This window comes from Microtus oregoni, unplaced genomic scaffold (assembly GCF_018167655.1).
Source record: "Microtus oregoni isolate MIOR12 unplaced genomic scaffold, Mior012 000023F_ref0000262, whole genome shotgun sequence".
NCBI classification, from domain to species: domain Eukaryota; kingdom Metazoa; phylum Chordata; class Mammalia; order Rodentia; family Cricetidae; genus Microtus; species Microtus oregoni.
Genome location: NW_024543082.1, coordinates 2569859 through 2790619, shown reverse-complemented (window position 1 = coordinate 2790619; position 220761 = coordinate 2569859). Strand labels below are relative to the sequence as shown.

The following is a 220761-nucleotide window of genomic DNA, read 5'->3' as shown; positions in this document are numbered from 1 at the left end:
CTATGTAGACCAGGCTAGCCTCAGAGTCACAGCGATCCTTCCTTCTGTACCTCTTGAGAGCTGAGATTAAAGGTGTGGGCCACCACCCTCAATAGCATGCTTTTCTTAAGAAACTCCGCAGAGGCAAGTGCATCTCTGTGAGTTTAAGGCTGGCCTGGCCTACAGAGCTAGTTTCAGGAAGGACAGCCAGGGCTGCACAGTGAAACCCTATCTCGAAAAAACAGAAGAAAACAAAGAAGCTCCCATACCGAGCTAGGGATGGAGCTCAGCTGGTGAAGTGTTTGCCTGGCATACACGGAGTCTTGGTTTCCATCCCAAGTTCTTCATAGAACCAGGCCTGGTGGCACATGTCCATATTCCCAGCGCCAAGCAGGTGGAGTCAGGAGGATCAGAAACTCAAGGTGATCCTCAGATATACAGTGAACCCGAGGCCATTCTGAGATATCTGAGGCCCTGTTAAAGAAAAAAAGGGAGGAAGAGGGAGGAAAAGAAAGAACTCACTATATTATATTCCAGAGTGATATAATTTGAAATAATTTTATTACATGCATTTATTTATTTGTGTGGGTGGGGATACATACCACTTTGAATGTATGAACATCAGAGAACACTTGCTGGAGTCTGTTCTAGGGATTGAACGTGGACCACAGTACCCTTCCCCACTGAGACAGCACAGCCCTGATCCTGTCATTTCCCACCCGGCAGCAATATCTGAGAGACCCAATCACTCCCATCCTCTCTGGCATTCTCCAGTGAATGGTGTTGGAATGAGTATTAGTTCCATTCTTCTCCTTTAAAAACAAGCTTTTCAACACTGTCCCGACTCCTGCTTTCATCAGTGGGCTTGGGAAAGTACACGGATCCTTTGCTTTTCATTACAGACAACCCTCGCTGGTAAGTTAGGAAGTCTCTTAAAACATTAAACTTTGTGTCTTAACTTTTTAACTTTTTTTTTTTTTTTGCGTCTGTGTGTGTATGATGGGAGGAGTTTGTGCCATGTCACTCTTGTGACTGTCAGATGGCAACTCTGGAGTCGGTTCTCCCTTTGCACCTTCATGCAGATTCCAGATGGACTCCGGTCAGCAAGCCTGCACAGCGTGCGCCTGTGCTATCTGAGCCATTGTTCTAGCCCTCGCTGGGATCTGTTAGTTCGGGAGCCCTGCAGGTAGCAAGCCCCATGTGCAGCAAGTCAAGCCGGTGAGACGAACTGAGTGAGCAGATGTGGAAACAGTTGATAGTGAAAGGGACGGAAGAGGCAGAACATTTCAACTGGTCCAGAGGTCACGGCCGCAGGCCACAGTACCAGCCGGCAGTTTCCAGGTTAGGAACATGAAGATGAGGAAATAAGAGAAATCAGGAATTGGAATTGAGGGTCGATTAGTAACTTTGTTTGTTTGTATTTTTCTACAGCTTGGCTAAGTGGTGCACATGTTTAGTCGGGAGGCAGAGGCAGGTGGTTCTCTGTGAGTCTGAGGCCAGCCTGCTCTGCAAAGTTCCAGGACAGCCAAGGCTGTTGCACAGAGAAAACCTGTCTGCATAAACAAAAACAAGGTCTCGCACATACTAGGCTGGCTGACAGTTGCCACAGACTTGCTATGTAGCAGCAACTGTCCTGCAACATCCAGTCCTCCTGCCTCCACCTCCTAAGTGCTGGGTTTACAGGTGTGCCCCAACATGCTCAGCATTGGTTTATTGTGTTTGTTTGTTTTGAGACAGTCTCACATAGCCCGACCTGGCCATGAACACTTGATCCTCCGGCCTGTATCCTCCAATTGCCATGATGATAGGAATGTACTACCATGCCCAGCTTTGACTCCACTACTGTAGAATACAAAGACATGTCAGACAAAATATGTCTGCCTGCAGACACCTAGTGTTTGTCCCTCTCTGGTGTGGAACAACCCGCGGAGGGAAGGCTGCATGGACCAGCAGCTCTGGTACAGGATTGCAGAACCTTCCACAGCCCCTCCTAGACTCTTCCTCTGGAACGTATTCTCTTAGCTTCTGATCCCCTGACTTCTTTCTCAAAGCAGTACTTTTATCCCAACCCCAAAGACTTCTGCAGGGCTATCGTCGTCGTCCCCCCTGCACCGCCCCACCCCACAAACTGTCTTCTAAGCTTCCTGGGTCCCAGGCTCAGGACTGTATGGACTGCTCCTTCTCCACCCACGTGGCTGCTTGCTGTCATTTGTCGGGGCTGATTCTACCTAGCACAGAAATTTGGCTTCTTTTTGCAGAGCCTGAAATTCAAGGCCTTATCTAAGTCTGGGTTGGAGGAGCCTCCAGCTAAACCTTGTCGGTCCCGCCAGCTTGTCCTGCTCCTAAGAGCCCTCTTTACCTGGGACACCCCCTTCTGAGCCCCTGCTGCCTATGTGAAGGGCAGTTCAAGGTCAGTGAGATACCGGCAGATTTCCTGACGCATCAGTGCTATCTCATTGGATTCAATCACCAAGGAATAAAAAATATTTGGGGAAAATACCCCCTGTATTGCCATACAGACTTTTTCCTTGTCTTCATTCTAACCTAAACACTACAGTGTCAGCATTTACATTCTATGAAGTAATAGAAGAAACCGGAGCTGGATTCAAGTGCTATTTTATCTAAGGAATTTGAACATGCATAGGCTTTGGTATCTCTAGGGAGTCTTGGAACTCACCCCCTCACAGGGCTAAGAGATGACCATCCTGTCTCTAAAGCCAAGTGAAGGGCCTCCTGTCTGCTATTCAGAATACAAGAGCATAGGTCGGTTCTTGAGTCCTGGACAATAGAAAGCCCACAGCCTCTCAGAAGCACCTCTTGCAGGGGAAAGGTCACCAGGCTGTGTGGGAAACAAAGAATAATCTCCAATCTCCATGTTGCACAAAGGAACACACAACGTAGCTTGACAAAATCCAGACAAGGCTAGTAACACCCTGGCCACCATGAGTCCCATCTTTTATCCCTGACAGGTGGTGACAGTGTCTCATCCCATCTGTGGCAGCTTCACTTCACAATCTGATGCCATTGGCTAATTGGCACAAAGCAGCCAGGGAATACTCGGAAAATAAAAGTACTTGTTGACTAACTACCTTTGATAATGTTTCTTACATTTGCACCAAAGTCCGCTGTGAGATGATTGGGATTTGGAGGATTCACGGTAGCTTAGTGAGGACTTCTGCTACGATGAAACACCATGACCCAAAGCAACTTGGTGACAAAACAGTTTGTTTCTTCTTACAGTTTGTAGTTCATTATCCAGGGAAGCTGGAGCAGGAACCTGATGCAGAGTCCATGAAGGAGTGCTGCTTACCGGCTTGCTCCCCATGGCTTGCTCAGCCTGCTTTCTTACAACATCCAGGACCACCAGCCCAGGGATGTCATCAACACAGTGGGCTGGGCCATCCCACATCAATTACACAGGCTTGCCCACAGGTCAGTCTGGTGGGGGCATTTTCTCGATTGAAGTGCCTTCTTCCAAAATGACTCTGGCTTGTGTCAGTTGACAGAAAACTAGCCAGCAGAAGGTGAAAAGTCAAGATATGTAAGAACAAAAGAATAAAGCCTTAGACCGAGCTGGTGTTAACCCAAATGAGGTGGGGTAGGGCCTAGTAGTTACCCTGGGGTAAAATCCCAGGCTCTGGCTAAAGCCTCCTGTGTCAAAATCCGGACTATCACCGTGGTGGTTTAAAAGAAAATGACCCTCAAAGGGAGAGGCACTGTTAGGAGGTGTGGCCTTGTTAGAGGAAGTGTGTCACTGTGGAGGTGGGCTTTGAAGTCTCATTTATGCTCAAGACACACGCCATGTCTCAGTTTATTTCCTGTTGCCCGTGGGCCAAAGATGTAGCACTCTCAGCTCCTCCTCCAGCACCATCTCTGCTTGCACACCACCATGTTGCACCATGATGACAAGGGACAAAACCTCTGAAGTGTAAGCAACCCAATTAAATGGGTTTTTTCTTTATAAGAGTTGCTGTTGTCATGGTGTCTCTTCACAGGAATGGGAAACCCAAGACAATCAATTAGTGACTCTACACACTTAACCCCTCTGTACTGTGAAGTACCCTAATGACAAAACCAGGCTGATACTCCTTTAAAGGCTGTTGTGTATAGTAAATATTTTTTTTTTTTTGGTTTTTCGAGACAGGGTTTCTCTGTGGTTTTGGAGCCTGTCCTGGAACTAGCTCTTGTAGACCAGGCTGGTCTCGAACTCACAGAGATCCGCCTGCCTCTGCCTCCCGAGTGCTGGGATTAAAGGCGTGCGCCACCACGGCCCAGCCTATAGTAAATATTAATACAGACAAGTATTTAGAATAATATCATGTTACATACTTGAATGCCATATGTTATTTTTATTAAGAATGTTGCAGGCCAAGTTTCCTAAAATTAAAATTTATTATTTTGGGAGGGGAAAATTTTCCTGTGAGTAGATAGGGGTGAGAGAAAGAACAAAAACTATACAGATATCTCCCCAACTCCACAAAAGAGCATGAGAAATATGCTTTGAGTGAAAAACTAAGCAGAATGCTTAGCGCAGAAATCATACTTGGAGCTGAGGGAAAAACAAACAATGAAGCTGCAGAAGAAACATAGAACAGAAGCTGGAGAGATGGCTCAGCAGTTAAGAGCACTGGCTGCTTTTCCAGAGGTCCTGAGTTCAATTCCCAGCAACACATGGTGGCTCACAACTATCTGTAATGAGATCTGGCACCCTCTTCTGGCCTGCAGACATACATACAGGCAGAACACTATACATAAATAAATCTTTTTAAAAATATATAGAGAACAGTTTTCAGAGGATTCCTTCCTTAGATGGCCTTTGGCTGAACAATTAATTTGGCAAGACTGCTGAAGCTGGCATATTGTATTTACTTGTATTACTTGCTATGCCATGTCTGCATGGTGGCACATGCCTTTATTCCTAGCACTTTGAAGGCAGAACAGGCAGAGTCTTGTGACTTTGAAGCCAGCCTGTCTACATAGAAAATTCCAGACCAGTCAAGACTACATAGTGAGACCCTGTCAAGAAGAAAGGAAGGAAGGAGAGAGAGAGGGAGGGAGGGAGAAGGAAGTCTCAATGAATCCAGTGCCTACCAAGGGTTTAACCAGTGAAGACTCTTTCACACATTAGAACTGTGGGTGTCTATTAAACAGAAGTAGTGTCAATCCAGTATCCTCTGTCCTTAGAGGCAAGCTCTCTTCCTGAACCCAGAACTCAAATACTTTAGCAGGCTGGTGGTGTGGGAGAATTGTCTGTAATCTGTCGATCATGTTATAAATAAACACTGATTGGCCAGGCAGGAAATATAGGTGGGAAAACCAGACAGGAAGTAGAAATGATGTAATGAGAAATGATGTAAGGAGAATTCTGGGAAGGAGGAAGTTGATTCCTTCCACTCCTGCCCAGACCACCGAAGCAGCAGGATGTGATCTGCCCCACTGAAAAAAGGTACTGAACCACATGGCTAACATAGATCAGAAAAATGGGTTAATCAAGATGTGAGAGTTAACCAGTGAGAGGCTAGAGCTAATGGGCCAATCAGCTTTATAACTTATAGAAATCTATGTGTGATTTTCTTTGGGACTAAACAGTTGTGGGGTACTAGGCGGGACAAAAACCCCAACAAACAAACAAGCCAGCCCCCTCATGTTACAGAATGGCGCCCAATGTGGATAACTGCATCCACAGAAAGCCTTAGAAAGCTTGGTAAAGACTAGAGTAAAACATTTTGGTTTTCAGCAGGAAAAAAGCTGCTGTTTTAAAATGCCGGCTTTCTGGGCCTTCCTGCCAGGGAAAACTCTGACTCTTTCAAGCAGGCAGTCCAGACTATGAAGCTATGGATACATTGTTGCAGCTTGCTTCCTGGCAAGAAAACACCATAGGAGCTTTTGACTATTGTTTACTATTGCAGCTTGCTTCCTGGCAAGGACCTTGAAATGCCATAGAATTGTGGCAAAAAACTTCTGTATATTCCTTAGCAAATTAAAGACCCATGTGGTCAGAAAAAGAGAGATATACAGTAAAGAGAGATACAAAGAGGAAGAAAACCTCTAAATCGTTTACATTGTGTTAAAAATATATACAGGCTAAAGGTTAAAGTTCTCAAAGTAAAAAAAAAAAGAAAGAAAGAAAGAGAGTAACCTGGGAGGCAGAGACAGAAGGATCTCTTTGAGTTCAAGGATAGCCTGGTTTACAGAGGGAATTCCAGGACAAAGATATACAGAGAACCTGTCTCAAAAAGCCAAAAGTTAAAAGTAAAAATAAAAGAAATAGAGGTTAAAATAAAGCCATGTAAAGACGGAAAATACGCGGAGAATCTTGATACTGTATGCTATTATGCTCTCTTTGAATTGTTTGAATACTGAGGAAGGAGCAACAGCCGCTAAAAGATATTTGCTTATAAATGCTACAGACAGATATTTTGAAAATACCTTGGCAGGGCTGGAGAAATGGCTCAGTGGTTAAGAGCACTGCCTGCTCTTCTAAAGGTCCTGAGTTCAATTCCCAACAACCACATGGTGGCCCACAACCATCTGTAATGAGATCTGATGCCCTCTTCTGGCCTGCAGGCATATATGCAGACAGAATATTGTATACATAATAAATAAATAAATATTTTTTTTTTAAAAAAAAGAAAATACCTTGGCTTCAAAATTGAAGTCAAAAGGTATGTTACTTTGGAGAAGAGATTTTGCTTTTGTTTCCACAGAAAATGAGAAGCTGTGGATTTATTCAGAGTTAAGAAAAATCATCTTTAGGCCGGACGGTGGTGGCGCACGCCTTTAATCCCAGCACTCGGGAGGCAGAGGCAGGAGAATCTTTGTGAGTTCGAGGCCAACCTGGTCTACAAGAGCTAGTTCCAGGACAGGCACCAAAAACTACAGAGAAACCCTGTCTCAAAAAAAAAAAAATCATCTTTGATCAAGGAAGACCACCTGAGAAATCTCCGGCAGAAACAGATGGCCCAGATGTCTGAGTTCTTCATCCAGAACAGGTTCAAGACTGCTGCCTGAGATGTAAAGACTCACCGGCGGATACTTCAGTCAGGACTTGATCACAATTCTAAATTTTCTTTAGGTCCCCATAAGATTATCAGCGCCCCCAAACAGCAGGAAATAGCCTGAAATACTACGCTGACATTCCCAAAAAATGGACTATGGATATTTTCCTTTGTTGTTTTTTTTTTTTTTAAAAAGAGGGGGAAGTGGTGTGGGAGAATTGTCTGTAATCTGTCAATCATCTTATAAATAAACACTGATTGGCCAGGCAGGAAATATAGGTGGGAAAACCAGACAGGAAGTAGAAATGATGTAATGAGAGCAGGAGAATTCTGGGAAGGAGGAAGTTGACTCCTCCCACTCCTGCCCAGACCACCAAAGCAGCAAGATGTCAGCTGCCCCACTGAAAAAAGGTACTGAACCACATGGCTAACATAGATCAGAAAAATGGGTTAATCAAGATGTGAGAGTTAGCCAGTGAGAGGCTAGAGCCAATGGGCCAATCAGCTTATAATTTATGGAGACTTATGTGTGATTTTTCTCTGGGACTAAACAGCTGGGGGTATTGGGCGGGACAGAAACAACAACAAACAAACAGGCCCCCTGCTCCTGTTACAGGCTAGTAGCCTAGCCATCAAGCCCCAGTGATAAAAGTTAAAAAAGTGTCAAAGCACATTAAAGCTACCCTGTTACTAAATAATTGGTTAGATCAACACAAAGCCTGGTTGGTGTGAAAAAACAAACTTCCTACCAGCCAGAATTCAGTTTAAGTATTGACAGTCTACATGGACGACCTTGGAAAGACACTGAAAAGGGTAAAGGAGGTTCAAGGTCACACTGAAGTCCTCAGTGTGCTGTGAAGAGACGCAGGAAGAAGAGGAGCCAAAGGGATGGGGGGGTGGGCAGGAAGAAGGGCTGGCTATTTTACTTTCCCACTCATTGGCTGTCATTCCCAACAGCAACCTAAAGAGAATTAGGGAGCCACACTGAGAACTGAAGAGCTGGGCTGGGATATAGCTCAGCAATAGAGCAAGCACTGCCTGGGTTAACTTCAGTGTTCCAAACGCTACAAACCAAGGCTAGCAAGTCCTCCAATGCCATGATTGAGAGAGAACACAGACTAAACTGCTGCAGGAGACAAAGAGGATTTAAAGTGTCTGAACCCCAAGGCAAATCCCTTTTCACACATCCCGTGAAGTGACTCACTTTCTTTTTTAATACCGCTTCCTGGAGGCAGCCATTGTGCCCTTTCTGGAAGATCGTACATATCTATCTAAGCTTTGTTCTTCCCTTACAAAAGGGAGAGAGTGCACAGAGAAAGCTCAGAATCAGCTGCTTTGAGATTTTGTTTGTGAAAAGATAATTAATATGCAATGTGGTGGCTCACACCTCTAATCCCAGAACTCTGAAAGCTGAGGCATGAGGATTGCTGGAAGTTCAAGACCAGCCCGGGGGCCATAAATTATTGGACAGCCTGGGCTACAGTGAGAGCCTGTCTCAAAAGACAGTAAAAAGGTAAGTGTCAGTGTTACTGTTAAAATCAGTACCCACATGGCCTCAGGCCACAAATCATCTGTCCAACCCCAAATGTCCTCTCTAGCAAAGACAGATATGACAGTAGCCTGGCTGGCAGGGATAGTTAATATAATATTTGGAACATTTTGTTTTGGAAAGTCAATGGAAGAATGCAGCATACTGGGAAAGTTTCCATCTTTTTTAACTTTTTTAATATTTTAATGTTTATAAAATTAAAGGTCAGTTATCTGTGAAATCATTTATTCCATATCCCCCGATGCCGGAGCAGAGAAGAGGCACACACACCTCTGTTTCCTTCACTATCTATCCAAGGCACACCACCAGTCCTACAAATCACCTCTGAAGGGGAGGTGGTGAGATAAACGCCTATATAGAAACTGTAATGTCAAACGCACTGAAAACATACGAGAAGTATTGGCTTTACTATTAAATCAAACATGATATTTACATTACAGCTTCTATGTACCCAGAAAGGAACGCAGAGAGAGAGAGAGACTGTCCACCCATCTGCTGCCGCTTTCCATCTACTGCCATGGCAGGCTCGCAAGTGGAGAAATCCACAGGCTTCAGGCTGCAGGTCCACACTTTCTCCCATCCCTGACCTCTGTTCCAGCTACATTGGAAAAGGAGGCCACCCTCCACTTTTTGGGGGGTGGGTGGGTTTCGAGACAGTTTCTCTGTGTTGCTTTGGAGCCTGTCTTGGAACTAGCTCTTGTAGACCAGGCTGGCCTCGAACTCACAGAGATCTGCCTGCCTCTGCCTCCCGAGTGCTGGGATTAAAGGCGAGCGCCACCACCGCCCAGCGACCACACTCCATTTTAACAAGGCCACTTGGGTGAGGGTCAGGACTTAATCTGTCTATCACTCAGCAGTAGTTCCTGAGCGCCTCCTATGTGCCCGGGAATGCTAGTTCTAAGGATAATAATTCCACTAAGAATCCTAGACACTTGTTCTTTGATTCACCGAGCAATTTGTTATTGACCGTCTGGCAATTGAGGCTAGAAGTACTACAGCAAATAAGAGCGCTCTTCTACCACAAAAAGAAACTGCAGTGTTCAGTTGCAGGAGTCAAGCACGCGATTCAGTCCAGGAAATACGTTCTAACCCAGGGATGAACACAGGATGCTGGGGGAGGACACAGCCCAGACCAGAGCCACAACAGCTTCCGCAAGGTGACATTGAAGCTAAGACCTGAAAGGGAGTGGAAATGGATTCTGAAGAGAAAAAAAATTGGCTTGTGTAGAGCCCTATTGCCAGAAACATGCGCTGTGCTCAGGGCCTGCAGAGTACTCAGAATCTACTCGGGAAAAGTTATATATGTAATGCAATAAAAATGATAGGGTAAGAATTTGTTATATATAATACTGTGTACAATAGATATCTTTATTATATGCTTCTATAACATGTATTATACAGTTTTATAATGCGTACAATAACATAACTTTGTTCTTTTCAATTATCCATAATACTATGGATTAACAATATAAATGTATCCATTATGTAATCTATAATTATATATCATATAATGCACTTATGATGTCAGTATATCACACAATAAAATATTTTTATTGTTACATAATAAAAACATTAAGGTATGTTCTATTTATATGCACGTGTATGTGGTGTGTGTCAGCAGAGAGCACCAGTGCACCTGAGGCCAAGTTAAAGCAACTGGCACCGTCTAACGGTGTAGTCCTGGCTGTCCTGAACTCTCCATGTAGACCAGGCTGGCCTCGAACTCTCATAGCTCCGCCTGCCTCTGCCTCATGACCAGTATGTTAAAGAAAGAAAGAGAAGGAAGCTTAAGCCCCAGCATTCCTCTTCCCTACAAGGCTCCCACTGTTGTTTTTAAGATTTATTTATTTATTATGGATAGTGTTCTGCCTGCATGTATGCCTCCAGGCCAGAAGAGGGCACTAGATCTCAGTATAGATAGTTGTGAGCCACCACGTGGATGCTGGGAATTGAACTCAGGACCTCTGGAAGAGCAGCCAGTGCTCTTAACCGCTGAGCCATCTCTCCAGCCCTCCCACTCTTCCTTTTAAAGGCTGGTTTTATTTTTAAGTGCCACACACGTACAGTGTCTATGGAGCTACAGTTACAGGTAGTTGCGAGCTGCCCAGTGTGGGCTTTGGGAATAGAACTCAGGTCCTCTTCAAGAACAGGACTTATCCCACCATCTCCCCAGCACATATGGCTCCTCTCCCCACCATTTCCCCATAGTGCCCTAGGCTAGAGTCCAAACCATTGACACACGGTCCTTTAGGAACATTTCTCCAGATCACAGCATACATGTGCCTGCACACAAGCATGTGTGGGAGCCTTTGCTCACATTGTGACGCTCATTTTTCACTACGTTTTATTAATTTATTGGGGGTGGCACACCATGGTGCACACGTGGAAGTCAGAAAACAACTTTGTGGAATTGCTTCTCTTCTCCCGTGGTACAGTTCCAGGGGTTGGGCACAGGCCCTTAGGTTTGGCCACAGCTGCCTGTGACTGTGGAGCCATCTCCCTGGTCCCACAGAGAGTTTAAAGGTGTTAGAATGAGAGCCTGTAAGAGGCCGCTGCGGTGGTTTCTTCCTTCACACACTCAGCTAGCATCCTGAGCTTACAGATGGTGAACAAACTATGGCCGAGCTCGCACTTCCTGTCTGCTGCTGGGGAGCCTAGACCTCACACATGCAAAGCACACACTCTCCCACCATGCTGCACCCCCAACCCTAAAGCTTCCACTTGGGTGAGGAGAGGGAACAAGCGACCAAATGAAGCCCTAAGCAATGGAAGAGATGGCAAGCTCTTAAAAATAAAAAAATATAGGGGCTAGGCAGTGGGGGCACACACCTTTATTCCCAGCACTTGAGAGGCAGAGGCAGGTGAATCTCTGAGTCTGAGCCCACCCTGGTCTACAGAGTGAGTTCCAGGGCAGCCAAGACTACACAGAGAAATCCTGTCTCAAAAAACAAAACAAAAACAAAAAAAATTAAGAATTAAAAATAAAGTCAAGCTGGGTGTGGTGGTGCATGCCTTAATCCCAGCATCTGGCAAATTCTTATGAGTTTGAGGCCAGCCTGGTCTACATAGTAAACTCTTCAGGACCTCTAGGGCTACATAGTGAGACCCAGGTCTCTAAAGAAGATGATGATAATAATAATAATAATAATAATAATAATAATAATAATAAATTCAAGGGAGAACACAGATGCACAAAGTCTGTTTTGTCACCTCTGTGCCCAAAGCTCCCGAGCCAGGGACGCGGTCGCTGGTCCCTAAGTGTTCCCTGAATGAATAAAAGGGCGAGGGAGGTAGCTGGTTTGACTTGAGAAGTGACGCAGAAACTGGGAGAAGCAGATGGCTCGCTGCATATTTAAGAGGTGAAACAAACAGGTGAGAAAAATAGACTGAGGGCTGAGAGATAAAAACAGAACAGGGATGAGCTCGCTCCAGCCTGTGCTAAACATAGTAGCCAGAGTAACCATGTGACTCCTCTGAGCCTACCCTCCCACAGGTCCCGGTAGTACTCGAAGTAAAACCCCCGACTCCTCGCCATCATTAAGGCTGTACATGGGCTGGAGGCACCAGTTTTCTCTCTGGTAAGTTCCCCGTTTCTCTCTGTTCCAGTCACTCAGAGCACCTCGCCCCGTTCTCAAGTCCCGTTAGGGTCCTGGTTAAGGCCTCTAACCAGACTGTTCCTTTTGCGCTCAAAGAGTCTTACGGCACAGTTCCTGGCCTTTTTTACAGTTTCTTGGTTTTAAAGAGGCCTCTTCTCACCATCTGCCTGATGCTATAATGAATGCTGCATCCCATCCCATCGCCTGCTCAGCCTTCCTCGACAGCCCTTCTTGGGAGATGGATGGATGGATCCAGAGTCCCTGACAGGTTATATAGCTCATTGTCTCCCTCCCCACGGGAATGTCACTTTCCTTGACCCTAGACCACTACGTGGCACCTTACAGCTTGATGGTTCTCTCTGTCTCTCTCTCTATGTGTGTCTATGTGTAATATAAGGTCTCACGGTGTACACCAGGCTAATGTGTGGTGCTCCTACTGCCTGCCACCCCCATACGCTAGGAATGCAGGCATGTGCCACCACACCCCGTGATAAACACTGTTGAATAAACAAAAAGCAACTCCCTAGAGCTTTCTATCTTGAACAAACTAAGTGGTCGTGGTTGGTGGAGAGGACAGTGTGGGAGGACCAGGGTGTGAGGGAAGTACAAATTCAGGTTTGGCCATGCTGGGGCTGAGTGCCCTGTGAGACCAGGACCCAGGGGGCAGCGTCAGGGAGGCAGTTCAACATGTGGATCTTATGAGCGAAAGAACCAGATAATAAATGTAGGGTCTTCTGAATGACATTGAATAGGTGAGACCGGAAAGAAAATTTAGAGTCAAAGCAAAGAGAATCTCAAGAAACAGCAAAAAGAAAGGGCTACAAAGGGGAAGGAGGGTGGCATAGGGAGTTAGGCGGGAAAGGAGGCGTAGCTGACCGTGGAAAGTACATCTAGAAAGAAAGGCTACACTGGAAAGCAGAGCAGGCTGAGCTCTGTGAGTTTGAGGCTAACCCGGTCTACATATTGAGCTCCAGGACAGCCTGGACCATGTTAGAGATACCCCCCATCTCCAAACAAACAAGCAAAAAAAAAAAATCAAACTTAGTATCTTAAAACAAAGCACATTTGTCGCCAAGTTTTCTAATAAGACCCCTGTCTCTGGACGCTTGTACACAGAGCGCTGGGAACACTAATCATACAAGGCTTTCCTACAGAAGCCATGTCTCTGACACCAGGCAGGTGCTCCAAACTTCAGGTCTGACCCTAATTTACCTAGATGGGGTCAATCTTATAATCTAGAGGCTCAGTGCCACAAAAATCCCCCCTCACCCCACTTCAGATACCAATTGCAAGTCTAGTTTTCCTGGGTCTGAATTTTCTCGATAGTTCACAGATCTCGAAGATCTTTGTCCCACCTATCAAATTATTACACAGCACAGACAGCCCACATGGTGGGGTCTTGAACAGTCCAGACTATAGGAAACTCTCTCTCTATGGAGTTAGGGTATGCCCCCCACTTGTAGGTGCAAATATGGATGCATTTGCCCATGCAGAAATGCACCAACCAATACTGCAAGAGTTGTTTTTAGAACTCAGTCTCCAGCCTTTACAGGATGTCAGCATTCAGGGCCAGGAGTTGTTGTTGTCTTTTGTCCCGGTGACTAGCCCCATGTAGAGGGGAGTTAGTTTAGGCGTCTAAACTCGGGTGTGATTGAAAAGGGTTGAAAAGAAAAAGACCTGAAAAGAAAAAGGTCTTAATCAGTGGTTAAGAGCACTGACTGTGCTTCCTGAGGACCTGGTTTCAATTCCCAGCACCCACGTGGCAGCTCACAACTGTCATTTAACACCCTCACACAGACACAATGCACATAAAACTAAAGATGAATTTTTTAAAAAGAGATGAAAATGGGGAAGGCGCTCATAATGGGCCGCTGTGCTGGCCTGGTAGTTCAGGCTCTCGCAGCCAAGCCCGACAGCTTGAGACCAATCCCCAGGATACGCGTGGTGAAAGGAAAACAGTCATCGCCCGCGAGTTCTCCTCTAAACTTACACCATGGCGTGTGTGCATGCACACACACACAAAATAAAAAAAATGTGGGCCGTGCGGTGGTGGTGCACGCCTTTAATCCCAGCACTCGGGAGGCAGAGACAGGCGGATCTCTGTGAGTTCGAGGCCAGCCTGGTCTACAACAGCTAGTTCCAGGACAGGAACCAAAAAAGCTACAGAGAAACCCTGTCTCGAAAAATCCAAAAAAAAAAAAAAATGTGGAAAACAAGTTGTTAAAAAGTAAGCTCCTTCTAAAGAACAAGACGCGCTCACTCAGAAGCCAAGGGGATAGTTCTGTGGTAGAGCATCTCAGTTAGCGCCTTTTGCTGCTGTGATAGAAGACTCTGATAGGGTAACTTTAGCGGGGAAAGGGCTCAGTGCAGCTCCCAGTCAAGGTTACAGTCCATCTGCACGGGGGAAGTCACAGAGGCAGCAGCTCACACGGCAGTCAAGGAGCAGAGATCAAGAGATGCAGGCACGCATGTGCCCTGCTCCCTTTCTTCATTTATGTGGTCTAGAACCTGGGCAGGGAATGCCACTGCCCACAGTGGGAAGGCCTTTTCATCTCAATTAACATAGTTCCTCACACCTATGCCCAGAGGCCCATCTCCTGGGACATAGTAGATTTTATCAAGTTGAAATCTGTTGTTTACATTAATGGCTTGCCTAGCAAGCTCAAGATCTACTGCACCAGACAAGGCCTAGGGGAAGGGAAAGAAGTAAGGAGGGAGAAAGAAAGGTGGGGAAGAAGAGAGAAGGGGATAGAGGGGAGGCAGAGAGAGGAGAGGAAGGAGAGGGAGACAAGGGAGGGGGAAGAAAATGGAGAGATAGGGAGAGGGGAAAAGAGAGGAAAGAGAGAGAAAGAGGGGAAGAAGATGGAGATGGAGAGGGGGGAATGGGAGAAGGGAAGAAGATGGAGATGCAGGAAGAGGGAGAGAAGAGAGAGGAAAGGAGAGACTGGGAGGCAGGGGGTGGGGGTGTATTATTCAAGAGACTCTAAGTGGCTTAGGAGGCCTGTGGCAGAGACAGACAAGGACCAAACTTCTTCATTACTCCACACGGGATTCTCTGGATGAGGAACCTGCCAGGTCCTCTCTTACAAAGTCCCTTCCAAGGCAGCAGCCAACTATCAGCCCTGGCTGTGGTGTCACCCGGAGGCCCGCCTGGGAAGTGACCCTTTTCCAAACAGCTGGAACATAGGGTTTTTCTAGGGGTGACAAACAGACTGCAGTTAGCTCCTTCTCATGTGGGTTTCTCAGAGTACAACTCACAGTGTGGAGTTGGCCCCCTCGAGGCAAAGTGCCAGGGGAATGAGAGAAAGCGAGCAAATAGGTTTAACATAGTCTCAGGAGGACTGTAGAGAGCAGGGCAGCCTGGGAGCCTGTATTAGTGTTGTGCTGTGATAACCACCATGGCCACAGGCTACTTAAGGACCAGTGTTTATTTGGGCTTAGATTCCAGAGAGCTAAGAGTCCATCACAGTGGGGAGTCACCGCAGCAAGCGACAGAAATGGAGGCTGGAGCAGGAAGCTGAGAGCTCACATCCTCCGAAGCAAGCAGAGAGCAGAGAGAGCAAACTGGACACTAGTGAGGCCATATTGTCTCAAAACCTGTCCCCAGTGACATCCTCCGTGCAGCAGGGTCGCACCTCCTAAACATCCCCACATGGTACCACCTACTGGAGACCAGATGTACAAATACCTGAGCCTGCTGGGGGCATTTCTAGACCCAGCACAAAGTCCAATATCACCGGCTCTCAACAGAGCTGTGCCCCGTTTGTCTTACTCTATTTATCTGAATCTGGTTATTAGGTTTAGCCAATTACAGAGGAGGCGAGTAGGAGGCGAGCGTTGGGGAGCCCTTTTGTTATAGCTCCAATAGAAGGTGCATCTGAATTGCTGGAAGAGCGGCCAGGAGATGTGGCAGTGGGGAGAGCATTCGTTAGAGAGACAGCTTAGGGTTTAGGGGCAATGGACAGACTGTGATGGATGTACCAAAGAATGAGAGTAGAGACAGACAGCATAGGCAATTTTCAGGATGTTGGTAAAGGCACCCGTTGCTGTGAGCACGGGGACCCTGTTTGAATCCCCAGAACTTGTGGAAACACCAGGACCCAGTGGCACAGATATGTAACCCTAGCATTGGGGATGAGGAAGCTGAACTTTGCCTTGTGTGAGCCCCCCACATCCTGGTTTTGAAAGCATAAAAGGATCATGGAGAATGAATGAGTGAATCTCGGCATTGTGAGGAGTCAGGAGAGGCCACTGGTGAAGATACAGCCTTAGTTACAGTGGTGACCCCAGGATAGTGGAGATGACCACCAAGGACATGACATGTGCAGAGTGGAGGCAACTGAGCCTATGAGAGGGCTGTGTGTGGCCGATGACAGAGCTGGAGTACTGGGGTCCCCTAAGTCCTTTGAAGGCCAGAAGATTATGAGTGCAAGGTGCTAGACACTGCGCTAAGGGATTTGATTCACTCCACTGGATCCTGGGTTTGCATGGATAGGACTCTAACTATATTCTGTTCTTCATTTTCAAAATAAGAAGTGTTTAAGTCATTTAAAAAAAAACTTTAGCCTACAGTTAAGAGACTGGATATTTTAAAGAGAGAATGAACTAAAAGCATTGGAATTTAAAATATATATATAGGATTTTTAAAGTTGTATTATGTTATATTACAATATTAACATGAGGTCCTGAGGACAAACAAGAAAGGAAAGGTTATGGTTTAAAGTGACATGTGCTATGCTGGTCAGTTTTGGTCAACTTGGTGCAAACTGGAGTCCTCTGGGAAGATGGAATCTGAATTGAGAAATTGCCTCCATCTGATTGGACTGTGGGCATGTCTGCATGGCAATTTCTTGATTAATGATTGGTGTGGAGGGTGTTGCCACCCATGGGAAGGTGGTCCTGAGTTATACAGAAATCAGGCTGAGCAAATAATGAAGAACAAGCCAATCAGCATCATCCTCCCAAGGTCTCTGCTTCAGCGCTTACTTCCAGGCTCCTGTCTGGTGTCCTTAGAAGACAGACTGTAACCTACAAGCCAAAGAAATGCCTACCAGTCCAATTAGCTTTTGCTTATGGTGTTTGTCAAAACTTAAGAAGGACATGTATCAAAGTTGACAAGAATGTCATAGTTAACTTCAGCTGTCAGCTTGACAAAAAACAAAGGTTATATGAGACACGGGAAGCTCAACTGAAAAATTGCTCAGATCAAATTGGCCTGTGATTATTTCTTTGAGGCATTTTCTCAATTGCTAATTGATATTGGGGAAACCAGCCTATGTCATTCCTAGAAACCAGTCTACAGTGGGCAATGTCATTCCTAGAAACCAGTCTACAGTGGGCAGTGTCATTCCTAGAAACCAGTCTACAGTGGGCAATGTCGTCATTTCTAGACAGATGAGTCTGGGCTGCATGAGACAGGTAACTAAACAAGCCAGAGGAGGAATGCAAGCAAAAAGAATTCACTGCTCTGCTCCAGGAACCTACCTGCCTTGAGTTCCTGCCCTGGCTCTCCTCAGGGTCGACTATAACCTGTGAACTGAAATAAATCCTATTTCTGTCCAAGTTGGTTTTGTTTTTTGTTTTTGTTGGGGGAGAGGGGTTGTTTGGGGTTTTTGTTGTTGTTGTTGTTTGTTTTGTTTTAAGACAGCCCTGACTGTCCTGGAACTCGTTTTGTAGACCAAGTTGGCCTTGAACACACAGAGATCCACCTGCCTCCACCTCCCCAGTGCTGGGATTAAAGGTGTGCGCCACCACCGTCCAGTTTACAATGTATTCTTTTATTTTGATAACTGCATTTTCATAATGACAAAAAATTTTAATTACGTGTAAAGCAATGCTTTTTATGTGAATGGAAGCTGGCAAAGTATCAAAGAGAAGTTATGAATTCTGTCAATGGTTAAGTGATTTTGGCATGTCATATAGAACACATGTAATTAGTGAATTATTATATATTTCTTCCATGAAAGGTACTGTTTTCACTTTAGAAATATATTCAGTATTTGATCTTTTACACAACTAATTTATTTTATTTTTATTTCTTTTTATTTTATATGTATTGGCGTTTTGCCTACACGTATATCTGTGTGAGGGTGTCAGATCCCCTGGAACTGGAGTCGCAAACAGTTGTGAGCTGCCATGTGGGTGCTGGGAGTTAAACCTGGATCCTGTGGAAGAGCAGCCAGTGCTCTTAACTGCTGAGCCACCTCTCCAGCCCTCAGTATTTAATTATATTACGTAATTAATTTCATATAATTTGTATTCTATTGACAATAGTGACTTAAAATATTAAAAATGATGTAACATAAGACCAGAGAAATGACTCAGCAGTTGAGAGCACTTGTTCTTCAGAGGACCAGGGTTCGGTTCCCAGCACCCACATCGGGCAGCTCACAACCACCTGTAATTGCAGCTCTGGAATGTCTCTGCTAGCTTCCAGGAGGACCTGAACCCATGTGCATGGATACAAGCGTGCACACACACACACTCACACTCACACATACAATTAAAAATAAAGCTTTAAACAAAGTGATGTAACTTTATTAAAGATACATAAAAAGGAATTCGTTTTCAACAAAAACATAAGAAATGTGTAAATGAAAATATATCTTTTACATGTTTTTTGAGACAGGTCTTATAAATTCCAGGCCAGTCTCAAACTTACTAGGTAACTATTACCTTAAACTCTTGATTCCCCTGCCTCCACCTCCCTAGTGCTGAGTTTATAGGCCTGCACCACCATGCCAGCATCCTTGGAATTTTCTTAAAATTGTTTACAGGGTTGGAGAGATGGCCTAGTGGATAAGAATGCTTCTTGCTCTTCCATAGGGCCAGAATTTAATTCCCAGCACCCATGTCTGGCAACTTACAATTGCCTGTAACTTCAGTCCCAGGAGATCCATCCAGTTGGCTAGCCTCCACAAGTACCCATGCATACATAGCACACATTCACACACTCACACACACACACACACACACAATGAAAATAAGCATAAAATGTACTTTTAAAGTTGATGTATAACGTTTCATGTATAGAGAACAACATTTCTCTCCCCTCCTCCCCCAGACTGGTCTCAAACTCATAGAGTTCTACCGCTTGAGTGCTGGGATTAAAGCAACAATCATCTTTTTAAGTAAAGCTCTTAGCCGGGCGGTGGTGGCGCACGCCTTTAATCCCAGCACTCGGGAGGCAGAGGCAGGCGGATCTCTGTGAGTTCGAGGCCAGCCTGGTCTACAAGAGCTAGTTCCAGGACAGGAACCAAAAGCTACGGAGAAACCCTGTCTCGAAAAATCAAAAAAAAAAAAAAAAAAAGTAAAGCTCTTTCATTGAGTTTGACGAGAGTATACAGTTGTGTAACAGATGCTACCTTCATCACACCCAGCCTCAGCAGTCCCCAGATCCTTCATGCTCCCTTGTGGAACATATTCATCCAGGCTGGGGATGCAGCTCAACAATGGCGCAAATCCCAGTGAGTGTGAAGCCCCGAGTTTGATTCCCACAAAAAACAAACAAAAATCAGTCACGGACCGCTAAGGCCCTGCTTTCTGTCCCTGCGGTTTCTAAAACACAGCACATGCATAGGATCACAGAACACGCTCTTTGGTTGTTTGGTTTTGCTTTTGAGAGATTTCCTATGTATCTCAGGTTGGGCTTGAACTCCCCTCCTTTGACCAGGGCCCCAGTTTCTGAAATTATAGACCCGTGCCACCACACTTGGCTAAGCATGCAGCCCTTTGAGTCTGACCCTCACATATATGTTTAACCTCACCCATGACTTTGCCAGTATCAGTAGCCCTGCTCATTTGTATTTGAGTAGCACTTCATGATTTGGATTTAACGCCATTCCTGGTTTTATTTAGAGTTGGTGAACTCTTTACTCAGTAGGAGTAGGATTGCTGAATCCTATGTTAAGAGAGATATTCAGTTATCTAAAAAAAAAAAAAAACCAAAAAAAAAAAAACCCGCCAAATTGTTTCCAAAGTAACTGAGGTCTTGGGAAGGTAACTACACACTCAGCAAGGTGAGAAGCTTTCCTTCTGCAGAAGGGTGTGGAGCTACGGTAAATCAAGCAAGCAAACATACGTAGTCAGAGTTGCTATTGCCGGGATGATACACCTTGACCAAAGCAACTTGAAGAGGGAGGATTTATTTGGCTTACTCTTTCACATCACTGAAGGAAGCCAAGACAAGAACTCAAGCAGGGCAGGTGCCTGGAGGCAGGAGCCGACACAGAGGCCATGGAGGGGTAGGAGGGGTGCTGCTCACTGACTTGTTCTCCATGACTTTGCTCAACCTGCTTTCTTATAGAACCCAGGACCACCAGCCCAGGGATGGCACCACCCACCCACAGTGGGCTGGGTATTCCAACATCAATCACTGATTAAGAAAACGTCCTACAGGCTTGCCCACAGTCTGACCTTACGGAGGCATTTTCTCAAGTTGAGGCTCCCTCCTCTCAGATGATTCTAGTCTGTGCCATGTTGGTATAAAACTATCCAGCACACACATCCTCATGTCAGTGCAAAGGGGTCCTGTGCTTCGCCCTTGAGCGGTCAGAGTTCAGCTTCATATTCTTACAAGACCGGCTAGCACAGATTGGTGCCGTTTCCAGGGAGAAAGGAAACTTGAGTGCTTATTTTGAGTTCAAGAAGTCCTAACCCTGGACGAGTTTGAATTTCTGCCAAGTGGCTTCTTTACATTTTTTAATGGAGTTTTGTCTTGTTTATTTAACCCTTTGATAGAAGGTTTACATTTCCCACACTCTGCTTTGCTCTCAGTCCACATCACTGATAGCAATAGTCTTCAGATTTTTGTCTCACTTTACAGTTTTTCAAAATCTCTCTCTTATTTTTGAGATTGTAATGTCATTACATCACTTCCCCCTTTCCTTTCCTCCCTCCACACCCTCTCATATATCCCTCCTTGCTCTCTTTCGAGTTTATAGTCTCTTTTTTCATTAGTTGTTACTGAACACATAATGTATATACATATATATTTTAAAATACAATCCACTCGGGCTATATAATGTTACTTGTATGCATGGTGTCCTGTTAGGACTTCAATCGCTGCAATGAAGCACCTTGACCAAAAAACAAGTTGGGAGGAGGATTTATCCGGCTCACACTTCCGCATCTCAGTTCATCACTGGAGGAAGTCAGGACAGGAACTCAAACAGGGTAGGAACCTGGGGACAGGAGCTGATGCAGAGGCCATGGAGGGGAGCTGCTCACTGACTTATTCTCCATGACTTGCTCAACCTGCTTTCTTATAGAACCCAGGACCATCAACCCAGGCATAGCCCCACCCACCATGGGCTGGGCCCTCCCCCATCAATCAATAATTAGGAAAATGCCCTAGAGGTTTGCCTACAGCCCAACCTTATGGAGGCATCTCCTCAACTGAGGCTCCCTCCTCCCCGAAGACTCTACTTGTGTCAAGTTGACATCAAATCAGCCCATACTTGTTTTCAGGGCTGGCCATCTGGTATGGGATAACTAATTGGTGTGCTTCTTTCTGTGGAAAACTATTTCTTCTGCTCACAGCATTCCTTAGGTGTCTGTGTTTCTTTGAGTAGGGTCAAGACCCCGTTTACTTTAGCGTGTCTATCGGTGCCATCCTGGCTTAGCTGAAGTTTATGCAGCCATACTGGTGAGACTCTGGGTATAGCTTCTGAAATTCTTAGGAGACAAAAATCTCACAGCAAACTCTCTGTTCCTCTGGCTCTTACAATCTTTGTGCCGCCGCCCCCCACCTTCCACAATGGTCCCTGAACCTTAGGTGAGGAAGTTGTTTTGTAGACACCTCCGTTGGGACTGGGCTTTTGTGGTTTTCTATAGTGGTCTCTATCTGTTGTTGCAAAGAGAAGTTTCCTTAATGGAGGTTTCAATGTTAGTCATTCTAGACAGTAGATTGAATGATATCCTTTTTAAATATTATTTATTTATTATGTGTACAGTGTTCTGTACTGCTTATATGCCTGCAGGCCAGAAGAAGGCACCAGATTTCATTACAGATGGTTGTGAGCCACCATGTGGTTGTTGGGAATTGAACTCAGGACCTTTGGAAGAGCAGCCAGTGCTCTTAACCACTGAGCCATCTCTCCAGCCTGACTGAATGGTATCTTAAGGGGAGCTGTGGCCAGAGTCAACGTGAGGGAGCTGGTTCTCCCCTTCCACCATTTGGTTTCCAGGGCTGGAACTGGCCTCATCAGCCATGCAGCAGGCACTTTTACCTGCTGAGCCCCCTCCTCATCTCCACCTTATTTCTCTCTGAGCGATTCGGCTAGAATGACTGGGCAAAAGGCCCCAGGGATCCCTTATCTCTAGCTCCTGGGATTACAGACAGGCCCCACGTCTGGATAGCACAAGGGTGTTGGGGATCCAAACTCCTTGTGCACATGCAGCAAACTTCTTATTGAGCTAAGCTCTCGGTCCCCCTCCCTTCTTGAGACACTGTTTTTTTTTGTTTTTTTTGTTTTTTTTTTTTTTTTTTTTTTTTTCCGAGTCAGGGTTTCTCTGTGGTTTTGGAGCCTGTCCTGGAACTAGCTCTTGTAGACCAGGCTGGTCTCGAACTCACAGAGATCCGCCTGCCTCTGCCTCCCGAGTGCTGGGATTAAAGGCGTGCGCCACCACCGCCCGGCTTGAGACACTGTTTTATGCAACCCTGAACCCCTGAATCTTCTGCCTTGACCTCCCTAGTGCTGGGATTGCAGGCATGGGACACAGAGCCTGGCTCAATTTTGAGACACACAGTCAGCTAGACTGGCCTCGAACTTCCAGCCCAAGTGATCTTTCTTCCATCGCCTGTCTGTCGCAGAGACTACAGGATCGGAGCACAGCCCATTCCCAACATGCTTTTCATTTGCAATCTCCCTAAAGTCTAGCGATGTGAAGCTTCGTTTGGATTTCATCTTACAAAACACAGGCCATTTAGAGGCCTTAAAAATCTTCCAACAACAACACAACAATAACGACAAGCCCCAGTAGGTAAGTAGAGATGCAAACGTGCCTCCTCTGCCCCTGTTCCCTTGTCTTCAGAGGAGCTGCGTCCTTGTCTCCCGCCTCCCATAAGCAAAGAGGCGGCAGGCTTTGCAGTGCTCCCAACTCAGACTTCAGCCAACCTGCGTCATCCTTGCCACGTAATTAGAGGCTGGAGGGGCCCACGTGTCTCATTTTTAGGATCCGGTAGGCTACATTTGGCCCAGATTAGGTTACACGTTAGGCTCTTCACGGCATATACTTCTGTGTCTCCTCCCCTCTCAGTGCTCCACGCCTCCGAAGGCCCTTCAAAGAACAAGTGAATGCGGCCACGTGCGGAGTTCCATTCTCTGAGGACGGCGGGATGTAGAGCCTCTGCCAGGCATGATCTCTAAAGCAGGAAAAGGAGAGAAACGAAATCTAGCCCTGGATGGCTCCAGGCCTCGGACTCCAGCCGCTGTGCTTAGTAAAACCGGCCCTCCACAAAAAGCTGGTTTGTTTCACACAGAGGCACTGGCCCTGCCCGCGGTGTCCCTGTTTCCCCCTCCTCTAGAATAGAACCTGTCACACCACTGCCTTTCCTGCCCTCCTGGTTATGGTTGCCCCCCAAATTCAGACCGCCCATTACATTTGTATTTTATTGATGCTGAGCGTAGGTTGGATTTTTTTATGCTAATCATACACTTTATAACTGAACTAGATTCCCATCTTCAGTAATTAGGTGGGGGGGGGGGTTCGAGACAGGGTTTCTCTGTAGTTTTGGAGCCTGTTCTAGAACTAGCTCTTGTAGACCAGGCCTCGAACTCACAGAGGTCCGCCTGCCTCTGCCTTCCGAGTGCTGGGATTAAAGGCATGTGCCACCACCACCAGGCCCTCAGTAATTTCTTAGTGCAATGTTTGCTACAATATGTAGAGACCTTGTCCATGGTGGCATTGGGAGCTAGGTTCTATTTATTCAGAAAGTGCAGCTTTTATTTTGGGGGACAGTCAAGAGCCTACCTGATTAATGTCTTGTAGACCTAGGCTTGCTTGCTTTCAGAGGCATAGGGCATAGCTAACTGCTACTGCTGCACCTGCCATGAGGCTTTGGAAGTACAAAGGGCCAGGGACCTACCTTTCGGGGACATAGAAAACCAAAAAACTCAAATCTGCCTCTGGGGGCCTCCATGGAGAGTCGGATGCAAGACTGACCACATGGCGTGGCCAGGGAAGGAAGCAATTTCATCTTCATTACAAGTCTACGTGAGTTCACTTCTGGGAGCAGCTCAGCACAAATCCATTGCTGAAGTCTAATACTTCTGAGTTGTTGTACCCAGTGACAACCATGCTAAGGTAACTTTCCCACACAGGTAAGAGTGTCACTGCAATGAACCCTCAGCCCACCCCCATCCCAACCCACCCCCAGGTCATAGGAAAGAAAAAACATAGTAAAAGTAAATAGAATAATAACTGGGCAGTGGTGGCACGTGCCTTTAATCCCAGCGCTTGAGAGGCAGAGGCCAGCCTGGTCTACTAAGTAAATTCCAGAAAAGGCTTCAAAGCTACAGAGAAACCCTGTCTTGATAAAACAAAACAAAACAAAAAAGTAAATAGAATAAACAACTTTAGAAATAGGTATTTAGTGAGCACCTCCTCTGAGCCTGGTACCCTGTGTCTGTTTTCTACAATACCTAATTTGGGACTGGGGTGCTGTAGCCCAGTTGTAGAGCATTGCCTGGGAGAGACCCAAGGTTCGATACCCAGCGTACGCGAGCGCATACACACATACAGCGCATACACACAGTACACACACACATAGCACACACACACAGTATCCACACACAGCACACACATATACACACATACACACAGCGCACACACACAGCACACACACATATAGTACACACAGTATCCACACACAGCACACACATATACACACAGCACACACATAGCACAACAAACAGCACACACATACAGCATATACAGTACACACATAGTACACACACAGCATCCACACACAGCACAAACATATACACACAGCACACACATAGTACACACATATACACATATAGTACACACATACACACAGCACACACACATACACACAAATACACAATGCACACACAGCACAAAAATACATAATACACACAGAGCACATACACAGACAACACACAAACAGTATGCACACAGTTCATACACACACACAACACACATAGACATCAAAAACACACACACACAAACACCAAATTAACATCCGTGTAAATTGTTCAAGAGACTCTGAACAGTTCTGAAATTTGCGCAGTTGGGCATCTTGGATTTGAATTTAGATTAGTCTGATTCCGGGGTCAGAGCTCACTTTCCTAATCCATACAGCTTTCACACTATGATCATAAAGTGCGGTGGCATTTCGATTGTATTTTATTTATTTATTTATTTAGGGTTTTCGAGACAGGGTTTCTCTGTGGCTTTGGAGCCTGTCCTGGAACTAGCTCTGTAGACCAGGCTGGTCTCGAACTCAAAGAGATCCGCCTGCCTCTGCCTCCCAAGTGCTGGGATTAAAGGCGTGCGCCACCATCGCCCGGCTCGATTGTATTTTAATAAACAAAGCCTGCCTGAAGATCTGAGAGTAAAACAGCCCCACTGGTCAGCTTTACAGACCAGATTATGGTAACACACACCTTTAATCCCAGTAGTCATACTAGTTGCTATAGAAACCGGGCTGTGCAGGTCTTTAATGATGGTGATGCATGCATTTAATCCCAGCCCTAGAGAGGATTATGAAATGGGAGGAGACAGCTCTCAACACACAGTCTCATTCTGAGATTCCTGGAGGTAGGATCGCCATTTCAGGCTGAGGTCGAGGTAAGAGCCAGTGGCTGGCTATTTTACTTTTCGGATCTTCAGGCTGAACCCCAATTTCTGACCCTGAGCTTTTATTAATCGTGCTTCACAGAAGAAAAGAGATGTTTCCCTGAAAGAATATTCAATAGCAAGCATGTGGAATCCTACTGGATCAGCCCCACAATACTGGGCCCGACCTCAGCAAACCCCAGAGCCATCAGGGCAGCCACAGAGTACAGCAACACAGGGTGCTGGTGCCCTGGCCAGACATAGTTCCAAAGGCAGAGTGGCGGGAGTAGAGATGAACATCGGCACATGGGGAAACATGGTTATCCCAAACCGCCAAACACTGAAGCAGGGCAGAGATGAGGAATAAGAATCTTTCTAGCCACCAAGCAGCACAGTGGTGCCTGCAACTCTGAGGTAACGTATAGGTCAGACATGGTCAGAAACCGGGACCTGTGTCCTCAGGTACAAATGCCAAAACCAAGAAGGAAAACTTAGGAGGGGCCTTTTCAGGCCGGTCTCTGCTCTGAGAACTACACACTCATTTTATCTTAACAACAACGCTGTGAGATGTTCTCTCTCTCTCTCTCTCTCTCTCTCTTTCTCTCTCTCCTCTCAGCTTTTTTAGATTTTTGTTTTTGTTTTTTGAAACAAGGTTTCTCTGTGTAGTCCTGGCTGTCCTGAAACTTGCTCTGTAGACCAGACTGGTCTCGAACTCAGAGACTGGCCTGCCTTTGCCTCCTGAGTACTGGGATTAAAGGTGTGAGCCACCAACGTCTAGTTTATATTCTCTTGTTAAATCTATAATATTCTTATTAATTCTATGCATTAATTTCATACAATGTATTTTGATCCTCCCCAACCCCTCTCAGTGCCCCTCAGATCTACCCTAATCCTCCTACTTTCCCCAAGTCCATATGAGATAATTACTCTTAGACCTCTTTTTGGAAATGAGGAAATTAAGGCAAAAGGGTTAAATAATCCCAGGCCCCAGTAAGCAGTCGAAATGGATTCAGTTAAGTGTCTGGGTTTTTGTGTGTGTGTGGTTTTTTTGTTTGTTTGTTTTGTTTTGTTTTGTTTTTGTTGTTGTTTTGGGGCTTTCTTTTTTTGCTTTTTTAAAAAATGTTCATTGATGTTTTGCCTGCATGTACATCTGTGTGAAGGTGTCAGATCCCCTGGAACTAGAGTTACAGACATTTGTGAACTGCTGTATGAGTGTTGGGAATTGAACCCTCTGGAAGAGCAGTCAGTGCTCTTAACTGCTGAATCCTCTCTCTAACCCCAGATACATCCTAAGCTTCAGGTCAGACTGTGGTGTGTATCTGTGATGTGTATCCTCCAGGAACAGGAGCAAGGCAGTTAAGTCTAAAGAATCACTAGGGTGTCACCCACAGTAGAGGAGGAAGTCAGCAGAGAGTGGCTGTGGAGAGAGGAAGGGAGGGAGGGAGCAGGGAAAGTCACTGACATCAACAGAGGGAAGTGGAAGGGGATCAGGCCTGTGTATTAGCAATGGATGTCAATCAAGAAGGGCAAGGTTGTCTCCACCATTACAGGGAAATCGGGGAGAGAAAGGCCCCAACAGGTTTGGAGCTCCTGAAGACCTGAGTTCTTCTTCAAGGGCACAGACGTGTTTGCTTTAATAAAAGCCAAAATATTAATAACAGTGGAAAGTATGCTTCTCGCACTCTACAGGGGAGTGCGGACACTTTGGAGCTAAGGGCAGGGCCATGTTAGGGGCTGGGTTAGCCCCTTGTGACACTGTGACAAAATGCCCAACAGAAGCAGCGGAAGGTGGGAGAGCTTTTTTTTTTTTGGGTCTTGGCTATGAAAGGAAGGGCTCAGCCTATCGTGGTGGGAAAGGCATGATCTAAAGTGGATTGGTGCAGTGTCTGGACTTACAGAGGGGCCAGAATGCCACCTAGCAGCAGAGGGAAGCTATGCCCTCAAAAGTTCATCTTCAGCATCCTACCTTACCGGCCAGGCCCCAACCCCCCAAACATCCCACTAGCTGGGAACCAAGTGCTCAAACCCATGAGCCTATGGGGGTCAGTTTACATTAAGAAAGGAATTTAATTTTTCTTTAAAAGTCAGGGTCTCACTGTATACCCTGGTTGGCCTATAACTTGCCGTGTGAACCAAGCTGACCTTGAATTCATAAAGATCTACCTGCCTCTGACTCCTGAGTGTTGGGATTAAAAGCATCTGCCATCACGCCCATTCCACATTCCATTTTTTCCTTGCATATTCCATTTTTTAAAAATTATTTTTTGAGCCTGGTAGTGGTGGTGTACACCTTTAATTCCAGCACTTGGGAGACAGAGGCAGGTGAATCACTGAGTTCAAGGCCAGCCTGGTCTACAGATGGGGATTCTAGGACAATCAGGGTTACACAGAGAAATCTCCCCCCCCCCCCCCCGCCCCGGCTTCTCTCTCTATATATATATTTGTTTGCTTATATAGGGTCTCATGTAACCCAGGCTGGCTTCAAACTATGCAGCCAAAGATGCTGTTGAGCGCCCGATTCCCTTGATTCCTTTTCCCAAATGCTGGGATAGGGGTATATATCACTATCTGATTTAACAGGTTCCAGAGATCAAGCCAGGGCCTCAGGAATGCAAGCCAAGCCCTCTCCCAACTGAGCTACATTCCCAGCCCCGCCCCTTTATTCCTTCTATCTTGTCCTGCGTTCTGCAGCCTGATGTTCCTCTCTTAGATGTAAAATGTTCTTTCACATTCCTGCCGCTCTGCAGATGAAAGAAAGTAAAGGTTGTGTGTCCACTTTCCTTTTATGGAGGTGACCCAGAAGTACAAAGACGGCAGTAGCTAGCTGCAAGGGAACCTGGGAAATAGTCTGTTACACAACAGAACCAGAGGAGTCTATTTCTAAAGGAAGAGGAAAATGACAGCTATGAGGAAATGCTTGCTCCTTAGAAGCTAGAGTCACCTTGGCAGTGTTGGTATCACCAAGATCTGCAGAGTCCACTGGGAGAGGATGGCACGAACCGTGATAAAGCTGCGTTGGAGAAAGCCAATTGCTACCAGAAATGAAAAAGCTTGGTGGTTTGAAGAGATGCAGACTTGGGAGGCTGTGTAAGAAAAGAGGAGGGGACACTGGGAATGTTTACAGAGGTCAGGGGTAGGTTCGGGTTGGGGACTGAAGAGAGAAGAGAAACCGGACTCGGTTGGAGGGTGGAAAAAGGCGCCAAAACCAGGATGAGAAGGTACTGCAGACGCGTTTGGAAAAGGTAGTCTTTCACGGTGCTTTCTTGCATTGAACGAGTCAAGAGATAGAGATGAGGCTGGAGGGATGGCTCAGTGGTTAAGAGTTCTGGCTGCTGTTGCAAAGGGCCAGAGTTTGGCTCTCGGCACCCATGTTGGGAAACTCACAACTAACTGCCTAGAACTGCAGTTCCAGAGGATCGGACACCCTTTTCTCGTTTCTTTTTTTGTTTGTTTGGTTTTGGTTTTTTTGTTTTTGTTTTTTTGTTTTTTGAGACAGGATTTCTCTGTAACTTTGGTGCCTGTCCCGGAACTAGCTCTTGTAGACCAGGCTGGTCTCGAACTCCCGGAGATCCGCCTGCCTCTGCCTCCCGAGTGCTGGGATTAAAGGCATGCGCCACCACAGCCCGGCTCCTTTTCTTGTTTCTGAGGGCAACTGTACTCACATGTACACAAACCCACACTCATACACACACACACAGATATACATAAATAAAAATAAAATAAATCTTTAAGCCAGGTGGTGGTGGCTCACACCTCCAATCCCAGCACTCGGGAGGCAGAGGTATGTGGATCTCTGAGTTTGAGGCCAGCATTGTCTACAGAGCAAGTTCCAGGACAGCCAGGGCTACACAGAGAAACCCTGTCTGAAGACAAACAAAGTAAATAAATAAATATTTAAAAAGAGAGAGCGGTGGAGACATTTGGACACAAAGAGCGGGAACATTGAGCAAGCCTGGACTCTAATCACAGCCATGCATGTGAGGTCACCTGCCTGCATTTCCTCACGTGGAGGCTGTGGAGAGCTTATGAAATGAGAGAGGCTGCGGCATGGCCAGGACGACCCTGCTTCTCACAGGGGATTAATGAATATGCCGTACCTCCCTCTACAGAGCTGGAGCCCCTATGGCTGAGCTGCCTCTAACCTGGAAGCCAAACAGACACTGTGGACACAGAGTCGCCCTCAATAAATATTTGTTAGCCGAGCGCATGCATGAATGAATGAACAAACACATTTTGTTAGCCGTGACTCTGGCTGGGCACACGTGCTCAGCGCATTTAAATTCCTCCTCAAACACACTGTTCCTTTGGGTGGATACTTGTCTCACAGATTCCATCTGCAAGCCAGCTTCCTTCTCTTAAACGTGAGCCTGGTATTGCTGAGGTGGTGTGGATTTTGCTAGGCAGCAATTAGGCCGTGTGTTGGGGTTATTAGATTGTGAAGATCCATTGGGCCAATGCCAGCTCCCTATGGTTAAAGACATGTTATAGGTTAGGACGCTAGTTCAGTGGGAGAGTGTTTGGAAAGGGCGCTGGTTCAAGTCCCAGCATGATGGGGAGTTTTAAACAATAGGCTGAGCATGCTGCAGTATTTTCCCCCTCCAAAAGGTAACCAACCCTTGATGGAAGTCCTGTATTTTTTTTTCCTTTTTGCAATGTTTGTGTGACTTTACATTTATCTATTTATTTATTAAAGATTTATTTAGCCGGGCGGTGGTGGCGCACGCCTTTAATCCCAGCACTCGGGAGGCAGAGGCAGGCGGATCTCTGTGAGTTCGAGACCAGCCTGGTCTACAGAGCTAGTTCCAGGACAGGCTCCAAAGCCACAGAGAAACCCTGTCTCGAAAAAAAAAAAGATTTATTTATTCATGTATTATATGTAATTAACATGTATGTTTGCATGGCAGAAGAAGGCATCAGAGAGAAGGGGGCATCAGATCCTATTATAGATGGTTTGTGAGCTGCCATGCGGTTGCTGGGAATTGGATTCAGGACCTCTGGAGAACCAGCCGGTGCTCTTAAGCGCTGAGCCATCTCTCCAGCCCCTTAGATTTATATTTATTGTTATATTTATATATGTATTTTGCATGTGTGTTTGTGGGTATGGATGTGAATGTTGTGTGTGTGGAGGTGAGAGGACAACTTCAGGACTTGGTTCCTCTCTCCTGGCGGGTGGGTTCCGCAGGTTGAATCCAGGTTGTGGGGCTTGAAAGCAGGCACCTTTGTGGGCTCAGCCCTCCTACAGACCCTTTTTTTGTTTGGGTCAGGTATTTCAGAAACAAGCAAACGGAAAGCCAAACTCCCCTCTTCACCACTTCACGCCTGCCCTACTTTCCCCGTCTTTCCCATGCTTCTCCAGGTTAGGAGACTGTTTCCAGGAAGACGGTGAACCTGGAGGGAAAGCAGATCATCATGGGCCACTCACATAACTAGGAAATCTCACATTATACAGTGGCGATGTGTTAGAGCCCAAATACAAGCAAAAGAGCAAAGAGCAGGTAGCTGTTGCCTAATGGGTGCAAGGGCACCCTCCTGGGCGATGGTCCCTACCCCGGGACCCCTGGAGACCCTGACCCTCCTCTGAACTTCCTTCTGAAGCCTGGTCCGCTGTAAGATGCGCACATTTTCATGACACAGGGAGAGTCTCCAGGTTCAGCTGCAGAAATTTTGAGCAAGCCAAATGATGACATCACCTTCCCTGTGCATTGCTGCCTGTCTTCTACTGCAGGGTGCGGAGTCTTTGCTTTTGTCCTTGGTGGGACTGCCAGCTCTCCAAGCGGCTTCCTGCCCAAGGTCAGAGCTATCTCCAGGTCACTGCCTTCAGAAATACCCCTCTTGTCTCTTTCTAGAGGAGATATTCTCTTCTTTGTTATGTTTTGTTTTGTTGTCCCCCCCCACCAAGGCAGAGTCTCCTGTAGCCCAGGCTAGCCCAGAACTTGCTATGTAGCTGCATTGAACTCCTCCATCGCTCTGCCTCCATCTCCTAAGTGCTGGGGTTACAGGTGTGTGACACCGCCTAGTAGACAGGACACCCTCTAGAGCAGTGGTTCTCATCCTGTGAGTTGCAGCCCCTTTGGGGGCTGACCAACCCTTTCACAGGGGTCGCCCAAGACCATCTGAAAGCACAGACATTTACACTGTGATTCACAACAGCAGCAAAATGACAGTTATGCAACAGCAACGAAATGATTTTACGGCTGGGGGTCACCCCAACATGAGGAACTGTATTGAAGGGTTGAAGCGTTAGGAAGGCCAAGAACTGCCGCTCTAGAGCACTCTTTAGCGCCCTGACCCTCTGACACTGGAAAAAACAAGTGAGCTAGGGAGGTAAGAAAACCCTCCTCCTGCTCCAAGAGGAGCGGCATGGGTGAATAGTTTGGGAGCGGCATGGGTGAATAGTTTGGGGACACTGGAAACTACCTTGGCCTCTGGCCTGCTCTCCCAGAACACCGAGCTTCCTAATGTTCCAGGCAGGGGATCAGGAGACCAAAGCCAATACCCATGATTGCTCTCAGTCCCTGCCTGCCTTCTAGAATATTCTACCAGCTTCTGGCTAGGGACCAGCCAGTGACTCTGTGTCATTTCTGATTCGTCATCAAAGCCTCTGGCTTTTCAACCAACAGCATAGCAAAGCCAATGGGCCTGTTTGTGCCCAGGAAACAGGAGTACTTTCTCATCTGGTGCCCTCTCTCTCTCTCCCCTCTCCTGCGACCTTCCCCCTCTTCATCCCCATAGACTACACCTGAGCAGACACACATTTTCAAGATATTTACTAATGAAAACTAAAAGCAGCATTCATATCTATTCCTGGGTGCACCAAATTGATACTAACTCTTACCCATCCTTCTCTGATCCATACAGTTATGCTCTCCGTGAGAGAGGCCTTCTCAAAGCCTGTCTCAGCCTAAGCCACTGTCCCAGGGCAGACCCGGCCTGGAATTGGCTTCCTTTCTAATTACAGAGAAGCAAACCTCAGATGCTTGTATGTCTAAGTCCCATCTCCCCCTCTGCACATCAGAGCATCTGATATTTCATACCCCGTGTTTGGTTCTGGGTATCAGGTTTTAAGAAGCACACTGACAGATTGGACACCAGGTAGCGAGGAATCTGGAAACCATCTTACAGCAAGATGGAAAAAACCAGAAGAGAGAGGGTGTGTGGTTTGTAGATTCATTGGGCTCTAACACAGGATGAGGGCAGAACTGTCTGCTCTGAGCATACCCTAGAGAACTCTTCTTACATTACCCAGTTCTATTTACATGGTATTGTGTAGCAGTGTCCTCTGAGATTAAAACCTTCTGTTTTGGAGGGACACTCACTAAGATACAGAATGTTTCCAGGGAGGTGAAAATACTCCATCCTACAGAGAAGCTCATTAAGCTGAGGAAGTAAACACTTACGAACTTCAGGAAGTTCCTGAAACTGACTGGATTCACTACCCTCCCCCTTTCCCAAGAAAAACACAAGCTATAAGGACTGCTGAGAGGTTCTTGGAGAAGACAAACTTCCTGGAACTCAGAGCAACAGAACTGCCTGGAAAGGACACTCTCCAGTCTCCTGAGTTTCCCACAGGTTGTGTGGCACACTGCAGCTTTCCTGAGCTGTCCGTCACCCATGCTGGGGTGAGCTCTGATGATGCAGCTGTCTTTGAGTCAATTCTGTTTCTATATGGCACCCCTCACCTACATTCTTCTATGCAACCCCTGTAAACTCACTGGTTCACCAAGCTGGTCTTTGGTGGTACCTGTTCTTTGGTCTGTCCTTGGTTCCCTATCTGGACTGAGCAGAAATGTTTATTCATGTCTCCCCAGGAACACTGTCACCCAACAAGTAGTGTGAACCATTCTAAGAGGACATGAAAGGTCTCTTTATTGAGATTTGTTTTCTCTGCAGGTCTCATCTGGCCCTACAGAGGAGTCATTCTGGACAGTTTTCTTGTCTGGTGGGAAGCTGGTCTTCCACTCCTATAACTTGTCTATTTCTATGCAGAAGACAGTGAGACCTGGAGGTCTGGGGTAACTGTGGCCCTGTGAGCCCTCCCGCCTCCCTGCCTCCAGACATCAGTCAGTGTTCACCTATTATTACTATCCTTTGAAATCCCGACAAACTCCCTGGGAATTTCAAATGTTTCCTTCCGCAGGGGGATAGCCTGCTTGCTTTACATTTTTAAACTTCAAAGCTGCTTTGGGGCATAAAGGCTTGCTTTTTAACATCTTAAAGGTTTCTAGCCGTAGGGAAAGTGACTTGAACTCTTTGCTTTTGAAGTTGAGACCTTGTGGATGAACTTAACTGGCTAGCTTGGCCATCCTTGCTGCAAGCGGCATGGGTAGGCATCCCCATGAACCTGCCTTTGCTCCGGAAGAAGAGGTCCCCTCCGGTCCATCTAGCTTAGGTCATTTGAGAGCCAGGTCAGCCAGAGGTGCCCAACCCAAATCTCCAAGAGCTCTCATATACCCTCAGAGCCGCCCAGCTACCAACTTAGCTGAGCTGGCTTAGGCTCAGGCACGGACGCTTTTGAAAATTCCCTGAGTCATTGTAGTGCGCAGTCATGGGAGGGCAAGTCCCTTCCTGAGGGTTTAGGGTCACTGCTTGGCCCATTTCCTTTCAGACATCACATCAGACCAACCAGTTTACTTGGGTTCTAGAACATTAATAGCGTTCTTTTCAAAATGCTATTCAGGAGCAGGCTTTTGTTCAGATAACCTTGAACTTGCAGTACTTCTACCTCCACTGTCTGAGTGCTGGGGATACAGGCACGCACCATCATACCTGTTTCCCGTGATGGCAGAGACGCCACCCTGGACCTTGTGCTTGCTCGGTAAGCCCTCCGCCAACTAAACCACGGCCTCAGGCCTTGTCCTCTCTGCACTGTGCTTCTGCTCCTGCTTCCCCACCTCCGCGTCCTTCTCCTCTGTGCTGGGGCAGAACCCAGCACATTAAGCAGCATCTTATTGTTGCGTTATGAATAAGCGGCGTCTTATCACTGCATTAGGCCTCGGCCTCAAGTGGATTATTCTTTGATTTGTTGCCTTTGGGTTAGGACAGAGATTTACTCTATATCTCAGGGCTAGCCTGTAACTTACTGTACCGCTCAGGTGAACTTTGAACTTGTGGTCATCCTTCGGCCTCAGCCTCTCACACACTGATAATGGAGGGCGTGGGCCACCATGGCTACTAGGGCTCCTGATGCCTCCTTTCCAGTGTTCTGGTCGGCAGTGGGCCTGAGCCTCGTGACCTATGACCTCTAGACCCCGTCATGACAGTGGACAGGATGGAGTGGAGGCTGAGGGCTGATTTTACATCTTTCCTTCTTTCTTGTCTTTCTGTGTAACAGCTCTGGCTGTCCTGGAACTTGCTCTGTAGACCAGGCTAGCCTCGAACTCACAGATCTATCCCCTCTTTGCCTCCCAAGTGCTGGGATTAAAGTCGTGTGCCACCACCACCAGGCAAATATATTTCTTAAGCTCTGTGAGTTCAAGGCCCTCTGGTCTACAAGAGCTAGTTCCAGGACAGGCTCCAAAAACTATAGAGAAACTTTGTCTTGGATGCTCCAGCTATCTGAGCACTTGAGAGGCCAAGACAAGGGAATTCTAGATTCAAGGCCAGCCTGGGCTACATAGCCTTAAATAAAAATAAATAAATTAGTGACTGAGATGGCTCAGAGGGTAAAAGCACCTACTGCCAAGCCTAGAAACCTGAGTTCAATCCCTGGGCCCCACACGGTAGAGAGAACCACCTCCTGCAAGTTGCCCTCTGACCTCTACTTGTGTGCCGTGTGGTGCACACATACTCGCTCACACACTTACACACAGAAGATATGTAAGCAAATAAGTAATTGTTTTACTTGGTAACTAAATAACCAGACTGAATTAATTACTTTTGCATCACTGTGACCCAAAGGCATAGGAGAAACAACTTAGGGAAGAGAGACTTATTTGGGCTCATGGTTTCAGGGGACTGGTGTGTTCGAACTTCCTGAGTCTTGGTGAGCCTCCCTTCCTGCATCTTGAGGACATGGAGTGTTTCAATTCAAAGGGAGCCATAGTAGGAAAGGCAGAGCCGAGTATCTCTGGCTGCCATGGTGGGTGTGAAGCCCCACACTGTGATGGACTGGAAGCGGGGCCAGAACCAAAGACTGAACCAGAATCTTCAAAGGCTGTCTTAAATTCAGCACTCTGCTGCACACCTTTAATCCCAGCACTTGGAAGGCAGAGGCAGGTGGATCTCTGTGAGTTTGAGGCCAGCCTGGGCTACAGAGTGAGTTCCAGGACAACCAGGACTACACAGAGGAACCCTGTCTCAACACCCCACCCCAAAAAAAGAAATATAATAAGACTTGAATGGCTTTGGGACTGACCTGACTGGGCAACCAGAAATGAAGAAATGACAGACACATTCATACAGGTGTATACGTACTCCCCACAGAGACCCTGTCTCAAAAACAAACAATCCCCCATCCTTCCCCAGCAAGGTTCATACATCCTAAAAGCCTCACAGCCTTCTGGAAACAGTAGAACAGGTATTCCAACCACAAGTCAATAGGGGGCAGTTAAGATTCAAACCACAACAGTCTGGATTCTGTCCTTGGTGGAGTTCCATAGCCCCAGGCCCTTGCAGCCTCAGCACCATTAAAGCACCCTCCACAGAGACACCTAGGATTTCCAAATGTATTAGGTAACTTTCCCCATTGCTGTAACCAAAATCCTAAATCAACAGAAGGAAGGGTTTGGTTTTGCTTACACTTTGAAGGGATTGTGGTGGTTTGGATGAGATTATCCCCCATAGGCCATGATAGTTAAATACTTGTTCCTCAGTTAGTGACACTGTTTGGGAAGGGTTAGGAGGTGTGGCCTTGCTGGAGGAAGAACATCACAGGGGCTACCTTGGAGATCTTGTTCTCTCTGCCTCCTATTTGTGGTTTAAGATGTGAGCCCTCAGCTCTCTGTTTCTAGCTCCAGCCGCCAAGCCTGCCTGTTGCCGCACCCTACCACTGTGATGGTGATGGATGGACTCTTATTCCTCTGGAACAGCCTCAAGTGAACCCTTCATTCTATGCTTCCCTGGTCCGGGTGTTCTATCACAGAAATAGGAATGTAACTAAGCCATGGTGGCTGGGAGTCATGGCAACAGGAGTGTGCAGTTGCTGGCCATTTTGCATCAGTCAGGAAGAGAGAGAGGTACACTAGTGTTCCCACACACACACTTTTTGACAGGGGTGTTTCAAGACAGGATTTCTCTGTGTAGCCCTGGCTATCCTGGAACTTACTCTGTAGAGTTCAAGGTTAGCCTGTCCTGGAACTAGCCCTTGTAGACCAGGCTGGCCTCAAACTCACAAAGATCCACCTGCCTCTGTCTCCCAAGTGCTGGGATTAAAGGCCTGAGCCACCACCGCCCAGCCCTTTTACCATATTTATTCAGTTGGTAATCCCAGCCCATGGACGGGTGCCACTTCACTGGATCCTATGCAACTGGAATTACAGATGGCTGTGAGCTGTCTTGTAGGCGCTGGGGACTGAACCTGCCCAATCCCCAGAAAGAGCCATAAACACACTAACCACTGGGCCTAGTCTCCAGCCCTCATGCTCTGCTATTAACTGGACTAGTGTGCGCTTACTCCCTCCCTGCCACAGAAAGCCCCTCTCAAATCTACTTACTTTATCCAAGGTCTCAAGTCTGATTTCCACCCTTGCAGAATTACAGTTTTACCAATAACACCTGCTCTGTCTCTCTGTCCAATGTCATCATGTCCCTCTCTTCCACAAAAAAAAAAAAAAAAAAAAAAAAAAAAAAAAAAAAAAAAAAGGCTGCAGAGGAATTTTGTGATTTTATTCTAATATTTAAAAAAAGGAGGTAGTCGTGTCCAGTCTGGCAGTGTGTGCACTCAGCCACTAGAGAAGCATGAAATTTGGGTGAGGAAAAAAAAACAAACACACACACACACACAGAGTCACATTTTCTCAGTCCCAGGGCTTTACACATACCACGATGTGAGCAGAAATTCTTTCCTGGGACACAGAACATCACGTTCAGTGAACAGAGTCTGGCCTCTCACCTTTCTCGTGAGCAACCACATGACCGCAGGGACGAGGCCTGTTTCTAAAAGGGAGTGTTCTATTCAGTGTGTTCTAGCTCTCTCTGCAGCGGTTCTGACCACAGGACTTGGCACAGCCCAGCCTCTCCCTGTGTCTCAGGCTGGCAACAATGAAGAAGTTGTCGCTTCAAGGCTAGATTCACTTCCTGAGGAAAGGAACCCACTGTGACTCAGTAGGGGTGCACAGATTGATGTGTGCATGCTAAGGGCCACCTATTGGGCCCCATGTTTACTACCTTCACTGGCTGGGATGCAAAGTGAGGGAATAAATGTTGATGACTAGATGCTTATCCTAGGAGTGGCTCTGGAGACAGCTCTGCTCTGTCATTTTAAAAGGGAAGGCTGCTGGAGGGGGGACAAACCCTAAGAGGAGACAGTAAACCAGCAATGACCTGTGGTTGCTAACTGCAGGCTAGTGTTCTGGGAAGTGCAGCATTCAAGTTTCCAATCAAAGGGCCATTGTCACAGATCACAATTACCCAGTTTGTCATAGCTCCAAGACGCACACCCTGCCCTTTGTAGAAAGTAACTCCAGTCTCTTCCACATTCCAGTCTTCCAGACTCTTCCCAACCCTTAGGCAGACTGGAGAGGAAGACCAGGTGCTCACTCAACCTCTGGCTTACTCAATGTAAGTAATTATACTCTGAAGTTGGTTAGGTGTGGTGGCACACATGGCTAATCCCAGCACTCAGGAGGCAGAGGCTGGCAGATCTCTGAGTTCAAGGCCAGTCTGGTCTACAGAGTTCCAGAACAGCCAGGGCTACACAGAAAAACTGTCTTGGGAAACAAAACAAAACAAAGGATTGAGGAGGAGGAGGAGAAGAAAGTACCCCAAAGTACGGTGGCATGAAACAACACAGTTTAGTTATCTGTGGGAGCAGAGTCCTGGCAGCTACAGTCTTACAGGAAAAAAGTAAAGTAACAGGTAAAATGACCATTTCCTATAAACAAATGCTCATCTGTGTAGCGGCAACAACCCTAGCTCATTGGATTTATTAAAAGAGAGAAAGAGAGTGAGAGAGAGCAGAAGTAGAAGACTTTTTAAGAAGAGAAGGGGATTATCTGGCTGGAAGGAGTACAGGAGAGAGTAACAGGAATGAGGGTGGTCGAAATATATTATGTCCATTGTGGAAAATGTCATAATAAAATCCATTATATGTAATTAGTATATGCTAATAAAAACATCTTAAAAGGCAGGGTAAGTGGGAAGGAAATGCTGAGGAGTGTGGGACTGTGCTCAAGAGTAGCGCCCTGGCCGGGCGGTGGTGGCACACGCCTGTAATCCCAGCACTTGGGAGGCAGAGACAGGTGGATCTCTGTGAGTTCAAGGCCAGCCTGGTCTACAAGAGCTAGTTCCAGGACAGGCTCCAAAGCTACAGAGAAACCCTGTCTCGAAAAACCAAAAAAAAAAAAAAAAAAAAAAAAAAAAAAAAAAAAAAAAAAGAGTAGCGCCCTGGTGGAAGCAGTCAGAAGGGTGTGTGTGTGCCTGGAAGGGGGGGAAGAGAGAAGAGAGACGACTCAGGGTGAAGGGTCTTCTCAGATCAGTGGCGGAATCAGCACACCTACCTGAGCCAACTCAGTGATGTTAAGAATAGTAAGGCAGACAGAGGTGGGAGCAGCCAGTGGGGAGCAGTGGAGCTCACTCCTCAGGATGTTGAAAAAGACGGACACCCAGAAACAAGAGTGCTTACTCTGCAAGTGTGGAGCCCTGACTAGATCCCCTGCAAAACAGTTTCTTTTAAAGAATAAATAAACAATAAATTTAAGGGTTCTGTAAGTGGTCTAGATCCTGTTAAGCGGGCCCAAGATGGAGTCACCTAACACACCAAGAGAGGAGACCCATGTGTGGACCAGCTCATTCAGGGAAATGAAAACTGAACGTTCTGCACAGAAGTCAGAAGGGGGCCACTGGATCCCCTGGAACTGGAGAGAAGTCATGGGACCCTAACTCAGGAGCACAACTTGACCACGACATCCTGATGGCGTAATGACCAGAAGTCCCTGCATAAAACAATTTTGCTTACAACGATTTTTGTTTGTAGCAATTCCTTTCCCTTTAATGCTCTCGACCACTCTCCCATCCAACTAAAACTGCCCTATATGACCCCAAACTCCCCTTTGTCGTGGCTGCTCTCCCTGCTCTTGGAGACTGCGGGTGGCTCAGGCAGCTTTGTCTGCCAGCCTTGAGAGGCTCTGGGGGTCTCGTTCTCTCATTAACCTCACAGTTTCAAGTCTGTTGCTTTGATAATACACTCTGACCAAAAGCAACGTTAGGAAACATTTTATTTGGCTCCCTGTTAGAGGCTACAATCTCTCACCAGGAGGAAGTCAAGGCAGCAACTGAAGCGGCTTGTGACCTCACACCCACAGTCAGGAGCAAGAGAGACACGCAGGGACCCACGCTTCTGTCTGCATGTTGCTTTCAGCTTTCTCTCCTTATGTATAGTTCAAGTGTCACTCACAACCAGAGTGGGTCTTCTCACCTAGTTAACAGTTGAGACAGCCCTCCACAGATATGTCAATCTGATCTAGAGAATTCCTCCCTAGACTTTATTTCTGGATGGTTGATCCCAGGTTGTGTCAGGTTGACATTTATAGCATAGGAGGCCATTTGGGGTCTTTGGGTTTTACTCTGAGATGAGCCCCCATGCAGGTTTGGAGGAGGCGAGACTTGATCAGGAAAGTGCACATTTGGGTTGCAGGACAAAAAATAACCATCAGTGAGGGCAAGGGTAGAAGCCCAAGGGAGTAGTTGCGAAGGTACTGCAAAAAAAAAAAAAAAAAAAAAAAAAAAAAAAAAAAAAAAACAAAACAAAACAAGGAAAAGACCCTCATACAGGCAGCAGGGGCTTGGTAAGAAGTGATTGGATTCTGGAGCTATTTTAAAGGTAGAGAGATCGGGCACAGGATGTGAGAGGAACAGAGGCACTAAGGCTACACCTAACATTTTATTCTTGAGCACCTGGCACCATTTTTAGGAAGGTCAACCACTAAGGCAAGTCAGAAAAAGTGCAGAAATCAAGTGTTCCTTGCTTCAGACATGCTAATTCAAGAACCTAACAGACATCCAAAAGAGCACGTTCAGTAGGCAAATGGATATAACTGAGCCTGGGGCTCAGGGACAGAGCCACACTGCAGACATTAAATGTGGCAATCATCTTCTATCCACATCGCTTAAGGCACCAGCTTCTGTGATAGACAAGAGGTCGCGGAGTACAGGACGGAACATCCAGACACCCCAACACTGGCAGCAAATGGAGGCTCATGGGGGAAATGGCCAATATGGTAGGAAGAGAATCAAGGAAAAATAGTATTCAGGAAAGCAAGAGGAGGGAGTGTGTTGTGATGTTAGCTTTTTCATCTAAGTCTTCTATTCAGATGGGACTGTGTACAAGGAAGGCATCTATTCCTCCTTGGAAGTAGAAAGGATTTTCAAGGCCAGGCACAACCAGGAATGCACTGTAGGCCATGATCACTAGGAGGCTTCCAAACCACCACGTCAGAGGCCGTGGCCGTGGAGAGTCAAGTAGTGGGGTCTATGTTTTTAAGTATTTAGTGTTTGCCTTTTTGTTGTGTTTTATGTGGTTCTGGGGTTTGAACCCAGGGACCTCACAACATACCAGAAAGGTACTTATCACTGACTTACATTCACAGCCTACACTTCTAAAAACTTTTTCTTATAAAGAATATTGGGGGCTGGAGAGATGGCTCAGTGGTTAAGAGCACCGGCTTCTCTTCCAGAGAAAGAGCCTGCGTTCAATTCCCAGCAACCACATGATGGCTCACAGCCACCTATAGTTGGAGCTGATGCCCTCTTCCGGCATCCCAGAGTGCCGAGCTCTGCCATCTGTCTCTGCCTGATATTGACAGTAATGACTCTGTCCGCCTGCCTTACTCATCTGCCATTATAAAGGAACCGGAACTCTAAAGAGACACTTCCTCCACTGTATGTGACTTCTTAGGTTTCTCACCTCTATCTATCAGTTCTCAACATAGTTGGCTTCTCAATGTAAAGAGTTGGTCACCTGATTAGAGTTGTCTGGGTGGGGTCATAACTGCATGAAAGAGTCCTTGACATGTTTTGAATCTGCAGCATTCGAGCTCAATGCTGCTCAGATTGTTCATCGCCAGCCAACAAGAGCCAAATTGGATCCCAATTCCGGTGTGAGAAGACTGCCTCAGGGTTAGGGTTCCTATTGTTGTGATGAAGCTCCATGACCAACAAGAAAGCTGGGGAAGAAAGGGTTGATTTGAGCCAGGAGGTGGTGGCGCATGCCTTTAATCCCAGCACTCGGGAGGCAGAGGCAGGCGGATCTCTATGAGTTAGAGACCAGCCTGGTCTACAAGAGCTAGTTCCAGGACAGGCTCCAAAACCACAGAGAAACCCTGTCTCGAAAAACCAAACCAAACAAACAAAAAACAAAAGAAAGGGTTTATTTGGCTTACGTGTCCATATTGCTGTTCATTATTGAAGGAAGTCAGGACAGGAACTCAAACGGGAAAAGATCCTGGAGGCAGGAGCTGAGGCCATGGAGGGGTGCTGCTTACTGGCTTGCTTCCCCTTGCTTGCTCAGCTGCTTTCTTTATTTATTATGTATTCAATATTCTGTCTGTGTGTATGCCTGCAGGCCAGAAGAGGGCACCAGACTCCATTACAGATGGTTGTGAGCCACCATGTGGTTGCTGGGAATTGAACTCAGGACCTTTGGAAGAGCAGGCAGTGCTCTTAACCTCTGAGCCATCTCTCCAGTCCCCTCAGCTGCTTTCTTATAGAGCCCAGAACCACCAGCCCAGAGATGGCAGCATCTACCATGGGCTGGACCTTCCCTCATCAATCACTAATTAAGAAAATGCCTTACAGCTGGATCTTAAGGAAGAATTTTCCTCAGTTTCCCTCCTTGCAGACAATTCTAGTTTGTGTACCAAGATGACACAGACTAACCAGCACAAAGACATTCAGATTTATTTGCCTACTTTTTACAGGGGACTGGAACCACCTTTATCTCCTATAAGCCCAGTTCCTTTCCCTAATGGAAAAGGAATTGAAGTTATATAGCAGACGAAGTTATAGAAGCAAAAGGCTGGGGTGGATGCCAAGGACATCACATTAGTGATGCAGTTCAACCGCTATCCTGTAGAATTCAGAAGTGATGGAGAACCAGTCACACCAGCCTCTCCTACATGGCTAATCTAGAGAAAGAATAGTATATGCCTCAAGCAGGTAAGAGGTACCAGGCTGGATAACTCTGTGTCGCTTTTCCCACAGAATGAGGGAGGATGGAGTCTGGGAGAAAATGTTGCCAAAGAGGAGAAGGATTAGATCTTTTTCTCCCTAAAGAATAAAAGGAGGGGGACCCCCCCCAAATAATAAGACACATTACCACGAGACACAAGAAGAAAATGTTAGGAAATATTTGGTATCATTGTCAGAGAGGAAAAAAAATATGTGTCTTTCATAAAACACAATGAAAAGAGTCAGAGCAGAAAAAGAAACAAGTGAGAAGGTGTCTAGCCGGGACTAGAAACACCAAGGAAAAGTGAAAACGTAAGAGCATGTGGTCAACAAAATTAGGTTCATCTAAACTCCATCCAGCTGGCTAATTCTAAATATATGGCTACACACACACACACACACACACACACACACCCCACCACACCACACCATCCACCTACTACACTGGAAAATATGATTAGACTCTTTCTCTCTCCCATATAAGATACTCCTGTCAGGCAGTGGTGGCACACATCTTTTATCCCAGCACTGTGAGTTCGAGGCCAGCCTGGTCTACAGAGTGAGCTCTAGAACAGTCCAACTGTTACACAGAGAAACCCTGTCTCAAATTCACCTAAGAATACACAGGAAATGTCTTTTCTTATGTCATTAGTTACTTTTCCCCTGTGATATGTCCATTCCTGGACAGCATGGGCGGTCGGCATGTGAAGAGCTTCCTTTGATTTAACCTCTGGTGGTAGGCAAGTATGCATTAGCTGGTATTCAGGAGACAGCTTCATCAGAAAAGTGCTTTTAACCCAAACATGAGAACCTGAGTTTAGTTTCCCTAGAACCCATTTTTAAAAGCTAGACAAGGGAGTGTGTACCTGTAATCCCAGCTCTGGAGAGGAGGGAGGAGGTGTGGAACAAATCCCAGGGACTTGCTGGCCGGCCCATCCAACAGAATCAGCAAACTCCAGGTTCAGTGAGAGAACCTGTCTCAGAGAAATAAAGTTCAGTAAGACATTTGATGTCTACACACATACACATGCACACACACACACGCACACACACACACATATGCACATGTATAAATCCAGAGACACATATACACACAAATGCACACAGGTACACACATAGGCACTATGTTACATATACACAGGCACACATGCACAGATAATCACAGGCACACACATACACACATACAATTAAGAAAATTATGCTTTATGCAGAATTATTTTCTTTGCCATTATGAACAACAGTAAAGCTTACACACCCGGTCCCAGATTCAGTAGCTGTTGTCGTCTGTTGATTACTGCACAGTACTGGGGAGCATGGTGGCAAAAAAGAAAAAAAAACCCACAATACATCTTTTACCTTCGTGGACCTACCTTATGATCTAAGAGGAAAATACAACAATTAAATATGAAATTTCAGGCTTCTGGGCCAGGTGTTAGAGAAAGGAGTAAGTTGATAAGGAAGTACACACAGAGCCTAACCTGAAAAGGTGACATTAACCTTGACATCAGGAAATAAAAAGAGTTAGGCTAAGATAGGCAAAGGAGTAAGGGAGAGGGAACACCGTGTTCAAAGACCTGACTGTGCCCTCCGAGATAAAGATTGCTTCAGGGGCGCTCATGAAGGCCTTCACCACTGAGGGCTTTAAGGGCTGCCAGGGTAAAAACTACTTTTTTCCCTTGTTGTAAAAGAAGGCCTCTAGAGTTCAGTGCGCGCTGGATTGGAGTCCGCCACAGTTAGTAGGGAGACCACGGGAGACCACTCGGGAAGCCCTTTAGCTGCTCAGGCAAACAAGGCCAGTGGACTAGGAGAGAGTGTAGGTGGTGAGGCACGGGAATGCGGGGGCAAAGCTGGCTCCCTTTCTGACTTTAGCAGCCAGTGGTAATGAAAGACCCCCAGTGTGGGGAGACTCTCACTCAAGTCTCGGGATAACACAATCCCCCCCCCCCCCCAGTAACTCATGAGAGACCCGAGAGACCATCCTTGTTGCAATCACAGGAGGTTTATTGACAGGTACCAGTGCACTGGGAGGGGGAGACTCATAACCCAGGCAGGGGAGAAGTTTGACCCTGAGTAACTGGGGCAAGGGTTTTTTTTTTTTGTTTTGTTTTGTTTGTTTGTTTTTGTTTTGTTTTTGTTTTTTCGAGACAAGGTTTCTCTGTAGCTTTGGTGCCTGTCCCAGGCTGGCCTCGAACTCCCAGAGATCTGCCTGCCTCTGCCTCCCAAGTGCTGGGATTAAAGGCGTGCGCCACCACTGCCCGGCTGGCAAGGGGTTTTTAAAGGAGGAAGCCACAGCCCAGTAATCTGAAAGGGGCAGGAAGGGCATCATAGAAAATTCTGAAAATACCAATGATAATCACAAAGGGGCAATTCCCTGTTTCTCAAGATTATTCTCAAGATTACAATCTAACTTCATCTTCAGCTAGTTCCTGAAACTGAACCGGCTTATTCTAGATTTCTGATTCTTCTCTCCCTGCTTAGATTTTTTTTTGGGGGGGGGGGTAGGGTTGAGACAGGGTTTCTCCGTAGCTTTGGTGCCGGTCCCAGAACTAGCTCTTGTAGACCAGGCTGGCCTCGAACTTCCAGAGATCCTCCTGCCTCTGCCTCCTGAGTGCTGGGATTAAAGGCGTGTGCCACCACTGCCCGGCTCCCTGCTTAGATTTTTGGCTCTATTTTTTCCTGCTAGGGGTGTCTGGATTTATCCAGGTCTTTCAGTACCATAGAGCACACACAAGAGAAAGATGCACGAATGACTGAGAGATATTGCCTTCGGAGTCCCTGCAAAAATCTACAAAAAGTACCTACGAAGTCCCTACCGAATCGTAGTGGAAATGCTCAGCTCAGCAGCTCTGCCCGGGGCCTGCACGGGGCGTCTTTCTGTCTTTCTCTGTGTGTATGTGTATATGTTCACACACGGGTAGGTGCACATATACGCGTAGGTGTGCTGTATGTCTCTTGAGACTCAAAGATCCTCACAGACACAGCAAACTTAATTTGCCTTTGAAAATATTAACACTGGGGCCAAGAAATTGCTTGGTCAGAGAGTCATTGGCTGTTCCAGCAAATACCCTGGGCTTAGTTCCAAGCCCCCACGTGGTGGCTCACAGTCACACGTGATTACAGTTCCAGGCCATCCAGTGCCCTCTTCATGGACACCAGACGTGTACCTAGTACACCCTCATACATGCAGGCACTCACACATGCACATAAAATCAAAATAAATAAATCCTTAAAAAAGAAAATATTAGCCAGGTGGTGGCACGCGCACTCCTTTAATCCCAGCACTCAAGAGGCAGAGGCAGGAGGATCTCTGTGTGTTTGAGCCTAACCTGGGTTACAGAGCTAGTTTCAGGAGAGCCTGGACTGTTACACAGAGAAACCCTGTCCTGAAAAGCAAAACAAAAATCAATGAGAGAAAGAGAAAGAGAGAGAATATTAACATTAGATGAGCAAGAAGTGAACTTCTAGAAGCGTTCCCCCACCTCTTGAGACAAGGTCTTATGCATCCCAGGTTGTCCTCCATCTCAGTGTGTAACTGAGGAAGCTCTTGTAATTCTGGTCTTCCTCACAAGAGCGGAGGTTCCCGGGGTGCACACCACATCTGGTTTAGAAGGTGCTGCAGCTTGAACACAAAGACTCGTGTATTCACATCAGGCAAACACTCTGCCGACAGAGCTACACCCCTAGCTTAGGTGGATCTTAAGAGTTTTGAAAACATGTATCGCTCCTGTTTTACACATAGGAGTGTTTGGCCCGCGTGCATGCATGTGTGTATATGTGAGTACCCAGCGGAAGCCAGAAGACGGCAGCACCAGACCCCCGGTCGCTGGAGTTTAGGCCATTGTAGCTGCTGATACCGGTGCTGGGAACAGAGCTGCTCTTAAGCCCCACAAAGCACCAACCGGGAAAGTATATACAGAAGCATTCATTGAAGTACACACACACACACACACACACACACACACACACACACACACCAGGGGGAGCAGGGGAATGGTGGCTTCAAGACTCAGTTTCTTTGTGTAGCCTTGGTTGTCCTGGAACTAGTCCTATAGACCAGGCTGGGTTCGAACTCACAGAGATTTGCCTGCCAGTGCTGGGATTAAAGGTGTATGCCACCACTACCTGGCTTCAGTACTCTTTATAATTGCAAAAACTATTTTAATTTGCACAAATTTTCCTTTTGGGGAAAAAAAAGCCAGGCCCTAGGGTATCCCCTACCATCTAGGAGCTCAGTTGGTGGACTGCTGACCTCACACGCACGACCCTGGCTTCCGTCCCCAGCACCACATAAACCAGGCCTGCAGGTTGTAATCTCAGTGCTTTGGAGCTAAAGGCCAAGGGATCAGAGTTCAAAGTCAACATCAAGGGCAGACAGGACTACTTGGCAACAAGCAGGTATTCTCTGAGGGTTGACTTCTGCCTTAGTTTGGGTTGAGAGCTTTTGGTCGCGGCGTCTTAATTTCTGTTATAAACTTGCCTTGTTGTTTAAAAGTCCATTGAAGCATATTTACAGTAAAAAGCGCTCCGCCCTGCACCTCCCACTAGCCTTTTACAGCCTAAGCCAGAGCTAGTGGAACAAACGGCCTGCTGGAGGCGGCAGGGGACAAGCCGCCTGGGGTGGGAGAGGTGCGCATTTTCTGGCACAGGGTTGAATGCTTTATAAAACTGGAGAGTTTGGTCCCAAGCCGCCTGGCGAGGGAGCAGAAAGAAGCACAGTGAGTTTCATAATTCTCATTGTCCAATTAAGACAAAGGATTTTAACTCCTTGCATCCCGACAGCTGTAGCGGAGACCTGGAATCAAGCGGGAGTTTATAACGTGGATCCTCGTAGAGAAGACACTGGAAGACGCCTAGCCGCGGATCAAACCCTCTGGAACCCGCCTGTGTGGAGGGCGCTCTACGAAGTCCCCAAAAGCTCACGGTGAGACATCAGCTTCGAAGCCAGGAGAGTGTTTATGTGCCTCCCTGGGTGGGGGATCATCACCGTGGTCACCCTCAGAGTTCTTTGCCTCCAAGGCTCTTCCGCAGAGCCTGCTCCCTCAGCTTTGCCACGAAAGCGCCCTCACAATCATCCAAGCTGGAGGCAGACAGGAGAGGTTGTAGCCCAAAAAGGCCAGCTGTTAACTAAAAATTTCTTTGAAAATTTGCAATTTATATTTTTAAAAAAATCCATGTGAGTTTTACAGTCGGTTTCATAATGTGTTTATAACAAAAGCATGTTTTCTTCCTTAAAACTTAGACCAAAATTGATGCTCCAAGATGTTGGGCTGTATTTATCTAATTCGAACATCCCTTGGCAGGCGATGTTGGCCCTTCCCCTCCAGTCCCCCTCCTCTACAGTCACACCATGGTAGCTGGAGGTTTGGCCAGGACTCCAGAGGACTAAACTGCTTCTTTTCCATTGTTAACTGTCTCGGAACCGAACATTGTATGTTCTCCTGACAGCTAGAGGCTAGGTGGGCTTTGGTTGGCATTTTTTCTTATGTATTTATTTTAGTTCTCAGCATTTATGAGTTGGGCTTACTATCCAGACGGCAGAACTAGCTGCTGCTCTACACAGGGGTAAACACCAGAGTGGCAACAAAGACAAGAACCAATATTTTATTATTCAAGAAGAGGCTGGAAAGCCCTAGTGTTTCTGACTGACTATCAGCTACCTGATGTCCTCTGGAGAGCACCTCTGGGTGGCACTGGGCAGGGCTGACCTCACTCAAATGACAAGGCTCTGGATGAGAGGGTTGAAGCTTCCCATTTGGTACAGACGCCGCAGAAGCCATGTGCGAAGGACTTCTGTGAGCTGAGTCACTGAGCCGGACTGCCCAGTCCCCAGCATGGGGGCCCTTTCTCTACCAAGGACTTTGAGTATTAAAAAGAGAATTGTGAGATTGGAGAGACAGTTTCCAAGAGCCCTGGATGCTCTTGCAGTTCCATGGAGTCTGATGCCCTCTTCTGGCCACGGTCAGCTCTGCATGCATGAGGTTCCCAGGTACACAGGCAGGCACACACGTACACATAAATAATAAAAAAGGAGGATTGGTTGAAACAGCTCTGAAGGGACTGACATTGTGCAGATCTTCTCTTGGGATGAGCCAGGGTGTCCACAAGTGTCTATGCCTGAATAGACCCAGGACTCAAGGTGAGGCTGCATCCTACTGAAATTAGAGTTCTGCCGTTTTTTCATAAGACCCTGGGAGTGCAAAAAGTGTATCTAAATGAAAGAAAAAATGGTCTAAAAAAGTGTCGAGAGCTGAGGCTGGCCACCTTTTCCCCAGCAAAGCCTCCAATGGCCACCACAGTCTATCTTAAGAAACTCTCCCTGGCAGCAAGCCATCAAAATGAGCACACTAGCTACAGATCATGTCCCTGGCGGACAAGAAGCCTTGGGTTGAACTGTCCATACCACTTTCAAAGAGTCTAACCAATACTTGGCCTAACCAATACTTAAGAGGCCAAGGCTTGTCCAGTGGGAAGTGCCAGTGAGAGGCCAGAGGAGGGGAGCTGGGCCAGTGTTTATTCCCTTCCTTGCATGGTTAGTGATTGGCAGTAGCTGCATCTTTCTTTCTCTTTCTTTTCTTATCTTTCTTTCTTTTCTTTTTTTTTTGTTTGTTTTTTTGAGACATGGTTTCTGTGTAGTTTTCGAGCCTGTCCTGGAACTAGCTCTTGTAGACCAGGCTGGCCTCAAACTCACAAAGATCCACCTGCCTCTGCCTCCCGAGTGCTGGGATTAAAGGCATGCGCCACCACTGTCCGACTGCATTTTTTTTTAAGAAAACATTTTTGTATCACACTTAATTTGTTTTGTGTATGTTGACGTGGTGATGGGGCATGCTCACCCCAGCCTGGTTGTGGAGGTCAGAGGACAGTTGTGGGAGTCGGTTCTCTCCGACCACGCGGCTCCAGAGGATTAGACTCACATCCACAGGTTCGTCAGTGGGCACTTCTACCCACTGAACCGCCTATCTCTCTGCATCCTGGTGGCCACACTTCTTCACAAGCGTCCCTTGACCTGCAGGGTGGCCTTCTCCCGTTCCTAGGATTCTCAGCAAATATGGCCTGTGACTGTCCTGCCCCTGCACGGTTGGGTCTGGGGATTCACATGCTGGGGTTTCACGACTCCTGGATGGTGTCTGCTAACCCCGCCACACCTTTCTACCTGGTCCTGTCCTTAAACTCTTCAGCTCACTTTCTACCTGCTCTGACTTCTGGGGATTTCCCTGAGATGACGTCATTCTCAGGGCAAATCCCCTAGGAAGAGGAAAGAGAATTCTTGAATGGAGCCCTATGCGGGCAGCAGTGAGACATTTGCTCCTTTCTGTCAGCCACGCTGCCATGACCTGGAACTGACTTGGAGGCCGCCAGGGTGGTATGTACTTGTGCAGTCAGGAAATCTAAAGAGAAAGGGACCTCTGGAGTCACCCACTCAATTCTGCCTTGGATTCCACTCCCCACTTTATACTATTCTCTGTGTTCATTTCTCCTTTGCATGGATTCCATGTTTGACTTCCCTGGGAGAGTCTTTTTTTTTTTTTTCTGGTTTTTACGAGACACGGTTTCTCTTTAGCTTTGGTGCCTGTCCCAGAACTAGCTCTTATAGACCAGGCTGGCCTCGAACTCCCAGAGATCCGCCTGCCTCTGCCTCCCGAGTGCTGGGATTAAAGGTGTGGACCACCACCGCCCGGCCTACTGGGAGAATCTTAACGCTCCACACCACTCTTCAGAGAGAGAACCAAAGGGAGTGGGAGGTGGGAGGAATGCTCAGATAGAGGATGAGATCCTAGGGCTGGAGACATGGCTCAGAGGTTAAGAGCATTGCCTGCTCTTCCAAAGGTCCTGAGTTCAATTCCCAGCAACCACATGGTGGCTCACAACCATCTGTAATGGGGCCTGGTGCCCTCTTCTGGTCTGCTAGCATACACACAAACAGAATATTGTATTCATAATAAATAAATAAATATTTAAAAAAAAAAAAAAAGAGGATGAGATCCTAGCCCAGGGCTTCACCTGGTCCCGCTCTTCTCTCCCCATGAAGAGACTGCTGTTATGACTAGACTCGGAGGTTCTGGGTTCTACTTCATTCACAGCTGGCATTCCCTCACTACCAGCCCCCCACATCTCTCAGCTCCCAAAGCAGTCAACACAGCCAAAGCCAGATCGCAGCCTGTGCATGAAGATGCCCAAAGATGCATCTATGAAGGAGGTGTGTGGCCGTTTCCAGGTGCCAGACAGAGACTCACAGCACCAGAAGGGACCTCCCAGCCAGGGCAGGAGCTTGAGAAGGGCTGGAGATGTTCATATCTGTTGTTTCCGAGGCTCTGATGGGAAATAAAATCCTGTCCATCTTTGGGATCTGGCTGAACATCCTGGCAACCACCCCACACCCTCAGCAGGGAAAGGAACAAATGCCCGGCCTGAGGCATAGTACCAGGGGTGGTTCACCCTGGGCCTTTGGGCAATGGCAGTTACAGGGGCACCATCCACTTACTGTATGACAGACGAGCATATTTGTGCCGATCTTAATTAGGGTTCCTATTGCTGTGATACAACACCATCACCATGACCGAAAGCACTTTGGGAAGGGGAGTTGATTTCATTTTACACTTCCAGGTAACACTCCATTCCTGAGGGAAGTCAGGTCCTAAAGGCAGGTTTGAAGCAGAAACCATGGTGGAGCGCAGCTTACTGGCTCTAGTGCCTCCTGGCTCGCTTGATTCTTATACTTTCTTATAGCACCCACAGTGAGCTGAACTCTCCTGTATCAATCATCAATCAAAAACAAACAAACAGGGGGCTGGAGAGATGGCTCAGTGGTTAAGAGAACTGACTGCTCTTCCAGAGGTCCTGAGTTCAATTATGGCTCACAACAACCTGTAATGAGATCTGGCGCCCTCTTCTGGTGTGTGGGCATACATGGAGGCAGAATGTTGTATACATAATAAATAAATAAATCTTTAACAAACAACAAACAAAACCACACCACAGGCCAGTGGGAGCATTCTCTCAGCTGAGGCTCCCACTCCTCAGATGACTTCAATTCATGTCACGTTGACAGGACACAGCACAGTGACCAAGGTAAGAGCTTCACTTGCACACTGAGATGACTCAGCCACTAAAGGTGCCTGATGGCTTCCGTTTGACTGGAGAGAAGGAGAGAACTGACTCCTGCAAGTTGTCCTCTGCCCTCGCAGAATGAGGACATGCGACAAAGTCACCCTTCCCTGTGTGTTTAAAGGAGGAACAGAAGGCATGAGTGGCCGGCCAATGAGCTCCTGAGTGAACGTGTCATTTACGTGACCACAGCCGGCCATGTAAAGGACACTGGGTCTCACACCTGTGGTAAACCCTTCCCTGTCCCAGTATGAATGTTGGCAGCGTATGCGGAAAGCATGGTCCACAGTTTCCTCCTCCCAGATGCTACAGCCCGAGACGGCTCCCCTCCAAACAGCACCTACAGAGTCTAACCTCTCCTCCCTGTGCTGTGTGTAACCAACTTGCTGAGTGTCCTGGCTGTGTAGTGGGGACCCTCCATCAGAGTGGGCGCAGCTCACAGTCCCAGCCTTTCTCTAGGCGTGCCTGTTGTTCCTGCCTGCCAGGGTTGCCCCAGTCAGGTTTCTAGAACGATACAGCAACTAGTGGCCGGGGCTGTTGTGAGAAGTAGGGTTGGATTCAAATAAACCAACTGTTTCTCCCTACCAGTTCCACTTCATGGCCCCATTCTGTCCTATGTGGGGAGAGGGGATTGTCATTTAATACTCAACTGTGCACGCCAGGAGGGAACTAAAGGTGGTTTTCTGATGGGCGTGTTGGGAGGCAGAGAAGGTGGATCTCTGTGAGTTCATGGACAGCCTGCTCTATATAGTGAGTTCTAATAAGGTCCCTGTCTTAATCAAACAAAAGAGGTGACCTTCCATTAGGGTGCTCTGCAGAGCTCAGAGACACCCATCCCTAGGCTCTAGGGATCTTTGGATCTGATGATCACCTATATGACATCTATATGTTCCCCTTGTTGCTGTTAGAGCATTGTGGGCTTGCTCATCTGCTTGGCCTGGTTTTGTTTTTAAGACATGGTCTCACTATGCAACCTGGCTGGCCTCCAAATCACCTCTGCCTCCCTAGTTCTGGTTCTAGAATAAAGGTATGTGCCACACCTGGCCACATTTATTTATTTATTTATTTACTTATTTATTTGGGAATGAATGTCTTGAGATTTGGCCTCCCTACATAGCCTTAATGAGCCTGGAACTTAGTATGTTGACCAAGTTAGTCTTAGACTTAGAGTAATCCTCCTGCCTCACCCTCCTAAATGTTGCTATTACAAATATAAACAGCCATGTCTGGCCTTGGCCCCTCTTTTGATCTGTGAGAGCTATCCACACTGCCCCTTGTTGGATATGTGGTGGTCCCAAGACATGCCTCCCCAAGAGTTTGCCTGTTCCCCCAAAGCTGCAAGTCAGCTCATCTCTCTGTGATACATTGGAGAAGGGACTCAGAGTCCAGGACCCTATTCCCCCAACTTCTCAGGTCTTGTAGTGGGCGGGGCTTCTGTAAAGACACCTCCCATCATCGCTTTCCCTCCCTGATTGGCATTCGGTGCGGCCATCCGGTTCACAATGCCCACCCCTTGACTCTGAGCTAGGCTGTGGCTGCTGAGCCACCCTCAAGTGGTAATGACGTGGGGGGAGGGTTTCTGCTGCCCAAACAAGACCCCCTGGCCCGACTTTGCTGGTCCAGTTACCGTATTTCACCTTCTCTACCTCCTTGTGGGCGCGGACAGCTTCCCATCACATCGCTGTGACGGAACACCCAGGGAAAGCGGCAGCTGGAAAGGCATATTTTGACGCATGGGTGCAGGTCACCGCGGCCTGGTTCCAACCCTTTGAGCGTGTGGTGGCGTATTGCAGCACAGGGCAGAGTGTGTCCCAAAGGAAGTCTGCTTCCCTCTGGGCAGCCAGGAAGGAGTGGAGGCTAGTGTCCCGACAGTCCCGTTCAGGATACTCACCCACAACCTGACTTCCTTTAACCAACGAGACCCTTTAATTCAGTTCCTCATGTTGTGGTGACCCTCAACCATAAGATTACTTTCGTTACTGCTTCATAACTGTAATTTTACTGCTGTTATGACGCGTAACGTAAATATTTTTGGAGACAGAGGTTTGTCAAAGGGGTCGCGACCCCCAGGTTGAGAATGACTGTCTTAGCGGTTCTACTGCCTTCCAACAGTGATGGCCATGGCTAGCAACCAAGTCTATGGTACAGGGGCCTTTGGGCATATTTAAAACCAAAGCATAGTTCGGCAAGGTGACTCAAGGGTAGACACTTGCCACAAGCCTGCCGACCTGAATTGGATCCTTGAGATCCATATGGTAGGAGAAGACTGACCCTCAGCATTGTCCTTTGACCTTTGTGTGTGTGTCATGGTGCACACACATGTGCGCGCACACACACACATGCACATATAATAATAATAAATATAAATAATTTTTCTGAGATATGGTCTATAGTACTGCCTGACCAGGATGGAGACCAGGCTGGCCTTGAACTCACAAAACTACACTTCCCTCTGCCTCCCAAGTAAGTGCTGGAATTAGCGGCATATGCCACCCTGCTTAATTAATTAAATTCTTTTTTAAAGATCCCAAACATATCAAAGTGGAAGGAGGCACTCATCCACCAAACATCCCTTCTCTAGATTCTTCTCTGCTGGCCTGTGACGAAGAGCTTCCTGAAGACGCCCCACCCCCAGCCCGTGATTCTGAGACACTACAACCTTGCACCAGCCCCGGGCTCACCTGGATCCAGCACCTTGGCTACGCCAGGTGTTCCCGGCTTTCTGGTAAGTAGGGTTAACTTGGGACAAGCAGAAGCTGTGCTGTGACCAGGTGTGGTGCCATCGTGACTGCCAAGGCCTTATGCTCTTTGTAGCCCTGCTTGCTTGCAGTTCAGCATCGATGCTGAGGAAGACCTCACTGACCACCCTACCTCTCTCCAGCTGCCTCCCCGAGGGTTCTGTCGGAGGATGCCAGCATTTGTACTCATGAGCTCCTTTCATGTTAGGTAAGCCTAGTGAAGGTCCCAAAGGGGCATCTACAAATTAATGTCTGCTCATGATTGCAAATAAATGGAACCCATAGCTGCCAGGCTCCTGGTTTGGGTTTGCGTTTCCAAACAGCCCTACAGTTCGTGGACCAGCAAGGGGTATTTCCTTCAAGTTCTCAAAAAAGTAAAAATAAAAAAAAAAAAATCAGTGTTTCTGATTCATTGAGCATCTAATTGCACGGCTCATAAGGAAAGCGCCCATCCAAAAGGAAAACTCAGCCTCCTTTGCCTCTGCTTCTCCCTCCTCTGGCCTTCATCACCTGCAGGCTCAGCCGCAGCCAAGCTCCAGGCCCAGACCTCTCTGGCCTGCTCTGATGTTCAGATTCTAACCTAGGCCTGTTATCTCTGAGGAGGATCTGTGTCTCGCTCTGGGGCTGCAGAGAAAGTTGCCTTTCCTCTCTGGCCTCAATTTTCTCATAAATCCTTGGAAAATGGGGTTGTTTTCTCAAGGACATGAGTGGTCCTACAGAGAACACAGAAAGATATCGTTATATTGCCTGGGCTAGCCTGGTACTCACTGTGTAGCCCAGGAAAGACTCAAAATCACATCAACCCTTTTGTTCAACTTCCCGAGTGCTAGTATCACCGTCATGGGCCGCCGTGCCTAGACTGCCAGGTTTTGGCCTAGGATCTCAAGAGGATGGGGCAGCCATGCTCAGGGGAGACCTGATCCCAGCTGAGGGGTGGGGACTCCTCAGACCACTGGGCCACCATTTTATCTGTGCTGACAGCTACTATGAGGAACGGCCTCCAGCTTCACGGCAATGTCCAGGGCCTGGAAACTTACCAGCAGCTGGATGTGATCAAATCCATCCTGTGCGTGTGAGTTCAAAGATCTCAGTCCCTAAAACACTGTGCATGAGGGGACAGGCTGGCAGTGACTGTGTGAAGAGTGATGTCTGCGTCCCAGTCCTAAACTGGAAGGAACAACTGTAGCTGGACACTTCCTGAGGAGATAGGCCCCGCCCTCAAGGCGGCTCTTTCATGAGTGGGCATGGCCTGGCTCTGTTGTCAGCTGCAGTCAAGTGAAAATTGGCCTTTTAAGCTATTCATTTGTGTGTGTGTGTGTGTGTGTGTGTGTGTGTGTGTGTGTGTGTGAGAGAGAGAGAGAGAAAGAGAGAGAGAGAGAGAGAGAGAGAGAGAGAGAGAGAGAAGAGAGCGCATCATGGGACATGTGTGGAGGTCAGAGAACAATTCCTTCCATTTTGTAGGCCCCAGGAATTGAACTCAGGGTGTCAGACTTGTGGGCAGACCCATTGGGCCATCTTGTTCGGCCTCATTTATTTTTGCTAAGAGAACGAAGTAACCTAACCATGACTGGGACATGTACCTCTCTGCAGGAGGAATCCCAGCAGCAGGGAACATGTTCCAAAGTAGTGTGAAGAGCCTCGAGTCACTTACCTTCAGAATAAATAGCTTTTGTTTGCATTCAAGGAGGTAAGGACCAGGGTTATTTGAGAAAACTGGACTATGTTCTTACAGACTTCCATAGTTAGCTTCAGCAGTCAACTTGACATATTTGAGGGCACACCTCAGGTGAGGAGTTGCCTCCATTGGCTTGGCCTTTGGAGATATCTATGGGGGCATTTTCTTTATTGTTAACTGATGTCGGAGGGCACGGTCAACTTTGAGCAGCACCAACCGTAGGCAGGTGGGCCTGGGCTAAGACAGGTGACTGATCATCCCAGCTGGGTTAGCTCCTCCCTGGGCAAGTTCTCCCTCATCTCCAAGGCCTTGAAGAATACCTGGCCCTGCACGGCTGCCACCCACTCCTCAGGATTTCTTTTTTTATTTTATTTTTATTTATTATTTATTTATTTATTTTTTAGGATTTCTTCCTAAGTAGACATGACCAACAAAAAGATTCATTTCATGACCTGCCCCAGCCCCCAAGAAAGGTGGATAGACAAGATGAGCCTGGGAGCAGGCCAGTAAGCAGTGGTGCCCTTTGGTGGTCTCTGCTTCAGTTCCCGCCTCCAGGCTCCTACTTCCTGCCCTCTCATTTCCCTTGATGATCTGTAAAGCATAAAATTGAAATGAAAGCCAGATGGTGGCGCACACCTTTAATCCCAGTACTTGGGAGGCAGAGGCAGGCGGTCTGTGAGTCTGAGGCCAGGATGGTCTATAGACTTGAGTTCCAACAGCCAGGACTGTTTCACAGAGAAACCCTGTCTCAAAAAAAACGAAACAAAACAACCAACAAACGAAAGTTGAAACGAGGCGTTTCCTCCCAAGCCATCTTTACTGCAGCAGCAGAGAAACACGCTAAAACCAGGACCGCCTGCAGCAATGCTCTGTGGCTCCCGAGCCCTCACCTGACTGAAGAGCCAGCAGACCGAGCACTCCGCAGTGTACCATTGGTGCACATCCTGCCAGCCCTCGGCTGTACTTCCTAATCCCCTGACACTGCCTTCTCTGGGGCCAGACTCACCTGAGACCCTAACTCTGGTGCCACTTCAGGACCACCCTCATCCAGACACGGGGAGACCCTGCCCCGGGGGCCTGGACAGTCCTCCCATAGCCTGGAACATTGCAGGGAATAGCTTGGAGTTAAAGACTGCCGTGTCCAGACAGAAGGAAGGTGTGGCGGGCTGTTAGGGAAGCCCTCTCCATGTTCTGTGTCAGCCATGAAGCTGTTCTAGAATTGGAATGTGGACTGGAGAGATGACTCAGAGGTCAAGAGCACTGGCTTCCCTACCCTCTGCTCTTCCAGAGGACCCAGGTTCAATTCCCAGCACCAGCACCCACATGGGGGCTCACAACCTCCTCTTAACTCCAGTTCCAGGGGATCCAATGCCCTCTTCTGGCCTCCATGGGCCCTGCATACACATGTTACCCAGATACACATGCAGGCAAAACACCCACATATGTTTTTTGAAAAATCATTTTAAAATGTTTGAATGTGTAAATAGTTGCAAAAAATGCTGACAACTGGGAGGGAACTTGGCAAGCAAATCTTCATGCTAAAAAGAAAGACAAGAGGGCCAGGATGATGGCTCAGTGGGTAAAACCATTTGTGTGCAAGGTTAATAACCTGAGTTTGCTCCCCAGAACCCATGTAAGAGGAAAGAGCAGACTCCACAGAGCTGTCCTCTGACCTACACACACACAACACGCACACACACACACACACACACACACACACACACACACTACACTATGACATGAAGAACGCCATGCACGTGTGTGTGTGTGTGTGTGTGTGTGTGTTGGATTGTGAAGTAAGAAGCCCATTATTTCCCGTTTCATATATACTAGGCAGGTACTCTACCACTGAGCCGTGCCCCAATCCTTCCCAGAAGCAGTCTTGTCATGTTGCCCAGGCTTACATGCCTGGATGCCACCATTGCTGCCTCCTCTTCTCAACTGGATTTCAAAGGGAGAACTGTCATGTGCCCCACACAGGAAATGAAGGAATGAAAGGCCTGCATCTGCTTAGGTCAGAAAAGTAGCATGTCCTTCATCATTCTCTCCCAAACCTGGGAGGCCCCTCAGAAGACAGGCGAGCACACCCGCACCGGCTTGCAAGGCAAGGCTTCACTGCTTCCCATGCTCCCACTTTCTACACCCCGGACCCAGATTCTGATACGCTTTCCCCGCGCAGGGTCATCTCACAGCCAGCATCACTGGGCTTGAGCCAGTGCAGGACACAGAAACTTCGTGAGTGCCCGGGAGAGTCTCCTCTGAATAATTAGTTACATTGCTGAAATCTAGGTGAAAAGGTACAAGTTTAAAATCTGTTTACTGGGGGCTGGAGAGATGACTCAGAAGTTAAGAGCACTGGCTGCTCTTCCAGAGGTCCTGAGTTCAATTCCCAGCAACCACATGGTGGCTCACAACCATCTGTAACTTGGTCTGGTTCCCTCTTCTGGCATGCAGACTGAACACTGTGTAATAAGAAATAAATATTAAAAATAGTAAAATCTGTTTACTTTATTATCTTTTTACTCCAAGGAACATGGTTGTTAGGTTAATGTTTATTTTACTGAATAATCTCGTTTTAGTCACATCAATAATGGTCAGTGCTGCTTTTATAGAGGAGAAAAAACCAACCAACACCCCCCCCCCCCCCCACACACACACACCCCGCTTCAAGCAGAGGTTCCTTTCGGGTCTGTTGGTTCTACTACCACCTAGTGGCATATTCCTAGAACATGTGAGGCTGGTTATTTGGGGCATCCACTGGAATCCCTGCCTGGACTAAAGTCCTGGAACCACCTACAAGAGAGGAAGGTAACCAACTGGACAGAGGTCTTCTCTGAATTTCAATATCTTAAACTAGAAAATGAACTATATGGGGGTGAGAGGACGCTACAATCAAACTATTAGCCAACCAAAGCCTAGTGTCCTTTAACTATTCATCTCATTGGAGAACCGGATCTCATGGAACAGTTTCCAGTTGTTCTATCTATCTATCTATCATCTATCTATCTATCTATCTATCATCTATCTATCCATCTATCTATCATCTATCTATCTATCTTCTATCTATCTATCTATCTTCTATCTATCTATCATCTATCTATCATCTATCTATCTATCATCTATCTATCTATCATCTATCTATCTATCATCTATCATCTATCTATCTATCTATCTATCTATCATCATCATTATTATTATTATTATTATCATCTATCTATCTATCTATCTATCTATCTATCTATCTAATGTGCTTTGGTGTTTTGCCTACATTTCTGTGTGAGGGCGTCAGATCTCCTGGAACTGGAGTTATAGACAGGTAATGAGCCACCACGTGGGTGCTAAGAGTTAACCTGGGTCCTCTGGAAGAGCAGCCAGTGCTCTTAACAGCTGAGCCATCTCTCCAGCCCCTTCCAGCTGTTTTGAATGACACCCTGGTCTCATAATTCCTGTCACCGACCCAAGTGGTGATGACACAGAGCATAGGCCCATGTTAATAGGGCACCGTGGATTGGAGATGGGAGCTATTGAGAAATCAGGAGGGGTGGGGCAAGTCTAACAGGTGGCAGTTAACAGAGGAAGCCAGCCAAGGGCACGAGCACTGGGAGAGAGTTGCCTGGATGGCGCGTGGACAGCTGATTCAAAAACACCAGACGATTTTTAACAACGAATAACTCAGCAGCAGGCAACTGAAAATTAAAATTTTATCGAATCTAGAAATGAGTTGAGTGTGGTGGCACTCACCTGTAATGCTGTGAACTTGAAGGCCAAGGCCGGAGGATCAGGAGATAGAGGAGAGCATGGGCCACAGAAGACACTGGCAAAAATAAGGGCCGTAAGGTGGTCATGGGTAAAGTGCTTGCCACAAAGACACAAGGCCCTGAGCTTGATTCCCAGAGCCCACATAAAAAACTGGGCACAGTAATGTGTACTTAGAGTCCCACTGCTGAGGCAGCAGTCACAGGCAGGTCCCAGAGCCCACTGGCCAAGCCAACTGAGTGAGCTCAAGGTCCAGCGAGGTAGCAGGGCTCTTGGTTGTCAACTTGACACACTTGGAAAGAGGAAATGCCTAGTCAAGAATTGCCTCCATTAGACTGGCCTGTGGACATGTCTGGGGGAGCATTTTCTCGCTTGCCAATTGACATAGGAAGGCTTAGCCCATTGTGGGTGGTGCCATCTCTGGGTAGGCGGCCTGGGCTGTTTAAGAAAGGTAGCTGACCATGCGGCTACCAGACAGCCAGTGAGCAGCCTTCCTACACGGCCTCTACTCCCTTGAGGGCCTGCTCTAACATCCCTTGACAATGACCTGAAAGCTGTAAATCAAATAAACACTCTCCCTCCCCAGGGTGCTTTTTGGTCAGTGTTCTTATCACAGCAACAGAAAGCAAACCAGAACACGTGCCTATGAGGTAGGTTAAAATGTAGACTAGAGGGCTGGGTGGTGGTGGTGCACACCTTTAATCCCAGCACTGGGGAGGCAGAGACAGGGTGGATCTTTGTGAGTTTGATGCCAGCCTGGGCTACATAAAAAGACCCTATTTCAAAACAAACAAACAAAAGAAGTGGTTGAACCATGAATTGGTTAATGTTGATTATGAAAAGGCTTGAGGTCCATGTCTCTTATGCAATCTACCTATCTTTATATCTACCTATTTATTTACCTATCTACTTACATTCCTCTATCTATCTATCTATCTATCTCCATCCATCTACCATAGGTCAACCTATCTCTATATATTATCTATCTATCTATCTATCTATCTATCTATCTATCTATCTTTCTGCCTATCTACCTATATTTGAGACAAGGTTGCATGTAGTCCAGGATGGTCTCATGTTTTGTAGCTGGGTGGTGGTAGCACACGCCTTTAATCCCAGCTGTCAGTTTAAAGCCAGTCTGGTCTACAGTAGGAGTTCCAGGATACAGACAGGGTTACACAGAGAAACTCTGTCTCAAACAAACAAACCAAACAGCTTTTGTTTTGGTTCCAGGATAGCCAGGGTTGCACAGAGAAACCCTGTCTCAAACAAACAAATACCAAACAAGTTTTGTTTTGGTTTGAGGGGCCAAACTGCCAAGGCTGGCCTTGAACTGGCTAAGTAACTGAGGATGACCTTGAACTCCTGGTCTTCCTGCTTCTCCTTTACAACTGCTGGGGTCACAGGCCTGTGCAGACATGCCCAGCTTAGTTTTAACTTTGGGGAGAACTGCCATACTGTTTCACCAGGGTCAGGTTTCTCTTCACATCCCTGTACTGGTGCCCAAGGTCCCAGTTTCCCTGCACCCTAAACAATACTGGTTGTCTTATACTCTCTTTTTGAGAGTAGCCTGTGCTGTATCTGAATCCTCAACAGCTGTAACAATGTTGTTCACCCACCCTGAGGTGGGCACCCCTTGTGTTCAGTCTACTGATCAATGTTAATCTCTAGAAACATCATGCACACTCACAGAAATAATGCTTCAGACATTCAAATGGCACACGTGTGCAGGAGAAACATACACATACAAAATAAAACAAAAACCTAAAAACAAAGCTTTGCGTGAGTATGCCTTTTGTGTACAGATACCCACAGAAACCAGAAGGTCCCTGGCCTGCCAGACTAGCCAAAATGAACCTTCAGTTTTATCAGGAGAAATGCAACTCTCAGGCCCTAGGTCCAAAAAACTCAATCAGAATTTATATTTCAACTAGATCACATGATTTATAAGCACACTAAAGTTGAGGAACTGACAGTTACTTCATAGCTTGCCCATCTTCCAATACGTGCATCCACTCCTGATGGTATCCTGCTGAATGTTTGCAATATGAGCAACAATGCAAGTCGCCTTTTCTACCCCTACATGTACACGCCGTCTGTGTGTGTGTGTGTGTGTGTGCACATGTGCATGTACATGTACGCAGATGCTGAGTTAGGCGGGTTTTTTGTTTGTTTGTTTTTTGTTTTTGGAGACAGGGTTTCTCTGTGGCTTTGGAGCCTGTCCTGGAACTAGCTCTGTAGACCAGGCTGGTCTCGAACTCACAGAGATCCGCCTGACTCTGCCTCCCGAGTGCTGGGACTAAAGGCGTGCGCCACCATTGCCCAGCTTGAGTTAGGCGTTTTATATTGTTCTTCACCTTATGCTCTGAGGCACTGTCACTTCTGTGCTGTTTTTCCTTTTAGTGTCCTTTCAAGTGTGTACCTAAAGATAGATAATTTAAGAAGAAATTATAATTATGGGTTAGCCTTTTTGTTTTCTGTGGTTTGTTAACCCTGAAACAAATTTCTAATCTTCTTCTTAGGAGAAACTTTCTACGAGTCTCAGAAAGAAGTAAAAACAAAAACAAATCGGGCATGCTTTTCATCCCGGCACTCAGAAGGCAGAGGCAGGTGGGTCTCTGTGAGTTCAAGGCTAGCCTGGTTTACAAGAGCTAGTTCCAGGACAGCTAGGGTTGTTATACAGAGAAATCCTGTCTCCAAAAACCACCCTCCACACTGAGAAAGGGTTTCTCTGTGAAACAGTTTTCTGGAACTCACTCTACACCAGACTAACCTCAAACTCACTGAGATCCACCTGCCTCTGCCTCCCGAGAGCTAGGATGAAAGGTGTGTACCACCACCATCTGGCTAATTTTTTTCTTTTTTGAGACAGCATCTAACTATGGTGCAGCCCTGGCTGGCCAGGAATGTGCTAAGTAAACCAGGCTGGTTTTGAACTCACAAGACCCACTTGCCCATCTGCCTTCCTTCCCAGCTGAGATTAATGGTGTGCTACCAGCTGGACAATATATAAAAGTCTAAAGGATAAAAGGGATTGAAAAAGCCTAACACTCCTGCTTTGTACATCTAAGTGTTATCTTCTGTGATTACATGGAGGTGTGTATCTGCACTGGGTATGTGCACATGAACACCAAGCACCTGTGGAAAGCCAGAGACACTGGATTCCAGGAGCTGGAGTTACACACATCTGTGAGCTACAGATGAGCCACCTCTCCAGCCTCTTGTTACAACTCTTGACTTCTTGCTCCATTTCAGGCTGGGTACTTTGTGTTTAAGGATGCTCAAATGGGCACCCTCAGTTCCTGTTTGGAATGCTCCATGTAATTCACAATGATGTCTGTCTTCAGGCTTTCACAGGAAGGTGGCTAATTTGGATGTAAATGAAGGTCAAATACAACTTTAGTGCTTCAACTTTATCAAACTGACTGTACCCCCAGTCTTTAAGTACTTCTGTTAGCTCACTGGGTCACTTTTCCTTAGTCACTGCTCATACTATCTTTCTACATTTATCCTTGGAAAACACTTTGCTTTTACTAATCCATTCTGATTTTTACATACCCATTTGTGTGTGTGTGTGCATGTGCCGGGGCACTGGTGTGGTGGTCAGATGACAATCTGCAGACGTCATTCTCTCCTTCCAGGACATGGGTCTCAGGATCAGACCCAGGCTGGTGGGCAGAGCGGTGGCGGGGGCAGCAGCAGCTTTACCTGCTGAGCTCTTTGACCCTAGACTATTTTATCTAGATAATATAAATTCCATAATAAAATTCCCTTATGAGTTCTGTAAAACTGAGTAACAGTACCCATCAAGACAGTCCCCAGTCAAATACAACCAAGTGTGTTTGCAATGTTTTAGAAAAGGTCACATTCTATCCTAATTCATATTCATACACACATATATAAACACACACACATATTTACAAAGACAAGAACTAAGATTGAGTCTCAGCGCATTGGCTTGGCTGAAAGGATCCTAGCGCTTCCGCCCTGTGCAGCGGGGACTGCAGGCATACAGCACCACAGTTGGCTTTAATTCTTCTTTCCAAACACTTCTCATTAATCTGCCACATGTTGTTGAAGTCAGTTTAAGAAAGAGCCTTCTCGGGCTGGAGAGGTGGCTCAGAGGTTAAGAGCACTGGCTATTCTTCCAAAGGTCCTGAGTTCAGTTCCCAGCAACCCCATGGTGGCTCACAATTATCTGTAATGAGATCTATTGTCCTCTCCTGTTATGCAGGCAGAACAATGTATACACAGTAAATACATAAATCTTTAAAAAAGAGCCTTCTTCTTGGGCGAAAAAAAAAAAAAAAAGGCTTCCCTTTGTAGCTCACGCTGGCTTGGAACGATGTAGCTCACGCTGGCTTGGAACGATGTAGCCCAGGCCAGCCTCAAACCTGTGTTCCCCCACTGGCTGAGTGCTGGTATTACAGGCATGTCCACCACAGTGAAATCAAGCTTGTCATTTACTTGTGTGTGGCATTAGGAACCCGAGCCAGGTCTTTGCACATAGGAAGGTGAGCACTCTGTAACGAGCTATAACTCAAGTCTTGGCATGTGACTTCTAACGACCACGTAGAGGGTATTTTGTTAATCAAGAGGTTAGAACACAGAGGGAGAAAATGTGTATCCACACAGGTAACTTTTGCTTTTAAATGTTCTTTTTAAAGACCACAGCACACCCAGGCATGCCTTCAATCCTAGCACTCATTCGGGAGGCAGAGGCAGGCGGATCTTTCTGAGTCCAGCCTGGTCTATATAACCAGTTCCAGAATTAACAAAGGCTACATGATACCATGTCAAAAAAACACAAACCATAGCAACATCTTATGTTTTAAAACACCAACATTTAAGTCACTTTAAAATAAAATATGACATGCATTATTTTCTACCAGAAAATCAGATATTTACATGCATGGAGCATTGTAAAATAACAGGAAGCTTTTGGAAATAAACACACATTTTCTTTATTTATTGTATAAGTTTGGCAAACAGCACAAAAATCCAGCAACATTTTAAACATGTAAAAAAGTCAAATGTTAAACAGTACTGAGTATAGTTTTAAAACATTAGAAATGATGAGTGCACAGTTAATATTCTGAAGCTGGCAGATAGAGTGCTTGGCTTCTGAACATGTACAATGACACACACATTAAAAACACAACAACATAATTTATCTTTACAAAATCCACAGCCAGGCAATAGAAAAGCACATTAATGATGAAGGTACCAGCCCACACGTGTTCACTGTGAGTGTCTTACACATGGAAACACTACATCTCGTACCCTGAAATGCCATGTGCACAGAGCCAAGCAGAAGAATGGAGGCTCGTTGCTGAGGTTAACAATTATTTGAGGATAATAATGTTCAATTAAAACTTTCTATAGAGTGATTGCTAGATCATAATAATGTATTTACTCCACTGCATATCTGAGAAGCCGAGACTTCTTTGTTGGCAGTATAAAATTTCTCACCAGTATCAAAATTTTGGTGAAACACAAACTGAAGGCATTTTTTTCTAGTGTACGCAGATGGTATAGGGATCTACGAACAGGGAAGGAAACCTCAGATTTCACAATAAGTTTCTGCTGAGCTTTGTCAAACTAAACAGCTCAACTATAAGGCAGATAAAATAACCCGACAGCAGAAGTGGGTCCCACCAAGTAAAGACAGGAATGTCATCTTGGAAAGACTCCCGACATGAGGAGATCTGGAACAGCTGGCACTGAGAGGAGCACGTGGGAATTAACTAACACCCTAACACTCAGTCGTTGGTTCAGAAGCCTGATGAATAATCTGTTGGTATATCTTATTAAATTAACTTTTGGAATCAGCACCAGTCCCCAAAACCTCAAATTATTCTTCATTAAAATGTCTCCTTTTGTGCTATATGAACACAAATACTTAAGTTAAAGAAAGCTGATTTGTTCAATTTACTGTATGCTTTTATGTGTATTAGGTAGCAACTGAATTTCTTTTTACTTGTGCTTCATTTTGGGGCACTTTGATTGGAGAGAAAGTCACTTTCCCGGATTACATCTTGCTAAAGCACTCCTTAGCATTGGTCCAAACTTGAATTCCCTGAAAACAAAAGAAACTTACAATGTGATTCTGCCCTAGAACCAACATCGTGGTGACTGGGGAATGAAAACATCACTCTAATGGGAGGAAAGCCATCAAAGCGACACAAAAGGGGACAAAGACGTCAAATTGTCCCTGTTTGCAGATGATAGGAACTCTATGCTTGGAAGACACCAGACCCCTCCAATCTGGGTCACACCGTTAGGCCCTACCCTGATTAAAGAAAACAGGAAGCAGTGAGGTGGCTCTCCAGGACCAACATGCATGCCCCACCTCCCACATAAAAAGTGTTTTTTATAAAAGAAAAAAATACGATAGGTCTCAGCACTGTTGCATAAGAGTTCACATGAGCACATACAATGCAGTTTTGTCTGGGGGATGGAGAAATGCAAGCATTTCCTAAGTGACTGTTGCTATCTAAACACCCAAAAGGATGCACACTGAAGTGTGATAGAGGAATGACTTTTAAAAGGGATCGTGGTGGGGGGATGTTTACTTCTATGTTCTGAGTCACTGAAATATTCATTATATCTGTGCTATATGCTACATAAAATAAATTAAAAATCAATTTTTAACTTGTTTGTTTTGAGACAGATTATGTAGCTCTGGATAGCCAGGAACTCACCATACAGACCAGACTGGCTTCAAACTCACAGAGACCTGCCTGCTTCTGCCTCCGAAGTGCTAGAATTAAACGTGTGTGTAACCGCACCTGTCCAATATTTATTTATTTATTTTTAAAATATTTATTTATTTATTTATTTATTTTTTGGTTTTTTCGAGACAAGGTTTCTCTGTGGTTTTGGAGCCTGTCCTGGAACTAGCTCTGTAGACCAGGCTGGTCTCGAACTCACAGAGATCCGCCTGCCTCTGCCTCCCGAGTGCTGGGATTACAGGCGTGCGCCACCATCGCCCGGCCTATTTATTTATTTATTATGTACACAATATTCTGTCTGTATGTCTGCAGGCCAGAAGAGGGCACCAGACCTCATTACAGATGGTTGTGAGCCACCATGTGGTTGCCGGGAATTAAACTCAGGACCTTTGGAAGAGCCATCTCTCCAGCCCCCTCAATGGGCTGGAGAGATGCTTAGTGGCTAAGAGAGCCTGCACTGCTCTTGCAGAGGACCTGAGTTTGGTCCCCAGTGCCCCACATCAGGTTGCTCACAACTAACTCCAGCTGTGGGGGAGCTGATGCTTCTTCAGGTACCTGCACTCATGTGCAGTACCCACACATAAGACACAAATATACTCATAATTAAAAATAAAAGTAAGTCTTTTAGAGAAATAAAAAAGAGCCGGGCGGTGGTGGCGTACGCCTTTAATCCCAGCACTCAGGAGGCAGAGGCAGGTGGATCTCTGTGAGTTCGAGACCAGCCTGGTCTACAAGAGCTAGTTCCAGGACAGGCTCCAAAGCCACAGAGAAACCCTGTCTCGAAAAAAAAGTAAAATAAAAAAAAAAAAAAGAAAAAAAGAAAAAAGAAAACCCAAAAGCTTTAGCCTATCTATTTGATAAATTAGATAACTCACTATTACAAAGGTTAACCAAAACCAGAAATACTATTTACTTTTTGTTTTGGAGTGGGAGAGGGGCACAAATAGCCCAGGCTACTCTTGAACTCAGTATGTGGGAACATCTGATCTTCTTGCCTCAGATCTCCTTCCCTATAAGGTGCATCAGAATGCCTAGTTGTTTGCAGGGCTAGGGACCAAGCACAGGGCTCTGGCATACAAGGTGAGCACTCTGCTAACTGAGCTACAGCCCCAGCCCAGCTACTAACTAAAACGCTTCGTGATTTATGTGCTTTTACTGTTTCATTACTGCAATTCAGTCAAGCCAAGGAACCTAAGTTAATCAATAATGATATGATGTAACTACATATGTAAAATATACTCATATTTACCCAAGAATAAACTAATGTCAATCTTAACTTTGGGCACCTAATTTTTTTTATTTTTTATTTTTTATTTTCGAGACAGGGTTTCTCCTTAGCTTTTTGGTTCCTGTCCTTGAACTAGCTCTTCTAGACCAGGCTGGCCTCGAAATCACAGAGATCCATCTGCCTGCCTCTGCCTCCCGAGTGCTGGGATTAAAGGCGTGCGCCACCACCGCCCGGCTGGGCACCTAATTTTTTTTTCTTTTTTTAAAGATTTATTTATTTATTGTGTATACAACATTCTGCCTCCATGTATGCCCACATGGCAGAAGAGAGCACCAGATCTCATTACAGATGGTTGTGAGCCTTCATGTGGTTGCTGGGAATTGAACTCATGACCTCTGGAAGAGCAACCAGTGCTCTTAACCACGAAGCCATCTCTCCAGCCCCTGGGCACCTAATTTTTAAGTTTCTAAAGAAAAAGACCCTGTTATGCACCAGATATGGTATAATCTTTTTTTATTTTCTTTTAAATTTGGTTTTTCAAGACAGGGTTTTTCTTTGAATCAGTTCTGGCTATCCTGGAACTCAACTTTGTAGGCCAGAACGGCCTTGAACTCAGAGATCTGTCTCCTGAGTGCTGGGATTAAAGGCGTGTGCCCCCACAGCCCAGTTTACACTTAATCTCAACACCTAGGATAAGGAGCCAGAAGTGAGAGCGTGAGGGAAGCCTGTGCTGCACAGTGAGCTTCAGGCTAGCCTGGGATACACAGGGAATTCAAGTCAAGCTTGGATACATAGTGAGCTCAAGGCAGGCTGAGGTACAGGCATGACTTTATCTGGGACTGTAGCTCAGTGGTAGGGCTCTTGCTCAGCAAAGGCACATACATGGGTTTGAAAAAAAAAGAGGGATATGCATGGATATAGTGATATTTTGTTTATGATCTAACAAGTAAAGCTTGCCTGAAGATCAGAGTGCAAAGCTAGCCACACTAGTCAGCAATACAGGCCAGGAAGTGCTGGCACACACCTTTAATCCCAGCAGCCACACTAGTTAGCCATAGAGGCCGGGCGGTGGTGGTGCACACCTTTAATATCAGCACTAGAGAGGAACACAAGGCGGGATGAAACAGGAACCCACTCTCTTTTCAGTCTGTCTAGCCCTTCTTATTTCCATTTGTCTCAGTGTGTGGCACACACGCCACAGTGAGTGTGTGGAGGTCAGAAGATACTTGCAAGAACTGGAGTGAGTGAGTTCTCCAGTCCTTCTACTGTGTGGGAAGTGGGACTCACATCAAGTCATCAGTTTGACAGAAGTACCTTTCCCCAGGGAGCCACCTCACAGGCCTCCCGCTCTCCTAACTAAGCTGCCTCCCTAGCAGGCATGCACTTCTGAGCCAGCTGCCACTGCAGTCACAGCTGCATCCTCATGAGGGCTTCCTACCTTTTTGCACATGCTAATCTGCATGATGGCATAGCTAATGAGGGCTTCCTTTAGGTCCCGGTTCTTCTGCTCTTTGAAGCGCTCGATATCAGCCCATGCATTCTTCACAAATTCTCTGAAATCAAACATACAGCCACGCTTATTCTCATTTAAAGACGCCGCATCACAAACCCAACCAAGCAGTTCAAGCAGTCATTTCCTCCAAGCTGAAACACCTTTTGCTAAGGGAGGAGGGACACTAGGGTCACTAGTAAGGCTTTGGACTCTCAGAAAGCTGCAAAACTTACAAGGCTCCTTCTGGAGGTCACAGAGGCAGTGAGCAAACTCCCAGGGAAAGAATCACTTCTGTGGAGCTGTCTGCAAGCTGGACAGGACTCCAGGGGTGTGACTTTCATGAGTCCAATGTACTGCAATTAACCCAATGAACTCACGGGTTCACCAAGTGAACTGTCTCTTTGGTGTGCCCTAACTGGAGTAAACAGACATCTTTACATCTCCTCAGGCTGTCTCTGCTTGCTTGTATAAGATACCTATTTTTCCTTTCCCTAAGATGTGAGTGGAAAACGGAAGTATCTGAATAGTCTTCCACATTATGCCTACTATCTCTATATACGTTAATACTTTTGCCACAGCTCTGTTTCATACAGATATGGATGGCTTCTGGACCCACTTAGACATATAGATGCCACAGGAAATGTCTGCCTTGAGACACTGGGAAACATACATCGATTATGAATCCTGATTAGCATGTGTATGATTTAAAAGACAACTTGGAGCTGGAGAGATGGCTCAGTGGTTAATGCTCTTGAAGACTTGGGTTCAATTCACAGTAGCGACATGGCAGCTCAAAACTGTCTGTAACCCTAGTTCCAGAGGACCTGACACCCCTTCTGACCTTCATGGCCACTTAGCATGTATGCTGTGTATACATATACGTGAGGCAAAATACTCATATATATAAAATAAAAATAAACAAATCTTAAATGACAATCTGTCTCTTAAACTCTGACTGCTGGGCTCAGTGACAAGTACCTGTAGCACCAGCTACTGGGGAGGTTTAAGGGGAAGGTGTAAGTCCTGGGAGTTCAGGAGCCTGAGTAACACAGTGTGACTAAGCCCCCAACCCTCACCAATAAAATCTCCAGTACATTTCAAGCTAAGAAGGGGGTACAACTCTCACAGTTCATGACTCTGAAGGTCCCACAAACTGCCAGAGACAATCACTGGCCACCTACCCACCCAGTGCCAACGGTAAGACTAGAGAAGAGGCTCTAAAACCACAGAGAAACCCTGTCTCAAAAAAACCAGAAAAAAAAAAAAAGACTAGAGAAGAACAAATTCCATGCCATGATAGTCGGTGAAGGGCACTTGTGTTGTGTCTGCAGGATCAGGTTTTGTTAAATGGGGCTAAAGAAAGGGCTCAGAGAATGCGCAAAGAATCATGAAAAGTATAAGAATAAAAATCACAAAGCCAATGCCCTATCCCTTCCCTGCCCCCTCCCTACACATGGTTTCGTTACTCCAGCTGTGCAGTAAGCACCCGGGTGGCATGCAGGCGCTGTCACTAGAGAACACATGTCCGTCACAGTAGCCTTGTTGAGCAGCAGCATTATACCTGCTTTCCAGGTTTTTGGACTTCAGCTGCTGCTCCCCTTCACCGATCTGCTCCTCTAGCACCTTCACTCTGGCTTCTCTCTGCTCTGGAGCTTCTTGACCAAAGAGTTTGGTGGTCATTCCCTTCAATGAGAATGTTCTCACAGTCTAAAAGGAAACAGAAACAGACGAACTGACAAGGCGTGAATGATGTGGGAGTGTCATATATCAATCTGTTGATTTCATTGGTTAAGCAATAAAGAAACTGCTTGGCCCTGATAGGTTAAAACATAGGTGGGAGGAGTAAACAGAACAGAATGCTGGGAGGAAGAGGAAGTGAGCTCAAAGAGACGCCATGCTCCCCTCACCTGGGTGGATGCGAGAGCTCTGCTCTCTGAGGCACACACGATGAAGCTCCAACCCAGGATGGACGTAGGCTAGAATCTTTCCCGGTAAGACTGATGCTACACAGATTATTAGAGATGGGTTGATCGGGATATGAGAATTAGCCTGTAAGGGCTAGAGGTAATGGGCCAAGCAGTGTTTAAAAGAATACAGTGTCCGTGTAATTATTTCGGGGCATAAGCTAGCAGGCAGCCAGGGTGCTGGGGACGCAGCCCTGCCGCTCCTACTACTACAGGTGAACATACAGACGGACATTACTCAGCTAAAAACACGAGGATTCTGATGTGTATTACAACCCAGATGAATCCGGATGGCATCATGACAAGTGGGGACGACAGCCACAAAGACAAACACTGACTGCACGCAAGCGGGGTATCTAAAGGGGTCAGACCAGCAGCAAAAGTGGACTGTGGTTTCCAGGCTGGGAGAAGAGGACTGAAGCTGTCAATAGGAATGGATTTAGTTTCATAAAATGCCAATGTTCTAAAGATTGGCTGTAACAATGTAATTATACTTGACACTACTTGAAAATGGTCATTATGGTACTGGTGTTTTGAGGTGTTTTGTTTTTTTGGTGCTTCAAACTCAACAGAGATCACCTGTCTCTGCTCCCAGTGGTGGCATTAAAGGTGCGCAGCACCACACCGGCTTCCTGAGAGGTACTGTTAGCACTGCAGCGCTTGTCGTGAACCAGTGGCCGAGAAGCAGCATGCACTTGCTATCTCCCTGTTCCGAGAACCTTTCTCTTGCCATGTCAACTGATGCATTCTAGTCAGGTTACTGGGCTCTGCAGAGAGGTTTATATAAGATACCAAATTTTCTTCAGAAGTACACAAATCATACCATAAACGTTAAAAAGGACTTTCTTAGGAGAGATTCTGATTGAGTAAGGCTTTCCAAAGTAAACTAAGTTTTAAAAAATTTTTAATTTTTTAAATCTGTGTGTATGTGTGTGGGCATTCAGGTGTACAAAGACGCCAAAATATGGCACAGATTTCCTTGGAACTGGACTTAAAGGTGATTGGGAGCTGCCCAACTTAAGTGCTAGGAATCAATTTCTGATTCTCTGCAAGAACAGTAAGCACTCCTAATCACTGAGTATTTCCCCAGCTCCTGAACTAAAATTCCTATAAAACACCTTGCCCAATTAGATAGGACTAAGGACTAAAAAGAGCATAGTTTTGATGGTTGTTATTTTTTTTAATTTTTATTTTATGCACATCAGTGTTTTACCTGCATGTATGTCTATATGAGGGCATCAGATCCCTTGGAACATGAGTTACAGACAGTTGTGAGCTGCCAAGGGGGTGCTGGGAATTGAACCCAGGTCTTCTGGAAGAGCAGCCAATGCTCTTAACTGCTGAGCCATCTCTCCAGCTCCGACTGCTATCTTTTTTTTTTTTTCTAAATCAAGAAAGCAACCAAAAGGGGCAGGAGATGGTTCAGTGGTTAGAGTATCTGCTGCTCTTTCAGAAGACCTGGGTTCAGTTCCAGCACCACATTAGGAGGACAGTGACTCACAGCTGCCTTCAACTCCTAAGGAGTTCTAAGGGATCCAAATGTCTTCTTCAGCCTCCTGCAGGTACTACACTCATGCAGCGCGCGTGCACACACACACAAGGGAAAGGAAAGACAAGGGAAGCCAACACATTGTATCCTATGCAGTTATTTTGTAATCTGTAATAAACCATTTCAGAAAAAAAAAAAAAGCAATCAAAAACCTCTAACGTCCCCTCATGATCCTCTTGCTCTCTGACCTCCGCAGCCGCAGAACCCTGAACAACACTCACCCCAGTGGCCAGCTCCTCGCACTGCTGCTTCTTGGAAGCCAGGTCCTGAGCAGCCGTCTCCAAGTCATACTGCATAAGCTCATGCTTCCGGCACACAGCCCTTGGGGGGAGCAAGCACAGCCATTGAGTTTTTCTGGCTTCTTTAATATATTAGAAATGTTTCAGGGGTGCAGGAGAGGCATTCATCATACCTAACTAGGTCCAGGGCTTTTGTGACCTTTTGTAACTTTCATGTTTAAAATGTAGTAGTCCAACCTTGAAAATTGAATCTAACTGAATCTAAGCATAAAAACTTTACGTATCCAAAGCCAAAGGTGGCTTATATAATTATTTTCAATAAACACACCACTATCAATTGTTCAAACTCTCTTTCTGTAACAGTCTCATTAGGTACAGTCACAGTTGTCTTTGAATTTCAAACCTTTTTTCCTCTGCCTCCTGAGCTGCTATGCACCACAGGAAAGGAACTCACACTGTGGAATCCTGGGACAAGTGAACATTCTTTGATAGGGTAAGATCTCAAAGTTCCCTTCCTTTTCTATCTAGACAGATCTTAGCTTTAAATCATCATAGTGAATTACGCTTATTATGACAATTCCAATGCAGAAATGCACAAAATAGAGCAGTTCCAAAACACCCACTGTACACACAGTGTGTCTGCTCTTCCAGAACACAGCTAGATATTTCTACACACACCCACAATCCCCACACAGTGTGTCTGCTCTTCCAGAACACAGCTAGGCATTTCTACACACACCCACAATCCCCACACAGTGTGTCTGCTCTTCCAGAACACAGCTAGGCATTTACACACACCCACAATCCACACACAGTGTGTCTGCTCTTCCAGAACACAGCTAGGCATTTACACACACCCACAATCCCACTGTACCCACAATCCACACATAGTGTGTCTGCTCTTCCAGAGCACAGCTAGGCATTTATACACACACCCACACCTCTACTGCGGCTATACTTTTACACTTAGCCACAAACAGTGGGCACCATTCCATGTCAATCCACAGTGATCATTTTTATGATTCGTAGGAACTACACAGAATTTCGCTGTATGCAACAATTCTCTTTTGCTTCATAACCTGAAAACACTTTGGTGAAACACAAAGCAGGAAAGGAAAAAGCTAACTACCTGCCAATGTTTTCATGTTGACAAGCTAAAGAATACAGTTCTTCTGTCTGCCCAGTAAAATTTTTTTTTTTATTTTTACTTTGAATTCTGTGTGTGCGTGTGCATGAGTTTGTGTGTTCATGTGAGTGCAGCGGATCTCCTGGAGCTGGAGTTACAACTAGTTAGTTGTAAGCTGCCTGACATAGGTACTGGGAATTGAACCTGGTCCTCTGGAAGAGCAGTAAAACTCTTAACCACTAAGCCAACTCTCCAGCCCCCCAAAAGAGTTCTACTTCTTTTTATTTTCTTCATTCAATTTGGAAACAGGGTCTTCTTCCTATATAGCCCTGGCTGGCCTGGAATTCACTATGTAGACAAGGCGGGCCTTGACCTCAGAGATCGGCTGCCTCCTGAGCACTGTGACTAAGGACGTGCACACTGTGCCCTGCCTCCAACAGAATTCTATACTGCTCTTCAACGTGACAGAAAACTAATCAAAAGCCAATAACCCTTTCAGAAAAATGGTTTTCCTAACTTGAATTAAAAAAAAAAATCCAAGGAAGGAAGAAAGAGTGGTAATTTGAAGGAGATTAGCTCCTATAGGCTCATATATATGAATGATTGGTCCCCAGCTGATGACACTAGGAAGGATTAGGAGGTGTGTCGCTGGGGTTGCTCTGAGGCTTCAAAAGCCCATGCCACTCAAGTTAGCTCCCTGTTTCTCTCTTCCTGCTGCTTGTGGATCAGATGTAAACTCTAAGTTACAGTGCCTGCCTGCCTGCCTCAATGCTCCCACCATGATGCCCATGGACTAACCCTCCCAAGGTCACAATTAAGTGCTTTCTATTGTAAGCTGCCTTGGTAATAGTGTCTCTTCAATGCAACAGAAAAGCAACTAAGAAGGAGGGAGGAAAACATGCTAACTTTTTCTTATCCATTAAGTCTGTCTAACAGAGAATTCTGTTTGTCTCTGTAGGGCTCTACACACTCAGCCTGTATTCTGTTCCCGATCTTCAAATTGAAAAAAGCAGGAAGAAACAGACACTCCATGATCCCAAACAGAAAAGCTCTTGTCAAGAAGATACGTGAAGAGTGGAACTTCTGGTTTTCTGCCTGAGAAGGGAATACTCTGGGTCTCATCAAGGGGCCTGACACAGTCAGCTCACTTAAGAAGGGGCCTATTGTCTACATTTCTGGGCTGTCACTAAACTCACCGCAGCGCTTCCGCGTAGAAGAGATACTCCTTCAGCTGGTCCGCATAGTGCTCCTCATCTTCCAGAATATCATCAATAGAGGATGCGTACCTGTCAAGAAACACAGTAACTCTAACTGTGTCAACAAAAATTAATATTTAAAGCAAGTGGCAGATAAAGCACTTATAACTCCATCTCCAGGGGATCCCACACCCTCTCCTGGCATCAGTGGCATCTGCACACACACGGCTCGAGCACACACTCACAGGCACATACACACAAACATAAATAGTTGTTTGTTTTGTTTTCTGAGACAGGGTTTCTCTGTGTAGCCTTGACTGTCCTAGAACTCACTCTGAAGACCAGGCTGGCCTCGAACTCACAGAGATCCACCTGCCTCTGCCTCCAGAGCGCTCAGATTAAAGTTGTGCGCCACCACCACCCAGCTAATAAGTTTTTTTTAAAAAAAAAATCTTTAAAAAAAAAGCTAGTTAGCTTGAATATGGCATACGGAAAAGTAATATTTATTTTAAATAAAGTATTTTCCTACTACCCAATAGCCTGAGCTGCACTGATAAAGACTGCGCATTCACAATGTAAAAGTGATGGCTTCATATAGGTAGTCATATGGCATGACTAATGCAAGCAGTTAACATATCCATTACCTGACATACTCATGTTTTTCACGAATATTTAAGACCTTTTTCCTTTTTATTATTGGTTTAAAGTAGCTATTTAAATATGGCAATTACCAGGATCTGGCTATGACAAACAATGCTGCTATGAACAGCATTGCCCTTTGACCAAAGAATGGATAAGGAAAATGTGGTATATTTACACAATGGATACTACACAGTAGAAAAATTAACAATATCTTGAAATTTGCAGGCAAATGGATGGAGCTGGAAAACATCATTTTGAGTGAGGTAACCCAGACCCAGAAAGATAATCATCACATGTACTCACTCATAAGTGGTTTTTAAACATAAAGCAAAGAAAACCAGCCTACAAATAACAATCGCAGAGAACATAGACAACAATGAGGACCCTAAGAGAGACTTACATAGATCTAATCTACATGAGAAAAAGGACAGGATGTCCTGAGTAAATTTGGAGCATGGGGACGATGGGAGAGGGTTGAAGAGGAGGGGAGATGTAGGGAGGGGAGCAGAGAAAAATATAGAGCTCAATAAAAATCAATAAAAAAAATTGAAAAAGTAACAATAAATAAATATGGCGATTACATTTTATTTATATAAGGGGGGCACATGTGTGCCATGGGGCATGGTGGAGGACAGAGAACAACTTTTTTGTTGTTGTTGTTGTTGTTGTTTTTTTTTTTTGTTTTTTCGAGGCAGGGTTTCTATGTGGTTTTGGAGCCTGTCCTGGAACTAGCTCTTGTAGACCAGGCTGGTCTCAAACTCACAGAGATCTGCTTGCCTCTGCCTCCCAAGTGCTGGGATTAAAGGTGTGCGCCACCACCGCCCAGCAGAGAACAACTTTTGGGAATTGGTCCTTTTCTTCTAGGATGTGGGACCTGGGACTTAAACTTGTACTCACCAGCCTTGGAAACAAGGGCCTTTACCCACTGACTACCTCATCTGCCTTACACCTATCTTTTCTTTCTTTTTTAGAATTTATTTATTTAATTACATATACAGTGTTTTGCCTGCATGTATACCTGCACACCAGAAGAGGGCACCAGATCTCATTACAGATGGCTGTGAGCTACCAAGTGGTTCCTGGGAATTGAACTCAGGACCTCTGGATCTCTGAGTCATCTCTCCAGCCCCATCTTTTCTTTATTTAATTTGAAAATTTTCATAGAAAAAAATGCATAAAATTTATCTTCAAAGGAATTTTTTGAGGCAGGGTCTCAGGTAACTGTCCTCAAACTCCCTGTGCAGACAGGGTTGACCTTGAACTTCTGGTTCTCCTGCCTCCACCTTCCTGCGCCCCACTTCAACTGGTTTTACATGGTGCTGGAGATGGAACCCAAAGACTTGTGCACGCTAGGCAAGTACCTTACCAACTGCCCTGTATCTCCAGTCCTGGGACAAGGTGTAAGTGCGAAGTTCAGGAGAATTAGGTACATGTGCGCTGTATCAACCATCTCCAGCACGTTTTCAGCTTCTCTACTGGATGAGGTCCTTATGCAGCATTAACTTCTATCAGTTTAAAATTAAGAGTTCTTTTTCTATTCTAGGCATGCTGATGCACAGCTTGAATCCCAGCATTTGGTGTGCAGAGACAGGCCAGGCTCATTTACATAGTGAATTCCACGACATCCAGGACTATATCTTAAAAAAATAAAAAAATTAAAAAGTACCTTTTCCTCTATACATTCTCTTCAATATTGTCCTGAAAGCTACAATTTTAATTTTATTATGATGTATATAAAAGATCTAAATACATTTATATATTTTATAAAAATTGAATTACGTTTTATGTAAAGTGAGATTTGGTTCAGAGGTTCTTCTCTGTGTAGCAACTTATTTTTCCAGCAGTGCTTTTAAAGTTCACTATAGAAAAGTATGCATCTATTTTTGGACTTAATTGTCTTCAATTGAACTCTTTTTTTGTTTTTTCAAGAGAGAATTTCTCTGTGTAGAACTGGTTGTCCTGGAACTCAGGCTGGCCTCATGGAGATCCACCTGCTTCTGTCACCCGAGAGCTGGGATTAAAGGCGTGCATCACCACCACCTGGCTACAGGTTTTTATCTTTACTTTGTTACTGTATGAATTAGACAGTTCCAGAATACATGTATAAACCAATCTTGCGTTCCTAGAGAAACAAATTCTCTGTATACGTGCAAACCATAACTATAAATGCCAGTTAACTTGATATAAACCGGCGAGTACCCAGCACTCCCCACTGAGCAAGCCCAGCTACATAGTTCTTAAGTTACTCACACGTCCATGTGGTGCCCGGCACTCTGCAGCCCATCGCCCATTTCTTTTTCGATGGCACTCCACTCACTGGAAGAAACAAGGGAAGCGCTATGAACTGCTCTGCGGGGTATTACTCCCAACTGTGTTCACAAGATCCTTCTCTAGCTAGGACCCACAGGTGGGTTATTGTCCCTGACTCAAGTACACTGATTTTCCCTTAAAATTTCATAATTAAAGGTAAGAAGACAATACACAAAGCTCAGTCAGTACAAGGCCTGCCTACCGTGTTAAACATGGTGCACATCCGATAACCAAACACTTGAAAGATGGGGGCAGGAGAACCACAAGTTCAAGGTGGTTGATTTTGACTGCAGACAAATTTAAGGCCAGCCTGGCTACATGAGACTCTATCTCAAAAAACAACAAAGAAACAAAAATAATAAGGAAAAGGACCACCCATCAAAAAGAAAATTTACAAAAGAAAAGAATTTAAAGCTGGGATTGGGATGGTGGCACAAGACTTAACACCAGCACTGCAGATACAGAGGCAGGCAGACCCTGCAAGTTCTAGGTTTTCCTGGTCTACAAAGTGAGTTCTAGGCCAGCCTTGGCTACACAGTAAGACCCCATCTCTAAAGACCTGGGTTTGAGTCCCAGCATCCACATGGCAGCTCACAAATATCTGTAGCTCTAGTTCCAGAGGAACTTTGGGCCTCCATAGGCACTAGGCACATATACACATTTGCTGGCAAAACACTCCTAATATAAATAAACTAAAAATTTAAGTAACCAAAACATGCAAGTCATACACACATACATATATATACCACCCTCCCCACTTTGGTACTGAGGGTTGAACCCAGGGCCTCATAGACTAGACAACTGTTCTAACCCTGAGATATACTTCCAGCCCTTACACAAGTATTCAAATTACTGAAATATCCTAAGATTCGAAAACTTATCTTGCTAAAGTCTTCATAAATCATAAATGGAAAAAACAAAGAAAAGAAAGAGAAAGTATCCAATTCTATTAGACAGTGAGATACAGAGAGACATACAGAATGAAAGAAGGGTAAAAAGTCAGTGATTCATTCTCTCCAGGCCATCAGCAGAGAAAGTAGGAGGCCTTTGTCCCTTCAGTCAGGAGTTGTCACTCAACATGTAGAATTCTCTCAACACTTTTGTTTATGGAATGGCTTTAAAATGAAAGCGCTTACTAGACAAGAGAAAGCTGTTAGTACAGGACATCACTGAATCTGTAAATCTCAACACTTGAGAGTCAGACATGTGTGGATTGTTGCAAGTCTCAGATACGCCTGGGCTACAACATAAGGAGTTCCAGGCCAGCCGAAGCTACAGGGTGAAACTCTGTTCCAAAAGAACCAGAAGGCGATGGAGACGGCTCAGTGAGGAAAGAGATTACTTACCATGGGAGCCCGTGGGATCAGAGTTTGGACAGCTGGGACTCCTCTACATGACAACCTGCTTATGATACCAGCACTTGGGACACAGGGACAGAGCAAGCTGCCTGGCTAGACTAATCTAAACTGGTGAGCTCTAGTGTCAAGGAAGAGAACCTGCCTTGATGAATAAAGTGAAGAACAATCAAATGATACCCAATGCTAACCTCTGTTGTGGGATTTTGTACACTGTGTGAAAATGTCTTGCTTGTGATTTATGTGATAGAAAGCTGAATGGCCAATAGCTAGGCAGGAGAGTTAGGTGGGACTTCCAGGAAAAAGAGGGGAACTCGGGATCATTCTAGGTGCACAAGAGAGACACCAATGAGATACAGAGAGACATACAGAATGAAAGAAAGGTAAAAAGTCATGAGGCAAAACATACATTAATATAAAAGGGTTAATTTAAGTTAAAAGAGCGAGTGGGATAAGCCTAAGCTAAAGCTGAGCTACAATTAATATTAAGTCTCTTTGTTATTATTTGGGGCTGGCAGTTCAAAGAAAAATCTTACTACAAACCTCTGGATTCTACACACATGTACATACACTTCAACATGTACACATCATTCAACACATGCACCTACTCACATGTGAACACACACACTCCATTAGAGAATATAAACAAATAAATCGTATTCTCCTGACTCATACATTATAAGAGTTTTAAAGCCAAAAAGTGAATCAGAGCTAAGTGTTTAATTCTGTAAGATACTTACCTAAAAACTCTTCCATAATTCCCATGTACTTTATACACACCATAGAGTCGATCTGCTACTCTCTGAAATATTTAACAGAAATTGGTATTAGGTTGAAGTTATACACAAATTACTTTTTAAAAACCCATATACTTTTTTTTTTTTAAGGCAGGATTTCTCTGTAGCTTTGGATCCTTTCCTGGAACTAGCTGTATAGACCAGGCTGGCCTCAAACTCACAGAGATCTGCCTGCCGCTGCCTCCCAAGTGCTGGGATTAAAGGTGTATGCCACTACCGTCTGGCAAAAATCCATATACATTTTTAAGAGTCAGAGGGGAAACAAAACAATCATCATGCTTACCAGGAAAGAAAAGCACCCTCCAAACCACATGACAAACACAGAACTAGAGCAGCCTGACATGTTTGCTGTGCTGCCACAGTCCTTTTTAGCAGTTTTTCTGGTTTGCCTTTTTCTTTTTGTTTTGTTGAGACAGGGATTCTTTGTGTAGCCCTGGCTGTCCTAGAACTCACTCTGTAGACCAGGCTGGCTTCAAATTGACAGAGATCCACCTGCCTCTGCCTCCTGAGAGCTAGGACTAAAGGTGTACTTTGCCCAACATGTTAGCACTAGTTTTAATCACAGCACACGAAGTAGCTGTATACAATCAGAGTCCGTAAGCCTCCTTTCCTATAGCCTTTCCAGGATTATGATGCTGCAGAAAGCATCTCTGAGAGGCACCTTTCCCCCTTCAGACTGTTTCCTTATGAACAAGCCTGCAGCAGCAGACACTGACAGCACCATCCTGATTATCCCCTCCCCTCCTGCTGTGGGGCTAAAATTCCTTACTGAAGGAGAAGTGGACAATGGAAAAGGAAAGAGTCTATGGCTTGCTATTAGATGATGAACTTGAAGATCTGGATACACACAGATTTTTCTTCTTTGAGTTTCCTAGCAGATTTCAGAGATTCAGAGATTTAAAATTCCTAGCTGGGCCCAGTGGCTTGTGCCTCGGATTCCAGCACTGAAGGGCAGAGGCAAGTGCATCTCTGTGAACTTATGATAGTCTGGTCTACAAAGTGAGCCCCAGGACAGCTAAGTCTACACAGTGAGACCCTGTCTCAAAACAATAAAGACTCCTGATACAAGTGATTTCCAAAGAAGCTGTGTGATTCTCTCCGACCACCCTCTCTAACTATGCTGCGAACACCAGATATTACCACATCTATAGACAACCAAACAATAAATATTAAATATGATGTCAGTAACTATAATTTACATCTTTAGAATGTTAGCAAAAAAAGTTGTGTTTTTAGAATATTAACAAGGTTATATTAAAAATGGGATTCTGCCTGGAGAAGAGGTAACAGAATACAACAGGAAATAGAACCATGTAGTTGAGTTCAAGTTCTTTCTTTGTTGAAAAGATTTATTTAGGGGCTGGAGAGATGGCTCCGCAGTTAAGAGCACTGGTTGCTCTCCCAGAGGTCCTGAGTTCAATTTCCAGCAACCACATGGTGGCTCACTACCATCTCTAGTGGGGTCTGATGCCCTCTTCTGGCATAAAGGTATATATGCAGATAGAGCAATCATATATAAAATAAATCTTATAAAATTTTTGTAAAATTTTAATTTTTACTTACATGTATATGTGTTTTGCCTGCATGGACGCCTGTGCATCATGTGTATGCAGTCTAGAAGAGGGCATTGAATCCCCTGGAAATAGAGATATAGATGGTTTTGAACCATCCTGTGGGTGCTGGTAACTGACCCTGGTCTTCCACAATAGCACCAGGTGCTCTCAACCTTTCAGCCCCATGAGTGCAGCTGCTATGTAGAACTGCGAGACTAGAGTACTCCAAACCTTTATACTGTGTCTTTCAGATAAGGACATGACCTCCATCAGGTGACTCTGCTAACCAGGGCAACTCACTGAGTGTCTGTTATCTTCCCATCCTTTGCCCATGTATATCTGTGGGTGGCTGAGAGAATGGGCTCCTGAGGCAGATTTACAGTCTCATTCTGGTCTCCACATCTGTCTTCTGGGAGGTACTAGAGCCCATTAATTTCCCTTGCCTGTTTCGGACTGTGTAAAATGGAGTGACAGGACTGTCCCCACAGGGTCATTAAGGGAGGCTATCCTAACATGTCTAGCATCACAGTACACAAGTAATAGTCAAGGAAAAGTGTTAGTTTTAATTTCCTTTAGCTCACAGACCAAAACTGACCCTTCTTGGCCCTGAGGCCACCTGCTGTTTAGTAATTCTGTTTACTCAAGTATTTAATTCATACCTAGCTGTAATGTAACTTTTACCTTTACATGTTTTTTTTTAAGTTATTTATTAAGTATATGGTGTTCCACCTGCATTCATGCCTGCAGGCCAGAAGGGCACATCAGATCTCATTACAGATGGTTATGAGCCATCATGTGGTTGCCGGGAATTGAACTCAGGACCTTTGGAAGAGAAGGTAGGGCTTTTAACCACTGACACATCTCTCCAGCCCCCTATACATGGTTTAAAAAGAATTATCCTCAACAGAAAAAAGTAATACTTCCACTTTTCCTTTAAGCAGTTTATATCTTGCCACCTGTCTTTTTTTTTTAATATTTTATTTATTTATTATGTATACAATATTCTGTCTGTGTGTATGTCTGCAGGCCAGAAGAGGGCACCAGACCTCATTGTGAGCCACCATGTGGTTGCTGGGAATTGAACTCAGGACCTTTGGAAGAACAGGCAATGCTCTTAACCACTGAGCCATCTCTCCAGCCCCCTTGCCACCTGTCTTAAACAGCACCTGAGCTATCTTCTACAGTTGACACTGCCACTAGGAAAATCCATGGAGTTTCTGTGTGAGTTTTCAAGCCCCCATCCTTGCATCCTGTCACTCTACTGTGACTGTTCGTGTCTCAGGATCTTTCTCATATTTCAGAACACTATTTTAAAACCCAAGTCAATCAGAAGGTATCACATGGTTCCACTGATATAGTAGAACTTTAACTTGACTCATACTCAAGTGTAATTTCAAAGTAATGAAAGACCTAGAAATTTCACCTCATTGACCAGAAACCCTTTTAACTATTCAGTTCTTACTCCTAAGCAGGGGATAATAGAGAGAGCCACCCACTCCAGTTGACTTACTTTTTTTCTTTTTTCTTTTCTTTTGCTTTTTTGAAGACAGAGTTTCAGTTCTGACTGTCTGGGAACTCACTTTATAGAACAGGCTATATTATATTTAGTAGGGACTGTAAAAATCGAAATAATTATGGAAGTTACATTTTAAATTGCTATGCCCAGGAGATTCAAGAAACAAAAATGCTTCTAGTCTGCAAGCCCCTTGCTCAAGGACAGAGAGTTCCTGAAATGCTGGAGGCTTTATGGGTTTAACAAGGTTTTCACTTCCCTAAACAAATTTGTTTGACCCATCTCCACCGTGCTTGATCACCTGTGGGGGGAGGTTCAGAAGCAGGAAAAAGGTCAGGATGTATGTTTGGACCCTGGTTGGACTTGATGGGAAATTCGCTGGCCTACTCTTGGACAACCCAATAAAAATCAAGCTTGCTTCAAATTTGGCACAAATCGTGGTAGTAGACTTATTCTCAACGGTGGGATTAACACAATCACTCTTGTTGTGTAGACATAAAATCGAGGTTTTTTTTTGTTTTGTTTTGTTTTTTGGTTTTTCAAGACAGGGTTTCTCTGTGGTTTTGGAGCCTGTCCTGAAACTAGCTCTTGTAGACCAGGCTGGTCTCGAACTCACAGAGATCCGCCTGCCTCTGCCTCCCGAGAGTTGGGATTAAAGGCATGCGCCACCAGTGCCACCACCACCCAACTTACTCTGACTATCTTAGCATTTAAGGAGTCTATTGGGGCTGTGTTGGAACCTTGGTCTTTAGTGAAGTGTACAATTTTATGGGGATGCTGAGAATTCAATTTAGGTCCTCGTGTTTGCAGGAAGGGTACTTTTTACCCACTGAGCCGTCTCCACACTCGTAGTCTATCTTACCGTGTCTGTTGACAGAGATGGAGGTCAAGGCCTTGTACAAGTTGGTCACACACTTTACCATGGAGCTACATCCCCCAGTCCTACTTTTCTGTACTATCACAGAAAATTTCAAATATTATGAAAGTACGGAAAAGCACAGTTCAGTGGCAGAGTACTTGTCTAGCATTCATGCATTCATGTGGTCCTTTGAGTCCCAAGACTGAGACAAACAAAGAATACAGAGAAGGACTGGAGAGATGGCTCCACAGTTAAGAGCACTGGTTGCTCTTCCAGAGGATCGGGTTCAATCCTAGCACCCGCATGGAAAAACTCACACTCATCTATTACTTTGCCAATTCTAGAAGATTCAACACATGGAAATTTTTTTTAAGTTTTTTTTTGTTTTTTTTTTTTGTTTTTTTTTTTTAGTTTTTTGAAACAGGGTTTGTCTTTAACTTTGAAGCCTGTCCTGGAACTCACTCTGTAGACCAGGCTGGCCTCGAACTCACAAAGATCTGCCTGTCTCTTTCTTCCAAGTGCTGAGATTAAAGGTGTGACCACCACTGCCTGCCTATATTTTTTAAAAAATGTATAAAGACCAAAAACGTGTACATGTACTTCCTGGCATCCAGCTTCAATAATTATTATACAGTCAACCTAGTTCCATCTAAAACTGCACCATTGTACACTAGGAAGAAATCAATGGGCTCAAATTCTTCAAACTGTTTCTCCTTTTCTTTTCTTTTTTTTAAAAGATTTATTTATTATATATACAGTGTTCTGCCTGCATGTAAGCCTGCATGCCCTATATAATAGGGCATCAGATCTCATTATAGATGGTTGTGAGCCACCATGGACGCTGAGAATTATACTCAGGTCCTCTGGAAGAACAGTCAGTGCTCTTAACTGCTGAACCATCTCTTCAGCCCCTGTAAGCTGTTTCTAACAGAAAAGCCTTCCCATCTCTCTTAGAAGGCATTTTGGTTATGAATATACTAGATTTAAATGTAAAACCAGTCAAGCATGGGGACTCAGTGACAAGTGCAGTCTGTAGAAAGTGTCACCGAGCTCTGGATCACTTACAGCTCTGACTCGAAGGAGATGGGAGATGACGGACTGCAGCTCGTCACTATAGTGCTTCAGTTCAGTAAACCTCCTGAAACAGAGAACAAAGCATCACTCAGGAAAACACGCAGAGTCTGTGCACAAAATAGCAATTCCTGCGAATAATGAAACTCATTCTATTTAACCACATCCTGTCCCTAAACAAGCCAATATCAACAGAAAAATATCCGAACATCAAGCAGTATATATACACATACTGAGAGCCAAAGATGCACACTTATTAAATTACATCATGAGACTAAGGCAGAGATAAAAAATCTGTGGGTATGGAAAATTATTTCGAAAACAAAACAAAAAAACAGGAAAAAATTTCTGGTACTAAAAATACACTAAATAGCAACCTCAACCTAAATAGCAGTCTGTCCTGGCACTAGTTCTGTAGACCAGCAGGCTGGCCTTGAACTCCAGAGATTCACCTGCCTCTATCCCCTGCCCCAGGTTCTGAGATTAAAGGCATTGCCACCACTGCCCCACCTAGACTTAAATATCTTATGTGAATGCTGATGTACACCACTTGCACCCTTAGTGCCCATGGAGGTCAGAAGAGGACATTGGATGCCCTGGAACAAGTTTTATGTATGGTTATGAACCATCATGTGGGTGCTGGGAATTGAACCTGGATAATCGGGAGGAGCAACAAGCATTCTAACCACTGAGCCATCTTTCCAGCTGAAGACAGCAAGGTTCTAATGTCACTCCGCACACAGACTACAGAAGGCAGCAGGTGGGAAGTCAGTCAATCTAAAGCTTTCTCAAATCCACATCATCTCAACCCTTTCTTTAGAATCAGCTTACACCCTGTGCTCTAGGTTCTACACTTCATATCATTTCCCAATTTCTTTTTACCACAGTTAACCCATGCCTTTTACTTCCTAGTCACCCTTGAAGTTTCTCCCATGGTCCTCTCTTTCTTCACCTGTGTCTAAGTGTGTGAAGAATCCTGAAATGTCTTAATGATCCCGTAGGTAAGAGAGTTTGCCAGGAAAGCAAGAGGACTTGAGTTCAGATCCCCAGCACCCACATAAAGTCAGACATGGCTTTCATGTCTGTAACTCCAGCACTGCAGGATGGAGATGGATGGATCCTGGGAACTCAGGAACTGGGCTACCCAGTGAGCTTCAGGTTCAGTGAGACACAATGTCCCCTTCTGGAACCTGCATGCATATACCATGTACACACACACACAGAGCTGGGCACGGTTCCCCTTTTTGTCTAAATAAGACAGAACCAAACCAAATACAACTATATACAATAACAACAAATAATAAATATAACAAACAATATTGAGAACAAAAGCTTTGCTAAACATTCTATCTCAAGGAGTCCAAATAATGTAGAGAGTAACTACAATTATATAATCTTCAACTCCGTCAAAGATCTGAGAAGGGAATAAACACTACTCAACAAATGAGATATATCCAAAATGTGCAACAATTGACAGAGACAACCGACTACCTGGGCAATCACCCAAAGTCTCGTTTGCAATGTTGAGTCAACCAATTTTGGCTAAGGCCTAACATAACTGACATACCATTATTAAAGGCAAGGAACTTTTCAAAACTATCTTACCCTATCTTGGCAGGATATGACAGTCTTGTTTTATCCATTGATGCACACTCTGTATCTCTGTCAGTGGTTGAGGTATGGGCATTTCTTTGCCCAAAGGCCAGTTCTGCCAAATAGAAAGGCTCCAGGTGGAGTGTCTTTGGTGCTCAACATTCTCTCGGGAATAGAGTGGTGTTGCCAGGAGCAATTGTGTCTCACTATCACGAAACTCTGAGTTAGATTAAAGGCCATTTTCTACAGCTCTTTGAAGAGGTCGAAGATTATCTATCTATACTGAGTATAATCTCTATATATCTAGAGAACCTGATTAGTCTAATTATAAATGACAAACTTAGATGACTACTAATCTATATAATTCTCAATATCTATCTAACTTAAAGACTAAGACAATAAACAACTGTGTAACAAATGAGGATAATGACCTCCAAATATAAACACTGTACAAATATACATTGCAATATGGTAAATATATATCAATACACAAACATTATATAAGTATCTTAATCAGAGGTAGAAATGTACACTGCAATATGGTAAAGATATACAATATATATTTATCAATACAATATATGTCAATACATAAAAAATGTTTTAAACAGAGATAGAAACATGCATGCATACAATAGTCAATATAATTTAACTTTGTATCAATATACAAGAATCGATACCAATATATTTGTCTAAAAGCAGTAACTCACAATTATAAATCTATTATCTCATCATTTTCCCTCTTTTTTTTTCCAAAATGATCTCTGAGCTTATAAAATTCCTCCCCCAACCTCCCAACCCCTAAATGATGTTCCTAAACCCAGGGGTAAATTTTACTGGGAGAGGGGACGTCGTCCTCTAGAATTACTTCCAGCTGTCATGGGGGCGACATTCTTTCTGGGGGATCCTGTGAAAGGTTAAATTTCAAGATCAATGTCTTTTAAAATTGCAAATAGTCTCTGAGTATTTTGTGGAGGTCTGGCCAGAATGTTATACAAGATGTGCACCATTTCAGCTAACCAAGTTGGGATCGTCTTGTGCAGCTGGTATCCAAAACAGGTCTTGTAGTAGCGCTATCAGTATCAGGACGTCATATCAACCAGGTAGAGTTGTTGTTGTGGGGCCCCATCTTCTTCCTGGAAACTTCAAATGTAACTTCAGGAAAAACTCATTGTTCATTGTGAAAAACTTAAACATTAATCATATAGACATACATATATATATTCAATGAAAGGCATGATAGATATATTCAATGAAAAGTATGATAGATATGGAGAAAAGCAAAGATGTTTTCTAAACTCATATTTCTTTCTGTCCCATATCATGGCTCTTGACATGAGACAGAAACTCCAGAAACTCTGGGTTTTTCTCTTATTAACAGACTTGGAATTGGAGAGGGACTGAGCCAGAGTCCAACTTCAAAACCAGCTCTACGTATTTATAAAGAAATGTTTAATAAGACATATATATATATATATATATATATATAATTAATACTTACAAAAATGTGTCCATCCATCAGTAATTAAATATTCAGGGTCCCTTAATTTCTTTGAAGATGAGTATTTTCCTGTGGAGATAAGAAAAGAACCCTGCCTCCAACCTATCTGTATTTCTTACCATCAGTATGTTCGCCATCCTTATGAAAGAATTGTTATTTATCTTTTCCAAGTGGCTTCTCTTCTTCAAACCAAACCTTTATTAATTTTGATGGTATCCACAATTTTTCCTCACCTGTGGAGATAAGAGCAAAACCCCTTCCCCAACGTAGCACATCTCCTGGCTTCCATTGTGAGGTCAGCACATCCTTGAAATAAACTGGTTGATGTAGTTCAGTAGACTTTTCCATTATCCAATGTCTTTCTGCAGCTGTTGTTCCCTTCTCATTAGCGTTGAGAAAATTCAAGGTTAACAAAGCATTATGTAACCTACTTCTGGGGGTGTTTTCCACCCCTTTCTGTTTGTTCAACATATCCTTTATAGTTCGATTTGATCTTTCTATGACTGCTTGACCTGTAGGGTTGTATGGTATACCTGTAACATGCTTGATATTGTAATAATCAAAAAACCGTTTCATTTTCCTAGAAACATAAGCAGGACCATTATCCGTCTTTATTTGTGTAGGTATACCCATGATAGCCATGACTTCTAATAAATGGGTGATTACTGAATCAGCTTTTTCTGAACTTAAAGCAGTTGCCCACTGAAAGCCTGAATAAGTGTCAATGGTGTGATGAACATATTTTAATTTGCCAAATTCTGCAAAGGGGAACACATCCATCTGCCAGATTTCATTCCTTTGGGTGCCCTTTGGATTAGTCCCTGCAGGCAGTGGCGTTTGGTTATAGAAAGAGCAAGTAGGGCATTTCTTTACAATCTCCTTAGCTTGTTGCCATGTAATTGAAAACTCTTTCTTCAAACCTTTGCTATTAACATGATGTTTTTTATGAAATTCAGAGGCTTGGAGCACACTACCAATCAATAATTGATCAATTTCTGCATTACCTTGTGCTAGAAGACCTGGCAGACCCGTATGGGATCGGATGTGTGTTATGTACATAGGGCAAAGCCTGTTCCTGATCAAATCTTGAACCTGGAGAAACAATGAGGTTAGTTCTGTATCATCAGGTATAAATTCAGCAGTTTCAATATGTAAAATAACTCTTTCTGCGTATTGTGAATCTGTAACTATATTAATAGGTTCTTTAAAATCCCTTAGCACCATAAGAATGGCATATAATTCTGCCTTCTGGACAGAATTATACGGACTTTGTTCCACCTTACCCAAGTCTTCTGACTTGTAACCTGCCTTCCCTGATTTATTGGCATCAGTATAGAATGTACGGGCTCCAGTTATTGGAGCATCACGGACGATTCGAGGAAGAATCCAAGAAGTTCTCCGATGGAGGAAGGTCATTGGTTAAATAAAAAGAAACTGCTTGGCCCTCATTGGTTAGAAGATAGGTGGGAGGAGTAAACAGAACAGAACGCTGGGAGGAAGAGGAAGTGAGCTCAGACTCTACAGCTCTCCTCTCGGGAGCATACGCCTCAGAGAGATGCCATGCTCCGCTCTCCCGGGCAGACGTACGCGATGAAGCAAGCCGCCAGGTTAGACATGCTGAATCTTTCCCGGTAAGACCGGTGCTCACAGATTAATAGAGATGGGTTGATCGGGATGTGAGAATTAGCCTGTAAGGGCTAGAGCTAAAGGGCCAAGCAGTGTTTAAATGAATACCGTTTGTGTATTGTTATTTCGGAGCATAAGCTAGCCATGTGGGCAGCCGGGGTGCTGGGGACGCAGCCCCGCCGCCCTTATTACTACAGTTCTCTTTATGAAGTTAAGCCTCTTGCTTTTTGGATAGTTGTTAGTAATGTCTCCCAAAAAATTAGCACAAGCTCTTTGCCATGGTTCATTATCTTCCCATAATTTCTTTAGTTCATCAGCAGTGAAAGGCACTATAATTTCTGCTGGGTCTATGCCTGCTAGTTGATGAAGTCTCAGCTTGCCTTTTATAATTAACTCAGAGACTTTTTCCACATAAGTTTTCAGTTTCTTACTTGGTTTATGTGGTAAAAAGATCCATTCCAGAATAATATCATCTCTCTGCATTAAAATTCCTGTAGGAGAAATTTTTGATGGTAGTATGACGAGAATACAATCGAGCTCTGGATTCACCCTGTCCACATGTGCCTGTTGTAATTTTTCCTCAATCATTGTCAGTTCCTTTTCCACTTTAGCTGTTAATCCTCTGGGACTGTTTAAATCTTTATCACCATCCAAGGTTTTGTTCAAATGAATTATTAGATCAGGTGTTATTCCAATAGCTGGTCGTAGACTGGAAATATCTCCTAACAGTGTTTGAAAATCATTAAGAGTCCGTAGGCGATCTCTCCTAATTTGTGCTTTTTGTGTCTTAATTTTTTGCAAACCTATTTTATAACCTAAATAATTAACAGAATCTCCCTTCTGAATCTTTTCAGGAGCTATTTGCAATCCCCATTTAGGTAAAAGTATCTTTATTTCTTCAAACAATCTGTTTAAGGTATCCATGTTTGAATTGGATAACAAAATGTCGTCCATGTAATGGTATACTATAGATTTGGGAAATTTCGTGCGTATTATTTGCAATGGTCGGTTCACAAAATATTGGCACAGGGAGGGGCTATTTAACATACCCTGGGGGAGAACGGTCCAGTGGTACCTCCTCGAAGGTTGAGAATTGTTATAAGTAGGCACTGTGAAGGCAAATTTTTCTCTATCTTCTTTTTGCAAAGGTATAGTGAAAAGACAATCCTTTAAATCAATAACTATGAGAGGCCATCCTTTTGGTAATAAAGAGGGCAAAGGAATTCCAGATTGCAGAGGGCCCATAGGTTGAATAAACTTGTTGATGGCCCTGAGATCTGTCACCATTCTCCATTTACCTGATTTTTTCTTAACCACAAATACAGGAGAATTCCAAGGGCTGGTAGATTCTTCTATATGTCCAGCATCTAATTGTTCTTGTACCAGCTGTTCTAAAGCCTGTAACTTTTCCTCAGCTAAAGGCCATTGCTTTGTCCATATTGGTTTCTCAGTCAACCATTTTAGAGGCAAGGCTGTTGGTATCTCTGAAGGGACATCAATTGCTTGTTCTTGTACAGCCCAAATGGCCGGTTTTCTCCATTTGTAATATCTTTTAATATTATTCTCAGAAATATAGGCTCTAGATTTAGCAGGAATGTTTATTTCGGTATTCCATTGTTGTAATAGGTCACGACCCACCCCATAAATTCATTGCGATATTGGCTACATATGGCTTTAATTTTCCTATTTGTCCCTCTGGCCCTATACATTCAACCCATCTCGTGCTCTGCCTTACTCGAGATAGGGTTCCAATTCCCAGGAGCTGAACATTTACATTCTGGAGAGGCCAATACAGATGCCAAGATTCTGGGGTAATGATACTTACATCAGCACCTGTGTCCAGCAGGCCAGTAATAAAAATGCCATTTACACACATTCTCAGTTTAAGTCTTTGGTCATTTATAGAAGTTTGCCAAAACACACGTAACTTATCTTTCTGATCATTATTGCTTGTAACAGTAGGCATGGGGCTTCCTAATTGTCCTGACGAGGCACGTTCTCTGCAGAAACTGGAAATGACTGAACCATGTTTGCCATGGGGGCCTGTGAGGCCCCCCTCTCACGTTTCCCGACTGTATCAGGTTGCCTTGTCTATCTCTTGTAGACCTGCATTCATTTGTCCAATGTCTGCCCTTTCCACATCTTCTACATAAACCTGAAGGCTGAGTCCTCCTATTTCTGTTATTTCTAGAAGATGCATTATTATTATTATTTCTGAAAGATGCATTATTATTATTATTTCTGAAAATCTGTTGTCTACAATTCCTTTTCATATGACCCATTTTGCCACAATTAAAACATTTGGTATTCTGGTGTCTCCTTTTACCATTGGAAATTGCTTCTTCTACCCATGCTTCAGTGTCATAATCAAATGTATCAACATTGAGTGTATGCAAGACCCATTCTTCCAAGGGCGCTGATCTGAGCTTTAAAGGGCCCAAAATCCTTTTGCATCCCACATTTGCATTTTCATAAGCCAAAGACTCAATCATTATACGTCTTGCTTCTGGGTCAGATATCCCTATTTGTACAGCCTTAGTTTTAATCTTTGTAAAAAGTCACTAAAGGGTTCTCTCTGACCCTGTTTAACTCTGACAAATGATTCCATTCTCTGTCCTGGGTCTTGTACCCTGTCCCAAGCCCTTAAGGCTGCTGTAGTACACATGGAGAGTGTATTTTCATCCAAATTAGCTTGTTCCGGAGGGTCGGAAAAGAGCCCTTCACCTAGAATTTTATCTAGGGAAATGTCAATTCCCTTCGCTTTTTCCTGCTGTTCTAAGAGTCTAGCCTCTTGCCTGAATAAGCATTTCCATTTCAATTGCGGTCCACTCTCAAGTACCGCAGAGCTCAGTTGGAGCCAGTCCGAGGGGGTTGCTCTGCTTGTCGTGGCCCAAGTTCTTAGTATCTCTAACAAAAGAGGCTTGCATCCCAAAAGTCATGACAGCCTGTTTTATTTCCTTGAGATAATTCATACGGACAGGCTCCCATGTATCCTCCTTGATGACCCTAGGGTTTTTGGAACCAATCACCTTCTCTGTTGTTATTACTGGAAAGGCAGGTAGAGCTGTAGGTAGAGCTTTGTGGAAATTGTCCCGGAGAGATTTACCCACAGATGTAGTTAAAATTTGCCTTTCTACCCTTTGCTCTTCTTCATCAGAATTTAGAAATTCCTCAATCTTTTCAATTCTATTCACCATTGCCTTCTGCAATGTCTGAATCTCCTGTCCAGAATTATGTTCCAAAGCCTTCATTGAGGATTCTAAAGTATGAAGTTTGTCCGTTAGAGATAACATTTCATCTTTGGACATAATTTTTATGGCATAAACCGTGCCTTCTTGTATTGACAATCTTTCCGTCAATCTGTCATAAGCTTTAGACAAAATCCAATTGTCACATTCAGCAGTTTTGATTCTCTCAGTTAATGTTTCATTTCCTACAGAAAGGGACTGAAGCTTATGATCCAAATCAGCTGTTCCCTCTTCCATAGTAATGAATTTCTCCTTAATATCAGCCACTAATGTTTCAGTTCCTACTGAAAGGGACTGAAGCTTACGATTCAAATCAGCTATTCCCTCTTCCATAGTAATGAATTTCTCCTTAACATCAGCCTGGAGAACTTCAAACTGATTCTTGAGAAGATTGTTGTCATTCTCAATTGTTTTTAAGCGTTCAGTCTCTGCCTTAAGAATCCTGGATTCGTCTCGTAAAGACTTTATCATATTTCTATTATCAAACCATTTAGTGACAATGAAAACTACGAATCCCAGAAGGATCCATAGATGTGGGGTGATAGACACCTCTTGTAAAATCTCCCACATGGTACAATTAAAAAAACTGTTAAATTCTTGAATACTAATGTGTTCAGACATTTTATTTATAAAAGAAAAATTTTTTACCTGCAATGATCGGTTCCTGCCAGTGGTGGTCTCTGTGTTTTTGGAGCCTGTCCTAGAACTAGCTCTTGTAGACCAGGCTGGCCTCGAACTCACAGAGATCCGCCTGTCTCTGCCTCCCAAGTGCTGGGATTAAAGGCATGCGCTACCACCGCCTGGCCGGCCTCAAACTCACAGAGATCTGCCTGCCTTTGCCTCCCAAGTGCTGGTATCAAAGGCGTGCGCCACCACCGCCCGGCCAAGTCAGTTTGTATCAGACTAAATCTGCCACTGTGGCGGCTTTTGTTGCAAAACCACAGGTACTTGAGCTTCTGCTAATTCAGGCAGTGGGGTTCCGCTGCAAACTTAGCCAAGGCAGGCAGAATGGGCCTGTGTGGCCCAGTGTGTCTCGGACTCGGCACTGGGGCCCGAGTCACGAAGTAAAAAACAGCACCCGGGAGGGTGCTGTGTAGCTAGCGGGCTACCCACTTGAGTCGGGGGCAAAATAGCCCCACATTGGGCGCCAAAATGTAACGGCGTAAATGAATGCAGACAGATTGTAAATATATATATATATAGCTTTAATGTAGAAATAGACTTACAGAACCACCATTCCCGCGGAGACCAGGAAAGCAGAAGAGCCGGCTGGGAGCACACTCGCCAAATTTATAGGCAAACATTAGCCCGAGGCGAACACGCCCCCAAGAGGCGGGACTTATCCCTACACACGGTGGCTTACATTTATAATCCCTCGGCACTTGGGAAGCTAAGGCAGGTGGCTCACCGTGAATTTGAAGCCATCGTGGACTACAGACTAAGATCCTATCTTAAACAATAATACTAAAAAACCCAGGGAAAGCCCACCACTGAGGTCTCACTGCGAAGAGTGAGCCACAGCAGACAGGTCCAGTGGCACGCAGGGTCTCACAACAGGATCCAGGTGCTGGATACCCTCAGGTTCACTCTAGGAAACACTGAGCTTGGGTGTTCTTCAGATGCGAGTCCTAGACTCTCAGTCATTTGCTCATCAAACTTCCAATAAATGCATTCATCCCATGACTTGATTGTAAGACTTCATGTTTATGGGTATGTCACCACATCCAAAATTCCTACCCAACCCAGCACTGTCTCCTACACCATAGATCTATACCAGTCCCTTAACAGCACACTTGTAGTTACTTTCATATCCAAAGCTTGACCTATCTTTCCCTACCTCACCCCAAATCCATTCCACAATCCACAGCAGTCTTACAGTAAAGCCTAAGAACTACCTGTATTTTGTCGTCTCTCTCACCCCACACCCTTTCTTATACACCCAGGTTATCTATTCCACTTCTTAAATATTGAACAACAGATCTGTTCATGTTGCGCTTGATCTGGTACCTCAGGTCAATATTAGCACCATCATCTATCACCTGGAATTCTCTGACGGCCCAGACTGGCACTCCAGTCTACCTCATACACTCTAGTCTACTGCCTACTCTGTTTTGACAATCTTTCTAAAGTCAAAGCCTACATAATTTCTCTGGCTTTTTTGTTTCTTTTGTTTTGTTTTTTGAGACATGGTGTCTTGGAACTCGATTTGTAGATCAACCTGGCCTCGAACTCACAGAGATCCACCTGCCTCTGCCTCCTGGGTGCTAGCATTAAAGGTGTGTGCCACCACCACCTGGCTAAGGTGTGCACTATTATGTATAGCCTCTATCAAATCTTGTACTGGGGAACCAGGAGCCAGAAATCCTTTACAGAAAGTTTCTCTGGAGTTTCTTGGCCTGACTCCCTTAGGGCCTTTCCTTTTAGGGCAGGCTTAACTATAAAATTCTTAAATATCACAATAGGTTATGAACCATTTCAGAAGACTATAAAATTGTAGAGATGCAGCCCACCTAAGTTAAGAGGACCAGAGGACCTTACATCTCAATGACAGAATACCCACAGCACACCAGTCTGACCATCTGATTTCTTTAAACAGCAGGCAGATAAGGAAGGAAACAGTATCCCCGTGGGATCAATAACATCATCAGTCAAAGTTAAAATTCTAAACCCCCCAGACTGGCCAGCAGAACAAAGCCTGCATCTTCAGAGAAATTAGATACTGGGGGGGGGGGAAGGTTTAAGGGTGAAAAATGAAGACTCCATCAAGCCTTAGGCAGCAGGCAAGAAATAGAGGCGGATTTTCCAGAAATGAGGTCTAGATCCTTTGCCAGTATCAAACTCCATCCAGTATGGTCTGCATATGAAAGCAAGGACGGTTGACTTTTAAGGACCTAAGTGACAAGGCATTGTCAGAGAGACTAAAGCACACACAATGTCAGATTTTTGTCCTCTCCCAACACCAACCTTTTTCAATCCCTAATCAGAAACCAAGTAAACACCAATTCTAGCGTGATCTTGAGGCTGTCTACACCAGTGCAACCCATTTTGTCTTCTATTCCTTTTGAAAGAGTCCACTGTCATTATAGCCACAGGCTGCCTTTCATCTCCCCCTCAGACTGTAACCACTGTGCCCTCTCAACCTGGACAGGTGCTTCCCCAACTAGCTCACACAGGCTTTTTTTTGGATGTTTCTCTTCAGTCTGAGAGCTCAAAGGCACAAACCAGTTTGGAGTCAACTGCTGTCAATTTTCTACTGTTCTCTTATTTTCTTACAATTTTTTGTCTTCTCTGTCCTATCACAGTGAAAGTGTAAAGTCACACGAACTTAAAAGGTTTTCTTTTTTCTTTAAAGATGTATGTATGTATGTATGTATGTACACAGTACAGGCCAGAAAAGGGCACCATATCTCATTACAATGGTTGTGAGCCACCATGTGGTTGCTGGGAATTGAACTCAGGACCTTTGGAAGAGCAGGCTTTGAACCACTGAGCCATCTCTCCAGCTCCCCCTTTTTAAACCAAGCATAATAGAGCACACCTTTAATCCTAGAACCTGGTAGGCGGAGAGAGTGGGTGGATTTAAAGACAACCTGGTTTACTCAGTGAGTTCTAAGACAGCCAGATACCCTGTTGCATCCCCCCTCCCACGCACGCGCGCACAAAGAAAGTTTAAAACATTATGTGTGAATGTGTTGCCTACATATATGTGTGTGTATCATGTATGTGCTTGGTGCTCGCACAGGTCAGAAGAGGGAATGGGGTCCCCCGGAACTGGAGTTACAGATGGTTGTGAGCCACCATGTGGGTGCTGGGTACTGAGCCCAAGTCCTCTGCAGGAGCAGCAAGTGCTCTTCACCCCCAAGTCGTCTCTATAGGCTGCACTTAAACCTCTTGTATAATCTGTAAATCAACCATCATCTAAAATAAACCCAGAAGAAAAGACACTCAATGTATTGTGAGTCTGTGTGACTGTAAGAGTCACAAATGTCAGCACCAACCTTTCTCTTTCAGCTTCTGCATTTCCAGTTCCTACTGCCCTGCCTATCCGGGAGCTGTTTTTGATTTGTAATCTTTTTCTATTGATGGTTACTGTGTTTGAGTGAATGTGAGCATGGGTGTGCTACGCATGCATGTGAAGGTACAAGACTAGCCAGTCTGTGAACTTCTGGGAGATTTTCCTAACTCCTCCCATCTCACCATAAAAGTGCTGGGATTCTAGATGTGCATGCACCATCACATCTGGCTTTTTTGCTTGTTTGTTTGTTTATTGTTTTTGTTTTACAAGACTGGGTTTCTCTGTGAAACAGTTCTGGCTATCCTGGAACTCACTCTATAGACCAGGTTGGCCTTGAACTCACTTAAATCTGTCTGCCTCTGTCTCCTGAGCACTGGGATTAAAGGTGTGTACCACCACTGGCCGGCATCTTTTTTTTTTTTTTAATTTATTTAACTTTATTTTATGTGCTTTGGTGTGAAGGTGTCAGAGCTCCTGAAACTGGAGTTACAGACAGTTGTGAGCTGCCATATGGGTGCTGGTAACAACTCAGGTCCTCTGGAAGAACAGCTAGTGCTATAAACCGCTGGGCCATCTCTCCAGGCCCCACATCTGGCTTTCTAACATGGATTCTAGGATCAAAGTTGTCAGGCCTACGTGGCAATCGTTTTTATCCACTGAACTATACTGAGAGCCCCTGACCCGAGCCACTTAAAAGACAATTCTAACTCTATACTACTTTCTATCAACACTTCCTGTTCCAAATAATCTGAAAATTCAAAGGCCCTAAGAAAACCATAATTAAATATTTGACCATGTGGTTTGTTTTTCTTTAAAAGAAAAATTATGGTTTTACATGTGATTTAAGTGAAGGCAATGTTTTGTTTTTTCAGATAAGAAAAGCTAGCAATTAAAACCACAGTAAATGAAACTTCCTGGCAAGGTTATGGCTGGCACAATATTAGGACTGTTTATTTATACAAAACCAAACTAGTAGATTTAAAAATAACTACATAAAGAATATATAATTTATGTAATCTGGCCAATTTATCATTTAGATTCTGTTTCAATGGACTTAGTTTATTTGCAACACAACATAATTAGGCAATGAGTGGCCACTGTCAGACCAAGGAAAATGACCTTTACAGAGTCCCTAAAGCAGTGGTTCTATACCTGTCGGTCGCAACCCCAGGAGGTGTCAAATTTCCCTTTCACAGGGGTTGCCTAAGACCATTGGAAAACACAGATAACTACAATACAATTCATAACAGCAGCAAATTTATAGTTATGAAGTAACAATGAAAATAATTCTATGGTTGGGGTCACCACACGAGGAGCTGACTGTATTAAAGAGCTGCAGCATAGGAAGGCTGGGAGCCACTGGACTAAGGTCACGTAAACACAAGACTTCAGATCTCCCTTCTCACTGCTTCAACAGTCAAGTTGGTCTGGGGGAAAATACACTTGCATAAAGCAACTAGAAACAGCATTCTGGTCATCTCTCTGAAACAATTATTCTGGTTATCAGGAATTTAGGGAAACAGAATAAAACTTTTTTGTGATGCATACTATTTTAACAATGGCATGACTACTTTTGTTATTAATCTGTTGGGCTAACCATAATCAGACCTAGAACAGAGAATTTACATACACTCTCTTTTTTCGTTTTTGTTTTCCTTCCGAGACAGGTTTTTCTGTAGTTTTGGAGCCTGTCCTAGAGCTCACTCTGTAGACCAGGCTGGCCTTGAATTCAGAGATCAGCCTGTCTCTGCCTCTGGAGTGAGGGGATTAAAGGCGTGTACCACCACCTCCCAGCAAGAATCTCTTATAATGGGGGCCGGAGAATGGCTCAGAGGTTAAGACCTCTTCCAAAGGTCCTGAGTTCAATTCCCAGCAACCACATGATGGCTCACAACCATCTGTAATGGGGTCTGGTGCCCTCTTCTGGCCTGCAGGCATACACACAGACAGAATATTGTATACATAATAAATAAATAAATAAATAAGTATTTTTTTAAAAAAGAATCTCTTATAATGAAATTTAAGGCAAATCAATTTCCTTGTAACTAGACACTCATTTTACACTTTGACAATATTACTGGCTACAACCCATCTAAAATTCAAAAAACCTACAAACAGTATGGATAAATAAAATCCAGTAATTCAAATAATCTTGTAAAGCCAAAAGAAAATGAAGAAATCCAAATGACAAAATCTTTTTCATTATATTGATAAGCATTTAATAAAAAACTAATTAGTGAAACATTAATGCTAAAGTATCAACAAAAATAACAGATCTCTTAAGGAATATACATCCACCAATGTCACAAACTTAGCCTGTTTCTTTTAGAGTAACATAATTTTACTTCTAATCTACAAAACACCTATTATTTACCATACATGTCATTTTAAAACTTATAAAAACCTCAATGGGACTTTAATGAAAGAAGCCAATTTGAAAGGTAACCTATTATTTGGCACAACATTCTTTAAAAGGAGAAACTAGCCAGACAGTGGTGGTGCACACCTTTATCTCCTGTTGTGGGAGACAGAGGCAGTTAGATCTGTGAGTTTGGTCCAGTCTGGTCTACAGAGCGAGTTCCAAGACGGCCAGGGCTACACAGAGAAACCCTGTCTTGAAATAAACAAACAAAAAATTATAGAAACAGTAAAACTAGAAAGTTACTTGAGCTGGAAGGAGCAGAGGACTTTAGGACATCGACCTGTTCCATCTATTCTACATGATGCTGCTAGAGCAGCTGGAAGGAGCAGAGGACTTTAGGACATCGACCTGTTCCATCTATTCTACACGATGCTGCAAGAGCAGATGTGCTCATCCCAAACCAGGTCCTGTCCCAGCAACAAACTCTGTCCACCCAGTGCTCTGCGTGAGAGGTGGAGAATCAGAGTCTGGGGAGGAAACGGAGCGTTTTCTATGCTCACTGCTCAGTGTTGCTGTGAACCTAAACTTGCTCTAAAAAAATGTCATAAACAAACAATACTTGAGGGTGTATAATAACATAAACAGGTAGTCCTAGCACTCAGAAGGTACAGACAGGAGGACCAGGAGTTTAAGACCAGTTTGGGTCACATAGGATCTCAAAACAACAAAATGGAGATAAGTATGGGTGCAGATCCTAGTAGCACTCACAGACGTAATTAAAATAATTTTAAAATAATAAAAAACAGAAACAAAAGTTCAATGGTTATCATTATCACTTCCGAATTACCAAAATCTTAGAAATATTCATTTATATTTTATATTCAAAGTTTGTGATAAAAGTCAAGAAGGCCTACAGATTTAGCCTGGTGGCAGAGGGCTTGCTAGCATGCAAGAGGCTCTGGGTTCTATCCCTACCAGAAAACAAGCAAAACAGAGTCTTAATGTTAACAATGTCAGTTTATGAATTACAGTTAGGCACGACAGGTTATCAAACACGCGAACTATAAGAACTTAGCTGACACTGATTAGTGCTGAAGGACTCACTAGAGGAATCCTAACCCATGTGTATCTACGCCAGGAGCTGCAACTACAAACCATCTCTAGCTGAAGCACGCTTCCTGTAAAGAAGCGTGTAAGGAAGAGGCTAGCCCATCCACCAGACTCAGAGTGAGCACAACCTAAATCTCTAGGATCTGTCTTACCCCAAGAAGTCATGTTGCCAACTCCAGCATCTAGTACAGAAATGCTCTCAAGAACACCAGACTGACAGTCACGAAATCAAGGACTTGTGTAAGCACAGCACCTCAGGACCTTACACTGTGCATTTGCCGTCAGTTTTGTTGGCATACAAACTAGACTGTTATTATACATAAATAATACATAATTTTCTTAAACTGTGCACATTTGATAAGCGTTCACACAAGAAAAGCTACAGGAAAGGACTTTTCTCATTTTTCTGGTATCTTCAACATTTAATCAATGTTTCTAGAAAAAAAAAGCAATAGTCTAATTTTCTATAACTTCAGACACAACCTTAACCTCAAATTACCAAACTTCAAAATCAGTTTTAGACTTTAAAAAGGTTTCACTAAATGTCAATTATTATTAAAAATATTTAGCAAACTAAGTGCATACATTCAGAAATGAAAAAATGAAATAGATCAATAGGCACCACTCAAGACAACATTGTAAACTGTGATTAAAGCAAAGCCTTACTTGTCTGGGTTTTTCACTCTGAATGTTGCATTAAGCGCTTTTAACCTGGAGTCTGCCTGGAAAAAATAATTTGTTGACTTAATACAATTACATTTCAGGGTATAAATTCAAACAGCTTTACTTTCCCTTCAGAATTAAAGTGTTCAAACATGTGGATTTTTTTAATCATTTGTTATAAGCATATTAAACATATTGAAAAAGAATAGCTTCTTTTGAGAATAGCACACAGCATGTTATAAATCAGAATGAGTATGCGGCCTTCAGTGATTCCAAGCTATCAACCACAACACCAATGCACCAGTAATGACAACAGCTCTGCATTATCTCCAAGCCAAGAAAAGTGGTGACCTGCCTAGGCAGGCTGTGAACCTGCTGCTTTATGGAGATCCTGTGTGTTCTGAGCATACTTCTCAGGTGGAATCCAAACCACATGGGCCTTCACTTTTCTTGTTATCATAATGTCTCAGAAAAAGAAAAAAAATGAAAACTGCTACATTAAATTAATGCTATGCTAAATAAAGCAAGCTAGATGGCATCACATTACTGAAGACATCCCTTTTTTGGTTTTTGAGATGGGTCTCATGTAGTCCAGGCTGGCCCTAAACTCCTCACCCTGTTGTTCTAGCTCCCTAGCATAGGGTTTCAGGTGTGAGACAGTGTGGTGCCCGGCTTACAAAGCACATCTTCTTAACTTCACTTATTTCTAGGTAATTGTTCTCTAAGAAGAGACAGAGAGGTAAATACAAATAGGAACTTCATTGCATGAGAATCCTAATTTTTTACGTAAACAGAAATGAAAAAGAGAACTGTGTCAAGCATGATGGTACGTGCCTTTAGTCCAGCACTTGGAAAGTAGAGGCAGTTCAACCTCTGTGAATGCTAACCCAACCTGGTCTATAGTGAGTTCCAAGACAGCTAGTGAGGATTATGTAGAGAGATCTTGTCTCAAAAATAAAACAAAAAGATGGTGATATGCACCAATAATCACAGCACTTGGGAGGCAGAGGTAAGCGGATCACTGGGGCCAGCCTGGTCTACAAAGTTCAAGGTTAGGCAGAACTCTGTAGCTTGTCTCCAAGAACAAAAAACAAAAACATCCACAAAACCAAACCCAAACAAACAAACAAAAAACCCAAACCAGGGTGCTAAAGGGATAGCTTAGCAGTTAAGAACGCTCGCTGTTCTGGCAAAGAGCCTGGCTTCACAGTTCCCAGCACCCCATGGCAGCTCAAAACTGCCTGCAACTCCAATTTCAGAGGATCCCATGCCCTCTTCTAGTCACCATGGGCCCTAGGCATGCATGTGGTACACATACATACAAAATACAAATGTAAATCTTAAAAAAAATACATCTTTAAAAAAAACCAAATGTAGTTTGGCTTTTTAAAAATATCTCTATCCTCATGAAGACTTTATATTATTCCAATTTCCAACCCATAATTACAAATACTTTCAATTAACACAACAAAGTAAACCAAAACCAGCAGGATATCTGAGTTACTCCACTAAGAAAATAGGAACAAATAACAAATGAGCTCTTTCATATACTCAGCGCCCACAACTCCAGAGTAAGGGATCTGCACAGTTGGCCAATAAACACCAAAAAAGCTTAAAGATTTATTCCTTTTATTTTATGTGTATGAGTGTTTTGCCTGTGGGTATATATGTGTACTACATACATACCTGGTGCCCAGAAGCCAAAAGACTGGTACTGGAGTTACATATAGCTACATGGTAGCCACCATGTAGGAGCTGGGAAAAGAACCCAGGTCCTCTGCAAAATTAGCAAGTGCTCTTAATTGCTACGCCATCTCTTGAACCTCTCAAATCTCACTTTAAAATAAATAAATACATTTATTTCTTTATTCATGGGGGGGGTTGCCTACATGTATGTCTGGCAAGTCTGTTCACCATATACATGCTTGGGGCCTGTGGAAGCCAGAAGGCAGGAATGGATCTCCTGGAACTGGGTAAAGATGGCTGTTAGCTACCACTTGGGTACTGAAGGCGAACAGCCAGTGCTCTTAACCACTGAGACATCTCTCCAGTCCTCTCAAATCTCACTTTTGTTTGTTTGGTTTTTTAAGACAGGGTTTCTCTGTGTAATCCTGGCTGTACTGAAACTAGTTCTGTAGACCAGGCTGGCCTCGAACTTACAGAGATCCACCTGCCTCTGCTTCTTGAGTATTGGGATTAAAGGGATGTACCACTATGCCCAGCTTCAAATCTCTCTCTTCCTTTCCCCCCGTTTGGTTTTTGGAAACAGAGCCTGTCCTGGAACTAGCTATTGTAGACCAGGCTGGCCTCAAACTCAGAGATCCGCCTGCCTCTGCCTCCGCCTCCAGAGTGCTGGGATTAAAGGCGTGTGCCACCAATGCCCAGCTCTCTCTCTTCTTTTAAGATCTATTATGTATACAAGGTTCTGTCTACATGTATGCCTGTATGCCATAAGAGGGCACCATCTTATCATAGATGGCTGTGAGCCACCATGTGGGTTCTGAGACTTGAACTCAGGACCTCTAGAAGAGCATCCCCAACCTCTGAGTCACCTCTCAGGCCCCAAATCTTACTTTCTGATCCCACAATGTTTTTCTTTTTTCTTACTTTTAAACCTTTCCTTACCAAACATATCTAGCAGAATAGGTCCATCGCCACTGCTCACTTTAAGATCACACAGAAAGAGGAGATGCTTAAAATGAGACCAAACCAGAGAGTCCTCTGAAGCAACTCTGAAGAGTTTCCTGGCCCACTGCAAAACTGACAGGTTACTTTGCACTCACCCAGAAGCTCTCCACTCAACACCCAAAGATGCACCTTACCTAGTGCTGTTTATAGCACCGTATTTTTCTCCTCTAAAGCAGGATTATCTGAAATCATGCCCTATGTGTTTCTTGACTGTCCATTTTTGTTTTACAAAGCTGCACACTCTGAATGCACACTGACTCTGGAGCAGCACAAAGGCTGCCGGGTCAACACTTTTAGCGTTTTCTCTATTTTCTCCAAAACCTTGCCAAAGAAACTACCCAGCTTGGGTTTCTCTCTCTAACTGTTCTTTGCTGACCTTAGGGTTGGTTCCACTGCAGATCTCCTGTCCTTCAGATCTCGACTTAAAAACCATCTCTTCAAGGGAAACTATATTAGGTCAGTTCGCCCAAAACCATCCTAGTTTGTGCCCCTTGTTCCTGTCTTAGTAACAGTGCCCTCTATACTGCACACCCAGTATACATACTCTATACAACACAAAGAGTCAGTCTGGATAACAAATTCCATTCACACTTTTCTTGAGTAAGGGTCTCCTCATATATACAGCTTGGAGTGGTTTGGAACTCATGATCCCCCTGCCTCAGCCTCAAAATGCTAGGATGAGAACTGTGAGCCGTGAGAGCCGAAGTTCCTGGGGGCTGGAGGATTCTATGTTGAAGATTGTGCAGACTGATGAAAATTTCGTGACTGTGCAGAGCTAGAATGTTACAGGTTGACAGCCAAAGCGACCTTGGACCTTCGGTCCCTTCACTAGCCCTTTATCACTAGCTAGGGTAACTGACCTAACTTCTGACTATTAGGCAGAGCCCTAGGAATAGATTCTTAGCAGACCTCTAGCTTCCACCAACCCAAAGGCTAAGAATGCTATCAAAGAGCATCTGAGTGCCAGGCGATAGTGGCACACGCCTTTAATCCCAGCACTCGGGAGGCAGAGGCAGGCAGATCTCTGTGAGTTCGAGGCCAGTCTGGTCTACAGAGCTAGTTCCAGGACAGGCTCCAAAGCAACAGAGAAACCCTGTCTCAAAAAACTAAAAAGCATCTGAGTGCTACAGCAGTACTCTCCTGGCTTTACTGAAACCTGCCCACCTGCTGTCCCCACCCACGTGTGTTGTAAAGGCAATAATGTATTTTGTTCTGTTCATGGAGTTCATGAACCCTCCACAGCACAACCCATCATTCTAGACAACCCAATTCTGTGTTCCCAGGCCATGCTTGCTTGTGAGCCTTAGAATACTTTCTTGTTATTCCCTCTTGGGAAAGAGCTGTGCTTTGTGTTGCTAGCCACTGCCTGCCTGACTCATCTTAAAGTGACTCCAGAAAACAAGCCCTACTGGTTCATTAACAACAATCATAGTCTACTCCTCGTGCTGCTTTTCACAATTCAAAAACAATTTTTTTTTTTGTTTTTCACTGGGTTTCTGTGTAGCCGTGGCTGTCCTGGAACTCACTTTGTAGACCAAACTGGCCATGAATTCAGAGATCCGTCTGCCTCTGCCTCCTGAGTGTTGGAATTAAGGGAGTGCACCACCTGTGAACCAGCTTCAACGTATTTTCTAGATGACTTATCCCTTCTTAACACATATCCCACTCCTTAAGAACAGGCCAGTCACGGTCTGCACAGCACTTAGAGCAGCAAGTACCTCACATTCTGCAGGTACCCAGACTGTGGAATCAGAGGCTAGCAGAGGGCCACACCTTGTCTCTGGCATTCCTTCTTCCAAGCAAAAAGAAGGGTTCCAGATTCTTCTGAATCAGCCTCTATTCATTAAGACCTGGGCAATACAAAGGTGAGCATTCTCATGATGCAGTTAACTGACTGAAGACCATCTTAGTCTGCACTGAACTACTTTGTGTTCATTACTCTAGGGACAAACCCTGGGCTCTCCTTCCACAGATTCACATACCATGAGTATTTAAATAAATACTCCAAACATGAAGCGGGGCTTGAGAGGGCTGAAAGTATGGCAGCAAACCATGTTACATCCATCTGAACATCGCAGAACCCTGTGTTGCCTAATTGTAGCTTTCAGTGATCAGATGAACTAATTGTTAGATATACAACCTTCATATAAATTAAATGTGACCCTATATGTGTGTGTGTATACACACCTATCGACGTATGTATACGGTGTCATATATTAATACATGTGTGTATACTTGTGCATTGTGAGGCTGTCCAAAAACATCTCATTTTTTTCATGGAAGAAAGACTTGAAAAAGAATTCATAATAAATAAGTTTCTGAAATATCTCCTACTTTCAACATGTGACATTTTGAATTATTAATTTTAGGTATTATATTAAATATAACCTTTCGAATACTTTATAAAAGAAAACCTCAAGCTTTAAACCACAAGGCTATACAAATACAAAACGTTACTTAAATACTTTAAAGCCATCTGCCCAAAAGATTTAAAGGACCCTGTCAACAGCATATTCTAGAATAACAGACAAACTTGAGAGTTATCTCAACACTACCAAACTGGGACAAAACTGAGTATAAGAACAGATAAATAAGTAAAGACTAATGGCCAAATCAGTGACTAAATATCTGCTCATATACAGAAAATTCATGCAAATAACTTGATATTAGTCTTATCTTTCCTCATTCACTTGTAATATATTTTAGAATATTTATCAGAAAATGTAAAATATGAGTCTTTTAAAGTTTCAAATTATTTCAAATCCATCCCTAAACTTACAACTTTCCTCTAAGGACCACCAAGTGCTGAATTAACAATCAAGAAACTGGTATCTGCCGGGCGGTGGTGGTGCACGCCTTTAATCCCAGCACTAGGGAGGCAGAGGCAGGCGGATCTCTGTGAGTTCGAGGCCAGCCTGGTCTACAAGAGCTAGTTCCAGGACAGGAACCAAAAGCTACGGAGAAACCCTGTCTCGAAAAATCAAAAAAAAAAAAAAGAAAGAAAGAAACTGGTATCTGCTAATAAAATACCCAACTAGTTAAGAGTCAGTTCATGACAGAATCAGACACTTGATTATATTTCCTGTTTATTCTGCACTGAATTTCAAATTCCTATATGCCAATGTCTGAAGCTCCAGGATTTTTTTTTTTTTTTGGTTTGGCTGGTTTGTTTTTAAGACACTGAGTTTCAGGTAGCCCAGGCTATCTTCAAACTCACAGAAAGATGAAGATGACCTTCAATTTCTAATCCTCTCCACTTCCCAAGGAATTTCACTATTTACCACTAAGCCTAGTCTGAGATGTTTTTAAATTACTGAACATAGTTTGTTTTTGTCTAGGTGTACTACGTTGAACATAGTTTGTTCTTGTCTAGGTGTACTATGTTACTGAGGTGTTTTTAAATTACTGAACGTAGTTTGTTCTTGTCTAGGTGTACTATGTTGAACTGATTCATCATTTACCACCTTTTTTTAAGAGTGTTTTTCAAGAGAAGGTCTCACTATGTAGCTCTGGGTGTCTTGGAACTCACTATGTAGACCAGGTTGGCCTCGAACTCATAAAGTTCCCACCTGCCTCTATTCCCCATGTTGGTATTAAAGGTATGTGCCAGGTGCCAGTACACCTGGCTATCATTTACTATCTTATATTAAATACTAGGTTCAGCATATTTTATCTGAAATGTTTGGGTCTTTACAATGTAATCTTTGCCAGTTGAGTATCCCTTTACGTAAAATCTGAAATAAAAAATATCTCTAAGTCTAAAACTGAATTATACAATAAAATGTTTTAAATTCTGAAATACTCAGTATTTCATAGTATTTCAAATTTCAGACTTTCAATTTAGGATTATTCAACCTGTATTTTACAAACTTATTCTGTATTTGTCTCCCCTCCTCACACGACTTCCAGCAGACAAACCCTTCTAGTCTGTAATAACCTGTGCTGGCTGTCCCTCAGGAAGATCTGGAGAGCCCCAATCCTTCACCACTGAGCTTCTCAGTCTCCAGGAACTCTCTTTTACAAGCACCAATGCTAATGACTATAAACCTGCATCACTAACAGGGGCCATTTCACCACGACTCCTACCACTTTTCAAATTGGTTACCATGCTTCAGAAGTAAGACAAAGGTCTCATCCTAGGTCTACCAATGTCGTAAAAACCAAGTGTGGGTTTCCCTAAGTGTCTTGTCTCCCAGTAAGCAAATGTGGGAGTCAGAGAACAAGTGAAGTAGCCAAGTAGAATTTAAGGAAATGAAAATGTGGATGTACTCCTATACTGTATGAAAACTCTATACATTGAATTTACATTATTGATTTAAAATAGTTTCTGGGAGGATTCAGAAACTTCCCACTATAGCCCAACCAACACTAAAATTACACAAATCAAAAGTGAACTGAGGTGTTTTCTTGGAAATCCTTCCAACGATGTTAGACGCAAAGCTGACCCCCACCATTAGCTCAGCAAACAGAGCCACATCTCCATTAAGAGCACACTACCATGCTGGGAACTATGGGGGATGTGGAGCACATATTCACATAAATACCCTTACCTTCAGCTGAAATCCAGTCTCATTCACAGTCTCCTTCCAGTTGCCTTCCTAAAAGTCAAAGTCATTTTCAGAGATCATTACTGCAAAGCCTAACAACCAACACATAATGTTCCTCATGAAATAAACTGAGTATCTACCATTCTGTTCTTAATTCAAGTTATACGAGAGACCATTTTCTTTACTTCAAAACTACAAATTCAATGCAAATTCCAAAAGTGTGAAAAACATCCAAGATTTTAGACATCTGGCCTCCTAACACTGAAGATTTTTAAGTTTTCATTTAGGTAATTCTAAAAGACATAAAGTTTTAGTATCTTTTTTTTTTAAGATTTATTTATTTCTTATGTATACAACATTCTGCCTTCATGTATGCCCGCACACCAGAAGAGGGTGCCAGATCTCATTACAGATGGTTGTGAGCCACCATGTGGTTGCTGGGAATTAAACTCAGAACCTCTGGAAGAGCAGCCAGTGCTCTTAACCACTGAGCCATCTCTCCAGCCCAGTTTTAGTATCTTTTAAGTGTAAAAATCTTAGCTGTGATGGGGCTGGAGAGATGGCTCATTGGTGAAGAACAGTTACTGATCTTCAAGAAGACCCAGGTTTTCCCCCCAGTCCCCACTCTGTGGCTCATAACTAAATGTAACTTCAGTTCCTGGGATTCAACCCTGCTTCTTACCTCCATGGACTCTTGCACCCATGATGTACATATACATACAATCAGAGACATACATACACACACACATACACACACACACACGCACACACACACACACACACACACACATAAAAAAATTTAAATAACTAATATTTTTAAAAGCTTAGCTATTGGGGTAATGAGATGGCTCAATATTTAGGTAAAGCATTTGCCATGTAAGCCTGGCAACTAAGACCAATTCCCAGAGTTACTCGAACGGTGGAAGGAGGGACTGACTCCACAAAGCTGTCCTCTGATCTCCACATGTGCCATGGCAGGTGTACCCCTCCCCCATGTCACACTCCAGAGAACACAAATAATTAAAAAAAACTCAGCTAATGACAGAATCTAATAGCCCAAAATTCAAACTAACCAATAAACTGCCTACCAAAAGCTAACTCAAGAGTCTCAAGAATCAGCATTTTCTAGTTTTTTTAAAAGTCTAACTCAAATATTTTTTGTAAAGACTAATTAAAAGAATACCTGTGTTAAAAACAAATAGAAGATTTTGTCTCTACAAAGGACAGGATGTGAAGCAACCCTCAAGAGAAAGTTTTCTAAGCCTATCCGTCGTCTCTCCACAAAGTCTGGATCCATGTTGTCAGCAGAGAGTTTGTGCCACACGAACTCTGCCTGGGGAAACAAGGCAACCATTAGGAACAGGCTCAACCACAGGTAAGTACAGCTCTTACTCTCGGTCTTAGCTAGGATTATACTGCATTGACAAAACGCCATGACTAAGCAAGGTGTGAGAGAAGTTTATCTGGCTTACACTTCCATATCATTGTTCATCATCAAAGCAAGTCAGAACAGGATCCTGGAGGCAGGAGCTGATACAGAGGTTATGGAGGGGTGCTGCTCACTGGCTTGCTCCTCATGGCTTGCTGCTCAGCCTGCCTTCATACAGAACCCAGGACCACCAGCCCAGGGTAGCACCACTCACAATGGGTTGGGCCTCCCATCTCAATCCCACATCAATGACTAGTTACAAAAATGTCCCACAGGCTCATGTGCTTACAGCTCAATCTTCTAGAAGCTTTTTCTCAACTGAGACTTCCTCCTCTCAAATGACTCTGGCTTGACATAGCTGACATCAAACCATACAGCATACACCTAGAAATTTCTCTTTACAACAGAAGGAGACCATTAAAGAAAACCACAATGCAGAGAACAAGTGATCCTGTGGTGCCCAGCCAACTGATGCATCTACGACATAGCTCCCGCACCCAAAGCTCAGGGGACATCTGGGAGAGGGAGCAGAAAGACTGTGAGAGCTAGAGGAACAGGAAGTCTACTGTGAGATTATGTCTCCTGGGAATGACAGAAAAGCTATACCTATGAACATGTCTGCCTAAACAAGACTTGCACAAGGATAATACTAACATATATGCTAGCATGGAAGGGGGCATCTTATGGGGCCTCAACCCTAGACAAAGAACTCTAGGCAATTAGTGAATGCTAAAAGTAGAAGAAATAGCCCCTTTTGTGGAAGGTTGACTAGACGGTCAACCCCGAAATCATAAACACACAAGTAACATTATACAGACTGAGCAAGTTCCAAGACAGGGCTACACAGAGAAACACTATCTTGAAAAGCAGAAACAAAAAAGAAAGAAAACAAATAAATGAATGGGGTCAATTCCAGGCACTTCTCAACTCCCACGGCTCTGTCTTACCCGCTTTTCAGGAAGAGGTGGCACAACAATATGCGGGTAGTACACTAGAAGGTAGTTTCTCAATAGCTCAAACTCGCTGTACCGCCTCCACAGTGAGTCTGTGAGGACGCTCTGACCGTCAGCATGTCCAACTGACCTGAAAAGGAATCAAAGGCATCTATTACTCCAAAACTGAACACATGATGCCAACTCCTTCAAAACCTTACAATCCCAGGAAACAGACTTCCTGTGCCCATTTTACAGATGAGGATGCAGCTGTGCTCTGCCTACAAATGCACACTCTGTGTGTTGTGCGCTCAGATTCAAAGCTCTCACCCGAGTGCTTTCCTTCTGTTATGGAAAACCCATCTGAACTCATGAGAAATAGCTATATGGGAACATTCTAAAAGCTGCAGTGTACAATTGGTTTTACAATATTTGTTACAAAAAGGCACTTGTAACTTTACTACTGCCACAATGAGGGGACAACTTCATGACAAAGACCCAGATACCACAAAGTCTGGGTTCAGTGTATGAGTCAATCCAACAGACCTGAATACCAGGAGACCCACAAGAACAAAGTTAGCTCTGGAAGGGCAAGGAAGAAAGTTCACAACTCATGTCTCTTTTCCCTTACAGAGCTGGCAGGCACCTCATGTTTTACCTACAGAAAAGTCCAAACTGCACTTAGGAGGAAGTTAGGAAAAGAGCATGTGAAGGCTATTTTAAAGCACTCAAGATTTCTGCTGCCATCATGAATGCAGGGTTTTGACTTTGTTGTTCTTTAGGGGTCTTTCTTACTATGCAGTTCTTATTGGCCTGAAACTTGCTGTGTAGACCAGGCTGGTCTGGAACTAACACAGAGATCTACCTGCTTCAGCCTCTAAGTGCAAAGAGAAAGGAGTGTGCCTCCATGCCCAGCTGCAGAGAAATTTGAAACATTATCAAACTTCCTTATTTTCCAATTATTCACTTGACAATAACTTATTTGTCCTCCAAGAAATGCACAAACGATCACAATGTGTATTTGTCCATCAAGACCTAGTGACCGAGAAGCTAAATTAGTCCTGGAGCAGTCATTAGAGAGGCTCAGCGCAGCAGCTACTTCTCTGTAAGTTTGTTTTGGTTTTCAGGTGGGTTTTACCATGCTGGCCTAGCTGGCCTCAAACTCATACATTTGAGAGATCCTTCTGGATGAACTGGCAGCCTACCAGGCCCAGTTGGGGGGGAGGGGCAGGGAGAGAGGAAAGGTATTAATTTTCCTGCCTTAGCCTCCTGAGTAACTAGATTTACAATACACTACTGTTCTTTTTAAAAAGATTTATTTTATTATTCTTAATTATGTGTGTCTTTGTGTGTATGCCACACGAGTGCAGGGGTCCTCGGAGGCCAAGGTGTTAGATTCTGGAGCTAGAGTTACAGGCAATTGTAGATGCCTGATGTGGGTGCTGATAATCAAATTTTAGGTCCTCTGCAAGAGCAGTTTATGCTCTTAACCATGAAGCCATCTCTCTAGCCACTATACTTGGCAATTATTGTTTTCATCATTATTCTTTTGAGACAGGGTTTTACTATATAGCCTGGGTCTTAGTGCTAGAATTACAGTTGTGCACTGCCACGCCCTACATGTAAGTAGTAAATATGCACACCAGGCTGGGCACAGTGCACAGACGCAGGTCAGGAGGCAGGTGAACCTCTGTGAATTCCAAGACAGTCAGGGCTACATAGAGACCCTGTCCCCCAATAAAAACAACAAATAAATAAATAAAACAAATATATTAAGCTTACCACTAAGGTTATTAATTACATATTAATAAAAGGAAATACAATATGAAATATAAAACACAGGAATATTAATCACAGTCTAGTTTGGAGAGGCATTAAATCAACTATGTCTAAAACAGCTTCCAGTTCAGATTCCCAACTTCAACATGAAATAATAATTTTATCCTAACTTACAAAAGTTTTCCTTGGCCTTGTCTCCCAACTAGAAGAATTTAATAACATACTGCTTCCCCAAACATTCCTACATGCTCTAGAAGACAAATCTCCATCCTTTTATCTTGAAACAATGTCCTATCACAAGAAAACACACCCCAGCAGCTGAAGGAATGCAGTCATTCAACCCCACTCACAGACAATAGCTGCCAGAAAAACCTCCCCACCTAAAGGTAAGCCCAATCCTGGCAACCTACCGTGTCTCAATGAGGTAAGCAGTGTACGTTTCTTGCATGTTCATGGCGTTTCTTCCAGTTCTCTTTTCTGCTTCAGAAACACTGATTTCTATTTTCTTCAACCAAAAATTATTTCCCGTCATCTGGACAAAAATAAATGGAACAATAAAAGCCCTTTAGATGGTATTGATACATGAGGATGATGGGGGGGGGGAATACGAATAAAGGATACTATAATCATGCATGACAATATAACAAAACCCATTATTTTATGTAATTAACATATGCTAGTGAAAATGGTATTGGAAAACTCATAGGCACACTAATAAAATCCAGCACTGGTAAATATTTCCAGAAGGTTTGGGGGCTGGGACAACAGCTCAATAGGTAAAGTGCTTGCCATGCAGGCAATGAGGACTTGAGTTTGAATCCCCACGTCCTCTGTAAAAGTTAGATGAGCAGCATGCACCTGTAACTCCAATGCTCCTTCTATGGCACCATAGGAGGCAGTGACAGGAGACCCATCTCAGTAAGGTAGGGGAGGATGGCAACCAAGGCTATATACTCTAACCTTCATACACATGCGCAGCACACAAACACACATAAATATATTTTCTAAGTTGTTATGGGTTACTAAAAAATAACAGCAAGTGACAACCTCTTTTTATCAACATACTACAGTACCTCAATTTCTTGAAAGATATTTTAATAGGTACCATACATTTAATTATTGTAATTCCAACATTCCACATAAGCAACCAAGCTTAAAGCTATACAGGAATATATAAGAAAAAGCCTTCAGATGGGATGCAGCTAAGGGCTAGAGCCCTGCCTACTATGTTTGAGGCTCTCTCTGAGTTTAAGTTTCATCATTGCAATAATAAAAAAACCTTAGGCTATATTACAAGCAGAGGATTCTGGAAGAGTACCTGGTGCATTATCAAGTACCAAGTATCTACTAACCCATCGAGACAACACAGATTTTGTATTTAAAAATATTTTTTGCAAGGGTTGGGGATTTAGCTCAGTGGGGAACCCTTGTCTAACAAGTGGGGTTTGTCCTGTCTTAGTTAGGGTTATTATTGCTATGATAAAACACCATGACCAAAAGCATGCTGGGGAGGAAAAGATTTATTTTGCCTACACTTCCACATCATAGTTCAACAAAGGTCAGAACAGGAACTCAAACAGGGAAGGAACATGGAGGCAGGAGCTGATGCAGAGGCCATGGAGGAGTGTTGCTTACTGGCTTGCTCCACATGGCTTGTTCAGATTGCTTTCTTATAGAACTCAGGACCATCAACCCAGGGATGGCACCTCCCACAAGGGACTGGACCCTTCCCCATCAATCACTAATTTCAAAATTTGCCCTATAGGCTCGCCTATAGCTCAATCTTCTGAAGGCATTTTCTCTTTTTTAAGCATAATTTTTTATCGACTTTGGGAATTTCATATTATGTACCCCAATCCTGCTCATTTCCCAGTTACTCCTCATCTGCCCCCTCACTCCCATAGCATCCTCACCAAAAGAAAATTTAAAAAATATTAAAGGGGCTGGAGAGAAGGCTCAGCAGTTAAGAGCATTGGCTTTCTTCCTGACGACCCAGGTTCAATTCCTAGCATCTACATGGTAGCTCACAACTGTCTATTACTCCATTTCCAGAGGATCTGATACCTTCATACCAATGCACACAAAATAAAGTTAAATAAATTAAAAAAATATTAACTAAAAACAAAATAAAATAAAACAAACCAAAAAACCACTTCACTCCCATCTTTCCTTTGTCTTACAGCACTGGGAGTTGTGGTACATCACACCGTGTGCCCTTTGGTCCACTCAGCTTTACTTGCAAGTGTTCTTTTAGTTGTTGGGTCTAGTTCAAGGTCTCTGGCTTCTGGGACATCAATACTGGATCCCTCACCAAAACTCCTCGCCAATATCCTGCTGTTGCCCCGGTGATGGAGGTGCTGCAGCTGCGGTTCAAAGAACCAGTCTGTTCATGTATTCTGGCAGAACAGATGGGGTAGATTCTGGGGTGGGCTGATTTGATCAGTTTTTGCCCCTCAGGCAAGGGGCAGAGCCAGCTCTTCAACACCCAAGCCATCAAGGCCAGCTCTCCAGCCCTCTATCCCTGTAGAGAGGGGTGGAGCTATCTCTCCTGAATGTGGGACCAGCTCTCCCAGAAGGGGCAGGGCCAGCTCTCTCAGCACTGCCCTCGGATTTCAACACTTATGGTTCCTATGACCCCATAGGCCATGAAGATAATAAACAGACCTCAGCTGCAGCAGGACCATGGACCCCAAAATGGCCCTCAGCAGCAGCTTGGGTCCAGATGTCACTATGGCCCTGATAACTACACAGGCCACCCAGATGAGTGTGGCCCCGGTGGCAGCATGGCCCTTGGACACCAACATGGTCTCAGGTGGCTGACCAGACCCTGGGTGTCCACATGGCCTTCGGTGGTAACAGAAGCCATGGACATCACTCAAACACTGCCTGGTATAGGACCACAGACCCAGACATGACCCTCAGCAGTAGTTACAGTGCAAACTGCAAATGTCACCATGATCCAGGGTGGCAGCACAGGCCACTCAGGTCAGCATGGCCCCAGCAGCAGTGTGCGTAGCCCCAGGTATCTGCCCAGACCCTGACGGCACTTTCTCAGTTGAGGTTCCCTTCCTCTGAAATGACTCTGGCTTGCTTCAAGTTGATGTAAGAACTAGCAGTCACAAATCCTTAACTAAAAAAAAGAAGTCACAAAAAACAAACAACTAGCCGGGAGATGGTGGCACACGCCTTTAATCCCAGCACTCGGGAGGCAGAGGCAGGCGGATCTCTGTGAGTTCGAGACCAGCCTGGTCTACAAAAGCTAGTTCCAGGATAGGCTCCAAAGCCACAGAGAAACCCTGTCTCGAAAAACCAAAAAGAAAAAAACCAAAAAACAAAAAACAAACAAACAAGGCTAGTAGCACACACAACCTTTCCAGGCTAGCCAGGACTACACAGTGGGACCTGTCTCAAGATACAAACAAAACAGAACAAGAAACAAACCAGTGAGCTCCAGGATCAATAGACCCTGTGCAAAGGGAGTAACGAGGAGGGGAAGGAGAGAGGGAATGCACGTTCATATGTAGGCACAGGACACCTGATGTTCTCCTTAGATTCGGTGCACACCGGGGCAAACACTGACTCCCCCCAAAAAAGCAGATCCTTTATGGAAAGGCAGCAGAGAAGGGGTATATATTAGGAAAAAAATAAAGATACACAAATGTAAAAATACCATAATGAAACTCAGTATTTTGTGCATTTGTTAAAAGTAACACATAAGAAGAGATTTTTAAAAAGCTGCACAGGTTGGGGTGATGACTCAGTACGTAAAGTGCTTGCTACTTATGCATGAGCACCTGCGTTTGCATCCCCAGCACTCACAATTAAAACACTTTCAATTCCAGAACTGAGGAGGAGGCAGCAGGAGGATCTCTGTGGTTTGCTAACTAGCCAGCCTAGCCAAATCTGCTAGCTCTAGGTGAGTGAGAAACACTGTCTGAAAAAGCAGGTAGAGTGATCCAGGAAGAGACCTAATGTCAACCTCTGGCACCCACAGGAATGCACATACACACGAACACACATAAAAATGCGACAGTAAAAGCAATAGTTACAGAGAAAATCAAACTTATGTATGACAGTACCAAAAATGGAATCAATGATGAAAAATAGATAATATATTTAGGAAGCGCTCCCAAGAAAAATACAGAAAGTGATGTTGTATATTTATACACACAAGAGAAAATAAGAGAGACAGAAGACATCAGAGGAGAGCTCAAAGAATTACCTAAGTTGGTGGACATCAGCATGATAAAGGTCACACTGGCTGAGATAACCATACAGCTCTTGGCCTTCAGCCTGCTTTTTGATTCATCACCATCTGCTTCAGTGAAAATTCTCTGAATTCTAAAAGCACATAACTGTACTGATAAATCACCTTCTCAGCCCAAAAGATAACACATTAATCATGATTTCAGCCTGTCATACTATCTAGTAATAACAAGCACAAAATTTTTTAAAAAGCATTAAGTTCGAAAATAATATCAAAACAATGTACATGGGTTGTTAAGTCTCAAGTCCCAGAACAAATGGATGAGGTGCCTAATTAACATATCAAAGTGAACCTGGCCTCCAGGTTCTCAGCACCCCTACCTACCTGTTATACGGTGTGGCTGGCAAACCCTGCCCTCTCCAACCCAGGGGCCTAGGCTGCCCTTCCCCCAGAGATTCTTATCTATATAATCCAGACATTTTGGTTACCTGCCCCTTTTGTACCTTTGCCCTCTTGGCTGCTACACCTATTTCTCCTCTGTGGTAGGTTGAGTGTAACTGGCACTATTAGGAGGTGTGGCTTTGCTGGAGTAGGTATGGCCTTGTTGGAAGAAGGGTGTCACTGTGGTGATGGGCTTTGAGGTCTCGTATATGCTCAAGCCATACCTAGTGTCTCAGTTTCACTTCGTGTCCTGTACAAGATACAGAACTCTCAGTCCTTTCTCTGGCACCAAGACCCACCACGATGATAATGAACTGAACCTCCCACATCTGAACCGTAAGCTACCCAATTAACTGTTTTCCTTTAGAAGAGGTGCTGTGGTCATGGGGTCTCTTCACAGCAATAGAAACCCTAAGACAGCCTCCCTCCCCTCTTCCTCTCCTCACATAGCTCAGGGTCCTGACTACGGTGGACTCTCCCTTTTGTCTACAATGAACTTTCTCCTCTACCGTACCTAGGAACAGTCATGTCCTTTCCTTTTTATTTCTTTTTTCATTCATTAACAGCAATACCAGCAGGGCTGGTAGATGTATACCATATTCCTTGTGCTGAACCTATTAGCATAAAACAGCAACAATATCTAACATAACCAATACCTGTAACTGTTAAGAGACACATTCACAGATGTGACTGTGCTTGAGAGCTGGCTAATGGAAATAGGGTGCTATTTAAATCACACATTTAACACTGTAGAAAACATTAAAACTAAAAGAAAATAGGCCCCGAGCCACCCAAGATTACTAAAATGCTTAAAAATAGCTTAGAATAGGAAAAGGAAAAAAAAAAGTAGTGAAACCAAAAATGTCAGGGCAGAAACACTGGGATAAAAAAAAAAAAAAATCAAACCAGTAAGGGAATGGCATAGCTGAGAAACTCTCCTAAAATCACAAAGATAATGTTAATAAGGCTTTAGTCCCAACACTGGCAGGCAAATCTCTGAGTTCGAGGCCAGTCTGGTCTAAAGAGGGAGTTCCTAAAATCTCTAAGGTTTCCAATTAGAAGGCTTATGCTCCCTCCATAGATGAATCAGGAAGTGTAAACAATCAAGCATAAGAAAAAAACCACTCTTGGGGGCTGGAGAGATGGCTCAGAGGTTAAGAGCATTGTCTGCTCTTCCAAAGGTCCTGAGTTCAATTCCCAGCAACCACATGGTGGCTCACAACCATCTGTAATGGGGTCTGGTGCCCTTTTCTGGCCTGCAGACAGACACACAGACAGAATATTATATAATAAACAAACAAATAAATAAATAAAAAAGAAAAAAAACACTCTATCAAGACTCAGGTAACAAAGGAAGAAAGCCCATACAAAAGAATGAAGACGGACTTGGCCTTAGTGCCACAATCTACCCCAAATGGCAAACATCATGGACATGTTCACAGTATCAGAAAGTAACATGCTGTTCCTTCTAAAGCAGAGTATTTGGAAGAAGTTGATAAACTGTTCTTAAGAGCCATATAAAATGCAGAAGACTTAGAGTAATAAAAACCATTTTGAAAAACAGGACCTATTCCATGCTGTTTCTGAAGAAGCCAGAGTAATCTGGATAGTGCAGAACGAAAGTAAGGGCAGACACACGGACAGAAATAAACCCCACATTTAAGGTCAACTGATTTTAGCAAGTGCACGGAGGTAAGCCAGTAAGTAACCAGCAAAATATCAACAGGGAGGAGAAGGGGACTGGACCTTTTCTTCACACCATATACAGAAAAATAAGTTAAAGTGGCTCATACTAAAAAAATAATAAGTTAAAGTGGCTCATATCTAAAAACCAAAAACTGAAATATCCAGAAAACATAGAAGGAAACCTTTGTGACCTTGGGTAAGAAGAGACTTCTTAAACACAAACTCAAAAGCACAATCAAGGATCACACGTGCTGGCCCACACCTTTAATCCCAGCACTCAAGAGGTGGAGGAAGAGCAAACAGATCTCATTTTCTGAGTTTGAGGCCAGCCTTGTCTACATAGTAAGTTCCAAGCCAATCTACACTCCACAGTGATTGAGACCCTTAACACACAAGAAAGAAACAAACAAAACAAAACCAAAACCCACACAATACAGGAGAAAAAAATTGAAATAAAACTTATTTTCTTCACAAGACACCACTTAGAAAAAGAAATGGTAGTATCTCTTAGAACTGGAACAATGACTGTAAATCATTCCTAGAATATACAAACAACACTTAGGACTCAATAATAAGTCATTAAGAACATGAACAAGGAGCTGGGTATAGTGGCACAAGTTTGTACTCCTAGTACCCTGGAGTCAGAGGCAAGAAGATCCTGAGTTTGAGTCCAGACTACGCTATCCAGTGAGACCCTATAGCAAAAACATCAAGAAGGAGGCCAGGTAGTGGTGGCGCACAGCTTTAACTTGGGAGGCAGGCGAATCTCTGGAAGTTTGAGGCCAGCCTGGTCTACAGAACTAGTTCCAGGACAGCTAAGGCTAAGAAACCCTATATAAAAACAAAACAAAAAAACCAGAAATATGCTCTCCCACCATCAGCTGTTACAGAATTACACAGTAAAATCACTTCATAACAGCAGTGAATAGGTGAATATACGGGTAATTCCAACACTTGGGGAGTAGAGGACACAGCTCAGTGGGTAAAGGTACCAGATGCCAAGCCTCAAGACCTAAGCTTGACTGACCCACATGCTTCCGGAAGGAAAGAACAAATCCCCCAAGATCTCCTCTGAACTCCACACATGTGCCATGGCATGCTCTCCTATCTCTCCCAATAGATAAAATAAACATGTTTTGGTGTTGTTGTTGTTGTTTTGTTTTTGTTTTTTGAGTCAGGGATTTTTTGTATCCTTGGCTGTCCTGGAACTTACTATGTAGAAAGGCTGGCCTCGAACTCAAAGAGATTCACCTGCCTCTGTTTCCCAAGTGCTCTGTGATCAAAAGTGTGTGTCACCACCACCCAGCTAAAATAAATGTTTAAAAAATCATAATAAAGGTGCTGGAGAGATGGCTCAGTGGTTTGCCTGCTCTTCCAAAGGTCCCGAGTTCAATTCCCAGCAACCACATGTGCTCACAACCATCTGTAATGAGATTTGGTGCCCTCTTCTGGCCTGCAAGGATACATGCAGACAGAACACTGAATACATAATAAATAAATCTTTAAAAAAATAATAATAAAGAAGGGCTACAGAAGGTCTCAGCCATTAAGAACATGGTTTCAGCACCCACATCAGGTAGTTCTTATCTATAGTTCACCTCCAGGGGATCCAACACCCTCTTCTGATCTCTGTAAACACTATCACATGCATCACACACACACACACACACACACACACACACACACACACACACACACACAAAGGAGGGGGAGGGAATGGGAGAAGAAGAAGGAGGGGAAACTTCAGTCTAGATGCAAAATTAAAGAAAAAAAGGAATCCAATATAGAAGAATCTCAGCTTCAAGGTCAGCCTGGGCTATGTGGCAAAATAAATATAAGAAAGACAAAGATAAATAAAGATGCTTGACATTAGCAGTGTAGGTATAACAAAGACAGACAACGCCGTGTGCTATGCCGAGGATCAGAAAAATGAGTGTGGTGGTCTGAATGAGAATGGCCCTGGCAGGTTCATCTATGCTTGCTCCCCAGTAGATGGACCTGATTGGAAAGGATTAGGTGTGGCCTTATTGCCCATTATGGTCATGGACTCATCCTCTGAAACTGTAAGCCCCAGTGAACTCTTTCTTCCATAAATTGCTGTCTCAGTTAGGATTTCTATTGCTGTGATGAAACACCATGACCAAAAGCAAGGTGGGAAGGAAAGAGTTTATTTGGCTTACATACAATTTCACATCCATAATCCATCACTGCCGTGGAACAATCTTTGTACACTGTAAAATACACATAACTCTAACTGGTTAATAAAGAGCTGCTGGCCTATAGCTGGGCAGCAAAGACTGGGCAGGAGAGCCAGGCAAGGAGGACGTTGGGAAAAAGAAGGGCAGAGTCGCAGGGGTCAAGAGCCAGACACAGAGGAAGCAAGACATGTAGAAAATGGGGTAAAAAGCCATGAGCCACATGGTAGAACTTAGATAAGAAGTACAGATTAATTTAAGTTGTAAGAGCTAGTTAGTAACAATCCTAAGCTATCAGCCAATCATTTATAATTAAGTCTCTATGTGGTTAGAGAGTTGGTCAGGGGTCTCGATGAAAAACTCCACTTAAACATCACTGAATGAAGTTAGGACAAGAACTAAAACAGGGCAGGAACCTGGAGGGGAAAGCTGGTGTACTGGCCTGCTCCTCATGGTTTGCTCAGCCTGCTTTTTTATAGAACCCAGGACCACCAGCCCAGGAGTAGCACCACCCACAATGGGCTGGTCCCTCCTACATCAATCACTGATTAAGAAAATGTCCTACACAAAAACATTTAAAAAAGGAAAATGCCATGCAGGCTTGCCAGATATGGAGGCATTTTCTCAATCGAGGCTCTCTCCTCTGTGATGACATAAAAGCAGCCCAAACCACTGCTTTGATCATGATGTATCATCACAGCAGCAGAAAAAGAAGGGACACAACAACTGCTAGTGACAATGTTCCAAAAGAAAACAGTGTAGGCATGGTGGTTCACATCTTTGAAATTACAGCACTCTAGCCTGACAATGGAGGTATTTACTATGAAGCACTGCCATAAAGAATTTCTAAGTCTGCTGGGCTACAGCGAGACCTGTTTCAAATAGTCAAATATAAACTTAGCATATGATTGGCAATTACATTCCTACAAATCTGCTCAAGGGAGCACTCATCTAGACAAAATTCTTAAGAGCTAAATCTCAAAACAACCACATGTCATCAAATTGCGAAAAAACAAAATATGAAATTGCCAAAAATAAAATATTATTCAGTAAGATTAAGAAATGCAGATGGGCAATGGTGGTGTATGCCTCTAATACTAGCACTTGGGAGGCAGAGGCAGGTACTCCCTGAGGTGGAGACAGCCTAGATTACAGAGTGAGTTCCGGGACAGCTAGGGCTATATAGAGAAACCCTGTATAGCCCTGTCTCAAAAAAGGGGTGGGGGGGAGGAAGGGAGGGGAACGTATGCCACAAGGATCACCCTTAAAAATATTGGGGGGGGGGGGGGCTGGAGAGATGGCTCAGTGGTTAAGAGCACTGGCTGCGCTGCTTTTCCAGAGGTCCTGAGTTCAATTTTCAGTAAACACATGGTGGCTCACAACAACCTGTAATGAGATCTGGTGCCCTCTTCTGGTGTGAAGGCATACATGGAGGAAATGCTGTATACAAAATAAATAAATCTTAAAAATTATTCTAAGTATGTAATAAAGGAACACACAAAAATAAAAGCAAACAGAACCATTAAACAGGTCAAGGTATCAAGAAATCTGCCACCAGCCGGGCGGTGGTGGCGCACGCCTTTAATCCCAGCACTCGGGAGGCAGAGGCAGGCGGATCTCTGTGAGTTCGAGACCAGCCTGGTCTACAAGAGCTAGTTCCAGGACAGGCTCCAAAACCACAGAGAAACCCTGTCTCGAAAAACCAAAAAAAAAAAAAAAAAAAAAAAGAAAAGAAAAAAAGAAAGAAACGTCTTTAATACCACCACTCTGGAGGCAGATCTCTGTGAGTTTGAGGTCAGCCTGGTCTACAGAGTGACTGCCAGGACAGCCAGAGCTACACAGATAAAGCCTGTCTCAAAAAAACCAAAAAAAAAAGGAAGTTCCATAGAGCTATACTGTGAAGTAAATTATACAAATTTAAATAAGGAACAAAGTATGTCCCCACAAAGTTACACACAGAAAAGGGGTAAAGTAATATGGGCACTTAGGCAGAAAGCTGGAGTGGTGATACATACCTTGAATCCCAGCTAAAGAGGCTAAGAAAAAAACCAGCAGTGTACGGCAAGTTTGAATATCTCAACTCCCCCCCCCCCCCCCCCCGCCTCAAAGAAGATCATATGCGAAGTTAAAAGATATATCCAAACAAACATGAAATAGGCTCAGGAGCGACTGGCCAGCACTTCTGCTAAAGCAAATCCAATCATCAATTTAATCGTAAGGAGAGCAGATAGGCGCAAACTGAGGAAAATTCTACAAACATCTTCTAACCTTTAAAAAGTAAAATGCAAGTGATATTCCCAGACTGGAGGAAAGCAGCAGATGACACTATCTTGGACAAGCAGTGCTGCACTGGGTCTCTCTGTAAACACTACTGACAGGACTGGCCAGATGCTCACAGCTGACAGTTACAGTGTGTGCTTGACAGTGTTATTCCCGAGTTTTCTGGTTGTACTGTGGCTACCTACACAGGATACTGTCCTTGCTGGTCCTGAAATAGCCTTGGGGAAAAGATGAAGCAACAGCATGTGGCAACCTGATCTCACACAGTTTCTAGAAAACTGCATACATTAATTAGTTTCTAGTCTAAGTATGTTATGGTTTGTATATGCAATGCCCACCCCCGCTGCTGTATTAAATACTTAGTTCCCTACCTGTGGAACGACTCTGGGAGTCTGTTAAAACCTCAGCAAGAGGGGCTGGAGAGAGAGAGAGATCAATGGTTAAGAGCTTTTGTTGCCCTTTCAGAGGGCCCAAGTTTGAATTCCCAGCACCCACATGGCAGTTCACACAGTCTGTAACTCTAGTTGCAGGAGATCTGACACCCTCACACAGACACATATGCAGGCAAAACATCAATGCACATAAAATAAACAAAAAATTCAAATAAAACCTCAGGAGGAACAGCCTGTATGGAGGAATTAGGTCTCTGAAGTAGGTATCTGCCCTCTCCAACACCTCCCTCCTTGTAAGTGGACAACCTGCTTCACGTGCTGGGCACTATGATGTTCTGCCCCAGGTAGAATGAAGCTAAGGAGTCAGGTACCAAGGAGCCACAATCAGTCCTCAAGTTGTTTCTGTCACAATGACACAAGTACAATTATAAATGTCAGAATTGAAAGGTTTCTGAGACCGTGTCACACTGTGTTCCAAGCTGATCTGAAACTCATGAGGAAGCGCAGGCTGGCTACAGGCATAAGGCACCACACTCTAAAACAATTATGAATGGTCATATAGAGCATAAATAAATCAACTTTCCTTCAGTTATGCCAGGAAAAACAATACACAATCTCCAAATCATCGCAGAGGATAAAACAAACAATAACACCTCTTACTTTAGTCTAACACAAAATCCTAAACAGAAACCCATGTTAGGGGGCTGGAGAGATGGCTCAGTGGTTAAGAGCACTGACTGCTCTTCCATGGGACCAGGGATCAATTCCCAGCATCCACATGGCAGGTCTATAATTCTAGTTCCAGGGGATTCAACACACTCACACAGACATATTTGCAGGCAAAACACCAATGCACATAAAAATAAAAATAAACAAAAAGAAACCCCAGATAGAAATCATAAAATATGACAGAATAAAAATAAAGACAGCTAAAGAATACAAATACTTCACTCTCCCTGTGTACGGTGGTTTGGATGAGAGTGGACCTATAGGCTCATATATTTGAAATATTGCGTACCTAGCTGGAGGAACTATTGGGGAAGATTCATTAGGTGTGGCCTTGATGGAGGAGGTGTGTCACTGGGGACTAGCTTTGAAGATTCAAAAGCTGATGAATTCCCAATGTCTTTCTCTTTGCCTGGTGCATGTGGGTCAAGATATAAGCGCTCAGCTATTGCTCCAGTTCCCTGCATGCCTGCCTGCTGCCATTTTCCTGCTGTCATGGACATGAGCTCCAACCCTTTAGAACTGTGAGCCACCAAATTAAATGCCTTCTTTTTTATAAGTTACCTTGGTCATGGTGCTTTGTCACAGCAAGTGAAAACTAAGACAATATGGTAAATAGCACAGGATATAAAAGATTAATTTATACAAGACTTAAGACAGTAAAACGACAAATGCAAAGACAAGGCAAAGAAATTAGAAGAGAACAGCACATAGCCTCAGGCCCAGCAGACAACTGATACCAAGAAAAAATACAAGTCTGTAAGAGAGACAGTGCAGGAGAACCATGATGTTCAGGGCTAGCCTGAACTACACTGTATGAGTGCAAACATGTTAAAGTACTGTGCTGCCTGGCATACTGCAAGAGCTCACTATTATCTATTACCCAACACTTGTAGGTTTAGGTTTTTCTGATGGCAATAAAAACGCATGCTTACCACATAAGCATTTAAAAGTTAAGTAACCTACCACACCTGAAGTTAATCACTGTGCTTTTATTTATCCATTTGCATCCTCATAATCTCCTTTCTAGGAGCGCTACCTCTGTGACTGAAATGGTTCCTTGGGGCTGCGACTACACTCAGCAGAAATGACTGTGTTGTACTGTAACTTTACACTAGTGTTAGCAAACCCCTGAGATAATCAACTTACAGAAAGCTTTACTTTGGAAATTCTGGACCATGACTGACTGACGGCACTGTTTCTGGTCCAATAGCAAGGCTACTGGACTGTAGCAGGTGTAGCGCCTGAAGTATCGGATGGTACGCGAGCTGGGAACAAGTTGGAGACTTAAAAACACACACACACAGACAAACAGAGACACGAGGACACGGGTCATCCTTGAAACAAGAATGCCAAGTTTATTGTGCTTCAGAGAAGCTTATACAGGGATCCTTAATGGATAGCCCCAGCTCTCGGGATCTTTCAGCGGCAGGCCTCACCAGAACCCACTCCCTGCATCAGGGTCTCGTGCTCAGAGCAGCTGCAGGCACAGGTAAACAAGTTGTTTCGCTCAGTTCACTCCAGCAGGCAAAGGGTCTGAGGCAGGCAAAAAAGTCAAGGGGCCAGGGGTCTGCAGAGAGTCTAGAGACCTCTACTGACTTGAAGGTACACACACTACATCCCACCTTATGGAAATCTCCACCACATTCCAACCGTACCATCCTCAGACCAAACTTCAACAACTGGACTTTTGACAACAACTGCAGTGTTTCTGGGTTCAAAAATGGTATGCTTTGTGAGACTCAACAGTGAAAGCTATTTGGTGTTTGGTGAGAATCTGCTGCCTGGTTCGAAGACAGACCTAGTTCACTGTATTCTTTATCACACAGAAGAAAGACCTCTAAAAGCCAGCTGAAGCTGGGCAGTGGTGGCGCACGCCTTTAATCTCAGCACTCAGGAGGCAGAGACAGGCGGATATCTGTGAGTTCGAGGCCAGCCTGGTCTACAAGAGCTAGTTCCAGGACAGGCTCCAAAGCTACAGAGAAACCCTGTCTCGAAAAACCAAAAAAAAAAAAAAAAAAAAGCCAGCTGAGTGCTGGAACACCTATCTCTTGCTTCCTGTCTGCCAAGCAAGCAGTGAGGAACAGCCCCCACCATAAGCTCCAAAGCTCCTACCGCCCTGATTATCCTGCCCCCGCACAAAGGGTCAAGTAACCATGGACTGAACCCTCTACCCTCTAAAACTGAGCTAAGACAAATCTTTCCTCCCTTAAAAGTCAAATGAATCAGGAAAAATAGAAAAACATCTCTAAAATCCCTTCTGTAAAGGCATTACTATTACTCATGAGGACTTCTAGCTTGGTCTAGGCACTTCTCAAAGGCCCTATCATAAAACCCCACCCTGGGGATTAGGCTCCAACCTATGAATTTGGGGAAGAAAAACACATTGAGCCAACAGCAACAACTGAGGAAAAATGAGGTTAGAAACTGGGCGTGGATGGCACACTCCTTTAATCCAGCACCTGGGTGATGGAGGTAGAGGGATCATGACTTCAATGCCACCTTTAACTACACGGTGAGTTTGTAGTAAACCTGGATTATGTGAAACCATCTTTAAAAAATAAAAAAAGGCTGGGCAGTGGTGCCACACACCTTTGATCCAGTACTCAGGAGACTGAGACAGGCAGATCTCTGTGAGTTCCAGGACAGACTCCAAAGCTACACAGAGAAACCCTGTCTCGAAAACAAAACAAAACAAAAAAGTTATTTTTAAAATTATATTTATTTAGAGGTAAGAGTCTCAAGCACTGCTGGCTGGTTTCAAACTCACTACATAGCCAAGAATGATCTGAACTTCTGGTTTTCCTTTCTCCACACCCCGAATGACATGTACCAGCATGTCAGGCTCACAAGATGCTAAAGAGCACATCCAGGGCTTTATGCATGCTAGGTAAGCACTCCACAAATCAAGCTGTATTCCCAGCCCTTCGAAAGTATGATTTAATCATTTGTAGCTTAACTAGTATTAGTTATCATTCTGTCACTAAAACTACCTGAGGGGTCTATCTAAAGGAAGGGTTATTCTGGCCTGCAGCTTTGGAGAAGCCAGACTAATGATCTGGCTCTTGCTTTGGGGCTGTAGCAAGGCACAATACATTAGCTGGAGTGTGAGTACTCGTGTCATAATAAGAGAGCAGGGGGTGATGTGTGAGAGAAAGGGTGGCAGGGTATTGTAGTCGAATAAAAAAATGTCCCCATAGGCTAGCTCATGGACTTGAACACTTGGTCCCCAGCTGATGGCCTGTTTGGGGAGGTTATGGAACCTTCAGGAGGTAGAGCCTTTTGGAGGAAGACCATCACTTAGGTGGACTTTGAAAGGATTTATAGCCTCGTCCTGATTCCTGTTCTCTCTTTGCTTCCTTCCTGTATAATTTGCAGCCCGCTTCCTGCTCCTACTCCTAAGCCATACCTTCCCTGCCATAAAGAACTCTTCACACTCTGGAAGTGTAAGCCAACACAAACTCTTCCTTAAGTTGTTTTGGTCATGGAATTTCAACATTGCAATAGAAAAATAACTAAAACAGGTGTCAATAATTCCTTCAAGGGCATAACCTCAATTACTTAATTTTATCTAGATTCCATATTCCACTACCCCCAAATAGTGTCACATGCTCAGGAACAAACTTCCTTTTGGGAGCCATCCGAAGTCCAAGCTGTACCTGTAAAATGCCTCTTCCCTCTCACCTTATCCTCATCTGCAGAGCTCCACTTAGACCTGCTGCCAATCAGGGAAGGTGCTAACAAGCTTGAGAATGCCTCTAAGTACCAGCTGAGCAAATTCTCTTGGTTTTACCAGCACTCCCAGGCCTAGGGCACTTTCCTTCAAACAACCACTTATAATTCCTCAGGCAATGACGCTGAGTGAAGACAAGTTCCTGTGCCAGCCTCTTAACTCACTAAGAGCTTTCACCCTGGAAAAGGAGCACTCTTACCTCCATCCTCTCCCTTCCCTTCTGCTAGGACTATAACTACTTTTCTTATCAACTGGATTCCTCTCCTGTTTCTTTCATTTTCTAAATTATTGTTATGGCTTGTCTGGGAGTTGTTTTTTGTTTGGTTTGGTTTTTGTTTCTTGTTTGTTTGTTTTGTTTTGTTTTGTTTTTGGTTTTTCAAGAGAGGGTTTCTCTGTAGCTTTGGAGCCTGTCCTGGAACTAGCTCTTGTAGACCAAGCTGGTCTCAAACTCACAGAGATCCGCTTGCCTCTGCCTCCCGAGTGCTGGGATTAAAGGTGTGCGCCACCACCGCCTGGCTTTGTTTGTTTTTTTTTTTTAAACAGGGTCTCGATATATAGCCCTGGCTGCCTTAGAACTCACTATGAAGACCAGGCTGACCTCAAACTCATAAAGATTCACCTGTCTTTGCCTCCTGACTGCTAAGATTGACTATAGGCTTTTTAGATTTTGGTTTTGTTTGTTTGTTTCAATGAATGTCCTCTTCCTTCCAAGAATACAAAAGGAAATGGGATTAAGATTTCTTATTAGAGAATGGAAAAGGACCAGAGAATCAGATGGGAAATAAAAGATAGACACACACACACAAGCACGTACAATACACACGCATGCGCCTATACATAAATTAACATGTATACAAATTAACATAGCCAAATGAATGTTAGATTCTCTAATGTGAGTTCATATTAATATATTCACAAAATAATAAAATTTTATCATCATGATCAAAATCAAAGTCCTTATGATGCGGCCAAAAGACACAAAGGCTACGTACAGTTCTGCAGTAAAGCATTTGCCTAGCATGTGTGAGGCTCTGGGTTCAATCCCAGAACCAGAAAAGGGTGCAGGTGGGGGCATAATCACAGGTTTGGAAAACATTTTAAACTCTGGAAATATCCAGTATTCATAAAAGACACATCTGGCCCTGCTGATGGAAGTGGAAACTGAAAAGCCACTTTGGAAACAATCAAGCACTAACCGCTGGGGCTGAACATACTACTAACCTATAATCTGCAATGCCGCTGCTAAATTTAGACTAGAATCTTGGACACTCCGTACTATAAGATATTTAAGAGGAAGTTCATGGTAATTCTTTAAAACAACAAAATTTTCATAATCCAACTATCCATAAACAGAAGAGATGAACCAATAGTGGACTACCCAGAAAAAAAAAAGGAGTACATGAAAATAAATGAGTTAAAATGCTTTTGAGATAAATCCTAAACAAAACCATACCAAAAATATTTCATTTATGAAACTTCAAAATCAGGTCAAAAGAATATACTATTTTAGGGATACTTAGAGTCACAAAGGTACGGCAGCTCACACCTGCAACCCCATCACTTGGGAGGATGAAGGAGGAGGACTGCCAAAACTTCAGAGCTAACCTGAACTAGAGACCCTACCAAAATAAAGCAAAAGTGCCAAGATCGTGAAACCTTGTCAAAACAGAAACACATATGAGAATATTCTAAATCTGAGCTGGAGAGGTGGCTCAGTGATTAAGGTGGCCTTGCAGAAGACCCAGGTTCTGTTCCCAGCATCCCTACCTCCACTTCCAGAGGATCCAATGCCCTCTTCTGGCCTCTACAGGCTTGCACATGGTGCATATATGTATATGAGTGTGTGTGAATTTAGGCAAAACACACACAAAAAGTAAAATAAATCTTAAGAGTCCATACTGTTTATATAAAGACCCACATTCAATTCCCAGTACCCATAACGGGCAGCTCCTGTAACCACAACTCCAGAAAGTCACACCTATACTCAGAAAGTCTTACCCACACAGACACGTAATAAAAGAAAAGCTAATGTCAAAACTATGTATTAGCCGAGTGTGGTGGTAGCTCATGCTTTTAATCTTTTTTTTTTTTCTTCCTCGAAACAGGGTTTCTCTTTAGCTTTAGAGCCTGTCCTGGAACTAGCTCTTGTAGACCAGGCTGGCCTCGAACTCACAGAGATCCACCTGCCTCTGCCTCCCGAGTGCTGGGATTAAAGGTGTGCGCCACCACCGCCCGGCAGATCATGCTTTTAATCTCGAGAGACGGATCTCTATGTATTCCAGGCCAGCTATGGCTACATGGTGAGGCCATTATATGACATTCCTGAAAAAGGAAAAACAATGGAAATGATGAAAAACAAAGAAAAAGATCAACGAGTTGGGGTTGATGAGGAGAGTTAAGAACAGACAAACACTGGGGATTCTTAGGACAGTGAAAAGTTTGTGTAGCAGTATATGACGGATCACGTCATCTTACATATCCCAAACCCACAGAATGTGGGTTACCAAAAGTGAACTTTAAACTATGAACTTTGGGTGCCAATCTGGGCTCATCAAGTGTAACAGAAACCAGTGCTGATAAGAAGTCTGAATGTAGCCGGCCGGTGGTGGCGCACGCCTTTAATACCAGCACTCGGGATTCAGAGGCAGGCGGATCTCTGTGAGTTCGAGGCCAGCCTGGTCTACAAGAGCTAGTTCCAGGACAGGAACCAAAAACTACGGAGAAACCCTGTCTCGAAAATCCAAAAAAAAAAAAAAAAAAAAAAAAAGGAGTCTGAATGTGAGAGGAGAGTATATGGTATAATATTCCCGTTTTCCTTTCAACTGAATGGTGAGCTTAAACCTGTTCTAAAAATTTAACGCTTTAAACTCGTAAGTACACAGAAATAGTTTAAGAGGTCAAAACCTCCAACTGCTGAGAAATTCCTCGTTAGCTTGTCTCGGAACTTGGTCATTTCTAGAAATGTATCAATCATAAAAATGCACGCATTACTTTAGTACGGACACCTGTTGGGAGGTGTCAAGAAAAAAGAAGGGAGGGAGGGAGGAGAGACAGCAACAGGAGCACCAGCAGCAGTATAGTGGACAGACCACACAGAGGGTCGAGACTCTGGGCACCACAATGAGCTTCCCAAAAGCTTTTTTATCACAGTCTACAAATCTATGAAGGCCCTCTGGGATGGACACATTCACAGACAACGATACACTCCCCATCTTTGCTCAGTTAAAAAGCGCAGATTAACCAAAGGGGACTTCCAAAGCTATGACAGTCGGGGTGGAGATGAGGAGATCAAATCCGTCTCCTGGGGAAAGGCACTTATCCCAAAACCGAAATGACGACCAAGCGGAGTTCAACAAATGTTTCCCGACAGGGCACAGGCCAATACCCCCTTACAGCGCACACTCCCCACTCACCCTGGGTGGAGCCGCCTCCCAGCGACCCCCTCGGCCCGCCGGAAACGGCAGCGAGCCTTCGAGGCCAGATCCCGGGGGACGCGCCCACTGACAAGCCGCGGGCCACGCCACCACGGGCGCGCGTGACCGCGCCCACGCGGCCCTCCCGTGCGCCGCGCCTTTGGGTCCACTTCCACTCAGCTCTGGGTCATCCTCCGGCCTCGGGGGCGGCGCCCACCAGTCCCAGTCAGGGGCAGCCCGGCCCGCTAGGCCCCGGCCCCAGGCCCGAAGCCTCTGCCTCCCCTCTCCTCACCGTGTCGACCCCTGAGCTGTCTTCCCGGGTGCCCTGGGTCTCCTCGCCGACTGCGGCTTCCAGCACAGCGCCAGGGCCCCCCAGCGGCTCCAGGGGTGCAGGCTGCAATGGCCTCTCGGGGTCCGGAGGTGTCTGCTCCATAGCCGCAGTTCGGCACCGCGAATACAGTGCGCCTGCGCCGTGCCTAGCCCGCGGCCGCCCCGCCCCCTGCCTCCTGTAGTCCCGCCCCCTGCCGACAGAAGCTCCTCCCCGGCAGCAGTGAAGGCAGAAGGCTGAACAGAGGGAAGTAAGGGAAACCTAAGGGGAATCCGCAGAGACACTGGTCAGCTACGAAACTGGAAATACGGAAGAACGGGTGGAGACAGAACAAAAGAAGTGAAGGTCAAGTGAACGCAAAAAAAAAAAAAAAAAGCAGAAATCATAGAGTTGTGGTGGCGTACACTTTCAATCCCAGCACTCAGGAGACAGAGGCAGGTGGATCTCTGAGTTTGTCACTAGCCTGGTCTACCGAGTGAGTTCCGGGACACCCAGGGCTACACAGAGAAACCCTGTCTCGGAAAAAAAAAAAAAAGTAGTGGGGGAGAGGAGAAATTATTAAGATTGGGGGGACCCTTCAAGTAAATTCAAAAGAAAAGAAAGGTCTTCTGACCACCACCCTTGCCGGGCATCCACAGTTCTGTTTCCACAAGCACAGACTAGAGCAGCGTCAATGATTAACTTTCAGAGGTTGAGTAACACACTCAGCAAAGATAACGCTGAAGGGTTTGAGAGCGATGAAGACAGACGGGCTGCGGCAGGGCGGGTGTTTAAACCTCAGACACTGACACACTGGAGACCTGATCATTTTCAACACAAGTCTCCCGTAATTTTCTGAACCTGCGCCCCTGTAAGATTCACTGTGGTTGCCTGAAAAAGCTCTCTGGCTGTAGCCAAAATAGAGGATCTTGAGGTCTGTCTTTCTGAACAGAAATCTCCTCTCAGTTTTTCAAGGACCCAAACGGATCTTTCTTTTTTTTTTTTTTTTTTTTTTTTAGTTTTTCGAGACAGAGTTTCTCTGTAGCTTTGGAGCATGTCCTGGAACTAGCTCTTGTAGACCAGGCTGGCCTCGAACTCATAGAGATCCGCCTGCCTCTGCCTCCCGAGTGCTGGGATTAAAGGCGTGCGCCACCACCGCCCGGCTCAAATGAATCTTTCTGAAAACAGCCATTTCATGTTATGAAATGCAACTTTTTCCTCCTGGAATGCAATTTCCTCTCTCTCTCTCTCTCTCTCTCTTTCTCTCTCTCTCTCTCTCTCCCAAAGTTCCATTCATACTCTAAGCATTTTCCATGCTATTTTACAATAATTTGTGTTCCCATCCATCTCCATCACTAGACTTTGGACTCCTTTAAAGCAGGGACCCACCCTGTCTCGAATAAACCAAAATAATAATAATAATAATAATAATAATAAAGCAGGTACCCACTCCCTCCATATCCTCCCCCCCACTCCCTCCATTTCCTCCCCCCCACACACACACAAAGCCCAGAATACTTAGGTTTGGAGGTATTTTCTTGCTTACCAGGAATTAGTTACGCCAGGCAAACTCCCAGAAAGCATACTTTTAAATCAGAAGAGGCTCACTAATCGCAGGAGGGATAGATTTGTTCTCCGTAAAAGACTGGATCCTAAAGCCAGCAGGATGCTTGCTGTGCACGGGTCTCTCTGTACAGTGAGTGGGAATACGGAAAAGTCACCTGGCTTGATGAGGCAGTCTCTGAAGGTCATAGTACTGTCCACTGTTTTCACTTCTTTTAAATGTGTGTGTGTGTGTGTGTGTGTGTGTGTGTGTAAGAGAGAGAGAGAGAGAGAGAGAGAGAGAGAGAGAGAACTGCCTGGTAGTAGTGGCACACTCCTTTAGTCCCAGCACTCAGAGGCAGGTGATTCTCTGAGTTTAAGGCCAACCTGGTGTAGACAGTGAGTTTCAGGAAAAGCAGAGCTATAAAGAGAAACCCTGTTTGGGTAAAAAAAAAAAATAGATAATAAATAAATAAATAAAACTGAAACTGGGCAGATTCATTGGCTACCTTGAATCCCTCATTCCTCCATACTCTGTGTGTGTGAAAAACTTACAGGGTTGGGGATGTAGCATTTGACATTAGTAGCAATTTCCTTGTGTTGTCTACCTCACGTTCCAGTCAAAAATGTTTCCAAAGTGTCTTCTTAGCGCTTTGCTTTGTCCTGTAACATAGAAGCTTCCTGACTAGGACGGCACAGTGGTGCGCTGCCTGCCTAACATCCACAAAGCCCTGTAGATACCCAGCATGTATAAGACTCTGGTTTCAGTCGCCAGAATGAGAACAAGGAAGTGGGGAGTAGGGTATGGGGGGGAGGAGTATCAGTCAAAAGGGTTTTGGTTTGGTCTGGTTGAGCTTTTATTCAGTGGAGTTTGTTTTGAATCAGGGTCTCACTATGTAGTTCCAGTTGGCTTCCAGCTCACAGACATGCCTGGCCAAAAGGGTTCTTGAAGAATCTATTAGAGCCAAAGGAGCTTCCTATGGCGGCATGTGCTCATAACCCCAGAAACTGCGAACCAGAGACAAAGGAACGGCAGGCTTGAAGCCATGGCGGACTACATGGAGAGTTCTAGGTCAGTTTGGGCTACACAGTGAAACCCTGAATCCAAATAAGTAAAGATCTACATTTAGAGAATTTGGCTTTGGACTGGAGAAGTGGCTCTGTGGTTGAGAGCACTTGCTGCTTTCGCAGAGGACCCGTGACAGGCTCCCAGGCTTTAGTAGTCCGCCAGCTCTCACCACAACCGATGTCGTGATGAAAGTACCGTTAGGGCCATAAAACTCAGCACTGTAGACAACACCACCTGCCAAGACCTAATCTATCAAAGTCCATAGGTCTGGGGAAATCTCTCTATGCACTAAGCTTGCTTTTTGTCTTCTTTGTGCTGCTTCTGGCTAACTAGTCTTACTTCCTGAGGTGTGTCAACCCAAGATATGATTTTCTGCCTAAAAACTCACCCTGAGAAAGGTTCAGGGCTACACTGGGATCTCAAATGCCCAGTATAGTCACTATATGGCTAAGAAATACATTCTGTTGGCTTAACCTTTGCCCGAGTAGTTTCCTCTAGTGGATGCCCCACAAAAGACCTAGGTTTGGTTCCCAGCACCCATAACAGACTGCTGTAGCACACTTCTGTAAGTCCGGTTCAAAAGGATTTGGTGTCCCCAAAGTTACTATAATTTAGATAGGCATGAAGGGCCCCAGCCTTTTCTTCTGGTCCTGGTAGCTGTTTACTGCGAGTCTGCAGAAGCAAAGAATCAGCATGTGCGGAGGGGAGGGGTCAGAGGAAACAGGAACACAAACAATAACAAGTCCCAGTTTTCCTTTGCTAAAGCCAGCTAGTCAAGAGCGCCAGCTTCCTAGCGTCCTGGCCTCCAGGCCATGTTAGCGTTCCTGGTGCCACCCAGGCACGTATGTAGAAGTCCGAAGACATTCCAGGAGCCTGTGCTCACCTTCCACCCTGTGGGTCACAGTGATCAAACTCAGGTTATCAGACTTAGCGCCAAGTGCCCTCACTCCCTGAGCCCTCTTACCTACCCTAAGTGGATGATTCAAGTTCACTGAATGCAAGTGCAAGGGAAGCCAGAGGGTTTGTTGATAGCCCTCCCCGGCCCCATAGTCAGAGATGGCTCTTTCGTTTCCTGGTCACCCTGACCCGAATAATCACACAGAAGCTATATTAATTATAAAACTATTTGGCCTATTAGCTCAGGCTTTTTATTAACTAATTTTTGTATCCTAAATTAATCCGTTTCTGTTAATGTGTGTATCGGCACGAGGCTGTGGCTTACTGTTAGGGATCTGGTGTCTGTCTCTTTCAGCTGCTACATGACATCTCTCTGACTCCGCCTACTCTCTTTCTATATCTCTGTTCGAATTTCCTGCCTGGCTTTACTCTGCTAAGCCATTGGTTGAACCAGTTTCTTTATTAACCAATAGTAATAAAACATATTCACAGCACACAGAGGGGACTCCCGCATCACCCCCACCCTGCTGCTTCATCATCTCAGGGAAGGTTCTGAGTCACCTTGCCCTCTTCCCTTTGGTCTGACAGTAGAGCTCTGAGTCAGCTGATTAACTCTAGGAACCACAGACCTCAGGCCCCAAGGGAATGTCAGTGGAAGGTGGTTTTTTTTGTGTGTTTGTTTTGTTTCTTCCTTCTGTGGATAAATCAAGTTATTACCTAATCTAACACCTCATTTTGCAAGCATGGAGTGAGCATCTTGGCTATAGTCACTACCAACAGCTTGTGAGTACCAGAGCAGAAATAGAGTTCTGAGTCCCACCATATGCTAGCGGCGTGGGGAGCATCCGACTCAGCCAGCGGAGCTTCCATGAGGCAGGCATGTCCTCTTCTAGAGGACTGGGAGGCTGAGATCTAGCTAAAGGAGTTAACTGAGCCCCAGCAGCCAGCCAGCTGCCTGTGATTGTTGAGAGTACTGATTAGTCTAAAAAGTGGGTAGGGAACTCGAAACAGTGTAGCCACCTCCAGGCCAGAAGTCAACAACAGGTGCACCGTGTGGTGTAGTTCGAGTAAAGGAGACAGGAAGAGGTAGTGCATGGGGGTAGAAAGCTTTGGCATGCGATTCCTGGGGAAAGGAAGAGAAGCATGGGCTTCTGAGGGCTGAGAGTACCTGGCAGAAAAATGGGAAAGTTCTTCTGTGCTTCCTTCTTCCCCTTTCCACCTAGGGGTTCACGATGTAACCAGGACTGGCCTCAGACTGACAGACCTCCTTCTTCCACCCCGTGCTGGAAAAACAGGCGTGTGCCACCACACCTAGGTAGACCCTCTACCTAGAAGTGCATTCTGGAAAGTTCTTGTCTTATTTAGAGAATAAGGAAGGGAAGGAACACTCACTCAGTCTAGAGGGGGTGATTCGGGCAGGAAGCAATGATTTTACAAACCTGAGAGTGGGTTTGGATTTTACTCCATTGGAAACCAGGATCGAGTAGAGGCTCACACACTCAGCCTCTGCCCTGATGCCCCTTGCAGCTCTGGATGCTCGGAGGGAAAGGAAGCAATTCTGGCAAGGACAGCATGTCATGTCTTTATAACTCACTGCATATACACATGTGCACACATGGAATGGGTGAAAAAGGAAGCTAGAGGGGCCCTGGGTACCCCACACTGGTGCTGTTTTAGGGAGGTGACAGAGGTACTTCTTGTGGGAGGGTCTTCTGTAGGCAGACTTTTCTATCTTCCCGGCCAGAGATAATTATAAATTATAAAAGATCAGCTGGTAGCTCAGGCTTGTTACTAACTAGCTCTTACATTTTAAATTAACCCATATTTCTTATCTATGCTCTGCCACATGGCGGTACCTTTTTCAACATAGCATATTCATCTTGTTTTTCTCTGCATCTCCTCATGACTCCTGATACTCCTCTCTTCTTCTTCTTCTTCTTCTTCTTCTTCTTCTTCTCCTCCTCCTCCTCCTCCTCCTCCTTCTCTTCCTCCTCCTCCTCCTCCTCCTCCTTCTCTTCCTCCTCCTCCTCCTCCTCCTCTTTCTCTTCCTCCTCCTCCTCTTCCTCCTCCTCCTCTTCCTCCTCCTTCTTCTTCCTTTCCTCCTCCTCCTCCTTTTTCTTCACACTCTCCTTTTGTCCGCAAGTCCCACCTAACCTCTACCTGTCCAGCTACTGGCCAGTCAGCCTTTTTATTAGCCGGTGAGAGTGATACATATTTACAGCATACAAAGACTGTCCTGCAGCAGTCCCTGCAGGTTTTATAGCAGGCAGGGAAAAACAATCGGGGTGAGGTAAAAATGAAACTCTGTCAATACGATTTGGGTAACCAGTGCTGGGCCAAGACTTCTTGGAGTCTGACCCAGACCATTTTACATTAGCCATATTTAAGAACAATTTGAAAAGATGTTTTCTGATAACAATTAACTCAGTCCCGATTGCACAACAATTTTAAGACATGTTTACAGTGAGATTCTTTACAAGTGCAACTGGCTTCTTTGACAAGAATAGGAAACTGTTGACTCAGAGATCATGCCCAAGATTTGGCTTCCAGGGAGACTGACTGAGGTAAACACAATGCCTGGGAGTGCCAGGACTGTACCAGCCCTGAGATAACATAGAAGTCTCTTACTCTTACGTTGTTGTAAAGTGCAAACGACATCTCTTAAAAGGAGTTTATGGACCTGAAGTGATGCTTGAGGTTTTAGGAGGAAAGGGCCTGGGATAAGTAAAGCATAAATTCTGGAAGATATGGGCAGAGCCTGGCTCATCAGACAGCAAAGGATCACCAGGTTATAAACCACATTCATTCCCAGCATTCCAGGGACAGCAGGTGCGCGCCTTGTTCCCCTGAAGAGGGAAGCTTGTATGCTTAACTTTCATGGCTTCTCCAGAACTTTATCTGTGTGCACAAGACCTTTTGCCCTCTATAACTTCTATGCTTGGAACCTTTTCCAGGAGAAAACAAATTCAAGTACTGGTGGGCAGTTTTCTTCTATTTTTGTGCAGTACTGGGAATTGAACCCAGGGCCTACATACATTTGAAGCAAGTGCTCTGCCACTATGCTATATCTCCTGGACTAAGCTGTCCTGGGTTGCAGTATAGTTCAGTGGTAAGCGTTTGTCTTGAATGATCAGTGCCTGGGTTTGATTTCCAGTCTTGGGGAAAAACATCCTTCAAATGAGGAAAGTCACCCAATGGTGTCATTTGAAGAGGGTATGGTGGTCAGGAGGGAGGAAAGTTCGGTCTGTCAGTCTGTCTCTCTCGTTTGGTCATCTTGGTGCTTGCTGGGTTTTTTTGTTTGTTTGTTTGTTTGTTTCTTGAGACAGAGAACTGTGTAGCAGAGGATGGCTTTAAGCTCCTTCCTGATCCTCCTGCCTCCGCCCTGTAAGTAAGGAGATCACATGTGTACCCCCATGTTGAGGGAGCTGCGGGCCTCTTCCCACAGCCCGCCTCCTGGCCGCCTGGCTAGCTTATGCCCCAAAATAACAACACACAAATTGTATTCATTTAAACACTGCCTGGCCCATTAGCTCTAGCTTCTTACTGGCTAATTCTCACATCTTGATTTCCCATTTCTATTTATGTGTGTAGCACCCCAAGGTGCGCTTACCAGGAAGATTCTAGCTTACGTCCATCCTGGGTTGGAGCTTCATCGCGTCTGCCCCAGAGAGGAGAGCTATCAAGTCTGAGCTCACTTCCTCTTCCTCCCAGCATTCTGTTCTGTTTACTCCTCCTACCTAATTTTCTGTCCTATCAGGGCCAAGGCAGTTTCTTTATTTAACCAATGACCTTCCTCCATCACCCCCATGGCTGGCTCAGTAGTGTAACTTCAATTCCCTTCCCTTTTAAATCTTAATTAAACTTTGAGAAAAACTAATGAATGTACTAGGGACAGAGGTAGAGCCGGACAGGATGTCATGAGGACATCACAGGCTTCATCCTGTGGGCTCTAATCTGCAGTGTCTTGCCTTCTAACCTTTGAGCCACTTTCTGTAGGATTTTTCCAGAAACAGAAGTATTTAGTCTTAGAAATCTTACATGCTGGCCAGTCAACAGCTTTTCAGTCTGGTTAGGGACCTCACAGAGTCCTCTCAGGTCAAAGGAAGCTACGTACAAGGCCATCTAAATGCCAAGTTCAGAGGGAGGGATTCTAACCAGAATAAATAGACCACCTTTAGCTAAACAGAAGCATTTAAATTTCCAACTCTCATGAAGATAGCTATTTTTTTTACTAATGAAATTAAATAAAATTATAGAAAGCTAGAAAATCTGTATAGGCCAGACTTTATAGCCCAAAGCTTGCCCACAGTCACAGAAAGGAGTTCCAACCAGGGATTTGTAACGCGCATGCCTGGCCTTTTGCAACTGGAGGCACATAGATACCATCGCAGTAGCATGAGTGGTCGTCACCTGCTGTGCTCCTAAACAGTCAAGAGGGATGCCCAGACTCCGAGCATGACTAGATCCTGCCTAATGCAGCGAAGGAAAATGGGCACGTTCTGTGTGATTCCGTCATACCAAGTTTACAACGCATAATATTCTGTGAGCCAACTGGGAGCCGCTGCCTCCCGGACAGGGGGAGGGCCTGGGAAAGCGAGGTGTGGTGGTAGATGCCAGTAATCCCAGCACGTGGGAGGGAGTTCAGGGCCAACCTGGGCTACTTGAGATCCTGTCTCTGTCTCTCTGTCTCTGTCTCTGTCTCTGTCTGTCTGTCTGTCTGTCTCTCTCTCTTACACACACACACACACACACCACAAAACAGCAAATAAAAAAATCTCTGCAGGGTAGGGATACAAGGAACTGTCCTCAAAGTGATAAGAGGCATGGATAAAGAACATCACACTTAATGGTGAAAGAGTGCTTCTGCTCTAAGACCAGAACAAGGCAAGGCGTCTGCTGCCTCTGCTTCTGTTTGGGTTAGGGCTGGAAGCTGTAACTTGTGTAATAAAGCAGAATTAAGAAGATGCCCGGTCAGGCTGTCCCCTGCCATTGCCCTGACTGCTGTTTCCTCTCCCGGTACTCGATAAATCTGTCGGGGGATGGCCAGAGCAAGCTGGCTAGGGAGACTGTTTCTCTCAATAAACTCTGGATTTGCTTGAGAATCCCTGCCTCAGTGAATAAGGCTGAACAGTCAAGGATTGCTGAGAGCAACTTCCAGCCTTCATACGCATTTGTCCATGCAGGCTGGAGAGAAGGCTCAGCAGTGCAGAACACTGGTTCCAGAGGACCCAGGTTGGAATCTCAGCCACCCGCATGGTGACTCATAATCATCCATAACTCCAGTTCTGGGGGATCTGATGCTCTCTTTTGGGCTCCATGGGCACTGCATGCGCATGGTATACAGATATACACACAGGAAAATCAACCATACACATCAAATGAAAACAAATCTTAGCCGAGTCTGACGGCCCACACCTTTATCCCAACACTGGGGACGCGGAGGAAGGCAGATTTCAGGAGTTTGAGGCCCGCCTGGTTTACAGAGTGAGTTCCAGGACAGCCAGGGCTACACAGAGAAACCCTGTCTTAACTAAAAATAGGGCTGGAGAGATGGCTAAGAGGTTAAGAGCACTGGCTGCTCTTCCAGAGGTCCTGAGTTCAATTCCCAGCACCCACATGGGGGCTCACAACCATCTAATAATGGGATCTGGCACCCTCTTCTGGCCTGCAGGTGTACATGCAGAGCGCCCATACATAAAAGATAAATAGATTAAACTGAAAAAAAAAGAAAAACCAAAAGTGAAATTGAATAAGGAGAGTAAAACTATTTATTCAGACAATTATTGTTTATGTAGAAAATAGGAGTTTACAGAAATCTATCTGACGTAATTAGTTTAATAAACTGTAGGACACCAGTAAAAGATAAATAAATTAAATCATACTTAAAAAAAAAGATTTACTTACTTGATATGTATGTATCTGTGTTGTTGCTATGTTGTTTGTTTGTGTGCCAGTGTTCCATTGCTGTGAAGAGACACCATGACCAAGGCAACTCTTACAAAAGAAAGCATTTAACCGAGGGCTGGCTTATAGCTCCACAGCTTTAGTCCATCATCACCATGGAGGGGAGCATGGGGGCACGCAGGCAGACATGGTGCTGGAGGGGAGTGAGAGCTACACCCTGATCCACTGGCCCAGAGAGCAACTCTGGGCTTGGCGTGGGTTTTTGAAACTTCAAGGCACACTTCCTTCAACAAGGCCACACCTCCTAATCATTTCAAATGGTGACCAAGCATTCAAATCTGTGAGCCCATAGGGCCATTCTCATTCAGACCACCACAGTGCGCATGTGCCCACTGTTATGTAGCGGCCAGGGGAGGGCAGTGGTGTTCTCTCTGACACTGCCAACTCCTACGAAGCAGGGTCTCTCACTGAGATCTTAAAGGCATGTGTCACCATGCCCAGCTTGTTCTGGATTTGTTTTTTCTTTATTACTCTGTATTTATAGCATAGGAAACACGGAGTGGGAACGGAATGAGGGACTCTTTACAGAAATCCTTACAGAGTGACTAAGAAGTCGCTTGTCCCCAGCTGACAACACTCACAGATGTGATCAATCTCTGTCCAGATGCTGCTTCCAACATTAATGGGATACTTTTTGTTTAAGGTTTCTCAACCTATCGACTGCCTTCGGCAAATGACTACCACAGCACACACGTAAACATTGTTCTGGGCAGGGGCGTGGAAGAGCTCATAGCTTAAAACTACGTATTTATTTTAGGAATTTGTTAGGAAATCCTAGGCATAGTAAATTTGGTTACAAGATTGTTTTATTTTTTTTTAAGAAAGATGTTAGCTTTATTTATTTAAAGTTTGTGAATGTTTTGTCTGCACATGTTTGCGTACACACGCACACCTGGCGCTGGAGGAGTTCAGAATGGGGTGTCGGATCCCCTGGAGTCAGAGTCACCGTTTGTAAGCTATGTGGGTTCTAGAAACTGAACTTAGATCTTCTGCAAGAACAGTAAATGCTGTTGACCCCTGAGTCATCTCTCTGGCCCCCACATTCTTCTTTTTTTTTTTTTTTTTTTTTTTGGTTTTTCGAGACACATTCTTCTTTTAAAGGCAGCTCAAACTTCAACAGCCGAGTACACGGTAGGGCGGCAGCTTGAGTAGATAATCTTAAAAGCTCTCAAGGCGTATGGTTGTCTCGGTCTGCTGGAAGTTCAGTCTCCCTAAAGGCAAAGGGATCAGGGGGGCTGGAGAGATGGCTCAGAGGATAAGAGCACTGGCTGCTTTTCCAGAGGTCCTGAGTCCAATTCCCAGCAACCACATGGTGGCTCACAACCATCTGTAATGAGATCTGGTGCCCTCTTCTGGCGTGCAGGCATACATGGAGGTAGAACATTGTATACATAATAAATAAATAAACCTTTTTAAAAAAGGCAAAGGAGCCGGGCGGTGGTGGCGCACGCCTTTAATCCCAGCACTCGGGAGGCAGAGGCAGGCGGATCTCTGTGAGTTCGAGACCAGCCTGGTCTACAGAGCTAGTTCCAGGACAGGCTCCAAAGCCACAGAGAAACCCTGTCTCGAAAAACCAAAAAAAAAAAAAAAAAAAAAAAAAGGCAAAGGGATCAGAAATCCCATCACTAACAAAGAGCACACAAGCACACCCAACATGGTACAGGACCATCCTTCAAGCCTTCACTATCACCTTCAGGAGTTCGGCTTCTCCTGCTGAAAAGGTCATCTCATCTGGGCTTCTTGACTGCTAATGGCTCCCTCATAAAAGAAAGGGTGGAGGAGAGTTGTGAGACCCCCCCAGTACCTAGCCACACCTCTCAGCCAGATGCCTGCGATTTTATCCTAATTGGAGAAGTCTTTGCGATCTTGGGGAGAACGCATAGACTGGGGAATTCTAGGGGAGGGTGTTTCATCTATAAATTCAGGGGGAAGTCCTCACCCACACTGGGCATGGCTTCCAGTTCGGCTGCTTCAGGGACACACACACACACACACACACACACACACACACACGTGCGCACACTCTGTAAGTACCCTAATAAACTTGTGGTTACCCACGGGGGGATGTTGGTGAAATTTAACTCTGGTTTCTCATTTGAACTGTGTCTGGGATTGTTACCTCATCTACCCCAGGGTGAAAATTCTCGAAACAGATATTCCATATCATTAGTATCATAATTTGCTTTCTATTGCTGTGATAAATACCATTACCAAAAGCAACTTTGGGGAAAAGAGGTTGTTTGATTCTACATAAAAGAAAGTTAAGGGGGGCTGGAGAGATGGCTCAGTGGTTAAGAGTATTGCCTGCTCTTCCAAAGGTCCTGAGTTCAATTTCCAGCAACCACATGGTGGCTCACAACCATCTATAATGAGGTCTGGTTCCCTCTTCTGGCCTGCAGGCATACACACAGACAGAATATTGTATACATAATAAATAAATAAATAAATATTTATTAAAAAAAAAAAAAAAAGAAAGTTAAGGGCAAGAACTGAAGAACGCCGGGCGGTGGTGGCGCATGCCTTTAATCCCAGCACTTGGGAGGCAGAGGCTGGCGGATCTCTATGAGTTTGAGACCAGCCTGGTACTACAAGAGCTAGTTCCAGGACAGGCTCCAAAGCTACAGGGAAACCCTGTCTCGGGAGAAAAAAAAAAAAAAAAAAAGAACTGAAGAACTATGGAGAAACACTAGTTTGCACTCTGACTTACTCAACTTGCTTTTTTATACAGCCCAGAACCACCTGTAGCACCGCCCACAGGGAGCTGGGCTCCACGTCAAACGTTAATCAAGGCCCCACAGCCGTACCCATAGAGCAATCTGAAGACGGCATGTTCTCAGCTGAGGTTCCCTCTTGCCAGATGACCCTAGCTTGTGTCAAGTTGATCTAAAACTAGCTGGCACAATTCAAGTATGCAGGTCAACACCACAGGGATCTGCCGCTGTATAAATGGGAGAGGCGGTGTGTGGCTGCAGAGATGGGAGCAGTTGAGGGTCTCTACTGCTTTTGCAGAGGACCTGGTTTTGATTCCTACGTCACGAAGGAGGCTCACAACTGCCTGTTACTGCAGCTACAAGGGAATCCAATGCATCTACTGCTAAGACAGCGTGGCTGGCGTCAGGCTCAGAGGTAGCGGGCTGCACCGCCCTGCTGCTGCGGATCATATGCCCATACCCAAATTAACTGTATTATTATTTTATTTAGCTGTCATGTTAGAGTTCTCTAAAGGGATGCAATCGGTCCCCATGATCTTATAGGGAGTGGCACTATTAGGTGTGGCTTTGTGGTATCACCATGGGGGTGGGCTTTGAGATCTCTTTTGCTCAAGCTTCCCCAGTATGATTTTCTGTCAACTTCCTGCTGCCTTCTGGTCAAGATTTAGGCAGCACCCCATCTGTCTGCATGATGCCATGCTCCCCATTGTGATAATGATGATTTTCACAGCAATAAAAAAAACCCAAAGACAGGGCAGAGCTGACAGATGAAAGTGTGTGACGTACACACAAAGGGGGTTTTTATTGGCTTCCAAAGTCTGCTCTGGGCATTCTTGCTTCTGTACATTAATAGTTAACTTTTTCCTTAAGACAGGGTTTTTCTGTGTAACAGCTCTAGCTATCCTGGAACGCACTTTGTAGACCAGGCTGGCCTTGAACTCAGAGCTCCACTTGTCTCTGTCTTCTGAGTGTTGGGATTAAAGATGTGTGCCACCACCACCCAACACATTACTAGTTAAAATTGTGACCCTTGGAGGCTGGAGAGATGGCTCAGTGGTTAAGAGCACTGACTGCTCTTTCAGAGGACCCAGGTTCAATTCCCAGCACCCACAGGCAGCTCAGAACTGTCTGTAACTCTTAAGATTTCTGACACTCTCACACATACATGCAGACAAAACACCAATACAAATAAAAGTAAGTTTTTAAAAAATTTTAAAATTGTGACCCTTAAAAAATTAGTTAAATATTGGTGCTGGTGAGATGGCTCAGGGGTTAAGAGCACTTGCTGCTCTTCCAGAGGACTGAGATTTGGTTCCCAAGACTCACAATCACATGCAACTCTGGCTCCAGGAGATCCAACACTCTCTTCTGGCTTCCACATGTGCAGGGCTGGAGAGATGCCTCAGTGGTTAAGAGCAATGGCTGCTCTTCCAGAGGACTGGGTTCAATTCCCCACAACCATGTGATAGCTCACAAGCATACATAAATAAAAATAAAATAATAAAACTTATTAAATCTAGGCAGGCATAGTGGTGCATGTTTTTAATCCCAGAACTCAGGAGGCAGAAGCAGGTGGTCTCTGTGAGTTTTTATTTATTTATTTGTTTGTTTTTTGTTTGTTTGTTTATTTTGTCAAGACAGGGTTACTGTGTAGCCCTGGCTGTCCTGGAATTCTCTGCAGATCAGGCTGGTCTTGAACTCAGAGATCCACCTGCCTCTGCCTCCCAAGTGCTGGGAATAAAGGCGTGTGGTTTGTTTCCCTAGGGAGATTCCCCTGGAAAGAACTAATTTCCTTTGCAAGTGGCGGGTGGGGGAGGGGGACGTGCATCACAAATATAAATTTCTCTCCACTCATAAAGCAGACGACAACATTGCTGTTCTCTATTTTTATTATTTTTCAATTTTCCCAACACATGAACTATAGCTCATTTTGAGATTTTTTTTTCAGTGCACTTCACAGCAAAAATGAAAAGGGAATCATTAAAATGGTTGTACACAAACCAATTCTTTTAATTTACAATTTGCTGAAAAAAATCATTGTTGCTGTTTTCATCCTTTTAACCCTTCTTAAGAAAGAGGTTCTCAGAGCACAGCCACTGCCTGGCTCGGCGGCTGAGTGACAGGTGTGCGCTCCTTCCGCACACCAGCTGGAAGACCACGGGCAGGAGCAGGGTAAGGCACCACTCTGGGACAGTGAAGGGAGCTTGCAGTAACGGCCAGCACCACGAGGGGGCGCTCAGCAAACACTCAAACAAATGAAACCATAATTAGCACTACTCAGTTCATGGCCGGCAATTCCCACTAAAATATCAATAAAAACCCAACTTCTACCTGAGTGCACATTCCTGCCTCTATCTCACACTTTCCTCAGCTTCTAGATTTCCTTGGAAATGGAATAAACCCTACTTTGCGTGCACTCAGTCACGGACATAATTGAATTACTGACAGACATGAACAGGCTTTAGTTTTACCTTCTGAGTGAACAGAGGTCAGATAAAGCGAACTTACTCAGGAGAGCACATAATACTGAATATGAACCTACAAATGAGAAGAGGTACGGAAAAAGTAACAGCTTTGTTTTTTAGTATTTGCTATTTTTTTTAATGCCTTAGTTCTTGAGAAAGGCCAAAATCTCATATTGACATGAACATATTTTAAAAAATTGTCTCTTAAGTGTAATATTTAATAAAACTAGGTATTGAAAAATGTTCTGAAATTTTTCAAGTCAATGTTGTTTTCAAGTATATTAAAATGCTCAGAAGAAAAAAATTCCTCCATGGTTACAATTCTAATTATAAATACCCTTTTAAAAGAGAGTTCCAACAGAGCAAGTGATGGGCTTCATCGGGCGCAGGCACAGCCTCCGAAGGAAGAGGCCTTGGGATGTGAACACTGACTTCAGGCACAATGGCGCGATCCACTTGTAGGTCCCGCTAGTCTCCCTCTTGGTCTGGAAGAGCAGTGAGGACTTCAGTGTGGACAGAAAGCAAACACTCTGCAAGGGACCTGACTTTTCACTACAAAGGAACCAGAGTCGCTGAGCTCTCACTGCTGTCATCTGTCGCCCCGCACAAACAGGGGCTTGAGCAGATATAAGATGACACACGTACGGGGGGTGGAAGGCTCTAAGATGGTATTGCTCACGTTGGTGAGCAGGCTGCCGAGAGGCCCATCACGTGTCCTGAACACTTTGGTCTTGCTGCAGGGTGATGAGCTCGAGTAGGTACATTCGTGTTCAGCTAGTTTCAGGCTGTGTGCAATTAGGAGGCAGGTCACTCAGTGCAACAACTCCGTCTGAGAGGGCTTGGGGATACAGGAGACCCTCATTTGGTCCAGTCTCAGAAAGCATGTGTCACTCTGCTGGCTGTGATGGAATTCCTTTCCAAAGGGGTTTGTGATAAACCCAGCCATCTCCCTGAAACAAGTAAAAGGGATTAAAGCAGCATCCTGCCAGCATCTCCAAGCAGAAACCCAGCCAGGAGCAACAGCAAAATGAGGATCCCCGATACAATCCCAGACCATGCTTGCAGCTTAGGGGGACACCACGGTTTGAATGTGAATGGTTCCCCCACAGGCTGATGGTGTGTTGAGGTTGAGGAACCTTTTAGAAGTAAGGTCTCACTGGAGGCCGTGGGCTGCTGGGGGACTTGGGACTGTGGGGATTTTGTCCAGCTCTGCTTCCTATCGACCTGATTGCCAAGGAGACACAACCAGCCTTCCTGAGCTCCCAGCAGGCCCCTGCCTGACACCAAAACAGACTACAGCCCTGAATCCACCCCCACCCCCCACCCCCAGTGTCAGGGATTCTGTCAGAGGCAAGGAAAGGAACTGTGCTGTGTGGAAATACCGTTCCTGACTCTTGCACATGTAATTCTGCAGAGGTCACCTGTACAATTCTTCCATTTGCCAAGATGGTGCAGACACCACAGAACACAGGTAGCAGGCAAGCACAAGGAAATGTTCATGAAGTGCAGACCAGAGAGCAGAGGGAGGGGAGAGCTATGGCAGCGATGCAGAAAAGCAGACTGCGGCAGACAGAGCGGAATGTGGCCGCAGGTCAGAGTAATGAGGACAGCAGGCCTAGGTTTAGAGGGCTAGGAAACTCGGGATGGAATTCTGCCTCTATCCCTACGTCTCCTTCAATCTATTCATAATTCATAATATCCTGTAACAATCAGGACTGTCTTCATAAGCCTTGTCTTTGATCACAGGGCCCTGTTTAAACAACGAATCCTGAGGACCACAATGCAAATCTACTGAACTTAACAACCCCTCCCCCAGTCATTTCATCCACCCCCCCCCACCCCCCACCCCCAGACAGGGTTTCTCTGTAGCTTTGGAGACTGGCCTGGAACTCCCTACCTCCCAAGAGCTGGGATTAAAGGTGTGCACCACCACCAGGCTCATTCACCCATTCTTTCACACTGCCTTATGCCTAGAAACTCCTACTTGTTAACATCAAATGCAGAGAACTGAGTTTACTCTTTGTCCTTGACTCCAACTGTTTATAATGGGGTCTCCCTTCACGTCAAGGTATCAACCACTAGGCTGTTCATTCCACGAAGTCATCTGGTCTATAGATCTCAGCACTTACACTGCTCTCATAATTTTATGAGATTTTATCATTTATGTATATTATTATATATTGTATACCATAAATATATATTTATTTAATCAATTTATGATGTGCTAGCCAATCACCTTACTCTATGAACAAAAACCACAGGCTTTGAGCTCCTGGTGGGTGGCACACAGCTATAATCCTAGCACTTGCCGACTGAGGTAGAAGGACTGAGTGAATCTAGCGGAAAGGAGATGGAAGCCATGAGAAGCCAAAGTTCTCATACAATATTTATGAAGTGCCTATGATATGCTAAGTGCTGTGGACACCACCCGAGGAATCCCTGCAGCGAAGAACCTGCATGAGCACAGAGGCTCACAACCCATGACTGGCAACCACCCTCAGCCTTACTGGTTCCTTGCAGTGCTTCTCACCTGGGATCACACAAAGAGCAAGGGCAGGCAAGAACAGCACACACCTCTACCCTGTCTGTTACACGAATGTCAAGGCTAGCACAAGCAAGGGGACAAAGGGACCCAGATCTAAGCTTGCGTTTCTAAACTATGATTCCAGGGGCAGTCACAAAGAACATCTAGGTGGAACAAACCCATTATTTCAGTAGACATCACAGTGTGTGGGGATAGGGGGCTGCCAAGAGGGTTTAACAGTGAAGATCACTTGCTGTTCTTGCAGAGGGCCCAGGTTTGGTATCTAGACCGCACATGGGTGGTTCACAACTGTGACTCCAGGTCAAGGAGATCTGACACCCTCTTCCGGCTTCCTCACGTACCGTATGTGTACAGATGTGGTGCACATGTACATATGCACATCAACACGCATACACATACATCTCAAAAAAATGAGGTCGGTTCTCAGTATTGCCTATAAATTATAAATGAGGGAGAGGTGACTCAGAGGTTAAGAGCACTGACTGCTTTTTCAGAGGTCCTGAGTTCAATTCCCAGTAACCACATGGTGGCTCACAACCTTCTGTAATGAGATCTGGTGCCCTCTTCTCGTGTGCAGGCATGCATGGAGGTAGAATGTTGTATACATACTAAATAAATAAATCTTTATAAAAAATTATAAATGAGATGTTTACTTGTGGTGGTGATTTGAAGCTCACAGGGCATGGCACTATTAAGAGGTGTGGCCTTGCTGGACTAGGTTGGGGAGGAAGTGTTGCTCTCTTTGTGCTGCCTTTAGATTCGGTTGCAGGAGCTGGAGATATGGCTCAGTGGTTAAGAGCACTGGCTGCTCTTCCAGAGGTCCTGAGTTCAATTCCCAGCAACCACATGGTGGCTCACAACCATCTGTAATGAGATCTGGCGCCCTCTTCTGGCCTGCAGGCATACACGGAGGCAAAATGTCGTGTATACATAGCAAATAAATAAATTAAAAAAAAATAGATTCGGTTGCAGAACTCTCAGCTACCTCTGCAGCACCATGTCTGCCTGCATGCTGCCATACTTCTTGCCATGATAATGCACTAAACCTCTGTACTGTAAGCAGCCACAATTAAATGCTTTCTTCTAGAAGAGTTTGCTGTGGTTATGGTGTCTCTTCACAGCAATAGAAAACCTAAGACACATGTCCTGCTAGCAGCAAGAATGTCAGGGTGCTACTGGGCGTGGTGGCGCATGCTTTAAACCAAGTAGTTGGGAGGCAGAGGCAGAGGCGGGCCGACCTCTGAGTTCTAGGCTGACCTGGTTGATATGGAGTTCCAGGCCAGGTAGGGTACACAATGAAACCCTGTCTCAAAAAAGAAAGGGAAGAAGAATGAAAGAATGAAACAGGGCTACCCTTCAAATCCTGTTAATGCCATGTATGACAAGCGGAGCTCCTGTGCAGTGCAGATCTAGTTTTTAACAACAGACAGATCTGTTCCTGTCATACCCATTTCTTTAACCCAAAGTTACCTGGGTGTAATTCTGAATAGCAATTACAAATGTATATTTGTTCATAGAAAAATATAGAGATGGAGCTGGGCAGTGGTGGCTCACACATTTAATCCCAGCACTTAGGAGGCAAAAACATGCAGATCTCTGAGTTCAAGGCCAGCCTGGTCTACAAAGTGAGTTCCAGGACAGCCAGAGCTGTTGTACAGAGAAACCCTGTCTTGAAAAACACCAAAAGTAAATAATAAACAAATAAATAATGAAAAAAGAGAGGTGGGGACTGGTGAGAGAGTAAAGGCACTTGCCACTTAACCTGGCAACCTTCCAACATGGTAAAAGGAAAGAATCAACTTCAGTCACATACTTCTCCTACCTCTGTATTAGCACATGTGAAGTCCATCCACCAGAAAAAAAAAAAAAACCAAAAACGGGGGGTGGGGAATGTAAAAATGTTCTATTTGTTATTCCTATCAAAAAAAAGTTGGTAAAAGAAAAAGTACAGGTGCTATTAAAATGAATTAAGGATTAAAAAAACTTTTATTATTACTGTATGTGCATGTGTGAGTGCCAGTCACGGGTGTGCAACAAGGCACACATGGAGGTCAGAGGACAACCTTCGGGAGCTGTTTCTCCTCCATGGCATGTCCCACAGTCAAACTTAGTCAGCATCATGCACCATTTCCTACTGAGTTATCTTACAGTCTCTATGTGTACATATCTGTGCCTAGGTGAGTTTATGTGTACTGTGTGTGCAGGTGTTTGAGGGTCCCCTGCAGCAGGAGTTACTGAGAACTGATCCCAGGTCATCTGCAAGGGTAGCAAATGCTCTTAAATACCGAATTAAACTCTGAATTATGGATTGCTTTCCTTTTTGCTTTCCAAGACAGGGTTTCTTCTGTCTAACAGCTCTGGCTGTCCAGCAACTAGCTGTGTAGACCAGGCTGGCCTTGAACTCACAGAGATCCACCTGCCTTTGCCTCCCCGAGTGTTAGGATTAAAGGCATTAAAGGCGAGCGCCACCACGGCCCGGCCCTGAATTCTGGATTTGTGAGGGCAAAGATGACAGTGAGGTGGCTTTTCAGAGGATCATTAGTTTTCTGAGGAAGACTACTGACAAGAAAGGTGTTCTTCATCTCAGTGCTAGTTACCAGCCACCCTTCTCTGAACCACCGATAACAACGAATGCTTTAGGTTGCTGCAGCTGGAATCTATCTAAACATCACTTAGTTCAACTGCAAGTCAGTGGCTCAAGATCTACAAAAGCCATGGGTTTTACATGTTGCAGCAGGCCAGCAACACACTGTTATGTTCTAACTCTGTGTTTTTGATTGTTATACAGTATCTTCTGATGTTATTTCCAAGACTTGCTTGGTGGTAATTTGGGCGCTAGCTAAGTACTTAACTTTTGGTTCTGGTGACCAAACCCAGAGTTTTCAAAATGCCAAATACTATACTGCTAAGATATTCTTCTAGTTCCTGATAAAAATTTCTATGTCGCAAGCCCCATTTACTGTGAAGAAACTTATAAAACACCTTTGATTTTCCTTCTCTATGCTAAACACCGTACATTAACCACTTTGCAACCCCCGCATGGCCAATGAAATTTCTTGTCTTCGTTAAAATGCGACGCTAGAACTGAACAGAGCTGAGGATGTGACGTAAAGGAGTGTCAACTTATCCTACTCTTCCTACTACTGAACTAGGTTAGCATTTAATTTGTGGCCCATTTTAGTCTCCAAATATATTTTATCTGATCTCTAGGAAAGCTATATTACTTGAACAAACTGTGGAAAGTGCATGAGAAAGTTCCCCATTAAGCTAGACCGTGCGTGAGTGTGTATGCGTGTGCATGTGTGTGTGCTACGTATATGAGGGTGGGGGCTAGATTTCAAAAGTGGGTATCTTCCTCAGGCATTCTCATTTTTTACACTTTTAAAAATTACATTTAATTAATTAATTAATTTTGTGTATATGTGTGGAGGTCAACTTGGAGGAGACAGGTTTCTTCTTCTACCATGTAGATCCTGGCGATCAGATTCAGATCACTGGGCTTGGTGGCAAGCGCCTTAACCATGAGCCACCTTGCTGGCCGGCTACTTTTATTTTTTGAGGCAGGGTCTCTCACTGAGGCTGGAGCTCTCTGATTCACTATGTCTCTGCCTCCCCAGCACTGAATTAGAGCCCTTTGTGTGAGTTCTGGGGATCTGAACTCAGGTTCTCCCACTTATACAGTGAGGGTTTTACTGCTTGGCCATCTCCCAGCCCCTAGATAGACTACTTTGAACATAAAGCTGTGCAGCAGCTAGCGACTCAAGAATAAACAGGGAAGCCAGAGTCCCGCAGGAATGCACACAGAACATACCTCTTTAATAAAATACTTGGTTGTCCAGGGTGTGCCTGTTTCAGTCCGATGTCTTTCTTCAGTTCTCTGCCGTTCTTCCAAGGCACGTTTGTGCTCTGTGGCCTTGTCAATTTCAGATTCCCTCAGAGCATCTGTTACATCTTTCCATAATCGTCTAAAATTAAAAATGGCCTATTTTACAAATAGTCTTTTAAAAGAGGATAATTTAAAAGTCACAATAATTTCCTTTTTCTCTTTTTTAGTAATTCTGATAGCAGCTTCCCCTTCCAACTCTCTTCCCAGCATGCCCCCGCCCAAATAATTTCTAACATTTACGTTTTTCTAAATCATTTTGCAGCTCTGAGTTGGAGAGCACAGACAGGGCCTCTGTTGTGATGACCAGATTGCCGCAACAGTTGATGGGTTTTAAATTGAGAAGCTCAATTAAGAAGCATTTTCTCAAGTTTCCTAAACACAACTATTCTGTTTTTAGGAAACTTTCAGAAAGTAACAAATAACATGAGATATCTTTACAAGGCTGAAATGCAGGAGGTTGAGCTATGGCTTGCCCACACCTGTGGTGGTGCCTTCAGTCCCCAGCTTCACAGAACACTGGGCATGGCAGGGCATCCTGTAATCCCAGTGCTTAGGAGGCAGACGCAGGAGAGCGAGTTCAAGGTTATCCTAGGCTGTACAGAGAGTTCATGGCTAGCCTGAGGTACAAAGAACCTCCACAGCCCAAAGAGAAGACAAATAATCCAATAGAAAAGAAATTTAAAAAAATGCTTTGTGAAAGATGCTACTTCCTCATTAATTTGAGATTAACATATGAGCACCATATTGGACGCTGGGAACTATAAATTACGGCCACGAACGCTTCATCTCTATCAGAACATAGAGACAGACACTGGGGATATGGAGAAACTGGAAGTGGAAGGGTTCTAAAAGAAAAATCAATGAAACCAAAAGATGGTTGAATATAATTAAACTTTAATCACACTGACCATGGGGAGGAAAATTACAGTATAAAGAATAAGTCCTGGGGCTGGAATGATGGCTCAGTGGTTAAGAGCACTAGCTATTAGCTACTCTTTCAGAGGACCTAGTTCAATTCCCAGAACCCACATGGCAGCTCACAACTGTAACTCCAGTTCCACGGTACTCAAAACCCTCATGCAAAAAAGACGCCAATGCACATGAATACTTAAAATAAAGAAAAAAAACTGGGCAGCAATGGCGCACGCCTTTAATCCCAGCACTTTGGAGGCAGAGGCAGGCAGATCTCTGTGAATTCGAGGCCAGCCTGATCCACAGGGTGAGTTTCAGCACAGCCAAGGCTACACACAAAAACCCTGTCTTGAAAAAAAAGAAGAAAGAAAGAGTCTGGGGCATCACTGTACCTACAGGAGGAAGGAAGAAAGAGTCTGGGGCATCACTGTACCCACAGGAGGGAAGGAAGAATGAGTCTGGGGCATCACTGTACCCACAGGAGGGAAGGTGGTTCCATTAACTGCAAATAAATTGATAACTACTCAAACTAATTTTTTTTTTTAGTTTTTAGAGACAGGGTTTTTCTTGTGTAACCCTGGCTGTCTGGGAACTAGCTCTGTAGAACAGGCTGATCTCGAACTCAGAAAGGTCTACCTGCCTCTGCCTCCTGAGTATTGGGATTAAAAGTGTGCACCACCACCATACTGCCTGTAAATGAGAATATGTTAATGAAGTTGAAGCGATTCAGATCTCTGATACTATGTGAAAACCTGGCCAGCGCTAGTTTACCTCTGAAATCTGTTATTGGCGGAGGGAGATGACAGTGTGCTGTGGGGTCAGAGGGACAACCTTGTGGGGTTAGTGCTTTCCTTCTACCTTTTACATGGGTTCTGAGACTGAATTTATGCTGTCAGCCATGTAGGCAAGTACCTTTACCCTCAGAACCATCTCGCCAGCCAGGTTAGTTTTAATGTAGGAGACAAAAACTTGCCAATTATTTTTCATACATAAAATGTCATAGCTGGCAAGGGGTTTTAAAGTTAAATAAATCAGACCAACACTTTCATGTAATAGATGGCAAAGCTGATATAAACTGCAGTAACTTAGTGAAGGGCTTAGCTGGACTAGGCATGAGGGCGACATACCTGGACTCAAAGGGACCCTGCTTCTCCAGAGGTCTCACTCTCTTCTTCCTCACAGCCAGCTTAGTCAGGTCCACGCACTTGGTCTCGCCATTGCTGTAGGTGAACTCCAGAACACTGTTCCACTCCCCCTGTACTCTGCACACCACGGTGTTGGAAACGTTGTGCTTCACTTCGGCTGTGATGCTACAGCGGGGGGAGGAAAGGTGTCCTCAGAATTCACGACTTTAAATTAGCTAGAGACCACATTTCAACTTGTCAGTCCCTGGGCCAGTGAAGACCAATCCTGTTCCGGATCCCTAGGGCTGTTCAGCTGCATCCGTTTCAGTCTTCAGAAAGAATATTAACAACCAGACTGGACTTCATTAGCACAAACGGATAATCACGTCTAACATGTTTATTACAGTATAAAAATGTGACAGCCCTATAATCTAGCTCTCTCTCACGGCCCATCTGCCCAAAACATCTCAAGTTCTAGAGATCAACCACCCATACTTATTAATTTGTGATTTTCTTTCCCTAAACAGGGTTTCTCCATGTAACACCCTAGCTGTCCTAGAACTTGTTCTATATACCAGGCTGGCCTCAAACTCACAGAGATCCACCTGCCTCCGCCTCCCAAGCACTGGGACTGAAGCTGTGAGTCACCATGCCTAGCCCAAAAATCACAATTTTAAATTCAATACAAAATTTGAATAAGTCATTAATAGTTAGAAAAATATGAAATACAATTAAAATTCTAAGTTCACTGGCTAAAGCAGAAAAGTGAGGAGTGGTGATCTATGGAAGCACATGGAGTTCGTAGAAAGTAGTAACGTGAATGGCAGCACCTGGACGCCAGCAGACAGCGGTGCAGATGCAGCTTAGGTGGAAGGCACAAAGAAAAACGTCAAACATGTTTAATGAAGTGTGTTTCCTGTAGAATAAAGTTGAGGTAAGTTCAAAACTCAGGGAATAGGGGCTGGAGAGATAGCTCAGTGGTTAAGAGCACTGACTGCTCTTCCAGAGGTCCTGAGTTCAATTCCCAGCAACCACATGGTGGCTCACAACCAACTGTAATGAGATCTGGCGCCCTCTTCTGATATGTGGGCATACATGGAGGCAGAATGTTGTATATCTTTAAAAAAAAAAAAAAAAAAAAAAAAAAACCTCAGGGCATAGCAGGCAGGTTAAAGTCTAATGACTGTCCAGAGCCTGTGATTTATTTAGGTCCAAAAGAAAACTTGGGAGACCCAAGGCAACACAAGGAATGAGGTAGCATTAGCTGTGTGTATACAAGGCAGGAAACCAGGAAGGAAGGAAGTGAGCTGCAAACTCAGAGCTCAAGACAGGTGGGTAGAGTCCAATAACAAAGGGTCTGTGGGCCAGATCTTGGGAGCCTAGGGGTATGATGGTTTAGAGTGAAGAACAAACATTCAAAATGCAAATCAGATGTAACTGCTAACTGTGATTCACAGGACACAAAGAACATAGCTACACGTCTACATGGTTATAGGAGCGGGAGCTCTTAAATTGTACTTCAAACCATTTGAATAAACAAATTGTATTGCAAAGGGCTCCTTAGAAGTCAGACAAAATGTCTGTTTAGGCGTCACTACTGTTGGACTCTAACGTCCAAACACCGAGAAGGAGTCACCCCCAGAGACCATCTCATACACCACAGCCGATGCAAAAGCATGAGAATTTTATTAATTCTGTCATGACAGGATCCCCCAGCATTCGGGAAGCCAAGGGACTTCGAATAGCTGGTACAGTCTACTTTTAAAGGGGCCACAGAAGCAAGGGGGGTTGTTCTTTGACTATTCTGATTGGCTTATTCTTGAAAAATTGGCTTATTGTCTTGAAAAACTAAAAAAAAAAAAAAAGACAGGGTTTCTCTGTAGCTTTTGGTTCCTGTCCTGGAACTAGCTCTTCTAGACCAGGCTGGCCTCGAACTCACAGAGATCCACTTGCCTCTGCCTCCCGAGTGCTGGGATTAAAGGTGTGCGCCACCACCGCCTGGCTGGGTTTTCATATTCTTTACTGTATTTCTAATCCCCATGCCCTTACCCCGCCAGGAGAGAGGTATTTTTGTCGAGGTTGGTCCCCGACACAGTTCCAGGGGATCTGACACCCTCTTCTGACTTCCATAGGTACCTGCATGTATGTGGCTTACAGGCATGCACACAAACATATACACACACACCAAAAAGTAAACAAATAAGATATGAAGTATCAATTGTGGCATAGTTACACAATGGGATACAGGCCTTGCCTCCTGCAAGTATACGAGGAGAAATCTCTAAAAACCTAGAACTGAACAAAATAAGTAGCGTATAAAAGACAACATAGTGTATGCAGGCTTTAAAACTAATGTGTGGTATTAGAAATCAGCACAGTGGTTCCCAGGGTGGCAGTAGTTAGCCCAGGAGAGGAGGGAAATAAACTATCAATCAAAGAAAGTCCTCCAGGATGTTAGGGATCTGCCATAGTGAGGTAAAGACCTCTGAATATTCATGACTTGGTATATTCTTGTATGGATACTATTTTTAAAATAAAGAGTTCATAGGAAAACTACCCCACACTTCCAGAACAGTTGTCAAAGGTTAAGGAAAGAGTAGGCAGCCTCAAGATCCTACTGGAAAACTTGTTTTGCCTGTCTGATGATCCGGAAGAGCGCTGCAGGGGCTGGCCTGCGGGAGAGGACACAGCAGCTGACTCTACAGAAGACCAGCACCTAGACACATCTTCAACTTGTGTTATGTTTAGACATATGTTCACCCTAGCTTGTAGTAGGCTTCCTTCACTGAGCTTTGACTCTGATTCTTAATTCCTTTGGTCTGAACTGTGCCACAGACCACAAACAATTCTAGTTTCTATGCCGTTAGCAACTTTATAGGGAAATAGGAAAACAACACATGAGTTAGTATGGTGGCATCAATGCTGTTTTAGAGCAAGGTTGGATATCTAGAGTGCTTTCTTTCCTTTTTTGTGTGTGTCCGTCTGTCTGTGTGTGGTTGTTAACTGGTGGTGGCACACGTCTGTCAGTTCAAGGAAAGCCTCATCTACAAACCAAGTTTCAGGACAGCAGGGAAATCCTGTCTTGAAATACAAACCCAAACCAAAACTGTGTGTACTTGCACATGTCTGCCTGTGTGTGTATGCGTAAGACCAAGACTGTTGTTAGGAATCTTTTTCCATTGCTTTTCCACCTTATCCTTTGAGGCAGTCTCTTAATCTGAGTCAGAGCTCTAGCTAGCTTGCTATGGGGATCCCCTCGCTTTGTCTTCTAAGGCTAGAGAGTCACGGGAAAGCCACCAAATACACCAGCAAATCTGAACTCCAGACATCTTGCCTGTGCGGTGAACACTGCTAACAGTTTTGTGCATTCTCTCTCTCTCTCTCTCTCTCTCTCTCTCTCTCTCTCTCTCTCTCACACACACACACACACACACACCCCTGCCTTAGTCTCCTCTACAGAAGACAAAGCAGGAAAAGAACAAGGAGTTCTAGTACAAGATCAAAGAGCAGAGCGGAACCCAGACACCTTCAAGTTCTTACCGGTGCAGTTTGCCGCCATAAAACGGCTTAGTGTGAAAAGTGATGCTGGCTGAGTATCCCGTCTTTGTACAGTTGACGCTGACTTTGCCACCTAGTTCTACCCAAGGAACAGTAAGAATGGACCGGGCGTATGCACAAGGCAGCGAAAATGTGTACTCTTCTCCATGTTCCAACAGACTAAGGACACCTGAATGTAAAAGCATGATGGTGGTTAACGTCTCTTCCAAGAAACAGTTTTCTTCTCCTGTCTAGTAATAATAATAAGTATATTATTATTATTATTATTTTTTTTTTTTTTTTTTGGTTTTTCGAGACAGGGTTTCTCTGTGGCTTTGGAGCCTGTCCTGGAACTAGCTCTGTAGACCAGGCTGGTCTTGAACTCACAGAGATCTGCCTGCCTCTGCCTCCCGAGTGCTGGGATTAAAGGCGTGCGCCACCACCGCCCGGCTAATAAACATCATTTTTATATTCATTTATTGACTTCATTTGGCAGCATTTCCAGATGATACTGATTCAGGGTCCCTTTCATTGTGACCTTCCTGTTCCTCTGGGTTTGTGTGACCTGTAATTGTTACAGTGCAAGCAGTCTAAATGTCCCACCAATGCTCATAAAAATAAAATAAAGCCCTGGGGCTGGGGCGGGAGCTCTGTTGTGCAGATTCATGCTAAGACTTGGTCACCAGCAGCAGTTTGGCAGCTACTCAGAGTATGATGAGAAAGTGTTCATTATTCTAGTCTACGCGTGTAAAAGACCCAGATGTAGGGCTGGAGAGATGGCTCAGTGGTTAAGAGCATTGCCTGCTCTTCCAAAGGTCCTGAGTTCAATTCCCAACAACCACATGGTGGCTCACAACCATCTGGAATGAGGTCTGGTGCCCTCTTCTGGCCTGCAGACATACATACAGACAGAATATTGTATACATAATAAATAAATAAATAAATATTTAAAAAAAAAAAAAAGACCCAGATGTAATCTTTTCATCAAGAACAAAGAGCATGCCACGTTTTATTTACCAAATTCAGAAGCTATAGGAGATGTAAGAGGTCTAAGTGGTGATTTTCAAACAAATATTCTATTGGGGGATTCTATATCAACGATGTTATATTAAAGTAGCAAAAACATATAAAAAGGGATTAATAGCCAGGTGGTGGTGGAGCACGCCTTTAATCCCAGCACTCGGGAGGCAGAGGCAGGCGGATCTCTGTGAGTTCAAGACTAGCCTGGTCTACAGAGCTAGTTCCAGGACAGGCTCCAAAGCCACAGAGAAACCCTGTCTCGAAAATCAAAAAAAAAAAGGGGGGGGGGGAATTAATAATAGTGAATAACTGATCTGCATGATAAACTAAGCATACCCAAGCTACATTAGTACCTTCAATTTTTACCTATTACACTTCACTTATTGTGAGTGAGTGTGCGTCTGTATGTGCACACGAAGGTCAGAGACAATCTTGGCTGTGGTTCCTTAGATGTCATTCACCTTCAGTTTTGGAGACAGGGTCTCTTACTAGCCTAGACCTCATCATGGATGCACAGGTGGCTGGCCCGTGAGTCTAGATCCACTTGTCCTTACCTCTCCAGGAATGGGACCATACACTAGGTGCCTTATTCTTCTTATGAGTTAGAATAAACATTTAAAATTTTAGAATTATGAAAAACAAATGGAACTGGTTGTGGCGGCACACATCATTAATCCTGGCACGTAAGAGGCAGAGGCAGATAGATCTCTGTGAATTTGGGGCAACTTGGTCTTCATAGTGAGTAGCAAGTCAGTCAGAGCTACATAGAGATTCTGATTCAATCTGATTTTAATAAATATAGGGAAAGTAAGACTCATAGAATCCTAAAACCTAAGCAATTAAACTAATTTCCCCCTAATGTTGAAGAACATAAATAACAAAATAAATCCCATGCAACTGTGTGTGGGTGGGTGGTGGTACACACGTATTTTGTGTGTGTGTGTGTTTGTGCGTGCATATACTTATGCACGCGTACAGAGACCAGAGGTCAACATCCTGCGGCTTCCTGTAACAAGGCTAGCCTGAAACTACAGAGTTCTGCTTGCCTCAGCCTCTGAGTATTGCAGTCACCACTTTCTTTTGAGGCCGGTCACTTACTGCGTACCCATTGCCATGCCTGGCTTTCCTGTCATGGGTGCTGGGGACCTGAACTTGGGGTGCCTTTTTGCAAGGCAAGGACCTAACAGACTGAGCATCTCACAATTTCTCTATTCCTTCATCTTTTTTACTTGTTGCTAAGGGTAACAGAAGGCAGTTTAGTTTCCAAAAGGCAATACTTGAATACAAGAAAGGATCAGCTAATAAGAAGTCACTGTACTGTACCTCCCCTCAGGATTCACAGTTGAAAGTGGCACATGCTCCTCCTTACGTATCTGAGAAGCAGAGGCTACAATGCCAGACTATTCCACTGAAAACGAGTAACAACAGCTCTCCTTCAGGAGCACATAACAAAGTGAGGTTCTATATATGCCCTGAAACTCACAATATAGATCAGGCTAGCCCCAAACTACCAGAGATCTGCCTGCTTCGGCCTCCGGAGTGCTGAGATTAAAGGTGTGCCACCATGCTGCCAAGTTTCCACAGTAAAACACTTTATAAGGGCGGTGGTGAACCCCTATAATTTCAGTGAGTTCAGAGTTTCAGGCCAGCCAGAGCTACTCAGTAAGACCCTGTCTAAAAACAACCTAAAAATCTTTATATTTAAATTTTTAAAATATAATTTCAAGGAGAATTTCTATTTGTTCATACAAAGAGCACAGTATTCTAGTGTGTCTCAATATACATTCTGGAGCACAACAGCAAAAAAAGCAGTATATGTAACACTTAAAATCTCTAACTAGGGGCTGGAGAGAGAACTCAGCAGTTACAGGCACTGGCTACTCTTGCAGAGGACTTCAGGGGCTCAGTTCCCAGTCCCCAATATGGTAGCTCACAACTGCCTGTAAGTGGTTACTGCATACATGTGGTGCACTTAACATATATGTAGGCAAATATTCATATACATACAAAAAAATCTCAAATATCCTACAATTAATCCCTATACAGCCTTTCCAAGCTTAGCAAGTTTGATATAAAAACTGGAGAACAATCTTTCTACTCACCTTCTCCGACCATTGTCACACCTATGGACATGCCTAAGAACTTGCTTTTAGTCCAGACATGCGCATTTACACACATCTTCCTTTCTGTACATTCTGCATAAAATCCTGAGACTGGAGGATGATGGGAAACTTGCTCAGCGACAAATCTGATAGTGTAACAGTCTGAGACTCCCTGGGCTAGAACATCCTCCGACAGAGGGGCATGATTTGTGACGGTGGAGGTGCAAGAGCTGCCACTCAAACCGGATGCCATTCCGCCCTTTGGCACCCTCCAGGAGCAGTGGAAAGTCTCCCCAATGATAGGATTGTACGGCTTCTTAGCAATGGCTCCCTTCCGGCCTTCATGAAATGAGGTAAGGTAGTACTCAACGAAGCGAATCATCCGGTCCTCGGGCGTGGCTCCATTGGTGATGCCTATAAACAGGTCTGGATGAGACATGAAATCTGCATACATTTCTAGTAAGGAGCGCTTCTCCAGGATAAATGTAGGAAGCACCACCTAAAACATCAATGCAAATCAATTAAGAGGGATAATTAATATATCTATATGTAGATATATATCCGAAAATAATTACCTCTATCTTTTAAGAGCATTTGCTACAAACAAAAGGATGTGGTCTTTATAATAAGAAACAAAAACAAGACAAAATAAAACCCCAAGCATGTTTAAAAGGAGATGAGACTCTGCCTGAATAGTTAAGATTAAATACAAATTCAAGACAAAAAGATGGTTACACAGAGGCCTGACATGAGTTCCAGAGCAGCACAGCACTCAGGGGCAGTGTCCAACGGATTTTCTATAGTTCTCGGGCTTGCAGGCTGCATGAATATACCAGGCACATTGTACTGTATGAGACATGCCATTTCTCTTTTAGATTTAATGTAATTTTTAATTATTTGTATATGTGTGCCTTTGTGTAGGGTACGTGCAGGTGAGTACAAGTCCAGTGGAAACCAGAAGAGGGTGTCAGCTGCCCTCAATTACAGGTGGTTGTAAGCTGCATTAACAAGGGAGCTGGGAACCAAACTTAGGTCCGCTGCAAGAGCAGTACCTGTTTTTCACTGCTGAGCCTTTCTCTCCAGGCCCACATCCTGTTCTTCTTAAAAATAAATTGTGGGAAGCTGAAGATGGCAGCCCTTGGGAGCATGAGGCAGATCCCTTCCAATGTGAGGCCAAGCCAGCACGTGCTAGTTAATTTTTGTAAACAGGACACAAGCCAGGTTCTTTTGAGAAGGACTCAACTGAGAAACTACATCAATCAGATTGGCCCGAAGACATGTTTGTGGGCATTTTCTTGATCTGCTCCCCTGGATGGGTGGTCCCAGATGGTATAAGAAAGCAGGCTGAGCCAGCCACAAGGAATAGTTCAGTGAGCAGCATCCTCCATGATCTCTGCATCAGTTCCTGTCTCCAGGCTCCCTCCACCCCTCAAGACAGGGCTTCTCTGTGTAACAGCATTGTCTGTCCTAACTCTCACAGAGATCCACCTGCCTCTGCCTGAGCGCACCACCACCCAGCCCTGTCTTCAGGGTTTTGACGTGACTTCTCTTCATGAAGAGACTGTGAGCTGTAAGCTGAAATAAACCCTTTCTCCTCCAAGTTGTTTTCAGTCAGGGTTTTATCACAGAAACAGAGAATCGAACTAAGATACAGGATTACACAATAAGAAGAAACTATCTTAATAAAACAAAACAAACAAAAAAAAACCTGTAGATGATAAGGTTTTATTTCCTGGAGAATAGCTTCACAGACAGAGGCATTTGCTGTTCTTACAGAGGATCCAGTGTGGTTCCCAGGACCCATATGATGGCTCAGAACCATCTGTAACTTCAGTTTCAAGGACCCAGTGCACTCTTCTGACTCCTGGGGCCACCACTCACTCACGTGGGTGCACATATAATTGTAGGCGAAACACTCAAACCATAAAAGTGAACAAAAGCATCTAGTTGAAAAATCCATTTCCTGAGAACGAAAAGGTCAAGGGTTGGGGATGTACGTAGCTCAGTGGGCAGAGTGCTAGCCTGGCATGTACAAGGCCTAGGCTCACACAGGACCATGTTCACTGCCCAGCAGCGCATGAAACTGGGCAAGGTGGTCCATACTTTTAATCTAAACACTTAGAAGGTGGGGGCAGGAGGACTCCAAATTCAAGGCCATACTCAGCTCTACAGCCTGGGGAGGAGGGAAGAGAGGAACTGAGAGTGAATGACAGAACAAACTAGAGAGATATATCACAGACCAAAGCAACAATTGTAACTTAAAGTTAATTTTTAGCACAAATGAGTAATTTTGAAGAGAAGTTTTAATAGCCCAAAGCAAGACAGATTAAATGTTTTACTTAAGGCAGAAACAGAAGAATGCAAAATGATTCAACTCTTTGAGAAAGCAAACTGGAAGGACTTTTCAAAAGTCCCAAGAAGTTCATACCCATTTTACCCACCAAGTAATCATTCTCTCAGTTAATTTCTTAAAGGAAAGAAATAATACGAATGAAAGAAAAGAAACATAAATAAAACAATACAATAAAAAAAAAGAGCCAGGCATGATGGCTCAGGCCTCAATCCGAGCACTCAGGAGACAGAGGCAGGAGGATCAAGAGTTCAAGGCCAGCCTAAGCCTTGAAGTGAAGCTTTTGTCTCAAAAACAAAACACCCAGAGGTGGTGGATCCCTGTGAGTTTGAGGCCAGCCTGGTCTACAAGAGCTAGTTCTGGGACAGGCTCTAAAGCTACAGAGAAACCCTGTCTCGAAAAACAAAAAAACAAAAAAACAAAAAAAACATAAAAACACCCCAATAGCTTAGCAGGAAAAGGATTTGTCACCAAGAAGTCACTGAGTCTGAAGACCTGAGTGCGAATCTCAGAATCACACTGGTGAAGAAGAGAAGCAGCTCTAGCAAGATGTCCTCTGACCCAGACTGGCATTTGTGCCCATGTCCAGGCCCAAAATGTGAAAAATAAAAATAAATAAGTAAATAAATCAATTAAAGTGACGTGTATTTTAAACTATGATCCTTGGAGCTTTAACAAGACTTGCACGGTTATTTAAAGTGACAGAGCTGTGGACTGGCAACTAACACAGCTAACAATGCTCTTAGCTTGGCTTCACACCTTCTACTGAAAGCCCAATAAAATGTACCAAACAAGTCCAACACAAACAAGCCCAGAAATACCCAGAAAAGAGAAAAAAAAAGGAACAATATTTAAGATTTGGGAACTTTCTGTAAAGTTTAATTTTTTTTTAATTTAATTTAATTTTTTTTTTTTTTATTTTCGAGACAAGGTTTCTCTGTAGCTTTGGAGCCTGTCCTGGAACTAGCTCTTGTAGACCATGGTGGCCTTGAACTCACAGAGATCCGCCTGTCTCTGCCTGCCACATGCGGGAGTGTGCCACCACCGCCTGACAAAACAGGCCCCCACCCCCACCCAGCGCGCTTTTTAAAGCTAATTAAACTTTTGGTGGCTAGTCACTTTTTCTTAAACCTCCTATAGTCCAGACTGTAGCGGGTGAGGCGCGACATTAACAAACTCAAGGCCAGCCCGTAGTTTGCAGGAAGCCAACACCTCACTTATTTTTTCAGATTGTTCCTTACAAGGTATTAACAGTGGCACGGTGTACAGACACAGTGAGCGCGATAAGAAAAGCAGACCTGGCGACACTCCAAGTGAGGCACTGCGCATTGCGCACTATGCACTGTGCACTATGCACTGCGCACTATGCACTGTGCACTATGCACTGCGCACTATGCACTATGCTGTAGGGATTCCTGCCGCCCGCTGGGGCCTGGCCTCTTTTACTATTTATGCCGATTGAAAGCGAGCATCCAGCCTCTTTTCCGGTTGCGGAATTCGGTTGCTCTTCCCCATTCAGCAGAGGATTGTTATCTGTGAGTCTACCCCTAAATAAATAACCCTCTGTACACTCAATTCTGAGCTAGAGTGGGATTTCTTTTAAGTGTCCTTCTTCAGCACTACAGATAGGGAAAGTAGGAAGCTACAACTGGGAGGGCTCTAGAAGACTCTGAGTTCTAGCAACGTTTAGAGTTTAGTGTGGGAGGGGTTTCATTTCACAGTTGCCTGGAAATCCTTGCTATGGTCGGTCTCCTCCATATGATTAACCTGGAAGATAATCCTATACTTTAGGGACAGTGAGATGATGGGAGACTATTACCTGTCATGTATCCCAGCTTCCTTGAAATTCAGGCAATCCTCTTGTCTCAGTCTCCTAGACATGAGATTACAGGTGCGGACCACCAGATCCAGCTTTATTGTTTCCAAATTTTCTATGACGTGCTTAACTATCCTCATTTAGTATCATTTTTAATGTAGGAAGATGAGGCTGGAGAGGCAGCTCGGACGGTAAAAGTGCTGCTGCAAGGCCAATGACCCGACTCTAGCCCCTTGCTTCTGGGGCACACACACGCGTGTGTCACGTACTCCTTATGGTTTGGAAGCACCATTCCTTTAAATGTTGTATGAACGGTGCTCAATTAACAACAATAAAATGTTTTTAGTTAATAAAACACAAATAAGGAAAGTACATAACATTTGATTTATATCAAAAGAGAGCTTTTCCACCTGAGTTACTAGAAGATTTTTAATAAGTGTTCTATGTTTCATAAACCTCAATGCTGCTTTTATGGCTTTTAAACCTAAATTCTAGTAAGGACAAAAACCACCATAGCAATGAACACCAGACAGTCCCTCGCCAGACTACTTCAACAAGAACCACAACAGCTAATGTGAACATATTTCCTGATCAGAATGATACCAACTAAAGCCTGAAGTAAAAGGAGTTTGAAGGAAAGAACTGACTCTTGCCCACACTACCACACACATCATATAAATACACAGTGTAAAGGAAAAGCTCCTATCAAGCACAGAAAGTCTCAGTTAAACACGCCTCCCAACCCAAACATACAAAAGGACAGTGTTTTTGACTTTTCAGTGATAAAAACTGAATTCTAAAGGCAAAAGGCTTTCTATTTAATGTTCCATGACAGGTGAGCATGGGGAACAATCTTTCACCTCTACCTATACAGCCTTCGATGGAACCCACGTCTCAAGTTTGTTTGTGAGAGACATCTAAGCAGCCCAGGCTGGCCTTGAGTTCACCATCCTCCTGCCTCGGTCTCTCCCGTCAAAGGACTGCAGATGTCAAGCACCACAGTGGGCTGTCTGCTGTCATCCGTACAGCACCTGGCCTGTGACTTACTCTCGTTAAGTCCATGCCCAGCTTGAGCTGTGACAAGAGATGCAGGATGACGCTGCGCTGCTCCTCCACTGCCCCCAGGTCATCCTCCTTGTTGTCACAGGTGTCCTCCAGCTCATCATCTGCATCAATCTCTTCAGGTTCCTCGGTGGGGAAGAGAGCAGAGTCCAGTGTTATAAGGACTTATTAACATTTACTAAGAAAAAAACAGTTCAGTCTTGGAGATATTTATTCTAGGTTTAAATAAATCAGAGGGTGGGGCAAAACCCTTCTGAAAATACAACTATCATTAAGGAAAAACATTTCCTTTGAAGAGATCATAATTACTGGTACAGAACAGACTGTGGTCCTGTGATACATGGGATTTTTTTTATCTGTTTGTTTTTTGAGACATAGTCTTACTGTGTAACCATGGTTAACCCAGTACTCACTATGTATTCAAAGCTCGCCTCAAACTCCCATCTTAGCTTTCTGTGTACTGAGATCACAGGAATGTACTGATAATAAAATACATTCATTTTTGTAGAAACAGTATTTTTCAAAAAAAGCAAAGAATGTCCCCTGAATAAACTTAGCTTTGACACTAATCTGGGAACCACTACCACATCTACAATTTTAAGTGATTTTTGTTTGAGACAAAGTATCTCACTATATAAGGCAAACTGCCCTTGAACTTAGCCTCCCAAGTCTTGGGAGTACAGGCATAAGCCACCAAGTCTGGCTAAATTCAGGTTTTGTTTTAATTTTTTATTTTATTACTTTGAAAAATTATGTCTTTTGTCTGTGGGTATGTATGCGTAGCTGACAAGAGAGCTGTGAGCCACCCAACACGAGTGCTAGAGCTACACACTGATCCTCTTCAAGAGCAGTATGCTCTCTCAACTGCTGAGCCATCTCCCCAACCCCAAATTCAAGAGGTTTAAGGATTAAATATTTGTCCCTCTTTAACCTAAAGCTATAAAGTAAAATTTGAAGGTGAATGCACACACATATCAAATCTAACTATTGTGAACCTTATTTTGCTATCACTTATGCCTTAGAAGATCTGTGGTTCAAGAGATTCCAGATACACGTAAATGCTCTGTGGCCTGTCAGTCACAATGCCACCAAAAGTACTCTGTGCGGCATTTTAATCAAATCAACAACCTCCTAGAAAAAAGAAGATGCGCACTTCCAACTCACTGGCTCTAATGAGTAATCAACTCACTAGCTCTAATGACTAGCTAAACAACTCACTGGCTCTAATGAGTAGTTAATCAACTCACTGGCTCTAATGACTAGTTAATCAACTCACTAGCTCTAATGACTAGTTAAACAACTCACTGGCTCTAATGACTAGTTAAACAACTCACTGGCTCTAATGACTAGTTAAACAACTCACTGGCTCTAATGACTAGTTAAACAACTCACTGGCTCTAATGACTAGTTAAACAACTCACTGGCTCTAATGAGTAGTTAATCAACTCACTGGCTCTAATGACTAGTTAATCAACTCACTAGCTCTAATGACTAGTTAAACAACTCACTGGCTCTAATGACTAGTTAAACAACTCACTGGCTCTAATGACTAGCTAAACAACTCACTGGCTCTAATGACTAGTTAAACAACTCACTGGCTCTAATGACTAGTTAAACAACTCACTGGCTCTAATGACTAGTTAAACAACTCACTGGATCTAATGACTAGTTAACTCACTGGCTCTAATGAGTAGTTAATCAACTCACTAGCTCTATAGTTAAACAACTCACTAGCTCTATAGTTAAACAACTCACTGGCTCTAATGACTAGTTAAAACAACTCACTGGCTCTAATGACTAGTTAAAACAACTCACTGGCTCTAATGACTAGTTAAACAACTGCATATTTATTACTTTAGCTTACTTTTAATTTTTTAGGGCTTTTCAATGAAGGTGGGGTAAGGATTTACTCCATAGCCCAGGCTAGCCTTTAATCTCAGTAATTATTTTTGTTTCAAAACAGTTTCAAATGGTCCAGGTTGGCCTGGAACTAAGTATGTCTTTAAACTCCCAATTCTCTTGAATTCACTTGCCACATGCTCAAATTATAGGCTCTTGGGTTCTGACTGTGTGTGGTGCAAGTTTGTATATATATATGTAAAGGCTAGAGGCTGATGTCAGAGACCTTCCTCTTGCTTTTCGCTTTATTTTTTCAGACTAGATTGCTCAATGACCCGGAGGTCACCGATTCTTCTAGGATAGCTGGCCAGTGAGCTGCAGGAGTCTGCCTATCTCCATCTACCTAACCCTGTTCCACAGCACTGCAGTGCCACCGCACCTCAATTTTACATGGGTGCCAAAGAATCTGAACTCAGAGTCTCATATATGCATGACAGAAACTGCCAAATGGTCCATCTCCTCAACCCTTGCTGGCTTTTATGTTTTTGCCAGAGTTTCACTCTGTAGCTGGGGTAGCTTGGAGACTCACTTTGCAGTTCAGGCTGACTTTGAACTTGTGATGATTCTCTTGCTTCAGTCTTTAGAGTGGCTAGGATTGAAGGCTGGAGCCACCATACCTACCCAGCTTGCCTTGAACAACAAATACACCAAGGTTCAAGAGAACCTCATCAGCTGTCACGTCTATACAGAGGTGGTGCCCTGCCTCTCAAAGATCAGCTTGTCAGCATCTTTCTCCAAAAAGCTGAATATAAGAATGCCATCTTTTCTACTTTACTAGATTTAAGAATATCAGGATAGTGGAGTGGGGGTGAGTAGGTAATTTGGGGACAGTCTTAAACCCACAGCCTCACACAGAGCTAGGAATACAGGTGTAAGCCTTCATGCTTCAATAGTTATGAGGAATTTTTTTTTTGTTTTGTTTTGTTTTTTGTTTTTCGAGACAGGGTTTCTCTGCGGTTTTGGAGCCTGTCCTGGAACTAGCTCTTGTAGACCAGGCTGGTCTCGAACTCACAGAGATCCGCCTGCCTCTGCCTCCCGAGTGCTGGGATTAAAGGCAGGTGACACCACAGCCCGGCTTTTTTTTTTTTTTTTTGAGTTATGAGGATTTTTATAAAGAAATTATCTTGGTGCTGTCATTTTTATTTCCCCACTGCTATTAATTCCATTCAGGTAAGATACTCACATGTTTTTGTTCTGTGTAGCTAGACCAAAACCAAACCAAACACACATGGACAGTACACAGACACATACAAACTAACAAAATCTCAAACCTGCCAGGTATGGTGGAGCACGCCTTTAATCCCAGCACTTGGGAGGCCCAGGCAGGCAGATCTCTGAGAGACCAACCTGGTCTACAGAGTGAGTTCCAAGACAGGCTTAAAAGCTATACAGAAAAACTCTATCTCTAAAAGCCAAAATAAAATAAAATAAAAAAGACTGCACAGACAAATTTTGCGTGTTTACAGTACAGAGCTTTCTGTTTTTATGACCTTGAGGAGTGAAGCCAAGACTTCCTTCCTCACACCCCTCTTTAAGAGTGAGCCTGTCAGGAAGCAGCCCCTGCTCTGGAGCCTAGATCACTGCACAGAAAGTCTACATGAACGTTGGTCACTCTTAAAACAAGGGGAACTGACAGCCCTCTCTACACATGGACCAAACAAAACCATTATATGAGATTAAGTAATTACAGGAGACCTCGGAGGAAACCCCCCTAGCTTGTGACTAAGAATGCTGACATTCTAAAAGGTACCCTTACATCTGAGGTTGGAACATAGGCTACAGATTAATAATGCAAACACAGCTTTGGAGGATGGGGTTCTCTCAGATGGAGCATGTGCTCAGTTACCCGAGACCCTGGCACACTCAATCTCAGCACCAAAAGCCAAACAGTAATGATAAACAGAACCCAGTTACTTTGTGGATGGAACGTTCTCTACTGGAAATAATATTAAAGGAAAACACCAGGTAGAATAACTGTAGAATACAATTTTTAATATTAAAACCATATTACATCTATTTACATACTCTGTATAAGTGTATATGTTATATGTGTGTACGTGTGTGGGCATGTGGGGGGCATGGCGTGCACGTGCAAGTCAGAGGACAGCAGGAGGTGTCAGTTCTCTCCTATTATGTGAGCTTCAGGGACTGAACTCAGGTTGTCAGGCTGGATGGCAAGTGCCTTAACCCACTGAGCCATCATATTGGCCCAATTTTCATTGTGCTACAACAAATAAATAATTCACTGGAATAGGGGAAAAAATTACTTAATTTTTTTGAGACAGGAACTTGCTATATAAACCAGACTGGCCGGGACCTCAGAGATTGGCCTGCCTCTGCCTCCTGAGAGCTGGGATTAAATGCACGTTTCAGCCGGGTGGTGGAGGTTCACGCCTTTAATCCCAGCACGTGATCCTGCCTGACTGTATTTCCCTGGGAGCACAGACCACACAGCATCGGTGAGCTCTATGGAGCAATGCCGCAGGAAGTACTACTCCACACTGAGCACACGACTATAGCAAGTAACAATGCTGTGACTGGCTCTCACAGCTAGTTATACTGTAACCCTGCTAACTTTATCCTGACCACAGTCTCACAAGGCATTAGCATCACTACTTTACAGGTGAGGAACCTGAAAGCCCAACTTTAAAAGCTTTGTTTCCAAAGCATTCCTCTTCTACCCAGTACTTCTTTTCTGGAGGGCAAATCACAAAAGTGTAAATCTTATCAATTAAGAATTTTTTTTTTGTTTCATCTTATCACCTGCTTGTTTTAGTGTACAGTAGTTGTGGCTGCAAGTAAATTTCACACCTCTTCAGTGAGAGAACTATGTCTTCCTATTTGTTTCTCCTCTAATTCCAGACAGCCTGGTAATTACAAGTGTGTACACATGTGTGTGACAATGCATGCTATTTACTTACTAATCTGCTTTCCTACTTCTGAGCTCCCTGTTTCCAGCACCTCTTCATAAATTCAAAGTCTTTACAGTTTTGGACTAGTGCCTTATCTCTTAAGAAATAACTTGCTCGTATATAAATGATCATAAAGTTTGCATTAATCTAGACTCAGTAATTCTATTGGGGACATAATGTAAAGAAATAATCAAAAATTGGGAGGAAAAATAATACTTAACAATAGTGTTATTAATAAGAAAGACAAACTAAAACTAAAACAAAAAGACAAACTAGACATTCAACAACAGGGACATTAACTCAGTATCTTATTTTGACTTTAAAACACTAATTATATAGACTAGACAGAAAATAGCTTCAACTCTCTATGTAATTATAGTAGGCATAAAAATTGCAGACGAGAACATAAAAGGCAAAGCAAACAAAATGAGAAATGATATAATTTTAACAGTATGTCTATGGCAGAATACAACACTGTAGTTCCTAAACACAAAATGAGCCGGAGGTCATGTGACAGAGAGCAACAGCTGTGCTGGTGACCAAGGCTTACAATCTCAGTGCTATTTAAGCAAAGACCAATAAACAAAGCTAAATTACACTGTTGTGTGGACCCGTGCTTTTAATTCCAGCAGTTGGGGGACAGAGGCAGTGAATCTCTGAGTTCAAGGCCAGTCTGGTTGACAAGAGAATTCCTGAACGGCCAGGGCTACACCTTGTCTCAAAAACAAACACAAAAAATGTGATGAGACTGGGTGTGGTGGTGCCTGTGAGGTAAGCCACGAGAAGTATTGATCATTAAAGTCCAACTAGGGCTATCCATTAAGTTTTAGGCCAGCTAGGAAGAGTAAAACCCTGTCTCAAAAGGAAAAAAAAAAAATCAAACAAATAAACAATTATCTGTATCAGACAAAAGTAAAGACTAAAAAGGGGACATCATTAGACCTGGAAAACCCATGTTCAAGTTCAATTAAGAGCTTTTCCAAAGCAAACAAATGGCTTTCAGGTAGAAATCAACAGCTAGAAGCTGCAAGAATGCAACTCTAGTGTTCTGTGGGCATAAACGCCTTAACAACAAAAACCACACCATCCCCTTTCAATGATTCCTCATTTCTTCCACCAAAATCAAATCTTCATATCCCCTTACCCTTGCTACTGCTCCAGACTCTGAGGCAGACTGTGTTTCCGGGACAGCCATGGGCTTGCTCGGCTCAGGTGCAAAGGGCTGCTCAGCTCCATTCCTATAGTGGTTTGATAAAGGTATCTTTGGTTCCAACCACTCAATGGTTGCTCCTGATGAAGTAAGAGAAAAATTCTGCTGAGACTCGCTCATAATCTGGGAAGTACAGCAGATCTGGATTTTATTAAACAATTTTGTTTTGACGCTACAAGACTAAAGCAGTTCAACCTGCCCTGAAAGGAGACAGCAGCTGGGCCTCATTAGCATGAGCACTGTGATTGGGTATTTCATCACAGGGCAACTTGCAACTTGAAATGAGACACTATGTAAAAGAAATCCTCCCTGAATAGGGCTGATCTTGCTTCTTAGACAAGTCTGTGAATCGTGGAGTGAACTCCTGAACAGCGCATTAGCCAGTGGTATTGATTATGTTCCTCTAATCATCAAAACGTATATAATTAGGCTTTAGTGGAGAGCCACTCCAGGAAGCTGAGAAGGGAGACCAACATAATTTGTTTAAACATTGCAATCTTCCCAAGCAATCAAAATAACTCATTGGCTCTAATTTAAATACTACACATATATTTCTATTTAAATCATCAACAGCCTAAAGTAATTTCAACTGAAAATCTTTTCTACTGAGCTCACAGAGTTGACCCTGTGAAGTCAGCGTCACATGTGGAGATCTGTCACTTCTCAATTAATGAGTCAATGGTCTCTTGTTACCCTCAACTAGTTTAACAAAGATTCTATGCCTAATCAATAATGGAAATGTTCCATTTGATTTCAGAGGCTGATCTGGGTTTCACAGAAGCTAGGTTATGGAGTGCAAGAATAAGGGCCACTCAGACTACTAAAACTGAACCTGAAAACAGCAGGCCATTTACTAAGTCAAAGAGCAGACTTGAAAAGAGCAGTAAATGACAAAGTACCCAACAGGCTAGTAGTGTCCTGCCTTGTTCACTGGCCCTTGGCACTAGAGGCATGAAGACTAGAGGGATGTCCTGGCTAAGGTCATGGGCCTATTTTAAAGTTGTACAGATAAGAAAACATTCTACCTCTAATTGAAAATAACTATTTTTAATATCACTATCCAATTTTTTTTTTCAAAAAATAGAAGACACGTGAGCATTAATTAAAAAGACTAAGTTTAGAGGGCTAGTCAGGTAACTAGAAATTATAATAAACTTTATTAAACCAGCCATCTGGCCTCAAGGCCCCTCCAAATTAACACATATACAAATGAATCTCTAGCTAGCATATATGCAGACGCGACAGTGCAGAACAGTACTACATACTTGTCACCCCAGTGCTTAGAAAACAGGTGCAGCACGGGCTGGAGAGGTGGCTCAGGGGTTAAGAGCACTGGTTGCTCTTCCAGAGGTCCCGAGTTCAATTCCCAGCAACCACATGGCGGCTCACAACCATCTGTAATGAGATCAGGTGCCCTCTTCTGGCATGTAGGTGCACATGCAGAGCACTTACACATAAAATATAAATAAATAAAACTAAAAAGAAAAATCAAGGCAACAGGAGTAGCTGACTAGCCTGTGATACATGATACATAGTGAGTTTATAGCCAGTCCATAAATGGATAAAACAAAAATATGCTTTTACGGAGTTAAACATCTTCTGAACATAGATTTCAGCTTCCAGGTCACTGAAGAATTAGAATGGAATGGTAATTGTTTTTCCAAGTTATATTTTCATTCTGAGATTTTAAAATAAAGTTTTACAAGCCAAATTTGGAAAAGATGGCAACTATGATGAGAACCAGCAATGGCAATAAGGTAATTCCTTGAACCACCTATAAACCTAGCCTCCAAAAAGTCCAATGTGAAAACGACTTTCACTTAAAAACTTCAAACTTTGGCAATTAATGCAAATTTACTCATACATCTTTCTTTCTTTTTTTTTTTTTTTTTGGTTTTTTTCGAGACAGGGTTTCTCTGTAGCTTTGGTCCCTGTCCTGGAACTAGCTCTTGTAGACCAGGCTGGCCTCGAACTCCCAGAGATCCACCTGCCTCTGCCTCCCGAGTGCTGGGATTAAAGGCGTGCGCCACCACTGCCCGGCTTCATACATCTTTCTTAATCATGAAGAAAACATCAAAAATTAAATAAACCATACAAAAAGTTTCATGATTGTTTTAAATGATATACTATTTAATCAAGTTTATTTAGCATTTTATCTAGTAACCAGAACCAGTGCTGTCTGATAGACTTTTAAAATTTAACAATACAGACTAGAAATAAGATGTTTCATTTTCCTAACAAGCTCATTAACTAAAATTAACCACATCTCTTACATCAGGGCAGCTCATCCAATGTTCAAATAAGAAGAATAACTCGAGGGAAGCAAAGTACTCATCTAAGGATGTAAACAACTAAAAAAATTCCTTAGCAAAAGATTCTAAGTTGGAAAGTACTTCTGATCTTTAGTGAAAACCATGACATGATAGAATACAATACAACACTAAAGAAGTTATGAGCAGTGAACAGAGCTGGGAGTCAGGACACACCCCAGTGATTCTACCCATTACCTGAACACAGGAATGGAGAGGAATGCCACTATTTTAACAGAAACTGAGCTCTAGATTTATTTAACTTTCAACGTGCTGAGTTCGAGGTCTAGAAACGTATATTCAATGTTAAACATTAGACCTAAAATATTCTGAATTACAAAAAAAAGCACAAAATAAGGAAGTTTGTATTACACTCGTGTGCTAACTAAAAATCAAGGGACTCAAAATTGATTTTTAATTTCCCTCTTCTATTTTTCTTTTTCTTTTTTTTTTTGTTTTGTTTTGTTTTGTTTTTCGAGACAGGGTTTCTCTGCGGCTTTGGAGCCTGTCGTGGAACTAGCTCTGTAGACCAGGCTGGTCTCGAACTCACAGAGATCCGCCTGCCTCTGCCTCCCGAGTGCTGGGATTAAAGGCATGCGCCACCATCGCCCGGCTCCCTCTTCTATTTTTCAAAAAATGTTTTTCATAGCATTAAATGACAACAAAATCAGTGCTTCCCATGTTTTAAGGCCAATCTTCAGTCCTACCTTTAATCTCTGACCTACCTGGGGGCAACGAGCCCTTCTGATGGGACGCATGCTGCAGCTGGAGGATGTGGAAGCAGTCGTTTAAGCAGTTCATCGTTGCCATGGAAGTAGCTTTGAGCATCAAGAGGTCCTGGTCCAAAGAACTAAGAAGGCCAGAAGCAGGAAGGCATTCGATCCGTCTAATCAGGTCTCGTTGTTGGCCTTCTGCATGAGACATCATCTAAGAGAAACAACAGTCCTGTGGGTCTCACTCATGATGTGACACAGATAATGTTTGCTAGTCATTTAAATAACAGTATTCATTCTTTGAAGTATTTTCCAAGTATATTAGACTTAGAAATCTATCTTAACTTTGCGAGGCTACTTTCTTGCTTAAAAATTATTTTATTAGCCAGGTGGTGGTGACACACCTGCCTTTGATCCCAGCACTCAGGGAGGCAGAGGCAGGCAGATCTCTGTGAATTTGAGGCCAGCCTGGTCTACAGAGTTCTAGGACAGCCAGAGATACACAGAGAAACCCTGTCTCAACTTCCTCCCTCCAAAAATTATTTTATTATTTTGTGTTATGTCTGCATGTATGTGTACCACAAGCATGTATTATTACCCCCCAGAGGCCAGAAGAGAGCATGAGATCCCTTGAGATTGGAGTTAAAGATAGACCATGTGGGTGCTAGAGATTGAACCAGGTCCTCTGGAAGAGCATCCAGTGTTCCTAACCACTCCAGCCCCTGCTGGGCTACTTTCAATTAATGGGCATTTAACAATGCTTATCAACTGAAGATTGTGACCTTTGATGGCTACACATTTTCTCTGGAAGCAATAAAGCACAAAATGCTTGCTACTTTCTGTTAGCAGTATTAACTTCCCCAAGTCATCAGAAGAACATTCAGCACATCGTCAATAGCGGTACTGAATTTTTAATTCCACAGTTAAAATTAATTTCCAGTCTGTGCCCTCAATCACTTTCCTCTAATGTGTTAGCCAGGCTTGAACAATTGAAAAAGCATGATAGCTTACTTGCCTCACCCTCCCCTGACCTCCTAGTCAGGGTGTTTGGACTTTTGTTAGGCCAGTTTTTTTTTTAATAATTTTATTTAACTTTATTTCATGTGAGTTGGTGTAAAGGTGTCAGATTCCCTGAGACTGGAGTTAGAGACAGTTGTGAGCTGCCATGTGGGTGCTGGGAATCGAACCTGGATCCTCTAAAAGAGGAGCCAGTGCTCCCAACCTCTGAGCCATCTCTCCAGCCCCTTGTTAGGCCAGTTTTAAGCAACTACTAGATTATAGCTTTCCAAGGACGACTTAAGACATTCTTTGACTAGGAGCCTACCCAACACTACTATAACACACACACACACACACACACACACACACACACCCATCTCTCCACGCAGCCCTGGCTGTCCTCGAACCTACTACATAGACCAGGCTGGCCTTAAACTCAGAGATCCGCCTGCTTCTGCCTCCCAAGTGCTGGGATCATAGGTGTGAGCCACCACACCAGGTTCCTATCCACTTCTAACAGAGCCAATGGAATAACAATTAGTGAACAATGTAATATTTGTAGAAGAAAACAACTGATGATATTTTCAAGTGTAAGCAGAGGGTTTCTCAGATTGCTTATCCTTGGGAACTACATTAACTCACACAGACACTATGTGATGGAAAACCCTGAGCTTTAGAAGCTGTGTTTTGTGTGTGTGTGTGTGTGTGTGCGCGCGCACGCGCGCGTGTGCACGTGCGCGCGTTTAAGAAACAAAGGTTAAAGTCAAGTGTCCCCTCCACTGCTCTCTACCTAAGACTGGAGGCAAGGTTGCTCTCTGAACCTGGAGGTCCCTGTTTTTGTTCTTTGGCTTGGTCACTGGCCAGCAAGTCCCAGTGATCCTTCTGTTTCTGCCCCCTGGTGTTAGGGCTGTACGCACCCAGCCCGTGCTCCATAATGATATAAACGCAGTGGCTCGATGAAGCAAATCAAGTGTATTATATGAAACAGTTCCTGAAAACATGAGACATAGTCAAGGTTTAAACCTTTATCTTTCCCAGGAAAACAAATCTTCAAAATGAGACGCTGGACATAAAGATATCTATATAAACACATTTATAAATGTGAATATACTTTATTATTATTATTATTATTATTTATTTATTTATTGAAATAGGTTTCCCTTTGTAGTAGGGAATTGCCTAGAACTCACTATGTTGTAACCCAGGTTGTTCCCAAACAAGACACAAAACTTATGGCAATCAGGGCTCGAGAGATGGCTCGGAAGGTAAAGGCACTGGCCAGCAAGTCTGACAACCTAAGTTTGAGCTGCAGAACACACACAAAAGTGATGGTCAAATTTACTCACAAAAGTTGTCCTCTGGCCGGGCGGTGGTGGCGCACGCCTTTAATCCCAGCACTCGGGAGGCAGAGGCAGGCGGATCTCTGTGAGTTCGAGACCAGCCTGGTCTACAAGAGCTAGTTCCAGGACAGGCTCCAAAACCACAGAGAAACCCTGACTCGAAAAACCAAAAAAAAAAAAAAAAAACAAAAAAAAGTTGTCCTCTGACCTCCACATGTGCAGTGACACAGGCACACCCTCACAAACATACAGTAAATAAATTGTTGAGAGAGAGACAGATAGACAGGCTGGCAAGACGCCTCAGCTATTAGGAACACTTGTACTTTTTAGAACCTGGATTCAATTCCTGGCACCCACATTGGGTGGCTCACAGTTACATGGAACTTCAGGGGATCCAACACCCTCTTTTGGCCTCCTCTGATACTGCATTCATGTGGTACACATTCAAACAAGCAGGCACACACATCCACATAAATAAGAGTAAAAAATTAAAAAAGTTTGTGATAGCTCCTGCCTCAGCTTCCCAAGCACTGAGATTACAGATATGCGCCACCATGCCTGGCTTCTGTCTTGTAGATAAATTTGGAGGCTAGTGGGGCTAAATAGTAGAGAATTTGCCTAGCGTAAGTGAAGCCCTATGTTCAATTCCTAGCACTACAATACATACAAACACATACAAATGTATGTATGTACTAAGAGACTAATTCCCAAATAATTCAAATTTATGAAGTAAGTCCAAGCACTTTAGAATAGTTTTGTGAGATATAACAGAGCTAAACAAATATAACCAGGATTTAACAATTATTCTCAAGTACACAACAGAGGCGTAGAGATAGATGTCCACCAACTCCAATGTCCAACAACTCTAAAATGGACAGAAGTGTAGCATGCTCATGTAGGAACTACAGCAATGAAGAGAAAGGAACAGCTACATGCAACAACATAAGCAAACAGCAAAGATGCATGGTGGGCCGCACAGACCTCTCCAAAGGAGCACTTACTGTGTGCTTCTAGTTTCGGAAGTTTTTGGTGTCTAGTCAGTGAGGAAAGCAACAGTGATAGACATGAAAGAGACTCCTCATGTCCTGCTAATTAATCCATTATTTGTTGTTTTGCATTTGAGACAAAGAGTAGAGGCCACTGGAGTAAGTAATCCTGCCTCTGGGATGAGAAATCAAAGTAGAGGAAGTAGTTTCCAAAGGGGTTTGAGTCAGAGAGCTGTAGGACCTAAACAGACAAACTCAGTAGATTCTTCTGGTTCCCTTAGAACAGAACTCAGTGCTCAGACTGCTTTTCTCACTCAGGAGACACTAAGGGGAGAAGTGTAGCTTGGACATGCACTAGGCGCACTGACTAGAAGCCTCTAGCCTAAAGGAGCTGCCGCTACCCAGATACTGCCAGTGCCCTTGGCCACATATTCTGTACATCTATGGGACAAGCATTTGCCCACCTTGGTCAGATTATAGCTTGGCAAAGCTTAGTGGGAGAAAGGGGTTTTTAGGGGTCCACCATTTCCCATGCCTCAAGTACTTATTAAAAGTGTTAGGAGAGAATACAGCCTGGCTGAGTGAAAAGATACAGGGCGTGGCCTTCTTACTAGTCCAGCTTGTTTGCTGTCATCTGCGACCCAGCACAGCCTGCTAGTCTTGGCACCCACCAACAGCAGATGCTTTTTGAGTACCTCAGCCAGGAGGGTTTGATAACTCTTTACAAACTAGTTTTCCTTTTCTCTTTTCTTCCATTTTAAAATTTTAATATCTATTATTTATTTTTAGACAAAGTCTTACTATGCAGCTGTGGCTGGGCTAGAACTCACTCTGTAGACTAGGTTGGCCTTAAACTCACAGAAATTCAGCTGTCTTAGCTCCTAAATGCTGAGATTAAAGGCAACTTTAACCACAAAAGGCCTTCCTGTTGTCTTTTTTTTTTAAATCAACTTATTTAATTCTATGTAAGAGTGTTTTATCTGTATGCATATATGTGTGTACCACAGGCATGCTAGATGCCTGAGAAGGTTAGAAGAGGGCATTGGCTCCCCTGGACCTGGAGTTACAGATGGCTGTGAGCCACTGTGTGGGTGCTAGGCATTGAGTCCATCTTCAGCAATAGCAACAAATGCTCTCACCTACTAAACCAACACTCAGCTCCCCAGTGCCTTTTTAAAAATAAAATGAGCCAGGCGGTGGTGGTGCACGCCTTTAATCCCAGTACTCAAGAGGCAGAGGCAGGCGGATCTCTGTGAGTTCGAGACCAGCGTGGTCTACAAGAGCTAGTTCCAAGGCAGGCTCCAAAAACCACAGAGAAACCCTGTCTCGAAAAACCCAAAAAAAGGGGCTGGAGAGATGGCTCAGAGGTTAAGAGCATTGCCCGCTCTTCCAAAGGTCCTGAGTTCAATTCCCAGCAACCACATGGTGGCTCACAACCATCTATAATGGGGTCTGGTGCCCTCTTCTGGCCTGCAGGCATACACACAGACAGAATATTGTATACATAATAAATCAATAAATATTTAAAAAGAAAAAAAAAGAAAAACCCAAAAAATAAAATAAATAAAGTAAAATAAAATAAAATGAAAGTTTATTACCTTTAAAGCTTATTCTGTATCATTTCCCCCTTTTCCTATGGCTGTGTGCTGAGTGTAGTCCTTGAGCTGATTTTCTTTAGTGCATTTCTCTATCTGGCTTGTTTTTATCTTCTTGTTGCTGTGCTGGAGACTAAGCTGAGCACCTTGAGTTTAATGAAGGTTTTGAACTAATTGAGAGACAATAAACTTTACCCCAACCATGGCTTAGTCCTGACTGACCTTCAGTGGAAGCTTAACCCAAAGAACAGGAGAGACAAAAGTCAAAAAGGCCAGGACCAACAGTCTAAATCCAAGTAGGCATATGTAGGGGTGGGGCCTGAAGTCCCAGTGCAGGACATTCACCTCTGGAGCAAAGAATACACTGCTGCATCTCCACACAGCATCAACACCCTGGGACACGCGATCAAGAGAAAGCTGCTTCCTCAAGTCTTCAGGACAGGTGAAGAGACAACTATCCCAACAGGTAATTCCCACCACAGAAGACAACAAGTACAGAAATACAGCAACACGATACCGCCTAAAGTATGTCCTCTCTAGTGGCAGAGTCCAAAAGCAGATGTAAAAGAAATGCCAAAGAATTCAAAAGAATGAGTTTTTTTAAAAAAAAATATTTATTTATTTATTTATTTATTATGTATAATAATTCTGTCTGTGTGTATGCCTGCAGGCCAGAAGAGGGCACCAGACCCCATTACAGATGGTTGTGAGCCATCATGTGGTTGCTGGGAATTGAACTCAGGACCTTTGGAAGAGCAGGCAGTGCTCTTAACCTCTGAGCCATCTCTCCAGCCCCTAGAATGAGTTTTTTAAAGAACAATGAAGCCGGAAGGTGGTGGCACATGCCCTGAATCCCAACATTCAGGAGGCAGAGGCAGGCGGATCTCTATGAATTCGAGGCTAGTCTGGTCTAGTAAAACCGTATCTCAAAAAAAAAAAAAAAAAAAAAAGAAAAGAAAAAAGAAAAAAAAAGAATGCAATCAGGAAAACCTTGAGAGACCATGGAAACTCAAACAATAAACAATGAAAGGTGACTTTTTTTTCTTTTGGCCATAGGACTATGTACCCCAGGCCTAACTCTGCCTCTTGAGTGCTGGGATTAAGGCATGCTCAACCACACCTCGCTTTCAGGCCATTATTGATGGCAGCTGGCTTGACAGTGTCTGATTGCAGGCTCACATACTGTTAGTTTATGACGACAGTAATAGGTTTAGCAACGGTCAGCAGTCTTAGCTTTAAGGTTTTTATAACTATTGTCATATAAATTTTAATTTAATATCTAAACTCTAGAAGTTGAATTTTTGGATTGTGAGTATATGAATTTTGATGGTGTATGAAATGATGTTCTATACCAAACAGAAGTTTAAAAATATTTTTAGCAATTTTTGCATGTGTGAGCATGTATGTATATAAATGTGTGTAAGTGTAATATGTCATACGCATGTGTGGCAACTAGGGGACAACTTGTGGAAATCTGTTCTCTCCTTCCACCACGTGGGCTCTGGGGACCAAGCTCTGGTCATCTGGCTTGGTGGACAAGGACCTCTGCATTCTGAGCGATCTTTCAGACCTTCCTTCAGATAGTTTTTTTGGGGTCATTTATTTGTTAGTTGAGGCAAGGTCTCACTATATAGCCCTGGCTGAGCTCAAACTCACCTCTGCCTGCCTCCTCCTTCCAAGTGCTGAGACTAAAGGCATTCACCACCACACTGGACCTAAATTTTAATTTTAAAAACTTACTTAGTGAAGCAAAATATGAAGAAGAAGGATTTTAAAAGAGCAAGAAAAGAATTCACATACTGCTTTTTATGAAAAGGATGTTTTATACCTAACTTATTTGCTTAACAGGATTAGAATCAAAAGTGGTTGTTTTGTGTGTCTCAAAGCATATTACTACATCTCTATAAACTTCAATTTCTATATTCATTAACATAAATATATCCTGATAGAGGACACATTCTCCCCAGCCGTCTGCTTCAAAACACCTTGGTGATTTACAGTATCATGTCCACAACCCACGTCTTAGTAAACTGGAAGCCCTATGAAATTTAACTTAGCAAGCAATGCCTGAAATAGTTACAACCTGGCAAACTGCACCCTTTATCAACTAGAGTTAAAAAGAAATAAATCACAAGACAAGGCAATACCAGATTAACTCTACTTTTGTGTGTGACAAATTTTTATGTGTCAGTCTGCCTGTCTGGTCTGTGTGTTTTTGTTTGGCTTTTCAGCTTGAGCACAGGGGCTGTACACACTAGCCATGCACTCTACCACTGAGCTCATGCCTTCATCCCTATCTATAACATTCTGTTGTTTTACAGAATGATCTCTGCATAGGCTCTCTATCCTTCCCACTAGGTCATGGCTCTCACACTGGAGCCCACGCTGGCCATTCTCCTGCTTTGGCATACCAAGAGCTCAGATCATGGTTATGCTTAACCATGACCAGCTTAATGACTGTCTGGACCATAAATTTTACAGCAAAGGAACCTGTAGTTTTACTTGAAAACTAAAAAGACAGACATAGATTTTTAAAAAGAAAACTCAAAAAGATACAGACTCTTGGAAAATTGACAGTATCCCACCCAGCACAAAGCTGTGAGACACAAAGAACTTGGACTACCTGCAATCTTACTATCTTTACACACACCAAAGGGCCCAGAGGCACAAACAGAACCCACAACACTGGGAGAAAACCAGGCACTGCTGCTGTGCACCTTACCTGGCCTTCAATTCATACTTACTTCTCTGACTTCCACAAGATGGTCTGGATGCAAATGAGCTCTTTTGTTCACTGATTGCAGTTTGGAATGTCCCACATTAAAAAACGAAATGGCATTCTGACTCGGTCTCCTCTGGGATATGGGAGAATTACCACTAGATGCAAGCGAGAAGCTCCGTGACTTCAGGGGAGGATTATTCTGTCAGAAAAACAAAGTAATGTCTCTTTTGCTTTTTAAATTTTTGGTTCTCTTGCCATTAAATTTCCATATACTTCAGGCTTTATACATGTAGAATTTTGAGAATATATTAACATCAGATTTGACTTAGACAAATTCCTGAAGATTATTTGTATGCTATTCAAAGATTAGAAAATTGAAGTTTCCAGTATGTCATTCTCAAAGAATTTTTATATATTTTTTGAAAGTCTATTAGAAGAACAAGATTTTTCTGATTTCTTATTTTAAACATTGTTAAGACAAAGAAAAAAATATATATATTCTGTAAGCAGTAATATAATACATCTCCTAAAGAAACAATCAGGTGTCCTTTGGAACAGTCTGGTACTTTCTGCTCACTATCACTGACTAGCAGTTGGCACCATGAGTAAAATATTACATTGTGTTTCCTAGAGACTAGGCATCGGACCTAAATACGATGTTTTGTTTGATTTATTTTAAGAGGCTAGTTTCAAAATACAAGCTGGAGAGTGACTGAAGACACTGACCCTGAACTCTGGCTTCCGCCTGTATGCCAATGCACACACACCTGAAATAATGTTCATCCAAAACCTTAAACCCTAGTTAACATGATTCATAGCATCTATAAATAAGAATAATAAGCCAGATCCAGGTGCTCACACCTGTAATCCTATCACCTAGAAGGGTGAGGCAAGTAGAGCGGGCAAATGGCTGTCAGCTAAGCGTTTGCTGCCTGAGTATGAGGACTAGAATTCAGATCCCCTGCACCTACAGAAAACAGCTACGCCTGCTGGGAAGGAAAAGACCAGCGGGTCCCTGGAGCTTACTGACTAGCTAGCCTACCCAAATCAGGGAGCTGTTCCAGGCCAAAATGAAAAAAAAGAGGGATTGAGGAAGATAAACAGGTTCAGACACCACACACACACACACACACACACACACACACACACACACCCCACACACACACAGAAAAGGCTGAAACAGGAGGAGTGCTGGGGATGTGCCCTAACTGGTAGAATGGCTCGCCTAACATGCACAAAGCCTTGGATTTGACTGCCAGCATCATATAAACCCAATGTGGTAAAACATGCTTATATCCTAGTACTTGGAAGATAGAGGCAGGAAAAGCAGAAGTTGAAGGTCACTTTCAGCTACATCGTAAGGGCAGCAAGAGATACGTGAGAACCAGTCTCAAAAAAGGGGGCAGGGCAGTGTTAACACAGGATTGCCAAGAATTTAAGGTTTAAGACCACCTGGGGCTACATGGCAAATTCTAGGCCAGTCTGAGTTAGAGTGAGATACTGTCTCAAAAAAATAAATTCAAAGAAAGCATCTAAGAAAGAATCCACAAGCTGGCAATGTGGCCTATCCCTATACCCCAGCACTTGGAGAACTGAAGCAAATGGGTACTTTACAAGGCCAGCCACCAGGAGCACAGTAGACGCTAGCAGGAGGGGGACTGAGAGGAGAACTGCTTGGTACGTGTGAGTGCAGATGAACCTTGAAGTGGAAAAAGCTGACACAATAAACCATGCTTAGACGTCCAAGCAAACAAGTATGGGTATGGGAAGGAGAGAACAGTGTTGACTATGTAGGGCTGCCTAGGGGCTTGATAGAAATATTCTGCCAAGGTTGTATAATCTTATAACTACACTAACACCATGGGATTATACTCTTTAAAAGAGCAAACTTTATGGTATACAAATGGTATCTCAATGTATTTTTATAAACATTCATTTAATTTGTATGTATATGCATATGAACATCAGAACATACATGAAAATAAGAGGTCAGGCCGGGCGGTGGCGGCGCACGCCTTTAATCCCAGCACTCGGGAGGCAGAGGCAGCCGGATCTCTGTGAGTTCGAGGCCAGCCTGGTCTACAAGAGTTAGTGCCAGGACAGGCTCCAAAGCTACAGAGAAACCCTGTCTCGAAAAACTAAAAAAAAAAAAAGGAAATAAGAGGTCAGTTCTCAAGGTCAATTCTTTCAACCATGTGGTCTCTGGGATCAGACTGAGGTCATTAACCTTAATGGCAAATCACCCCACATCACTGGCCCCGGTATCTAAATGTAAAAAAATAGTGGGCGATGGTGGCGCACGCCTTTAATCCCAGCACTCACTTGGGAGGCAGAGGCAGGTGGATCTCTGTGAGTTTGAGGCCAGTCTGGTCTACAGAGTGAGTTCCAGGACAACCAGAGCTACACGGAAAAACTGTGTCTCAGGAGGGAAGAAGGTATAACGCTCACATTTCTCCCACTTTGTGTACCGACACTGTGTACAAAGCCACATACCTTTCCAATAGCTTCTGTGTGGTGCTGTGTACAGATCTGCAGTCTGCTGACCCAGTGCTGCCGCTCTTTAGCATCTGTGGCTGATAAAAAGAATATACACATTACTTATTTTCATATTTATTTGGGGAACACAATTAATTGTCCACAGTACAAAAGATGGATGAGTAGACAGCAAAGGCTAGTTCTACTTTCCTTACAGAAAATGTCACTGACAGAGGGGAAGATAGGAAAGACTAAAGTGTTGCCTTTGCTAGAAGTGAAAACTGCCTAAGGAGGACAGAACAACCAGGTAAGGACATGAGGCAATAGGTCTTGAGTTCCTTACGGTGGTATGTGTGTATGTATGTATATATTTATTTTTTTTCAGTTTTTGAGACAAAGTTTCTCTGTGTATCCCTGGCTAGTCTGGAACTTGGTCTGTAGAGCAAGCTGACCTCAAACTCAGTGATCTGCCTGCTTCTGCCTCCTGAGTGCTAAGATTAAAGGTGTGCACCACTACTGCCCAGCTGAAATATCCGTATTTAAATAGACAACCTCAATTTAGAATCTAAGTACTGGGGCTGGAGAGATGGCTCAGTGGGTAAGAGCACTGACTGCTCTTCTAGAGGACTCATGTTCAATTTCCAGCACCCACATGGCAGCTCACACCTGTGTATAACTCCAGTTACAGGGGATCTGATACACTCACACAGACATGCAGGAAAACACCAATGAACAGTAAATAAAAATAAGAAGAAAAAAAGAATCTGAAATATTAGCAATCCTTTCAGATCTTAGCAAAATAGTCAGTTAGGATAGCCACTATACTTTATATGTATTTATTAAGTAAAAACCACATATTTCTTCATAAATTTATCTATATAGAAGTTATAAGCCAGGTATGGCAGCAAGAGCTTGTAATTTTATTATTCAGAAGTGGAGGACAAGCATTTAAAGCCAGCCTAGGCTGCACAGCAAGACCCTATCTAAAGAAGTCCAAGTGATGGTCATATCATCCTGAACAGGATTCCAATTTTATTTTTTATTTTTTTTAAATATTTATTTATTAGGTATACAATATTCTGTCTGTGTGTATATGTGCAGGCCAGAGAGGGCACCAGACCTCATTACAGATGGTTGTGAGCTACCATGTGGTTGCTGGGAATTGAACTCAGGACCTTTGGAAGAGCAGGCAATGCTCTTAACCACTGAGCCATCTCTCCAGCCCCCCAGGATTCCAATTTTATAAAAAACCAATATGAATACCCAAAACCAAACCCAAAGTTAGACTATATCATAATGAATATGGATATTTAAAAAATATTTAATATGTATACAGTGTTCTGCCTATATGCCAGAAGAGGGCACCAGATCGCAGTATAGATGGTTCTGGGCCACCAGATAGTTGCTGGGAATTGAACTCAGAACCTCTGGAAGAGCAGCCAGTGCTCTTAACCTCTGAGCCATCTCTCCAGCCCCCATGAATATGAACATTTTAACAAACCCCAATTGAATATATTAGTCACTAAAAGATGTCAAGAAGACAATGGGCAAAAAGGAAAAATTCCCTGTGGCAGACATAAAATGGTATTATTTAAACAAGTCTAGGTTATATGGGTTATAGGGGTTTCATCTACAAAACTGTTTTTATTTTTTATTTTTTTTTTTGGTTTTTCGAGACAGGGTTTCTCTGTGGCTTTGGAGCCTGTCCTGGAACTAGCTCTGTAGACCAGGCTGGCCTCGAACTCACAGAGATTCGCCTGCCTCTGCCTCTGCCTCCCGAGTGCTGGGATTAAAGGCGTGCGCCACCACCACCCGGCTACAAAACTGTTTTTAGAAGGCCCATCACTAAACAGACTCATTCATTGCCAACTTGAACAATTACTAAGACAGATTCCATAAACCCTCCCTCAGAGCAGTTCTGAGGCTATGGAGTAGTGTGTCAGCAGCGACAGCAGCTCCTGTACCCAAGTGCATGGGAACGCAGCTAGAGGAGAGCTGTCACTGTGGAGGGGATCGCAGCACTAGGTCGGCCTACCTCTGAGTTTATTTACTTATTTTAGTCTTTGAGACGGGGTTTCTCTGTGTAACAGCCCTAGCTGTCCTAGAACTAGCTCTGTAGACCAGGCTGGCCTCAAACTCAAGAGATCCGCCTACCTCTGCCTCCCAAGTGCTGAGATTAAAGGTGAGCACCACCTCCGCCCCGTTTACCTCTGAGTTTATACTGCTCCCCGCTGGCAGCATTCACTGTGAAGGTGTGGGAGTCCTCATCGCTGGGCGAGATCACAGCGCCTGCAAGCTGCAAAGTACCTCTGGGTTTCTGATTTCTAGACTGTTCATTCACAAAGTACTCCAATAGCCCAGCTTCATTGTTTAAAACAAAAAACCTGCAATGAAGTTAAGAAAGTGATGAATTTTAAACATTTGTCCTAGCCAAACTAACGCATGCAAACTGCAAGCATTTAAAAGTTATAGTGGGCTTTCATTGGAAAATAAAACTAAATTAAAACTAAAGCATGGCAAGAAGGAAACCAGGAACTACACCAAATTTCCTAGGACAAAAGTTACTTTAAAATTGGACACATTTGCCGGGCGGTGGTGGCGCACGCCTTTAATCCCAGCACTCGGGAGGCAGAGGCAGGCGGATTTCTGTGAGTTCGAGACCAGCCTGGTCTATAGAGCTAGTTCCAGGACAGGCTCCAAAACCACAGAGAAACCCTGTCTCGAAAAAGCAAAAAAAAAAAAAAAAAAAAAAATTGGACACATTTAATAAAGGTACAAGACAGCCGGGCAGTGGTGGTGCATGCCTTTAATTCCAGTACTCGGGAGGCAGAGGCAGGTGGATCTCTGTGAGTTTGAAGCCAGCCTGGTCTACAAGAGCTAGTTCCAGAACAGGCACCAAAGCTACAGAGAAACCTTGTCTCAAAAACAAAACAAAAACATAACAAAAATAAATAAATAAGGCACAAGCCACAGAGCTGAGGGAGAAACATCTATTTTACGTAATTTCTGTGGTGCTGGAGATCAAAGCCAGGGCCTCACACACCCTGGGCAGACACTCCATCCGAGCTCCTTCTCAAGCCCCAGGAGAAGTGTTTCCCAGGGAAGAACACAGTAAGCACCTCTTCTTTAGATGGACACTCTCCTGACAAACTGCACAAGAGGGCAGGGAGACCTGTTATGCCAAATATGAACTCTAGGCTGGTATGACGCCAGATAAAAATGACTATGGGAATTGCAGAGACAGAGTGCTCTTGCAGATGACCTGAGTTTGGTTCCCAACAGATATTCTTAAAATCACCTATAACTCCAGTTCCAGTGGGATCCAATGCCCTTTTTTGGTCTCTACAGGTACCTACACACATACACATAAAATAATAATCAGTCTTTAAAAAAATAACCCTCAGTAATCATATGAATTTTAAAGGAATGAATCTGATCTACGATTTAACCAGTGAACCATACACTTAGAAAGATGTTGTGACTGTATCTTTAGATAGGTCACAAGTGAAGGTTACTTACCTTGTTTAAAAATGAAAAGACTGCAACTGGAGACACAGAACACAGGGAACCTGAGACTAAATGATGAAATACTGATATTCCTTGGCAAAGAATTTAATGGAACACTGGTGGACTTTGGAAAAGAATTTGATGTTCTGATTCAGTTATAGACTAGATAGTTTAGGATGCATCAACTAAGATCCCAAATTTCAATAGGACAACAGATCTTTTTATAAAAAATTTTTGTCTTTATTTCTATGACATGTTTGAAAAACATTAATCCTAGTCTGTGTTGTTTAAGGTAGGAAGAAAGCAACTTGAATTATCCTATCATATTAAAAGCAGAATTCTCCAAATGCATGTGAATTAGAAACAATGTGATACACGGTTTTGTGAAAATAAATTGTCTACTAAAATAGACCTTAGACTCAAAATTATTTATTTACCAATTTTAATTTAAGTACTTTAGAGAGCATTAGAGGGCTGGGGAATGGTTCAATGAGTAAGCACATGTGCTTGCAAGCATGAGGAGCTGACAGCAAATCAGCACCCACATGAAAAGTCTCGCATGCTGTGCATGCCTATCATCCCAGCAAGGCAGAAACAGGAGGACCCCAACAGCTGAGGCAGAGAATTAGAACCTTGTGCAAGGAACTTTGCTGGTCAGAGCAGAAGGGGACAACCAGGCACAAGGGCAATATCTGTAGTCCTAGTCGCTCCAGATGCTGAGGCTCAAGAGCTCAGACTCAGCCTGGGCCACATAGAAAGGGCTCATTTATTTTATTTTCGTCTTTTGAGTCAGGATCTCTTTATATAGTCTGGCTGTCCAGGACCTCGACATGTAGACAAGACTGGCCTAATTCACAGAGAGATCTTCTTGCCTTGACCTCCTGAGTGCTGGGATTAAAGTTGTATGCCACCATGCCCAGCCACAGCTCATTTCTTTAAAACACACACACACACACTGTGCTGTATCATCCATTAGTCTACTTCCTGGAACAGACACAAAACATAGACTTGAACAGATACTGGCAAACCATTTACAGAAGCATTATTTACAATTGCCAAAGGTAGAGACAACCCAAATGTCCATCAATAGATGAATAAACAAAGGCATATATACACACTGGACTATTACTGGTCTTTAAATAATGGTATGGATCAGGGAAACGGCGTATTGGGTGAAGTTACTTCTGCCAGTGTGATGCCCTAAGTTAGATGGCTTGGTGCGCACACACACACACACACAAATAATTAATTTTTAAAATTGGGCCAACAAAATGGTTCAGTGGATAAGGGAGTGTTATCAAGTCTAAAGAAGTCAGTTCAATTCCTGGGCACCACACGATGGAAACAGAACTGACTCTAATCTCCACATGCTTGCTGTGATATTCAGGTACACAGGGGTGTACTCATACACATTCACATATAACATAAAAATAAAATAAAAACCATCAAAGAGCTGGGTGGTGGTAGCCCACATCTTTACTACCAGCACTCAGGAGGCAGAAGCAGTCAGACCTCTGCGTTTGAGGACAGCCTGGTCTACAGACTGAGTTCTAGGGCACACAGATAAACCCAGTCTCAGAAAAAAGAAACAACAACAACAAAAAAAAAAACCCCTCAAAGTTGTGATACAAGTCTAGATTCATACAGGTGAATCTTGAAATTATGCAGACCGAGATAAAAAGTCACACAAAGGTCACATATTGTAGGCTCCATGGACGTGGGGCAGAAGTATTAAAATCCAGAGACCAAAGTAGGGTGAAGGCTTGTGGAGGGTTACTATTATATAAAGGGCACAGAGTTTTAGATTGAGACGATGAGGAAGGTTCTGGAGATAGGTGATTGTTACAGTTGAACAAAATGGTGACTATATTTAAAAAACACTGAGTTGGATGCTTTAAATCCTATATATTTAATTTCAATTTAAAAAGCAAAAGCTTAATACCTCTGCCTGAAACTGTGAAGTCCACATGCACTTGAGAGATCCAGGCCCTGCTCACCCACTGCCTGTGTGGCTATAGGCTGCCTACTTAACCCTCCAAGGTCACAGAGTTTTGAGAATCAAGCACAAATGTCCATTTTCCTCACCTCTGCACACAGTAAAAACACATGGCAAGTGAACGCAGCACTCTATTCTTAATGATATTTCTGAGAGTTAGAAGCTGCCACTTGGACATATGTCAACCTCTCCACCTAAGGAAAATACCATCCACTTGTAGGAGAGATAAGGTAGACCTTTCTCTAAAAGGCTCCCAGCTATTTGTACTGATGTCTGCATCAATCAGCTCCCAATCTCTTAGGAAGCTGACAAGATAGGAAATCAATTTACCTGTACTGCCACCCAGTGACGAGGTTGGTGTACTTCATTAAATAGCCATAAACATTTTCCATGTGGTCGCTGTTTGAAAGAGAGGAGAAAACTAAAGTTAGTGAGCAGTAAGAAGAAATCCCAGCGAGGCAGCTGTGCAGGTTCGCAAACAGCTGCAGAGACATCAACAGTCATGTGTGCCTTTAGTCTCTGCCCTCAGGAAAGCAGAGGCAGGAGAATTCTGTGAGTTTAAGGGCAGTCCGGTCAACATAAGGAAAGACAGGCCAGCCAGGGCTACAGAGAATCCTGTGTCAAAACACCAGAAAAAAAAGAAAGTCAAACCCTTCAGAAGAAAAATAAACAGATTCATTGAGGTCCCTGATCCCCTCCTCCAAAATTTTATTTATAGGATTTTAATTTACCAAATTTCTTCAAAACAAGTACAATAGTCTACTTCTTACTAATATTTCAAATATAAAACTGCATAAATACAGAAACAAATACACTCTGTGTTGTTGTATTTAAAACAACGACCCCAAAATGAGTTCCTGAAGAGCCTTCCTCTGCTTTGGGCACTTAACACACAATCGTTTTCCCGGAACTGTTTCTGTTCTTCTTTGTCCAGGGCCAGAACTCCATACCCTGACTCTTGCACTCTCTCTAAATTCGCAAAGCCTGAGGTAGAACACAGAAGTTACTTCCTCAAAGGATCAAGCTATTTCATGATTCACCATTTGGGGAACTGCTTCTCAGTCAGGTTCTCCACACCAAGCTCTGCCTGTAGGTGTCCTCCCTAGCTGGTGGCAGTCCTAAAAGTACTGCGGCTGGACTCCCCCAGACTATCTACAAGTGGATGATGGGGAGAAACTTCCCTAAAATCTTAAGTATACTTACTAGCAAAATCACAGATGTGTTAAAGCTATCAAGGAGGGGCTGAAGAAATAGCTCAGTGGGTTAAGTGGTTGCCGTGCACTGAGGACCTGAGTTCAGACACCCCCCCCCAGCTCTCCCCCCAGTTCCCCCCCACCCCACCCCCCGTGTAAAAGCTGGATGGTGGCTGCAAGTGCCTATAATCCCAGTGCTGGGAAGAAATGGAAAGATTCCAGTCAGTCTTGCTCCAGGTCCCAGAATGAGGTAGGGGCTGGCGATCTAGCTCAGTAGGGAAAGATATTGGCCAACAAATCTGTGATAAGAGTTTCAGGTGTTCAACCTGCACTGTAGAAGGAAACAATGTGATTCCAACAAGTTGTCCTGACTTCCAAACATGCCATGGCACACACTCATGCTTGTGTGCATACACACACACACACACACACACACACAGAAAAAAAGTAGAAAGCAATAGAGAAGACACCTAACACCAATGTCTGGCCATCACATGCCCACATGGGAGCACCTGTACACGCATGCACATGCACACCTACATGCACACACCAAAAATTAATTAAAGCAAGCCATTAAAAATTGTATCATAAAAGAAAGCCAGTCTACAAACCACAATCCCAGAGAATTTAGACAACAATGCGACACTAAGAGAGACTTACATAGATCTAATCTACATGGGAAGTAGAAAGTAGAAAAAGACAAGATCTCCTGAGTAAATTGGGAGCATGGGGACCTTGGGGGAGGGTTGAAGGGGGGAGGGGGGAGGGGAGAGGCAGGGAGGGGAGCAGACAAAAATATAGAGCTCAATAAATATCAATAAAAAATGTAAAAAAAAATTTATCATAGCTGGGTGGTGGTGCCGCATGCCTTTAATCCCAGCACTTGGGAGGCAGAGGCAGGTGGCTCTATTCACGTGGAACAACTGTGTTACCTGGTGACCATTGGAAGATGTTGTGGAACTCAAATGTTTTGTTTGGAGAACATCATCTCCCTGTAGCCCAGACTGATTTCAGGGTCACTATGCAGCCAAGGATGACCTTAGACTCCTGACTCCCCTGCCTCTGTCTCCCAAGTGTGGGGATGACAGGCATGCAGCATTAACATCGTGCTGGACCCGAACATCTTTTTGTTCACATTTCTTCCCTGCTAACTCCTTAAACAAGCTAACACCCCCCAATTCAAAAATCCCAAACCCAAAGGGATTAAGGGATATCACCAGTAAAGCCACAAGCATACACCAAAATCTGAAACCTCCCAACCTGAAACATTGCTGGTCTCAAGCACCTCTTAGGAAATGTCTGATGAAAGCCTGTGACCCTGTGTGTGCTCCTCCACTCTCATTAGAAGTGTAGACATTTTTGTACACATTTAACGAACCTTTACTATTCAGACAATCTGGTTCTGAATTGAGGAAAACACTACATAGCAGATTTTATCATGCACTCTTTTATGTTCTACTAGCCAAGTGATAAGAACCAGACCCTGTAAACTGAACTGCGAAGAAGTTACCTTCCATGCTGCAGTAGCCCACTGCTTAGCGGACCGGGTATATTTCTTATCTCTTCAGCGTACTGTGTCCTTGGAATTGGTCCTGGAAGCTGTCTATGAAAACAGCTGGTGAAGGCGGCTGGAGGGATGGCTTGGTGGATAAGAGCACTTACTGCTCTCCCAGTGGTCAGGAGTTCTGTTCCCAGCAATTGTGGTTAACAATTGCTTTTAACTCTAGTCTGGAGGATCCAATGCCTCTGGCCTTCTCAGGCACCAGCATGCATGTGCAATACTCCCAAAATATATTCATAATGAAATAATAACTTAAGTGGTATTTGTACGTGTGCACACGCAGGTATGGTTTAACATGAAGACAGAACTATAAGGAAGGACTGACTGCAGGAAATGGGCAAGAGTGATCAAAGAGGACACGGAGTTGACTGTTTTTCTAGTTCTAAAACTTCCATGGGCTTTTTTTAATGGATAAAAGTGCATAAAATATATTCTATATTAAAAATGTAAAATTTAGGAGCTAGGTGATGGTGGTGCATGCCTTTTTTTTTTATTTTAACTTTTTTTCTCTAAGTTTTTTTTTCTCCCCCTCCTCCCACCCTCATGCCTTTTTTTTAAATTTATTTATTTATTAAGGATTTCTGCCTCCTCCCCGCAACCGCTTCCCATTTCCCTCCCCCTCCCCTGTATGCCTTTGATCCTAGTACCTAGGAGGCAGAGACAGGTGGATCTCTGTGAGTTTGAGACCAGCCTTGTCTACAGAGCTAGTTCCAGGACAAGTTCCAAAGCTACAGAGAAACCCTGTCTTGAGAAGAAAAAACTGCAAAACTGAATGTAAAGATTCATGGTGTACATTCCCAGCCTATTCACACTGTACAATAGTTAAACTGTAGAGTGAGACTCTGGATCGCATTACTGTGTGATGTTTTTATTCATTTGAAAGGTTTTAAAGTTTATGAAACTTTTCAAGAGCTGCTTAACTAAATTACAAAGTGGTATTAATATGTTTCGTCTGACACTCCCTCCTAGACAACAACTGTTTCAGATCTGAATCTCCATTACTACTATACATTTCTTTTTTGTTTGTTTTTATTTTGAGACAGTCTTGCTAGGTAGCCTAGGCTAGCCTTGAATGTGTGATCCCTCCCACTTCAACTCCCTGAGGGCTAGGGTCACAGGTGTTAGGCTCCATGCCTGACTAACACAGTAACTGTTAACCTTTCAGACTTAAGAAACATGAAATGTCTAAAACTAAGTTTGCTTTTAAATACTTTCAGATATGTTCATTTAAGAACAAATAATTCCCCAGGCAGTGGTGACACAAGACTTTAATTTCAGCTCAGGAGGCAGAGAGGTGGATATCTGAGTTTGAGACCAGCCTGGTCTACAGAGCAAGTTACAGGACACCCAGGGCTACACAGAGAAACCCTGTCTTAACTCCCCCCAATAAAAAAAAGAATTCATGATTCTTACTGGACATAAAGTACTCTGAAAAGTAAGGGATATATAAAGGTAGCATCTTTCCACCTGAGATTTGTAACTAACCCCAGAAGAAACACATCACATCACATCACACACACACACACACACACACACAGAGAGAGAGAGAGAGAGAGAGAGAACACATTGTCACACTGTAGCAAGTCTCTGCCACTACAACACAGAAACAACCTGAGTGTATTAGCTGCGGTCCACATTGTTTAAAAAGATTTTCCTTTTCTTTCATTTTTTTTTGTTTCAAGACAGGGTTTCTCTGTGTGACCCTGGCTATCTGGAACTAATTCTGTAGACCAGGCTGGCCTCAAACTCACAGAGATCCACCTGCCTCTGCTTTCCAAGTGTTAGGATTAAAGGTGTGCGCCACCACTACCGGTTCTTCTTTCACTTTTCTAGTTTTTGTACAAGTATATATTATATGTTGAACACACCCTTCCCCCATCAGTACCCTTTGTCCCACTAAGTAGTTTTGCTTCTACTTTCACATCACATTCACAGGATAATTTTATGTATCTATATGCAATCTAGGAACCACAGATGAGAGAGTAGATATGATACTTGTCTAAAAAGGATATGTCATTAAACAAAGTACAGAACTCTAAGGTAACAGGGGCTATATGTACAGAACTCTACGGTAATAGGGAGATAGGACCTGGTACTGATTAGGTATAAAACGAGAAAGGGACAGAAGAGAGACAAGAGACAAAGGTAAAAGCTAGATTTCAGCTGCAATACCTAGGCACCAAAATGGGTCACAGAGGAATTTGCATTTGCTGGTAATTTGCACAGTGGCGGGGTGGTATGAGTTCAAGGCCAGCCTGGTCTACAAGAGCTAGTTCCAGGACAGGCTCCAAAGCTACGAGAAACCCTGTCTTGGGGGGAAAAATTTTTTTCACAGTGGCCTTAAGGACCTAAAAGGGGCACAAAGGAAGGTACGTGGTTAGGCAGCATGGCTGAGATACAGACAGAAACTTCCAGTCCACTTGGTCTATGCGCATACAGCATATTTGAGGACACAGTTGTAAACAAGATGATTACTCAAGGTGCACAGGTGATAAGAGATGGACAGGGTCTGAGAGAGAACTCTAAGGAAAGTTCAAGGGTGAAATGAAGGGGTTATCAGCAATGGAGAGAAGAGTGGCAGAGACCAGAGGCCTATGGGAATTTCAAGGTGAGTGTGAGGCCAGCACTGCTCAGTGCTATCAGAGACGGGAGTTAACAAGAGCGAGCATTCCTGGAGAAGCAACAAAATGCTGCTTAGTTTTTGCTAAAATATAGGAGAAACTTACAATCCTTAATTTTTTAAAAAATTTTTAGGTGTTTTGAGACAGGATTTCTTTTTGTAACTTTGAAGCCTGTCCTGGAACTAGCTCTGTAGACCAGGCTGGCCTCAAACTCACAGAGATCCACCTGTCTCTGCCTCCCAATCACTGGGATTTAAGGTGTGCGCCACCACCGCCCAGCTTCCAATCCATAACTTTAAGAGGGCATGAAATCAGGGCATGCCAGTGCTGAATTACAGGGATGAAGCCTTAAGTTTTGGTTAATAGCCTGTGTGTCTAACTCTAGTTCTTTTTAGCTTAGGAACTGTTTGTATTTGTGGAATGTGTAGAAGCTTAGGACTTAAAGGTAAAATTTTGTGAAAGATAGATTTATCATAAATAATGACCATATAAATGAAATACAAACATTATAATATGTGTAATTATGTATATTTAACTACAGATTGGGCTGGGGACATAGCTCAGTGGTAGAGAACTTACCTAGCAAGCTCAAGTCCATTAGTTTGATTCCAGTACCAAAACTAATCATTTTTACTATTGTATTACTCTCCAGCAGATATTGTGTTAGAAACTGTAAACGGTCTGAGGATCACCCTACTCACAAGCTAGCAAATTAGCTACGAGTTCACAGACAGCAGCAGAAGACTCCTGGGGGGAAATGACAGACTTCAGTTCTCAGAGCAACAACAGCACAGATTTTCAGGCAAATCCCACTGGGCCACCGAGGGCAAGTGACACCTACACAGAGGACAGACAGACTGTGTTAAAGGCCAGAACCTCAAGTCTTGCTCAAACACACATCTTGTCAAAAGCAGTGAGCAATACTACCGACTCTGCCAAGCAAGACTTTATTTCATCATGAGACCTTATTTCATCACAAACAGCAAAACATATGACAAATGAGATATGATCCTTATCTTCCAAGGCATGTCTTGTGAGCAAAGGTACTGACCTTTTATTCCACAGTTGTTTTCTAGGCTACACAAATTACAAGAATTAGTAAAGAAAGCCGGGCGGTGGTGGCGCACGCCTTTAATCCCAGCACTCAGGAGGCAGAGGCAGGCGGATCTCTGTGAGTTGGAGGCCAGCCTGGTCTACAAACTGAGTTCCAGGACAAAGATACACAGAGAAACCCTGTCTCAAAAGCCAAAAATTAAAAATAAAAATAAAAGAAACAGAGTTTAAAATAAAGCCATGTAAAGATGGAAAACACTCAAGAGAATCTGGATACTGTATATTATTATGCTGTCTTTATGTTGCTTGACAGCTGAGGAAAGAACAACAGCTGCTAAAAGACATTTGAATATAAATGCTGCTGGATTAATAAAACATAAATATTTTGCAAATGCCTTGACTTCAAAATTGAAGTTAAAAGATATGTTGCTTTGGAGAAGTTTTGCTTTTGTTTCCACAGGAAATGAGAGGCTGTGGACTCATTCTAGGCTAAGAAAAATAAGGTTTGATAAAGGAAGACCCCCCTGAGAAATCTCTGATAGCAGTGGATGGTCCAGATGTCTGAGTTCTACTTCCAGAACAGCCTCAAGATTGCTGGCTGAGATGATCAAGCCCCACAGAATTTTCCACTCAGGGCTTGACCATAATCTTAAATTTTTTTTTAGGTCCCCATAAGATTATCAGAGCCCCCAATTAGCAGGAAGTAACCTGGAAAACTATGCCCACATTCCCTAAAAATGGACTGTGGATATTTTCCTTTGTTTAGAATGTTGGTTACAAGTTGTTATAAATAATGGTCAGGAGAAAAGTTAAACAAAGGATATTAGATTCAGAGGTTTTTTTTAAGGGGGGAAATGCTGTGGGACAATGGTCTTTTATCCTGTTACTTGCATTATTTTTAATAAAACACTGATTGGCCAGGAACAAAAAGAAAGGAAGGAAGGAAGGAAGGAAGGAAAGAGATCTGTCTGTTAGTTCATCATGGCTAGCTGGGTTTTTTTTTTTTTGAGCCTAAAATAAAAATATTTAAATGTTTAAAACTTTTGAGAAAAAGTAGTCCCTACCATATATGCCCAAGCTTGCCTTTCACTGCTTCCTTAGGTTTGCTCCTTTCTGTCCACCTCAAAAAACAGACAGTGTAGTTATAGAATTGCAAATTTCCCTTGAAGGTGACACTGAGAAAATAAAGAGGAAATTTACTTATGAACTGTTACCATTCACTGTGAAAAAGGAAGGCTCCAGAATTAAGAATGCTATCTTCCCTACAAATGTTAAGTAAAATCCATATATGAATATAAATGACTCCAAAAGAAAGACAATTTAAGGCTAACGGAATAAATTCAACCAACTTTTTCTTAAGGTCATCATGAGACAGTCTGCAAATACCAACAAGGTTCTTTCTTCTGATTTTTTCAATGACGCTGAAAATGAACCTGGGAGCTTTCAGGCTCCACTCGTCTGGGTGTTACATCTATGCACATAAATGGGTACTGAGTAAGAGAGCGGCTCACACACTCAAGAGGCTCAAAAATATTTGTTATGAGTCAGAGCCCTAGAAAAACACGAGACAAACCATGTGTTAAACTATCATCAATAAGTATCAGCTCATTTACAGCCTATCTTCTAATATCTCTATGCAGTAACTACCTAGAAATAAGAAGTCTTCCAAGCTGTGGGATCCTGGCCAACTCATTTCTGCTTCCATTTTCTTCCACTGTAAGACAGAGACAGTGTACTACAGCTCTGAGAACTATGAGGATCAAGTGTGGCGAGAGAGGACATGCTGAATACCAGAAAGACCATTACCTCTCCTTTCCATCCATCCATTCTGAAGCTAGTTGAATATGAACAGCCCAAGTAAATACTGGGCATATTGAGCCAAATGCATAATCCAACTGACCCAAATTAATTTCTTCTCTAGATTTTCAGAATTTTAAACATGGGTGACGACTGGGGTCAATTTGTATTTCCTTCCTTCAGTACCACCTCTCAAACGAATCTCCCTTTACCCTTTCTATTTTGTGTCTAGGTCACTGTGGTTCATTTCCTAGCACCCAAATGCCTCTTATTCCCTAACAATCAAATCAAATTTGTTTGATCATATAAAAAATAAAAGGTCTCATGAGTTAGAAACCAGCCTGGTCTACAAAGCAAGTTCCAGGACAGCCTCCAAAGCTACACAGAAAAACCCTGTCTTGAAAAGCAAACAAAACAGACAAAAAAGCTCACTACTGGGTGACCATCCAGACTCCATTACATTACTAACTATGGCAGACATCTTCTGGCATGTATCCAATAATCCAGAGAGCTGGCCTGCAAGCTCTGTGTAAGCCAGGCGTCCAATGTCTGGAGAAAGGCAATGTGCTCTCACTTCCGCGCTTAGGTTAGAAAGACTGCACCTGGCTGAGAGCCGTAAGTCTGGTTAAGAGTTCTCACTCTAATTCCTGCCTCTGATGAAACACACCGCCCAGCTACAGGATATTCTGTTGAAAGGTCCACATGGTCTCTGACCACAAGCCATGACGACCTGGGGTCTTTGTCCAGTAAGGGAAAGGGAACTGAATTATGCTGTGAGCCCAAGGGAACAGTAAGAAGCAGAACCTTCCTATCCGAATTCAAGCCTCTGAGTGACCGTGGCTTCAGTGAAGAACACAGCCAGCAGAATACCACCCACACACTTGATGTAGAAGGGTCTTTATCTGTCTGTTGTTTCATTGGTTGATTAATAAAGAAAACTGCTTGGCCTGATAGGTCAGAACATAGATAGGCGGAGTAGAACGAACAGAATGCTGGGAAGAAGGGAGGTGAGCCAGATGAGATGGAACCAGCCGCCAGGTCAGACATGCTGGATCTTTCCCGGTAAGACACCACCTCGTGGTGCTACACAGATTACTAGAAATGGGTTAAGCAAGATAAGAGAGTTAGCCAAGAAGAGGCTAAATATAATGGGCCAAGCAGTGTTTAAAAGAATAGTTTCCATGTTATTATTTCGGGGCACAAGCTAGCCAGGTGGCCGCGAGCAGGGCAGCAGGAACGCAGCCCGCAGCTCCTTCAACACACACTGAAGTAATCAGTGCTGCCAATGTGTCTTTAATCAATTTGGAAGGCTAAGGCAGGAGGTTCTGGGGTTCTGGGACAGCCTCAGCAACAAGGAAACCTGGCATCCATCTGTCCCATTCCCCTGTCCATCCCATTCTCCAAGTCCCCCCTCATCACCTACCTCAAACATACAAAGGTATTGCTTTAGTAAATTGAGTCACTGAACTTGGGGGTAATTTGTAACATAGTAATAACACATTTGGCTTACCTATATTTCTCTGTTATGGAATATTTGTACACTGTGTGAAGATGTAGTGCTATGACTGGTATAATAAAAAGCTGAATGACCAATAACCAGGCAGGAGCTATAGGCTGGACTTGTAGGCAGAAAGAGAGATTGAGATACTAGAAGGAAGTGTCTAGGAGCATAATTTCACCAGCCGAGCCACAAGGCAAAACATAGATTGATAAAAGTAGGTTAATTTAAATTATAAGAGTTAGTCAGAAAAGCCTAAGCAAGGCCAAGCATTCATAACTAATAATAAGTCTCTGGGTCATTATTTGTGGGCTGGTGGTCCAAAGATAATCCAAAGAGGAAGCCTGCTGCTACATATCTTTTCTTTCTTTTTCTTTTTGAGTTTTTTCAAGATAAGGTTTCTCTGTGTAACCCTGGCTGTTCCAGGAACTCCTTCTGTAGACCAGGCTACCCTTGAATTTACAGAGATCCACTTGCCTCTGTCCACCAAATGCTGGGATTAAAGGCATGTGGACGCCACCGCTGGCAGCACCATCATTTTTAAAAAGGAGGTGGGGAAGTCCCGAGACGTGAGGAGCCGAGTCAGATCCCAGCACCCACATAAGAGCTGGGCACAGCAGTGTGCAGCTGTAATCCCACTGCTGAGGAGCTAGAGAAAGGAGGATCTCTGGATGAGGGCTAGTGGGAAAGCTCGGCAGGTACAAGCACTTGCCTGGCACTGTTCAGTCTCTGCACCCCTCAGTGAAGGGAGAGCATCGACTTCCACAGACTGCTTCTAACTATCACACGGACACCATGGCACAGAAACACGCTCACACACACCATACATGAAAAGAATGATACATTTTCAAATACTTAAAATCAAAATGTGGTGGGAAACAACTGAGAAAGATTGCTGACGATCTCTGGTGTCCACATGCACCCACCACACACACAAGAGTTGTCTGTCAGGGGCTGGAGAGATGGCTCAGTGATCAAGAGCATTGCCTGCTATTCCAAAGGTCCTGAGTTCAATTCCCGGCAACCACATGGTGGCTTACAACCATCTGTAAAGAGGTCTGGTGCCCTCTTCTGGCCTTCAGGCATACACACAGACAGAATATTGTATACATAATAAATAAATAAAATAAATATTTAAAAAAAAAAAGAGTTGTCTGTCATACAAAGTGCACTAAGGGCCACAGAGATGGTTCAGTGGGGAAAGATACTTGCTGCCAAACCTAATGAACTGACTTCAATCCTTGGAACCCATAGTGGAAGGAGAGAACTAAGAGCTATGCTCTAGCTCTTACACAGACAAGTAAATAAATACAATACATTTTTAAAATTTAACTATATAAAAATAAAATGTTGTTGGCCTACATGCTTGCAAGGTTCTAGGTTTGATTCCCTATACTGCTAAAAACAAATAAAATACTAAAACATACTGAGTATAAATAAGCACTTACTAAACAAAGAAATAATACAACTTTATCTGGCACTATAGCAAGAGACCATAAAAAGGGCTGGAGGGCCAGACACTCCTTTAATCCCAGCACGGGAGAGGCATAAACCGGGATCTCTACGAGTTTGGGACCAGCTTGGTCTTCCTAACAAGTTCAGGACAATCAGAGTTACACAGTAAGATCCTGTCTCAAATAAAACCAGGTATGGTGGTAAAGGGAGGGACTGGAAATGGGTAAGAGGTTAAAATCGAAGGCTGCACAACCATGAGGACTGGAGTTCCAAGCCCAGCATCCACTAACAAGCCAGAAGTTCCACAGGAATCTGCAACTCCAGCTCGGAGGGACCCAATGCCCTATTCTGGGCTCCATGTGCTCTCAGGCATGCATACCCACATACACACGAGAACTTGTGTTCAAAGACATGAATACACACAAGTAAAAAACAATAGGAAGGCAGAGAGAGGGTGAGAGGGAGGGAGGGAGGGAGGGAGGGAGGGAGGGAGGGAAGGAAGGAAGGAAACTAAACCACAGCACTTGGAAAACAGAGGCAGGAAGATTACTGGGAGTTTGAGGCTAGCCTGATGCACACAGTGAATCCTAAGACAACCAGGATATGTACAGAAACCCTGTCTCAAAAAAAACCAAAAAACAAAAAACAAAAAACCCAAGCCGGGCGATAGTGGCGCACACCTTTAATCCCAGCACTTGGGAGGCAGAGGCAGGTGGACCTCTGTGAGTTTGAGACCAGCCTGGTCTACAAGAGCTAGTTCCAGGACAGGCTCCAAAACCACAGAGAAACCCTGTCTCGAAAAACAAAAACAAAACAAAACAAAACAAACAAAAAAAAAAAGCAAAAGAAACAAAACAAAAAAAAAAGCAAAAGAAAAAAAACAAAAAAAAAAATCAGTAAAAATAATTTCTCTGGGGAGGAAAACTGGATGGTTGGGACAAGCATGTAAAGGCAAATGTTATATATGTAAAGTCTTATTATTTTAAAAAAAGATGTTAACAAAATGTTTTATTTATTTATTTGAGACAGGGTTTCTCTGTAGCTTTGGTGCCTATCCTGGAACTAGCTCTTGTAGACCAGGCTGGGCTCGAACTCACAGAGATCCGCCTGTCTCTGCCTCCCGAGTGCTGAAATTAAAGGCGTGCGCCACCACTGCCTGGCTAACAAAATGTTTTAAATATGATATTAATTAACATTTTAAAATATTAATTCACATCTTAAGCCTGCCTATAATCTCAACACTTTGGAGGCCTGAAGATCAGGAGTTCAATGTTATCCTCAGCTATATAGCAAACAGGGCAAGCCTGGGCTACATGAGATCCTATCTCAAAACATGTACACACAAACCCCACGTACCTAACAATGTACATTTTCAAAATGGAGATAGTATCAAATTACTGTAGAGACTAAAGCTACTGATGAGACTGGTAATGCTCAGATCAGCAGTTGTGTACGTGGCTCTAGAGTTCCTGAAAGGTTTCCTGACTCAGACTCCATTAGCTGAGGTCAGAAAGGAGAAAGAGATAAAGAGTCCACAGCACAAGAGCATAAGACCAGCTTGGAAGAGGGCAAAACAAACAAACAAACAAACAAAAAAACCAACCAACGGTGTGAAGGGCAAACAAAAGAAAGTACAGTCACGAAGTCAAGAAAATGGGACGAGGGTGCAGCCGTGGCTCAGAGATAAGTGTCAAAGTATTCTAAAGGCATGTCTACTTCCAGGGGGCTCGGGTGGAATGAAGATGTGAAAATACCCACTTGTATTTTCATCCCTTGGTAAGGACAGAGCAAACGGCATAGGCTACTTAGTAAATAAGAGGCAGGAAGCATCAACTGCTTCTAGAGCAAAGGATAGGCCACTTTCTAGCATTGTTATTATTGTTTTACACATCTTTAGACTCTGAGCCCGGGGGGGGGGGGGGGGGGGGGGGGGGGGGGGGGGGGGGGGGAAGAAGCCAGGAAAAGGAGACCACAAGTTGAGCACTGAGTGTTTACTCTACTCTATTTGATTTTCCAATTTAGTTCAGAGTGGTTTTCAGAAGTAAGACTATCACAAGACTGGACTCTGGGTATCCTGAACTTTACCTCACTTCCTTTAATAATATCAAGGTATCCCCCACAAAAAGAATTTTCTAAGGGATCATCTTAACTCTAAAGGGAAGGGGCTGGAAAGATGGCTCGGTAGTTAAGAACATTGGCTGCTCTTCCAGAGGATCTGGGTTTGGTGCCCCACACCCATGTGGCAGCTCACAACTGTCTATAACTCCCTCTTCTGGCCTCGACAACCAAAGCACACACATACAAATATACACACATGTAGGCAAACCTCATACACATAAAAAAAATAAAATGAAGGAAATCACAAAAGGGGAGGGAATATCATGCTGCCTTTAGTTCAGTACCCATTTGCCGATTAAAAAGTTACCTACTTTTCTTAGTTGTGCAAAGTCAAGCCATGCATAGTTCACACACACATACATTTGCAGATTAGGTGGTTTAGTTTGATTCCGGTGGGGGGAGGGGTTGATACAGGCTCTCTACATAGTCCTGGCTGTCCATCCTGGAACTCACAATGCTGATCAGGCTAGCCTGGAACTCACAGATATTCTCCTGCCTCAGCCTCCTGTGTGGTGGGATTAAAGAATGCCACCACACCCAGTACCTGTTTGCATATTGTACTACAGGCACACGTCACGTAACAGTATTCACAATAAATACGTGTCTTTCACAAAATGTTGGTTCTAACCCCTTCTAGGTTTCACACACGTTTCACCAGTGCAGTCAAAGAGCTTAATACGACCCAAAACCAAAAAGCCCCTAGGAGTTAAACTCCCAGGCAGTTAATCAAAATTTAAGTATTCATCACTGTAGTTCCAACATCACAGGATGCCCGGATTTTGTTCATTCTTAGAATTATGGACAGTAATCTCTCCCTACATTATTTTAATCACATATATTAAAAAAACCCACAAAAATGAAGCTTTTGTTGTTTCTCCAGGAACTCTTTCTTGTTCCTTAAATTTTTCATTTATAATAATGAAAATTGTCCATACTGTCTCTTTGCCTTTGAACCCTAAGTATTTACATCCCTTCCCGTTTCTAAGTCACAAGCACCCAAAGGGTAGGGCACTCTTCTTCCTCCCATCATCCCACAACTTTGAGCACGCAGCGTTTGCTAGCTGCTGAGAGTGCTGAGTTCAACAGTTTCTTTTCTAACAGCCATCCAGGCTTACTCGTAAACAAATTACAACAGAGGCAAAAACAGAAGTGAAGAAAGAAAGAAATCAGAAGACGAATAAACCCTTGAGCAGTAGAGGAAATTCTGGGGTACATTTCCGAATTCCTCAAAAGGCCTCAACAGATACCTGTTGAATGTATTTCCGAATGAATACAGGAAGCAGAGGATCTAGCTCCAGGAAAGATCAGCAGCTTTGGAAGTGGCCTTCCAACTGCAACATGCAAACACTCAAACACTCACTTCTACCCCAGAACATCACTTTGGAGGACCATACCTGTACTGCCAGCCTTTCGTACTGCCACCGCGGCTGCTGTTGCTGCTGCTACTGCTGATGGCACCCGCACAGCTGCTGTTGCTGCTGTTCTTGTTCGGGGTCACCGCGGTGGCCAGGCCCTCCAGCTTCCCTTCACTCTCCGAGACTTTCAGGACCGGTGCCGGCTCACCTCCCTGCATCTTAACTCCAAAGTTCATCTGCCCTTCTCGGGCGAGAGGAATCACCTGCAGAGGGCTCTTGGAGGTACTTTCCCCGTTTCTTTCTCTCTTGCCTTTTTTTTTTTACTCTGAATGTGATCTCAGACCGCGGCTAGAGTGGAAACCGTCAGCGGTCCAGAAAACGAGGACACGCATTTCCACTTTGGTTCAAACTTTTAAAGAGCACAGGTCCCCTTCCGATAGCTGCCTCTCCCGAGCAAGAACAAGGAGGACAGATCACCCAGCCAGAGGGCTCGTTGCCACACTCGGGCGGCGCGGGCGAGGTCGCGGATCCTCCGGTCGGGAACGCTGGGGCAAGGACGGGAGACCACGGCCGAGGAGCCCCGGAGCCCGCGGCCTGACCTCGGGGCTCGGGAGGCGGGCCGGCCGCGCTGCCTCTTCTCCTCCGCCGGGTCCTCAGAAAAAAGGACTCGTCCGGCCAGTTCGGCGGTTCCCGCCGCAGCCCCAGACTGAACCGGGGCGGTCGCGCGCAGCCCGCCGAGGGTCAGGCAGACGCCGCCGGCTCCGAGGCCGCTTCAGCGGGGGTCGAAGGTGAGAGGTTCGCGGCGGCCTCCTCCGACACCCCTGGTCCTGACGCGCGGCGGACTTCACCGGAGCGGACCGGTCCCTGGAGCCGCCCCAGCCCCAAAAGTAAAAGCCAGGGCCCCGGCCGCCGCCCCACCCACAGCCGATCACCCACCCGCCTGCTAGCTCTCCCCGCCTTCCTTTCCGGTGTCGTGTGAGCTCATTTCCGCTAGAGCTGAAGCGCCGGCGCCATCTTTGATTGGGGCAGCCGAGCCCGAAAGGAGGCGGTGACAGGGAGTATTTAGGGCTAGGAGGAGCTGGAGGACTAAGCTGCATGGAAAGGCTCTGGGAGGGAGAGAGAAACAAGGGAATGAAATGAAATGAAATAAAGAAATAACGAAAGGAAAGAAAAAGAAAGAAAGAAAGAAAGAAAGAAAGAAAGAAAGAAAGAAAGAAAAGAAGGAAGGAATTTACAGAGCAGGCCGGGCAGTGGTGGCACATGCCTTTAATCCCAGCACTCGGGAGGCAGAGGCAGGCGGATCTCTGCGAGTTCGAGGCCAGCCTGGTCTACAAGAGCTAGTTCCAGGACAGGAACCAAAAGCTACGGAGAATCCCTGTCTCGAAAATTCAAAAAAAAAAAAAAAAAGAATTTACAGAGCAAAGGGATAAAACACCTGTTCGGTGATTTTGGAACAACAACAAAACCAAACATGAAACTGGACTAAGGTAAATCAGTCTTAGAAAATAAAAGGAGCCGGGCAGTGGTGATGCCTTTAATCCCAACACTCTGAAGGCAGGCGGATCTCTGTGAGTTCGAGGTCAGGGTTACACTGAGAAATTCTGTCTCGAAAAACCAAAATAAATAAATTTAAAAAAATGCCCACCCCACCACTCCCTCCCCCAAAAAAGGAAAGGAAATTGTCTTGGAAATTAGAGATCTTGGTGATGCACCAAAAATTTGAAATAATGAGACTGATGCTATAAAGGATTTAACAATAAACTTGCATAAGAAATGTTAAGTTGTACAAAGCACATTTTAGCTAAGGGAGAGTTGCCTCCAATACTACTGAAAGAAAAGTAGTGTACAACCAGGCTTGCTGCAAACCGTAAGGAAGAAATTGTGCCATAATTAAAGCTCGGGTTGCTAAGAAATCGCTGAGCTGACCTCCAGTTAGACTCCAACTCTGTAACAAAGGGAGACAACCCTCACTTACAGCCAGCCATTAGGTCCATCCCTTTATCAAAGCATGGCCCTACGAGACCACTCAAGGGGGCAGAGCAGGGCCACAACCATTAACAAGGTCTGACCTGCCATTGATTCTGTCTCTTCATAGGAAAAGTGTAATTCTGCCAGGTGGGCAAGGTGAACCTGGGTGACAACTATTTGAAAAGAACATGGGTGTAGTGTACTTGTTTGTTTTGTTTTTGTTTTTGGAGATAGTTTCTCCATGTCCTGGCTGCCCTGGAACTATCTTTGTAGACCAGGCTGGGCCTATGAACTCACAGAGATCCGCCTGCCTCTGCCTCCGGACTGCTGGGATTAAAGGTGTGTGCCCCCACCACCTGGTTGTGTCCCGTTCTTTTATGTTGCATTTGTTTAACTCTGTGAAGCTGTGTTATTTTACTTGCCTAAACACCTGATTGGCCTAATAAAGAGCTGAATGGCCAATAGCTGGGCAGGAGAGAGAAATAAGCAGGGCTGGTGGGCAGAGAGGATAAATAGATGAGGGAAGGAGAAGGAGGAGAAAAGGAGAAGGAAATGGGATGAGGGGCCAACCACCAGCCACACAGTCGGCCACGGAGTAAGAAGCAAGGAAAAATATACAGAATCAAGAAAGGTAAAAGTGCTGGGCAGTGGTGGCGCACGCCTTTAATCCCTGCACTTAGGAGGCAGAGGCGGGTGATCTCTGTGAGTTCAAGCCCAGCCTGGTCTACAAGAGCTAGTTCCAGGACAGGCTCCAAAGCCACAGAGAAACCCTGTCTCGAAAAAACAAAAACAAAACAAAAAACAAACAAACAAATAAGCCCAGAGGCAAAAAGTAGATGGGATAATTTAAAATAAGAAAAGATGGCTAGAAATAAGCCAACTAAGGCCAGGCATTCATAAGAATAAGTCTCCATGCATTTTCCATGTACTTTTTGGCAGCTGAGTGGTGGGTCCCCAAAGAACAAGAGTTAAAAAAAAAAAAGCAACTGCAGCCTGTGTGGAATGCATGGCCTAAGGTGTGTTTGTTAGAATCTACTCAAGACCAGCTCCACTTTGAGCAGCCTGTGTGGAATGCATGGCCTATGGTATGTTTGTTAGTAGAATCTTTTTTTTTTTAATTTATTTATTATGTATACATTTTCTGTCTGCGTGTATGCCTGCAGGCCAGAAGAGGGCACCAGACATCATTACAGATGGTTGTGAGCCACCATGTGGTTGCTGGGATTTGAACTCAGGACCTTTGGAAGAGCAGGCAATGCTCTTAACCACTGAGCCATCTCTCCAGCCCTTGTTAGTAGAATCTTCTACTCAAGACTAGCTCCTCTTTGAGCAGGGGTCAGGGGTGCGCTATTGTTAAGGAGCGTTTTCTTTTATTACCCTGAGTGTGAAGTGATACACACTGGGAAGAAGATACCAATTGTATAACACTGTTGTAGAGTTCATTTATATCACTGTTATAACGCCATACTAATTCCGTAACATTGGTATAACATTGTTGTAGAGTTCATTTATATCACTGTTATAACACCATACTAATTCCATAACATTGGTATAACATTGTTGTAGAGTTCATTTATATCACTGTTATAACACCACACTAATTCCGTAACATTGGTACTCTTCTGGGCTGCAGGCCCTCTTTAAAACCTTCACCCTATTTAAACCTCGATTTTAGCCGGGCGGTGGTGGCGCACGCCTTTAATCCCAGCACTCGGGAGGCAGAGGCAGGCGGATCTCTGTGAGTTCGAGACCAGCCTGGTCTACAAGAGCTAGTTCCAGGACAGGCTCCAAAACCACAGAGAAACCCTGTCTTGAAAAACCAAAAAACAAAAAAAAAAAAAAAACAAAAAAAAAAACCTCGATTTTATGTCTACACAACAAGAGTGATTGTGTTAATCCCACCGTTGAGAATAAGTCTACTACCACGATTTGTGCCAAATTTGAAGCAAGCTTGATTTTTATTGGGTTGTCCAAGAGTAGGCCAGCGAATTTCCCATCAAGTCCAACCAGGGTCCAAACATACATCCTGACCTTTTTCCTGCTTCTGAACCTCCCCCCACAGGTGATCAAGCACGGTGGAGATGGGTCAAACAAATTTGTTTAGGGAAGTGAAAACCTTGTTAAACCCATAAAGCCTCCAGCATTTCAGGAACTCTCTGTCCTTGAGCAAGGGGCTTGCAGACTAGAAGCATTTTTGTTTCTTGAATCTCCTAGGCATAGCAATTTAAAATGTAACTTCCATAATTATTTCGATTTTTACAGTCCCTACTAAATATAAACTCTAATTCCTGACAAGACCAATGAATTGAACGTATATCGTGTTAATCCCACTGGTCAAGAATAAGCCACTACCATACTGTAAAGTCAAATTTGAAGCAAGCTTTAATTAAATATGGGCCAGTTGGATGGGCTCTAGCCAGGTCCATTTCTGAGTTCCCAGAAAAATGACCACATGCCATGCCTTGCAGAGACTTAAAAAGGCAACCCCACAAGGTCCAATCAGGAGCAAGCACATATCCTGATGCATTTCCTGCCTATGTGTTTCCCTGTCCCCCAATACCCATTCTCTCCCCACCCCTCAGGTACCTCCCGCCACATGTGATCAAGTACAAGTGAAGGTGCAGATGGGTCAAACAAGCTTGTTTAGGGCAGTGGAAACATGAAGAGCCTCCACCATTTGACTCTGGTTCTCATGAAAGCGCTAGGCAGCCTGCAGTGGAGGCCCATGTATTTTGCTTATTGGATTGTTGTTTTCAGGACAGGATATCTCTGTGTAACAGCTCTGACTGTCCTGCAACTGACTTTGTAGACCAGGCTGGCCTCCCTTACAGAGATCCGCCTGCATGAGTGCTGGGATTACAAAGATGTATGCCACCATACCTGGCTAACAAAAATTATATTTATTTTGCTGAGGGTTATCACAAAGGTTTATACTCTAAGTTCCTAACTTTGGTCCTAAGCATATCTCCTCAAGGCTGCTAAGCTGTGTGGTGTGTCTTTGCCTAAGATAGGGTAGTCCCTGGTTGTAAGGCCAGGATACCCAAGAGACTCTCCCACCCCAGGGCAGATTAAGGTGGTGTCTCTCCAAAGTCTGCAGCAGTCCTGAAGAGGTGCACAGCATAAGTACTGTGTCAAATGGACACCATGGAGTTCTCTGCATACGTAGTGTGTCTGGTTATCTTGAGTGAATGACAACGCTGGGTTCTGGTTATCAGTACAGCTTTGGGTGTAGTGGGGTTCCCAACTAATCTACTTCTCTATGTCTAAAAAGCATTTTTGACTATGACCAGCACATGGGGCAACACAGAAGTAACCTCCCACAACTAAAATAAGATAAATAAAAGAATTTGGAGGATGAAACTGTAAATCAGTGAGAAGAATTGAGGGACCTGACGTAGAGCAAGAAAAACATGTATAAAGAGAAGTTTTGTAAGATGTCATTTAAAATGAGATGATAACAGTCAAAGTTAAGGGAAGAGCAGTCTGTTCTCATTCTGAGAAATGAGAGCCTGAAGCCTAGAACATGAGAGGGAAAGTGAGATGAAATGAGAATAAAGAAAGGCGGAGGAATTTGGGTCTTATTGTAAATATGACGGTGTTAGAAGTAATAATAATAATAATAAAAAGAACAGCAGGTTCTGGAATGGGAGGAACACAACATCACCTTTAAGGAGAAACAGCCTCACAGCTGGGGAAGGTGAGAGGCAACCTCACAGGTGCGGGACGTGAGGGGCAGCCTCACAGCTGGGGGAGGTGAGAGGCAACCTCACAGGTGCGGGACATGAGGGGCAGCCTCACAGCTGGGACAGGTGAGGGGCAGCCTCACAGCTGGGGGAAGTGAGAGACAGCATCACAGATGGGGGAGATGAGAGGCAGTCTCACAGCTGGGGGAGGTGAGGGACAGCCTCACAGCTGGGGGAAGTGAGAGACAGCATCACAGATGGGGGAGATGAAAGGCAGTCTCACAGATGGGAGAGGTGAGAGGCAACCTCACAGCTGGAGGAGGTGATGGGCAGCCTCACAGCTGGAGGAGGTGATGGGCAGCCTCACAGCTGGAGGAGGTGATGGGCAGCCTCACAGTTGGGAGAAGTGAGAGGCAACCTCACAGCTGGAGGAGGTGATGGGCAGCCTCACAGTTGGGAGAAGTGAGAGGCAACCTCACAGCTGGAGGAGGTGATGGGCAGCCTCACAGTTGGGAGAAGTAAGAGGCAACCTCACAGCTGGAGGAGGTGATGGGCAGCCTCACAGCTGGGGGAAATGAGAGGCAGTCTCACAGCTGAGTGTTGACTGAGCTTTTGTCCTACCTGGGCCTTCAGTCGTTCAGTCCCATAGAAAGACAGAGGTCTACATCAATGATAAACTGATTGGCCTAGTAGCTCAGGCGTCTTATTAAATCTTATAACTTATATTAGCCCATAATTCTTGTCTGTGTTAGCCACATGGCTTGGTACCTTTTTTCAGCTAGGCAGTCACATCTTGCTTGCTCTGTGTCCGGCTTCCTTTCTGCCTAGGTGACGACTGTAGACTGAAACTTTCCTCTTCCCAGAATTCTTGTTGCCCCGCCTATAATTCCTGCCTGGTCGCTGTCACCCTGCCTATACTTCCTGCTTGGCTACTGGCCAATGAGCATTTTATTAAAAATAATACAAGTGACAGGGTAAAAGATCATTGTCCCACAGCACTGAAACCTCAGTCAACAAATGGTGACCAACATGTGGACAACTTTATCCACAGAAAGCCTGAGAGCTTGGGAAGTAATTCTAGACAGAATAGAGTTAAGCACGGCACGATAGCAACATTTTCTCAGGTGGGCTCTGTTTGCTAGAGGCAAATACATCTCATTTAAGAGAAGCTTCCTGACTCAGCTTTAGCTGCAAAAATGTTGCAGCCCTTGTAAGAGGCTCTGCCACAAAACACTTAAATGGTGTTTATGAATAGCCTACAACATGCTTCTTGGTGGTGGCATGGACCTTGAAACGCCATAGAATTGTGGCAATAAACTCAGCTCTGGCCAATATTCCACCAGATTCTCAGAAATCTAAGGAATGGGGTGGATTTAGCCATCAAAGACACAACTTTAATCTTCGCCATGCCATATCACATAGCAAATTAAAGATTCATGTGATCAGAAAGAGATATACAGTAATGATAGATTCAGATGAAGAAAACCTCTAAATGGTTTACAGTGTGTTTAAAAATATATTTAGGCTTGGGAGAAAAAAGGATAAAGTCCTTAAAATAAAAAAGAAAGAGAGGGCTGGAGAGATGGCTCAGTGGTTAAGAGCACTGCCTGCTCTTCCAAAGGTCCTGAGTTCAATTCCCAGCAACCACATGGTGGCTCACAACCATCTGTAATGAGGTCTGGTGCCCTCTTCTGGCCTGCAGACATACACACAGACAGAATATTGTATAAATAAATAAATAAATATTTAAAAAAAAAAAAGAAAGAAAGAGAATAGTTGGGTGTGGTGGCACACACCTTTAATCTCAACACTTGGGAGACAGGCGGGCTGATCTCTTGTGAGTTCAGTTCAAGGACAGCGTGGTATACAGAGTGAGTTCCAGGGCAGCCAAAGATATACAAGGAAACCCCGTCTCAAAAAGCCAAAAATTAAAAATAAAAATTAAAGAAATAGATTTAAAATAAAGCCACGTAAAGATGAAAAATACACAGAGAGTGTGGATACTGTATATTATTGTGTTGTCTTTGAATTGTCTGACTGCTGAGGAAGGAGCAAAAATTGCTAAAAGATATTTGATTATAAATGCTGCTGGATTAATTCAACATACATATTTTGAAATACCTTGACTTCAAAATTGAAGTCAAAAGGTACATTACTTTGGAGAAGAGTTTTGCTTTTGTTTCCACAGGAAATGAGAGGCTGTGGATTCATTCCAGGTTAAGAAAAAACAGGTTTGGTCAAGGAAGACCCCCCCCCCCCCCCGATAGGAGCAGATGGCCCAGATGTCTGAGTTCTACATCCAGAGCAGATTCAAGACTGCTGGCTGACACTTTGTCCTTTACTCTTGGTGAACAGTAGTTTGCACTAAAGTACAGCGGACACCTGGTGTGGCATACTCAGATAACAAGAGTTGAGGCAGAGGAAGCAGGAAAGGGAAGCCTGCTTGAGCTGCAGCCTGTGTGGCCCTCTGAGCACACTGTGGGGCTACAGCTCTGTTCAGCACCCTCCAGTGGGGAGTTCCAGTTCCTTCCTTTGGCTCCCTCTGCCTCTCCAGTTCCTTGGCCGCCCCTTCCTCTGAGCCTCTCCAAGGCTGTTCCCTACTTCCCCGGCCTCCCCACCCTCAGTCCCACATTCCCTAAGTTCAGCAGACTTAACCAGGTTGAGCTGAGTTAGTGCCACATCCTCACCGATAAACCAGCACAGCTCTTACAGTGGACTGCAGGACTTAGGGCCTACGCTCTGTGCTCTGATTGGCTACCTAGCAGTCACAGCAGGGCCCATGAGGACAAGACACCCTACCACTAACCCCTAGAGCAGCAGGGGTCCTTCTGGGAAGCTTTCCCAGACCCTGCCACCATACCTACTCAACTGGAAACCACTTGCCTCCGTCCCTCTGCTCTTACTGCGAAGCCCACGCTACAGGTACAAGGATTCTTGGGGTCTTTTCTCACTGCTGTGTCCACAGTCCCCAAAGTTGTGCTGGCATACTTACTGTACACACTGGGTGATTAGTGGCTGAGTCAGGTGACCAGATCTGCCTGGAGGAGACACACCTGTGGGTGGGCTGCTCATCCCAGAGGGCTAGAAGGAAACACCTGGCTGTCCCTTTCCTGTAGCCCTTGTCACCAGAGAGTATCACACAAAGTGTCCTTTGTATGCTTGTGCCAAGTATATTATCCTTGTGTCCATCCGGTCAGGGCAAGCAAGGCAAAGGCCTATGTGTTGTTCCTTTGCGGAACTACAGTTCCCAGCGTTCTCCTGGATACGGACATATTCCCAGAAGCCTTTGCATTCCCCGCCACCACGAGCTCCCTCTCTCTTTCCCCGCCTTTCCCATCCTGTTCGCACACCTTTTACCTGCCTGTTACCCCTCCCCCATTAAAGTGCACCCACGTGGGACCGCCGCTTGTCTGTGTCTTCTTCCTCGTGTACCGTCTTTACCCTCTAACCCACAGACAAGAAAGCCAGCCAGAAATTAAGAACAACACTATGTATACCTGGGGTGTACGCTCACCTTCAGGTTCCTCTCCAGTTGACTCCTCCTCACTCTCCTGCCCTGAGTCCCAGTTGGAATTGAAGTTCAGATAGTCACTTGCTGGCTTGGTCCTTGCTCTTGGGAGCTCAGTGTTCAGAGCATCGTTTGCCTGGGCCCTCTTCTGGTGAACTGACAGGAACTCCTGGATCTCGGCATCTTCCTTCAGCTGCGGCAGTCAGCCGGTGGGGGGGGGGGGGGCAGAGGATCTCCAGCCCTCCATCCTTTCAATGTTCGCAGCCCCCTCCTCCACCCACAGAATACTCACCTGCTCCAGGTCACTGGGCACCTTTTTCTTTTTGTCATCCTGAAAGCAGAAGGCAGACAGGGACACAGCAATGCTAGAGGAGGGAAGACGAAGTGCATAACCCCCTTCCAAAACCATCCAAAAGATACTTTCCACTGCCTCCCAGCCAGAGACCACCCTGCCAACACTGGGCACAGGGCTGGGGACACTGCCTACATACTTTTTTAGTGTCTGAGGGAATGGAGGCTTGTGATGACTGCCTGGGCTGGCACGGCTTCTGGGCATGTTTGCTCCAGACTCAGGGTTTCGTTGGGTCTCCACCTGTATGGGACAAAGAGCTGGCTTCCACAGCTGCTGTGACACCCAGGCACGTGTGTGCCTCCTTCTGCTCCAGGAGCGTGGGTTTCCCAGAATGCAGTGCTCACTACTTGCTGAGTTCACTAAAGCAATTCACCCAAACTAGACATCGTCCGCCACAAAGTCATTCTGGACAGGGCCATTAGAGGACTAGCTCTGCCCCCCACACTCTCTAACAGGTGACCGGAAATGATGCTGTTCCCTCTGCTCACAGCAAAAGGTTAGGATAGAGATTGGGGGACCCAGGAAGCAGGGGACAACAGAGCAGAGACAGAATTTGGGGCACATGGGGATTGGGAAGCCACAGTCACCTCCTAGGCTAACAAAGGATGTTGGGGAGGCAGCACCTGCATGGCATAGGGCGACAGCAAATGAAGGCTGTCAGGGTGACTGTTTACCATGAGGCAGGCTCAGTCACAGAAGAAAACAAGCCCGGGGTAACAGGGCCCGCAGGGTGACGACAGGAGTGCAGAAGAATGCCCCCTCCGCCCTGGCACCTCGGGGACACTCCCATGAACCACCCCCAGAATTCCAAGCTGTTATCGGTTAGCAAGCCACTTTATCCCTGTGATTGGGTCCTGTAAGCTTATTTGGCTCACAGGTCCCAATCACAGTTGATCATTCAGGGAAGCCAAGGCAGGAACTGAAGCAGAGACCATGGAGGAACTCTGCAGACTTACTGGCTCAGCTAGTGTATTTACCCAGCTAAGTGGTGACACCACCCACAGAGGGCTAGGCCCTCCCACATCAATCACCCTTCAATGTCTCACAGACTTGTCCACAGAGCAATCATATGGAAGCAATTCATCAATTGAAGTTCCCCCTTTCTAAGTGACTCTGATTTGTGTTAAGTTGACCAAAATTAACCACCACAACAAGGAGGGGTCCTCTGAGTGTCCATGTGGTCACCTATCACCACATACATGCGCTGGTTTCCTCCTTGCCGCTACCGAATGCCTGCCTACCAGATGCCAGGGTCTGTGATCACGGCTGGGATGCCCCGTCTCCACTTAAGGAGAAACCACTTAAGGTTTCAGGGTCACCTCCCCTCCTGTTTCCCCCAACAGCCTCGGGAGTGGGAGAGAGAACTGAGTGGATTCATGGGGTCGACAGCTACACAGAGGGGACCGGGATCCGAGGCAGAAGGTGAGGGGCTAGCATCCACCTGGACCAGGATTGTCCGTTTTGGAGTCAGGCACCCATAGGTGGCAATCAATGGTGATAATTATAATGACAACAGCCACTCTTCCCGCTTTTTAGGGTGGTCAGAAGGGGGTCCCCGTCCCAGTCCTGCCTCAGACTTAAGAATCACTCCAGCCTTCCGCCTCATTTTCCGGAACCCCGCTTTCACTTCCGGACCCCTCACCCAGCTCCTGCTCACCCCATTAGGGAGGTTCTTCATGATCAGTCGCGCCATGGCTCCCAGGTCCTCCAAGCTTCTGATTCACACACCCCACAACACCACTCCGACTTTCCACAACTTTCACGCCACCTCACTGGGCGCCGCCATCTTTGGCGAATCACATGGTCCCCGCCAGGTTCCGCCCGGAAGTGGGAGTGGCCTCACTGGAGCGTCTCCAGGGAAGTCACGCCCTCAAGAGGCGGAGCGGGGAGGACTGAGTCCATTCTGTGCAGGCACACTTTCTCCTCCGGAGAGGACGATACCCGGTAAGGCCGGCAGGGGGCGCGGGTGCCCAAAATCCTACCATAGGATGACAACTGAGAGAGTAGGGATTTTTGCTTAAGAAAAACTTTTTTTTTTTTCCCGGGTGGCGGTGCTCACACTGCACTAGGGAGGCAGAGGTTAGGGGAGCTCGAAGCAAGTGTGATTTACAGAGAGAGTTCTCTGGCTGTTATACAGAAAAATCCTGTTTTAAAACAAACAAAACAAAACCTTTTTACAAATTCATTTCTTTATTGTGCATATATGTTTATATATGTATAGGGGTGTGTGTGTGTGTGTGTGTGTGTGTGTGTGTGTGCGTGCACATGTTCCAGGGTTCACATGTGATGGCCAGAGGTCTCAGTGATCAAAGTCAGATTGTCGAGCTTGGCTGCAAGCCCCTTAACGGACTGAGCCATCTCAGCAACCACCTTGCTTCCTTTTTAGGATAGAGAAACTGCCAGGCACTGACTCAGTGACTGAGTATGTCCTGTGTATATTGTTATAGGGTGAGCGTTGGCCCTGTTTTGCAGGCAGGTGAACCAGGTGATTCAAGCCATGTAGGTGCTAAGTAGAAAGACAGAGATTAGAATGCAGGGCTTCACAATGATTACCAACAGCCCAGCCGATAACCTTACTGGCATCCCACTGCTCTCTGAAGAACCTTTTTAACCCTTCATCTGCCAGCCTCTGGGCTGAGTTCTTGGCCAGACTTGCCTCTGTGGGCTTTGTGCTTGCTGCAGTTAGATGGGTTTTATCCTAGGGCCCAAGGGCCTAAGACTATTCAGTTCTTAACCTGTTCCACTGCGTTTCAGAGCCTTCTCTGGACCTGCTCTTAGGCAAGGGAGGTTTTAGATGGAGACCCCTGATTTCTCTACAGAGAGGGCATAATCTACTATCATTACCAGCAATACCTCAGCTGAACCCTGCATCTTCCTACAAAGCCTTTGCAATTTTATTTTAAAGACATTCACCAGGCCGGGCGATGGTGGCGCACGCCTTTAATCCCAGCACTCGGGAGGCAGAGGCAGGCGGATCTCTGTGAGTTCGAGACCAGCCTGGTCTACAGAGCTAGTTCCAGGACAGGCTCCAAAGCCACAGAGAAACCCTGTCTCGAAAAACCAAAAAAAAAAAAAAAAAAAAAAAAAAAAGACATTCACCAGGGGTTATGGTGGCACCTGCCTTTAATCCCAGCACTCAGGAGGCTGAGGCAGGCAGCAGGCAGATGTTTGTGAATTTGAGACCACGGGATGGAGGGGCAGGGATGGTCGACTAGGGGCTAGCTCCTAGAGAATGGTCACAAGGAAACCTCTAAGACACACCAGAAGATGGAAGCAAACCAAGTACAGTCTGTCATGTGCATTGTCCTTCGAGTGTAGGGGAGGGGCGATGGCATGGCAAAAGGGCACGCAATGTCTTCGTTGCCATGGCAACCTCACAAACACACACAGCCAGCTCTGTCTCCTGGTTGTCCTCCCAGGGCACTGCCTAGCTCAGTGTCTAGTGCCCCTTAGCTCTCGTCTTTGTCTCCACCTCACCACATCTCACTGCTTCTCCTCTGCACAGTGTGAGACCACACTTTGCTTTTCCCCAGGGAAGTAATGATTCACCTCCCAGACCCTGCTCCCAAATAAGGCTCCCATGTGGCTCTCAATGTTAGAGTTAGTAGGGTCTCGATTTCTAAGTGTTTTCCAACCATCCCTCCCACCACACACACATTTTTTTTTTTTGAGACTGGGTCTTTTTACATAGTGCTGGGTGTCCTAGAACTCACTATGTAGACCAGGCTGGCCTGAAACTCACAGAGATCTACCTACCTTTGCCTCCTGAGTGCTGGGATTAAAGATGTGCGCCACCACCACCAGGTTAATATTCAACTTTTAACAATCACATTAGTCGGCCGGGCGATGGTGGCGCACGCCTTTAATCCCAGCTCTCGGGAGGCAGAGGTAGGCGGATCTCTGTGAGTTCGCGAC

The 220761-nt window shown here is 44.3% G+C and overlaps 2 protein-coding genes across 3 annotated transcripts; both read right to left on the bottom strand.

Moving 5' to 3' along the window:
* Nucleotides 1–66516: 66516 nt before the first annotated feature.
* Nucleotides 66517–133159, bottom strand: Snx4 (sorting nexin 4). The gene is made up of 14 exons (XM_041673385.1): nt 133005–133159; nt 114050–114171; nt 111876–112011; nt 110683–110832; nt 109503–109550; nt 102268–102323; nt 86144–86216; nt 81097–81158; nt 78942–79007; nt 76050–76139; nt 73710–73809; nt 71537–71682; nt 69922–70036; nt 66517–66600 (listed from the first exon to the last, which is right to left on the bottom strand). Exons 1-14 carry the CDS (start codon nt 133143–133145, stop codon nt 66553–66555), a joined length of 1353 nt encoding a protein of 450 aa, XP_041529319.1. The 5' UTR covers nt 133146–133159; the 3' UTR covers nt 66517–66552.
* A 13920-nt stretch (nt 133160–147079) lies between these two features.
* On the bottom strand, nt 147080–218629 carry Osbpl11 (oxysterol binding protein like 11). 2 transcript variants are annotated; one of them, XM_041673063.1, is made up of 16 exons: nt 218504–218629; nt 216986–217086; nt 216787–216825; nt 216501–216687; nt 193015–193083; nt 189390–189565; nt 187200–187279; nt 184729–184905; nt 177077–177278; nt 173977–174122; nt 168007–168147; nt 162794–163292; nt 159675–159861; nt 156138–156320; nt 154024–154177; nt 147080–148617 (listed from the first exon to the last, which is right to left on the bottom strand). In XM_041673063.1, the coding sequence occupies exons 5-16, from the start codon at nt 193074–193076 to the stop codon at nt 148555–148557; spliced, it is 2070 nt and encodes a 689-aa protein (XP_041528997.1). In that variant the 5' UTR covers nt 193077–193083; nt 216501–216687; nt 216787–216825; nt 216986–217086; nt 218504–218629; the 3' UTR covers nt 147080–148554. The 2 variants fall into 2 exon arrangements, with proteins under 2 accessions (XP_041528997.1, XP_041528996.1); XM_041673062.1 differs by lacking the exons at nt 216501–216687; nt 216787–216825; nt 216986–217086; nt 218504–218629 and adding an exon at nt 207375–208283.
* Nucleotides 218630–220761: the final 2132 nt, after the last annotated feature.

What these genes read in the sequence shown, in the direction of transcription:
- Osbpl11 (XM_041673062.1), bottom strand. Translation starts at nt 207,571, where the DNA reads ATGAACTTTGGAGTTAAGATGCAGGGAGGTGAGCCGGCACCGGTCCTG. An exon ending in GAAGGGCTCGTTGCCCCCAG is followed by an intron (nt 174,123 to 177,076) that starts GTAGGTCAGAGA and finishes TTACTTCATCAG; the next exon opens with GAGCAACCATTGAGTGGTTG. An exon ending in CAGGGTCCCTTTGAGTCCAG is followed by an intron (nt 154,178 to 156,137) that starts GTATGTCGCCCT and finishes TTTTAATTTTAG; the next exon opens with ACGATTATGGAAAGATGTAA.
- Snx4 (XM_041673385.1), bottom strand. Translation starts at nt 133,145, where the DNA reads ATGGAGCAGACACCTCCGGACCCCGAGAGGCCATTGCAGCCTGCACCC. An exon ending in AATTATGGAAGAGTTTTTAG is followed by an intron (nt 79,008 to 81,096) that starts GTAAGTATCTTA and finishes TGTTTCTTCCAG; the next exon opens with TGAGTGGAGTGCCATCGAAA. An exon ending in GCGAGGAGCTGGCCACTGGG is followed by an intron (nt 71,683 to 73,709) that starts GTGAGTGTTGTT and finishes GTTTCCTTTTAG; the next exon opens with ACTGTGAGAACATTCTCATT.